Below are 252,989 nucleotides of genomic sequence, written 5' to 3' on the forward strand. Positions count from 1 at the left end.
GGAGAGCAGAGCTTTGCTCAATGCCTTCTGTGCTTGCTTTGACCACCAGAACAGGGAGGAAGCATTGCACACCCCCATGTCTCCCGATGATCCTTTGTCTCAGTATCTGAAGATGGTGTGCGGGCTGCCTTCGAGAGAGTGAATCCAAGGAATGCAGTCTGGCCGAATATTGCAGTCCTGTGCCATCCATCTGGCTGGTGGGTTCACGGATATCTTCAATCTCTAACTCTGGCAGTGTGTGCTACCCCGCACCTGCTTCAAGCAGGCTTCGAATGTACCGGTGCCCAGGAAGAGTGTGGTAACCTGTCTCAATGACTATCATCCAGCGCCACTTCCATCCACAGTGATGAAGTGTTTTGAGAGGCTGGTGTTGAAGCATATCAGCTCCTGTCTGAGCAGCGACTTGGATCTGCTCCAATTTGCCTACCAAAGCAACAGGTTTACAGCAGATGCTATCTTGTTGTCTCTTCACACAACCCTGGAACATCTGGACAACAAAGATGCATACATCAGGATTCTTTTTATCAATTACAGTCGGCATTTAACACCATCATCCCCTCAGGAGTAATCAGTAAACTCCAAGACCTGGGCCTCAATTCCCCCTTGTGCAATTGGATCCTGGATTTCCTGACTTGTAGACGCCTGTCAGTTCAGATTGGCAAAAGCATCTCCTCCACAATCTCCATCAGTACAGGAGCACTGCAGGGGTGTGTACTTAGCCTCCTGCTCTACTCACTTTACACCTATGACTGTGTGGCTAAGTACAGCTCCAACACCATATACAAGTTGGCTAACGACACCGTGTTGTGGGCTGTATCAAAGGGGGTGAGGAATCAGCACACAGGAGGGAGACTGAAAACTTGGCTGAGTGGTGGAATAACAACAATCTCTCACTTAATGTCAATAAGACCAATAATCTGATTGTAGACTTCAGGAGAGGGAAACCAGAGGCCCATGAGCCAGTAATCATCAGATGTTCAGACATGGAGAGGGTCAGTAACTTTAAATTCCTGGGTGTCTCTACCTCAGAGGACCTGTCCTGGACCCGTCATATAAATATCATTGCAAAGAAAGCACAACAACGCCTCTACTTCCTCAGGGGTCTCCGGAGGTTTGGCATGTCATCGAAAACCTTGGCAAACTTCTATAGATATGTGGTGGAAAGTGTGCTGACTGGCTACATCACAGCCTGGTATGGGAACACCAATGCCTCTGAGCAGAAAATCCTACAAAAAGTAGTGGATTCAGGTGGGGGGGGGGGGGGAACAATACCAGAAGTTCTAGAAATCGATGTTCATGCCATCAGGTTGGAGGCCACCCAGACGTAAACATTGATTTCTTGAACTTCTGGTAATGCCCTCTTCACCTTTCCCCATCCCCTTTTCCCTCTGTCACCTTATCTCCTTGCCCACTCATCACCTCCCTCTCTCTCCCCCCACCTTTAAAATCTACTCTTCAGCTTTTTCTCCCCAGTCCTGCTGAAGGGTCTTGGCCCAAAATGTTGACTGTACATTTTTCCAAAGATGCGCACTCATGACATTTCCATGAGCACATCTGCCCCATTCGATGTTCCACCTCACATTCTGTCATTGGAATGTTTGATGTCCAACTATTTGACACATCAAAGACGGATTGCTGATTGAGAATTTTTTTGGAGTTTGTCAGCTTGTAAAATTAGTTGATAAATGTTTCCACTAGTAATCGCATCGGCAAAATCTGCAAGGACAGCCTTAGCTACATTGCAATCATCCTGTCATTTCTGCAGTTACTTGTTACGTTTTCATGTTATAAACATCCTGGTGAACGTGAGTCCTTTCAGTGAACAATTTCTTACCCAGATTCCAGTCTGTTTCGAAGGTTCATCTTTAACACCAGGCCCCAGTGATAGGATTTTCAAAGTTCAAAGTTCAGAATAAATTTATTATCAAAGTAGGTATACGTCACCACATATAGGCATCCGTTAGTCTCGTGAGACTATGGATTTGCGCCTTGGAAGGTTGTATGGAAGACCGGCAGTTGCCCATGCTGCAAGTCTCTCCTCTCCATGCCGCCAATGTTGTCCAAGGGAAGGGCATTAGGAACCATGCAGCTTGGCACTGGTGTCGTCGCAGAGCACTGTGTGGTTAAGTGCCTTGCTCAAGGACACAACACGCTGCCTCAGCCAAGGCTCGAACTAGCGACCTTCAGATCACTAGACGAACACCTTAACCACTTGGCCACGCACCAACACAAGGTCACCACATACAGCCCTGAGAATCATTTTCTTGCAGGCATTCACAGTAAGTACAAAGAAGCACAATAGAATCAGTGAAAAACCGCACACAACAATACGGACAAGCAACCAATATGCAAAAAGACAACAAACTCTGCAATATCAAAAAGGAAACAAAAAAAACCAAATTCTGCTAACTACATAAGCAATAGGGTCAGCAACTTTAAACTCCTCAGTGTAATCGTCTCAGAGGATGTGTCCACGGTGACGTAGGTGCCATTATAAAGAAAGCCCGGCAGCCCCTCGACTTGGTATGCCATCTAAAACTCTGACAAACTTCCATAGGTGTGTAGTGGAGGGTATACTGACTGGTTTCATCACGGCCTGGTATGGACACACCAATGCCCTCGTAAAACATAGAAAACATAGAAAATAGGTGCAGGAGTAGGCCATTCAGCCCTTCGAGCCTGCACCGCCATTTATTATGATCATGGCTGATCATCCAACTCAGAACCCTGCACCAGCCTTCTCTCCATACCCTCTGATCCCCCTAGCCACAAGGGCCATATCTAACTCCCTCTTAAATATAGCCAATGAACTGGCCTCAACTGTTTCCTGTGGCAGAGAATTCCACAGATTCACCACTCTCTGTGTGAAGAAGTTTTTCCTAATCTCAGTCCTAAAAGGCTTCCACTTTATCCTCAAACTGTGACCCCTCATTCTGGACTTCCCCAACATCGGGAACAATCTTCCTGTGTCTAGCCTGTTCCTAAACATGGTGGTGTGAGTCCTGAGGCTCCTGTGCAATGTTTTCATCAGTTTTCATTCACCACCAGTTATGTATTCTTGCCGCGGGCATTAACTGCGCTGGAGCATGTGGACTGAAATATAGCAAACTATTAAAATGATAAATGGTCATGAGGGCAAACTTGAGGCAGATCATGAGTTCACAAGAAAGAATCTTTTAAAACTTCTCTGTCCCCTTCCTTCCACCTTGTGCTGATCTTTGTAATTACTCAGCGTTCTCTCATGTGATGTTTTCGTATGTTAAGGGACTATTTAAAATTAGGCTGTTTTGTCAGAAATTGAGCAATGAGGCTCATCTTCTGAGAAAGGTGTGGAAAGCCCAGTATCATGACTAAGCAAACATTAAAATATTTGACGCTGAGGTTTTTTTTGCTCTCTGCCAGAAAAGAGGTGGATACAATCCAGTCAATCCACCTTTCCACCCTTGAGCACATTTACGTGGAACGCTGCTACAAGAAAGCAGCATCCATCATCAAGTTCCCCCTCCATCCAGACGGTGCTCTCTCCTCACTGTTGCCATCTGGAAAGAGGTACAGCTGTCTCAGGTGCTACACCACCAGGAGCTTTAGGTAACAGTTATTATCCTACAACCATCAGTCTTCTGAACCAGCGTGGATAACCTTACTCATCACAACTCTGAACTGACTCTACAACCCACGGACTCAGTTTCAGGGACTCTACAACTCAAGTTCTCAGTATTATTTATTTTTTTATTTGTACACTTTGCCTTCTTTTGCAGATTGGTCGTCAGTCTTTATTTATGAATAGTTTTTCATAAATTCTATTGTATTTCTTTATTTTCCTGTGAATGCCTGCAAGAAATTGAATCTCAGGGTAGTATATGATAACATATACATACTTTGATAATAAAGTTACTTTTTAAATTTGACTTTGAGGAGAAAGTATTGCCATCACCTTCAAGGCCAAGAGACATCTTGAAAAGGTCAGTGTGACAAGTCAGGGTCCTTAATGATGGATCCTTCCTTCCTGAGGCACCAGCTTTTGAAGATGTTCTCAGTGGTGCGAGGATCGTCCCTGCGATGGAACTGACTGAGCTGACAGCGTTGTGCAGCCTCCTGCGAGCCTCCACACCAAGTGGCGATTCAACTAGTCAGAGCGCTCTTCGCCGCCCATTTGTAGAAATTTGCTTTGAGTCTTTGGTGACATACTAGATCTCTTCAAACTCATAATGAAGCATAGTCACTGACCTGTCTTCTTTGTGATTGCATCAAAGAGTTCGACCTAGGCTAGATTCTCTGAGATGATGATGTCAAGGAACTTGAAGCTGTTCACGCTTTCCGCTGCTGGCCCTGCAATGAGGACTGGTTCGTTTTCTTCCCCTTCCCGAAGTCTACAATCAATCCTTTGGTTTGCTGGTGTTGAACACACAGTTATTGTTTTGATAACACTCAATCAGCTGGTCTATCTCACCCCTATATGTCTCCCCATTGCCATCTGAGATTTTACCAACAACAACGGTGTCATCGACAGACTTACAGATGATGTTTGTGCTGAGCCTGGCCACATTGTTATGCACGTGCAGAGACTAGAACAGGCGAAGCACTCATGCTTGAGGTGTCCCTGTGCTGATTGTCAGCAAGATGCTATGACAGATATATACTATCTTTGGTCTCGTGATGGAGAAGTCAAGGATCCAGATGTTCTGAGGTTCAACTTTAGAAGCTTGTTGATTAGTACATAGAAACTTTTGATCTTTTAATGCTAACAAAAAGCAAGAAATGGAGGAGGCTGGAATTCTTTCCTGAAGCGTCGTTTCTACTTTACCGTCGGGGTGATTTCCCAACTGAATCTCACGCCTCTGATCTCAGCCCTTTTCCTCATGGACAGAGCAAGCATAAGTGTTCGGATGGTCTTTACCCACAACCCCACCAGCAGGTCATCTTGGAAACTTCTGCCAGCTCCAAACAGATTCCACTAGCAAACACCCTCCTTTGCAATATTTCACAGGGAACACTCCTGTAGCATCTTCCTCGTCAGCTCCTCCGGCCCTGTCAACCTCCTGGCACTTCCCAAACAACTGTCCTCACCATGCACAAAAGTCCAGGGACTCAAACAGTTATTCCAAGTAAAGCAATGGTGTAGTGCATTTGCTGTTCATACTGTGACATCCTCTACTCTGGAGGGACCAAACACAGAATGGATGACCACTTCATAGAACATTGAAGCTAGTCAGTACAGCACAGAACAGACCCTTCAGTTCATGATGTTGTGTAAGACATTAGTGAGGCCTGATTTGGAGTATCGTGTGTAGTTTTGATCACCTATCTACAGGAAAGATGTAAATAAGATTGAAAGAGTACAGAGAAGATCTACAAGGACAGTACTGCCAAGAACAGTTCTAACCACATCACCAAGTTTGCTGACGTTGTAACAGTGTTGTCCACACCAGCAACAATGATGAAACAACAAATAGGGAGGAGATAGAGCAGCTTATGGACTGGTGTAAACACAATACCCGAGTCTCATCGTTGACAAGACTGAAGGGATGACTGTGGACTTCAGGAAGGTATAGGCTGACCATTCCCTGCTTCCTATCAATGGCTTCTTTGTGGAAAGAGCTAGGACATCAAGCTTGCTTGGCATGCACATTTTCGATGATCTCGCCTGGTCCCTTAACACCACAGCAGTGCCTCCACTTCCTGAGGAAACGGAAGTAAGAGAGGCTCCCCATTCCTCCCCCCCATCCCGTTCTCACCAGATCCCACAGGAGCACTATCGAGGGTCCTGCCCAGCTGCATCACCATCTGGTGTGCAAATTGCATCAGATTGTAAGGCATTGCAACAAATAGAGTGGACTGCTGAAAACATCATCGGAGCCTCTCTTCTAAACTCACTAATTACCACGGTTATATCGACTTGCCACTGTGCTTCCTGTAAAAATGCTATTCCCTTTTCTCGAACAAGAGAAAATCTGCAGATGCTGGAAATCCGAGCAACACATGCAAAGTGCTGGAGGAACTCAGCAGGCCAGGCAGCGTCCACGAAAAAAAGCACAGTCCAAGTTTTGGGCCGGAACTTTTCGGCAGGGCCCTTTGTCTCCACCGCATCTGTTCCCAGGAAGAGCCTTTCCTCAAAGAGTGGGATTTCCCTTTATCTACCATCGATGCTGCCCCACCTGCATCACTTCATTTCCCAGACATTCACACTCGTGACACCTTCCTGCCGACTTAACAGGGATAGAGCTCTTCTTGTCCTTACCCACCACCCCATCAACCTCCCCGTTCAACATATTATTCTCCGCAACTTCCACCATCTCCAATGGGATCTACCACATTTTACCTTCCTCCCCAGTCTCTGCTTTCTGCTGGGATTGCCCCCCACCGCCCCCCTGACTCCCTTGTCCATCCATCCCTCCCCACTAACCTCCCTCCTGGCACACATCCCTGCAAGCCACAGCAATGCTACTCCTGCCCATTCACCTCCTCTCTCGAGGCAACACTTCACCTGCAAACCTGTTGGGGTTGTCTGTGGTATCCATCGTTCCTGATGTGGCCTCTTCAGTATCGGTGAGACCTGACATAAACTGGGGGACCTGTTTGAGGAGCACCTCCACTGCATATGCTAGAAGTGGAATTTACAGGTGGCCATTCCTATCCCCTTTCCTGTTTTGATAAGTCAGCTAATGATCTCCTCTTGTGCCATGATGAGAGCATTCTGAGCGTGGAGGAGCAACACCTTATGTTTCATCTGGGTAGCCTCCAACCTGATAACATGAAGATCGATTTTTCCTTCCAGTAATTTTTTCTCTTACCCTTACTTCTTCTTCTGTTCCCCACTCAGGCCTCTCACCTGCCAATCACCTCCCTTATGCCCCTCCTTCTTCCCTTTCTCCCATGGTCCAGTCTCCTCTAATATCAGATTCCTTCTTCTCCAGTCCTTTACCTTTCCTACTCACCTGGCTTCACTTGTCTCCTTCCAGCTAGCCTCCTTTCCTCCCCCCACCTTTTTATTTTGGCATCTCTCCCCCTTCCTTTCCAGTTCTGATGAAGGGTCTTGGCCAGAAACAGCGGCTGTTTAGTCATTTCCATAGATGCTCCTGACCTGGTGAGCTTTTTTTGTGAGTGTTGCTCTGGATTTCCAGCATCTGCAGAATCTCCTGTGTTTATGATTAGTGTCTCCCCCCACCCCGGCCATTCAGAATCAAGTTTAATACAACTGGTGTATGTCAGGAAATATATTGTTTTGTAACAGCAGTACATTGAAATACATAATAAAAAAACTAGAAATTACAACAAGAAATTTATATAAAATATTAAATTAAATAAGTCATGCAAAAATACAGCAAAAAAAGAAAATAGTGGTAATGTACATGGGTTCATTGTCCATTCAGAAATCTAATGGTGGAGGGGAAGAAGATGTTCCTGAATTATTGAGTGTGTGTACCTCCTCCCTGATGGTAGCAATGAGAAAAGAGCATGTCCTGGGTGATGGGGGTCCTTAATGATGGCTGCCATCTTTTTGAGACACTCACAACATGTTGGAGGAACTCAGCAGGTCGGGCAGCATCCGTGGAAATGATCAGTCAATGTTTCGGGCCGGAACCCTTCGCCAGGACTGAAGAGGGAAGGGGCAGAGGCCGTATAAAGAAGGTTGGGGAGGGTGGGAAGGAGAAGGCTGGTAGGTTCTTTTTGAGACATTGTCTTTTGAAGGTGTCCTTGATGCTTGTAAGACTAGTGCTCATGATGGAACTGGCTGTGTGCAGCTTTGTGCAAGATCCAGGGCATGTTTCAGAAGGGCTACCTATGACGTGTCTCCAGCACGTCAAAGACTCCTCTCATCCTTCCCACGATCTCTCTGACTCTCCCCTGCTGTCAGGCAGAAGCTACTGCAACATTACAACCAGAAATGTCAGGCTGGGCAACTCCCCGCCCCTCCTACTCCCCAACTCATTCCGTACTGGTATCTTTTCATCTTCTGTTGCATATACAGTATTTATACTGGAACAATACAGCACAGGGACAGGCTATTCTGCCCATGATGAGGACTCCTGCCTGTTTTATCAGAATAGTGTTAGTAATATTATACAGTATTGTCTTACATAGACATGCACCTCGCACTTTATGTCAACCTGTCAATCTTCAGGCCCTGCCACCCAACGACATGACATCATCATCTTGATGTGCCACGTCATATGGCGACGTGGGTGATCATGGTCTCATGACCATGATTGTTCTTGGCAAATTTTTCTACAGAGGTGGTTTGCCATTGCTACCTTCTGGGCAGTGTCTTTACAAGACGGGTGACCCCAGCCATTATCAATACTCTTCAGAAATTGTCAGTGGTCGTGAAACCAGGACTTGTGATATGCACCAGCGGCTCATCTGACCATCCACCACCTGCCCCCATGGCTTCATGTGACCCTGGTCAAGGGGCTATGCAGTTTCAGGAGCTGTTATTACCCTTCAGCCATCAGGCTCTTGAACAGAGAGAATAACTTCACTCAACTTCACTCACCCTCCCCTCCACCCCACTGAGCTGCTCCCACAGCCTATGGACTCACTGTCAAGGACTCAATCACATATTCTCAATATTTATTGCTTATTTATTAATCATTGTTATTATTTTGTTTTTTTTTCTGTTGTTGCACACTTCGTTGTCTTTTGCACATTGGTCGTTCGTCCATCTTGCGTGTGGTTTTACATTGATTCCATGGTGTTTCTTTGTGTTTACCGTGAATGCCTGCAAGAAAGTAAATCTTGGGGTTGTATATGGTGACATAAATGTACTTTGTAATAAATTTACTTTGAACTTTGAACTTTTATTGATATTCAGGTTATGTGTTTCCACTTCAGTTTTCCTCATCCCCAATTTTTTGAATTTGTACAAAAATGTTCCCTGTTCTCCCAGGTCAAGGCTTCTGTGGCAAAAAGGGTGTAAGAAATACCTTCCATGTCTGAAATAGCTGAAAGTTATATGGCAAATTATTTTTGGCTGTGTAGATGAGATACCTTTTCTAAATGCTTAATTGAACCTTATGAATATCTATAGTATATGTCATTTTCTTGTTTAACAAGTCATGCAGGTCTTACTTGAGTGCAAACCCAAATGGAATGATAGATGTTCGGATCAAAGTGTGCTCATACCATTAATCACAACAGATTGCTGGAGGAACTCAGCAGGCCAGGCAGCATCTATGGAAAAAGAGTAAATAGTCGACGTTTTGAGCTGAAAACCTTCTCCAGTCCTGCCAAAGGGTCTCGGCCTGAAACGTCGACTGTGCTCTTTTCCATAGATGCTGCCTGGCCTGCTGAGTTCCTCCACCATTTTGTGTATATTGCTAGGATTTCCAGTCCGTGCAGATTTTCTCTTGTTTGTGATGCCATTCATCCATCCTTTTCATTCATGAAAACACCTAATCTTCCCACAGCCAGCTTTTATCCAATTTACTTTGATTTTTTTTTATGTATGTTATTTACTTTTTGCCCTCTCTATCCTGAAAAATAGAGCCTCTAACTTACTGGGAGAAGTTACTGTGGCTTTTGTTTTCCTGATCATTAAACAAGTTGCTTTTGCTAACTAAATTGACCCTTTTGTGAGGCATTCACCCGAATCATTGGTTTAACATAGTGACGCCAGTAAATACTCTGACTTTAAGCAAACGTAATAACTCTGGGTGTATTGGAATTCAATCGAAATTTACCATTCCCTCTCCAGAATTACACCTTTCTTTAAATCAAAATTAGAGGAGCTTCAACCATATTTACTGATCTTTGCCATGGCAGCCATAATTCCTAAAAGAATTTAATTTTCTTGGAAAGCAGCAAAGATGTTCTTTTTCCCCATCAGCACCGATAATTCAAGGATGAAATTTTGAGCTGTGTTTCCTATCTTCTTAAAGATCTCCATCATGAGTCAGAAATCGGTGATTGCAGATCTGGAGGATTTGGATCTAAAAATAGGAGTGGGAGTGGACAACTTCACCCATATTTCTTCTGCCCCATTGAGTGGTGTCTCCCCTCCTGCTGAATTCCTTCAGCACTTTGTGTTTATTGCTCTGGACTTTTTCATGCTTATGTTTTACTGCTCCTCTGCAAAGTCCCTTCAAGGGATGCGTGAAGAAGTTTAAGTCTTCTCTTCGCCAGGAGTTCAGTGACACCCTGTCTCACTGCTACCCCTCTGCGATCTCTGTGATCCTTAGACTCTTCGACCATGCGCTCACCCAGACCCACAGCTGTAGCCACGTATCCTTCCTGGGAACTCGTCTTCGCCGCCATCTTCTTCCTCTCCAGCCCTTGACTTTTCCACCCACCTAGCTTCACCTATCACCTACTAGCTATCCTCCTTCCCCTCCCACCTTTTATCCTGGCATCTTCCCCACTCTTTTACTGTGCTGAGGAAGGGTCTCGACCCAAAATGTCAACCTGTTTATTCATTTCCATAGATGCTGCCTGACCTGCTGAGTTCCTCCAGCATTTCGTGGCTGCTGCTTTGGATTTCCAGCATCTGCAGAATTTCTTGCGATCACAATCTAATTGGAACCTCTGCTACTCTCTCCTGCCTGCTCCCTAAAGACACTGATGACATTACAGAAAAAAAATCCCATAAACGTGAAATAATGCAAAGTACACCATTTACACCTGCAATGTAAAGCTCGCTTATACCAGCATCACATGCACATAGTATCAAATAGGTAGCATCTGCCTGCAGGTTGAGACAGTGGTAAGGAAGGTAGATGTTACCATTCATTTCGAAGAGGACTAGCATGTAAAAGCAAGGATGTAAAAGATGAGGCTTTATAAGGCATTGGTCAGACCACACTTGGACTTCAGTGAGTTAAATTCTGAGCTTATCTAAGAAAGGATGTTCTGGCATTGGAGAGGGTTCAGAGGAGGTTCACGAGATTGACCTGAGAATAAAAGGGTCAATGTATGAGGAGAGTTTGATGGTTTTGGGTGTGTTCTCCAAAAGACCATAAGAACTAGGCCTTTTGGACCATCGATTCTGCACCATTTCATCATGGCTAATCTAATTCCCTCTCTGGCCCAATCTCCCACCTTCTCCCTGTATCCCTTCCTGCCCTGACTAATCGAGAATCTATCACCCTTTGCCATAAATATACCCAATGACTTGGCCTCCACAGCTGCCTGTGGCAACAAATTCCACAGATTCACCACCCTCTGGCTAAAGAAATTCCTCCTCATCTCCATTATAAAGGACGTTCCTCTATCCTGCAGCTGTGTCCTCTGGTCTTAGACTCCCCCACCACAGGAAACATCCTCTCCAAATCTACTGTCAAGACCTTTCAACATTCCATAGATTTCAATGAGATCCCCCCTCATCCTTGAATTCCAGAAGGTCTAGGTCCAGAGCCATGAAATGCTCCTCATGGGATAAGTCTTTCTATCTCAGAATCATTTGAACCTTTGAACTCTCTCCAGTGTCAGCACATCTTTTCTTAGATAAGGGGCCCAAAACTGCTCACAATATTCCAAGTGAGACCTCACCAGTAAAAGCCTTAACTTTATATCCTTTCTGTTATATTCTAGTCCTCTGGAAATGAATGTGAACATTGCATTTGCCTTTCTCACCACCGACTCAATCTGCAAATTAACCTTGAGGGATTCCTGCTCCTCACTGGGGCTTAGATGAATAAAGGAGGTCCTCATGGAAACTTATCGAATATTGATACAGTGGAAGTGAAGAGGATGTTTCCTACAGTGGGTGCATCTAAGACCAGAGGGCACCACCTCAGTATAGAAGGACGTCCATAGTTTGTGTTCAGAGTCAGCTTAGATGAGGTGAGTTATAGTTAGTTGTAAAGTCAAAGCAATGCCTGAAAGACATATGAAGAAATAGGAAAATGATTCCTTACTGGATAACTGGCAGCAAGGACTGCAGAGACCGATTGCAGAAGTCGATGACTCTGAGAACAACTTGCTTTCTTGATCTCTGCCAGAGTCACTTCAGTGGGTAATGTCAAGATATAAATAGTTGGTTTGGAAATTGTGAAACCAACTAAAGAGTTTATGAATTTTTGAAGCTATGAGTGAATCCTTCAGCTAATTATGATTAATAAAGTGTAATTATCATGCAAATTCATGTAAAACCTTGGACTTTTGCACCATCTCTGCGTGCAGTTTTCCATTGATTCTTTCTATCTACTGTGAATGCCTGCAAGAAAATGGATCTCAGGGTGATACATGGTGGCATATACTGTACAGACTTTGACAATAAATTACTTTGACCTTTGAGATTCATTGTTTGGTGTGGTTTATCAGTTGTTTGACGTTAATTGGCACCACCATCGAAATGCAGTAATTCTCTCCATCATTGGTGCACGGAGGCTGCAGTGTAACAAACCAGACGATACACTGCACTTGTCCATCTTCCTCCGAGAGCAGCTGCCAAACCCTCGGAGTGCTGGAAGAACTCAACAGGTCATGCAGCACCAGTGTGTGGGGGTGGGGGGGGGGGTGGTTGGAATGGATAGGCAACATTTCGGGTCAACAACCTTCCTCTGCACTGAAGGACCGTGGACAATTTCACTTGAAGAGGTAGAGAGGAAGGGATGGAACAAGAGCTGGAGGTGATAGGCAGACGCGGTACGGGAGACTAGAAATAGTGATGGGGAGTGTGGGGTGATAGGTGCAGGCTGAAGATGACAGAATTCCTAAATGTGTGATGTATAACACCACGGTGGACAGCAAGTGGAAATATATGGTGATTAGGGAAAGTATGGGGAATGTCTGAGCTATATTTTTCACACAGAGTGGTGGGTGTATGGAACTTGTTGCTACGTGTGGTGGTAGAGGAAGATACTTTTGAGGCATTTAAGTAACTCTTAGATAGACATATGGATGATGGAAAATGGAGGGCTACAAAGGAGGGATGGGTTAGATTGGTCTTAGAGTGGTTTAAAAGGTCAACATCAGATTGTGGGCAGAATGGCCTGTACTCTGCCTGTAGTGTTCTGTGTTCTACATCACCCGATTTTCATCGGCCTAAGTTCTGGACTTCCCTCACAAACAGCACTGTGGCAACACTCTCGCCAAAAGGACCACAAAGCTAAAAAAAAAGTCTTACCGCCACCTCTCAGGGGCAATTACGATGGACAATAAATACTATCGAATCGGCAGAGGAGGCTCCAGACAGGTAGGGGTGAGCAGTTTAAAGAGTACCGCTCACGGGCTTTCGGCTTTTTCTGGTGGCTCAATCATATCGCGATTGGTCAACAAAGGCAAAATAAAAATAATGTAAGGACAAGCAAAGTGACGATTGTTGGAGTGGGGTGACTTTTGCTGAACAGGCCCGAGCGAGGTAGGTTTCTAGTAAGTTTCTTCTTCTTTCTTCCTCTGTTAGTGCATAGTCAGTGCAGTGAGCAAGGCTCCAGGGTCGTTTTCCTGTGTTTTTTTTGTGTGAGATGTGGGAATTCTGCGAGACCTCCATCCTCCCCGGTTACCACAGCTGCACCAGGTGCACCGAGCTGCAGCTCCTCGGAGAACAGTTTAAGGAACTGGAGCTGTAGCTCGATGACCTTCGGCTCATAGGGGAGACTGAGAGAGTTATGGATAGGAGCGACAGGGATGTAGCCAGCCTTGGGTTGCAGGAAGCAGGTAACTGGGTGACTGTCAGAAGGGGGAAAGGAAATATGCAGCCGGTGCCGAGTACCCATGTGGCCGCCCCCTCTATAATAAATATAAAGCCCAATTTGTACCTCTGCGTCAAATGTACGCCGTAGGGTGACGTGCACCTCCCCAAAAATGTAACTCATGTGTCGCGGCGGCGCAGACCGCACCAACTGTGATTGGTCTGTTTGGTAGCATCGCACTTCCTCATACGCATTTCCGGTTGCTTTTCTCCGCCATGACTGTACACTGACGCGAAATAAACGGTTGGATTCGATGAACCAGATCGTCGAATCTACCTGCCGACATCTGAAAGTATTTGAAATGCATTTCCTCGTCCACGTCTCTCACGAAGAAACTCAACACAGTGGCGTAGAAACCCCACCGCCAACTAGCGTTTTGGCGGCGAATTGCAGAGCGACGCAGACACAACTACGCATGCTCATTACGGCGTAGGGCTATGCAAAAGTGTAAATCAGGCCCACGGCGTAGCCTGTACGCACAGGTATAAATCAGCCTTAACACTTTGGATACTGCTGAGGGGGAAGGGAATGACTGACTGGGCCTCTGGCCCTGAGCCTGGCACTGTGGCTCAGAAGGGAAGCGGGGTAAAGAGGGCTGCCGTGTGGTAGGGGATTCCATAGTTAGAGGAATGGACAAGAGATTCTGTGGACGGCTGCCAGGGTCAGGGACATCTCGGATTGGGTCCATGGCATTCTAAAGGGGAAGGGGGAGCAGCCAGAAATCTTGGTACATAGTGGCAGCAACATCTAGGTAGGAAAACGAAGGAGGTCCTGAAGAGATCATTTAGGGAGTTGGGTAGAAAGCTGAAAAGCGGACCTCCAGGGTAGTAATCTCTGGATTGCTGCTTGTGCCACACACCAGTGAGAGAAGATGGGCTCAAAGGCCTAATTCTGTTCCTGTCTCTGATGGTGTTCTGATCTTCCCAGGCAGATGAATGCCTGTGTGAGGAACTGGTGCAGGGGGCAGGGCTTCAGATTTCTGGATCATTTAGACTCTTCTGGGGAAGGTGACAGGTTACACCTGAACCTAAGGGGGTTCAATATCCTTATGGGAAGGTTTTCCAGAGCTGTTTAAACCAATTTGGCAGGGGTATGGGAACCAGAGTGAAAGGGCTTTTGGTATACAGGCAGGTGCAGTGATAAAACTACAATCAGTGGGATGAGTTGCAGTGTAACATGGGGGCAAAATTGAAAAGGGTGATGAATGCAGGACTAAGGTGTTATATTTGAATGTGTGCAGTATGCAGAATAAGGCAGTTGATCTTGCAGTGCAGTTAGAGACCGATAGGCCTGACATTGTGGGTATCACTGAGCCATGACTGAAAGAAGATCATATTTGGAAGCGTAACGACCAAGGATACACATTGTATTGAAAGAAGAGGCAGACAGGCAGAGGGGGTGGTGTGGCTCTGATGGTAAAAAATGAAATCAAATCCTTAGAAAGATGTGACATGGGATGGGAAGATACAGAAGCCTTGTGGGTAGAGTTAAGAAACTGCAAAGGTAAAAAGACCCTGATGGGAGTTAAATGCAGGCCTCTGAACAGAAGCTAGGATATGGGCTACAAATTACAATGGGAGATAGAAAAGGCATGTCAAAAGGGCAATGTTGCAATAGTCATGGTGGATTTCAATATGCAGGGAGATTGGGAAAATCAGGTTGGTTCTGGATCCCAAGAGAGAGGATATGTCGAATGCCTACAAGGTGGCTTTTTAGAGCAGCTTGTGGTTGAGCCCACTAGGGAAAGGCAATTCTGGATTGGGTGTAGTGTAATGAACCAGATTTGGTTAGGGAGCTTAAGGTTAAGGAACATCTAGGAGTGAGTGACCATAATATGATAGACTTCACCCTGCAATTTGAGAGGGAGAAGCTAAAGTCAGATGTGTCAGTGTGTAGTAGGCAGCGTTGATCCCAGGGGATCGTGAGTTTGCGCCTCTGGTGGACTGTGTCCTCTCCAGGGCGCAAGCCTGGGCGGGAAGATTTGAAGAACCGACTGTTGCCCATGCAGTGGGTTCCCCCTCTCCATGTCACTGATGTAGTCCAAGGGAAGGGCAAGTGCCGACACAGCTTGGCACCAGTGTCGTCACAGAGGTTGCCAGAGTGAAGTTGTAAACAACATCAAGCTGCCTTAGGGACCCCGGCTCCGGATTTCTTCCTTGGGGTTTTACTCCCGAAGCCTTTCCCATGGGCGGGTATGGACGCAAGGCAGCGGAGGTTTAAAAATCAGAGTTTTCCTTCTCCCAAGTGGGCTGCCATCACATTTCATTCCAAGGCTGACGAGCCCCACCTGCCCGATAAGTAAAGGGCATTATAGAGGTATGGGAGAGGAGGTGGCCAAAGTTGATTGGAAGGGGACATTAGCAGGGATGATGGCAGAAAAACAATGGCCAGAGTCTCTGGGAGCATTTCGAAGGGTGCAGGGTAGATACATCCCAAAGAAAATGAGGTATTCTAAAGGCAGGATGACACAACCGTGGCTGACAAGGGAAGTCAAAGCCAACATAAAAGCAAAAGAGAGGGCATATAATAGAGCAAAAATTAGTGGGGTGTTAGAGGATTGGGAAGGTAACTAAAAAGCCTTAAGGAAGGAAAAAATGAAATGTGATGGCAAGCCAGTCAAAAAGGATGCCAAATGTTGTTCTCAGATGTACAAAGGGTGAGTAAAAGAGAGGTGAGAGTAGATATCAGACCACTGGCAAATGACATTGGAGAGGTAGTAACGGGGGCGAGGATACGGAGGACATACTGAGTAAGTACTTTGCATCAGTCTTCACTGTGGAAGACACTAGCAATATGCTGGAAGTTCAAGAGTGTCGGGGGGGGGGCAGAAATGAGTGTTACTGGGCGTTTGGGAAGCTGAAAGGTCTGAAGGTAGATAAATCACCTAGAGCAAGTGGTCTACGTTCCGGGGTACTCCCATCTCTGAAAGGGGTACCTGAAGAGATTGTGAGACATTAGCGAAGATCTTTCAAGAGTCACTAGATTCTAGCATGGTTCTGGAGGACTGGAAAATTGCAGTCAATTGTTAAAGATAGGTCTGAGGGTACTTGGAGGCAGATGATAAAATAGGCCAAATTCACAATGGTTTCTTTAGGGAAAATTTTGCCTGATGAATCTGTTGGAATTTTTTTTGAAGAAATAACAAACAGGATAGACAATGGATGTTGTGTACCAGATTTTCAGAAAGCCACAGATGAGGCTGCTTAACAAGATAAGAGCCCATGGTATTATAGGAAAGATACGAGCGTGGATAGAAGATTGGCTGATTGGCAGGAGGCGAAGTGTGGGAATAAAGGGAGCCCTTTCTGGCTAGTTGCTGGTGACTAGTGGTGTTCCACGGGGGTCTGTGCTGGCGCTGATTGTTTTTATGTGATATATCAATGATTTGGATGATGGAATTGATGGCTTTGTAGCCAAGTTTGCAGATGATATGAAATAGGTGGAGGGGCAGGTAGTTTTGAGGAAGTAGAGAGGTTACAGAAGGACTTAGACAGATTCAGAGAATGGGCAAGGAAGAAGCAGATGTAATACAATGTCAGGAAATGTATGGTCATGTACTTTGGTAGAAGAAATGAAAGAGTTGACTATTTTCTAAATATGGAGAAAATTTAAACTTCAAGATGAAACAGGACTTGGGTGTCCTAGTGCAGAATTCCTTGGTGGCGAGGAAGGCAAATGCAATGCTAACCTTTATTTCAAGAGGACTAGAATATAAAAGCAAAGATGTAATGCTAAGCCTTTAGAAAGCACTGGCGAGGCCTCACTTGGAGTACTACGAGCAGTTTTGTGATCCTGATCTAAGAAAGTATGTGTTGACATTGGAGAGGGTTCAGAGGAGATTCACTAAAATGATACCGGGAATGAAAGGGTTATTGTGTCAGGAGTGTTTAGGGGCTCTTTGAATTGAATTGACTTTATTACTTACATCCTTCATATGCATGAGGAGTAAAAATCTTCACGTTATGCCTCTGTCTAAATGTGCAATGTGCAATTTATGGTAATTTGTAATAAATAGTATGTACAACAGGACAGTTAATATAACATAGAAATACAATTGTATCAGCATGAATTAATCTGCCTGATAGCCTGTACTCGCTGGAACTTAGAAAATTGAGGAGGGAATCTCTTTGAAACCTACTGAGTGTTGATAGGTCTCAATAGAGTGGATGTGGAGAGGATGTTTCCTGTAGTGGAGGAGTCTCGGATCAGAAGGCACAGCCTCAGAATAGAGGGATGACCATTTAGAATGGAGGTGAGGAGGAATTTCTTTAGCTGGTTGAAGAGTGGTGAATTTGAGGAATTTGTTGCCACAGGCAACTGCTGACGCCTGATCATTGGGTTTATTTAAGTGGGAAGCTGATAGATTCTAAATTTGTTGGGGTTATGGGGAGAAGGCAGGAGAATGGGGTTGAGAGGGAAAATAGAGCAGCCATGATGAAATGGTGGAGCAGATTTGATGGGTTGAATGGCTAATTCTGCTTCTATGTCTTATGGTCTAACCTTGACTTTGAAGCCTAGCTCTTGTAGGTAACTAAAAAAACAGTTTATCAACATCTGTGGTATTGTTTGTAGTTGAAAGCCACTCCAAAAACTGGTCTCACTACAATAACCATACCCAACCATTATTGCAAACTTAAAAGAATGAACAGCCAAAATAGACACTACTAAGTGTAAAACTGGTCTCCTTTAGATAATCTGTATGGAAAATGTTATAAATGTTTTAAATGTCATTCTGTATAGCCAGCCTATCCACATTCCTCAGCTGTAGATTTTCCAGCCTTATACACTGGTCAAAAGCAGCCGAGCTGAGATACCACCCTAGGATATCACCTAACGCTGTCCAGAGTACAAAAATTATTCCACATTTTACCGAAGGTAAGGCTGAGATCTCCTTTCCTGCTGTTTGTACTTCAAAATAAATAACAAGTAGATACATTGGAACATTCGGGGAAGGTGTACTTGGTGACAACAGATTGGGTGGGTTACTTTACAAAGGGAATTTAAACAGCCTGGGCTTGTATCTGCTTTAGTTTAGAAGAGGAAGAGGGAATTTAAGATCCTGAAGGTTTTAACAGGATGAATGTGTGTTGCTTATTGCTTCCTACAAGATAATCTAGAAGTCACTGTTTAAACACTTGAATACAGCTGAAGGGAATTCTGTGAGTATTTGGAACTCTTTGCCTCAAAGTGTGTTGGAAGCAGAGCTTTCGAATAATTGTTAAGCTACAGGCAGGTTACTTCTTGATTAGCAAGGGGGTAAATACTCAAGGAAATGGGAACACAGAGCACCCCTCCATGGATGCTGCCTGACCTGCTGAGTTCCTCCAGCATTTTGTGTGTGTTCCTTTGGATTTCCAGCATCTGCAGAATCTCTTGTGTATACAGTTCTTTACTGATTTTTTTCTTTGCTTTAATCATCTTTTTAAATGGAGAGGCTATAACTGGGAGGATTGGACAATCGGTGTAAATAAAGGGCAGGTTGAGATATAGAAGATTCTGAACAGATCGTCAGAATCAGAATCAGGTTTGTTTTCACTGACGGATATCGCGAAACTTATTGTTTTGTGGCATGAGTACTGTCAAAAATTGTTGTACAATAAGAAGATATTTTAAAATAAATAAATAATGCAAGAACACAGCAAAATATTGAGCCAGTGTTCATGGGTTCGTGGTCCATTTAAAAGTCTGATGACAGAGGGGAGGAAACTGTTAATTAAACGTTGAATATGGATCTTCAGGCTCCTGTACCTCCTCCCTGATGGTAGTGATGAGAAGAGGGGTCTTCAGGTTCCTGTACCTCCTCCCTGATGGTAGTGATGAGAAGAGGGGTCTTGAGGCTGCTGTACCTCCTCCCTGACGGTAGTAATGAGAAGAGGGGTCTTGAGGCTCCTGTACCTCCTCCCTGATGGTAGTGATGAGAAGAGGGGTCTTGAGGCTCCTGTACCTCCTCCCTGACGGTAGTAATGAGAAGAGGGGTCTTCAGGATTTTGTACCTGCTTCCTGATTATAGTAATATGGAGAGAGCATTTTCCACATGGTGAGGGTCCTTAATAATGGGTAATTGTGAAGATGGGCGTTAAGTATGTAGTATAGATTCAAATAAGCAATTCAGGAGAGAACCCTTTAACACAGTTCATGCTTGAGATGGTACACGCATACTATTGTAATGATGAGGGAAGAAACAAGTGCCTTTGGGGTATAGCTAGTGAAAATAACCATTGTTTCTCAGCTGTTTGTTTCATATATTTGAGAAGTCTTTCCAAAGTAGACTTGGTAGTGTGGTAGTGTGGTAGTGTGGAGGAGCAGAGGGATCTGGGGGTGCATGTCCACAGATCCCTGAAAGTTGCCTCACAGGTAGATAGGGTGGTTAAGAAAGCTTACATAAGTCGAGGGATAGAGTTTAAGAGTCGTGAGGTAATGATGCAGCTCTATAAAACTCTGGTTAGGCCACACTTGGAGTACTGTGTCCAGTTCTGGTCGCCTCACTATAGGAAGGATGTGGAAGCATTGGAAAGGGTATAGAGGAGATTTACCAGGATGCTGCCTGATTTAGAGAGTATGGATTATGATCGGAGATTAAGGGAGCTAGGGCTTTACTCTCTGGAGAGAAGGAGGATGAGAGGAGACATGATAGAGGTATACAAGATAATAAGAGGAATTGATAGAGTGGATAGCCAGCGCCTCTTCCCCAGGGCACAACTGTTCAATACAAGAGGACATGGCTTTAAGTTAAGGGGTGGAAATTTCAAGGGGGATATTAGAGGAAGGTTTTTTACTCAGAGAGTGGTTGGTGTGTGGAATACACTGCCTGAGTCAGTGGTGGAGGCAGATACACTAGTGAAGTTTAAGAGACTGCTAGACAAGTATATGGAGGAATTTAAGGTGGGGGGTTATATGGGAGGCAGGGTTTAAGGGTCGGCACAACATTGTGGGCTGAAGGGCCTGTACTGTGCTGTACTATTCTATGTTCTACGTTCTAATGCGTTAATCCTTAGTAAGTATTTTGCATCAGTCTTCACAGTGGACAACACTAGCAGTATACCAGAAACTCGAGATTGTCAGGAGGCAGTAGTGAGTGTTGTTGCTCTTACTAAGGAGAAGGTGCTTGGGGAGCTGAAAGGTTTGAAAGTAAATAAATCACCTGGACCAGAGGAATGGAAAATTGCAAATGTCTCTCTACTCTTCAAGAAGAGAGGGAAGTAGAAGAAAGGAAATTATAGACCAGTTAGCCTGACGTCAGTGGATGAGAATATGTTGGAGTCCATTATTAAGGATGAGGTTTTGGGATACTTGGAGGTGCATGATAAAGCAGGCTAAACTCAGCATGGCTTCTTTAAGGGGACTTCTACCCGACAAATCTGTTGGAATTCTTCGAGGAAATAACAGGCAGGATAGACAAAGGTGAGTCATTGGATGTTGTTTACTTGGATTTTCAGAAGACCTTTGTCAAGGTGCTGTATACGAGGTTGCTTAACAAGATAAGAGCCCATGGTATTACAGGAAAAGAATACCAGCATCGATAGATGATTGGCTGATTGGCAGGAGGCGAAGAGTTGGAATAAAGGGGGCCTATTCTGGTTGGCTCCCAGTGACGATCGGCAGTGGTTGGTATTGGGACTACTTCTTTTCACTTTATATGTCAACAGTTTGGAAGGTTTTGTGGCTATCTTTGCAGATGATATAAAGGTTGGTAAAGGGGCAGGTGGTGTTGAGGAAGCATGGAGTTTGCAGAAGGACAGATTAGGAGAATGGCCACAGAAGTGGCAGATGGAATACATTGTCAGGAAGTGTATGGTCATGCGTTTTGATAGAAGGAAAAAGGCATAGACTGTTTTTTAAATAGGGAGAAAATACAAAAATCAGAGGTACAAAGGGACTTGGACGTCCTCATGCATTCCCTAAAAGTTATCTTGCAGATTGAGTCAGTGGTAAGGAAGGCAAATGCAATGTTAGCATTCATTTTGAGAGAACTAGATTAGAAGAAGAATGATGTGATGCTGAGGCTCTATAAGGCATTGGTCAGACCACAATTGGAGTATTGTCTGCAGTTTTGGGCCCCTTATCTAAGAAAGACATGTTAGCATCCAGAGGAGGGTCACAAGAATAATTCCGAGAATGAAGGTCATCTATCCATGCTGGTATTCTGGTATGAAGAGAACTTGATGAGTCCATCTGTTCCAAAATCTTCTGAGCACAAGCTCCAGGCCCTCAAAATATGCCCATTTAGGTTCAGTGCTGAAAGGGGTCTGCATGAATAATCAGAAGGTTAAGTGACAAAGCAGATTTGTCCTGAACTATGCCTTAAGTTACAAGGATACACCTTTAACAATGAGCTCATTGCAGGGGCAATTCATCTACTGTCTCCCACTATATAGTTTCAATGAGGCAGAATCAGAATGGTCCACATTGAGTGAGTGCTTTCATACGCTCCAAAGGATCAGTTGGAAGTTACACTGTGAGCAGGTTTTATCTCCCGAAAACTGGTTCTCATTTTAATTAATTCATAATTATGCTGTCTATATTGTCAGAACCCAGAATGATCCGTAACATTGATGATTTATCATCGCGAGGACATTCTTTGAAGTAGAATGCATTGAGCCTGAATGGTGTGAGGATGAAAATCTAAATCAAATCAAAACAAATCAAATTCAAGTTTAATTATCATTCAGCCGTACAGCCGAACACAACAGTATTCCTCTGGGGTGATGGTGCAAAGCATACACAGCATGTGAATCAAAATAGTGAGCAAAAAAAAACCATAGTCACACAAAAATAAAAAATGAAACGCATATGAGCAACATGTTCTGCAGATTGATGGTGCAGTTTTCGGCAGTGCGCAGCCACCACAATCTAGCCCGTCATTCCACCAATCGAACGCTGGAGGCCAGCCCCCCAACCAGGCACGGACGCAACGCTACTCTGCCTCCGGTGTCTCCTCTCTTGCACTGCAGGTGCAGGCAAGCCTGTGGCTTGAGGCCTAATCCTCGCTACAACCGAGGCAACGCAGCTTTCCCACCATCAGCCATGCCACCAAACAAGGGTAACAGGCCAGCGACCTCTTACATTATCATGTTCCGGTAGGATGGCGGCGGCTTCTTGAAGGCTAACCAAAGGTATTTTTTTCTTTGTAAAATGTCTTTTTAATGTTTGCAAGACAATACTGGACTCCAAGAATTTCGGGTACTGCAGGTCTACCCCATCAGTTGATTGGAGGAGCTGGACTGGGTTCAGAGAAGCTGGTCTAGGTGTCAGAGATGCTGGACTGGGTGCAGACTGTGTGGCTTAAGATAAAGTTAAATATTAGGCAACACACACAAAATGATGGAGGAACTCAGCAAGTCAGACACCATCTATGGAACTGAATAAACAATTGACATTTCGGGCTGAGACCCTTCTTCAAGAGAAATAAAGATTATTGCTTGATTTGTCACATGTGCATCCAAACATACAGTGAAAAGCATCATTTGCATCAACAACCAACGCGCTCGCTGAATGCCATGCTTCCGGTGCCAAAGTAGCATGCCCACAATTTACTAATCCATACATTTTTGGAATATGGGAGGAAACCAGAGCACAAGAGAGGAAACCCACGCAGTCACAGAGAGAATATTTAAACTCCTTATAGGCAGCAGCGGGAATTGAACCCTGATCTTGCCTCTTAAATTAGAAGTGAAGTTGGCAGCCTACTGAACTGTAGTTTTCTGACTGTACAAATCACTTGAGTAAACAGTGCACGTATGATGCAGGCTCACACAGGGAGATAATTCATTTCGCTAAGGATTTGGGATTTCCTGTAGACTTTTTCCAGCAAAATTCATCACTTTCAGGAACAAAGGACAACATATTTCGTATATAAAAACTAGAAAGAATCCTGAGAACAAGAGTTGTAAAGTCCTTGAAAATGAGTCCATGGGTTGTGGAATTGGTTCAGAGCAAGGAATGCATTAGTTTTGCTTGTAGTTCAACCAACACATTATTACGACATGTATATCATAGACAACGTTATCTTGTACTTTACACGAGCTACTTGATGCATACGCAATGTCTCACCAGGACAGTGAGACGTGGTTTGCTCACCGCGCTCCCTGTGTTGATACACTATATAAAGAGAGAGAGAGAGAATTTTCATTTCGTTATTTTAGAAAGCATGTTCACTTTACAGAATTTTATTACATGTGCCGAAGACTCTTGCCCAGTACTGTAAATGAGTAGTGCAAAAATAGTGAGCTAGTGTTCATGGCTTCATCAGAAGCAACATAACGATCTCCAGGGAATTCTAATTCATAGATGAGAGGTTTCATCATCATCATTATGTGTCATGTGGCCGATTATGGCCTTCCCTTGATCATTATTGTTCTTGCCAAGTTTTTCTACGGAAGTGGTTTGCCATTGCCTTCTTCTGGGCAGTGTCTTTACAGGACGGGTGACCCCAGCCATTATCAATACTCTTCAGAGATTGTCTGCCTGGTGTCAGTGGTCACATAACCAGGACTTGTGATGTGCACCAGCTGCTCGTACCACCATCCACCACCTGCTCCCATGGTTTCACATGGGGGGGATTGGGCTAAGTTAGTGCTACCCATTGTCCAAGGTTGACCTGCAGACAACAGAAAGAAGGAGCTCCTTTGATGGGAGATGTATCTTCACCTCACCACCCAAAATTTATAACATTGAAAATTTTGGCCATCAGCTAACTGCATGCACGTCATAAGTAATACATACAGCACTTACTTACTGCCCGTTACGCCACTGGTGTTTAGGGCAACAGTGAACGTCTGCCATCTCTGGCGGTGCTCAGGGCTTCCTTCATCGTGTCAGTCGCTTCCTCTCGGTCTTCTCTACTGCAAGTCCCAGGTGGAGACTCAGGAATACCGTCGCTCTCAGATGTAGAAGGATTCTTCATTGCTGTTTCCATAACAATTTTTTTTTTTGACTAATCTGAGTTGTTAGCTCTGAGCTGAACCCCCGAACCTGGAGGACCGGTGGACCACTCTTAGTCTGACCTCTACCCTTTGACCTGTTTGGCATGGGTGACCCTACCAAGAGCCAAAGCATAAAGCCCTGACTCCAGCCAACGTAGCTCTCCAGGTCATTGAGGCACACAAGCCTCCAAACCCTACGACAAGGTTATGGTCCTCTTGGAGGATGAGTAATACGTGATTCAACAAAACAGTTTGGAGTGTTTTGGAACCATTAAAAACTGTTCCTTTGTCCCAGCTGTTGTGCAGCAGTATTGTTACAAAAGTTTTGTTCAGAAAGAATTTTTAAATGTTTGATATGTTGGGTTAATGGATAAAAGCAATCTCAGGATGGTGAATGAGAGAAACATGCCTCTTCAAGAATTGATCATTTGTTTTATTGCTTTATGATTGTTATATGCAGTGAGGTACGGTGAAAACCTTGGCCTGCGTACCATTCATTCAGATCAGTTCATTAAACGGTGCTGTGAGGTCAGACTGAGGTAAAGCAATACAAGAGTGCAGAATAACGTGTATCATTTACAGAGAAGGTGCAGCACAGGTCAACATAAAGTGCAAGGCCATAATGAGGCAGATCGTGAGGTCAAGAGTCCATTTTATTGTACAAGAGTCTGATAACAGTGGGGTAGACCCTACCCTTAAGCCTGTAGGTACTTGCTTCCTGGCTTGTGTGTCTTCTACCCAACGGGAGAGGGGAGACGAGAGAATGTCATGGGTAGATGGGGTCGTTGATCTGCTTTACCAAGGCAGTGAGGAGTGTAGACAGAGACATTTCTGGATTTTGCTGTGATGAAGTAACTGATGCTCTTTAATCCTAGAGTGGTCCACAATGGGATGGTATTTCCTCCATTCTCTGCTAAATGGGGTCAACAAGTATTCCACGTCGCTGGGGAAGGTGTGGCTCTCGGTCATTTTCATCTTCCGTCTGCTGGTGCTGGTGGTGGCGGCCGAGACCGTCTGGGGAGATGAGCAGAGTGGCTTTGTCTGCAACACCCAGCAGCCCGGTTGCAAGAACGTCTGCTACGACCGCTTCTTCCCCATCTCCCACATCCGGCTGTGGGTTTTCCAGCTCCTGGCTGTGACTGTCCCCTCATGTCTCATCGGGATGCATGTTTCCCAACGGAGGAAAAACAAGAAGAACATCAAAATCTTTAATCAGAATGCTGATCGGCGAAAAATAAAGATCGATACCTCTCTCCTTCGGACATACCTGGTCAGCGTCGTGTTCAAGATGTTATTTGAAGGCAGCTTTATGTATTTATTCTACTGGATCTACGAAGGATACCAGATGGTTCGACTAGTGAAGTGTAGTGAATATCCCTGCCCTAATACCGTTGACTGCTTCATTTCCAGACCAACTGAGAAAACCATTTTTACCGTGTTTATGCTGGTGACCTCAGCTCTGTGCATCTTGTTGAATGTGGCAGAACTCTTTTTTCTGATTGTTCGATATTGCTTCATGCAATGGAAGCAACAGAGGTTTTCCTCAGAAGAAAACAACGAAAAGGATAGAAGATTATCGGCCACCATTACTTCCGGTGATAACATCACTGTGAACTTGGATATTGATCGGGAGAACATCTAGGAACAGGCCTCTAGAAAAACGCTTGATTAATGAATTAAGATCTTGTACCACACACATTGTTCACAAGATGTTATTATGAGAGGAGGGGAGTGTGAAATACAAAGGTTAACCTCTATCTTTCACACATTCTATTTATTTTTGCATTGTATTCCACCCATAACTAATGTAATTTGCTTGTTGTATATCAGAATCTGATTCTGTCTTTTGTTAACCTTCTACATGTCTGCAGAAATGTCACCAGCTATGAAATATATTTAGAAACAGTGATATATAAAAAAATATTCATACTGTACATATATTATGGGATATATAATATATGACCCACCAGCCTCTGCACCCAGCACATAATTTTCCTTAATGTCCGTCATCTCCAACGGGATTCCACTACCAAGCAAAACTTACCCTCACCCCCACCCCCCACTTTCCGCTTTCTGCAGCCATTGCTCCCTACACGGCTCCCTTGTCCGGTCGTCCCTCCCCACTGATCTGGTACTTTTGGTGCTTATCCTTAAAAGCGGAACACGTGCCACACCTGCCCCTACACCTCCTCCCTCACTACCATTCAGGGCCCCAAACAGTGAGGCCACACTTCACCTGTGAGTCTGTTGGGGTCATCTACTGTATCCAGTGACCCGGTGTGGCCTTCTGTGAATCAGTGAGACCCAGCATAGACTGGAAGACCACTTCTCCGAGCACCTCTGCTCCGTTTGCCAGAAAAGATGGGATCGCCTGGTGGCCACTCATTTCAATTCTATTTCCCACTTCCATTCCGACTTGTCGGTCCATGGTCTCCTCTACTGTCCCATGAAGCCAGACAACATTTTTATATTCCGTCTGGGGAGCCTCAAACCTGATGGCATGTCTATTGCATCCATTATTCCCGATTTGGTCTCTGCATTGGTGAGGTATGAAGTAAAACGGGGAGCTGATTTGCCAAGCACCTCTGCTCCATCTGCTGCAAGATGAACTCCTAATGGCCAAACGTTTTAATTCCCATTCCCTTTCCAGTTGCATCATGTTGGTCCATGACTGCCTCTTGTGTCAAGAAGAGATCACCCTCACGGTGGAGGAGTAACACCTTATGTTCTGTCTAAATAGTCTTCAACCTGGTGACATGAATATCAATTTCTTCTTCTGATAATTAAAAAAAACCCTTTTCCCCTCCCTCCTCCTCTTTTTTCATTCGCCACTCTGGCCTCCTACTTAGATTATGAGGACACACAGTCCTCTTTTATTGTCATTTAGTAATGCGTGCATTAAGAAATGATACAATATTTCCTCCGGTGTGATGTCACAAAAACACAGGACAGACCAAGACTGAAAACAACTAACAAAACCACATAATTATAACATATAGTTACAACAGTGCAACAAAACTATAACTTGATGAAGTCCATGAGCACAGTAAAAGTTCAAAGTCTCTCAAATGTTCCACATCTCACGCAGACGGGAGAAGGAAGAAAAACTCTCCCTGCCATATCGACCACAACCCGACTCTGAGTCATCCGAAAACTTCGAGCTCTGATCAGTTCTCCGACACCAAGTACTGAGCGCCATCTCTATCCGAACGATTCGACCTCCTTCTCGGTCGCCAACAGCAGACAAAGCCGGGGATTTTGAGGCCTTCCCTCCGAGAGATTCCTGACCACGCAGTAATGACAGCAGCGAATGGGCGTTTCAGAAATTTCTCCAGATGTTCCTCTGTGCTTTCACGTCCATTCTCCATCAAATCAGAATTGTCCACGGCCCCTATTTTACTTCTTCGCACCTACCTATCAACACCACCCCCCCGTGCCCCCTCCTCCTTCCCTCTCTTTTATGGTCTACTCTCCTCTCCTATCAGATTCCTTTCTCTCCAGCCCTTGACCTTTCCCACCCACCTGGTTTCACCTTTCACCTTCCAGCTATCCCACCATTTTATTCTGGCATCCTTCCCCTTCCTTTCCAATCCTGAAAGGTCGACTGTTTGCTGTTCGCCGGAGATGCTGCCTGGCCCTCTGGGTTCCTCCAGCACTTTGTGTGTGTTGTTCTGGGTTTCCAGCGCCTGCAGAATCCCTCATGTCGCTAACTAAACGCCGGGTGAGGACAAGTGTAACTTATCCCACTGCATCCCTAGAGCATCCCTTTTGGCAAAAGAATAAATCAAGGAAGGTAGTTTTGGCAAAAGAATAAATCAAGGAAGGTAGTGCACCCGTGGCTGACAAGAGAAATTAGGGATAGTATCAATTCCAAAGAAGAAGCATACAAATTAGCCAGAGAAAGTGGCTCACCTGAGGACTGGGAGAAATTCAGAGTTCAGTAGAGGAGGACAAAGGGCTTAATTAGGAAGGGGAAAAAAGATCATGAGAGAAAACTGGCAGGAAACATAAAAACGAACTGTAAAAGCTTTTATAGATATGTGAAAAGGAAAAGACTGGTAAAGACAAATGTAGGTCCCCTACAGACAGAAACAGGTGAATTGATTATGGGGAGCAAGGACATGGCAGACCAATTGAATAATTACTTTGGTTCTGTCTTCACTAAGGAGGACATAAATAATCTTCCAGAAATAGTAGGGGACAGAGGGTCCAGTGAGATGGAGGAACTGAGCGAAATACATGTTAGTAGGGAAGTGGTGTTAGGTAAATTGAAGGGATTGAAGGCAGATAAATCCCCAGGGCCAGATGGTCTGCATTCCCAGGGTGCTTAAGGAAGTAGCCCAAGAAATAGTGGATGCATTAGTGATAATTTTTCAAAACTGGTTAGATTCTGGACTAGTTCCTGAGGATTGGAGGGTGGCTAATGTAACTGCACTTTTTAAAAAAGGAGGGAGAGAGAAACCAGGGAATTATAGACCGGTTAGCCTAACGTCGGTGGTGGGGAAACTGCTGGAGTCAGTTATCAAGGATGTGATAACAGCACATTTGGAAAGCGGTGAAATGATCGGACAAAGTCAGCATGGATTTGTGAAAGGAAAATCATGTCTGATGAATCTCATAGAATCTCATAGAATTTTTTGAGGATGTAACTAGTAGAGTGGATAGGGGAGAACCAGTGGATGTGGTATATTTGGATTTTCAGAAGGCTTTTGACAAGGTCCCACACAGGAGATTAGTGTGCAAACTTAAAGCACACGGTATTGCGGGTAAGGTATTGGTGTGGGTGGAGAGTTGGTTAGCAGACAGGAAGCAAAGAGTGGGAATAAACGGGACCTTTTCAGAATGGCAGGCGGTGACTAGTGGGGTTCCGCAAGGCTCAGTGCTGGGTCCTCAGTTGTTTACAATATATATTAATGACTTGGATGAGGGAATTAAATGCAGCATCTCCAAGTTTGCGGATGACACGAAGCTGGGTGGCAGTGTTAGCTGTGAGGAGGATGCTAAGAGGATGCAGGGTGACTTGGATAGGTTGGGTGAGTGGGCAAATTCATGGCAGATGCAATTTAATGTGGATAAATGTGAGGTTATCCACTTGGTGGCAAGAACAGCAAAACAGATTGTTATCTGAATGGTGGCCGATTAGGAAAAGGGGAGGTGCAACGAGACCTGGGTGTCATTATACACCAGTCATTGAAAGTGGGCATGCAGGTACAGCAGGCGGTGAAAAAGGCGAATGGTATGCTGGCACTTATAGCGAGTATATTCAAGTACAGGAGCAGGGAGGTACTACTGCAGTTCTACAAGGCCTTGGTGAGACCACACCTGGAGTATTGTGTGCAGTTTTGGTCCCCTAATCTGAGGAAAGACATCCTTGCCATAGAGGGAGTACAAAGAAGGTTCACCAGATTGATTCCTGGGATGGCAGGACTTTCATATGAAGAAAGACTGGATGAACTAGGCTTGTACTTGTTGGAATTTAGAAGATTGAGGGGGGATCTGATTGAAACGTATAAAATCCTAAAGGGATTGGACAGGCTAGATGCAGGAAGATTGTTCCCGATGTTGGGGAAGTCCAGAACGAGGGGTCACAGTTTGAGGATAAAGGGGAAGCCTTTTAGGACTGAGATTAGGAAAAACTTCTTCACACAGAGAGTGGTGAATCTGTGGAATTCTCTGCCAGAGGAAACAGTTGAGGCCGGTTCATTGGCTATATTTAAGAGGGAGTTAGATATGGCCCTTGTGGCTACGGGGGTCAGGGGTTATGGAGGGAAGGCTGGGGCGGGGTTCTGAGTTGGATGATCAGCCATGATCATAATAAATGGCAGTGCAGGCTCGAAGGGCCGAATGGCCTACTCCTGCACCTATTTTCTATGTATAATGAAGCAGCTTTTATACACTACAACCACTAGGTTATCACATCCCACAGAGATTAAAGTTCAAAGTAAATTTATTATCAAAGCACATCTCTGTCACCATATACAATTCTGATGCCTCCAACAAGGTTCATGGCAGTTTCCACAGCTGACAATGACACCAATGCCTGGAAATCTGGGTCTACATTGACATGCACCACCAGATCAGGTCTGTTGTCCACCAGCGAGTTTGGTGTACCCATCTACTGGAATGTGAAAAGCTTATTGCATGTGATGTGATTGTGCCAAATGGTTCCTGGGATTAAGATCATAAGAGCAAAAGTTTTAGCAGCATCAGCCCATCGGGTCTGCTCCGCCATTCCATCATGGCTGACTTATTATCCCTCTCAACCCCATTCTCCCTGTAACCTTTGAAGCCCGGACTAATCAAGAACCTATCAATCTCCGGCTAAAGCAATTCCCCTCAGCTCTGTTCTCAATGGACGTCCCACTGTCCTGAAGCTGTGTCCTCTGGTCTTAGACTTCCCCACTACAGGAAACATCCCCTCCACATGCACTCTATCCAGGCCTTTCCAAATATTTTATAGCTTTCAATGAGATCTTTCCTCGTTCTTCTAAACTCGTTGAGCCATCAAACACTATACACAGCAGCTGTGTTCTGTACACACCAGCTGTGTGGTGAAATAGCACAACAACGCCTCCTTCACCTCAGACAGTTGAGGAAGTTTGGTATGGGCCTGCAAATCCTAAGAACTTTCTACAGGAGCACAATTGAGAGCATCCTGACTGGCTGCATCACTGCCTGGTATGGGAACTGTACTTCCCTCAATCGCAGGTGTGTGCAGAGAGTGGTGCGGACAGCCCAGCGCATCTGTAGTTGTGAACTTCCCATGATTCAGAGGGTGATCACAAAGGCAAGGAAAGAGGACCGGGTCGAGACAACAGAGACTTATGGAGAAGAGGAGTTCAGTGGGTAATAAAATGGACGAGTTCACGGTGCTAGCCAGGCATCAGAGAACATTTCGGGAGGTCAGTGTTATGTGTTTCACTGGCACAGGGCTACACGAGGACATACCCGATCAAAACTTTTCCACGGACGGCTTCCAGACCGTTCGGGCTGACCGGAAGTGCACTGAGAGCGGTAAGCATAAAGGAGTTGGGGGCTTACTGTTCTGGTTAACAACGGATGGTGCAATCCGGGTCATATTACGATCGAGGAACGTGTTTGTAGACCGGATATTGAACTTTTTGCTGTTGGACTCTGGCCATACTCCACCAAGCTCCACCAAGATACAACACTGGGCGTCACGGGCGGCCGTTCCTGCCTGTGGCCATCGAACTTTGCAGCTCCTCCCATGGAGGGTCAGAAACCCTAAGCCAATAGACTGGTCCTGGACTTATTTTCCATCTGGCATAGTTTGCATTTTGTTGTTTGATTGTCTGTGGTTTTTGATTTGCTATATTTATGCTCTATTCTTGGTTGGTGCGGCTGTAACGAAACCCAATTTCCCTCTGGATCAATAAAGTATATCTATCTATCTATCTATCTATCTATTTACAAGGATAGGTGTGTAAAAGGGGCCCATAGGATCATTGGGGACCCTAATCATCACAACCACAATCTATTCCAGCTTCTACCATCCGGGAAGTGGTACCCCAGCATAAAAGCCAGGACCAGCAGGCTCCGGGACAGCTTCTTCCACCAGGCCATCAGACTGATTAACTCACGCTGATTTGAATGTATTTCTATGTTATACTGGTTGTTCTGTTTATTACAAATTATTATAAATTACCATGATTGCACATGGCACACTTAGATGGAGGCGTAACATAAAGATTTTTACTCCTCATGTATGTGAAGGATGTAAGAAATAAAGTCAATTCAATTCAATTCAATTCACTCCTCACTCATTAACCCTTTCATTCCCATGATCATCCTTGTGAAACTCCACTGGACCCTCGCCAATGCCAGCACACTCTTTCTTAGATAAGGGCCCAAAGTGCTCTCAATGCTCCAAGAAAGGTCTGACCAATGCCTGATAAGGCAGCGGCGATGAAGCGTGGATTTCGGGGATTGCTCAAGCTCTGTGTATGTTCAGAGATTAAAGAATGATCATGTTCATAAATTCATTTCCCATTGGTATTGCTACCATAAGACAATAAAACATAGGAACATAATTAGGCCACTCAGCCCATCGAGTCTGCTCCACCATTCCGTCATGGCTGACTTATTATCCTTCTCAACCTCATTCTCCCTGTAACCTTTTGACACCCTTACTAATCAAGAACTTACCAACCTCTGCTTTAAATACACGCAATGACACAGCTTCTACAGTCATCTGTGGCAATAAATTCCACTGACTCACCACCCTCTGGCTGAAGAAATTCCTCATTTCTATTCTAAAAAGATGTACTTCTATTCTGAGCTGTACCCTCTGGTCTAGATTCCTTCTCTATAACAAACATACTGGCTGTAAGATTGACTGATGAGCTACAAAATAGACAAGACCTTGGTGGGAAGACAAGGCTTTGTTGGGTAGACAGGACTAGTGGGCAGACAATGCTTTGGAGGGCAGAGAGAGGTTTGGTGAGCAGACAAGGCTTTAGTGAGCAAGCAGGGCTTTAGTGAGCAGAGAGAGCTTTGGTGAGCAGGCAAGGCTTTGTTGCTCAGACAGGACTGGTGAGTAGACAATGCTTTGGTGGACAGACAAGGCTTTGATGGGCAGGGAGAGCTTTAGTGGGCAGAGAGAGCTTTGGTGAGCAACAAGGCTTTGTTGGGCGGACAGGACTGGTGGGTAGACAATGCTTTGGTGGACAGTCAAGGCTGGTGGGAAGACGGGGCTTTGGTGAGCAACAAGGCTTTGTTGTACAGACAAGGTCATGGATTCACAACGTCCATGAGCAGTCAAGACTTCTGCACAAGTGTATGTGATCCATTTTCTTCAGCTCCTGAGGTGGTTCTAATTCCTGGATGTCGAATCTGGAAACTGGTTGTCTGGATGGTATGTTAGATGAACGTACAACCACTTTGTCATGCCGATTTGGGAGGTGGGAGTTTGGTGACTCATTCCACAGGATGTGATCATATCTCAGACTTCTGCCCATTAAAACAATTACAATATAACCTTGGATTACAATATTGTGCCCACTGTACTAAACCTGATTTTTCACTCTAATAAACTGACTTTACCTGAATTAAACTCCTGCTTATGATCTTGTCTGACTCTAGCAGTTGGAAGACTACAGGAAAGATTGAGAACGTGGTGAGCAAAATCTCCAGTGAAATAGCCTGAGAATGTTTTACTGTGTGGCAACATTTGGAACATTTTTCATGTCTCATGATAAAAACATAGGTCATTCTGGACTGAGATGAGGAGGAATAGTTTTATGCAGAGGGATGAGTTTGAGGCCTAGTGTTCGGGGTCCCATCATTGGTGAGTCTGGAGTCAAGACCTGGAGTTCAAAGTTTAAAGGAAATTTATTAACTGATTGAATTTTTTAATTTATCATCGAAGCAGATACCCCGAGTACAACTCTGAGATACATTTTCTTGCAAGCAGTCACAGTAAATACAAAAAACACAATAGAATCAATTCAAGACCACACCCAACAGGCTAATGTACAAAAGACAATGAACTGTGCAAATACAAAAAGAAAGAAAAAAAATGAAATAGTAGTAATAAATCAATGTGATAAATATCAGGAAGGTGAGATGAAGAGTCCATAGGTTGTGGGAACAGTTTAGTGTTGAGTGAAGTTATCCCCTCTGGTTCAGGAGCCTGACGGTTGAGAGGTAATAACTGAACCTGGTGCTGTGAGTCCTGTGGGTTCTGTCTCTCTTTCCCATTGGCAGCAGTGAGAATGGAGACTGTCCATGATAGAGTGGGTTCTCATTCATCGTTGTCAGCCAGCCTTGAGGTCAATGGATGGTAGTGGTATGGAAGGCTATGGTTTGGGTGCAGGTCGATGGGAGTAAGCAGTTTAAATGGTTTGGCATGGACTAGATGGGCCAAAGGGCCTGTCTCTGTGCTGTACTTTCCTATGACTCAATGACAGGCTGAAAGGTTCTTATGATAGGTTCCTGCTCCCACTGTATTCAACTCTTCTGATGAAAAGTCTTTGACAAGAAACGTTAACGCTTTTTCATTTCCCACAGTTGCTGCCTGACCTGCTAAGTATTTCCAGCCGTAACTGATTTTATTTTAGATTTCTAGCTTCTGCAGTTTTCTGATTTTCATTTCTATATTTTTAAAAGTTTAAAAAGCAGCTGGGGTGGCATGGCAGTGCAGTGGTTAGTGTAACACGGTTACAGTGCCAGCATCCCGGGTTCCATACCAACACCGTTGGTAAGGAGTTCGTACCCTCTCCCTGTGACCGCGTGGGCTTCCTCCCAGTGCTCTGGTTTCCTCCCACAATCCACAGACATAGCAGTTATGTGGTTGTTATTGGGCGACACAGGTTTATTGAACTGGGATAGCCTGTTAACATGCTGTATCTCTAAAAAAGTTTCTGAACATAATATTCAACAGAACAAGTGACTTTACGGAAGCATTTTATATGCTTCTACCTAAACCAATCAAACTATGTGAAAAAGCACATCTACATGAAATAATATTGTAGCAGAGCAGCATCCATCATCAGAGATCCCCACCAGTCCTGACAAAGGGTTCTGGCGCGAAACATTGACTGATGGTTTCCACGGATACTGCCCGACCTGCTGAGTTCCTCCAGCGTGTTGTGAGTGTTGATCAGAGATCCCCACCACCCAGGCCATGTTCTCTTCTCACTGCTGCCATCAGGTAGAAGGCACAAGATCCTCAGGGCTCGCACCACCAAGTTCAAGAACAGTTACCACCCCGCAACCATCAGGCTGCTGAATAAAAGGGGATAGCTACACTCATTTCCCCCATTATTAAAATGTTCCCACAGACAACGATCTCACTTTAAGGACTCTTTATCTCATGTTCTCATTATTTATTGATATTTGCATTTGCACAGTTTGTTGTCTTCCACACCCTGGTTGAACTTTCATTGATCCTGTGATAGTTACTAATCTATAGATTTATTGAGTATGCCCGCAGGAAAATGAAACTCAGGGTTCTATATGGTGACATATATGTAGGTTGATAATAAACTTTACGTTGAACTTTGAACTCTTAAATGTCTTCTGCAACTGGTAATTACTATGTTGGTACTAATTGTTATCTGTAATAAAGTGGCTGATGCTGTTTATTCCTAGGATAATCCAAAATGGATTGGGACACCCTTCAAAGTTTGCTGGATGAAATGAACAAGTATTCCACGTCGCTGGGGAAGGTGTGGCTCTCGGTCATTTTCGTCTTCCGTCTGCTGGTGCTGGTGGTGGCGGCCGAGACCGTCTGGGGAGATGAGCAGAGTGGCTTTGTCTGCAACACCCAGCAGCCCGGTTGCAGGAATGTCTGCTACGACCGCTTCTTCCCCATCTCCCACATCCGGCTGTGGGTTTTCCAGCTCCTGGCTGTGACTGTCCCCTCATGTCTCATCGGGATGCATGTTTCCCAACAGAGGGAAAACAAGAAGAACATCAAAATCTTTAATCAGAATGCTGATCGGCGAAAAATAAAGATCGATACCTCTCTCCTTCGGACATACCTGGTCTGCGTCGTGTTCAAGATGTTATTTGAAGACAGCTTTATGTATTTATTCTACTGGATCTACGAAGGATACCAGATGGTTCGACTAGTGAAGTGTAGCGAATATCCCTGCCCTAATACCGTTGACTGCTTCATTTCCAGACCAACCGAGAAAACCATTTTTACTGTGTTTATGCTGGTGACCTCAGCTCTGTGCATCGCACTGAATGTTCTAGAACTCTGCTACCTGATTGTAAAATATTGCTTTGTTCAGTTAAAAAGTGTTGTTTCTCCGCAGCAGAGGACTGTACAAAGGCCTAGAGGTTGAAGAACTACCTGAGGCAAAAGATGATGATGATCTGCTGAGATAGAACTACCATTTTCCCCACAACGTTTAGCATTTTCTTCAGTGAGATTGTTACATGAAACACGTTTCCCTTATGTTTTGATGAATTGAGATTAGATCCAAAATCTGAATTGCTGGTGCACATTTTGCAGCAGCGCGTACTCAGACTGTGATGGCCCTTGACCCAAGCAAAGCACGTCGCTGTATGTTTCGATGTAGGTACATGTGACAGATAAAGCTAATCTTTAAATCTTCATCTATTTACTGATGCAGACACTTTAATTCTAGGTTTATTTATTTTCTTGAACGTCCCCAGATGCCAGTGTGGGATTTGAACTCAAGCCCCTGGATTACTGATGTTGAACTTTGGATGCCAACTGTCCTTTGAAAACTTTGAGACGTTGTTGGCATTAACAATCAATACAACCTAAGGGTGAGCTGCGGGCAGCCTGCAAGTGTCACCACGTATTCCAGCGCCAACGTGGCACGTCCACAATGCTTGGCAGGAGAACACAGAAGACAACAAGCAACAAGCTATCTGCAGCAACACAAGCCCCGTTCCTCCCTCCTACGCACATGTTCTCCAGCTCCAGGACAGTCCTCCAGTCTCCAGGCTTCAGCCATCAGATTTTAAATATATTGCTTTCATGTAAACTTTAGAGTTTTATAAAACTTTGGTTAGGCCACACTTGGGGTTCCAGACACCCTTACAGGGACGATGTGGAGGCTTTGGAGAGGGTGCAGAAGAGGTTTATCAGGATGCTAACTAGATTGGACACGTGGCCAGGTGGTTAAGGCATTCAACTAGTGATCTGAAGGTCACGAATTCAAGCCCCAGCCGAGGCAGCGTGTTGTGTCCTTGAGCAAGGCACTTAACCACACATTGCTCTGCGACGACACTGGTGCCAAGCTGTATGGGTCCTAATACCCTTCCCTTGGACAACTTTGGTGTTGTGGAGAGGGGAGACTTGCAGCATGGGCAACTGCTGGTCTTCCATACAACCTTGCCCAGGCCTGCGCCCTGGAGAGTGAAGACTTTCCAGGCGCAGATCCATGGTCTCACAGACAAACGGATGCCTTTAAAATTTAAACCAGATTAGAGGGCATGAACTTTGAGGAGAGCTTGAACAATCTTAGGTTGTTTACTCTGGAATGTCGGAGGCTGAGGGGGTGACCTGATGGGGCCATAAGAGGCATGGATAAGGTAGAAAATCAGAAACTCTATCCCAGGGATCGCTATGTGTCATGTTGTATGATGTAGGCAGCATTGTCTTTCCATGACAATGACTGATCTTGGAAAATTTTTCTACAGAAGTGGTTTGCCATTGCCTTCTTCTGGGCAGTGTCTCTACAAGACGGGTGACCCCAGCCATTATCAATACTCTTCAGAGATTGTCTGTCTGGTGTCAGTGGTCACATAACCAGGGCTTGTGATGTGCACCAGCTGCTCGTACGACCGTCCACCACCTGCTCCCATGGCTTCACATGACCCTGATCGGGAAGGTGGGGGACTAAGCAGGTGCTATTCTTCGCCCAAGGGTGACCTGCAGGTTAGCAGAAGGAAGGAGCACTTTTAACCTCCTTTGGTAGAGACGTATCTCCACCGTACCATTCCAGGTTAGAAGTGTCAAAATTTAGAAAGATTAGCTTTACGGTGAGTGGGGGGAAAGTTGAAAGGGTATGTGTGGGGCAAGTTCTTTTTACTGATGAGTGATGATTGCTCAAACTCTCTTCAGGGTTAGTGGTAACAGTGTAAACAAATGCAGTACTGGTCTTTAGGAATCTTTTAGACAGGCACCCGATTATCCGGGGAATGGAGGAAAATGGGTTATGTGCAATCAACCGGGATTAGTTTTTTTGGGCATCATCCTCGACACAACATTGTGGGCCAGAGGGTCATTTCCTGTTCTAGACTGTGGTATGTTATATGTTACGAGTATCCGGCACCTTTCCTATTGTTCATGAGCCCAGTTATTGTCTAACTTTGTTTCCGGGATTGGTTACTTTATCCAGCCCACTACTGATGTTCTGGGAACTAAACTGTAAAGATATGCATCCCAAACTGCAGGATTAGTATTCCTTTTATTTCAGTACATCACAAGCGGCTGCTGCTGCTGTGCCTAAGTCCGGTGACTTTTCCTGATCATGGTGATTGTCCCCGCAGTAAGCTTCTGTAAGAGATGTAGGAGGTTAAATGAGTTGAAGTAATGACAACACATCATCAATCAACTAGAACAAGGCCAGCAGGTGACAACAGAAACTGGTTTGGACCACGATATCGATTTATGAAGTGATATGGTGTGGAAAATCCAGAATACAATGTAATCTCACCGTCACTGTCCTGAACAACAAAGGGCCACAGACCAAGTGACTGCATTGTCTCGAGTTCGTACTGCTGTTAAGCAGTGGGTCTGTTTAAAATTCCAACAGTTAGGGGGAAGTAGTTCAAAGTAAATTCATTATTAAAGTATATACATCTGTGGAATTCTCTGCCACAGGAAACAGTTGAGGCCAGTTCATTGGCTATATTTAAGAGGGAGTTAGATATGGCCCTCATGGCTAAAGGGATCAGTGGGTATGGAGAGAAGGCTGGTACAGGGTTCTGAGTTGGATGATCAGCCATGATCGTACTGAATGACGGTGCAGGCTCAAAGGGCCAAATGGCCTACTCCTGCACCTATTTTCTATGTTTCTATATTTCTATATCTGTCACCATGTACTACCTTGTGATTCATTTTCTCGTGGGCGTTTACAGGGAAAAAGAAAAAAAAACTCTTTATGAATAAATTATACATCAACAAGGACTGACAAACAACCAATATGCAGAAGAAGACAAACTATGCAAATAAAAATTATACTGATAGCTTGAGTCGTGGAGATTCTTTGAAAGAAAGTCCATCTGTTGTGGAATCCATTCAGAGCTGAGGCGAGTGAGGTTACCCATGCTGGTTCAGGAGCCTGCTGATTGTAGGGTAATAACTGTCCCCGAACCTGGTGGTGTGGGACTTAAAGCTCCTGTACTTCCTGCCCCATGGTAGTAGCAAGAAGAGAGCCTGGCCTGGATGGTGGGGATGGTGGGGTTGGTGGGGTTGGTGGGGATGGTGGGGATGGTGGGGTTGGTGGGGTTGGTGGGGATGGTGGGGTTGGTGGGGATGGTGGGGATGGTGGGGATGGTGGGGTTGGTGGGGATGGTGGGGATGGTGGGGATGATGGGGTTGGTGGGGATGGTGGGGATGGTGGGGATGGTGGGGTTGGTGGGGATGGTGGGGATGGTGGGGATGGTGGGGTTGGTGGGGATGGTGGGGATGGGGGGGTTGGTGGGGATGATGGGGTTGGTGGGGATGGTGGGGATGGTGGGGATGGTGGGGTTGGTGGGGATGGTGGGGATGGTGGGGTTGGTGGGGATGGTGGGGATGGTGGGGTTAGGTGGGGTTGGTGGGGATGGTGGGGTTGGTGGGGATGGTGGGGATGGTGGGGATGGTGGGGTTGGTGGGGATGGTGGGGATGGGGGGGTTGGTGGGGATGATGGGGTTGGTGGGGATGGTGGGGATGGTGGGGATGGTGGGGTTGGTGGGGATGGTGGGGATGGTGGGGTTGGTGGGGATGGTGGGGTTAGGTGGGGTTGGTGGGGATGGTGGGGTTGGTGGGGATGGTGGGGATGGGGGGGTTGGTGGGGATGATGGGGTTGGTGGGGATGGTGGGGATGGGGGGCTTTCTTGTGGCAGTGCTCCTTGTAGATGTGCTCAGTGGTGGGGAGGGGAGGGGTTTCTTGGTGATGGCCTGGGCTGTATCCATACACAGGGTGGTCGCTGCCTGGTCTATCATGTGAGCTGCTTCATCCTAGATGCTGCTGCGCTTCTTGAATTTTAGGAGGCCCTCGTTCAGGCGAGTGGAGGGCATCCTACGTGTAATGGAAATAAAGAGAGATGGTGGGATATCAGAGGAAGAGTTACTCACCACAGGGCAACCAGCCTTTGTCCAGTTGACCAAGTGCATTTTTATTTTTTATTATTTTCGAGATTCAGCACTGAACAGACCCTTCTGCGCCGTCCAGCAACCCAAGCCTAATCACTGGAAGCATACGGGGAGTCCAGGGTAGGGTAACACCTCTGGTGAAGGGGCAGCTCACTCTCCTTCAGTTCCCATGGACACCCGGCTCTCACCTGTGGCTCCAAGCAGCTGTTTTGCATGTGACAGCGGCCACACCCCGGTCCACCGGTTTGACAGGCAGGTTAAACCAGGTGAGGGTAGCCAGTTGCCTTATAACCTGGTGAGATGGTGGATGAGATCTACAGTGAGATCCAACGGCCAGGAAGGCGGTTCTGCAACGCTCCGTGGAGAGCGAAGGGCACGACAAGGCACAGAAGACGTCACGGTCATCCACTGCAACCAAGGAAGACCCCAATCTTCGTACCACTGGACCCAAGTGATTTGGGAATGTAGTGAATGGGATTATAATCAGATATAACTTGGAAATCCTCCAACTGGACCACAACCTTGTCATTCACTGCACCCCCCACCCCCCATCCCGATCAGGGTCACGTGAAACCATGAAAGCAAGTGTCGGATGGTCGTATGAGCAACTGGTGCATATCACAAGTCCTGGTTATGTGACCACTGATGCCAGGCGGACAATCTCTGAAGAGTATTGATGATGGCTGGGGTCACCCATCTTGTAAAGACACTGCTCAGAAGAAGACAATGACAAACCAGTTATGCAAAAAAGCTTTGCCAAGGACAATCATGATTATGGAAAGACCATGATTGCCCACGTCATACGACTATGACACAGCACAAAAAATGATGAAGTCATACGATACAGCAGATAATGATGATGATGACTGTCAGAGTAGTGTAGATGGGTGGCTGATAGTTGGCATGGATTTGCTGGGCAGACACTGTCAAACCCATGATCAGCGAGTCCTGCGGCAGAAATACCCAGGTGTCTGTGAAGTCCAAAGTTGGAAGCCTAATGACTGAATGCTAGAGAGTCTGGGAGCAAGGAATGGAGGCCCAGCAACAGCCTGTCCTGGGGTAGGAGGCCTGGCTGTGTGTGTGAGTGGGTGGAAAAGAGGCTTGTTTTGCTGTTGTTGTTGTTTTTGTTGGTTGTGTTGATCTGCTGAGCATTGTGGCCATGCTATGTTGGTGGCAGAATAAGTAGTGACAATTGCAGGCTCTCCTCAGCACATCAGATGCAGGAGCAGAATGAGGCCATTCGGCCCATCGTGTCTGCTCCTCCATTTCATCATGGCTGATCCATTTTCCCTCTCAGTCCCAATTTCCTGCCTTCTCTCCATATCCCTTCACACCCTGACTAATAAAGAATCTATCAACCTAAATACACCCAATAACTTGGCCTCCACAGCTACCCGTCACAACGAATTCCATAGATCCACCAGCCTCTGGCTAAAGAAATTCCTCCGCATCTCCGTTTGACATGGACGTCCCTCTATCCTGAGGCTGTGTCCTCTGTACTAGACTCCTCCACCCAGGGAAACATCCTCTCCACATCCAGTCTATCGAGGCTTTTCAACATTTGATGAGATTCCTCCCTCATTCTTCTGACTGTCCTTGGGTTGTGTTGGTTGTTAACACAAACAACACATTTCACCCTACATTTTGATGTGCATGTCATAAGTTAATAAATCTGAAGAAGTCACAGAGCCATAGAAAAGTACAGAGCAGAAACAGGCCCTTCAGCCTATCTAGTCTGTGCCAAACCATTTAAACTGCATATTCCCATCAAGGTGCACCTGGACCATAACCCTCCGTACCCCTCCCATTCATGTACCTATGCAAACTTCTCTTAAACATTAGAACTGAGCTCACATTGACCACTTGTGCGGGCAGCTCGTTCCACACTCTCTTCCGCACCCTCTGAATGAAGAAGTTTCCCCTCATGTTCTCCCTAAACTTTTCACCTTTTACCCATGACCCATGACCTCTAGTTGTGGTCCCACCCAATCTCAGTGGACAAAGCCTGCTTGCACTTACCCACATAATTCTGTGCACCTCTATCAAATCTGCTCTCAATCTTCTACATTTCAGGGAGTAAAGTTCTGTGTAATGCTATGACTGTATCTCACATATGAGGTCTATCTGTTGGTCTGCTTTTGTGAGAAGCTTCACAGTGATACTGAGCATAGTGTCAGGAGAAACCCTAGGCCCTACCGTGGAGGGGATGGACTCTACGATCTTTGGTGCCACAAACCTCTGCGGTTCTACAATCCCCTGGATTTTGAACTCACCTCAATCATTTCGGATCCCTGCACCTCCTGTGTGTGCAGAAACTTTGGCAGTTTGCACACTAGCTTCCCGTCTTCCATCAGAACCGTGCACTGTGCAAGAAAAATCATTGTAAGTGTGTGCAATGCATGCGGTAAGTCCCAACTTGCAGTCAGGAAAGAGCTGAGAGGTGAACGTGCTGAGACGTTTGCAGTGTAGCACAAGTCCATGTTCATTAACAACATGGAACATCGACAGACTCTCAGTTCTGACCCATTGTTGTTCAGTAATTCCCCATATGCTCTTCAGAGTCTGAACATCTACCGGTGCAGGCCTTGGAGATACCTAACAATAGAACATTCTGGCCGAGGGAATTTTGAATGTTCATAACCCCCTGAGCAAAGAAATTTGCCCTGGCTGCTTTAAGCAGCTCACTCCACATCCCGAACCTGTGACCCTTTGTCATGGTACTGGGAACCTTTATTCTGGTTGATCCAGAGTGGGGGAACTACCTGTCAGCATCAGATCCTCGCAGAATGCATTTCTACTTGAGGAGAGTGCAGAAGTCTGCCGTAGGTTACAGTGGGACATTGACAGGATGCGGAGCTGGGCTGAGAAATGACAGATAGAGTTCAACCCAGAAAAGGGTGAAATGATGCACTTTAAAAAGGTTGAATACCAGGTTAATGGCAAGATTCTTAGCAGTGTGGAGGGACAGAGAGATCTTAGGCTACACGTCCACAGATCCCTCAAAGTTGCCGCTCAAGTTGATAGGGTGGTTAAGAAGGTCTATGGTGTGCCGGCTTTCATTAGTTGAGGAACCGAGTTCAAGAGTTGTGAGGTAATGTTGCTTACACCACATTTGGAATATTGTAACACACAAAATTGCTGGAGGAACTCAGCACGCCAAGCAGCATCTATGGAAAAGAGAATTGTCGACATTTCAGGCCACATTAAGGTTAAGGTTTTGGCCCGAATCGTTGACAATACTCCTTCCCATAGATGCTGCCTGCCCTGCTGAGAAGGCGAATGCAATGTTGGCATTCATTTCCAGAGGTATAGAATATAAGAGCAGGGATGTGATGTCGAGGCTCAATAAGGCACTCGTGAGACCACATTTGGAGTATTGTGTGCAGTTTTGGGCTTCTTATTTTAGAAAGGATATACTGACATTGGAGAGGGTTCAGAGAAGATTCACGAGAACGATTCCAGGAATGAAAGGATTACCATATGAGGAATGTCTGGCAGCTCTTGGACTGTAATCCCTGGAGTTCAGGAGAATGAGGGGGCATCTCATAGAAACATTCTGAATGTTAAAAGGCCTGAACAGATTAGGTATGGCAACGTTATTTCCCATGGTAGGGGATTCTAGGACAAGAGGGCACGACTTCAGGATTGCAGGATAGAAAAGAGATGCGGAGAGTGGGTGGTAAATCTGTGGAATTTGTTGCCATGAGCGGCTGTGGAAGCCAAGTCATTGGGTGAATTTAAGGCAGAGATAGATAGGTTCTTGATTAGTCAGGGAATGGGGAGAAGGCAGGGGAGTGAGGATGACTGGAAGAATTGGATCAGCCCATGATTGAATGGTGGAGCAGACTCGATGGGCTGAATGGCCTACTTGTGCTCCTATATCTTATGGTCATATGGTCTAATTTTGTGTATGTTTTGGTTGGATTTCCAGCATCTGTAGATTTTCGCTTGTTTGTGTTTGAAAAATTGTGTTCAGCTCTGGTTGTTGCTTCGTAATGCAAAAGATGAGGAAACTTTAAAGAGGGTTTACAGAGGAGATTTACCAGGATGCTGCCTGGATTAGAGAGCATGTCTATGAGGATAGGTTGAATGAGCTAGGGCCTTTCTCTGTGGAATGAAGGAGGATGAGAGGGTGACTCGATAGAGGTCTATAAGATGATTAGAAGCATTGGTGGAATGAGCTACCATCACCTTTGTCCCAGGACAGAAATGGCTAATATTTGAAGACGTAGTTTTAAGGTAATTAGAGGGGATGTGAGAGGTAGTTTTTTTTCACAGAGTGGCGGGTGTATGGAATGCACTGCCATGGGAAATGTTAGAGGTAGAAACATTATAGAGTTTTACGAGACTCTTTAGATAGACGTGGATGAAAGAAAATGGAGAGCCATGTAGGAAGATCTTGGCGTAGGTTAAAAGGTCAGCACAACTTTGTGGGCCGAAGGGCCTGCGCGGGGCTGTGTTCTATCAGCTGTGCAGGGGTTCTCAAACTGGGGTCCACTGACTCCTCAGTTAATGATGAGGCTCCTCAGCATTAAAAAAAACTTTAGGAACCCTAGTGTTATAGTCATAGTGATAGTCATACTTTATTGATCCTGGGGGAAATTGGTTTTCGTTACAGTTGCACCATAAATAATAAATAGTAATAGAACCATAAATAGTTAAATAGTAATATGTAAATTTGCCAGTAAACTATGAAATAAGTCCAGGACCAGCCTATTGGCTCAGGGTGTCTGACCTTCCAAGGGAGGACTTGTAAAGTTTGATGGCCACAGGCAGGAATGACTTCCTATGACGCTCTGAGCTGCATCTCGGTGGAATGAGTCTCTGGCTGAATGTACTCCTGTGCCCAACCAGTACATTATGTAGTGGATGGGAGACATTCACCAAGATGGCATGCAACTTGGACAGCATCCTCTATTCAGACACCACCGTCAGAGAGTCCAGTTCCATCCCTACAACATCACTGGCCTTACTAATGAGTTTGTTGATTCTGTTGGTGTCTGCTACCCTAGACTGCTGCCCCAGCACACAACAGCAAACATGATAGCACTGGCCACCACAGACTCGTAGAACATCCTCAGCACCGTCCGGCAGATGTTAAAGGACCTCAGTCTCCTCAGGAAATAGAGACGGCTCTGACCCTTCTTGTAGACAGCCTCAGTGTTTTTAGACCAGTCCAGTTTATTGTCAATTCGTATCTCCAGGTATTTGTAATCCTCCACCATGTCCACACTGACCCCCTGGATGGAAACAGGGGTCACCGGTACCTTAGCTCTCCTCAGGTCTACCACCAGCTCCTTAGTCTTTTTCACATTAAGCTGCAGATAATTCTGCTCACACCATGTGACAAAGTTTCCTACCGTAGCTTAGAGGGATATGGGTCACGGACAGACAGAATTGATTTTGTTTTATTTGGCAAGATGTTTTAGCATAGACACTGAGGGCTGAGTGGCCTGTTCTTGTGCAGTATGGTTCTCCATCCTCTAAGCGAGGATGCAAAAAGTCCGAGGAAGCAGAGGTGAAACTACTGGTGCCCGGAAGCTGAGGGTTGGGCTTTCAGAGGCAAGGCGTGTTTCCGAAAGCAGTCACTCAACTTGCATTTAATAATGTTCTTGATGCACAGATACCCCACAGGTCCCTCAAAACTGCTCCACAAGTTGAGAACATGGTGTGTTGGCTTTCATTAGTCCGAGGATTGAGTTCAAGGGAAGAGAGATCTATAAAACCTTGATTAGACCACACTTGTGTTCAGGTCTGGTCACCTCATTATAGGAAGGGTGTGGAAGCTTTAAAGAGGATGGAGAGAAGATGCTGCCTGGATTAGAAAGCTTGTTCTATGAGGATTGGTTACCAATGATAGAACAACTAGGAAACAGATGAAAATACCTTTAACTTTGTGCCATCCATGCTGGTGATATCGGCCTCTTTGCCAATGGTAAACTCATTGGTGACCGACTGGCGGGGGGTTTTGGTTGTCACGACAAAGCTGTTCCCAGTTTGTTTAATTTCAATGACAGGTTTGATATCTTTTCCAATCTTAATTACGTCTTCTGGAATAGCTGCAAAAATGTACAAGTCAGACTGGAGTGAGATATCATCGTTACAATCGTAGGTAAAATGTTGATTACGGAATTGAGGGGATTGGTAGGATGGTGATGAGGGGAGGGACTTCAGACCATTCAACCATGAGATGTTGGAGGAGAAACACCTCATATTTCATCTGGGTAGCCTCCAGCATTGATGGCAGGAACATCACTCTCTCTAACTTTAAGTAATTTCTCTCCCCTTTTCTCTTTTTTCATTCTGCATTCTGGCTCCCCTCTCACCCATTTTCTTCACCAGCCCATCACCTCCTTCTTATGCCAATCTTCTCCTTTTTTTCCATGGTCCACTGTCTTCTTCTATTAGATTCCTTCTTCTTCAACCCTTTATCTTTTCTACCTCTCACCTCTGAGCTTCTCACTTAACCCCCACTAACCCACCTTCTCTCTCACCTGGTCTCACCTCTCACCTGCCAGCTTGTTCTTCCCCTTCCACCCCCACCAACTTATTCTGGCTTCTTCCCCTTTCCTTTCTAGTCCTGATGAAGAGTTGGCCCAAAATGTCGACTGTTTATTCCTCTCCATAAATGCTGCCCGACCTGCTGAGGTCCCCTCCAGGATTTTGCGTCCGTCGCTTGGATCAGGTAATACTCATTTGTCAAGTGACGCCCGAAGTTTACCTACCTTGTTACTTTCTGTTGGGCATCTGTGGAAGGAGCAGATGTGTGCGATAATTAAGAGTTAGGATCAGGCACAGGGCAGTGATAATGGTTCATCAGGGCCCCATCAGCACAGTAGCTGCCATGTACAAACTGCATTATAGCAGTCCACCATGTCTTCCCCATCAACTCTTCCACCAGGGACAAGGGCAGGACAGGCAGGTGGTGGGGAAACTGCTGGAGTCAGTTATCAAAGATGTGATAACAGCACATTTGGAAAGCGGTGAAATGATCGGACAAAGTCAGCATGGATTTGTGAAAGGAAAATCATGTCTGACGAATCTCATAGAATTTTTTGAGGATGTAACTAGTAGAGTGGATAGGGGAGAACCAGTGGATGTGGTATATTTGGATTTTCAAAAGGCTTTTGACAAGGTCCCACACAGGAGATTAGTGTGCAAACTTAAAGCACACGGTATTGGGGGTAAGGTATTGATGTGGATAGAGAATTGGTTGGCAGACAGGAAGCAAAGAGTGGGAATAAATGGGACCTTTTCAGAATGGCAGGCAGTGACTAGTGGGGTACCGCAAGGCTCAGTGCTGGGACCCTAGTTGTTTACAATATATATTAATGACTTGGATGAGGGAATTAAATGCAGCATCTCCAAGTTTGCGGATGACACGAAGCTGGGTGGCAGTGTTAGCTGTGAGGAGGATGCTAAGAGGATGCAGGGTGATTTGGATAGGTTGGGTGAGTGGGCAAATTCATGGCAGATGCAATTTAATGTGGATAAATGTGAAGTTATCCACTTTGGTGGCAAAAATAGGAAAACAGATTATTATCTGAATGGTGGCCGATTAGGAAAAGGGGAGATGCAACGAGACCTGGGTGTCATTATACACCAGTCATTGAAAGTGGGCATGCAGGTACAGCAGGCAGTGAAAAAGGCGAATGGTATGCTGGTATTTATAGCGAGTACAGCGAGTATATTCGAGTACAGGAGCAGGGAGGTACTACTGCAGTTGTACAAGGCCTTGGTGAGACCACACCTGGAGTATTGTGTGCAGTTTTGGTCCCCTAATCTGAGGAAAGACATCCTTGCCATAGAGGGAGTACAAAGAAGGTTCACCAGATTGATTCCTGGGATGGCAGGACTTTCATATGAAGAAAGACTGGATGAACTAGGCTTGTACTCGTTGGAATTTAGAAGATTGAGGGTGGATCTGATTGGAACGTATAAAATCCTAAAGGGATTGGACAGGCTAGATGCAGGAAGATTGTTCCCTATGTTGGGGAAGTCCAGAACGAGGGGTCACAGTTTGAGGATAAAGGGGAAGCCTTTTAGGACTGAGATTAGGAAAAACTTCTTCACACAGAGAGTGGTGAATCTGTGGAATTCTCTGCCACAGGAAACAGTTGAGGCCGGTTCATTGGCTATATTTAAGAGGGTGTTAGATATGGCCCTTGTGGCTACGGGGGTCAGGGGGTATGGAGGGAAGGCTGGGGCGGGGTTCTGAGTTGGATGATCAGCCATGATCATAATAAATGTCGGTGCAGGCTCGAAGGGCCGAATGGCCTACTCCTGCACCTATTTTCTATGTTTCTATAAGATCACCATTACCATGGACAAGAGGCACAGAAGCCTTGGGTGCCACACCACCAGCTTCAGGAACAGTTATTTCCTCCTGAACCAGCGTGGATAACATCACTCACTTCAACACTGAACTGATTCTATGGCCTACAAACTCACGTTCAAGGACTCTTTACAACTCATCTTCTCTGGACTTTTTTATTTGCGCAGTTTGTCTCCTTTGGCACACTGGTGCTGCTCAGTCTTATGTAAGGTTTTTTGTAAAATTCTACAGTATTTTGTTTTTCCTGTAAATGCCTACAAGAAATTGAATCTCAATGGTACTTTGATAGCAAATTTACTTTGAACTTTGAACCTACAGTCGGTTCCCCACTAAGAGTCACATTGTCCTGACTTAGAGGTTTATTACCAGTTCCAAATCCTGGGTTTGAACCTGGGAACTGTGTCCATAGCATGACTGTGGGAGCACCTTCACCAGAAGGACTCCAGTGGTTCACGGGGAGGCTCGACATCAGATATCAAGGGCAATAAATACTGGTCCTGCTATACGTTCAGACTGCGTATCCAATCTGTCGCTGGCTCACAAACTGTCTCAGTGAACATTTGATCAGTTCTGTCCGGAGTTTAAGATCATAAGATAACAGAGCAGAATTAGGCCATTTGCCCCATCGAGTCTGTTCCAGCATTTTATCATGGCTGATCTATTTTCCCTCTCAGCCCCAATCTCCTGCCTTCTAAACATATCCCTTCATGCCCTGACTAACCAAAAATCTGTCAACTGGACTTAAATATGCCCAAAGACTTGGCCTCCATGGCTGCCTGTGGCAAGGAATTCCACAGATTTACCACTCACTGGCTGAAGACCTTACTCCTGATCTCCATTCTAAATGGACGCCTCTCTATTCTGAGGCTGTGTCCTCTAGTCTTAGACTCCCTCACCAAAGGAAACATCCTCCCCACCTCCATTCTATCGAGGCCTTTCAACATTTGATAGGTATCAATGCGTCTCCCCTCATTCTTCTGAATTCTAGTGAGAAGAGGCCCAGAGCCGTCAAGCGTCCCTCATGAGACGAGCCGTTCAATCCCGGAATCATTTTTGTAAACTTCCTTTCAACCCTCCCCAATGTCAGCGCATTCTTTCTTAGATAAGGGGCCCAAAACTGCTCACAGTACTCCGTGAGGCCTCACTAGTGCTTTATAAAGCCTCAACATCACACCCTTGCTTTGTATTCTAGTCCTAGTATTCAGTTAGTGAACGGCTTGTGTGACATTATTACAGCACAAGCAACCCAGGTTCGATTTCTGCCACCGTCTGTAAAGGGTTTTTACGTTCTCTATCTGACGTGTGGGTTTCTTCTGGGCGTTTCAGTTCCCTCCCAAATTCCAAAGCTGTTATGTATTTAATATTTAAGTAATGGTTTGAATAAGTCCCTCCTACCTACACCATGTCCATATCCCTCCATCTTCCTCACATCCATGTGCCTATCCAATAGAGTATTTGCCTCTACCACCAGACCAGGCAGCACATTCCAGGTATCTACCACTCTCTGAGTAAAATACTTACCCCTCACATCCCCTTTGATCCCACCCCCTGTCACCTTCATTGCATGCCCTCTGGTATTAGATATCTCAACCCTGGGAACCAGTGTCTCTCTGCTCTATCTGTGCCTCTCATAACCTTGTAAACCTCTGTCAGATCTCCCCTCAGCCTCTGGAGCTCCAGAGAAAACAACCCAAGATTGTCCAGCCTCTCACGATAGCACATGCCCTCTAAACCAGGCAGCATCCTGGTGACCCTCTTCTGCACCCTCTCCGAAGCCTCAACGTCCCTCCTACAGTGGGGTGACCAGAACTGTACGCAGTATTCCAGATGTGGCCTCACCAGAATTCTGTGAAGTTGCAACATAACCTCCTGATGTTTGAAGTCAATGCCTGACTAATAAAATCAAGCTTTGCAGAAGCCTTCTTAACCACCATAAGGAGCTTACCAAGTGATAAGTGAGCCCCTCACTTAAAGTAAACTCAAAGTTAGACGAACATTTTGGACTCCGAATCATTATGCAGCCTCCTCTACATTTGCGAGACTTGTTGTAAAATGGGGGACTGATTTGTCGAGTGTCTCTGCACCATTCACCACAAGTGGGACTCCCCAAACATTTCATTCCCATTCTGGCGTGTCGGTCCGTGGCCTCCTCTTGTGCCGAGATGAGGCCATCCTCAGGGTGGAGGAGCAACACTTTACATTCTGTCTGGGTAGCCTCCAACCTGATGGCATGAACATCGATTTCTCCTTCCGGTAAAAAAAATACTCCCTCACCCCCACCCAACCTGGCTTCACCTGTCACCATCTAGCTATTCTTCTTCCCCTCCCTCCAACCTTTTTATTCTGGCACCATCCCCCTTCCTTCTCAGTCCTGAAGAAGGGTCTCTGCCCAAAATGTCAACTGTTTATTCATCTCCATAGATGCTGCCTGACCTGCTGATCTCCTCCAGCATTTTGTGTGTGCAACCTTGTGTCTCTGACTTTCTATCTGAGTGCGGTTCCAAAAGCTCAATACTATCTGACATGCCGTTTGCTGCTCTGTCCGCCCCCGGTGCCCCATTACAGTGCATACCATCTGAACTTGCTTACTCGCAGACTCCCACCCCAGATATTCCCTCTTCTGTCCCTCCCACTGGGCAGGAGATACAAAAATCTGAAAGCACGACCCACCAGCTTCTATCCCAGTGTTATCAGACAATTGAATGGTCCCCCAGTACGATAAACTAGACTCTCGACTTGACAATCCACCTTGTTATGGCCTTGCAACTAATAGTCTAGCTGCACTGCCCTTGCTCTGTAACTGTGACACTTGACTCTGCATTCTGCTTTTGCATTTCCTTGTACTGCCTCCAGGTACCGACGTGGTGAAATGATCGATGTGGCTGGCGGGCAAAACTAAGTTTTTCACTGTGCCTCAGTACGTATGACGATAATAACCCAATTTACCTGTGTGCTCTTCAGCCAACAGAACAGGATGCACCATCTATGTACTGTACTTGTATTCCGCATCGAGGGGTCAGCAGTGGGAAGGGTGAGCAGGTTCAAGTCCTGGCTGCCAACATCTGAGCCCAAAATATTGATGTAATTACAAAGGAGGCATGCCAGTGGCTATATTTCATTAGGATTTTGGGGAGATTTAATACATCCCCAAAGACTCTAGCATTATTTCTACAGGTGTGCCACCTAGAACATTCTGTGGAGGCACCCATGCACAGGATTGGGCAAAGCTGCAGAGGGTTACGAACTCAGCCAGATCCATCATGGGTATGACCGTCTGCACCATCGAGGACATCATCACAAGGCAGTGCCTCAGGAAGGTGGCATCATCATGAAGGACCCTCACCATCTGGGATGTACCCTCTTCTCATCACTACCATCAGGGAGGAGGGACAGGAGCCTGAAGACCCCTCTTCTCATCACTACCATCAGGGAGGAGGTACAGGAGCCTGAAGACCCCTCTTCTCATCACTACCATCAGGGAGGAGGTACAGGAGTCTGAAGACCCCTCTTCTCATCACTACCGTCAGGGAGGAGGTACAGGAGCCTGAAGACCCCTCTTCTCATCACTACCGTCAGGGAGGAGGTACAGGAGCCTGAAGACCCCTCTTCTCATCACTACCATCAGGGAGGAGGGACAGGAGCCTGAAGACCCCTCTTCTCATCACTACCATCAGGGAGGAGGGACAGGAGCCTGAAGACCCCTCTTCTCATCACTACCATCAGGGAGGAGGTACAGGAGTCTGAAGACCCCTCTTCTCATCACTACCATCAGGGAGGAGGTACAGGAGCCTGAAGACCCCTCTTCTCATCACTACCATCAGGGAGGAGGTACAGGAGCCAGAAGACACACACTCATGTTTTCAGAACAGCTTCTTCCCTTCTGCCATCATCAGATTTCTGGACAATGAACCATGAACATTCCTTCATTATTTTTGTTTTCTATTTTTTGAAAACTTTTTAATAAACTTTTAAATTTCTTATTGTAAATAACAGCATATTTTTATGTTTTGCAACGTACTGCTGCCACAAAGTCACACATTTCTCGACACTTGTCAGTGATAATAAACCCGATTCTGCTGAGACACTGTATAAATCTTGCTTAGCATCACTCTAGAAGTACCACAGGCTCAAGGCTCATTAGTGTCCACTAACAATGACCGTGACCATCCCACACACTGCGAGTTAACCATCAGAGAAATTGACCGAAAGATGCGTCCAAGTTGCTGACTGTACCCAGAATGGAAATCCTTGCTCTTCTCGGTGGTGACTGTCACTTACAGAGAGCTCGCATGAAGTCCTCGATGTTCTCCTGCGAGTAGACCTGCCACGTCCCAGAGAATGCCATTCTCCCTGCTCCAGCTCCCTTCGCTGCAGGTTAGTCAGGAAAGTGTTTCACAATGCAGGGACAGGAGGGTACTGACCAGAATTTATACCCGGCCGTGCACACGGTGCATTCACATTTATTAATAATTTGACCACAGAAATGGTTTGAAGGTTCATGACTAATGATTAACTGAAATGTAATCAAAGTCCATACTCTGAACAAACATGAGTAGTTCTGGATGTAATTAACCTAGTATCCAGTTGTGTTAATTTAGAGTTCTAAGCTGGCTTATCAGCATCAGAATCTGATATATTATCATTGGCGCACTTTGTGAAAGATGCTGCTTAGTGGCAGCAGTGCAGTGTGATATATAACATATCTACCACAAATTACAAGGAGAAATATATAAATAATTAATAAATAGTGCAAAGGATGTTGTGTTTATGCACTCAATTCAATTCAATTCAATTCAAGTTTAATTGTCATTCAGCCATACATGGATACCCACGTATACAGCCAAATGAAACAGTGTTACTCTGGGGTCAAGCTGCAAAACGCAGTACCAACAGTCACACGCAGCACAAAGCACGAGATCACAATCACAGAATAAAAGCAGCCCCCCCACCCCCCGCCCCTGGGCACCATGGCCTGATGCCCAGTCGTCACACATACAGGACCACAAACCCATATAGGGTATCAGTAAAATATAACGACGCTGATTAAGCATGTATATAGTCCGGACCTCCTAGCCCCCGAGATCATCTCTCAACCAGTCCCGACACCCATTAGGTGACACCGCGGCTCTGAGGCTCAGTCCACACATACACAAGCACAATGATGCACGGACCGTTCAGAAATCTGCTGGCAGAGGGGAAGGAGGAAGCTGTTCCTAAAACATTGCGTATGTGTCTTCAGGCTGCTGTACCTCCTGCAGGGTCTCAGTCTCTGAAGCTGACGTGCAGGATGCCCTCGGGAGGGTGACTCCTCGGAAAGCATCTGGACGGGGACGGGCACCTGGTCGCGTACTACTGAGGTAAGAGGTAATTCGCCTGGAGCCAGAGCCAAGTTTGCTGTCTGCTCCACTAGACGTGGCGCTGACCAGCCGACTGGTGTGTTCACAGGGATCTTTAACCCCTCACTATGGCAGTGTGTGGACCCGCCTGCTTCAAGCAGAGCTCCAAAGCCACATTCAAGCTTACTGGTGGCACCACTGTCCTGTCCTGGGCCAAATCAGAGGTGGAGATGGATCAGCATACAGCAGAGAGATTGAAAACCTGGCTGAGGTGTGTCATAACAACCACCTCGCAGTCAACGATAGCAAGACAAGGAACTGATTATAGACTTCAGGGGAGGCAAACCAGAGGTCCATGACCCAGTCTGCATCAGAGGACCAGAGTTGGAGAAATTAGAAACTTTAAATTCCTGGGTGTTACTATTTCAGAGGGTCTGTCCTAGACCCAGCACATACGAGCAATTGTGAAGAAAACACAACACTGTTTCTACTTCCTGAGGAGCCTGTAGAGATTCGGCATGACATCTAAAACTTTGACAAATTTCTATAGGTGTGTGCTGAAGAGAGTATTGACTGGCTGCTTCACAGGCTGGTATGGAAACACCAATGCCTTTGAATGGATAATCCCACAAAAAGTAGTGGATTCGACCCAGTACATCATGGAAAAAACCTCCCAATCAGTGAGCACATCTACAGGAAACACTGTTGTAGGAAAGCAGCATCCAGAGATCCCCACCAGCCAGGCCAGGCTCTCTCCTCATTGCCGCCATCGGGTAGAAGGTACGAGAGCCTCAGGACTCGCACCACCAGATTCAAGAACAGTTACTACCCCTCAACCATCAGGCTCCTGAGCAAAAGGGGATAATTATACTCAAGTTCACTTTACCCCATCATTGAACCATCCCAACGATCAATGATCTCACCTTAAGGACTCTTTATCTCATGATCCAATGTTCTCGTTATTTATTGCTATTTATTTATATTTGCATTTGCACAGTTTGTTGTCTTCTGCACTCTGGTTGATCTTTCATTGATCCTGTTGTAGTTATTATTCTATAGATTTGCTGAATAAGCCCACAGGAAAATGAATCTCAGGGTTGTATGTGGTGACATATATGTACTTTGATAATAAATTTACTTTGACTTCTCCTTGACGGCAGTAATGAGAAGAGGTGGTGAGAGTCCTTAATGATGGATGCCCTTTTGAGGTAGCGCCTTGTGAAGATGTCCCCGATGCTGGGGAGGCCAGTGCCCATGATGGAGCAGACTGAGTTTACAACTTTCTGCAGCTTTTTCTGACACGGTGCAGTGCCCCCATGCCAGACGGTGACACAATCAGTCAGAATGCTCTCCACCTAAACTGTTACTACTCCCGCAAGGTCAATGTCCCAATCCTAGTTATTGGAATTACTGGCCACTGCTGAAAGGATTTGTGGTTCACGGAAATACAAAATTCCCAACGTCCTTAACTTTTTTAATGGATAGGAGAGAAAGTGGGATTAAAGAATTAGGTGACAGTTTTGTGCTTCATTGTTGAAATTACAGGCTGAGGTAAGAGGTAATTCGCCTGGAGCCAGAGCCAAGTTTGCTGTCTGCTCCGCTATCTCTGCTTGTTTAATCCTATCTGCACTATCGGTGAATAACTTTAGGAGTCAAATTCCTGCTGGTCGGTCACAAAACATTGAAAGGGAAGGGGTCACTTTCAGCATAGTGAAAGAGTGAACCAGATAGTGGAATGTTGTTCTTACTAACATAGAAACTAAAGGAAAATTTTTGCCTTCATATTTAATGTTTCCCTTCAGTTTTACCAACTCTTTAATGACTCAGACTTCCATTAGCTGTGAACCAGGAACAAAATAGACAGAAGCTCCAATCAATGGCTCTTCACATCTCTCCATCGGCTCCTGATATTGTGGGAAACTCTCAAAGTGCCAGATAGACCGTGCAGTAGGAAAGAGAAGCAGATTGCTTGTCTCAGCACTCTAAAAGTTTATGCTAACCTCGATGTGACGACATTTCAAAACAGCTCAGTAATAAATGTGGCAGATCATAAATTTCCATTTTGAAACTGACAGATTTATTTGGTAAAAGTTACTGATTGTAAAAGCAACCCCTAGAGCAGTTGGTGCGGGTCCAGGGAGTGAAGCTTGATGAGTTTTCAAGTCCCAGCAGAGTTATTTTGTACACCTACACACGTCTCTTCCAAACACAGCAGAACCTGTCTCCCATCCTTCCTCAGGGCTGTCCATCCCTTTCTCGATTGCAACCTCCTTCTTCCAGCGTCACTTCACTTGCCCGACGTTTCAAGGAAGAGAGGTGGGGCAGCTGAACAGGTGGTGGACACAGGAGCGCCCGAGGAGGTGGATATTCCAACCTCCATTTCCAGGAAGAGCTGACTGGTGGTAACCAGGGGAAGGCCGGTCGTTCCACCTGAACACTTCACAGGAATTTGCCAATAGAACTTCCGTTAGGTGCACTCCCGCTGATTCTTAAGATCATAAGATATAGGAGCAGAATTAGGCCATTTGTCCCATCGAGTCTGATCTGCCATTTCATCATGGCTGATCCAGTTCCCTCTCAGCCCCAATCTCCTGCTTTTTCCCCTGTAATCAGGAACCTATGAACCTTTGTAATTTGTAGGCCACATCCTTACTTCTGTTTAGGGGTCTGTATATAACTCCCATCAGGGTCTTTTTACCCTTGCAGTTCCTTGGCTCTACCCACAACGATTCAACACCTTCTGATCCTACGTCACCTCTTCCTGATGATTTTATTTCATTTTTTACCAACAGAGCCACGCCACCCCCTCTGCCTACCTGCCTGTCCTTTCGATACAATGTGTATCCGTGGATGTTAAACTCCCAGCTATAATCTTCTTTCAGCCATGATTCAGTGATACCAACGACATTACATACGCCAATCTCTAACTATGCTACAAGATCATCTACTTCATTCCGTATACTGCGCTTTCAGACCTGTGCTCCCCCCTTTTCGATTTTCTCCGCCTTTTCCATTGCAGCTCATCCTGCAGACTGCAATTTTACCCTTTCGTCAGCCTCTCCTTGCCAGCAGTCTCACTAACATAGCCTGGGTTTGTAAACCGGCTACCCCATCCTCAGCACAATCACTCCATTTCGTATCCCTTCCCTCCCCCGCCAAATTAGTTTAAACCCTTCCAAACAGCACTAACATCATCCCACTTCAGAAAGGTATGTAATTAAAGCCAAATCCTTCAATTACTTTCACTGGGAGCAAGTTCCAGATGTTTAGTGTGTGCAAAACTCCCTTTCACTCACTACTAATTCTGAAAGCTGACTTCTGTCATCGTAACGCATTCTAAGATTTCTTCAAATTAGTTCCTATTCCACTCAAAGCGCTAAACTATAATTTCTACATTGACTCTATAGTTAAAACATCAACAGCACTACAAACTAAAATATCATCTCCCGGAATTCAAGGCATTTCACAAAACTGGGTCTGAGCTAGAGATTTCTTGCAGGTTCAATGTACCGCCGTTGCTAATCCTGAAAGTCTGACCTATTTTTATAACAAGCGGCGGCTGTTATTCCTGCTCAGCCTCGCCGCCACATTTGTACACTCCGACAGTGACGGCCGCTGTCTCCGAGCCATGTTTGTTCCTCACTAACAGGCTGTATCTCCCGGAGTCCTGAGAGGTGACCTGCTGGATACTGAAGGTGACGGTGGTCTTCTGGATGGAGATCTGACAGTGTTCGCCAGCCACCACCTCTTTGTCGTTTTTCAGCCAGACCACCTCGGGGAGAGGATCTCCAGAGATGCTACAGGACAAGTACAGGGTCTGTAGAACACAACAAAATATTAATATTACTTTAGGGTAGTATCGAGCACAATGAGACTATAAACAATCCAAGTAGCTGCACTCTATTGTGTCAATGCAAAAGACTATTACTATTACCCAGTAGCCACTTCATTCTGCACTTCACTGCAGAAGGACCTCTTTGCTCCTATACTCAATTCCCCTTGTTATGAAGGCCAGCATGCCATTAGCTTTCTTCACTGCCTGCTGTACCTGCATGTTTACTTTCAGTGACTGATGAACAAGGACACCTAGATCTCGCTGTACTTCCCCTTTTCCTAACTTGACTCCATTCAGATAGTAATCTGCCTTCCTGTTCTTGCCACCAAAGTGGATAACCTCACATTTATCTACATTAAACTGCATCTGCCATGCATCTGCCCACTCACCCAACCTGTCCAAGTCACCCTGCATTCTCATAACATCCTCCTCACATTTCACACTGCCACCCAGCTTTGTGTCATCTGCAAATTTGCTAATGTTACTTTTAATCCCTTCATCTAAATCATTAATGTATATTGTAAATAGCTGCGGTCCCAGCACCGAGCCTTGCCGTACCCCACTAGTCACTAGTCTGCCAACCAATTTTCTATCCATGTCAGTACCCTACCCCCAATACCATTTGCTCTAATTTTGCACACTAACCTCCTGTGTGGGACCTTATCAAAGGCTTTCTGAAAGTCCAGGTACACTTGTACCTGGTAAAGTGGCCACTGAGTTCATGGCCTTCTGCTTCTCCAGCCTATCCACTTCAAGGTTCGCCATGATGTGCATTCGGAGAAGCTCTGCTGCACACCATTGTTGTAAGGTGGCGTTACTTATATTACTGTCATCTTCTAGTCTGGCCATTCTCCTCTGAACTCTCTCATTAACAAGGTGTTTTCACCCACAGAACTGCCTCTCACTGGATGTTTTATTTTGTTTTTCACACCATTCTCTGTAAACTCTAGAGACGGTTGTGCATGAAAATCCCAGAAGATGAACAGTTTCTGAAATACTCAAACCAGCCCATCTGGCACCAACAAACATTTCACAGTGAAAGTCACTTAGGTCACATTTCTTCCCCATTCTGATGTTTGGTCTGAACAACAGCTGAACCCCTTGACCATGTCTGCATGCTTTTATGCATTGAGTTGCTGCCACATGATTGGCTGATGAGATATTTGCATTAACTAGTCGGTGTACAGGTGTACCTAATAAAGTGGCTACTGAGTCTAGGGAGTGCTGCCATTAATAACTGTGCTATTGTATTGCAGGGTGACAGTGTGGAGCTATGTCTCTACCGAGGGAGGTGTAAGGTGCTCCTTCCCTCCACTAGCCTGCAGGTCATCCTTGGACAAGGTGTAGCACAAGTTTAGCCACCCAATCAGGTCACGTGAAGCCATGTAGCAGGTGGTGGATGGTTGTACGAGCAGCCGGTGCACATCACAAGTCCTGGTTATGTGACCACTGACTCCAGGCAGACAGTCTTTGAAGAGTATTGATAATGGCTGGGGTCACCCGTCTTGTAAAGACACTGCCCAGAAGAAGGCAATGGCAAACCACTTCTGTGGGAAAATTTGCCAAGAACAGCCATGATCACCCACACCATGCAACATGGCACATAATGATGATGATGTCTGAGTATAAGTCTCTTTACCTTTGGTAGGATCCCCACTATTGTAAAATTTTTATTATTTTAGTCAGGTTATTTCAGCTAACAGACTTGAGAAGAATTCAGCTGCCAAATGCTAAAAATACGATTAAAATCGAACAAACACAAAATCAAACACTAAAAGAATGCTCTTCAGTTTCCCTTGTAATTTGGATCGATTCAGATCTCTGAGAGTTCCTACACTACAGCCAATCAAGCTGGGGGTAGGGCGGGGTGGGGGGGGGGACAAATAAATTAGAACAAGAATTAAATTGATTTGCAATTTAATTTGTATTCAAGCGATTCCTTTTCAAGGTGGCCGGGGTCCTGTCAGGGTCTCTGATCTAATAGCTAGGAGGGCCATTTTGTTGAAGTGGAAGGATACAACGGCTCCCACTTTGTCACAATGATTCTCTCAAGTGATGCTATGTCTTAGTTCGGGGAAAATTAGAAGTTGAACCTTTGAACCTATGTTTGATTTTGAGAAAAGGTGGGGTTCATTTGCTTGTTATTATCATTTGAGCTAATTGATCTAATTGTAAATTTTTGGTACTTTTTTTTGCTGGCAGTTTGATGTTCATCTTGAGAAGCTTTATGTATTACTCATGGCTCTGGGTTTGAACACTTAATGAGGTTTTCTCTTTTTTCCCCACTTTTCTTGCTTAGTAGGGGTTTTTTTTCATCACAAAATTTTTTCAATCCTTATATAATGTTTTTTTTTCTTGAGACATTGTAAGTGTTGTTTACTTCGATGTACTCGTGTTTATTTTGGATAAAAATAATAAAAGGATTTGAAAAGAATCTCTGATCTACAGCTCTACTCAAACTGTGGTTCTTCATGGCAATGAGTTCCTATTCTTGGAGCTTGCCGAGCGGCTGCATTTTTGATATCTCCAGTAGCGGCCCCGATTTCTCGCCAGTGTTGTGAATCGAAGTGCTGCGGGGAGCTGGATCGTTGAGACAGCGAGAGAAGCTGTCAGAGGCCTCTGCACTTGAGTGATCATTCTCTCAATGGCGAGTGAGAGTTTGCTGCTGATTCTCGAGTCAGGGAACTCGAAATAAACACGGCACTACAGACTGTAACATTGAAACAGTGATTGTTTGTCTCCCGTCTCACTGTGGAAGGAGTGATATCTCTCTCTCCCTTGTTAATGAGAGAGCTCCTGAGGGATGTCGAACTGTTGGAATGAACAGTAGTTTCTGTTGGATTGTAGGCCACGGTCTCTCTTTGGGGCGTTGCTGTTGCTGGCATGGTGGGTGGTGAAAGTGCTAGAACGTCGGGGGAGGGGGATGGTTGACGATACTTGTGCGTGGGAGGCGGAGAGCTCTGGGGTTCTTCAGTCATTTTTCCTGTCATTCTCTCTTTGGGGGTTTTCTTCTGTTTCGTGGATGTCTCTGAAGAGTAAGAATTTCGGGTTGTATACTGTATACATTCTCTGACATTCAATGGACCCGCTGAACCATTATTACAGAATAATGAAGCATCGAAGTTATATTTTAGTTTATAATTGACAGATTAGTATTCACAGTCACAAAACAGGTTTCTTACAGAAAATTAAATCAGTAATGTAACAGGCAGCGGAAAGATAAAGAACAAGAGTGCAATGTATTTCATGTAAGATTAGCTTTAGCTGTGATAATGTTGATGTTGTCATGCTGATATTTTTTTCATTTTTTACCTTGCTCTCCATGACGTTAACAACATCAGGAAGACCGTGTGATACTTTCGCTCTGTCTGAAGGAAGAAGAATGACACTGTATTTGGGAAGTCCAATAGAGTTGCTGAAACAACAAGTTCCAACCTACTCAAAGCCAGAATGATATACTAGGCAGATTGAGAACTTGCAATGCACACAAAATGCGGGGGGAACTCAGAAGGTCAGGCAGTGACTATGCAAATGTGTAGATAGTCGACCCTTTGGGGTGAGGCCCTTTTTCAGGAAAGGGAGGGGAAGAGACTGGAATAAAAAGGTGCGGGGAGGGGAAGGAGAATAGGTGAAGCCAGGTGGGTGGGAAAAGGAAAGGGAAGATTTATGTGCTGTACTGTATGTACTTGTTAACGTGGAGCGGACAACGAGTTAGTAAATCTGGTGGGAGCAAAGAATGTTGTGAATGGCGAGGGTGGAGTGCCGTGGCAGAGGTGTGAGAGAGGTGGCAGAGAGAGTGCCAGGGGCATGGGGTGGCATGGGTACAGACACACCCAGCCCTGAGACACCAGGCAAGGTCATTTGATTCCAAACACTCGGGTTATTGATCATTACAGAATGTCTGTCTGCTGCTTCCCACTCCCTCGCCTCTCCCTTCTCCTTTTCCCAACCATGATTCCCCTCTCCGTTATATATATATATACCTCAGACGTTTGCACAGAACCGTGTGCTCCTCCCTCCATTGTCCAGACCTAGAGTATGTGTGTCTGGTCAAGGTGATTTATTACTATTGAGGCACAGCATGTATCAGGCCCTTCTGTCCCTTCGAGCCATGCTACCCAGCAACCCACCAACTTAACTCCAGCCTAATCATGGGGCAATTTACAATGACCAATTAACCTACCTGCCTGAGTCAGTGGTGGAGGCAGATACACTCGTGAAGTTTAAGAGACTGCTAGACAGGTATATGGAGGAATTTAAGGTGGGGGGGTATATGGGAGGTAGGCTTTAAGGGTCAGTACAACATTGTGGGCCAAAGGGCCTGTACTGAGCTGTACTATTCTATGTTCTATGTTCTACCAACTAGTAAGTCTTTGGACTGTGGGGGGAAACCAGAGCACCTGGAGGAAACCCACACGCCCACGGGAAAGACTGTACAAACCTGCTTACAGAGGACACCAAACTCTAATGTCCCGAGCTGTAATCGTGTCATGCGAACAGCTTTGCTACTGTGGCACCCTATTGTGCTGATGTTTTCTCAGCATCTTAACCCAAAAGTCCCAAAAGCAGCAAATTCATAGACCAGTACAGCACAGGAACTGGCCATTTGGCCCACAGTGTTGTGCTGACCCAACTAAGAAGGAAATCAAAGACACCCAAGCACTAATCCCTCCAGCCTAAACCATGTCCATATCCCTCCATCTTCCTCACATCCATGTGTCTATCGTCTCTTAAAAGCCTCTAATGTATTTGCCTCTACCACCACACCAGGCATCCACCACTCTCTGAGTAGAAAAATTACCCCCTCACATCCCCCTTGAACCTACCCCCTCTCACCTTCAATGCATGCCCTCTGGTATTAGACATTGCAATCCTGGGAAAAAGATACTCCCTGCCCACTCTATCTGTGCCTCTCATAACCTTATAAACCTCTATCAGATCTCCCCTCAGCCTCCAGCACGCCAGAGAAAACAACCCAAGTTTATCTACCCTCTCGTGATAGCACATGCCCTCTAAACCAGCAGCATCCTGGTAAACCTCTTCTGCACCATCTCCAAAGCCTCAACGTCTTTACCATAGTGGGAAAACCAGAACTATAAGCAATAGTACAGGTATGGCCTAACCAGAGTTTTATAAAGTTGCAAGATTCGTCTTTTGAACTCAAAGCCTTGACTAATAAAATTAAGCATTCCACAAGCCTTCTTAACCACCTTAATCGACCTGTGTAGCCACTTTCAAGGAGCTAAGAACTTGGATCTCAAGATCTCTCTGCTCAGCAACACTGTTAAGCACCTCGCCCTGTACCGTCTCCCTGCACTTGCCCTACCAAGATGCAACACCTCACATTTATCTCGGTTAAACTGCATCTGCCATTTCTCTGCCCATATCAGCAACTGATCTATATCGCGCAGTATTCTTTGCCTGTCTTTGACACTACCTGCATGGAAGAATGGTCACCTCACTACAGGAAGGATGTGGAAACCATAGAAAGGTTGCAGAGGAGATTTACAAGGACATTGCCTGGATTAGCGAGCGTGCCTTATGAGAATAGATCGAGCGAACTAGGCCTTTTCTCCTTGGAGCGACAGAGGATGAGAGGTGACCTAATAGAGGTGTATAAGATGATGACAGGCATTGATCATGTGGATAGCCAGAGGCTTTTTCCCAGGACTGATATGGCTAGTATGAGAGGGCACAGTTTTAAGGTGCTTGGAAATAGGTACAGAGGAGATATCAGAGGTAAGTTTTTTACTCAGAGAATGGTGAAGTGCATGGAATGGGCTGCCGGCGACGGTGGTGGAGGCGGATACAATAGGGTCTTTTAAGAGACTCCAGGATAGGTACATGGAGCTTAGAAAAATAGAGTGCTATGGGTAACCCGAGGTAATTTCTAAAGTGTTCATGTTCGGCACAGCATTGTGGGCTGAAGGGCCTGTATTGTGCTGTAGGTTTTCTGTTTTTCTGAGAACAAGTTGTGAATGCAGAGGAAAAGATTACAAACTAACACACCCAGCCCTTTACAATTTACAATTGATTAACTTACTTTTCTCTGCAAATGCTGCTTGTCTGAAAGGCAAATAGAACAACATGAGGACATTCACAGTCACTCTACATTTTAAACCTTCATGTGATTAGCTTTTTTCAGAAGAATGTATCAGTAACATGAGACCACACACATGTTACATTAACCATGGTTCAGTATCTGATATTCCTTCCTTTGGACAACACACAAACAGCTCTGGAGGAACTCAGCAGGTCAGGCAGCTTCTGTGGAGGAGACATTCTGGGCTGAGACCTTTCTGATGTGAACTCAGGTCCTACTCCTGATACTCTTAGAGTTATAGAGTTACAGCAGCGAGAAAGGCCATTTGGCCCATCTAATCCATGTTGAACTATTATTCTGCATAGAGCCATCGACCTGCACCTGAGCTATAGCTCTTCACACTATTTTCTAAATGGAGAGAAAATTCAAAAATTCAAGGTGCGAAGTGACTTGGAAGTCCTCGTGCAGGATTCCCCATGGTTAATTTGCAGGTTGAGTCAGTGGTGAGGAAGGGAAATCCCATGTTCGGATTCATTGCCAGAGAACTAGATTATAAAAGCAAGGATGTAATGTGGAGGCTTTATAAAGCATTAGTAAGGCTTTACTTGGAGTATCGTGAGCCCCTTATGCAGACGAAGCTCACGAGAATGATTCTGGGAATGAAAGGGTTACTATATGAGGACCGATGGATGGCTCTGGGCCTGTACTCAGTAGGATTCAGAAGAATGAGGGGAGATCTCACTGAAACCCGTCGAACGTTGAAAGGGTTTGATAGAGTGGATGCAGGTCAGTTGTCTTCCATAGTGGGAGAGTCTAGGACCAGAGGGCACAGACTCAGAATAGAGGGACAGGCATTTAGAATAGAGATCAGGAGGAATTTCTTTAGCCAGGGGATGGTGAATCTATGGAATTCATTGGCTATGTTACAGGCAGAGGTTAATAGGTTCTTGGTTAGTCAGGGCACGAAGGCATTCAGGGAGAAGGCAGGAGATTGGGGCTGAGAGGGAAATGGATCAGACATGATGAAATGGTGGAGCAGACTCGATGGGCCAAATGGCCCAATTCTGCTCCTATATTTTATCGTCTTATAGTCCTCCCATCAGTTAGACATCACAGCCGGCATGGGCAAAGTCAGCTGATAAAATGGGTTTCTTTCCATTTACTTATTGAGTTACAGTGTGGAATAGACCTTCTGTCCTTTCAAGCCACACCACCCCGCAACCCCTGACTTCATCCTAACATAACCACAGGACAATTTACAATGACCAATTAACCCACCGACTGATACATGATAACCGATGACGCATTGATCGTGTGGATAGTCAGAGGCTTTTTCCCGGGGCTGAAATGGCTAACACGAGAGGGCACAGTTTTAAGGTGCTTGGAAGTAGGTACAGAGGAGATGTCAGGGGTAAGTTTTTTTTACGGAGAGAGTGGTGAGTGTCTGGAATGGGCTGCCGGCGATGGTGGTGGAGGCGGATACGATAGGATCTTTTAAGAGACTCCTGGATAGGTACATGGAGCTTGGAAATATAGAGGGCTATGGGTAACCTTAAGGTAATTTCTAAAGTAAGTACATGTTCAGCACAGCATTGTGGGCTGAAGGGCCTGTATTGTGCTGTAGGTTTTCTATGTTTCTATATCTTTGGACTGTGGAAGAAACTGGAGCACCTGCAGGAAACCTGTGTAGTTACAGGGAGAACGTACAAACCCTTTACAGACTGCGGTGGGAATTGAACCCTTGTCGCTGGTACTGTAAAGCATCGTGCTAACTGTACTGCCCTGACTTTGAAGTATGAGTCCATGATTCTAGGACTTTTCCAACAAGCTATATTCTATCAAATCTCCTTTGTACTTTTATTGCCAAATGGAACACATTAGCAGTGCACTAGGTCTATATTGGCTGAGATCTGATTTCCCTCGGGTTGGAAGCCTCTGCACTGTTAAGGGGTGTTGGAGACAGTCAACTCGGTTACTCTCAGGTCAATAGCCTTGTAGTTCAAATGCATCACGTAAACTAGTGAACAGAAACTTACTTCAGTGTTTGGTATTCTGAGATAGCTTCATTTAAAACTGAAAAGAGAAAGAACAAAGGGAATGAGAAGACTTGTATTGAACAATAATGAGGCATCAGAACAGGAAGATGACATTCGGCTCCTAAAAGTAGTTCTGGCATTGATCACATCAGATTGAGATTCTTTTATTTATCACTTGTACATCGAAACATTCAGTGAAATGTATCGTTAGTGTTAAGAACCAACACAACCAAAGGGTGCGCTGGGGGCAGCCTGCAAGAGTCAGCACACATCCCAGAATCAGTTTAATATCACCAGCGTATGTCATGAAATTTGTTGCCTTTGTGGCAGCAGTACATTGCAATACATAATAGTAGGAACAAAAACAAGAATTACAGGAAAAATATATATATATATAAAATGGTGAAATTAAATAAGTAGTGCAACAACAGAAATGAACAAATAGTGAGGTAGTATTCATGGGTTCAGTGTCCATTCAGAAATCAGATGGCAGAGGGGAAGAAGCTGTCCTGAATTACTGACTGAGTGCCTTCAGGCTCCTGTACTTCCTTCCTGATGCTAGCAATGAGAAGAGGGCACATCCTGGGTGATGGAGTCCTTAATGATGACGCCACCTTTTTGAGGCGTCACTCCTTGCAGGTGCCCATGATGGACCTGACTGAGTTCACAATGTTCTGCAGCTTCTTTTGATGCTGTGCAGTGCCCCCCGCGCCTCCCGCCCCCCATACCAGACAGGTCGAATGCTCTCCATGGTACATCTGTAGAAATTCATGAGTGTTTTAGGTCACATACCAAATCTTCTCAAACCCCTAATGAAATACAGCCACTGTTGTGCCTTCTTTGTAGCTGCATTGATATGTTGGGCCCAGGATAAATCCTCAAAGATATTGTCACACAGGAACTTGAAATTGCTCACTCTCTCCACTTCTGATCTCTCTATGAGGACTGGTGTGTGTTCTCTCATCTTACCCTTTCTGAAGTCCACAATCAGCTCTTTGGTCTTACTTTCTGGTGCCAACATAGCGTACCCACAATGCTCAGCAGACAACACAGAAGATAATGGACCCATTCAAACCGGGCGCTTTTGTGCGCCACTGAGAGGAATCCCCACCCCCCACCACTTTTTACTTTTTCATTGTTGGGTTGATTTATCACACTGCGGAGTTTCGTCTTTCATCCTGGGGTGCAACCCTGACGGAATATAGGGTGTTGCTCCATCACCCTGAGGGTGGCCTGATCGTGGCACAAGAGGAGGCCTTGGACCGACATATTGGAATGGGAATGGGATTCGGAATTTAAATACTTGGCCACCTGGGAACCAGATTCAGATTAATTTATTTATCAGATGTACATCGAAGCACACAGTGTAATGCATCATCAGTGCCAACAACCAACACAACCTAGAGATGTGCTGGGCACAGCCCACAAGAGCCGTCACACTTTTGGATCTGTCGTCTGGCACCATCAGCTGCTTCCTGCTCATGTCCCTCAACATGTCCAATAAGTCAGTCCTCACTGGCGGATCAGAGGTGGAGCGGGTCAGAAACTTTAAATTCCCTGGTGTTATTTCGGAGGACCTGGCCTCAGCCTAGCACTCAAGTACAATTACGAAGAAAGCATAGCAGTGTCTCTACTTCGCTGGGAATTTGGCAGAGATTTGGCATTACATCTGAAACCTTAACAAACTTCTATAAATGTGTAGTGGAGAGTATATTGACTGGCTGCATCACAGCCTGGTATGGAAACACCAAAGCCCTTGAACGGGCAATCCTATGGTCCAGTCCATCACTGGTAGGGCCCTCCCCCCTCCCCATCAACATGAAACGTTGTCACAGGAAAGCAGCATTATTCATCAGGGACCCCCACCACCCAGGACATGCTCTCTTCTCACTGCTGCAATCAGGAAGGCGGTAAGGAACCTTCAAGACTCACACCATCCGGTACAGGAAAAGTTATTACCCCTCAACCAGCAGGTTCTTGAGCCAAAGGGGATAACTTCACCCAACTTCACTTGTCGCATCATTGAAATGTTCCCACAACCAATGGACTCACTTTCAAGGACTCTTCATCTCATGTTCTCAATATTTATTGTTTATCTATTTATTTATTATGATTCCTTTCTTTCTGTTTTGAACATTTGTAGAATGTCCGTATATTGGAGGTGTGACAAGAATACACATAGATTAAGATGTAGCTGGCCTGGGCTGGCACCAGTGGAATCAGCAGTTGGTCTGCCACCTGTCTTCAGGAGAGAGAGAGAGAGAGATAAGGAAAACAATGGGGCAGCATTTGGAGATGTTAATGAAGGAAGGAGAGCTGTCAGGATCGGCTCTCCCTTTGAACCCTGAACTGTTTGAAGTGATGGACAGGCGATACCCCAGCAGGGGGATAAAAAGGGACAGGTTCGCTAAGGCAGGAGACACACGACACCTGATGTAACAAGGCCCTGGAAGCGGTGCGTCTCTCACAAGTCGGTGGGAAGTACCGGGCCATAGACGCACAGGGTGGAAAGGCACGATCGGCGGGAACCTGGTGTGTGTCCACCCTTGCCTGGGTGCCAGGTTCACCGCAGGGAAACGATCGTATCTGGAAACGGAGGGGTCACGGTCAGTGACCTCAGATGACATCACAAAGGACTCACCCGAAAGCTGACTGCAAAGGTCTGTGTGGAAGCCTTGAATATTCATTCGTTTTTGCTCTCTCTCTCCTATCCCCCACTGTCCATTGCCACGGCAGCGATTACTGCGAACTGAACTGAACTAAATTGAACTGAACTTTGCGTCACTTTGAAACTGGTCATTTACCCCTAGACAACGATAGAGCTTGATTGATCCTGTTATCTTAATTCTGTGTACATGTGTGTTTATCATTGCTGAACTGTTGCATTTATTATCCTTTTGATTAGAGTACTGTGTTGCTTGTTTCTTTAATAAAACTGTCTTAGTTCTAGTAATCCAGACTCCAACTGAGTGATCCATTTCTGCTGGTTTGGCAACCCAGTTACGGGGTACATAACAGAGGATACTTGGAAGCACATTTACCTTTCTGTGATAAGTTCAGTTCTCGGACGTGTTTCTGTTTTCCGTCAAATAACTCCAGGGTGTATTGACCCTTATCTGCCTCATTTGGGTTGTAGATCTGTAACCAGACCTGGTGATTATCAGATCCAATCCTCCTTCGGTCTTGAGACTCCAGGCTTTTGTTGCTAAAGAAATGACAGCACCTGAGTCATTTCAGCAGAATATTACTGTCATTGAAATGAAATGTTATGGGAAATGGACAGAGCGGTCAGCCAGCACCTTTCCCCGGAGTGGGTGGGTGGGGGAGTGGGACATGATGTGAGAGGCTGGGAGGGGATAGCTGGAAGGGTTAAAGGGTCAGAGAAGAGATCTGAGAGGAGAGGACAGTGGACCATGGAAGAGCGGGAAGGAAAGGGAGATGATGGGAAGGTCATGAGGGCAGTAGAGGAGAGAAGTCATGAGAGGGCCAAAAAGATTTATGGGGGGCGGGTGGTGAAAGCTGAGGGGAGAGGTTACCAGAAGTTAGAGAAATTGATGCTCACACCATGGGGTTTGAGACTACCCAAACAGAGGTGTTGCTCCTCCAACCGTAGTTTGGCCTCATCGTGATGTGAGAGGAAGCTATTGACCAACATGTTGGAATGAGAATGGGAAGTCAAATTGAAATGGATGGCCATCAGAAGATTTGGCCTTTTGCAGCAGATGAACTGAAGGTGCTTGATGAAGTGGTTCTCCCAAACTATGCTGGGTCTCACCAATGTAGGGGAGACTGCACTGGAAACACCATATGTAATAGACGACCCCAACAGACCCGCAGGTGAAAAGTCACCTCACCTGGAAGGACTGTTGAGGGCCCCGGATGCTGGTGAGGGAAGAGGCGTAGGGGCAGGTGTAGTTCATGTGCCGATGGTTGGGATAAGTGACAGGAGGGATATCTGTGGGGAGGGACTAGTGGACAAGGGAGACATGGGGAGTGGTGGGAGGGAAAACGTGCCTGGTGGTGGGATCCCACTGGAGACGGTGGGGGCTGGAGGGAATGATGTGCTGGACGGGAGGCCCATGCAGTGGTAGGTCAGGATAAGGGAACCCTATCCCTGTCACAATGTGGGAGAATGGTGTGAGGGCAGATGTGCAAGAAATGGAGTGGTGTGGGTGAGAGCAGCACCGATGGTGGTGGAAGAGATTAAACCGTTTTCTGAAAAATATACGGCACCTCAGATGTCCTGGAATGGGAAGCCTCATCCTGAGAACCGGTGGGGTGGGGGCAAAGGAAATGAGAGAAGGGAATGGCAGTTTTCCGAGTGATAGGTCAGGAACAGGTATAGTTAGGACAACTGTGGAAGTGAGTGGGTTTGCAAAAGTTATCAGTAGACAGACTGCCTCTGGAGATGGAGACAGAAGGATCAAGAATGGGGAGAGAGGTGTCAGAAATAGACCACGTAAAGTTGGGGATCTGCAGAATTGTTTGTGTATCTGTGGAGGGATATGGACAGTGGAATTGGATGAAGTTCACAGAATGTTTTTACTTACTTTAAGTACCAGCTTTTCTTCAGGCAGTCCACATTCCACTTCAGTAAGGAATAAATCTTTATTCCCTCAGCTGTTGGTTGTATTTTCAATTCTGAAGCTGAATTACCTGTGGGAGAGAGCAGTGATGATAGAAAGTGCTTCTGTCTAAAATCATTCAAACTCCTTCTCAAAGTGATGCATTGTGAGGGAATGCCAGCCGCTCAACTGCATTAAAGTCCTAACAGGGACCTCACCGGCAATTATCTAAAGGTGCACCTTGTTCAGCTGGTGGAGGTGCTGCCTCACAACTCCAGCGACCCTGGTTCAATTCCGACCTCCAGCACTCTCGGTGTGGAGTTTGCACGTTCCCTGTTCTCCCCGTCACTGCACGGGAATTCCACCTGAATGCGCCGGATCTCCTCCTCATCCCAAAGCCATGAGGGTTGGTAGGTTAATCAGCTGCTGTAGATTACCGGTGCAATCTGGGGGGCGGGGGGAGAACAGATGAAATCTGATCAAGTTTAATATCACCGGCGTATGTCGTCAAATTTGTTGTCTTTGCCGAGCAGTACATTGCATTACATAAACATTGTGAGAAAAAACTGTGAATTACTTGGGTGATGGGGGTCGTTAACGATGGACACTACTGTTTTGAGGCAGCCCTCCTTGAAGCCGTCCTGGATGCTGGGGAGACTGGTGCCCATGAAGGAACTGACTACGTTTACAGTGTTCAACCCGGTTCCCCTCCCCCCACCGCCATACCAGACTCTGATGCAGCCACATAATGTAAATGGGTGATTGATGGTTAGCATGGAATGAATGGGCCGATGGGCCTCTTTTTGTGCCATATGACTCTCTCTATAAAGAAAACCAAACCCATTCTCTATGGTCTGGGGTAATAATTGAGCAGAGGTACCAAGCAGCACTAAGCTGATGGCTCTCCAACGTCCTTGAAACATATTTGCATTTAATTGTGGGATCTATTGCATATTGATCTATTGGATATCGATCTATTGCATTTTGATCTATTGGATATTGATCTACTGGCATGTCACCAAAGACTTACAGGTTTCTGCAAATGTATCATAGAGAGGATTCTGACTGGTTGCACCACTACCAGGTATACGATCTGAAAAAGTTGCAGAGCATTGTAAACTCAGCCAGCTGTACCATGGGCACTAGTCTCCTCACCACTGAGGACATTTCAAAAGGCAATGCCTCAAAAAGGTGGCATCCATCATGCAAAACGGTCATCATCCAGGACATGCCCTCTTCTCCTTACTACTGTTGGGGAGGAGGTACCTGAGCCCGAAGACACGCAGTCAACCTTTTAGGAACTGTTTCTTCCCCTCCACCACCAGATCTCTGAGCAGTCCAGGAACTGGATCCTGAATAATCGTCACTTGCAGACCCCAGTCAGTTCGGACTGGCAACAACATCTCCACGCAGTCTCCACCAGCACAGGGGCACCGCACGGCAGCATGAACATCTAGTCGAGAGGCACCACAACAACCACCTCTCACTCAATGTCAGCAAGACCAAGGAGCTTCAGAACTCCACCGTCTGCTTTCAGTAATCCAAAGGGAAGCCCAGGGGAGACCTCCAGGCCCCGGACCTGCTGGGAGATGTCAATCACTGCCACCGGGAGTGGTTAAGGCGAACATTGCAAAACATGAAGACGAAGACCATGTTCTTCATTAATTGTAAACATCACAATATGATAAAAGGCGGTACTAAAATGCAAGTTTATTTTTTGTTTCAAATTACTCACTGCTGATTCTGCAGACTTCCCGAAGAACGTTGTCAAACACTGAAATAAATCATTGGCAGAGTTAAAGCAATGATGTTGTCAGCATACCACATCAGAAATCAGAAAACTAATCTTATTTGTTTGTTTATTTAGAGATACAGTACAGTAACAGGCCATTCTGGCCCAACAAGTCTGTGCTGTCTAACTACACCCATGTGACCTATTAGCCTCATACATCAAAGTTGCTGGTGAACGCAGCAGGCCAGGCAGCATCTCTAGGAAGAGGTGCAGTCAACGTTTCAGGCCGAGACCCTTCGTCAGGACTAACTGAAGGAAGAGCGAGTAAGGGATTTGAAAGTTGGAGGGGGAGGGGGAGATCCAAAATGATAGGAGAAGACAGGAGGGGGAGGGATGGAGCCAAGAGCTGGACAGGTGATTGGCAAAAGGGGATACGAGAGGATCATGGGACAGGAGGTCCGGGAAAAAAGACAAGGGGGGGGGACCAAGAGGATGGGCAAGAGGTATATTCAGAGGGACAGAGGGAGAAAAAGGAGAGTGAGAGAAAGAATGTGTGCATAAAAATAAGTAACAGATGGGGTACGAGGGGGAGGTGGGGCCTAGCGGAAGTTAGAGAAGTCGATGTTCATGCCATCAGGTTGGAGGCTACCCAGACGGAATATAAGGAATATAAGGAATGACCTATTAGCCTACTAACCCGAATGTCTTTGGAATGTGGGAGGAAACTGGAGCTCCTGGAGAAATCCCACTCTGTCACACGGAGAACGTACACATTTAGTTTGCTAGACACAGTGGCCACTTTATTAAGAACCTCCTGTAGCTAATAAAGTGACCACTGAGTGTATGCTTTTGGTCTTCTGCTGTTCTTGCCCATCCACATAAAGGTTTGCCATGTTGTGTATTCAGAGATGTTCTTCTGCACACCACTGTTGTAATGGTTATTTGAGTTACTGTTGCCTTCCTGTCAGCTTGAACCAGTCTGGCCATTCTCCACTGACCTCTCTCATTAACAAGGCATTTACGTCCACAGAACTGGATGTTTTTTGTCTTTCGCACCGATCTCCATAAACACCAGGTAGTCTGACCTCAGTGGTTGGGAAGATGTTGGATATTGATTACTAAGTACAAGCTCTCAGGGTACTTGAAGCCACATAATAAAATAAGCCGTAATCAGCATGTTTTCCTCTAGGGAAAATTTTCCCTGACAAATCTGGTGGAATTCTTCGAAGTAACAAGCAGGAAAGACAAAGACGAATCGCTTGATATTGTGCACTTGAATTTTCAGAAGGCCTTTGACAGGGAACCTCACATGAGGCTGCTTAACAAGCTACGAGCCCATGGTATTACAAGAGATTCTAGCATGGATAAAGCAGTGGCTGATTGGCAGCAGGCAAAGAGTGAGAATAAAGGGAGCCTTTTCTAGTTGACTGCCAGTGACTAGTGGTGTTCCACAGGGTTCTGTATTGGGACTGATTCTTTTTATGTTATATGTCTGTAACTGGGTCTGAGGTGTCTAAAATGGCTTCTTTGTATGTTATATAAAATGGCTTTTCTGTAATAATAACTGTGATGTAAGGAGTTCTCTCTCTCCCCTGCTTGTTTGGGTTATATTATTGATAAGGGGGCGAACGAACCAATGAGTGTCCATGTTATTCTTTTTGTGGGTGATATTCTGTCTCATATGGCTGGGAACGTGTGGTTTGGGGGGCTTTTTCGGGAGGAGAACCGAAGAGGAAGGACGTGCTGGACGCGCTCTGGTCGACCACTGTGGTTGGTCCCAGGCCACGGGTCGTGGGGGTCAGAGGAGATCGCATGGTGGAAGGAAGACCCTGTTCATTGAGCTCCAACGGTTGTGCACGAAGTGGTTGAACTCTGATAAGTTTGGCGCCTTTTACTTTCATTTTATATTGTATCTCTATTATTAATATTATTACATAGAAATGAATTGGATGATGGAATTAATGACTTTGTTGCAAAATTTGCAGACAATATGGACATAGATTGCGGGGCAGGTAGTTTTGAGGAAGCAGAGAGGCTACAGAAAGAGTTAGATGGATTAGGAGAACGGGCAAAGAAATGGCAGGTGGAATACAGTGAAGGGAAGTGTATGGTCATGCACTTTGGTAGAATAAATGAAAGTGTTGACTATTTTCTAAATGGAGAAAAAATACAAAAAACTGAGGCACAAAGGGACCTGGCAGTCCTTGTGCAGGATTCCCTGAATATTAATTTGCAGGTTGAGTCTATGGTGAGGAAGGCAAATGCAATGCGAGCATTCATTTCAGGAGGACTAGCATATAAAAGCAAGGATGTAATTTTGGGACTTTATAAAGCACTGGTGAAGCTTCACTTGGAGAATTGTGAGCAGCTTTGTGCTGCTTTATCATAGAATGGATGTGCTGAAATTGGAGAGGATTCAAAGGAGGTTCATGAAAATGATTCCAGGATTGAATGGCTTGTCATATGAAGAGTGTTTGATGGCTCTAGACCTGTATTCACTAGAATTCAGAGGAATGAGAGGTGACCTAATTGAAACCTATTGAATGGTGAAAGGCCTTGACAGACTGGATGTGGAGAGGATGTTTCCTGTGGTGGGAGAATCTAAGACCAGAGGACACAGCCTCAGAATAGAGGAGTGTCCTCTTAGTACAGAGATGAGGAGGAATTTCTTTAGCCAGAGAGTGGTGAATCTGTGGAATTCATTGCCACAGGCAGCTGTGGTGGCCAAATCTTCATGTATATTTAAGGCAGAGGTTGATGGACTCTTGATTAGTCAGGGCATGAAGGGATATATGGAGAAGGCAGGAGATTGGGGCTGAGAGGAAAATTGGATCAACCATGATAAAATGGCGGAGCAGACTCGATGAGCCAAATGGCCGAATTCTGCTCCTGTATCTTATAGTCTTAACAGTCCCAATTAAGTGACATAGTGACTCAAACAGACAAAGGGAATCCTAACTATTTTCTCAGTTAGTTTTTGTTCCTGAAGAGATGCCCCAAATCAAAGTGCCTGGCCTGATTAACCATTGGCCCAATTAACTGGAATCCACTGTACATAAAAGCTGCTCCTCCTCAGCTTTAAAAGAATCACAACCTCGGTCTTTACTACCCTCCCTGCAATGAGATATACGTCTCCAAACACATCAGGGCTTTAATTAGAAACGTACCTTGATTGCGCATCTCCAAAACACTTGAATCTTCTCCCCTGTCATCGGCTACGGTCACTTTGTAAACTCCTTGGGTATTTTGCGTGATCTAGAAAAGAAAGAGCTTTATAAACTGAAAAGGGAAATGCAATGTGGACATCGGAGGGGATTTTCCTCCTCGTGCTCTCTTTATCTGAGGGAGGCTGTACCTCTAATCGGGGGTGTCCGGCCGTGGCGTGGGTGGCACTTTAGTGTAATGGTTGGTGCGTGGGCTTACAGCACCAACAATCACGGTTCAATTCCTGCCACTGTCTTTATATCGTTTGTACGTCCTCCCCGTGAGTCCGCCTGTTTCCTCCAGCTTTCAGTGGCTGGTAATGGATTGTATAGCATCCCACCTTCCAGCTACATTGGACCCTTTCCAGGTCACACACTGCTCAAACCGATCCACTGATGATGCCATAGATTCGGTCCTCCGCTCAGTCCTGTCCCACCTGGAAAATGATGCGTCATATGCCAGGATGGTCTTCATCGATTTCAGCTGGGTGTTAAACATGATTAGTCCTCAGAGGCTGGCTGGTGAACTGTCCTCCCTGGGACTCAACACCCCTCTCTATACCTGAATCTTGGACTTCCTGATGGAACGATGCTGGTCAGTCTGAGTTGAGCAACATCTCAAGCTCCATCACGCTGAGCACTGGTGCCCCCCAGGGATGCATGCTCGGCCCACTGCTGTTCATGCTGCTGACCCATGACTGCACTGGCAGATCCAGCTGAAACCACATCATCAAGCTCACTGATGATACAACAGTGGTTGGCCTCATCGGCAACATGGAGAGGAGGTGAAGAGGCTTGTCAAATGGTGCAAGAGCAATGGGTGGACAAGACTAAAGGGATGATTGTGGACTTCAGGAAGGCACAGACTGGCCACTCTCCATTGCACATCAATTGCTCTGCTGTGGAGAGAGTGAAGAGTAAAAATTCTTTGGTATGGACATAATGGATGATCTAACCTGGACCCATAACCCTTGACTCTTCTTGACCCTGGTCAAGAAGGTACGGCAGCATCTACACGTCCTGAGGAGACTGCATCATGCAAGGCTCCCCACCTCCATTTTAACAACTTTCTGCTGGAGCACCGTCCAGAATGTCCTTTCTGGCTGCCTCATTGTGTGGAACAGAAGCTGCAAGGTATCGGACCACAAGACCCTATAGAGGGCAGTAAAATCATTGAGGAGGTCCTCGGGGTCTCCCTCCCCACTTTTTCTGACATTTACTGGAAATGTTGCAGAAAAAAGGCCCCAAAGCTTTGTTGAGGTTCCCTGCCACCCATCCCGCAATCTCGTTGACCCACTACCATCAGGAAGGGGGTACAGCAGCATCAGGACTCAGACTGTCAGTCTGGGTACAGTTTCTTCCCTCAGGCCCTGTCACCTCTGAGATCTTGTCACTAGGACAGCAAGCTGTTTACAGTTGACTCCTGCTGCACCCTACGTATATTTTGAATTATATTTTATTAACTTCTTCTTTGATTTACGTGCAGTGTGTGATATATGTTTTGTGGGTGTATCGTGGTCCTGAGGCACATGGTTTCATTTGTTTCTATTCAGTACTGTGCAAAAGTCTTCTGCACATAAATATAGCTAGGCTGTCTAAGACTTTTGCTCAGTACTGTAGTAATTTTATGTATTGTACTGTTCTGCTGCCACATAAAAAAAACAAGTTTGATGACGTATGTGAGTGATGATAAACCTGATTCTGATCTGGGTCTCTATTGTGGACTGAGAGTGGGAAGGGGACAGGGAGAGGGGAATCATGGTTGGGAAAAGGGGAAGGGAGAGGGGAGGGAGTGGGAAGCACCAGAGCGACATTCTGTAATGATCAATAAACCAACTGTTTGGAATCAAATGACCTTGCCTGGTGTCTGAGGGCTGGGTGTGTCTGCACCTGCATCATCCACCCTCCCCTGGCACTCCCTCTCTGCCACCCGTCCCACACTCCACCCTCGCCATTCCCAACATCCTTTGCTCCCGCCAGATTTACAAACTCTCTTTCTGCTCCACGTTGACAAGTACCGTACCGCGCAAAAGTCTTTGGCTTTAAACATGTCTCGAAAGTTTTTGCTCAGTTCTGTGTACCGTCAGATGAGGCTAAACTTGAACTTGAAGTCAGAGAAATCGATGCTCCTGCTGTCAGTATGTATACTGTAAACTGAGTAAATTGAACCAAGTCTAGACGCTTCAGGGCAGCAGGTACGGTATAAATTGTTGTAGTGTGTAGACCAAAGCAGAACCAAGGACTAGAACGCAAGGTTATCTTTCCATTACCTGTGAGATCGAGAGGGAGCTGATGCCTGTCTTGGGATCGTAAGTGGAACCCGTGAGTGGCTTCCCGTCTTTACTCCATTGAATGCCGGTCTGGGTCTTTGTGTTCATCACCTGTTTAATGTCCAAATCAAACAGAAATTTTGTCTGAACATCACACCACTGTTTGATTGTGGTATTTAACCTTCAAGCAATTATCTTTTGGAAAACTGATTAATACCTTGCAGGTGAAGAGGATGTTGCAGTCTTCTGTCACCTTCCATTCCAAGAATTTTTCAAAGTAAGGCCCTGGAATTTTGGACGAATACTTTTTAAAATTTAAAAGCAATGAAAACAGAACGATGAGACAATTGAAATATTGACGATTTTCTGCAGCTGGAGAAAGGGGTAATGGCAAGAGGCAGGGGAATGGGAGTGGTGTTGAGAGGCAGGGATTCGGCAAGGGGTGGGAGCTGGGGTGGTGTGAGAGGTGGGGATATGGTCGATGGGACTAAGTTGATCATGGAAGACTACATCACAGAAGCAGACCTTTCTGCCCATCTAGTCTATGCTGAACTGTTATTCTGCCTGGTCTCATCAGCCCACACCTGGACCATAGCCCTCCGTAACCCTCCCATCCACCTACTTAATCAAACTTGTGTTACGTGTTGAAATGAAACCCACATCCACCATTTGTGCTGGCAGCTGGTCCCACACTCTCACCTCCCTCTGAGAGAAGAAGTTCCCCCTCAGGCACCAGCAAGTACAGTTCAATAGCCCTACCTCACTGGCGGAAGCACGTTTTGGGATATTTCAGGATATGTTTGTGTAGATATCAGGGACAAAGTGCTTGCACACCCATTTACAGTATGTTCTGTTTGGACAAGCATCTCTGAAGGTCAGGATTGAAGTCCTGAGTTCTAGGGGAAGGTTGAATAGTTTATGACTCTATTCCCTGCAGTGTAGGAGAATGAGAGGAGATTTGATAGAGATATACAAAATTATGAGGGTTATAGATAGGGTAAATGCAAGCAGGCCTTTTTTCCACTGAGGTTGGAAGCTACCAAAACTATAGAGGTCATAGGTTAAGGGTGAAAGGTGAAACATGTATGGGAATCCTGACAAGGGTCTTCTTCACTCAGAGGGTGATGAGTGTGTGGAATGAGCTGCCAGTGTAAGTGGGGGGGAAAGAGGGTTTGATTTCAACATTTAAGAGAAGTTTGGACAAGTACATGGATGGGAGGGGTACAGAGGGCGATGGTCCCGATGTGGGTTGATGGGAGTAGGTAGAATAATAGTTTAGCACAGACTAGATGGGCTGAAGGGACTGTTTCTGTGCTGTACTGTTCCATGACTCTATAAAGGTCTGTCAAACTCTACCATGACCACAAGGGAAAGTAAAACTTCACCAATTAAACTAATCCAGGATTTTAAAACTATTGGTAATGAAGGCCATGAAGCTGTCAAATGATCATCAAACAAACTGCAAGCGCAAGACAACTAAACATACTCTCCCCCCACTCTCTGCAGGATGGGGATAGGCTTGTCTCGGACAGTTTTCCTAAATCTCTCTCCACTCTCTGCAGGATGGGGATAGGCTTGTCTCGGACAGTTTTCCTAAATCTCTCTCCACTCTCTGCAGGATGGGGATATGCTTGTCTCTGACGGTTTTCCTGACTCCCTCCCCACTCTCTGCAGGGTGGGGATAGGCTTGTCTCGGACAGTTTTCCTGATTCTCTCTCCACTCTCTGCAGGATGGGGATAGGCTTGTCTCGGACAGTTTTCCTAAATCTCTCTCCACTCTGCAGATTTTTGAGCTTCTTTCCGAGCTCTGACTTGAAACATTACCCGTGTTCCTCTTCCTACAGACGCTGTGCTGACCTACTGGTTTCCTACATTATAAATCCCATTGGGTCCAATCCTGTCTGTAGGAAGGGAACCAGTTGATGTTTCTTCATGTGACCCCAGACCCAGAATGAGTGTTGGAAGCTCAAGCGGCTTTTGACTGGTATAAAGTGGTGACTGCGTGGAACACCCTGCCAGGGTTGGTGGCAGAGGCTGATCCATTTGGGGTATTTAAGAGAACTCTTAGATAGGCACGCACAGTACTGTGCAACAGGCTGAGGGACGTGTATATAGCTAGGGTGCCGGAGACCAGCGCCCAGTACTGTAGTAATTTTATGTGTTGCTCTGTATTGCAGTCACAAAAAAAACAACAAATTTCATGACGTATGTGAGTGATGATAAACCAGATTCTGATATGGGTCTCTACTGTGGATTGAGAGTGGGAAGGGGGCAGGGAGAGGGGAATCATGACTGGGAGAAGGGGAAGGGAGAGGGGAGGAAGCAGGAAGCACCAGAGAGACATTCTGTAATGATCAATAAACCAATTGTTTGGAATCAATTAACCTTGACTGGTGTCTCAGGGCTGGGTGTGTCTGTACCCACTCTACCCCAACCCCACCCCTGGCACTCCTTCTCTGCCGCCTATCCCACACCCTTCCCATGGCACTCCATCCTCACAATTCCCAACATCCGGCTCCCACCAGATTTACCAACTCGCTCCCCACTCCCCATTGACAAATACAGTACTGTGCACATGTCTTAAGTGCCCTAGCTCTATACATGTGCCTAAGACTTTTGCACAGCACTATAGATGAAGGACAAATGGAGGGCTGTGTGGGAGGGAAGGGTTAAATTGATCTTGGGGTAGGTTAAGAGGTCAGCACAACATCGTGGGCCGAAGGGCCTGTACTGTGCTGGACTGTTCTTTGCTCTATATTTTAAAAAGACTCCCCTTGCCTCCACCCACTGCCCCAAACAACTCACTGTCCAAGTCACCCACAAACAAACTCCCTGGGGTCTAAGGGAGGGACAATAAATTCTGACGATACCAACAGTGCTTCCCAATGCCACTTTCCAGACCCGTTGCTGATGTTGGCAGAGAAAAGCCAGATGGAATTTATTGCCATTTCTCCGATCTCCTTGGTGGGAGACCTGAGAGAAGTTAATGTGAAAGGTCTTGTTTCCTAACGTAAATATCTAGAGTTTGTAACGAATTAGGTTCTGAGGCCAAAGAGTTATTTTGTACGTCTCTGTTAGTTATTTCTTCTGCTTCATTGCCAAGCTAAGCTCGGACTAGAAATATTTAATGAGCAATATCCTTCCTTCGGGCACCTGTCTTGGTTAAGGTAGATACAAAATTCTGTTTCGGCACCTCCCACTGCTGTGAGCTGTAGCACACTGCTGCAGATCAGTGACCACACGTCCGCTGACCTTGCCTAGGTTCTTCACCCTCAATGTAACCACACGCAGATAAAATCGGTGGCCTCTTTGGACCTCGTTACCTTGTTTTCTCTTCCACTCGTTTCTTTGGAAATCACAATGAGATAGGATCTGTCGGAACTCTGAAAGGAAATGGAACAAGACATCCTGATGAATTTTTAAAAAGATGAAATCATGGTATCTGGCTGTTTCAGTAGCTGTTAACATGGCACTATTCTACACCGGAGCTTGAAGTTCAATTCTCGTGTCCTCTGTGAGAACTCTCGTACGCGCCTTCCCACTTGTGTATGGGCTTCCTCCGAGTGCCTGGGTTCCTCCCCATGGTCCAAAGATGTACCGGTTAGTAGGTTAATGGGTCATTGTAAATTGTCCTGTGGTTATGCGAGGGTTAAATAGGGGGATTGCTGGGTGGCGTGGCTCAACGGGGCAATAGGGCCTGCTCCCTGCTGTAACACCGTAAATAAAAATAAAAATCTTGCTTGGATTCAATTGGTTGAGAAGCCGATAAAACTCCCCAACACCGGGACCTGAGGATCTGATATATAGGGAAAAATTGACTAGATTAGGATTTGATTCCCTGGAGTTTGGAGAATGAGGGGATGGAGGGATACAAAATTTTGAGGGGATAGTAGAGTAAATGCAATAATGTTGGGTTCGAACTGGAGGTCATGGGCTAAGGTTTTAAGGTGAGATGTTTAAGAGGATGGTGAGAGTGTGGAACGAGTTGCAAGCAGAATTGATGGATGTGGGTTTGATTACAACATTTAGGAGAAGTTTAGATAGGTACATAGATGGGAGGGGTATGGAGGGATATGGTCCAGGTGAAGGTCAATGGGACCAGGCAAAATGATACTTCAGCATGGACTAGATGGGCTGAAGGGCCTGTTTCTATGCTATGGTGTTCTGTGACTCTATGACGTTTACCTGTGCATAACATGTACAAGAATGAGGCAGAATTATTTGCCTGTTGAGCAGCAGAAAATGAGGTCTGGAAGTTTGTGACCAGTGGTGTTCTGCAGGAACTGGTGGTGAGAGCAGATATAAATGACCTGGATGAAAATGTGGATGGGCTGGTTAGTAAGTCTGCAGGCGACACAAAAATTGGTGCTGCTGTGGACAGTTAAGAAGGTTGTCCATTGATACTACGACATCATTAGACATTGGAGCAGATTGAGGCCACTCTGCCCATCGTGTCTGCTCCTCCATTCTATCATGGCGGCTTTATAGTGTGGGATACAGATCTGTTGTAGATAATCTGGATGACGAAATTTGGATAAGTACATGGATTGGAGGCTGTTATATTTGGTGTCTTCAAAACTAGTTCAAAGGAAAACAAGAGAGTTGGGAGATAAGTTGTGTACTTCGTTTTCCTCATTACCAACGTTATGTTTTCTAACTTCCAAACATTGAACTAATTCAGTGGAAGACACAGGAGTCTGGGAATGCAGGTCACACACACACACACACACACAAGATTACTCAAATGCTACTGTGATATTAAATGCCCAGCAGAGGGATTCAGAGGGAAATGGTTCAACCACAGGAAATGAGACCAGCTTAGTGCGTGCTTTGGCTGGCATGGGCAGGCAGGCTGAATGGCCTGTTTCCATGCTATCACACTATATGGACAGAGAAATGGCAGATGGAGATTCATCTGGGCAGTGTGAGGAGCAGCATTTTGGGAGGTCAAATATAAGAGGTGTCAGGGTGGAGATACGTCCCTACCAAAGGAGGTGTAAGGAGCTCCTTCCCTCCGCCAGCCTGCAGGTCCCTCATGGTGTGGCACCCGCTCAGCCCCCTCCCTTCAATCAGGGTCACGTGAAGCCATGGGAGCAGGTAGCGGATGGTCGTACGAGCAGCTGGTGCACATCACAAGTCCTGGTTATGTGACTACTGATTCCAGGCAGACAATCTCTGAAGAGTATTGATAATGGCTAGAGTCACCTGTCTTGTAAAGTCACTGCCCAGAAGAAGGCAATGGCAAACCACTTCAGTAGAAAAATTTGCCAAGAACAGTCATGGTCATGGACCGTGATCACCCACATAATTGACATGGCATATAACAAATGAATGAATGTACCAGAACAGAAGATATAGGAGCTGAATTAGGCCGTTCAGCCTATTGTATCTGCTCAGCCATTCCATCATGGCTGATTTATTATCCCTCTCAACCCCATTCTCCTGCCTTCTCCCCGTAACTCATAAGCAGGTATCATGGCTGGAAGGACCCGTTCCTGTGCTAGTCTGTTTTATGTTCTTTAAGCCCAGCATGAAGGGGTGGGGAATGGGGTTGACAATGAAATGAGCATATGGGACCCAAGGGAAGGTGAGATTATTCCTCTGAGCTAGGGTCACAGCACCGAGTTTTGGTGAATGTGAAGGGACCGTACAGGTGACTGGATGCATGCAATACGCGAGTGTTAAAACTTACTGTCTTCGATCAGCACCAAGGTGAACTGGCCTGTGGCTTTCCCATCCCGGAGCTGGGCTGTATAAGAGCCTTGGTCTTGTTCAGTGAAGTTCTGAATGATCATTTCTATGAGGCCGCTGGCTTTATCGAAATTGATTTTGTGAGTCTGTGTGGAAAAGAACAAATTTTACAGGGTGGTATTTTAGCACAGTTGTTAGCGTAACACCATTATGGGGCTGGTGATCAAGGTTTAATTCCCGCCGCCCTCTGTAAGGAGTTTGCATGTTCTCTCTGTACGACCACGTGGGTTTCCTCCGGGTGTTCCGGTTTCTTCCCACATTCCAAAAGACATCTGGGTTAGCATCAGTGAGTTGTGGGCATGCTACTTTGGTGCCAGAAGCATAGCAACACTTTTCGGAATTCAGAATTCAGAATCATGTTAATATCATTGGCATATCTTGTGAAGTTTGTTGTCTTTGCGGCAGCAGTACATTGCAATACACAATAACAGAGAAAAGCATGAATTACAATAAGTATTGAATACCTAAATAAGCAGTGCAAAAATAGAAATAAAAAAGTGGTGAGCTAGTTCAAGTTCAAGTTTAATTGTCATTCAACCGTACAATTAAAGACAGCCAAATGAAATGACACTCTTCCAAAGCCAAGGTACAAAATATAGTGCCAACAGCCCACAGCACACGGCACACAGCCCAGATAGCATATATAGTTACAACAGCAGAAACAAATACCGTCACAAAATGACATAGCTTTGGCCCATGACTTGCCTAGCCTGTAGATTGATGGTGCAGGGATATTTCTGTTTATTTATTTATTGAGATGCAGTACGGAGGAGGCCTCTCTGGCCCTTCACACCACACTACCCAGTAAACCCCCCCGTTTTAACTCTAGCCTGCTCACAGGCCAACTTACACTGACCAATTAACCCACTAATCTGTACGTCTTTAGACTGTGGGAGGAAACCGGAGAATGACTAATAAAGCCAATCTTTAATTTCAGTCCTGACGAAGGGTCTCAGCCTGAAACATCGACTGTACCTCTTCCTAGAGATGCTGCCTGGCCTGCTGCGTTCACCAGCAACTTTGATGTGTGTTGCTTGAATTTCCAGCATCTGCAGAATTCCTGTTGTTTGTTTAATTTGAATTAGTTTTATTTAGCAAAAGAGCGCAGAGTTGGCTTTTTTGGTCCTTCGAACCAAGCCGCACAGCAACTCCTGACAAACCTGATTAACCCTAACCTAGTCCCAGGACAATTGACACTGACCAGTTAACCTACCTGGTGCATCTTTGGCCTGTGGGAGGAAACTGGAGCAGCCGTAATGGTAAAAGCCCTCATGTCCCCTGCGGAGGACGTACAGACTCCTTACAGATTATACGCTGAACTTGAACGACAAGCTGTATGCCCGTAATGGTAAAAGCCCCCGTGTCCCCTGCGGAGGACGTACAGACTCCTTACAGATTGTACGCTGAACTCCCGACGCCCCAAGCTGTATGCCCGTAATTTGCTGTCAGGGAAGTGGTAGAAGACGAGAGGAACATTTAACAAGCATTTAGACAAACCCATGTTCAGTCAGGGAATGGAGTGATTTGGACCATGTGCAGGTTGATTGTGGTAGTTAGATTGGACAAATCTAATCTCCTTCGTCAGGACATCCCGGTGAAGGGTCTCAGCCCGAAACATTGACTGTTCATTCATTTCCACAGATGCTACCTGACCTGCTGAGTTCCTCCAGCATTTTGTTTGTGTTACTTACATTTACTGCGTTGTGAACCTTGGTCCGGAGGAATATTGTTTCATTTAGTGGTGTACGTGTGCACGGCTGAATGACTATAAACTGAACTTTTGACTTGAACTCTTGTAACTGTTGAAAAGTTTTGAACATTTCATCCTCTCTTTCTTTCCTTCCACCTTTTATTTCTCTGGTTGTGCTCAAATTCACCTGGTCAAGTTTAATAAGCTTGCCTGTCTGGGCGTAGTTACTTTCACAACCCATCCAAGTGATTGCTGAAGGGAGAACCTCTCCGTTTGCCTGCTCCATTCAGGCTGTCTCCTTCCCTGAACCACCTCCACCTCTTACTGTCTACCGAAGTATTTAAAACCTTCAATGGGCAGAAAGATTGCCTGACGGAGGGCATCGTTCTCCCCAGAACTGTTGATCTGACAGTGATGGGAGCAGTAGTTCTCAGAATTCATTGTAGATGAACAAGATGTATGAAGGCTTATTCAGCTAGATAGCTAGATGCCTGGCTCAGTGTTTCAGTGTTTATTTTAAAATAATAGTTAATGTGCCCGTTCATAATCTGCACCTGATCCTTGAATCTGGCACTACATTAAAGCCCACCATAGGAAACATCCTCTCGACATCCACTCTATTAAGGCTTATGATCTACCATGTTTTCATCTTTCAATACATTTCTGCATGAATGAACACATTTGTGTCTCACACCAACCTCTTGATTAAAGGCTTGTAGTCTGTCCTATTCACTGCTTCCCCTCAAACTCTCCGGCCAGTTCTGTTTGCAATCAGTACAATTTTATTTTTCTGTACTGATCTCCTCCCCATCGCTCCTGTAGCCGCCAGCACACGTGTTAAACACATCACCACCCACTGTGGTACCTGGAGAGTCCTTGTATACCACAATCTGATGACTGAGAGTTGGGTACCTTCCCCACCCGCAGCTGAGGACAGTCCCTTACTCACTATCTGCACTGAACCATACTAGCTAGTAATTTCATTCATTCATTCATGGCTTGGCATCACGAACAAAGGAACGGGGCTGCCCACGTTTGCTACAGGCTCGCTGGTGGCTGACGAGGCCAATACAGGACAGGTAGGCCTGGCCACAGCAGTTGCAAGGGAAATTCTGTTCTGGGTCTGGTGCTGGTGTGTCAGGGTTCTTCCTCCTTCTCCTTTTGTCCTCAATGCCAGCTCTGCGTGCGTTCTCGAAGGAGGAGACAGACTGGTGAATGGTGTGTCGCCAGGCCTCGCGATCGGAGGCTAGATTAGACCACTGGCGATGGTCAATGTGACAGGCACCAAGGGATTTCTTCAGAGCCCTTGTACCTCTTCTTCGGTGTCCCTCTGTCACGGTGGCCAGTGGCGAGTTCGCCATACCAGGCAGGCGATGATCCTCCATCCTGGAGACGTGCCCTGCCCAGCGCAGCTGCGTCTTCAACAGCATGGCCTCGATGCTGGTGACCTCTGCCTATTGGAGGACTTCGATGTTGGTGACGAAGTCACTCCAGTGGATGTTGAGGATGGTGCTGAGGCAGCGCGGGTGGAAACGCTCAAGGAGTCGTACGTGGTGACAATAGGTGACCCATGACTCGGAGCCGTACAGGAGGGTGGTCAGTGCAACGGCTCTGTACACGCTGATCTTTGTGCTTTTCTTCAAATGCTTGTTGTTCCAGACTCTTTTGTACAGCCTGCCGAATACGCTGTTTGTCTTTGCCAATCTGTTGTCAATCTCTTTGTCGATCTTGGCATCTGACGAGATGGTGCACCCCAGGTAGCTGAACTGGTGGACTGTCTTCAGCTCTGCCTCACCAATGGTGATGCGGGGAGGGTGGTAATCTTCCTGAGGTGCGGACTGATAGAGAACTTCAGTCTTCTTCAAGCTGACTTCCAGTCCGAAGAGCGCGGCAGCCTCTGAGAAGCAGGATGTTATACGCTGCAGGGCTGTCTCTGTGTGGACAACAAGGGCAGCATCGTCAACGAAGAGAAGCTCTTGGATGAGTTGCTCCAATGTCTTGGTGTAGGACTGTAGTGGCCTCAGGTTGAACAGGCCGTCATCGGTGCGGTCTTGGATGTAGACACCGTCCTTGTCATCAAGGTCTTCTGTGGCCCTTTCGAGCATGATGCTGAAGAAGATGGTGAAGAGAGTTGGCGCGAGGACGCAGCCTTGCTTTACTCTGTTGCCTATTGAGAAGGGTTCTGAGAGGTCGTTGTGTCTGATTTGGCCACTCTGATCTTCATGTAGCTGAATGACCATGCTGAGGAACTTTGGGGGGCATCCCAGTCATTCCATGATTTGCCACAGACCTTCCCTGCTCACGGTGTCGAACGCTTTGGTAAGGTCAACAAACGTCATGTACAATCCCTTGTTCTGTTCCCTACATGTCTCTTAGAGCTGCCTGAGAACAAATACCATGTCGGTGGTGCTCCTGTTGGCTCTGAAGCCACACTGGCTCTCTGGGAGGTGTTCTTCTGCAATGATGGGCACCAATCTGTTCAGGAGTACTCTTGCGAGGATTTTTCCTGCGATGGAGAGCAGAGTTATCCCCGGTAGTTGGAGCAGTCGGACTTTTCCCCCTTGTTCTTATACAGGGCGATGATGACTGCATCACGGAGGCCTGTGGTAGTTTACCGTGTTCCCAGCAGCAGACAAAGAACTCGTGGAGTTTGGTGTGTAACACTGGGCCCCCATGCTTCCAAATCTCAGGTGGGATTCCATCAACTCTTGCTGCCTTGCCACTTTTCAGCTGCTCCATGGTCTTGACTGTCCCTTCTAGGGTTGGAATCTTGGCCAGTTCTGTTTTCTCTGGCTGATGTGGGATGCGATGAATTGTTGAGCCTTGGACCATGCGGTTGACGCCGAAGAGAGTCTGGAAATGTTCCGACCACCGGTTCAGGTCGGACGCCTTGTCTGTAAAGAGTGCCTGACCGTCTGCACTGCGCAAGGGCCTCTGGTCCTGCTGCGAAGGGCCATACACCGCTCTCAGGGCTTCATAAATCCCTCTGTAGTTACTGATGTCTACGCAAAACTGAGTTCTCTTTGCGAGGTTGGTCCACCACACGTTCTGAATCTCTCGAAACTTGCGCTGGAGGTTGCTGCATACAAGGCGGGAGGCTGCTTTCTTATCAGGACAAGACGGCTGAGCAAGGTGCGCCTGGTGGGCGGATCTCTTCTTCGCCAGCAATTCTTGGATCTCCTGGTTGTTTACATCGAACCAGTCCTTGTTCTTCTTTGTGGAAAGCCCTAGGACTTCTTCAGAGGTTTGCAGGATGGTGGTTTTTAGGTGTTCCCAAGGCACTTCTGGAGGGGAGTGAGAAACAACCCTGGTTAATTTTCCCCTTGCCACCCTAGAATATTGTCCCATCGGTAGGTTGTCCTGCCACCTGTTCAATGTTTAAGGTTTATCAAAGTACCTATACGATATACAACCCTGAGATTCGTCTCCTTACAGGCAGCCACAAAGCAGAGAAACAATAGAATCCATTAAGACATAAGAAGACCCTCAGCAGCCGACGTGCAGAGACAGACACAAATTGTGTCAACAATAAAAGTAAGCAAACAGCAAAGTTCGCAGGAGTGATTGCACAGAAGCCCATCGGGTGCAGGCCACGGCCTCCGTCGGGTGCAGCGACGAGGGAGCCTCACGGAGCGGCGAGCTGAAGTTCAGTGCAGAGACGATACACGTGTTTGGTTATACCACCCCCTCCCCCCATCCCCAAGCTGGACTGGAGGGATTAGTTACTTGCAGAAACTGTCTCGTGGTGTGAGAGTAACCCATCGGTGGTCTCGAGATCACTTCCCTGCGAGGAGCATAGAGACTAAAATTCTCACTGCTCTTAAAGGGATCTGGGACGAACAGTCACCTACAGGTTCCAGACTAAGTGGAGGGACAAGACCGATAACTTCATATCAGCCATCAATGGACCAATCACTTTATTCTATATCATAAATTTCTAAATAGAAAGCTCTATGATGCTAATTCAGTGAAATTAAATATGATATGTCATCAAAGACTCCTGCGCATTCCTACAGATGTACTGTGGAAGCATTCTAAGTGGCTGCATCACCATCTGTTATGGAGGGGCCACTGCACAAGATTGGGAAAAGAGGGGTGCAAAGGGTTTGCAAGCTCAACCAGTTCCACCATGGGGACTAACCTCCGAATCACCAAGGACATCTTCAAAAGGCAATGCCCCCAAAAGGCGGTGTCCATTATGAAGAACCCCCATCATCCAGGACGTGCCTTCTTCTCATCACTACCATCAGGGAGGAGGTACAGGAGCCTGAAGACCCCTCTTCTCATTACTACCATCAGGGAGGAGGTACAGGAGCCTGAAGACCCCTCTTCTCATCACTACCATCAGGGAGGAGGTACAGGAGCCTGGAGACACACACTCAAAACATTTTAGGAACAGCTTCTTTCTCTCTGCCATCAGATTTCTGAATGGACAATGAACCCATGAACACTACCTCACTAATTTTGCTCTTTGGTTTGCAGTATATATTTTATTATATAGGGTTATATTGACAGCAGCCACACCCCGATACACTGCTTTGACAGGCAGGCTATACCAACTGAGGGGAGCCAACAGTCTCATACCCCAGTGAGTTAGGGACATGCCTGTCCTAGCATATGAAGTCAGTTCCGGCGGACCGGGTGAATGGGATCTACAGTGAGATCCAACAGCCAGGAAGGCAGGTCTGCAACGCTCCGTGGAGAGCAAAGGGCACGACAAGGCACAGAAGACGTTATGGCCATCCACAGCAACCAAGGAAGACCCCAGTTTGTGACGCTTGCTCGTATCACTGGACCTGGACTCCCGAGGTCAAGAGAGTGGAACTGCCCCAGGACAACAGCTTTTCCACTTTAAAAACTCTCCCGCACAGATCTCCTGTCAACGTCGGACACGATGGGCAACCACCATACAGTTACGTAATATAGACCACACACAGAGAAATGCACGCGCGCACGCACGCACACACACACACACACACACACGCACACACACACACACGCACACAGTGTATATTTGTATTGTAAATCGTCATCTATTTTATATATTGCTCTGTACTGCTGTCACAAAACAACAAACTTCACGACATGTGTCAGTGATAATTGAGGAGGCACGGTAGCATAGTGGTTAGCACAACTCTTTACAGTACAGGCAACCCAGGTTCAATTCCCGTCACTGGCTGTAAGGAACTTGTACGTTCTCCCCTGACCGTGTCCGATTCCTCCGGGTGCTCTGGTTTCCGCCCACAGTCTAAAGACATACCTGTAAATAGGTTAATTGGTTTCACTGTAAATTGTCCCATGATTAGGCTCGGGTTAAACAGCTGGCTTAATGGGCGGTGCTGCTTGAAAGGCCTATTCCGCGCTGTATCTCAATAAATAAGCTAAACAATGTGAGTAAATAAGTAAATAGACAGACCGATACACAGGTAGACAGACAGACAGATAGATAGACAGGTAGACAGACTGACAGATAGATAGACAGGTAGACAGACAGATAGACAGACAGACAGATAAATAGACAGGTAGACAGACAGATAGATAGATAGATAGACAGGTAGACAGACAGGTAGATAGACAGTTATACAGACAGACAGACAGATAGATAGATAGATTGGCAAGCCTCATTCTGATTTAGGCTCCAAAATACTCTGAATGAATTAGTTGAAAGATTTCTGAACAGTAAAGGGTTACCGGTGTACTTGAAACTTCCTTCTCGTTGAAGATGAATCGTAACTGTGCGGCAGGAGTTAAACTCTCCACCTGCAGCCAAAGTCGAACAGCTCCCTTCTCAAGTGGTTCGACGACCCAGTCAGTCTTCACATTAATTACTGAAAATAACACAGCATGTTATGTCAATAATACTCTGTGTGTAATCGAGCAAATAACTATTTTAGTTGGCGAGAAGCCTCCAGAGGCTCTAATTCCATTACATTACCATTATTTCCATGAGTGTATTTACAGTGTGTGGGCTACCTGTAATTAGTATTCAGCTGGTTGTCAGGATATGGCAGGTGGAATTTCTGGGACATGTACTGAGGAAAGGGAAGCTTGAAAGTCTTGCAGTGACAGGAAAAATTGATGGAAGAAAAAGTCACGGCCGGCAGCACAAGGGATGGACAGGCAAGTTTTGAAGAGCTTATAGAACTTCTCAGATTAAAGACAAGATCGCCCACATCATACAACACGGCACATGATGGTTGCCTGTAATGTAACTCACAATGTAGGTTTGCAAGTGTGTTGGATTTGTGTTCAGCACTGAGTCACGAGGAATAATTTCTACAGGTGGATGGCACTTGAGGAAATGCGAACATTGTTTGCTATTTATGACAGTTTACAGATGTAAATTCAAAGTTTAATTTCAAAGTTCAAAGTGCATTTATTATCTAAAGTATGTATAAATTATACAATCTTGAGATTTGTCTCCCTACAGGCAGTCACAAACAAGAAACCCAAAAGAACCCTTTAAAAAAAGACTGACAAACACCCAATGTGCAGAGAGAGAGAAAAAACAAATCATGCAAACAATAAAAGTAAGCAAGTAGCATTTAGAACAAAAGTGAGTCCTCAGACACAAAGCCAGGAGCAGCTGGGGGATGGCCACGGCTTCAGATCAAAGAAAAAGCATCAGGTCTGAATATTGTTCCCCTATCCTGTGACATTTGAAAGGAGAAAATCTAATAATAAATATCTCTTTCAAGTGAATGATAAAAGGAGGACAAAAATATCTTGTCTACCCACATTATTTATGGAGAATTGCAAAGACGCACTGGGGTACTCTGCTAATGTTCCGTATAGGAAGCAGCAAAACTCAGAAGGTGTATTTTAGTTTGTAGGAACATCACACAAATGGTAGACAAAGGGGTATATGGGGTGTCCAGGTGAGGGTAGCTGGTGAGCTTCATACCCCAGTGAGACAAGGACATGCCTTTCCTAGCGTGTGAAGTCAGCTCTGGAGGAATGGACAGATGAGATCAACAGTGAGATCCAATGGCCAGGAAGGTGGTTCTGTAACACTCCATGGAGAACGAAGGGCATGACAAGGCACAGAAGACATCATGGGCATCCATTGCAACCGAGGAAGAGCCCAGTTTGTGACACTTGTTCGTACCAATGGATCCAGACTTCCGAGGTAGGTCAAGAGAGTGGAACTGCCCCAGTGCAATGGTTTTTCCAACCTAAAACTCTCCTACACAGGTTTCCTGTCATCGTCGGACATGATGGACAAACACCATAAAGTCACAGAACACTACAACACTGAAACAGGCCCTTCAGCCCATCTAATCCAAGCAATCAATCTACCTATATCTCAATGTGACAATTTACTATTCACACCCTCTAAGGTTAAAACTTTGCAATAGACAAAAGTGACCTATTAAATGCATTTTAACAGCTTCTATGAAAACTACCAGGTTAGGAATTAAGCTATCTAGACTGCTAGTAGAGAACACTGCCTAATCTTGTATTATGCTCTGTTGCATAACGATGTTAATTATTTAAACACGGACAGTTTTAGAAGGGAAGTGAGATGGTTAGGGTGCTGTTGTGGTATAACCGTCATAGACCATGAATGAGGGCTACACCTGGGTCTGTGGTGCTTTAAATATGCACAGATCTCAATAGTAAAGATCAAGGAAATGGTGGTTTATTTACATAGACTGGGCGTGGTAGCATAACAGCTGGTGTAATGCTCTACAGTGGCAGTGATCATCGTCAGGGTTCAAGCCCTGCCAGTGTACGTTCTCCTGCGTGGGTCTCCCCCAGGTGCTCTGATTTCCTCCTGTTGTAACATGATCAAGGTCACCAGAGAGACCCTGAAGCTAGAGGGTGTACAAGAGATTTATTCGACAAAGTGAGACATTCTCAGAGGACAAGGCTTGCTTGACTCAATATTGCATGACATTTTATATGCTGAAGATCAATGGGCAATTCCTTAGTTACAATGTAGCTACAATGCTTCCTTTGAATTAAATATAATTTCTCACCTCCTTCAGACACCCAAAATGACTATTTATCAGCTTTGTCTGGTTTTCAATTAACTGATGTCCACAGCTCTAGGAAAACTATTGCCCAGAACTGCATTTTAAATTTAATCTACAATCCACATTCAGGTCTAAAGGTTGGTCGCTGAAATTAATATTTTGCTCTACACCCTAACTCCAGAATACTTCATAACATTTGCCACATTCCAAAGAGGAACAGGCTAAGGTTGTCAGGCTGTGGGTGTTATGTTGGCGCTGGAAGCATGGTGACACTTGCGGGCTGCCCCCAGCGCATTTTAATGCTGTGTTGGTCATTGATGCAAACAATATATTTCATTGTAGGCTTTACTGGTTTGATGTTCATGTGAAAACTAAAGCTAATATTTAATCACTATTCTGCATACATATGGAAATCTACAAGTCTGGGGGTGGGGGGGGGATTACACAGGAAGTTCACACTCTCTACAGAATTCTGAATATACATTACACAGCCGTCATCCAATTGAATACTGCTTGCCCATGTTTGAAAACACTCCAACTTTCTGTTACTGACATCCATCGGGTTAGAGTATGTTCCCACTATGGAAATGCAGTCCAGAGTCTTAGTATGGCTTGTTGCCTGGTAGACACGGACTTCAGAGACCAGAGTGTGAGGGGCACTTTTCATCATTGTCTCAAGAGAACCAGTCTTGTATCGGAACGCCCACAATGGACCTCTGTCCTTCATTTGCAAATGCAAGTGGGTTGGCACCTGTTTCAGGGGCTGGCTCTACAGGTCACAGTTTCCATAAGACCAATAGATATAGGAGCAGAATTGGGCCATTTGGCCCATCGAGTCTGCTCTGCCATTTCATCATGGCTGATTCATTTTCCCTCTCAGCCCCAATCTCCTGCCTTCTCCTGTATCCCTTCATGACCTAACTAATCAAGAATCTATCAACCTCCGCCTTAAATATACCCAATGACTTGACCTCCACGGTCACCTGTGGCAACGAATTCCACAGATTCATCACTCTCTGGCTTAAAGAAATTCCTCCTCATCTCCATTCTAAATGGATGCCCTTCAATGAGATCCCACCTCATTCTTCTGAATTTCTGAGAGTAGAGGCCCAGAGCCATCAAACACTCTTCATGTGACAAGCCTTTCATTGCCGGAGTCACTTTCGTGAACCTCCTTTGAACCTCCTCCAACATCAGCACATCCTTTCTTAGACAAGGAGTCTGAAACTGCTCACAATACTCAGAGTGCTTTATAAAGCTTTAACATTACATTCTTGGTTTTATATACAATTTCAGTAAGCCAGTAACAAAATTCCCGGCAAATAATAACAACTTGCAAACTTGATGGGAGAAACACCATCGCTTCCTGGCTGAAGTTCTAGGCTGTGAGGGTTAGTAATGTTGCTAACCATTTCCAAATCTTCAGCAACATTAGTTGCTAAAGGACAAAATACAGTAAAGAGAATGAACTGGGGTGTCTGCACATGGAGGCTAGTCTGTTTGTGAAACACCCACAAAGATGACTCGTGACCAGTTCTGGTAATGTTATACTCTGGGAGGTAAAACTCAACTGGCCGACCAGCTATCAGGATCGCTGGGATTTAGCATTCCAATTGGCCTAATGGTGTATTTTAGATCAACACACACAAAATGCTGGAGGAACTCAGCATGCCAGGCAGCATCTATAGAAAAGATTAAAGTCGACATTTTGTGCAAAGACACTTCTTCAGGACCCAGTCATGATGAAGGGTCTTGCCCCAAAATGTCGACAGTTTACTCTTCTCCATAGATGCTGAAATGCTGCCTGGCACGCTGAATCCCTCCAGTATTTTGCATGTGTTGCTCGGATTTCCAGCGTCTACAGATTTTCTTGTGTTTGTGTTGGCTGACTGGTTGTAGGATAACCTAGTACAGAGACACCAATACCCAACAGAAAGGTTTACAGAAAGTGCTGGATACATCCCAGTCTATCAGAAGCAAGGTCCTCACCACCACTGAGCATATCTACAAGGAGCGCTGCCATAAGAAAGCAGCATCCATCATCAAGGACCCCCACCATCCAGGCCATGCTGTCTTCTCGCTGCTGCCAACGGGAAGGAGGTACAGGAGCCTTAGGCCCCACACCACCGTGTTCCGAACAGTTATTACGCCACAACCATCAGACTCCTGAACCAGTGTGGATAATGTCACTCACCACAATGAGCCTTAGGTCCCACACCACCATGTTCCGAACAGTAATTACGACACAACCATCAGGCTCCTGAACCAGTGTGGATAAAGTCACTCATCTCAATGCTGAACTGACTCCACAATCTATCATCTCACATTCCCCAAGGACACTGCAACCCATGTTCTCAGTATTATTTATTTGTTTATTTGCACAATTTATCTTCTTTTGCCCATTGGTTGTTTTCAATCTCTATCTGTGGTTTTTCATAAATCCACTGTATTTCTTTATTTTCCTGTAAATGTCTGCAAGAAAATAAATCTCGAGGATCAATATGGTGACATACAGTATATGTACTTTGATAATAAAGCTACTTTGAAATTTGGCATTCCTTATCAACACTTCAGAGACACCCAGTAAGTTCTAAGTGGTGCCAATAGGTCAACAATTCTGTACTTGAGCTTCATGCCTGCAGGTACCTAACACCCTCAGTATCCCTCCTCTGCTCCCGGGGCCTTGTTCTGTTTCAGGATGAGATCTTTTTGACACCTTGTCAGTCAGGCTGGACTGGAAAGGCAACTCTGCAAACATTAGCTAGAATGGCTTTGGGCTTCTGACGTTTCTGCGGTTGGCTCAAGGGTGCACATATCAACACACCCGCTGAAATTTGCCAATTCCTATTCTGAACATTAGCTAGAATGGCTTTGGGCTTCTGACGTTTCTGGCAAAATTCAAAGGTCAAAGCAAATTTTATCATCAAAGTACATCTATGTCACCACATACAACCCTGAATTTCATTTTCCTGTGGGCATACTCTGCAAAGATATAGGATAGTAACTATAACACGGTCAGTAAAAGACCAACCAGAGTGCAGAAGACAACAAACTGTGCAAATGCAAATATAAATAAATAGCAATAAGTAACGAGAACATGAGATACCAAGATAAATAGTCTTTAAAGTGAGATTGTTGATTGTAGAAACATCTCAGTGGATGGGCAAGTGAATGTAGTTAACCCATTTTGTTCAGAAGCCTGATGGTTGAGGGGTAGTAATTGCTCCTGTACCTGGTGGTGTGAGTCCTGAGGCTCCTGTACCTTCTACCTGATGGCAGCAGCGAGAAGAGAGCATGTCTGGGTGGTGGGGATCTCTGATGATGAATGTTGCTTCCCTGTGACCATGTTTCATGCGTTTTTTCTGTCATTCATTGTTTGGGTTTTTTTTTGGTTTCGTTGATGTCTGTGAAGAATAAGAATTTCAGACTGTGTACATTCTCCTTTAATAAATTCAACCATTGCATCACTGAGTGCCATTGTGTAACATGAATACTATGGATCAGTAACTTGAGACATACTTGAAGAGGTATTAATTACGTACGATAGGCAACACTTGTGGGCATGTTATGTTGGTTTCAGAATGTGTGGCAACACTTGTACTTGCTCTTAGCACACATTTCACTGTGATGGTTGTCAGCACAAATGACACATTTCACTGTATTTTTTGATGTACATGTTACAAATATACTTGAACCTTGGGCTGCGCCCAACACAACCCTCAGACTGTGTTGGTCGTTGACACAAATGATTCATTTCTTGTACACTCAAGGGTATCTTTTTCATTATTTCATTATTTCATTAGTTGGGTCTTTATTCTTTGGAACGTAGAAGGTTGAGGGGGGACTTGACAGAGGTATTTAAAATTATGAGGGGGATAGATGGAGTTGACGTGGATAGGTTTTTTCCATTGAGAGTGGGGGAGATTCAAACAAGAGGACATGAGTTGAGAGTTAAAGGGCAAAAGTTTAGGGGTAACATGAGGGGGAACTTCTTTACTCAGAGAGTGGTGGCTGTGTGGAATGAGTTTCCAGCAGAAGTGGTTGAGGCAGGTTCGATGTTGTCGTTTAAAGTTAAATTGGATAGATATATGGACAGGAGAGGAATGGAGGGTTATGGACCGAGTGCAGGTCGGTGGGACTAGGTGAGAGTAAGAGTTCGGCACGGACTAGAAGGGCCGAGATGGCCTGTTTCTGTGCTGTAATTGTTATATGGTTATAAGATATCCCCGGTACCTAATAAAATGGCCATGAAGTGGCTATTGATGGTCTTCTGCTGCTGTGGCCCTCCACTTCAAAGTCTGACAAGTTGTGCATTCAGAGATGCTCTTCTGCACACCAACACCATAAGATACAGGAACAGAATTAGGCCATTTGTCCCATCGAGTCTGCTCCAACATTTCATCATGGCTGATCCATTTTCCCTTTCAGCCCCAATCTCCTGCCTTCTGCCTGTATCCCTTCATGCCTTGATTAAACAAGAACCTAGCAACTTCTGCCACAGATATACCCAATGACTCAGCCTCCACAGCTGCCTGTGGCAATGATTTCCACAGATTCACCACTCCCTGGCCAAAGAAATTCCTCCTCATCTCAGTTCTAAAAGGATGCCCCTCTAATCTGAGGCTGTATCCTCTGGTCTTAGACTCCCCCACCACAGGACACGTCCTCTCCATAGCCACTCTAAGTAACACAAGGTATTTTGAGTTACAGTTGCCTTCCTTTCAAGCTTGAAACAACCTGGCCATTTGCCTCTGAGCTCTCTCATTAACAAGGTGATTTCACCCACAGAACTGCTGCTCACTAGATCTTTTTTTTGTTTTTCGCATCATTTTCTGGTAAACGCTGGGGACTGTTGTGCATGAAAGTCCCAGGAAATCAGTAGTTTATGAGATACTCAAATCACCCCATCTGGCACCAACAATCATTCCATGGTCAAAGTCACTTATGTCACAATTGTTTATTTATTGAGATTCTAGCCCTTCGAGCCGTGCTGCCCAGCAACCCCAAAATTTAACCATAGCCTAATCACAAGACAATTTAAAATGACTAATTAACCTACCAACTGTTGTGGTTTTGGACTCTGGTAGGAAACCGGGGTACCTAAAGGAAACACACATAGTTGCAGGAAGAACATACAAACAGCTTACAGGCAGTGGTGGAATTGAATCTGCGTCTCTGGTACTGTAAAGCATTGTGCTAACCATTACTCCACCATGCCGTCCCATTCTGATGTTTGATCTGAACAGCAACTGAACCTCTTGACCATTCATGCTTTTATACATTGAGTGGATGCCATATGATTGCCTAATTGCCTCCAGGCAGTGGAGGTCAAACCTCTGGATTCTTTCAAGAAAGAGTTAGATAGAGCTCTTAAAGATAGCGGACTCAAGGGATATGGGGAGAAGGCAGGAACGGGGTACTGATTGTGGATGATCAGCCATGATCACACTGAATGGCGGTGCTGGCACGAAGGGCTGAATAGCCTACTCCTGCACCTATTGCCTATTAGGTGTTTGCATGAATGAGCAGGTGGACAGATATACCTAATATAGTGGCTACTGAGTGTATGTTTCAATGTTTTGATGTACATGTGACAAATAAATCTAATCTTCACCTTTCAAATGTCACTCTGCAAAAACTCAGATGTGTTTTACTGGGAGAAGTAATCTCAGACCTGATACTTTCTCTCTGAACTGGAACTGAAGATTAACAAGTAATTTCACACCTGCAAACTGTTATAAATAGCAAATGATGTGATGGCATTGGGTTTGCTGACTGTAAAAAAAGATTTAAGCCCTACCAGATATAAATAGCCACGAGTATTCTCACTGAAGGGTGATAATACTGTAACTACCCAATCTTCAAAGTCTCTCACTTCCTTGTTTATTCTCAAGGCGAGTTTAGCTGTCAATACCCACTCTTCGAGACATGGGACCCTTCTCCCTACCAAGGAGAAGATACTTCCAGCTAACAAAGTAGATTAAGACACAATTCATTTATTTTCAGTGATACATGTTTAAATCCAGACAACATTCTTAAAGCACATTTAGAACATACAACATAGAACAGTACAGCACAGTACAGGCCCCTCGGCCCACAATGTTGTGTCGACCCTTAAACCCTACCTCCCATATAACCCCCCCCCCCATCTTAAATTCCTCCATATACCTGTCTAGTAGTCTCTTAAATTTCACTAGTGTATCTGCCTCCACCACTGACTCAGGCAGTGCATTCCATGCACCAACCACTCTGAGTAAAAAAACCTTCCTCTAATATCCCCCTTGAACTTCCCACCCCTTACCTTAAAGCCATGTCCTGTTGTACTGAGCAGTGGTGCCCTGGGGAAGAGGCACTGGCTATCCACTCTATCTATTCCTCTTAATATCTTGTACACCTCTATCATGTCTCGTCTCATCCTCCTTCTCTCCAGAGAATAAAGCCCTAGCTCCCTTAATCTCTGATCATAATGCATACTCTCTAAACCAGGCAGCATCCTGGTAAATCTCCTCTGTACCCTTTCCAATGCTTCTACATCCTTCCTATAGTGAGGTGACCAGAACTGGACACAATACTCCAAGTGTGGCCTAACCAGAGTTTTATAGAGCTGCATCATTACATCGCGACTCTTAAACTCTATCCCTCGACTTATGAAAGATAACACCCCATAAACTTTCTTAACTACCCTATCTACCTGTGAGGCAACTTTCAGGGATCTGTGGATAGGCACCCCCAGATCCCTCTGCTCCTCCACAATACCAAGTATCCTGCCATTTACTTTGTACTCTGCCTTGGAGTTTGTCCTTCCAAAGTGTACCACCTCACACTTCCCTGGGTTGAACTCCATCTGCCACTTCTCAGCCCACTTCTGCATCCTATCAATGTCTGTCTGCAATCTTCGACAATCCTCTATGCTATCTACAACACCACCAACCTTTGTGTCATCTGCAAACTTGCCAACCCACCTTTCTACTCCCAAATCCAGGTCGTTAATAAAAATCATGAAAAGTAGAGGTCCCAGAACCGATCCTTGTGGGACACCACTAGTCACAACCTCCAATCCTAATGTACTCCCTCCACCACGACCCTCTGCTTTCTGCAGGCAAGCCAATTCTGAATCCACCTGGCTAAACTTCCCTGGATCCCATGCCTTCTGAATAAGCCTACTGTGTGGAACCTTGTAAAATGCCTTACTAAAATCCATGTAGATCACATCCACTGCACTACCCTCATCTATATGCCTGGACACCTCCTCAAAGAACTCTATCAGGCTTGTTAGACATGATCTGCCCTTCATAAAGTCATGCTGACTGTCCCTGATCAGACCATGATTCTCTAAGTGCCCATAGATCCTATCTCCAAGAATCTTTTCCAACAGCTTTCCCACCATAGACATAAGGCTCACTGGTCTATAATTACCCCGACTATCCCTACTACCTTTTTTTGGACAAGGGGACAACATTCGCCTCCCTCCAATCCTCCGGTACCATTCCTGTGGACAACGAGGACATAAAGATCCTAGCCAGAGGCTCAGCAATCTCTTCTCTCGCCTCGTGGAGCAGCCTGGGGAATATTCCATCAGGCCCCGGGGACTTATCTGTCCTAATGTATTTTAACAACTCCAAAACCATCTCTCCCTTAATATCAACAGGCTCCAGAACCTCACTCATATTGTCCTCACCAACATCAAGTTCCCTCTCATTGGTGAATACCGAAGAGAAGTATTCATTGAGAACCTCGCTCACTTCCACAGCCTCCAGGCACATCTTCCCACCTTTTACTCACAATGGATTTCTAATTTAAACACTTCCCAATTACAAATACAAAGGATTTCCAAAACACAGGTACAATTCCTCTAAACTAACAAGCCCTGCTAACAATCATTCATTGCAGAAATCAAAACCAGAGGAATGGATTCACAAACACCAGAAAATCTGCAGGTGCTGGAAATCCAAAGTAACACACAGAAAATGCTGGAGGAACTCAGCAGGTCAGAATGGATTCTAGCTCACCCTGTGTCTCTTCCATGTTGCTTGATATTTCTTGCCTCTAATACGCTTGAACTGCTCTCTATATTTAAACAGTTTATCTGCCACTTGGGTGACCTCACACACGTATGATATTTCTCAGATACCTATTTACACAAACAATCTAAAAGCTTCTTGCAGACACAGTTCCCAGCTACCCACAATTAATGCTGTGAAGCTAACTTCCTTGAGTACAAAACCCTTCCAGCATTAATTGATTAGTTATTAATATGCTAATTGTTTATTTCCATCTTGTCTGCAAGCTTCCTTAAACTAAGCCAGCTTGTCTGTTTTGAAACAAGCCAAATTAAACAACTGCTGTCTTATACTTCACCTGTTTGAGTGGTAAGACAGGATGCTATGAGCCAGCAAATCTAAGCTGTATTTAGAGCTTGTTTGCAAAGATGGTCTATAGATAGTGCTTGTTTTAACTTTAAGCTGGTTACTGTTTCCACTTACATTGTGAGAACTGAAGACTGGCTCCCGTTTATAACCCAAAGCTAAACAAAGAAAATAATTGGAAGTTTACTTACTTCTGTTTGATCTTACAAGTGGCAACTGATGTGTATAGAAATTGAACTCGGAAAAGCAAGAGGCCCATTGGCCCAGGAAGCAATTTTCCATCACAGTGCCTGCTTGTCCTCAAGTTCTGTCCATATATAAAAACTATTCTTTGCGATCTCGAAGAGACAAAGTGCTGAATCCAAATCCAATGTACTTACAAACATGATCTTCCTCCCACTGAGTCATGGTTGAGAAAGTCTTTGAAGTGTTCCTCCCATTCACCGTTGTCTGTCTTCCTCAGTTCTGGGCTTGCGCTGGGCTGGGATCATGGATAATCTTGACAACATGGAGGAGCATGACAGACAGCTGAACACTGAGCTTCCTGTGCTTTTCCTGTGCACCCTCTGTCCTTTCAGTCATAGGCTTTTCTGCAGAACTAACAGAGCTGCTCCTTCTCACTTAAAGTCATCGAGCGCTAAAGCACAGAAGCAGGTTCTTTGGCCCATCTAGTCCATGTTAAACTGTTATTCTGCCTTGTCCCATCTGGGCCACAGCCCTCCATATCCCTCCCATCCATATACCTATCCAAAGTTATCTTAAATGTTGAAATCAAACTCACATCCATCACTTCTGCTGGTAGCTTGTTCCACATGCTCACCATCCTCTGAGTGAAGAAATTCCCCCTCATATTCCCTTTAAACTTTTCACCTTTCACCCTTAACCCATGACCTCTAGTTTTCACCTCACCCAACCTCAAAGGAAAATTCTGCTTGCATTTACCCCATCTATAGCCCTCATAATTTTGTATACCTCTATAAAATCTCCTTTTAATCTTCCAAGGAATAAAGTCGTAATCTATTCAAACTTTCCCTATAACTCAGCTCCTCAAGTCCTGGCAATATCCTTGTAAATTTTCTCTGTACTCTTTCAATTTAGTTTGCATCTTTCCTGTAGGAAGGTGACAAGAACTACACACAATACTCCAAATTAGGCCTCATCAACATCTTATACAACTTCAACATAACATTCCAACTCCTGTATGCACTACTTCGATTTCTGAAGGCCAATGTGTCAAAAGCTTTCTTTATGACTCTATCTACCCGTGACTCCACTTTCTATGAATTATGGACCTGCATTCCCAGATCCCTTTGTTCTATCACACTCCTCAGTGTCCTACCATTCACTGTGTAAGACCTGCCCTGGTTGGTCCTACTAAAATGCAATGCCTCACACTTGTCTGCATTAAATTCCAATTGCTGTTTTTCAGTCCATTTTTCCAGCTGTATCAGTTCGTGCTGGACAGTTTGATAGCCTTCCTCCCTGTTCAGGACACCCCCAATCTTAGTGTCATTGGAACATTTACTGATCCAGGTCACTGCATTTCCAGGCATGGGATAATTCCAGGCAACAGGTCCCCAGCGGGGACAATGTTGATGAAGACTTTTGTTAAACCTGGTTTGCCAATGCACAGAGGCTTCTACAGCCTTTGGCAGCATGGGACATTTCATGCCCAGCATGTTGTCTGTGGGAACACAGTTAATGGCGAGCAGTTCCTATGGAGACTGCACCCAGAACCACCAACCCCTCCCTCCCACCCCCTCTCTCTCCCCAACCTTTCCTCCTTCCCCCCCTCCTCCTCTCCCTCCCGTCTCTGTGGGAACATCTGGGACAGTAGTAGAAACTTTAACGCCGTGCATTGGGTGGACACACAGGTCTGGAGTAGGTGGTCAGGGAAAACGCACTGGTCGCCCACTGCCTGGTTAACCTGCCCTGGCTGCGGGAGAGCCTCTGGTTCCCACACTGGACACATCTGCCTCTGCAAACCTACAGAAATAGAATGGGAGTTGGACTTCCTCGAGCTGAGGGTGAAAGGAGCACTATTTTCCATTTCAGACCAGGTCGGATTGGAAACATTTCAATAATGAAGACTCACGTGGGTGTTTTTTTCGGTGGCTCAGTTCCTTCAGCTTTTGCAGCTCTGAAAGATAATGGTTAGAACTTAAATTCCAATCGGAAACGTTCAGTTTTGTATTTGACAGGGTTGGAGTTAGATTTACCTTCATCGGTTAACTTATGACTGGAGGAGGCCCCATCCGTACCGGTTACCACCACAGAGTACATTCCCAGGTCCTGAGCAGACGGGTCAAGTAGGATGAGTTTAGACCTGGAGTGGGGAGAGAGATGGGGAGGGGAGAGGGAGGGAGGAAGGGGGGGTGCGAGAGGGAGGGAGAGTATGGGAGAGAGAGGGAGGGGGAAGAGAGGGGAGAAAGGGGAGAGAGAGGAGGAGAAAGACAGAAAGAGACAAAGAAAGATAGAGAGAAAAAGTAGAGACAAATGGAGAGAGAGAGAGAGAGGAGAGAGGTAGAGAGAGAGGGAAAAGGACAGAGAGAAAGAAAGAGGGAGAGAGAGATGAGAGAGACAAGATAGATGAGAGAGGGAGAGATGAGAGAGAGGCAGTCTGACCTGCCGAATTTAATCATGATGGTGTTTATCTTGTTCCAGATATAAGATTCATTTATTCATCACATGTATATCAAAACATACAGTGAAACGAGTCATTTGCATTAACAGCTATCACAATCTGAAGCTGTGCTGGGGGCAGCCCACAAGTGTAGCCACACATTCCAACACAGCATGCCCATGGGTTTCATCACAACAACAGCAAAACAAGCTCCATTCACCACCCCCACCCATCACTCAAATACACAGACAGGCCTCCGGTCCAGGACAGGCCGCCTCCGGGCCTCTGGGTCTCCAGGCTCACAAACGTCAGGCCTACAACTTTGAGACACGCCGCCCAGGGACTTCAGCTGCTAGAACTGCTGACTATGGTCTTTGATCTTCCATCTTATTACTTACTGCCGACAGTTGTAGAATTTGCCCAGACGCTTACCTGTCCTCCGAAGTCTCAATCTGCACTCTGTCAGGAGTTTCGATTTCCTGGTCATCTTTGGACCAAAGAAACTTTGATGCATCGTCAATCTCTGGGCTCTGGAAAACCAGGAAGATATTCCCATCATCATCCACGCCCGTCTCTATCTCTGTGGTACCTGTGGAAAACAACAGATGTGCCTCAGGCCGTGTCCCTTGTCCCGGTGAGAGCAGGGACATCGGGAAATCAGAGGGGATGTTGCAGATCATGAGAGAAATCACCAAACCTGGTCTGGTTTCTGCACAGACAGGATCCGAAGGCATTGACGGGACCCCGGCTCCCGTAGAGTTCAGTGCTGACACACGGAAAACGTAAGTTTTGCCTTCTACCAGCTGAGAAATCTTAATGAGATTAAAGAAACACAATTAATTTAAACCTCAGAAACTTTTCTTTCTTTTCCTGCCTCATCATCTGTTAACTATTTGTCAGTCACCTGGTAACAGGTTGTACAAGGTAACAGATGGCACAGGTTCAAGGTTGAAAGTTCAAAGTTCATTTATTATCGAAGTAAGTATCCACCACATGGCCAAGTGGTTAAGGTGTTGGACTATTTCGAGCCTTGGCCGAAGCAACGTGTTGTGTCCTTGAGCAAGGCACTTAATCACACATTGCTCTGCGATGACACCGGTGCCAAGCTGTATGGGTCCTAATGCCCTTCCCTTGGACAACATTGGTGTCGTGGAGAGGGGAGACTTGCAGCATGGGCAACTGCCAGTCTTCCATACAACCTTGCCCAGGCCTGCACCCTGGAGAGTGAAGACTTTCCAGGCGCAGATCCATGGTCTCGCAAGACTAACGGATGCCTTTATTTTAAGTATGCACCATGGAATACCTGTGGTATTTATTTGTTTATCGAGATACCATGTGGAATAGGCCCTTCCGGCCCTTCGAGCTGAATCACCCAGCAACCCCGACTTAGCCAACCTAATCACAGAACAATTTACAATCATCATCTAACCTACCAACCAGTACGTCTTTGAACTGTGGGAGGAGACCGGAGCACCCAACAGAAACCCATGTGGTCACGGGAAGAACGTGCAAACTCCTTACAGAGAGCGTCGGGAAGGCGGGCACCACGGTAGTGTAGTGGTTAGTCTGGGATGTTCTGGAGCTGGAAGTCCAATTCCGACGCTGTTCTGTAAGGAGTCTCTCCCCATGGAGTGCGCGGATTTCCTCCGGTTCCTCCAATTTCCTCGCACAGACATACTGGGTAGGCTTATTGGTCATTGTAAATTGTCCCATGACTCGGTTAGGGTCCGTTGTGGGGTCCCTGGGGCGCTGTGGCTTGAAGGGCCAGAAAGGCCTGCTCCACGCTGTATTGCTAAATGTATAAAATACAACCTTGAGATTCATCTTCTTGCAGGCAGCCACAAAACAAGGAAACACAATCGAGTCTCTTTAGTCAGAGGGTAGTGGATCCGTGGAATTCATTGCCACAGGCAGCTATGGAGGCCAAGTCATATTTAAAGCAGAGGTTGATAGGTTCTTGTTTAGTTGGGACATGAAGGGATAAGGGAGAGGCAGGAGATTGGAGCTGAGATGAATCAGCCAAGATGAAAAGTCGGAGAAGACTCGATGGGCCAAATGGCCTGATTCTGTTCCTGTATTTTATGGTTTTAACACTTGTGTACTGGGACTGACATTAAACAATCTGGAATCTAGACCCCCTCTGTTTTTTCTATCCCTGCTACCTCTGTGCACGTACACAGAGTAATGGAGGGAGACTTTGGAATATTATTGTGAAACAGGGTTTTCAGAGAACAGCTCTTCTGAAAGTGAGGTGTGGTTATCACCAAAGGGATCGGAAAGTATAATCAAAAGCCAGAAACGGCTGAGAGCCACAGGGGGAAGTTACTGTTTAACTGCCAGTGCAGTGTAGAGTTTCAGAATCTGGCTGAGGGAGGGGACTGGCTTTCTCAGATGCCAAAGACATCTCACGGGGGTGCTGTGGTACCTGAGTTACTCTCCTCACCCATGAGAAACTGCCTGGCCTCAGTCTCCTCTCTCTCCATCAAATTTGTTTTTTATGCCAGTCTTAATAAATTCCACTGTATTTCTTTAATTTCCTGTAAATCCCTGTGAAAAACATAATCTCAAAGTAGAATATGGGAACATATACAGACTTTGATGATAAATTTACTTTGAGTTTGAATTCCATCTGTACTGGGGTCTGGAGCAGCCACAGAGCCATAGAAAAGTACAGTGCAGAAACAGGCCCTTCAGCCCATCTAATCTATGCTGAAAATTTAAACTGCTTGCTCCCATTGACCTGCACTGGGACCATAGCCCTCCATACCCCTACCATCCATGTACCTAACCAAACTTCTCTTAAATGTTGAAATTGAGTTCACATGCACCAGCTGTGCTGGCAGCTCATTCCACACTCTCACTACCCACTGAGTGAAGAAGATTCCCCTCATGTTCCCTTGAAACATTTCACCTTTCACCCAAAATCCACGACCTCTGGTTGCAGTGTCACCCAACCTCAGTGGAAAAGACCTGCTTGCATTTACCCTATCTATTTTCCTCATAAGTTTGTGTACCTCTATCAAATCTCCCCTCGGTCTTCTATGTTCCAAGGAATAAAGTTGGACGTGAACTCACATCCCAACGATGTAGGGAAGCCTACAGAGTGACTGTAATTCATACTTTTCTCCGACTGAAAATCCATTGCCTGTCATTTTTGTCAGAACTTGCAGAACATTTACAAACCCTCATGTGCGTGTCAGGTGTTGGCTTTTTATTTAGGAGTGTCCACTCTCCTCCATCTGTCTCACACATCTCAATGAGATAGCCCGTTACACGGTCCTTCCCCGTGTAGAGCGGAGGCTGCCACTTTAGTAACAGAGAGTTGCTGCGAACCTCGAAGAACATCACGTCAAACGGTGGCCCTGCCAGAGGTAACGGAAGACGCACTGTAAACCTTTGGAGCAACAGATCAGCAGAGCAGAAACAGACAAGTTATGAGGCATGCCATCGTTACCAACATCGCATGGCTGAAATTACTTCACAAGAGTAGTAGGAGAGTCTAGGGCCAGAGTGTACACTCTCAGAACACAAGAGTATGCCAGCAGAGAAGGTCCAGAGGATGTTTACTAGAATGATCCCAGGAATGAAAGGGTTAACATGTGAGGAACGTTTGATAGCCTGGGCCTGTAGGCACTCGAGTTTAGAAGACTAAGGTGGGGGGGGGGAGGGGGAACTCATTGAAACCTACCGAATATTGAAAGGCTTCAATGGTGCGGATGTGGAGAGAACGGTTCCTGTAGTGGGGCAGTCTAGGACAAGAAGGCAGTGTCAGAAAACAAGGATGTCCCTTTAGAATAGAGATAAGGAGGAATTTCTTGTCCGGAGGGTGATGAACCTGTGGAATTCATTGCTACGGATGGCTGCTGAGGCCAAGTCTTTGGGTATGTTTAAAATGGAGGTTGATAGGTTCTTGATTAGTAGCGGTGTCAAAGATCACAGGAGGAAGGTGGGAGAATGGTGTTGAGAGGGTTAATAAATCAGCCATGATTGAATGGTGGAGCAGACTGGAAAATGGCCTAATTCTGCTCCGAAGTCTCATGGTCTCATTTTCTAAAAATGCAAATAAAAATAAATTATGATCAAGCTGCATAATGAGATTTAGGACTGATGGCAAAGGGCTAGCTTCGGGGTAGATGTTAAGTAACAAAGGGAAAGAGAGGGTTAGAGAGGGAGTTCCTGCATTTAGAGCTTTTTGGTATCCAGGACCAAGGCCAACAGCAGCAGAGTGATTATATTTGTTGATTTGCGAGAGTCCAGAATTAGCACAGATATTTGTTACATCCCGAGCACGACACCTCAGCTCAGATAATCCTTCAGACCAGAGACGAGTGAGTGTCATAGTCAGCAGAGTTTGAAACAGATCAGAGTGTCAAAGTGAAATCTGAGCACAAGCTTCATCATGTTGGCCAAAAAGAGCCAAAAAAACTGTGAACAGGAATGGAGACGGCCATTTTGTGAGACTGCCCTTGCAGACTCCATTTTGTGAACTGTTTGATGAACTGATTCTTGCTCTGGGATAACTTCATCAGAGCAATTGGATCTGGACATGATGAGTTTCAGCTAATGACTGCCTAGAACTGAGACCATTCTCAGATGAGCAGCTATTTATTATGTAAAGTGTCAGGCTTGCCAGAGAGGGAATCTGTAATCTCATTAGACCCATTGTCTGGGTCACCTGGTTTAACTGGCTTGAAACAGTCAGAATTGAAAAGAACAGAAGGCACGAGACTGAGGTCAAAGGCCTAGAACAACGCTGATTGTAGCTCTGGACCAGAGACAACAAGAGGGTAACCTAGGTGGGTCAGGAAACCTTGAGCCAAAGGGATGGAAATGCATCATTTGAACTGATGAGAAACACTATCAGACCTAAGAGGTTCAAATGCAAAGGAGAGGCAACTCTCTGGAGACCAACCATCGTGGACGTGGGGGACCTCATGGACACATGGTGATTCAAAGATTCAGAACATATTTATCTTCAAAGAGTGTATAAACTATACACCTTGAAATTTGTCTGCTTAGAGGCAGCCACAAAGCAAGAAACTCGAACAACCCAATTAAATAAGGGACCAAAAAAACCACTGCTTAGAGAACGAGACAGTAAAAAACACACATTGTGCGAACAATAGAATCAAGCCAACAGCATCGTGAACCAGTCTGTGTCCCAGATCCACTCCCGGAGCAGCTAGACTGGGTCCAGGCTAAGCCTTGGCCCCCAGTTTTCACAGCAGTGGGACAGAAACCCACAGCAGTCCGATCAGTTCCATTCGTGGGAGTGGGAGTGAAATTATCTTGATCCTCGCCTCCGTACCCGACACTTGGACTTTCAATCTAGCTGGGCTGACATTTAAGTTGTCCAAGCTCCGGATCGTGTCACGTACTAGGGTTGGACCCAGGCACCCCCCAATACGGCTGGGTTGCCCCACTCAAAGCCGGTCTTGATCTCGCCAAATCGGCTCGGCGCTGGAGTAATCCAACCTCACAACCGGGTTAGGTGGACTCTTCTGTATCGGCTCCTCCAAATTTCTCACTCCATCTCCTGCAGCAATACAAACTGTGAATCTGTCAGCAAACCCGGCGGTTTGAACACATTGCGCCTCACAAGGCCCCAGCACGGCTCATCCACCGAACCAGCCTCTCTTCCGCTTGCCCTTTTACTGTCTGCGGCGAGAGGTCACCACGATTTTCTTCACGGAAGATGCTACGAGTAATGATGTTAGTCAATTCTCTTGCCGTATGATTTGCCAGTAAGCTGTCACACGTATTTGGTAGCACCATCGGAAATCGGAGTGGGACTGCGAGCGGGAACACAGGGCTGGCATAGATTTCTTTCCCGGGTATTAAATTTCTATTCTTCGACTATTCATGGAAGGTCAGGAAAACGTAGCAGGTGTGCACACAGGTATTCAGCTGCGTAAATTCACATGTTCTTCCATGGAGACAAAAAGATACTTGTTGGTAATTACAGATTCTCCCTGTGCCTCCCTGATCATTATTAGTACCAGGTAGATCCTTCCAACAAATGGAACAAGTTTGTTCTCCCTTTTGTATCTGCCCACATTTTATCAAGAGGATCAAGTACTGAGAGGTGATGAATTTAGTTAAGAAAAGCGAAAGTATGTAAAGCTTAGGAAGCTTGAATCAAACAGAGTAGTTGAGAATTATAAAGAAGGGGAAAGCCAGGAGGGGCCATGAAAAGTCCTTGGCAAGTAGGGTTAAAGAGACTCCCAAGGAATTCTACACATACGTCATTGGTGAATCAGAAACGCAATCAAGTAGCTAATATTGTTCCATTATTCAAGAAGGGAACCAGAGATAAGCCTGGAAACGATAGGGAAGCTACTGGAGAGAATACTTAGGGATAGGATTTATGGGCATTTGGAAAACCATGGCCAAATTAGGGCGAGCATTGCACAGGACAAGTCATGTCTTTCTAACGATAGGTATTTTGATGAGGTTATGAGGGTGATTGCTGGATAGATGTTGTCTACCTGGATTTTAGTAAGGAATTTGACGAGGTCCCTTATGGGAGGCTCAAAATTAAGATGCATGGGATCTTTGGTGAATTGGCTGTTTGGATTCAGAACTGGCTTGCCTATAGAAGACAGAGGGTAGAGGTCAAAGGGGCGTCTTTTAGCTGGAGCTCTGTGGTTAGTGGTGTTCTGTAGGGATCTCTGCTGTTTGTGATGTATATAAAAGACCTGGATGAAAATGTAGATGGGTGGGTTAGTAAGTTTGCAGATGACAAGTTTGCAAGATTGGTGGAATTGTGGATAGTGTAGAAGACTGGCAAAGAATAAGCATGATATTGACCAGTTGCAGATCTGGGCAGAGAAATAGCAAATGAATTTTAACCAAGCAAAATGTGAGGTGTTGCACCAAAGTACCCTTGGTAAGGAGAAAGTACCCTCTTAAGGGCAAGGCCCTTAATAGTGTTGCTGAGCAGAAAGATCTTGGGGTCCAAGTTTACAGATCCTTGAAAGTGGCTATGCAGGTTAATAGGGTGTTTAAGAAGGCTTATGGAATCCTTACATTTATTAGTCAAAGCATTGAGTTTGAAAGTCAGTAAGCTATATTGCAGCTGTATAAAACTAGTTAGGCTACATCTGAAGTATTGCGTACATTTCTGGTTGCCCACTACAGGTAGGATATTGAGGCTTTGGAGAGGGTGCAGAAGAGGCTTACCGGGATGCTGACCAGATTAGTGGACATGTGCTATAATGAGAGGTTTGGATAAATTTGGGATGTTTTCTCTGGAGCACTGGAGACTGAGGGGAGATCTGATCGAGGTTTATAAGATTATGAGAGGCATAGATAGGTTAGACAGAGAGTATGTTTCAAATGTCTACTACCAGAGGGCATGCATTTAAGGTGAGAGGGAGTAACTTCAAAGGGGATTTGAGGGGAAAGTTTTTTTTACAGAAAGAGTGGTGGGTGCCTGGAATGTGCTGCCTGGGTGGAGGTAGAGGCAAATACATTAGAGACGTTTAGATAGGCACATGAATGTGAGGGCACTGTGTGGGCAGAGAGATTACTTTAGGTCGCCATTTGATTACTACTTTAATTGGTGCAGCACAATATTGTGGGTCGAAGGGCCTGTTCCTGTGCTGTACTGTTCTACATTCTGTGTTCTATGACTTGGCAATTAGAAACATGAGTCCCAGAAAAGTACAGCACAGAAACAGGCCCTTCAGCCCGTCTAGTCCATGCTGAACCACTTAAACTGCCTACTCCCATTGACTTGTACCGGAACATTCCTTCCAAGGGCAGTTGAAAGGCGGCGAATGTTAGCCAAAGAGAGGCAGTAACTGAGACTGCTAAAGAGGGGTGGAAGACTCACCGGGCTGTGGCATCGTCCACTGCTCACACTTAAACTGGTCACTGACTGCCGACGGTGGTCCCACACCCGCCCAGTTCATGGCGAAGGCACGGAACTCGTAGAAACAGCCCTCTCTTAGGTTCTTCACCTACAAAAGCAATGAAACACCAAATATGAGTTCTGCCTCCATTCAGGTGGGGGTATCGTGGTGGTGGGAACTACGGCCCACGGTGCTCTGGACTGATCACAGAAAGTAACACAAAGATGGAATTGGTGTTGGTTTGTTATTGTTACATGCACCGAGCTACAGTGAGAAACCTGTCTTACATGCTGCTCATGAGGACTAGGAGCAGGAATCGGCCATTCGGCCCCTCGAGCCTGATCCACCATTCGGCCCATCGAGCCTGCTCCACCATTCAATAAGATTATGATTGATCTGGAATTGACTCATCTCCTGTCTGTTCCCCAGAACGATTAATTACCCTGCCATTCAAAAATCTACCTATCTGTCTATCTACCTACATATCTATCTATCTACCTACATATTATATGGTTATATGGTTAACTGTTTCTTCATCGTCATCATTATGTGTTGTGTTTTTTTGACATGAATGATCACAGTCTTGACCACGATTGTTCTTGCCAAATTTTTCTACAGAATTGGTTTGCCATTGCCTTCTTCTGGGCAGTGTCTTTACAGGACGGGTGACCCCAGCCATTGTCAATACTCTTCAGAGACTGTCTGCCTGGAGTCAGTGGTCACATAACCAGGACTTGTGATGTGCACCAGCTGCTCGTACGACCATCCACCACCTGCTCCCATGACTTCACGTGACCCTGATCCGGGGGTGGGGGTGGGGGATGCTAAGCAGGTGCTACACCTTGCCCACGGCTGACCTGCAGGCTAGCGGAGGGAAGGAGCACCTTACACCTCCTGTACTAAAAACGTATCTCCACACCCCACCCCTCACCCATATTAGGGACTTTTAAGAGACTCTTAGATAGGCACGTAGATTATAGGAAAATGATAGAGGGTTCTATTGGAGGGTAAAATTGGTCATTTTCCATGTTTTATGCTCTATGAAGGAGTAAAAGGGCAGCTGACTGTGGTTGGATGCAGGATACGATTGCAAGCAGGTAAGCATTTAGAGTTCAAAGGTCAAAGTAAATTTAAGTAAAGTACATATACGTCACCATACACAACCCTGGGATTCATTCTCCTGTGGGCATTCACAGTAAATCAGTAATAGAACTATAACAGAATCAACAAAAAAACCCACCAACGTGGATGTTCAACCAGTCTGCAAAACTGTGCCAGTATAAAAAGGAAATAATAATAATATATAAACAAGCAACAAAAGTTGAAAACATGAGATGAAGAGTCCTTGAAATTGAGTCCATATATTGTGAGAACCTTTCAATGCTGAGGTCAGTGAAGTTGAGTGAAGTTATCCTCTTTGGTTCAACAGACTGATGGCTGAGGGCTGATAATTGTTCCTGAACCTTGTGGCATGTCTCGAGGCTCCTGTACCTTCTTCCTGATGGCAGCTTTGAGAAGATAGCATTACCAGGGTAGGGGTGGGGCAGGTCCCTGATGTTGGATGCTGCTTTCCTGCGACAGCACTCCATGTAGATGTGTTCGGCGATGGGGAGGACATCACCTGTGAAGAACTGGGCTGTATCCACTACCTTTTGGAGGATTTTCCATTCAAGGGCATTGGACTTTATTCCTTGGAATATAGAAGATTGAGAGGAGATTTAATACAGAATTATGAGGGGTACAGACAGGGTAAATGCAAACAGGCTTCTTCTACTGAGGTTGGGTGGGACTACAACCAGAGGCCATGGGTTAAGGGTGAAAGGTGAAAAATTTAAGGGGAACATGAGGGGAAACTTCTTCAGTCAGAGGGTCATGGAACGAGCTGCCAGTGCAAGTAGTGCATGTGAGCTTGATTTCAACATTTAAGAGAAGTTTGGATAGGTACATGGATGGTAGGGATGTGGAGGGCGATGGTCCCAGTGCAGGTCGATGGGACTAGGCATTTTAAATGCTTTGGCATGGACTAGATGGGCCGAAGGGCCTGTTTCTATGATTACGTCTCTATGGTGTTTCCATACCAGGCTGTGATGCAACCAGTCAGTATACTCTCCACCACACATCTATAGAAGTTTGTCCTTGATGATGGATGCTGCTTTCTTACGACAGTGCTTCAACAAATAATAAGCAAAATACAAAAAAAAATCCTTTATGGTCAAAACCCAACAAGTAAAGATATTTCTCTGTGGCTGACAGACCAAATTAAACAGTAGCACATTGAAGGAAGAGGCATATAACTCTGACAGAAAGGACCCAATCTGGGGTTTGGGAGCAATTGAGACATCAGCAAAGGAAGATCAATTAAAAAGCGGGAAGATGGACGGCAAGAAAAAGAAACAGGCAAGGAATATCAAATATTTATAGGTGTAACAATTTTTATAGATGTAACAACAGTAAGGAGCAGAGAGGGCATCTGTGTTCTTTTACAGCTGAGTAAGGGATTTGTAATGAGCAAAAAGGAAACATATTTAGTGTCGTCCTCATGGAAAAAGAAACATAAAAACTACCCCAAATCGTAGATAATGAAGAACTGGAGGGATGTAGCAATTATACAAAAAAAGCTACTAATATAGATGACGAAACTAGAAGCCCTAGGTGCTGATGCGCTAATAACTTTACCATAAAGAAATTAGACCATAACACCATAAGATATAGGAGCACAACTAGGCCAGTTGGCCCATCGAGTCTGCTCCACCATTCAATCATGGCTGCTCCATTTCCCTCTCAACCCCATTCTCCTGCCTTCTCCCTATAACCTTTGATGCTTTGACTAATTGAGAATCTATCAACCTCTGCCTTAAATACACCCAATGACTTGGCCTTCACAACTGCCTGTGGCAATGAATTCCAGATTCACCACCCTCTGGCTAAAGACATTCCTCCTCATCACCATTCTAAATGGACGTCCCTCTATTCTGAGGCTGATTGAGAAATTAGTCCAAGAAAACTGGAAAATAAGTGTAAACACGTAGTCTTGCCTTGTAGAATCTGGTCTTTATGGGTTTAATGTTAACTTCATGCCACTCAGCCAGTGCTGCGTTACAGCAGTCCAAGAAATATCCTAAAATCTCAGGTCCAATCGGGAATTTGGGCTCCTTCCAGGCAATAATCATTTCAGTCCTTCCAGAGCTCAGCTGCGTCAGGTCATAAGGAGCAGATGGAAGAACTGGGAAGAAAAGTTCATCAGGTTAAAATATTAAAAATCCAAAATGCATCCAGACGGTTTCCCTCACACGTATAACAGGTTACTGTTTCACCTTGGACTTTTGTAAAATTTGACCTTGTGGTGACCCTGTCCCTACAACCTCCATGGGCAGACAAAATTTTACATTCTGATTACATTTTACATTCTTAGGACACAGAACATAGGACAACCCCTCAGCTGGTACTCCTTTTCTAAACTGCTATCTTGTGTGAGTTTGATGGGACTACTGGCTCTGCAGCCTGCAGTCAATGAACGACACAGTGCTAAACTGAACTGAACTGAACTGAACTGTTTCAATGACTTTGTGGTTTGATGTTATATATTCTGTGCATTACTTGCTTGCTTTTTTGCCATTTGCATGATTTGTTCTTTTTTTGTGCATCGGGTGTTTGATGTTTTTCTTTGAATGGGTTCCATAATGTTTCTTTGTTTCGTGATTGTCTGTGGGAAGGTGAATGCCAAAGAGTGGCTTGGCCATACGAGCTAACAGTAGTTACTAAATGCATCTGATGCAGACTAAACCGGTCTGATGTTGGCCCTTCTCAGTCTTAACCATTCCATCCCAGAAACATGACCAGGAGAGAATTTCCTGCTCCATTCCCCAAGGGGAAGGCTAAAAGAGAGAAACATTTCCCCATTTTTCATAGCTCCATTCACTCCCTGCCTGTGATAGGTAATGGAATCGAGAAGCCGAGCTTTAAGTCGCAACTTTTAAAACCTGTAGGTGGCGATGTTCCTTACAGTTTTAGACCTGATTCTCTCCAAGATTTATCTTCATGCTCTCATCCGTACTGTGTCAAACTGTTCGTGTTTGCTGTTAAACAGGTGATATTTTGTAAGGTGATTGGAGGAAGGTATAGAAAGATGTCAGAGTGGTGGGGGTGTGGAATGCACTGCCAGAGGTGGTGGTAGAGCCAGGTACATTAGGGGCATTTAAGAGACTCTTAGACCAGGCACATGGACGTAAGCAAAATGTTCCATGTTCTACATTGTAGAATAGAAGTCCAAAGTTCTGAAACCACAGATGGCTGAAAACAACATTCCCCAGTGGATGAAATTCCACAGCGGGACACTCAAAGAATCTTTGTTCTTCTGTCTGTGAGCATTGTACAGAAACAGGGTTTATTGCCACTGACGTACATTGTGACAATTGCTGTTTTGGAGCAGTGGTACAGTGCAGGTGTAAAAAATTACTGTAAATTACAATTTTAAAAATTGTCTAAAAGGAACTGGCGACCTGGAAGAGGACCATCTCATCTGCACAGCACCATCGTCAAATGCTTTTCAGGGCAGCAACGGAGGTCCTCCATCTCTGTTTGTCCTCAGCCATCTTCTCTACCATGCCCCAGGTGTGGCTCACAATGGGTTAATCACGAAGCAAGTGCTGCTGCCTCTGCCTGTACCCGTCACTGCTGTCTGGCCCATGTGGTGGAAGGTAGAGCCTTTGAGCTGGAGTGTCGTGTCTGTTGAGCCTTGTTTTGTTGTTCTGGTGAGCATTGTGGGTAAACTATGTTGGCGCTAGAATGTGTGGCGACATTTGTGGGCTGCCCCCAGCATATCCTCGGGTGTGTTGGTTGTTAACACAAACGGCACATTTCACTGTGTGTTTCAATGTACACCTGATAAATAAATGACTCTGAATCTGGGTCTGTGAGCAGAATACATGGCAATTCCTGATGTCTCTCTGGCACTGTGATATTGCTCTGAGGTCTTCAATGTCATGTTATTTTCCAGAGATTGTATATGAATCAGGAGGATAGTAGGCAGTGGGGGCCTCAGGGCCCCGTGTTTCAGTTTTACCTGCTGCCCAGCCTGATGGCCATTACAGGTGAACTCAAACCTAAGGCAATAATCACCATTGCTGGCAGAAAGGTTTTGTTGAATACTCACAGATGGAATTGTTGACAATGATTGGTGTTGATTCAACGGAGTAGTCACTAAGTCCAGCTTTGCCGATGGATTTCACACGGAATACATATTCCTTCCCTGGTATGAGACCATGCACTTTGAAACTGCCGAAAGGAAACGGACACCTTTGGAGTGATTCTTTCCAGTTTCATGTGGTCATCATCATCATCACCATCATCATTATTATCATCATCATCATTGTCATCATCATCATTATTATCATCATCAACACCATCACCACCAATATCATCATCGTCATCATGTGCCTTGTCGTATGATGTAGATGATGATGCTCCTTCCATGGCCATGTCTGTTCTTTGCAAATTTCTCTACAGAACTGCTTTCAATGGTTCAATTTAATACCAGAGAATGTATACAGAACATAACCTGAAATTCTTACTCTTCACAGACATCCACAAAACAGAAGGAAAACGCCAAGAATGAATGACAGAAAATGTTAGAACTCCAAGCCGCTCCCCCACCTGTTCCAGTCCCATGCACAAGCAGGAGCAAAAGCATCAACCCCCACCACCCACCATGCCAGCAATAGCAAAGCCCCCAAAGACCATGATTTAGAGTCCATCAAGAACTACAGTCCATTCCCATACTTCAATATCTCAGACAGCCTCTCTCTCACTGGTGAAGGAGAGAGAATATTGCTCCTCATTTGCCATTGCCTTCTTCTGGGCAGTGTCTTTACAAGACGGGTGACCCCAGCCATTATCAATACTCTTCAGAGACTGTCTGCCTGATGTCAGTGGTCACATAACCAGGACTTGTGATGTGCACCAGCTGCTCGTACGACCAACCACCACCTGCTCCCATGACTTCACGTGATCCTGATCCGGGGGTGGGGAGGAGGGGGCTGGTGCTAAGCAAGTGCTACCCCTTGTCCAAGGGTGACCTGTAGGCTAGAATGCCTTACACCTCCTTTAGTAGAGACATATCTCCACCCCGTCACCCATGGGTTCATGTGGTATTAGATGGACACAAATAGATCCTGCATTGATCAATGGTTATGTTCGGGTGTATGGGTATTTAGGGAGGAGTAGCAACACCGGTGAAGGGGCTTGTGTCCACTCCAGGGCAGCTCACTCACCTGTGGTCCCCACCGGACACTCAGCTCTCACCTGTGGCTCCAAGTAGCTGTTTGGATATGGCAGCGGCCACATCCCGATACACCGCTTCGACAGGTGGGCTAAACCAGGCGAGGGTAGTCAGTGGGTGTCATGGCCTGGTGAGATAGGGTCATGTCTGTCCTAGCATGCCAAGTCAATTCCCATGGGCAGGGCGGATGGGATCAACTGTGAGATCCAATGGTGAAGATGGCGAATCTGCAACGCTCCGTGGAGAGCGAAGGGCACGACAAGGCACAGGAGAAGTTGTAGTCATCCACTGCATCCAAGGAAGTCCCCAGCTTGTGACAACTACTTGTCCCACTGGACCTGGACTTGCGAGGTTGCGAGAGTGGAACTGTCCCAGTGCAATGAATTTTCCACAACAAAAACTCCCCTGCACAAGTCTCCTGTCCTTGTTGGATTAACAGAGAGCCATCACCACACATTCCTTCCCAGGGATGAGACCATGCACTATGAAACTGGTAGAGGGAGACAGACACATTTGTTATGATTCTTTCTAAGAATCAGATGGATAAGAAAAGGTCCCATGTTAAACAGAAGTTTTATTTTACAGCACATCTGTACAAAGTTTCACCTCTACTTATAATCGCCCCCGTTCCTCTGGGTGTAAAGCCCACTAAGTGGACAGAGGGGACCTTCAGCCAACTCATTAGAGACCCTTCCAGTCATGGAAATGCTGGCACCCTTATCAATGTGTAGTCATGGAGTGGCAGAGACATACTTTATCATATGAAAACAGGCCTTTCAGCCCATCTGGTCCATGCTGACCGAGAATCTTGTCTTTTCTGCATTGGGCCACATCCCTCTAAATCTTTCCTTTCCATGTACCTGTCCAAATATCTTTTAAATGTTGTTAACGTACCTGCCCTTGGGTGCCAGGCTGGAGATAGGTCTCCAACCAAGGAGGTGTAAGGCACTACCTACCCTCCGTTAACCTACCGGTCACCCTTGGGCAAGGTGTAGCACCTACTTAGCCCCTCCAATCATGGTTACGTGAAGCCATGGGAGCAGGTAGTGGACGGTCGTATGAGCAGCTGGTGCACATCACAAGTCCTGGTTATGTGACCACTGACACCAGGCAGACAATCTCTGAAGAGTATTGACAATGGCTGGGGTCACCCACCTTGTAAAGACACTGCCCAGAAGAAGGCAATGGCAAACCACTTCTGTAGAAAAATTTGCCAAGAACAATCGTAGTCAAAGACCATGTTCGCCCACGTCATACGACACGGCAGATAACGATGATGATGAATGTACCTGTCTCAACCATTCCCTCTGGTAGCTCATTCCACACACGCACCACCTTCAGGGTGAAAACTTTGCTCCTCAGGTTTCTATTAAATCTCTCCCCTCTCAGTTTAAACTGTGGTCTTCAGTTCTTGAGTCTCGGACCTGGGAAATAGACCGAGTGCATTCACCCTCTCTGTGCTCCTCATGATTTTATACACCTCTTTTACATCAACTCTCACCTTTTTATGCTCAAGAGAATAAAGGCTTAGCCTCCTCTATCTCAGCCCCTCAAGTCATAGGAATATCCTTGTAAAGTGATGTGTGTTTCAAAGTTAAAGTCAAGTTTATGATCATATGCACAGGTACATGTATGCATAGGGCAATGAAAAACTTACACAGAGTCATAGAAAAGTACAGCTCAAAAATATGCCTTTCAGCCCATCTAATCTGTGACAAGCCATTCAAACTGTCTACTCCCATCGACCTGCACCAGGACCATAGCCCTCCACACCCCTACCATCCATGTACCTATCCAAACTTCTCTTAAACATTGAAATCGAGCTCACATGCACCACTTGCGCTGGCAGCTCGTCCCACACTCTCACAACTATCTGAGTGACGTCTCCCTTCAGGCTCCCCTCAAACTTTTCACCTTTCACCCTCGTGGGATAGAATTTAAGAGCCGAGAGGTAATGTTGCAGCTATATAGGACCCTGGTCAGACCCCACTTGGAGTACTATGCTCAGTTCTGGTCACCTCAGTACAGGAAGGATGTGGAAACTATAGAAAGGGTGCAGAGGAGATTTACAAGGATTTGCCTGGATTGGGGAGCATGCCTTATGAGAATAGGTTGAGTGAACTTGGCCTTTTCTCCTTGGAACAACAGAGGATGAGAGGTGACCTGATAGAGGTGTATAAGATGATGAGAGGCATTGACTGTCTGGATAGTCAGAGGCTTTTTCCCAGGGCTGAAATGGCCAACATGAGAGGGCACAGTTTTAAGGTGCTTGGAAGTAGGTATGGAGGAGATGTCAGGGTAAGTTTTTTACGCAGAGAGTGGTGAGTGCGTGGAATGGGCTGCCGACAACGGTGGTGGAGGCCGATATGATAGGATCTTTTAAGAGACTGCTAGACAGGTACATGGAGCTTAGAAAAATAGAGGGCTATGGGTAACCCTAGGTAATTTCTAAAGTAAATACATGTTCGGCACAGCATTGTGGGCTGAAGGGCCTGTATTGTGCTGTAGGTTTTCTATGTTTCTAACCCATGACCCTAGTTGTAGTCCCACCGAAACTAAGTGGGAAAAGCCTGCTTGCATTTATCCTGTCTATACCCCTCATAATTTTGTATCCCTCCATCAAATCTCCCCTCAATGTTCTGTGTTACAAGGAATACAGCCCTAACCTATTCAATCTTTGCTTATAACTCAAGTCCTCCAGACCCGGCAACATCCCTGTAAATTTTCTCTGTACTCTTTCAACCTTATTTACATCTTTCCTGTAGGTAGGTGACCAAAGCTGCACACAATACTCCAAATTAGGCCTCACCAATGTTTTATACAACTTCAACAGAACATCCCAGCTCCTGTTCTCAATACTTTGACTTATGAAGGCCAAAGTGCCAAAAGCTTTCATTACGATCCTACCTACCGGTGACAGCACTTTCAATCAATTGTGGACCTGTACCTGCAGCAAGATCACAGGAACATACCATCACGTACAAGCAGCATTCACAAAAAAGTGAAACAATACAGATGAGGTTCACCTTCAATTCTTCCAAACTCCGAAGAATACAGATCCAATGTTTTATCCATACATTGGAGAGGGTCCAGAGGAGTTCACGAGAGTGACCTCAGGAATGAAAGGTTTAACGTATGAGGAGCATTTGATGGCTCTGGGCCTGTGCCATCTGTAGTTTAGAAGAGCAAGAGGGGATCTCACTGAAACCAGATAGAGTGGATGGGGAGAGGATGTTTTCTTATAGTGGGTGAGCCTTGGACCAGAGAGCATAGCTCAGACCAGAAGGATGCCCATTTAAAACAGAGATGAGGAGGAATTTCTTTAGCCAGAAAGTGAATTCATTGACACAGGCAGCTGTGGAGGCCAAGTTATTGGGTATATTTAAAGCAGAGGTTGATAGGTTCTTGATTAGTCAGGGCATCAAAGATTATGGAGAGAAGGCAGGAGACTGGGGCTGAGAGGGATAATAAATCAGCCATGGTGAAATGGTGGAGCAGACTTGATGGGCCGAATGGCCTAATTCTGCTGCTGAGTCTTATGGAGAGACAACGCTTTCGTCCCATTTACTGTGAGACTTTCACAGATTACACTGACCTGGTTTGATTAGACTGAAATAAGTTTCTCCTGACCTGTTTGATTTCACAGGCTTGCTATTACAGATTTCCCAGTTGTTGGTCCCAACTTGACAAGCATAAACATAGAAACCCATCAGTTCACTTTCATCTTCGGGGCCTTTCCAGAGAACGTCCACCGACGTCTTTGTGTCTCGGACAGGAACGACGCTGTGTGGTGGGGATGGAGGAGCTGGACAGCAGAAGAAAGACAGAGTTAGTGGTTGTCCAAAGTAGAGCTCCCAGTGGTGACCTGCTGGATCTGGGAGAGACCTTGTTCTACCTCAATGCACTGGGTAATTTATTTATTTCGGGATACACCATGGAACAGGCCCCTCCGGCCTAGCAACACACCTATTTAACCCTAGCCTAATCACAGGACAATTAACCTACTAACCGCTACATCTTTGGACTGTGGGAGGAAACCGGAGCACGCGGAGGAAACCCACAACCACACGGGAAGGAACACACCAACTTGCTTAGAGACGGCTCTGGAATTGAACCCCAGACTCTGACGCCCCAAGCCATAGTTGGATGAGAAGCTCGCAGGAGTACACGACTTCGAGCTGGAAGTGTTTGGAGATTGCATGATTAAAAGCAGAAGCACAGGACGTAGCCGCTGGGTGGAGAAGATCCAAGGACAAAGTCAAATGGGCTCATGCAAGACAAATGTGAGATAAAGCAGGAATGCAGTTAAGGGATGGAATAACCTCATGGACATGAAGCTGATGACTACTAGAATCTGTAAATGTATAAAAATGATCTGTTTTGAGCTGTTAGATTGAAGCTATGTACCAATGACTTGGACGATGGAGGAAGTCTACTCTTGCAAGTAATAAATGTGCTGAAAGTTCGATCCACTCTGTGTTTGTTGTCGTCTGTTACTGCCTATTTAGAAAAGCTGGCTGAATGGTACAGACAACTAACACAATGAACTGTGTAGTGACTTGATTTACACGAACAGTATGTAAGACAAGTTTTGTTTTACACTGTGTCTCAGTACATACTGGAACAATCATAACCCAGTTTATTGATTTACGTTTGTACTTTGGCTTCACCCTCTAACAACAACGGACTGAACAAGTTCAAGATTATCATCATCTGCCTGTACATATATACAACCAAATGAAACAACGTTCCTCAGGACCACGGAGCACCCACACGATATATATCACAACCAGCACTTAAACCAAAATATTACCATCAATAAGTTAATAAAATATAACTCAAAATGCATATAGTGCATAGCACAGGTAAACAGTCCTAGTGATGAGACCTGGCAAGTGATAGTCTTTATGCCTGTGAGACATTACCTGGTGTTTGTCCAAACTGAATGACCTCAGAAGGTTGGGATGGCTCACTGATGCCATACTTATTGACGGCACGCACCCTGAAGCAGTACGATGTCGTCTCGTCCAAGCCAGTGACTGCAAATCTCGGGCAGCTCACTGTAATGTCCATGCTTGCTCGTTGCCAACTGTTGCTTCCAGCCACAGACTAAACGGGAAGAAAACAGAAAGACTGAGCATGAATTGTAATCAGTTACTCACGTACAAAACCATTGTTACAGACCAACTACTTTAATGGTTTTCTGACATGGACCGACTTGGTTCCAGTTGGCAGAGGTTACCATCCAGTTATGGTCACAGGTTCCTCACCCTTCCCAACATCAGATCAAAATATTTCCCTCCCTCTTCTCTCTTTTTCCATTCTGGCTCCCCTCTAAATCCTTCTCTTCTCCTCACCTGCCCATCACTTCACTCTGGTCCCTCTCCTTCCCTCTCTCCCATGGTTTCCCTCCTCTTCCCTTTCTTCCATGGCCCACTCTCCTTTCCTAACAGATTCCTTCTTCTTCAGCCCTTTACTTCTTCCACTATCGCCTCCCAGATTCTTACTTCATTCCTCCTCCTCCACCGCTACCCACCTTCCCACTCACCTGCTCTCACCTATCACCTGCCATCTCGTGCTCCTTCCCCTCCTACTCCCCACCTTCTTATTCTGGCTGTATCCCCCTTCCTTTCCAGTCCTGACAAAGGGCCTTGGCCTGAAATGTTGACTGTTTATTCTCCTCCATAGATGCTGCCTGACCTGCTGAGTTCCTCCAGCATTTTGTGTGTGTATATCAAAGTAATAAATACAGGAAGCACTCTGCAGGTTGGATGGATGGCCTGGCATTGGGATGGGGAGAAAGCCAAGGGTTTTCAGCAAGAGTGGCATCAGGTGGAAGAGGGTGTGGGCTGAAAGGCAAGTGGGTGGAAAGGGGGGGGGGTGATATACTCAGAACGCGTCAGTACAACGCAAAGGTCAGTGCCGAACGCAGAGGAGATGTGATTGGCCAAAATTGTCTGGTGAATTATGTTCATGGGGGCTTGCTGTGCGTAACCTGCCTGCCCCATTTGCTTAATGGCTATATTCAGATTTATTTATCACATGTACATCGACATTTACATGAAACACTGTCGTAGGAAATCAGCATCTATCACCAGAGATCCCCAGCACCCAGGCCGTGCTCTCTCCCCGGTGCTGCCGTCAGGTGAAAGGTACAGGAGCCTCTAGAATCACACCACCAGGTTCAAGAACAGTTACTCTCCCTCAACCATCAGACTCTGGAACAAAAGAGGATAACTACACTTGTCCACGATGATCTCACCTTAAGGACTCTTTATCTTGTTATTTCATTTTCTCGTTATTTATTGCTATTTATTTATATTTGCATTTACAGAGTTTGTTGTCTTCTGCACTCTGGTTGATCTTTCATTGATCCTGTTATAGTTACTATTCTATAGATTTGCTGAGTATGCCCGCAGGAAAATGAATCTCAGGGTTGTATATGGTGACATATATGTACTCTGATAATAAAATTTACTTTGAACTTTGAAACATACAGTGAAATACATCATTTGCGTTAACGACCAACACACCCGAGGATGTGCTGGGGGCAGCCCGCAAGAGTCGCCACACATTCCAGCGCCAACATAGATTACCCACAATGCTCGGCAGAACAGGACAGGACACAACAAGCAACTAAAGAACACAACAAAACAAGCCCCTTTCCGCCCTCATGTCCTCCCATCCACCCCGCACATAGTCTTCTAACCCCAGCGCTGTCTTCCGGTAGACTAGCAGATTCGCAGACGCCAGGCCTTTGATTTTCCCAGCAATCTTACAGAGGTGAACAGACTTGGGTCTCCGGCCATTTATAAGGTTATTTGGGGAACTTGTAGCTATGAAACCCAAGCACTCGACATTCCCGCCCTGAGTGTCTGAGGGAAAGGGAGATAAGCTTGCATTTCTCTCAACACCTTTCAGAGAATTAAATCATCCCGGAGCAACGTGGTCAGTGAAGAGGTTTATGAGATGCGGCCTAGATTGAAGCCCTTCGTTGGTCAGGGTCGATCATGGATATTGTGTCTGAGCTGTCTCTGTGATATGCAGGCCGGTATGCGAGCCAGGGCAATAGGATAGAGAGAGCAAGCTGTGCCCATACAGCAGACCCCCTCCCCCAACAGGCAGCTGATAAATCCAAAGGTACAGCAGAGACCAATACAGTTTGGCACTGGTCACGTCACAGGAGTCCCAGTGAGCATTGAACTCATTGTAGGACTGCCTTAGGGACTCCAGCTCCGGATTTTTCCATGGAGTTTACTCCCGAAGCCTTCCCCATGAGAAAGGATAGCCGCAAGACAGCGGAGGTTTCAGATCAGAGTTTTCCTTCTCCTAGATGGGCTGCCAAACATGGCTGACAAGCCCCACCTGCCCGAAGTGACTGGCCTTAAGGTGTCAGTAACCCGCCTTTTCTCCTTCTCGCGTCAGTAGAAATGTTTCAGCCGGGCTGAGTAGCCAAGCCCCATGTGAAGACTAGGATCTGGACTTGGTTGTCAGAGGCTATTTGGGATGAATGCCATTGGGAGCATAGAAACATTAAAAAAACACAATACAGGCCCTTTGGCCCACAAAGCTGTGCTGAACATGTAGTTACTTTAGAAATTACCTAGGGTTACCCAAAGCACTCTATTTTTCCAAGCTCCATGGACCTATCCAGGAGTCTCTTAAAAAACCCCATCATATCCACCTCCACCACCGTCACCAGCAGCCCATTCCACGCACTCACCACTCACTGCATAAAAAACTTACCCCGACATCTCTTCTGTACCTCCTTCCAAGCACCTTAAAACTGTTCCCTCTCATGTTAGCCCTGGGAAAAAGCCTCTGACTGTCCACACGATCAATCATGGTAAATCAGGAACTGTCTTCTGGTGATGCTGGCTGAGGGATTAGTAACTACTTCTCCAGCTTCACGGTGGTGCTGTTCCATCTTTGGAACAGCAGAGGAGGTCGGAGAGACTAATGTGCTCGGTACTGGAGACCACATTTGAGGAACGTGGGAACCAAGTGAGCCTCACAGCCTGTGGGAGAAGAAAGACCGACATGGACTGAAGACACACTAGGGGTCCCAGTTGCTGGAATGTGGAGCACCAACAACCAGTCTGCTGGTCGAGCAGTATCTGTGGAAGGGAAAGGAACTGGTCGATGTTTTAGGTCAAACTCCACAACCGGTCCTGAAGCAGGGTCTGACCGAAATGTCGACAATTCCTTACCTTCACACTGATGCTGCTCGCCCTACTCAGTTCCCACAGAAGATTGTTTGTTGCACCAACATAGGCTGCTTGGGTGAGTGGAACGTTTCATTTTTTAAAACTTAAGTGGAGCTTATTGCAAATTTGAGTTAATCAGATCTGGGTCTCACCCTCAACAATTTCTCTTTCGGCTCCTCCGACTTTCTCCAAACAAAAGATGGGCCCTGGGCCCCAGCCATGCCTGCTCTCATCTATAGGGTGCAGTCCATGTTCCAAACCCTCACCGGTAACGCTCCTCAACTCTTTCTACGCTGCTTTGACAACTGCAGCATGGAAAGAGTTGCCTCCATCTTTCACACTGCTTTCAAGTGTATTTGATCCTCTCCCCTTTCTCAGTCTGTCTCCATCTCTAGTGATAGGCTATCCAGTGACATTTTTTACAAACCCACTAACTCTCACAGCTATCATGACTGCAGCCATGTGTAAGAATGTTATTCCCTTCTCTCCATCTCTGTCCCATCTGTTCTCCAGATGTGGCTTTCTATTCTAGGACATCTGAGATATCCTCTTTTCTCAAAGAACATGCTTTCCCTTTCACACCATCGATGCTGGCCTCACCTGCATCTCCACCGTTTTCCAGACATCCACACTCCCCCCAAACTCTCATCACATAACAAGGACACGGTTCCCCATACCCTAACCCCAGAAGCCTTCACACCCAACACATCATTCTCTATAGCTTCCACCACTCCAATGGATCCTTCCACTAGGCACATCTTTCCCTCTCCCCCACCCTCCGCTTTCTGCAGGGGTCCCTCTCTATCTGACTCCCTTGTCCACTCGTTCCTCCCCACTGATCTCCCTCTTGGCAATTATCTCTGCAAGCAGGACAAGTTCTACACCTGCCCCTTCACCTCCTCCCTCACCGATATTCAGGGCCCCAATGAGTCCTTGCAGGTGAGGTGAATCTGTTTTGGGTCATCTACTGATTCAATGCTTCCAGTGCAGCCTCCTCCGCATCAGTGAGACCTGATCCAGATTGGGGGGATTGATTTGTCAAGGACCAACACTCAATCTGCTGAAAAAGGCATGATCTCCTGGTGGAGACCATTTCAATTTGACTTCCCGTTCCAACATGTCAGCCCCATGCCTTCCTCTACTGCCACGACGAGGCCAAACTCAGGTTGTAGGGGCAACACCCTAAACATATTCTGTCTGGAGTGGAGTGATTTCTCCAATATCCAGTAATTACTCCCCACTTCCTTTTCTATCTTTTACTATTCATCATTCTGGCTGCCCTCTCAGCCCTTCTCTACTCCTCACTTGCCCTTCATCTCTCTCTGGTTGCCCTCCTCTTCCCTTTCTTCCATGGTCCACTGTCCTCTCCAATCAGATTCCTTCTTCTTTAGCCCTTTACCTCTTCAACCAATCACCTCCCAGGTTCTTATTCACCCCACCTCCACCACAACTTCTCTTCCCCCTCACCTGATCTTGCCTATCACCTGCCAGCTTGTGATCCATACCTCCCCACAGCTTCTCATTCTGGCTTCTAACCCCTTCCTTTCCGTTCCTGATGAAGGGTCTCAGCCCGAGATGTCAGCAGTTTATTCCCCTCCACAGATCCTGCTTGACCTGCTGAGTTCCTCTTGCATTTTGTGTGCATTGTTCATCATATTCAGATGGGACTTTGGATCAGCATCCTCCTGAAAGCGTATCTCTGATCTGTTTTAAGCTCGGCAGATGTGGCCCATTTTAAGTTGTGCAGGAGGTCAGTAACTAATTTTTGGGTCAGATCGGAATTCCCTTCCCACTTCCTGGACAATAAAGTACGTAATGATGACCGCTTTACGCTTGCTGAAATAAGGTTGCCACTAGTCAGGTCAAAACCTTTGAATGATACATGGACAGGCGTCCAACCTGGCTGCTGGACCACGAGGTTTTGCCTTCACCTTTTCCACGCAGTAGGTCAGGGGCTCTCTCCCTCGAGGGCTCGGCTCGTTCCAGCAAAGGGCTGCGTACGTTTGTCCAACTTCGGAAACCCGGAGGTTGGTGGGAGGCAGCGGGATGAGGACATCTCCTGGAGAAAATAAAGGTTCAGTTCTCAGCATTTAATTGATCCCCCTGGGGCTTGACAGAGAACATGCGGGATAGCATTTCCTGTGGAGTGTGGAGCCAGTGGTCACAACCTCAAAATAAGTGGTCAGCCATTCGGGTCAGAGGTGAGAGGTGATGTCATCACACAGGAAGTGATGAGTCATAGGGTCATAGAGCACAAAAAAGGCCCCTCGGCCCATCTGGTCCCTGCCAACTAAGAGTGCCATCTAAGGTAGTCCCATTTGCCACGTTGGGCCCATTTCATTCTAAACCAGGGGTTTCCAAACTTTACTTGTGCCATGGAGCCTCACCATTAACCGAGGAGTTCGTGGACACCAGGTTGGGAACCTTTCCCATTATTGTCCCTGTCTATGGAATCTCATCCTAGAAGGTGTGTGGAGTCTTAGTCCCTGAGGACGTCAAGGCCAAGATGGAGACATTTAAAGATATTACAATGATTAATATTGGCTAATGGGTGGTGGGGTGGAGAGATATGTATGTACCAAAGGTGGTGTAAGGCGCCTCTTCTATCCGCTAGCCTGCAGGTCACCTTGGACAAGGTGTAGCACCTGCTTAGCCGCCCCCCCACCCACCCCTCGATCAGGGACACGTGAAGCCATGGGAGCAGGTGGTGGATGGTCGTATGAGCAGCTGGTGCACATCACAAGTCCTGGCTATGTGACCACTGACGCCAGGCAGACAGTCTCTGAAGAGTATTGATAATGGCTGGAGTCACCCGTCTTGTAAAGACACTGCTCAGAAGAAGGCAATGGCAAACCACTTCTGTAGAAACATTTGCTGAGAACAGTCATGGTCACGGAAAGACGCGATCGCCTACGTCAGAAGACGTAATGATGATGATGATGGATATATCCCCAGGGCCACATGAGATCTCTCCCAGAATGCTGAGAAGAAAGAGATCAAATAGTAAGTCTGGTTGGACTGCACTTGGAATATTGTGTTCAGCTTTGGTTACCTCATTATAGGAAGCAGGTGGAAGCTTTAGAGAGGGTGCAGAGGAGATTTACCAGGGTGATGCTTGGATTAGAAAGCTTGTCTTATGAGGAAAGGATGAGCAAGTTAAGGCTTCTCTCTTTGGAGTGAAGGAGGATGAAATGTGACTTGATAGAGGTTTACAAGATGGAAAGAGGCACAGATCGGGTGGACAGCCGGAGATATTGTCCCCAGGCGGAAGTGCTAACATGAGGTGGCATAATTTTAAGGTGATTAGAAGAAAGTACAGGGGGCTTGTCAGATAAAAGGTATTTTACACAGGGAGTGGTGGGTACCTGGAATGCACTGTACCTGCCAGGGGTGGTGGAAGAGGCAGGTACAGTACATTTTGGACATTTAAGATGCTCCTAGATAGGCAGACGGATGATCGAAACATGGAGGGCTATGCAGGAGGAAAAGGTCAGATTGATCTTAGCGTAGGTTAAAATGTTAGCATAACATTGTGGGCCGAAGGGCCTGAATGGTGCTATGTGCGAAATAAAATTAATAATGGAATGTAATTCTATCAAAACACACAAGATTCTGAAGATGCTGGGTGTTAAGGTGTATTCTGGATGTAGGGTAAATAGTAAATATTAAGTTCAACAAGAGCCAATCTTCAGATTTGAATGTGGATGGCAGATTGAATTTGAAACACAGCTCTAAACCACGGGCTTCCTGGAGCTGCAGGTTGGGGTCAATTCCAAACAAAGACACACTCCCCTTGGACCTTGGATACTCGCATATACATGAACGTGGCCCAGAGGCAGTGGGGATTAAGTTTGATATTGGGTGTCTGGAGTGAGGGTGCAAACAAGGGGTGTTTGAAAATTACATGTAATTCAAAGGAAGCATTGTAGATACATTGTAACTAAAGAATGATCCTGCGTTTACCTTTGATCTTTTGCATGTAAAAATATCATGTACTATTGGGTCGGGAGGCCTCTTCTTTCAAGAGTGACTCAATGTGATGCCTGTTGCTCACGTTTGCTGAATAAAACACTTCTATGTGCATTGGCTTCAGTGTCTCTCCGTTGATTTTGTTCACAGTTACAACTGAGGGAATCCAGAGTAACACGTACTAAATGCTAGTGGAACTCAGCAGGTCAGGTAGCATCTACGTAGAGGAATGAAGAGTCATCTTTCCAGTCCCGATGAATGGTGTCAGCCTGAAGCATTGACTATTTAATTCCTGTCCATTGATGCTGCCTGGCCTGCTGAGCTCCTCCAGCATTTTGTGTGTGTAACTCTGTCGAAGGAGTCACAAGCAGACAGGGCTGCTCACTGCTGTGAGAAGAGCGACACAACCCACCCCCCCCCATAGCTCCACTGATCGAAGCCTACCTTCAAGTTCATCTTTGGTGATCACGATCTCACCTCTGTCGGTCTGGATGTCTGTGGGTGTGAAACGAGAGAATCTTTAATCAGTGGATACTGGTAAGAAATCACCATTGCGAGGGCAGGATGACAATCAGTTAGCAGAATGTCAGCCTCCTCCACCAGATAATTCATGCATGTTCCAGGACCTGGATCGAACTTACGGTCCACCCCCAACCCTTCTCCAGAGCTGCATGCCAGTCCGTCCCTTGTCAAGTCTTCTTCTGCGGTACCTGCTGCACCCATGACCACCCTCCACTGAATGGACAAGTGCAGCAGCTTCTGACTGAACGGACAAGGGCGGCAGCTTCTCTGCTGAACGGACAAGGGCGGCAGCTTCTCTGCTGAACGGACAAGGGCGGCAGCTTCTGACTGACACCATCCTGACTTTGAGATCTCTTGTCATCAAGTCTAAACCTTGTAACAGCTGCCAGGAGCACAATGGGCCAAGGCCACATCACAGGGACGACAGCAGCTCTAGGAGTGACCATAAGGATGGGCAATTAGCCCAGCAACACCCACATAGAGTCTCTAGAGCACTACAGCTCAGAAACAGACCCTTCGGCCCATCTAGACTGTGCCATACTGTTATTCTGCCTGGTCCCATCGACCTACACCTCGACCATAACCCTCCATACCCCTCCCATCCAAGAGTCATAGAGCAGTACAACACTGAACTAGGTTATTTGGCCCATCTATTCCATGCTGAACCATTTAAACTACCTACTCCCATCGACCTGCAGCCAGACCATACCCCTCCCATCCATGTACCTATTCAAATTTCTCTTCAATGTTGAAATTGAACTTGCATCCATCACTTGCCCTGGCAGCTCGTTCCAGACTCACCACCCTCTGAGTGAAGAAGTTTCCCCTCATGTTCCCCTTCAACTTTACACAATTTTCACCCTTAACCCATGACCTCTAGTTGCAGTCTCCCCCAACCTCAGTGGAAAAAGCCTGCTTGCATTTTGTAAACATCCCCTAGATAAAGGAAGTAATCGATGGTACAGAGATATCCATGTAAAATCGCCCCATTCACAAAGATGTCAATAAGATTGAACAAGTACAGGGAAAATTTATAAGGACGTGACGTTGCTGGGACTGGACGGCCTGAGTTATAGGGAAAGGTTGAATAAGCTAGGACTGTATTTCCTGGAGCTCAGGAGAATGAGGGGAGATTTGATAGAGGTATACAACATAGTAAGGGGTATAGACAGGGTAAATGCAAGCAGGCTTTCTCCACTGAGGTTGGGTGGGACTACAACTAGAGGTCATGGGTTAAGGGTGAAAGGTGAAAAGTTTAAGTGGAACATGAGGGGGAAACTTCTTCACTTCAAGGTTGGTGAGAGTGTGGAACGAGCTGTCAGCGCCAGTGGTGGATGTGGTTTGATTTTAACATTTAAGAGAAGTTTGGATAGGTTCATGGATGGTAGGGGTATGGAGGTCTCCGGTCCAGTTGCTGGTTGGTGGGTCTAGGCAGGATAATAGTTTGTCACGGAGCAAACAGGCTGAAGAGCCTGTTTCTGAACTCTGGTATTCTATGTCTGACAAAACAAGGTTGCTTCTGTCGAAGATACGTACGCATTATCCTGGTTGCAGCCAAAGTGTCGACCGTGGTCACTGGCTCAGACACACGTGACGGTCTGCTGATCCCTGCGCTGTTGACAGCCCGGACACGGAACTGATATGTTCGGTTTTCCAAGAGACCCAGGACGGGAAACTTGCATAATTTCTCGGGGGTTTCATTGCACGTCAACCACTCGTCACTCCCCACCTCCTTCCTAGAATTATAGATCAAAATAGACCAGTCTCCATGGCCGAAAGATTCATTGACATGACTCCAACAGATATAGAGTGACAGAGGCAACAATCTCACTGACATGGCATTGATGAATTGTTGCCTACCATTGGCGACCTCGCGGTTGTATTGATTTTATTTTATATAGAGATTCAGCACAGTGACAGACCCTTCTGTCCCAATGAGCCCACACTGCCCAATTACACACGTGTGACCAATCATCCTACTAACCTGTATGTGTTTGCCACAGGCCGCTGTGGAGGCCAAGGCATTGGGTGTACTTAAGGCAGAGGTCAATAGACTCTTGATTGGTCAGGGCATGAAGAGAAGGCGGCAGGAGATTGGGGCTGAGGGGGAAAATGGATCAGCCTTGATGAAATGGCAGAGCAGCCTCGATGGGCCAAATGGCCTAATTCTGCTCCTATGTCTTCAGGTCTTTGGAATGTGGGAGGAAATCGGAGCACCCAGAGGAAATTCACACGGTTACATGGAGAACATATGAATTTGTTACAGACATCGGTGGAATTGAGCCTGGGTTACCAACAAATGTTATATTAACCACTACACTACCGTGCCATTGCACACAGACTCCAGACACACCGGTTGCTGGAGTCTCAACGTGACTTCCTTGTCCACTCATCCCTCCCCACTGATTTCCCTTCAGGCACTTAACCCTGCCAGCGGGACATAGTTCCCTGTGACTCTGAGTTCTACACTTGCCCTCTACCCCAACTCACTCCCTCACTACTATTCAGAGCCCCAACAGTCCTTCCAAGTGAGGTAACACTTCGCCCTCGACTCTGTTGGGTTGTCTATGGTATCTGGTGCTCCTGGTCCTCCTCTCATTTGGGAGACTCAGTGTCGATTTGGGGACTGTTTTCACTCCGTTCGCCACAAAAGGCGGGTTTTCCCAGTGGCCACTCATTTAATTCAACTTCCTGTTCCCATTCCGACTTGTCAGTCCATGGACTCCTCTGCTGTCCCGATGAGGCCACGCTCAGGTTGGAGGAGCCCAATTTCAATGTTTAAGAGAAGTTTGGATAGGTACATGGATGGTAGGGGTATGGAAGGCTATAGTCCCAGTGGAGGTCGATGGGAGTAGGCAGTTTAAGTAGTTCGGCACAGACTAGATGGGCTGAAGGGCCTGTTTCTGTGCTGTATTTTTCTATGACTATGCTGAAGGAGATCAGTGGATCAAGTAGGACTGTGGAGGGAAATGGGCAGTTGATGTTGTGGGTGGAGACCCTCCATCTGGACTGAAAGCTAAAGGGAAGATAAGCAGTTTAGAAAGCCAGCTCATGCTCCAACCCTTTCCCTCATCTATATTCATGTTAGCTTTCCTCTGTCTTCCAGTCCTGATGAAGAGTTTCATCCCAAAACCTCACCTGTCCTTTTCCCTTGGTAGATGCTGCCTGGCTCATTCCTTCAACATCTGGAGCAACACACACAAAATGCAGGAGGAACTCAGCAGGTCAGGCAGAATCTGTAGAGGCCAAGGAATCTCAGAGGGTCAGGTCAAATTGACTTAGCCCAGAGGTTTGACTATTTCTTTCTCCTGCATAGATGCTGCTTGACCTGCTAAGTTCCTCCAGCAGACTCTCTGTTGCATTAGCCATTTCAATGGCGGTGTCGAACATGTGGCCATTACAACATAATGCCTTTCAGGCTACAGTCAGAGATGTGTTTCTTTATCAAGACACACAAAATGCTGGAGGAACTCAGCAGGTCTGGCAGTGTCTATGGAAATGAACAAGCCGTCAACACCTTGGGCCGAGGCCCTTCATCAGGAGTGGTAAGGGAGGGAGCAGAAGGCAGAATAAGAAGTTTGGGGGAGTGAGCGGAGTTCAAGCTGGCAGATGACAGGTGAGATTGATTGATTGCTTGATTTATTTGTGATTTATTTATTGGTGAACCTATTTATTTACTGAGAGATACAGCGTGGAACCGGCTCCTGTGGCCCATCAAGCCTCGCTGCCCAGCAACCCACCGATTTAACCCCAACCTAATCACAGGACACTTTACACTTTAACCTGCTAAGCTGTCCGTCTTTGGACTGTGGGAGGAACTGCAGCACCCGGAGGAAACACACACGCACACACGGGAAGGGATGTACAGATCTGCCTACAGAGGACGCTGGAAATGAACTCTGCACTCCGACGCCCCGAGCTGTAACAACGTTGCGCTAACCACTACACTCCTTGGAACTGCAAATAAATCATTACCTTGTCTGAGAAATTTTATATGTGAAAATTTGTTTCTCTGTGATCGGCATGGATATGTTCCTGACTGTAACTCCACCCCAGCACTACGGTGCTCCACCAAATGCCAGCCCCCAGCGTGGGAGTGCCCCTCGCACAACTGGCCTTGGTCACGTCAATGGCGACTAACCGCAGAGGACTTGAATTCACTGTTTGTCACTTAGCTTCCTCACACACCTTCCTCCTGCCAGATCTTCATCAGTTCTGCCAAAGAAGTAGGTCCTCTGGTACCTGGTATCCTCTGGTATGGTGGCACAGTGGTATAGAGGCAAGTGTAATCCTTTACAGAGGCAGTGATCGGGACTCTGTAAGAAGTTTGTACGTTCACCCTGTGGGTTTTCTCCAGGGGTTCCCCTTTCCTCCGGGGGTTCCCGTTTCCTCCAGGGGGTTCCCGTTTCCTCCAACATTCCAGAGACGTTGGAAACACCAATGTCCTTGAATGGAAAATCCTACAAAAAGTGATGGATACGGCCCAGTCCCTCACGGATAACGCCCTCCCCAGCACTGAGCACATCGACATGAAATGTTGTCACAGGAGGGGAGCAGCCATCATCAGGAATCTCACCACTAGGTTCTCGCTGCTGCCAACAGGTAGAAGGTTCAGGAGCCTCAGGACCCACAGCACCAGGTTCAGAAACAGTTACTATCCCTCAACCATCAGGCTCTTGAACCACAAGGAATAACTTCACTCACCCCATCATTGAAACGTTTCCACAACCTATGGACTCACTATCAAGGACTTTTCATCTCATGTTCTCGATACTTATTGCTCATATATTTGTGATTATTATGTCTTTCTTTATGTATTTGCACAGTTTATTCTCTTCTGCACACTGGGTGAATGCCCAAGTTGGTGCAGTCTTTCATTGATTCTGTTATGGTTATTATTCTATTACAGATTTATTGAGTATGCCCACAAGAAAATGAATCTCAGCTTGTATCTGATGACATACATGTACTTGGATAATAAATTTACTTGGAACTTTGAAATATCCGGAAGCGTGGAGACACTTGTGGGCTATTCCCAGCAAATCTTTGGACTGTGTTGGTCATTGTCGCAAACGATCCTTGTGTGTTGCGATGTATATGCGACATAAAACACAGAACATAGAACAGCGCAGTATAGAGCCTTCAGCCTACCATGATGTGCCAACCTTTTAACCTACTCCGACAGCAATCTAACCCTTCCCTCCTACATAGCCCTCCATTTGAATTTCATCCATGTGATCATCTACAACAGAGATTCCCAACCTGAGGTCCATGGACTCCTTGCTTAACGGTATTGGTCCATGGCATAGAAAAGGTTGGGAACCCCTGATCTAAGATTTCCTTAAATGCTAATCCTTTTCCTTATAGACAGGTCCGCCCAGAAAAAGCAGATTTTCCAGGAATAAATGGGGCCATTCACTGCCGCTGGTGGCAACTGGACAGAGAGAACTTCCCGTTACTGACCTGTCGATGAAGTAGCCGATCACTGGACTCCTTCCCTCTGCACTAGGTGGGTTCCACGTAACAAGCACGTAATCCTTGTTCACGTCCTGACACTCCACGTCCAGAGGAGACCCGGCTGCTCCAGGTACTGCCGCCGAGGCATCTGTGTGAGCAAGATAGTGCCACTGATTGTGAATTAGTCACACTGTTTATTATCAAAGTGCCTGTAGGGAACAATATACTACCCTGAGATTCATTTTCTTGCAGGAAAATAAAGGAATAAAATAGAATTTATGAAAAATTATACATAAATAAAGACTGACAAGCAAGGAATGTGCAAATGTAAACACACTCAAAATGCTGGAGCAACTCAGCAGGTCAGGCATCATCTACAGAAGGGAATGAACAGTTGATGTTTTGGTCCGAGACCCTTCATCAGGACTGGAAATGAAGGGGGAAGACGCCAGAATAAAAAGATGGGGTGGAGGAGAGGACCCAGGAGGAGGTGATAGACAGGTGAGATGAAGTAAAAGGTCAGAGTGGGGATAGAAAAAGAGGGGAGGGGGAGGGAATTTCTTTTACTGGATGGAGAAATTGATATACAAGCCATCAGATTGGAGGCCACCCAGACTGAATATAAGGTAAATGTGAGGAAATCTGCAGATGCTGGAAATTCAAGCAACACATATAAAAATTGCTGGTGAACGCAGCAGGCCAGGCAGCATCTATAGGAAGAGGTACAGTCGCCGTTTCGGGCCGAGACCCTTCGTCAGGTGAGGGTGGCCTCATCATAGCAGTACAGGAGGCTCTAGACCGACATGTTGGAATGGGAATTAAAATATTTGGTCACCGGGAAGTTCCACTTTCGGCAGATGGAACACAGGTGCTCGAAGAAGTGGTCTCCCAATTTATGATAGGTCTCATAGTGTAGAGGAGGCCACGTCAGGAGTTCCGGACACAATGTGCAAAAGAAGATAAAGTGTGCAAATTAATAAAAAATAAGTAAATCAATAATATTGAGAACTGAAGTAGTAGAGTGCTTCAAAGTGAGTCTGAACATCATGGAGTCAGTTCAGAGTTGAGGTGAGTGAAGTTATCTCTTCTGGTTCAGGAACCTGTTGGTTGTAAGGTAATAGCTCTTCCTAAAACTGGTGGTGTGGGACCCAAGGCTCCTGAGATATTTACGGACATTATCCTCGTCCCTCTCATCGTGGTCCACCTCAGAAAAGCTGGAGGCTTTATTTTCATTAGCAGGAAGAACATCCTCTGGTGACAATCAATCTGATACCATCAGAATAACATAGAGCAGAACAGAACTGCACAAGCCATTCATCTCACCATGTTGTGCCAATCTTGATGCTAACATACTAAATGTGCTCTGCCTGTGTACCATCCATATCTCCCCTTAATTAGGATTCAATATAAATGTCTCTCAAACTCCCCCAAATTGCAATGGTACAGCACAGAACAGGCCATTCGGCCCACAATGTTGTGCTGAACAAGCTGAAAAGCAAATCAAAAACACCCAAACACTAAACTCTCCTACCAACATGATGTCCATATCTCTCCATCTTCCTTTATCCATGTTCCCTCCATTTTCCTTGCATCCATAAAATTGTGGCTCCCATGATTTTAAAAAGCTCAGACAATACAACTTTGTCCAACCTTTCTTTAATAGCTCATGCTCTCTAATCCAAGTAGCGTCCTGGTAAACCCTCTCCAGCACCTCTCCACATCCTTCCCTTGATCGGGTGAGCAGAACTGTACACAATTCTCCATATACGGTCAGACTAAACTTTTATACAGCTGTAGTGTGGCTTGGAATTTTGATCTGTAATAAAAGGTCATTGTGTAGAAACACGCATTCTGTTACAAGAAACAACCCACCTGAGGAAGTCATTGGATCAAACAGCATTTGCATGGGGAACGAAATGATCAGAATCCAGACTTGACCAAATCGACAACCATTTGTCTGCCTCCACAGATGTTGCCCAATTTGTTGAGTTCCTTCAGCAGTTAACTTCTTGCTCCATATTCCAGCATCTGCAGTGTCTTTTGTCTCCATCTGAGTTTTGTTTCTCATTCCACAGATCTCCCCTCTCACCCCTTCTCTTCTTCTCATTTGCCCATCACCTCCCTCTGGTTCACCGTCTCCTTCCCTTTCTCCCATGATCCAGTCTCCTCTCCAATCTGATTCTTCAGCCCTTTACCTTTTCTGTCTATCACCTCCCAACTTCTTACTTCATCCCCTCTGCCTCACCCACCTTCCCCTTCACCTGATCTCACCTATCTCTTGCCATCTTGTTATCTTTATCCTCCACTCTACCCCAGCTTCTTATTCTGGATTCTGCCTCCTTCCTTTCCAGGCCTGATGAAGGGCCTCAGCCTGTAGTGTTAACTCTTTATTCCCTGACCTCGATGCTGCCTGGCCTGCTGAGTCCCTGCAGCATTTTGTGTCTGTTCCACAGATACTGCCTGATGCTTTGAAGATTAGTTCAGATTTTCGTCATCTTTAGTGTTTTTCCTTCTCCCTGGATATATATTTCCCTTCTAGGGCATGTTCAAACATTGACACCCATCTTGATAACTTGGGCTGGAAGGAAGAAGAAACCACATCTTTGTTATATTCACCCTCCAGTATTTGATTCCATAAGGGTATAAGACTATAAAAGGTAGAATCAGAAATATGGCCATTTGGCCCATCGAGTCTGCTCTGCCATTTCATCATGACGGATCCATTTTCCCTCTCAACCCCATTCTCCTGCCTTCTCCATGTAACCATTCATGCCCTGACTAATCAAGAACCTATCAACCTCCACCTTAAATACATCCAATGACATGGCCTCCACAGCCGACTGTGGCAATGAATTCCACAGAATCACCATCCTCTGGCTAAAGAAATTCCTCCTCATCTCTGTTCTAAATGGATGTTCCTCTATACTGAGGCTGTGCCTCTGGTCCTAGACACCCCCACCATCAGAAACATCCTCTTCACATCCACTTGTTTATGCCTTTTAATATTTAATAGGTTTCAATGAGATCCCCCTTCCTTCTTCTAAACTCCAGCAAGTAGAGGCCCAGAACCATCAATTTCATCATTGACATACAAAGTAAAAAGAAGCAGTCCCAACACAGACCCCTGTGGAACATCACTCGTCACCAGCAGCCAATCCAAAAATGATCCCTTTATTCTCACCCTTTGGCTCCTGCCAATCAGTCAATGCTCCATCCAGGCTAGTATCTCTCCTGTAATACCATTGGCCCTTAATTTGTTAAGCAGCCTCACCTGTGGCACCTTGTCAAAGGCCTTCTGAAAATCCATATAAACAACATCCAATGATTCTTCTCTGTCTATCCTGCTTGTAATTTCCTCCAACAGATTTTTCAGGCAAGATCTTCCCTTAAGGAAACCATGTTGACTTGGGCCTATTTTATCATGTGCCCCCAAGTATCCTGAGACCTCATCCTTAACAATCCACACCAAACATCTTCCCAGGCACCTTTTCACTAGCAACAGCAACTGCACTCACTTCTGCCCCCTGACACACTTGCAGTTCCAGCATACTGCTAGCGTTTTCCACAGTGAAGACAGATGCATAATACTTATTTGGTTCGTCTGCTATTTCCTTGTCCCCCATTACTACTTCCCCAACATCATTTTCCCGTGGTCCAAAATCTACTCTTGCCTCTCTTTTACTCTTCAATGTCTGAAAATCCTTTTAGATTAGGTTGGACTAGATTAGATTCAACTTTATTGACATTGTGCCGAGTACAGATACAAAGTCAATGAAATACAGTTAGCATCTAACCAGAAATCCTCTTCGATATTATTGGCTAGCTTATCTTCATATTTCATCTTTTCCCTCCTTATGGTTTTTCTTAATTGCCTTCTGTTGGTTTTTAAAAGCTTCACAATCCTCTAATTCCCACTGGTTTCTTCTCTACTTTCTTTTGCTTTTATGTTGTTTTGACTTCCTTTGTCAGCCCCAGTTGCTTCATCTTGCCTTTAGAATACTATTACTTCTTCCTTGGGATGGATCTGATGTATCTATTCTGCATCTTCTGAATTGTTCCCAGAAACTCCAACCATTGCTGTTCTGCCATCATCCGTTCTAGTGTTCCCTCCAATCAATTTTGGCCAGCCCCTCTCTCATGCCTCTGTAATTCCCTTTAGTACTGATATATCTGACTTTAACTTCTCCCTCTCAAATTGCATGGTGAATTTATCATATTATGATCACTGCCTCCAAGGGTTCCTTCACCTTAAGCTCCATAATCAAATCTGGTTCATTACACAACAACCAATCCAGAATAACCTTTTTCCTAATGGACCCAACCACAAGCTGCTCTAAAAATCCATATCATGGGTATTCTGCATATTCTCTCTCTTGGGATCCAGCACCAACCTGATTTTCCCAATCTCTTCACATATTGAAATATCCCATGACTATGGTAACGTTACCCTTTTGACATGCTTTTTCTCTTTCTCATTGTAACTTGTAGTCCTGGCTACTGTTCAGAGAACTGTAGGTAACTCCCATCAGGGTCTTTTTAACCCTGCAGTTTCTAAACCCTGCCTACAAGGATTCTACATCTTCCAATCCCAAGACCCCTCTTTCTAAACACCTGATTTAATTTTTTACCATTAGAGCTGCCCCACCCCCTCTGCCCACCTGCCTGTCCTGTCATTACAATGTGTGGCCTTGGATTTTAAGCTCCCAACTAAAACCTTCTTTCAGCCATGATTCAGTGAAGCCCGCGAAGTCGTACCTACCAATCTCTAACTGTGCTACAAGATCATCTACCTTATTCCATGTATTGCGTACATTCAAATATAGCACCTTCAGAACTGTATTCATCACCCTTTTGATCTTTCCCTATATTACACTGCAACTCATCCCACTGACTGCAATTTTGCCCCATCCTTCCTGACAGTCTCACTACACTCTGCATCCACTTGTATGCCAACTGCCCCATCCTCTGCCCTATCACTCTGGTTCCCTACCCCCTGCTAATTTAGTTTAAATCCCCCCCAACAGTTCTAGCAAATCTGCCAGCAAGGATATTGGTCCCCCTCAGATTCAGGGGTAACTCATCCCTTTTATACAGGTCACACCTCCCCCCCAGAAGAGATCCCAATAACTTCCATTGACTTCATCAGATCAGGGCTGTTTTACCACGGCACCCATTACTAATCTCTCTTCAACACATTCCATTGGCATCCAAGGTCCTCGCCTTCACCCTAACTGCACTGTATCCTGCTGATGAACTATTTGACCCTCTCCCATCAGGGAGCAGTCTATGCAGCATCCAGACTCAATAACAGTTACTTTCCTCAAACAATAAGGCTGATTAACACCTCCACCCCGAACTCACCCCTCCACACCCACACCCACAACCACTACTTTATCATTTCCTCTGAGTCACCTTTATCCAGATACTCCTGTACGTAAAGTAACTTTATGGACAATTAATCAATCTATGTATCTAAGTTTTTATGTATTTATATTTATTGTGTTTATATTATTATTGTGCTATGAGTGTTGAGGCATAATTGTAAATGCACAGCTTCGGTGGACAGGGCGTGTTATGCATGAAGGGTTCCTGAACCCCCAATCAGCTATGATATGGTGAGCTTCACTGGGCAAGAGGAATGGAGGCAGGCCCATAACAGGTTGAAAGACTGAGTGAAATCTAACAGTGCACTTGCTGGACTTGTACCAAAACGGCTGGAACAGAGGACACAAGACCAGAGTGGCTGGCCTGCCTTGGTTAGGACCGCTCACAACAACCTGGAGTACGGGCGCCAAGCGGTACGAATTGCTGCCCCACAGAGAAGGAAACCAATAACAGCGGCTCCTCTTCCAGATCCAGCACAGTACTCATGTCCTTATTGAGGACATCTAGGTCGCTCACAACTTGGACCCAGCACCCACCTACAATCACACAACAGAACTGTACAAATGTAACTGTGGTGGATGTATGGAATACTCTGCCCCAGAAGGCTGTGGAGGCCAAGTCTCTGGATGCTTTCAAGAAAGAGATGGATAGAGCTCTTAAAGATAGCGGAATCAAAGGTTATGTGGATAAGGCAGGAACTGGATACTGATTGTGGATGATCAGCCATGATCACAGTGAAAGGTGGTGCTGGCTCGAAGGGCCAAATGGCCTACTCCTGCACCTATTGTTTATTGTCTATTGTCATCGTCAGATACAATGGACAACCAATAATCTCATTCTTTACCTTACTGTGTTTTTTTTGTGCTGCATCATAGAGTCACAGAAACAGGCCCTTCAACCCATCTAGTGTTTGCCAACCATTTAATCTGCCTACTCCCATCAACCTGCACTGGGACCATAGCCCTCCATACCCCTCCCTTCCACGTACCTATCCAAACTTCACTTAAAGGCTGAAATCAAGCTTGCATGCACCACTTGTGATGGCAGCTCATTCCACACTCTCACCACCCTCTGAGTGAAGAAGTTTCCCCGTAAACTTTTCATCTTTCAACCTTAACCCATACCTCTGGTTGTAGTCCCACCCAACCTCAGTGGAAAAAGTCTGCTTGCATTTATCCTGTCTATACCCCTCATAATCAAATCTCCTCTCAATCTTCTACGTTCAAAGAAATCAGATCCGGAGTAACAATTATTTTGTTCTCCTTCACACTTGTGACCTGGAAGTGACATTAAGCAATCTTGACTTGACTGCCTTGCACATTCAGGTGTTGCTTTCTTCTACGGTGAATGATAAATGCAGCTTTTGAAGAATATCCTGAAGGGGGAGCTCAATACAAGAGCACTGGCAGACCCCATTTGCTTTGTTACATGCCGACTTCTAATGATTCATTGTGCTCACTGCTGCATCGAACTCATCCCCAAGCACAATCATCGAGGACCCCCACCATCCAAGGCCATGCTCTCTTCTTGCTACTACCATCAGGCAGGAGGTACAGGAGCCTCAGGCCCCACACCACCAGGTTCAGGGACAGTTATTACCCTACTACCATCAGGCAGGAGGTACAGGAGCCTCAGGCCCCACACCACCAGGTTCAGGGACAGTTATTACCCTACTACCATCAGGCTCCTGAACCAGCATGGATGACTTCACTCACCTCAACTCTGAACTGAATCCACAACCTATAGACTCACTTTAAAGGACTCTGAAACACATGTTCTCAATACTAGAAAGAACTGATTAGGAAGGCTGGCTCTGTTATGGGAGTCAAACTGGACACACTGGGGCTGTGGTAGAACAAAAGACTGTACAGAAAATCCTGCCAATTCTCACCCTCTTCATGTCACCTTGGCTGAACAGAGGAGCACTTTTAGTAATAGACTAAGACAACTGCACTGCTCCATTCTTACCCTCAGGCATTAGGCTTTATAATGAGTCAACTTATAGTCAGGGAAGTGATGGCCCCCTCCTGTCAGAATGTTTGTGGTAACTTATCTTTTTATTCTTTCTACTTCTCTTCTAATATTTGTATATCTATGCGCTTGTAATGCTACTGTGACACTGTAAGTTCCTCTGGGATCAATAAAGTATTTATCTATCTCTCTATTATTTATTTAATTATGTATTTATTTATAATTTGCATAATGCTTTTGTTATGGAAGCACGTATACTAGCTACAGCCTTGAGATTCATCTTCTTACAGGCAGCCACAAAACAAAGAAGCACAATAGAGTCCATTAAAAAAAAAGATCGTCAAACACCCAATATGCAGAACAGAAATCAAACCGTGCCAACAACAGGTATGCCAATAGCATTTGGAACTGAAGTTCAGGAAAGAGAGTCCACAGCCATGAAGCCAGTCATAACTGATGCAGGAGCCTGGTAGTTGCAGGCCACAGCCTCAGTTCAGCGCAGAGACGGGTAAACCTCACAAGCAGGGAGCGGCACACCAGCCTCTCCCTCTCCTCCGGCCCCGACACTCTGACCTTTGCAATCTGGTCCCGTGCTTAAATTGGCCAAACCTTGGGTCATTCCTCACTCTCGAACCCAGTCCCTGGCACTACAGTATGCTCTCGGGCATTTAGGAGTTTATCAACATTTTATCAAAAGTCCAATGACACTCAAACCTGAAGACGAAGTGTTCTCTATTTGTGTCAATTTTGATATAACTTCAGTAAATTTAAATAAGAAGATGGTATAGCAACCAAAAAAAAACTGATCAGTAAATCATCAGAACAACTGAGTGATCACAGGTCATAGGAGTACAATTAGACCATCTGGCCCATTGAAACTGCTCGGTAATTCGACCATGGCTGATACCTGCATTGGCAGTCCCCCTCTTTCCTCCTGTAACCCTTAAACCCCTTTACCAGCCAAGAACCCATCAATCTCATCCTTAAATATATCCAATCACTTGTCCTCCACAGCCACCTGTGCCAATAAATTCCACAGATTCACCACTCCCTGAAAGAAGAAATTTCCTCTTCATCTCTGTTTTAAAAGGATGTCCCTTTATTCTGAAGCCATAACCTCAGATCCTAGACTCTCCTACTAATGGGAACATCCTCTGTACGTTGTCTCTATCCAGGCTTTTCGGTGTCCAGTAGGTTTCAATGAGATGCCCTGTCTCATCCTTCTGAAATCCAACGATTACAGGTTGAGGTAGGGCAAATCTACCTGAGGAATAGGCAGCCAACATTGATTGACTGTGCAACTGACCTACACAGTCAAGGAGCCCAGAATAAACTCCACAATGTGAACCCACAAAGAACAGAGCACAGACTGGAAATACAGACCATAATACCATAAGGCATAGCAACAGAATTAGGCCATTCGGCCCATTGAGTCTGCTCCACCATTTCATCATGGCTGATCTATTTTCCCTCTCAGCTCCGATCTCTTGCCTCCTTCCCGTATCCCTTCATGCCCTGACTAATCAACAATCTATCAACCTCTGCTTTAAATATACCAAATGACTTGGCCTCCACAGCAGTCCGTGGCAACAAATTCCACAGATTCACCACCCTCTGGCTAAAGAAATTCCTCCTCATCTCCATTCCAAATGGACATTCCTCTATTTCCATGGCTGTGCCCTCTGGTCCTAGATTCCGCCACCATATAACGGCGTAACAGTGGACAGATTAACCAGGTCAGTGTCCCATCGAAGTCTGATAAAGTAGACACATTCTGTGTTTAAAACAGGACATGTTCTTTATTCTCAGAGCAGGAGCATCTTCTTACCTCTCACAAAGACATATCCACTATGTTCTTTGTAATCTGCCCCTGTCAGGAGGCACATACTATAGAGACCCTCATCCTCCTTATAGATGTGAGTGAGGGTCAGTGTGGTGGAATATTCCGAGGTCTTAATCTTCACCAAATTAGACTCCTTCACTGGAATTCCTGCAGGTACAATAACGATTAGCATCAGCATTTGCCACGTTGTCTAGCCCACATATTTGCTTCCATTTCAAATGTTATTGCATTTCTGTTGACAGGTCACATCCCATAACAATTGGCACAGGGCTCTTGCTGCAGAAGACAACTCAGCATATGTTATGGATTTCCTTGGCAGCAAGCTAGAATATAAAAGCAGGGACATACTAGAGAGGCTTTATAAAGCACTGGCGATGCCTCACTTGGTGAATTGTGTGCAGTTTTGGCTCCCTTATCTGAGAAAGGAGGTTCACAAAAACGATTCTGGGATCGAAAGAGGTATTTAAAATTATGAGGGGGACAGATAGAGTTGATGTGGATAGGCTTTTTCCATTGAGAGTGGGGGAGATTCAAACAAGAGGACATGAGTTGAGAGTTAAAGGGCAAAAGTTTAGGGGTAACATGAGGGGGAACTTCTTTACTCAGAGAGTGGTGGCTGTGTGGAACGAGCTTCCAGCAGAAGTGGTTGAGGCAGGTTCGATGCTGTCATTTAAAGTTAAATTGGATAGATATATGGACAGGAAAGGAATGGCGGGTTATGGGCTGAGTGCAGGTCAATGGGACTAGGTGAGAGTAAGAGTTCAGCATGGACTAGAAGGGCCGAGATGGCCTGTTTCCGTGCTGTAATTGTTATATGTTATATGAAAGGCTTGTCGTATGAGGAGTGTTTGATGGCTCTGTGCCTCTACTCACTGGAATCTGAAGGATGAGAGGTGACTTCACTGGAACCTAGCAAATGTTGAAAGGCCTTGATAGAGTAGAAGTGGAAAGGATGTTTCCTGTGGTGGGGGAGCCTAAGACAGAAGGACACAGCGTCAGACTAGAGAGACATCTGTTTAGACAGGAAATGAGTAAGCTATTACTGTATTGTGCAATCTGTTACTTTAATTTCTGGGCAACAATATTCACATTAAGTTATCTGACTTCTAACTGTTTGCTCCAGACTATCAGTCCTATCACAGAGCCAGAAGTGGTCACACACTCATTGAACCCTTGTTAACTCAACATGTGAATGCTGATAAGACAAAATAAACAGAAGATAATCTTACAACGTTCCAAGGTCATTCACTGGTTTAAGCAATTCACACTTTACACTGCGATTATAAACTTAATTTACTCTGCTGGCATTGGAGAGGGTGCAGAAGAGTTTCAGGAAAATAATTCTGGGAATGAAAGAGTTAACATATGAGGAGCATTTGAAGGCCCTAGGTCTGTACTTGCTGGAATTTAGAAGGATGTTGGGGAGGTGCAGAATCTCATTGAAACCTATTAAATATTAGTGGATGTAGAGAGGATGTTTCCTATAGTGGGTGAGTCTAGGACCAGAGGGCGCTCGAGTCATGTCCACTTAGACAAGAGATGAGTTGGAACTTGAAGGTAGTGGATCTGTGGAATTCACTGCCACAGACGGCTGTGGAGGCCAAGTCATTGGGTATAATTGAAGCAGAGGTTGATAGGTTGATTGGGTCTTGATTAGTCAGGGTGTCAAAGGTTATGGAGAGAAGGCAGGAGAATGGGGTTAGGAGGGATAATTGGTCAGCCATGATGGAATGGCAGAGTAGCCATGATGGCCTAATTCTGCTCCCATGTCTCATGGTCTGAATTAAGGCAGTCGGCATGACTCAATCTCAGGGAGCAGCAGTGAGAAGAAATGTCATATAGAAAGTGAAAAGCTATTAACACCCACCGTCATGAAGCCAGCAGATCTCTCCCAGGTGTCCTGTCAAGGCCGATGAGAAGGTGCAGCTTAGGGTTAGAGATCCACCCTCCTTCCCGAATGAAGCTCCAAACCCATCAATGATGTCAATGGCTGGCACTATTGGACTGGCTGGAGGAAAGAGTAAGAGGGAGTGATGTTGCTTTCAATTGGTACACAAAACCGTAGCTGCAAAACCAAACAGGACAGTACAGAACCACAAGATGACACAACACAGAGGAGGTTTAACCTCCTCCACATGGATGAGACACCATGCAGAATGGGAAACCATTTTGTCAAAACCTTTCGCTCTGTCCACCACAAAAGGCAGAAATGGCCACCCCATTCCCACTCCCATTCTGACGTGTCGGTCCACGTCCTCCTTCACTATTCCAATGAGGCCACACTCAGATTGGAGGAGTAATGCCTCTTATTCTCTGTCTGGGTAGCCTCCAACCTGATGGCATGAACATCAATCTCTCCAACGTCTGGTAATCTCTCCACCATCCACCTTCCTTCTCCTTCCATTCCCTATTCATGATCCGTCTCACCCCATCTCCTCACCTGCCCATCACCTTACTCTGGCCGCACATTTGACACTGCCATTGAAATGGTTAATACAACGGACAACCTGCTAGAGGCATTCAGAGGGTCAAGCAACACCTGTGGGGGTGGGGGGGGGAGAGGAATTGTCAAACATTTAGAATAGAGGGATGTCAGAGGTAGTTTTTCACTCAGAGAGTGGCAGATGCCTGGAATGTACTGCTTGGTATGGTGATAGAGCCAAATACATCAGAGACTTTTAAGAGACATTTAGATAGGCACATGGATGTGAGGAGGATGGAGGGATATGGACGTTGTGTAGGTAGGAAGGATTAGTTTTTGTGTTTTTTTTAGTTTTTTAGCTGGCTCAGCATGACATTGTGGGTCAAAGGGCCGGTTCCTGTACTGTACTCTTCACTGTTCTATGTTCTTTTACCTACAGTGTCGTGAGACAGTGGAATGAACTGCCAGCACAAGAGGTGCATACCAGCTCAATTTCAATGTTTAAGAGTAGCATGGATGGTAGAGGTATGGAGACCTATGGTCCCAGGAAAGGTTGACGGGAGCAGGCAGTTTAAATGGTTTCAGCATGGACTATTTGGGCAGAAGGGCCTGTTTCTCTGCTGTACTTTCTATGACTCTCTGACTCTACTGACCAGGGTGAATTAGACAGCCAATCCAATTCACCAAGAGCATTAAAATGATAGAATCATGGCATCACCACCGCACAGAAATGTATTCTTTTGACCCAAGGTGTAAATGCCAGTTTTTGTGGACATGTTACTCCTGCTCACCACGTTCTTTTGCTCTGCTCTTTTGCTCATCGTACTGATAATTGGTTTCACTCATGTTCCCAGTGAAAATCCCAGTGGACCACGAATCCTCCAGTGGTACTGGCAATGCATTTCAGCTTGTAAGGTTTTGCGATTTATTCATCTCTTGGATCTTGATTTTACACTCACCCATAACTGCGCTTGAGATGGAGATTCAGAATCAGATTTATTTATCACATGCACGGCAAAACATTTGGTGTGGTAGGGTGGAGATATGTCTCTACCAAAGGAGGAGGAATAAGACGCTCCTTCACTCCGCTAGCCTGCAGGTCACCCTTGGGCAAAGTGTAGCACCTGCTTAGCCCTCGATCAGGGTCACGTGATGCCATGGGATCAGGTGGTGGATGGTGGTACGAGCAGCTGGTGCACATCACAAGTCCTGGTTATGTGACCACTGACGCCAGGCAGACAATCTCTGAGGAGTATTGATAATGGCTGGGGTCTCCCATCTTGTAAAGACACTGCCCAGAAGAAGGCAATGACAAACCACTTCTGTAGAAAAGTTTGCCAAGAACAATCATGATCATGGAAAGACCACGACTGCCCATGTCATACGACATGGCACATAATGATGATGTCATACGACATGGCACATAATGATGATGTCATACAACACAGCACATAATGATGATGATGATGACATTGTGGTATTTATTGTCCATTCCTAATTGTCCTTGACCTGACTGGATTGCTTGGAGATTTCACAGGGCAAAGGGCAACATGGTAGCCTAGCGTTTAATGTAACAATAGACATTAGGTGCAGAAGTAGGCCATTCAGCCCTTCGAGCCAGCACCACCATTCACTGTGATCTTGGCTGATCATCCACAATCAGTATCCTTTTCCTGCCTTCTCCCCATATCCCTTCACTCCGCTATCTTTTAAAGCTCTATCTAACTCTTTCTTGAAAGAATCCAGAGAATTGGCTTCCACTGCCTTCTGATGCAGAGCATTCCACAGAACCACAACTCTCTGTGTGAAAAAGTTTTTCCTCAACTCCGTTCTAAATTGTCTACCCCTTATTCTTAAACTGTGGCCTCTGGTTCTTGACTCCCCCAACATCGGGAACATGCTTTCTGCCTCTAGCGTGTCCAATCCCTTAATAATCTTATATGTTTCAATCAGATCCCCTCTCATCCTTCTAACTTCCAGTGTATACAACCCCAGTCGCTCAAATCTTTCAACATATGCAAGTCCCGCCATCCCGGGAATTAACCTCGTGAACCTACGCTGCACTCCCTCAATAGCTAGAGTGCCCTGAAAGGAGAATATAGGGAGCTAGGAAGGGAGTTGAGAAAAAGGACCGCAAAGGTAGTAATCTCGGGATTACTGCCTGTGCCGCGCGACAGTGAGAGTAGGAAGGCGATGAGGTGGAGGATAAATGCGTGGCTGAGGGATTGGAGCAGGGGGCAGGGATTCAAGTTTTTGGATCATTGGGACCTCTTTTGGCGCAGGCGTGACCTGTACAAAAAGGACGGGTTACACTTGAATCCTAGGGGGACCAATATCCTGGCAGGGAGATTAACAAGGGCTACTGAGGTGACTTTAAACTAGAATGGTTGGGGGGTGGGAATCAAATTAAAGAGGCTAGGCGAGAGGAGGTTAGTTCACAACAGGGGATGGGAACCAGTGCAGAGAGACAGAGGGGTGTAAAGTGAGGGTAGAAGCAAAAAGTACTAAGGAGGAAAGTAAAAGTGGCAGGCCGACAAATCCAGGGCAAGCATTAAAAAGGGCCACTTTTCAACATAATTGTATAAGGGCTAAGAGAGTTGTAAAAGAGCGCCTGAAGGCTTTGTGTGTCAATGCAAGGAGCATTCGTAATAAGGTGGATGAATTGAAAGTGCAGATTGTTATTAATGATTATGATATAGTTGGGATCACAGAGACATGGCTCCAGGGTGACCAAGGATGGGAGCTCAACATTCAGGGATATTCAATATTCAGGAGGGTTAGACATGAAAGAAAAGGAGGTGGGGTGGCGTTGCTGGTTAAAGAGGAGATTAACGCAATAGAAAGGAAGGACATAAGCCGGGAAGATGTGGAATCGATATGGGTAGAGCTGCGTAACACTAAGGGGCAGAAAACGCGGTGGGAGTTGTGTACAGACCACCTAACAGTAGTAGTGAGGTTGGGGATGGCATTAAACAGGAAATTAGAAATGTGTGCAATAAAGGAACAGCAGTTATAATGGGTGACTTCAATCTACATGTAGACTGGGTGAACCAAATTGGTAAAGGCGCTGAGGAAGAGGATTTCTTGGAATGTATGCGGGATGGTTTTTTGAACCAACATGTCGAGGAACCAACTAGAGAGCAGGCTATTCTGGACTGGGTTTTGAACAATGAGGAAGGGTTAATTAGCAATCTTGTCGTGAGAGGCCCCTTGGGTAAGAGTGACCATAATATGGTGGAATTCTTCATTAAGATGGAGAGTGCCATAGTTAATTCAGAAACAAACTTCTGAACTTAAAGAGGGGTAACTTTGAAGGTATGAGACGTGAATTAGCTAAGATAGACTGGCAAATGACACTTAAAGGGTTGACGGTGGATATGCAATGGCAAGCATTTAAAGGTTGCATGGATGAACTACAACAATTGTTCATCCCAGTTTGGCAAAAGAATAAATCAAGGAAGGTAGTGCACCCGTGGCTGACAAGAGAAATTAGGGATAGTATCAATTCCAAAGAAGAAGCATACAAATTAGCCAGAGAAAGTGGCTCACCTGAGGACTGGGAGAAATTCGGAGTTCAGCAGAGGAGGACAAAGGGCTTAATTAGGAAGGGGAAAAAAGATTATGAGAGAAAACTGGCAGGGAACATAAAACTGACTGTAAAAGCTTTTATAGATATGTAAAAAGGAAAAGACTGGTAAAGACAAATGTAGGTCCCCTGCAGACAGAAACAGGTGAATTGATTATGGGGAGCAAGGACATGGCAGACCAATTGAATAATTACTTTGGTTCTGTCTTCACTAAGGAGGACATAAATAATCTTCCAGAAATAGTAGGGGACAGAGGGTCCAGTGAGATGGAGGAACTGAGCGAAATACATGTTAGTAGGGAAGTGGTGTTAGGTAAATTGAAGGGATTGAAGGCAGATAAATCCCCAGGGCCAGATGGTCTGTATCCCAGAGTGCTTAAGGAAGTAACCCAAGAAATAGTGGATGCATTAGTGATAATTTTTCAAAACTCATTAGATTCTGGACTAGTTCCTGAGGATTGGAGGGTGGCTAATGTAATCCCACTTTTTAAAAAAGGAGGGAGAGAGAAACCAGGGAATTATAGACCGGTTAGCCTAACGTCAGTGGTGGGGAAACTGCTGGAGTCAGTTATCAAAGGTGTGATAACAGCACATTTGGAAAGTGATGAAATCATTGGACAAAATCAGCATGGATTTATGAAAGGAAAATCATGTCTGACAAATCTCATAGAATTTTTTGAGGATGTAACTAGTAGAGTGGATAGGGGAGAACCAGTGGATGTGGTATATTTGGATTTTCAGAAGGCTTTTGACAAGATCCCACACAGGAGATTAGTGTGCAAACTTAAAGCACACGGTATTGGGGGTAAGGTATTGATGTGGATAGAGAATTGGTTAGCAGACAGGAAGCAAAGAGTGGGAATAAACGGGACCTTTTCAGAATGGCAGGTGGTGACTAGTGGGGTACCGCAAGGCTCAGTGCTGGGACCCCAGTTGTTTACAATATATATTAATGACTTGGATGAGGGAATTAAATGCAGCATCTCCAAGTTTGCGGATGACACGAAGCTGGGTGGCAGTGTTAGCTGTGAGGAGGATGCTAAGAGGATGCAGAGTGACTTGGATAGGTTGGGTGAGTGGGCAAATTCATGGCAGATGCAATTTAATGTGGATAAATGTGAAGTTATCCACTTTGGTGGCAAAAATAGGAAAACAGATTATTATCTGAATGGTGGCCCACTAGGAAAAGGGGAGGTGCAACGAGACCTGGGTGTCATTATACACCAGTCATTGAAAGTGGGCATGCAGGTACAGCAGGCGGTGAAAAAGGCGAATGGTATGCTGGCATTTATAGCGAGTACAGCGAGTATATTCGAGTACAGGAGCAGGGAGGTACTACTGCAGTTGTACAAGGCCTTGGTGAGACCACACCTGGAGTATTGTGTGCAGTTTTGGTCCCCTAATCTGAGGAAAGACATCCTTGCCATAGAAGGAGTACAAAGAAGGTTCACCAGATTGACTCCTGGGATGGCAGGACTTTCATATGAAGAAAGACTGGATGAACTGGGCTTGTACTCGTTGGAATTTAGAAGATTGAGGGGGATCTGATTGAAACGTATAAAATCCTAAAGGGATTGGACAGGCTAGATGCAGGAAGATTGTTCCCGATGTTGGGGAAGTCCAGAACGAGGGGTCACAGTTTGAGGATAAAGGGGAAGCCTTTTAGGACCGAGATTAGGAAAAACTTCTTCACACCGAGAGTGGTGAATCTGTGGAATTCTCTGCCACAGGAAACAGTTGAGGCCAGTTCATTGGCTATATTTAAGAGGGAGTTAGATATGGCCCTTGTGGCTACGGGGATCAGGGGGTATGGAGGGAAGGCTGGGGCGGGGTTCTGAGTTGGATGATCAGCCATGATCATAATAAATGGCGGTGCAGGCTCGAAGGGCCGAATGGCCTACTCCTGCACCTATTTTCTATGTTTCTATATTTCTATGTTGTGCATTTTTCCCCCGTGACTGTGTGTGTTTCCTCCGGGTGCTCTGCTGTCCTCCCACATTCCCAACTCGTATGGGTTACAGTTAGTAAGTTGTAAGCGTGTTATGTTGGCACCACTAGCACAGAGACACGTGCAGACTGCCCCCAGCACATCCTCGGACTGTGTTGGCCATTGACACACTCGACACATTTCACTGTATGTTTCAATGTTCGTGCAGCAAATAAAGCTAATCTCTAAATCTACAGGTTTGTATTGCTGGTGTCGTTCAACTTTTGCCTCTCAAAGTCGAACCCTAAGTCTCCGGCGTGAGAGGTGGAAACGGGTAAGGCTGGCCAACAGGGATCTGGTGAGGCCGTACAAACCAATCCCCTGTACAGGGGATACAATGGATTGCAGAAACAGTGATGACCCCAACCAGACCATCGACTTCAGGCGACGATGGAGACGGGACGTCACCGATGACTTGTGCTCCACTGGGAGCTGAGGGCCCGAGTAAGTCAGTTAGTAAGTTGTTCACTTTTAGATTATTTTAAATAACATTCCGATTTGTATTTCACACTTACATTATTACGTTAGCTGACATAAAACTGTGAGAGTCACAAAGGCAAAATTAAAACCATTTCTGGCTAAATCATTATACTCCTATCCTGCAGCTCCACTGGTGAAAGGATTAACAACTCTTGGGTGGGGTGGGGGCCTGGCCTAGTAGCATGACAGTTAGCATATCGCTACTGTGCTACTCCGAGCAGACTGAATGGGCCGAATGGGGTATGTCTTATTATAGCACCAGTGACATGGGTTCTATTCCCACCACTGTTAGTAAGTAGTTTGTCCTCCACAGGACCGCGGGGGTTTCCTCTGAATACTCGGGATTCCTCCTATGCTTCAAAGATGGACGAGTTAGTTGGTTAGTTGGTTAGATGAGTGTAATTGGGCCATTGAGCCAGAAGGGTCTGTCACTGTACTGTATCTCCGAATTATAAATAAATTGTTGCTTGCCTGGAGGCACACGTCACTTACCTTTCAGCCCAACAGAGTCACTGCCTGCGTCCGAGCCTTCATATTCTGTAAAAGATCACAAATTAAAGTGTCGAAGGAAATTTGGTGAACATGGAGACCCAGCTCAGAACTTCAAAGTAATTTTTTTAAATCAAAGTACGTATATATCACCCTATACAACCGTGACATCCATTTTCTTGCAGACATTCACAGAAGATCAAAGAAATACATTGGATTCTGGTTAGATGAGACACATTGAGGCCAGTAGTTTTTGGCCCAATTAAGTGGTTGTCCCAATTAGCCAAAGTTTTATGGAAAGAGTTAAAAGGTATAAAAGAGACAAACTACCATTTAACTGACTAACAATGTATGTATTTAAATGAAATACAGCACAAGCTAGAACACTACCAATGCCTCCACAGTACTGTAAAACTGTGTATGTTCCCAATAGTTATTGATGGAGAAATTAATGTAGTGTACCCTGCCATGTTCTTTTGATTGACTGCATATAAACAAAATCAACATAGACACTTAGTGCAGATAATGGACTGCCTTCATACAATGCTTTCGACGATTGCATCCTACAAATCTTCACTTTCATTGTAACATTCAAGATGATTGTCACTACCTTCAAATTCCTCATAGTTCCTAACTTGTTGAGGTAGTGAACTTGTTTCATTTTTAATCCCAGCTGTTCCTGACATCTCTAAGACTGAATGCTTAAAAATGCAGTGAGGCTTAACAGTTCTGAATTGTCTTACTGCTTATTTCTCAGTAACTATCAGTGACAAAAATTGCTGCGTTTTGAACACAAAACACTCAATTGAAGCAATTTAAAAACTGTTTGTTTGAAGCACAATGTAGTTGTCTATTGGACACACAAGTGCATGAGACTGACGCAAGTTAGAAACTGCTCAGCAACAGCCTTCTGTCCCAACTAAGTGGTACAGTGTCCTAAATAAAGGAATCCCATCAATTTTGTCAATTTGTTTTTATTCTTTAACAGTGCCCCACCTAAGAATCTACCCTGATTAACTGGTGGCCCAATTATCTGGAATCCACTGTACAATAGATTCAATGAAAAAAGGCACACAAACAACCAGTGTGCAAAAGAAGACATAGAGTGCAAATACAAAAATAATAATAATAATAATTAAATAGATAGATATTACTGAGAACATGAGTTGTAGAGTCCTTGAAAGTGAGTCCAGATGTTGTGAAATCAATTCAGTTTTGAAGTGAGTGAATAAATGGCTTTGTTGCCAAGTTTTCAAGTGATATGAAGATTAATGGAGGGGCAGGTAGTTCTCAGGAAACAGGTCGGCTGCAGAAGGACTTGGACAGATTAAGAGAATGGGCAAGAAAGTGGTGAATGAAATACAATGTTGGTAGTAGAAATAAATGTGCAGACTATTTTCTAAACAGGGAGAAAATCCAAAAATCTGAGATGCAAAGGACTTAGAGCCCTTGTGAAGAACACTCTAAAGGTTAACTTGCAGGTTGAGTCGGTGGTGGGGAAGGCAGGTAGGATGTTGGCATTCATTTCAGGAGGTCTAGAACACAAGGACAGGGGCGTGATACTGAGGTTTCATTCTTGAAAAACTCACACTTCCCTCTCTTTGCGCGTGGACGTACACATTCAGCCAGGGAAGCCCTTTACCAAGGATCTGGAGATGCTCTTCATAATTTTTGCCAGTCTCAATGATGTCATCACAATAACATTGTGTTCCTGAGATATCTTGGAACACTTGGGCCAAACTGCTGGAGCTGATGTGACGCCAAAGACAAAATGATTGCACTGGAACAGTCCCTACGGAGTGTTGATTGTGAGGAACTTCCTGCTTGACTCCTCAATCTCCATTTGCAGATCGGCTTGAGACAAGTCAAATCTTTGAAAACCTCTCCCCACCTGCCAAAGATGCAAAAATGTCTTCCATCCACCATAGGGGATACTCCACAGTACGTAGCACTGGGTTGATGCTCACTTTGAAATCTCCACATATGTGAACAGCTCTGCCCTTCCCTTTCTTGATCACTGGGACAATGCGTGTGGCCCAGTTGCTCCACTCAACCTTGGAGAGAATTCCAGACACCTCTAAGTTCTGAAGGCCAGCATCCACTTTAGGATGCAATACACAAGGCACTGGACACGCTTTGAGGAATCTTGGTGTTGCTGTTTCATCCAGTTCAATTCTGGCCTTCATGCCTCTGAGTTTATTAATCCCCTTCTCAAAACACTTTTCATTAGCATTAAGTAGCCGTGCCAGTCTCTCGTTAGTGCCACTATTTGGACTGCTGTTGCCTGTGGATGTCGCACTGAGAGCTTTGATTGAGTGCCAGTCTAGTTGGATTTTTCTCAACCATTCCCATCTGAAAAGTGCTGGCCCTCTGCCTTCCAATACATAAAGCTCTAACTGTTGTGTTTGGCCTCCATTCATCACACTTACTTTCAGTTTGCCTTTGGGAGACACTTTTTCTCCTGTGTAGGTCTTTAGCATCACTAACGGTATCTTAGAAAACAGTCTGTCGTGGTCAGCCTCTGAAATTATAGACAAAGCTGAACCTATATCCAGATTCATTTTCCATTTTACACCAGACACATTTATTGTGATTCATATTATATTGCAATCTGCTTCAGTTCTAGGCATGGCTGTTCACTTTTGTCAGACTCTATATTGTCTGATTCTGCTTTACATTCGCTTTTATGCATTTGCTTATTTTTGTGTTTGAGACCTTTCGCTTGGTTGTGCTTTCTGTCTGTCCTGCACACTCTCTCTATGTCTGTGACATTTCCTGCAGACTTTTTCTTTGAACCAACAGCCATTGCATCATGGGAAGATTTGCCACATCAAGAACATCTTTGGCTTTTTGCACCATTCGGGGACATTTTGTGCATTTCACATTCTAACCTCCCTTTCTGTCGTTCTGCTGTAGTCTCTAACGATATTGCAATGGTCAATGCCCGTTCTGAGGTTAGTAGTTTGTGTCTCTGCAGAATCTTGTGTCTCCAGTTGGTTGGGATGTGCTGGTAGTTTTCCAGCCATGAGCACCAGCAGACCGGAATATTATGCAGTTTATACACAGCTGTTGGCCATCGGCATAATTGGATGAGGTCAAGATTCAAGATCGTTTATTGTCATTCATCATTACATGAGTGTAAGGAGAAGGAAGTGACTGTTACTCTGGATCTGACGCAGCATAAAAACCACAACAAGCCCAACAAACACAATAAAATGTACAACAAATAAAAAATACATAAGGTTAGTTTACGTACATAAACTGGTTATAAGGTTGGTTTACGTATATAGACTGGTTATAAGACCAGAACACATGGGAGCAGAATTAGGCCATTCGGCCCAATGAGTCTGCTCCGCCATTCCATCATGGCTGACTTATCCTTCTCAACCCCATTCTCCTGCCTTCCCCCCCGTGACATTTGATGGCCTGACTAATCAAGAACCTATCAACCTATCAATGTTCTCAATGATTGGGGCTCCACAGCCGTCTATGACAAAGAATTTGACAGATTTACCACCCTCTGGGTAAAGAAATTCCTCGCCATCTCTCTTCTAACAGGATGTCCATCTCTTCTGAGGCTGTGTTCTCTGGTCCTAGACTCCCCCACTATTGGAAACGTCTTCTCCACATCCACTCAAAGATCAAAAAGTTCAAAGTAAATTTATTATCAAAGTACCTATGGGTCCCATGTCTAATGGTCTCATTATACTTAAGGTGGAAGTTGATCGTTTCCTGTTCGGTCAGGGCATCAAAGGATATGGCAAGGATTCAGATGTACAGGGTTGAGTGGGATTCGGGATCTGTCATGATGGAATGGCGAAGCAGATTCGATGGGCTGAATATCCTAATTCTACTATGTCTTATGGTCTTATCGCCTTATTAAGGTCACCATATACAGCCCTGAGGTTCATTTTCTTGTAGGCATACTCAATAAATCTAATAACCGTAACAATGAAAGATTGCACCAATAGGGCAGACATGCAGTGTGCCAGGTCCATCAATATTCAATAGGTTTCAATGAGGTTCTCTCTCATTTTTCTAAACTCCAGCGAGTACAGGCCCAGAGCTGTTAAACACTCCTCACATGTTAACCCTTTCATTCTCTGAATAATTCCTGCGAACCACCTCTGAACTCTATTCAAAGCCAGCGCATCTATTCCTAGATAAGGGGCCTGTAACTTCTCACAATACTCCAAGTGCGGTCTGACCAATGCCTTATAAAGCCATAAAATTATCGACATAAAAAAGTGCAAGAAGAGAACAAGATAGTGAGGTCGTGTCCATGGACTGTTCAGAAACCTGTTACAGAAGGGAAGAAGCTGCTCCTAAAATGTTTGTCCAAATCAGAATCATGTTCGTTATCGCTGACCTACCAGTTGTGAAATGTGTTGCTCTGCAAAAGTGGGACAGTGCAAAGACATAATATTACTATAAATCATGACAAATTAGCAGGAATAGAAATGTTGTGTTCTGCACAGCACATCAAACTTCTTTGATATGTTGATCACTCGAAGTTGCCACACAGTTTAGAGACAAGAGGGAGACTTACTGTTCACAAGGACTGTAGCATAGGACGATGCCTCCCCATGGGGATTTGTGGCTATTGCAGAATACTCGCCAGAATCCTTTGGGCTGCATCTAGTAATCAGAGAGAGGCCGAGTTATTTCGACATCACAGCTAGTGTGTAGGAAGAGAAGTAGAGAAGACAGGTACTTGACAACGGAGGTGGCCAATACCTAGGCAGCAAGCACTATTATCGTACAGTTATTATCAAAGCATCTATACCTTCTTCAACCTTGAGATTTGTCTCATTACAGGCAGCCACAGGACACATAAATCTCAAAAGAATCCATTAAAGCAAAAGACCATCACACACAGAGAGAAAAAAAGTGGAGCAAACTATCACAGAAATTTTCCCACAACTAGTGGGACTCTTTCAAGAACTCTTCATCTCATGTTCTCGATATTTATTGTTTATTTGTTTATCATAACTATTTCCCTCTTTTGTTTTGTATTTGCAGTCTTTTACACACAGAATGTTCACTCTATTGGGTGCAGACTTTCATTGATTTACTGAGTATGCCCACAAGAAAATGAATCTCAGGGTTATATTGTGACACTTATGTATTCTGATAGTAAGTTTACTTTGAACTTTGAAGTTTAGTGTTCAATAGATTAGACGACGATTACCAGCGCTGCAGTGCAGTGGTCAGTGTAATGCTATTAAAGCTCTGGTGACCCAGGTTCAATTCCTGCTGCTGACTGTACGTTCTGCCCATGACCTCGTGGGTTTCCTCCACGTACCCCTGTTTCCTTCCGCATTCCAAAGACATATGGGTTAGTAGGTTAATTGGTCACATGGGTGTAATTGGGTGGGGCAGGCTCGTTGATTGGTCACATGGGTGCAATTGGGTGGGGCAGACTTGTTGATTGGTCACATGGGTGTAATTGGGTGGGGCAGACTCATTGATTGGTCACATGGGTGTAATTGAGTGGGGCAGACTCATTGATTGGTCACATGGGTGTAATTGGACAGGGCAGGCTCGTTGATTGGTCACATGGGTGCAATTGGGTGGGGCAGACTCGTTGATTGGTCACATGGGTGCAACTGGGCGGGGCAGGCTCATTGATTGGTCACATGGGTGCAATTGGGCGGGGCATACTTGTTGATTGGTCACATGGGTGTAATTGGGCAGAGTAGGCTCGTTGATTGGTCACATGGGTGCAATTGGGCGGGGCAGACTTGTTGATTGGTCACATGGGTGTAATTGGGCGGGGCAGGCTCATTGGGCCGGAAGGGCCCGTTACTGTGCTGTATCGTTAAATAAATAAAATTTTTAAAACAGTAGACTGTTTGATACTTGGCCTTAGCAACTGGTTAAACAAAAAAATTATTTTATCAGGAGCACTGCATACCCAGTGTCATTAGAATTACCAAGGATTCCACCCACCCATCCAGTATCCTCTTTGACTTTCTACTATCAGGCAGAGATTCCGATGCATAAAAACAAGAACAGTCAGGATGGGACCATTTTACCATGGGCCGTTAGTCTTCTGAATCCCTGCCACATCACATGCAGGAAGCGTCACCGGATGATTTGTACTGTACCCTACAATATTTAATTTATGCACTTTACTTTGATTATCTATGCATAATTCATTTGTAGATTTAATTCTTACTTTCCAAAGTTATTGCGTGTTACGCGTACTACTGCGCTTTACACCCTGGTCCAGAAAAATGTCGTCTCGTTTGACGGTATACATGTATATAGTTAAGTGACAACAAATGTGACTTGCAACACACACAAAATGCTGGGGGAGCTCAGCAGGCCAGGAAGCATCTAGGGAAAAGAGTACAGTCGATGTTTCAGGTGGAGACCCTTCATCAGGACCAAAATATTGATTGTATCCTTTTCTATAGATGCTGCCTGGCCTGCAGAGTTCCTCCAGCATTTTCTGAGTGTTGCTTGGAGTTCCAGTATTTGCAGATTTTTTCTTGTTTATAAATGTGACTTGATTTGATTTGATTTGATTTGATATTATTGTAATCTAGCAGACTGGATCATCATCAGTCCTGATGAAGGGTCTCGGCTTGAAACGTCGACTGTTTATTCCTCTCCACAGATGCTGCCTGCCCTGCTGAGTTCCTCCAGCATTTTGTGTGTGTTGCCTCCAAACTATGGTCTTATCAGGATTCATTCTGCATGTAATGACAAATCCATTTTGGCAATGGTTGAGGAGTACAAACAAAGTGCTGAAGGCACTCAGCAGGTCGGTCAGCATCCATGGAGGAGAATAAACGACCACTAGTTTGGGTGAGAGCTGATGAAAGGTCAAAGAACCAAAGAAACTTTTACCACCTTTTGGTGATTGTAAGGGAACTTCTAAGAGATAAGACATAATCGCTCTGAAGGAATCTACACTTTAGTAGGTACACCTGCTCGTTCATGCAAATATATAATCAGCCAATCATCTGGCAGCAACTCAATGCATCAAAGCATGCAGACATGGTCAAGAGGTTCAGTTGCTGTTCAGACCAAGCATCGGAATGGGGAAGAAATGTGATCTAAGTGACTTTGACTACGAAATGATTGTTGATGTCAGATGGGGTGGTTTGAGGGTCTAAGAAACAGCTGATTTCCTGGGATCTTCATGCATATCAGTGTCTAAAGGTCACAGAAAATGGTGCGAGAAAGAAATAAACATCTAGTGAGCGGCAGTTCTGTGGGTGAAAACGCCTTGTTAATGAGAGAGGTCAGAGGATGGCCAGACTGGTTCAAGCTGACAGTAACTCAAATAACCACACGTTACAACAGTGGTGTGCAGAAGAGCATCTCTGAACGCACTGCATTTTAAACCTTGAAGTGGATGGGCTACAGCAGCAGAAGATCATGAACATAGACTCAGTGACCATTACTCAGTACAGGAGGTATCCATTGAGTGTTTTATTCCAACATTCTGTTAAAGGAATCAAGACATAAATCAGGTTTCACTTGTGAAGGATGGACATCATGTTTTCTCCATTCTGTCCCATATTTTTGTTTCAGTTACTGTATGTATGTACATGACTCTCAGAAAACTTACCTACTAATCTCAAGTATCTGTAAGCCAACTTTGTTCTCAATTGTGTACTTTCCTGGAACATCTTCTGGTTTAATCAGAATTCCATCCTTGTACCTGACGGAAACAATGTTAGATTGAGTTCTCACTGGGAGCCCTGTCCTGCTCAGAGTATCAAACAACACAGTGTTGAGATTACACTGTCTGCTAAAGTAATTCAGTCCCTGAGTCGAGGGGTTGTCTATTTGTGGAGTCTTCAGGTGGCCGTAGAAACCAATCCAGATACACCTACTCATTCCCTTAATGGAGAATGCCTATGCGTGATTTTGTTTAACGCGGGGAGGCTGATGCACGGGCAGCCTCCACGTGGTCTTTGTCAGACCGGGGTCAGGGTCGAGTGGCATGGGGTGCAAGGTGACTGGGGGTTCTTCACTGCTGCAGTCTTCCTCCGTCGTCACCGCTATTGTGATGCGTCATCTTCTTCCACCAGCTCCGCAGATAAGACCATAAGACCATAAGATATGGGAGCAGAATTAGGCCATTCAGCCCATCAATTCTGCTCCAACATTTCATCATGGCCAATCCATTTCCCTCTCAGCCCCAAACTTCTGCCTTCTCTCCGTATCCCTTCATGCTCTGACCCATCAAGAATCTATCAACCTCTGCCTTACATATACCCAATGACTTGTTCTCCACAGCCGCATGAGGCAACAAATTCCTCAGATTCACCACCCTCTGGCTAAGTAAATTCCTCCCCATCTCAGTTCTAAAAGGACACCCCTCTATTCTGATGCTGTGTCCCCTGGTCCTAGACTCCCCCACCATGGGAAACATCCACTCTGTCAAGGTCTTTCACCATTTGAAAGGTTGCAGTGACATTGTCTGACCTGCTGAGTATTTACACATTCCAGGGATTCACTTTATACTTTGTGTTTAGTAGATTAAGGGGATGTGTAACCGTATCAGATTAAATTTCACTTGTTCTTACCATTTCACCTGAGGGGTTGGAGCTCCCTGGATGATACAGGAAAGTGTGACATTCATCTTCTCCCACACCGTGTGTGCTCTCAGTCCAACCACAATCTCGGGTTGGTGAATGGAAAGCTGTTCGGAATATTTCCTCTCCTCTGCCGTTCTTTTCTCGACCTACAACAACATGTCTACAGGCCTCAGGTGTATTCGTGCCAGACACACACGAGACGGCAGATACCGGAATCTGGAGATCATGCAATCAGTTGTGGGGACTCAGTGGGTCACGCAGTCACGCAGGGGGGAAGTGGACGGATGATATTTCGTGATTTGACACCCTTTCATATCTTGATGCAGGGTTATGGCCCGAGATCTCCTCGGGTCTTCAGGGGCAGGGGCCCAATCAATACAATGTGTTGGTCAGACCGTGCTCAGGGTGTGCAGGTCTGGACAACCACACTACAGCAGAGATGCAGCGGCAACAGAAGAGATACAGATATCAATAAGATTGAAAGAATACAGAGAAAATTTACAAGGATGGTGCTGGGATTGCAGGACCTGAGGGAGAAGGGAAGATTGAATAGGCTAGGACTTTATTCCTTGGAACGTAGAGGATTGAGAGGAGATTTGATAAAGAGAGTGGTGGGTGCGTGGCATGCACTGCAGGCGATGGTGCAGGGTCTTTTAAGAGCCTCTTAGATAGGTACATGGAGCTTAGAAAAGCAGAGGGCTATGCGGTAGGAAAACTGTAGGCAGTTTCTAGAGTGGGTTGCACGGTCGGCACAACATTGTGGGCTGAAGGGCCTGTAACGTGCTGTCGATTTCTATGTTCTATGTTCTACACAAAATTCTGAGGGGCATAGATAGGGTAAATGCAAGCAGGCTTTATCTATAAGGGTTCGGTGGGACTACAACTAGAGGTCATGGGTTAAGGGTGAAAGGTGAGAGTTTAAGGGGAACATAGGGGAAACTTCTTCACTCAGAGGGTGGTGAGAATGTGGAACGAGCTGCAAGGAGTGGATGCGAGCTCGCTTTCAACATTTAAGGGAGGTTTGGATAGGTACATGGATGGGAGGTGTACGGAGGGTTATGGTCCTGGTGCAGGTCGATGAGAGTAAGTAGTCTAAATGTTTGGCATGGACTAGATGGGCTGAAGGGCCTATTGCTGTGCTACGCCTTTCTATGACTCCATGACTCTAGAAGAGTTTCACCAGGGTGTTATCTGATGTTCCTGATCCAACCATGGTGTGGAGAGCTCTCCAATACTCCCAGTTCCTTGGAAAGCCAAAGAAATTTGGCATGTTCCGAAAGAGCTTTATCAATTTCGATTGCTGCACCATAAAAAACATCCAATCTGATTGTTGTGCACTGTTCAGCGAGGTCTTGTAATACACAGTAACAAACTACAACTAATTCAGAGAGGGTCAAATTATAATTACATTTATTACTTGCAAGGGGAGGTCTAACTCTGTGTGTTAAGTCATTGGAAGCTAGCTACAACCTTGCAGCTCAAAACAAACTTTTTTATACATTTGCAAAGTCCAGTAATTCATCAACTTCATATCTTTGAGGTCGTTCCATCCCGGAATGGCATTTCTTCCTTCCTTATCTGCATTTGTCTTTAATCAGTCCATTTAAGACTTCTTTCCCCCAATGACAGCAGTCTCCTATTTTTCTCTGTTGTAAAAACATTCCCTGCTACAACTTCACCCCCTGCGATAAAACACACACACACTTCTTGTGAGCCTCCACCCAAACCAGCAAAGCACTCTGGGATCACGCAGGTTCCATTTTGACACATTACATGTTACAAAAGTTATGAATTCATCAAGAATTCGGGGTTACAGATATATTTCCGCAGGATGCATAAAGACTTGGTATGGTGACTGCCCTGCCCGTGACCACAAGAAACTGCAGAGAGTCTTGGACACACCTCAGCACGTCACAAAAACTAGCTTCCTCTTCATGGTCTACACTCTCACCGTCTCAGTAAAGCAGCCAACATAATCAAAGACCATAGGCATTGTTCTTTTCTCCTCTTCCATCGGGCAGAAGATACCAAAGCCTGAATGCACAGCCCATCAGGCTCAAGGGCTGGTTCTACCCCACTGTTACAAGGATATTGAAAGGTTCCCTTGTACGATAAGATGGACTCTTGCCCTCACAGTCTACCTCGTTATGATCTTGCACCTTATTGTTTTCCTGCACTCCTCTTTCTCTGTAACTGTTACACTTCATTCTGCATTGTTATTGTTTTACCTTGTTCTACCTCAAGGTACTGTGTAATGATTTGATTTCTATGAACAATATGTAAGACAAGTTTTATTTGAAAGCTTGTCTTGCATACTGGAAGGTACAGGAGCTCCCAGGACCCACACCAGCAGGTTCAGGATCAGTTATTACCCCTCAGCCATCAGGCTCCTGAACCAGAGGGGATAACTTCACTCACCTTATCACAGAACTGTTCCCACAACCAATGGACTCAAATTGAAGGATCCCCACACCTCAAGTTCTCGATAGTCATTGCGTATTTATTTATTTATTGTTATTATTGCTATTTCTTTTGTTTCTTTCTTTTTATATCTTCACAGTTTGCTGCCTTTTTCACACTGGCTGTCCACTATGGTCTTTCATTGATTTTATTACGGTTATTGGATTTATTATTTATGCCTGCAGGAAAATTAATCTCAGGGTAGTATATGGTGACATATATGTACTTTGGTAATCAAATCATAGGCACACATATGTAGCAGGGTGCCTAAGACTTTTGCTCAGTACTGTAGTAATTTTATGTATTGTACTGTTCTGCTGCCACAAAAAAAAACAAGTTTCATGATGCATGTGAGTGATGATAAACCTGATTCTGATCTGGGTCTCTATTATGGACTGAGAGTGGCAAGGGGGCAGGGAGAGGGGAATCATGGTTGGGAAAAGGGGAAGGGACAGGGGAGGGAGCAGGAAGCACCAGAGAGACATTCTGTAATGATCAATAAACCAATTGTTTGGAATCAAATGCCCTTGCCTGGTGTCTCAGGGCTGGGTGTGTCTACACTCACGCCTGGCACTCGATCTCTACTACTTGCCCCACACCCCTCCCGTAGCACTCCTCCATCAGCAGCCACGTTACTTGTTACAGGAGGTTCCGAATAAAGTGGTCCCTGAGAGTTGTCAGCGATAGTAAACCTGTTTCTGATTGTGATTCCCTCAAAGAGCCAAATAATCTCCTTCTGCGCCATAACACCTCTCTGATGCCTTGACAGTAGTGTGAGGAAATACCAAGAAAAAATCCCTCCCGGTAAAAAATATTTTCCCTCCCCCGTCCCCTCCCCCGTCCCCTCCCCCTCCCCTTCTATTCCCCACTCTGACCTTTTACTTCTTCTCACCCGCCTATCATCTTCCCCAGGATGCCCTCCTCCTACCCTCTCTCCCATGGTCCACTCTTGTCCCATCAGATTCTGCCCCCTCCAGCCCTTGACCTTTCCCACCCACCTGGCTTCATCTATCACCTTTGAGCTATCCTCCTTCCCTCATCCCTGTCCTCCCCCCGCCTTTTATTCTGGTGTCTTCCCCTTCCTTCCCAGTCCTGATGAAGGGTCTCGGCCTGAAACGTCGACTGGCTGCCTGGGCCTGCTGAGTTCCTCCAGAATGTTGTGTGTGTTGCTCTGGATTTCCAGCATCTGCAGAATATCTCATGTTTATGGTTCTTGGGACGGTTTACGTTACCTGATCATATATCGCTTTGTGATCAGCCTTGGTTAGCAGAAGTTTCTGAGCCTTATAGTAGCTTTTATCCACCTTCTTCATGTCATCTCCAAATAACACCTGCTTTCCTGGCTCCCTCTCCCCTCTTCTCCCACGCCTGTGTGGTCCAGGTCTGCATGAAGAGAATGCTTGAATTAAGTTTTGCCTCGAAAAGCTATACACAAAAGTCATAACACTTAAATTCTAGCATTGTCAGAATCTTTCAGCACAACTGGAATTAAGCTGTCTTTACGAAGATGAAGTACAAGAAGTTTTATTTACGGTGGAGTTTAAGGAACCTGTGCATTCTCCCCATGACTGGGTGCATTACCGTCTGGTGTGGGGGCACCGCAGTACAGGGTCGGACAAAGCTGCAGCGGGTTGTAAACTCTGCCAGCTCCACGGTGGGCACCACCCTCTCCACCATCCAGGGCACAATCAAAAGGCGGTGCCTCAAAGAGCTGGCATCTATCAGAATGTCACCCTGGAGCTTCCTGCTCTCTCCCCTCTCCCTTCCCCTTTTCCCAACCATGATTCCCCTCTCCCTGTCCCCTTCCCACTCTCAGACCACAACAGAAACCCAGATCAGAATCAGGTTTATCATCACTCACACATGTCGTGAAATTTGTTTTTTTTTTCAGAAGCAGCACAGTGCAATATATAAAATCACTACAGTAAATTATTATATCTGTACTACAGTTACTGTGCAAAAATCTTAGTTACCCGAGCTACATATATGTGCCTAAGACTTTTGCACAGTATTCTAACTTATAGCATATTTTATGTATTGCCCTTCACAAAGACCACAACCTTGTTGTGGTTTGGAGGCTTGTGTGCCTCAATGACCCCGAGAGCTATGCTGGCTGGAATCAGGGCTTTATGCTTTGGCTCTTGGTAGGGCTACTCATACCAAACAGGTCAAAGGGTGGAGGCCAGACTAAGAGTGGTCCACATGTTCTCCAGGTTCTGGGGTTTAGCTCAGGACTAACAACCCTGACTGGTAAAACAACATTGTTATGGAAACAGCAATGAAGAATCCTTCTACATCTGAGTGCGATGGTATTCCTGAGTCTCCACCCGGGACTTGCATGACAGACAGTAGTGAAAACTGAGGGGAAGCTACTGACACGATGAAGGAAACCCTGAACACCATCAGAGATGGAGGACTTCCATTGTTGCCCTGAACACCAGTGCCGTAACAGGCCGTAAGTAAGTAATTGTGTTTTACACTGTACTGCTTTTACAAAAACAACAAATCTCACAACATGTGTCAGTGATAATGAGCCTGATTCTGATAACTTTGAATTATCCTGGATTGATGGTGAGAGAAGCTGAACTTTACCGGGAGTGAGCGGGAGGTGCCCTGTCACTGTAGGAGCATTGAAGCGTCCAACCAGGACACATGCTGTATCTCTCCTGGAATGAGCAATGGGATGGTGATCAGGTCACTGTGAATGCATTGAAAGCTTGGCCTTTGTCCTTGCAGTTGGTCTGAACACTCATGGCTGGCTATATTTACCTCCCACCCCTGACAAGAGCTGAAATGCGGGATGGCATTTGCCAAGCCCAAGTGTCCATTTCCTTTGTCTGATTCTGTCATCTCCCGTTCCCTGTCTGCTCACAGGTGCCCCGTCAGTGCCTCTACTCTTCTCCAGCACAAACACAAGAGATTCTGCGGATGCTGGAAAACTAGAGGAGCACACAGTAAATTCTGGAAGAACTCAGCAGGTCAGGCAACATCCATGGATGGGTACAAACAGTTGATGTTTTGGGCCGAGACTCTTCATCAGGAGTGGGAAGAAAGGGAGCCAAAGGAGGAATTAAAAGGTGGGAGGAGGGTAAGGAGCACAAGCTGGCAGGTGATAGGTGAGACCAGGTAAGTAGGTGGGGACAGGTGATGTAGCAAGAAGCTGGAGGTGATTGGTGGAAGAGGGAACAGGGAGAAGAAGAAGGAATCTGATAGGAGAGAATAGTAGACCATGGTACAAAGGGAAGGAGGAGTGGTACTAGACTGGGTTGAAGGGCAGGTGAGGAGGAAAGAAGGGGTGGGAGGAGAGCCAGAATGGGGAATAGAAAGAGAAGGAAGGGGGAGGGGTGTGAAATTACTGGGCATTAGAGAAATCGATGTTCAAGCCATCAGGATGGAAGCTACCCAGACGGAATTTGAGGTGTTGCTCGTCGAGCATGAGGCCATTCGGCCCATCCAGTCTGCTCTGGCATTCCATCATGGCTGATTTATTTTCCCTCTCAATCCCATTCTGCTGCCTTCTCACCATAACCTTTGACACCCTGAATAATCAAGAATCTTTCAACCTCTACTTTAAATATACCCAATGACTTGGTTCCCACAGCCACCTGTGCCAATGATTTCCACAGATTTACCACCCTCTGGCTAAAGAAATTATTGCTCATCTCCACTCTAAATGGACACCCCTCTATTCTGAGGCTGTGTCTTCTGGTCCCAGACTCCCCAACTATTGGAAGCATTCTCTCCACATCCGCTCTATCTAGAAAAGCTTTACGCTGTATCTCAATACACATCAGAATCAGAATCCAGAATCAAGTTCAATGTCACTGCCATCTGTTGTGAAATCTGTTGTCTTTGTGGCAGCAGGTCAATGCAATACATAATAATAGAGAGAAAAGAATTACAGTATGTATATATTGAATAGATAAATTAAATTAGTGTAAACATCGAAATAAAAAAGTAGGAGGTGGCGTTCATGGGTTCAATGTCCATTCAAAAATCAGATGGCAGAGGAGAAGAAGCTGTTCCTGAATCACTGAGTGAGTGTCTTCAGGCTCCTGTACCTCCTCCCTGATTATAACAATGAGAAGAGGGCACGTCCTGGGTGATGGGGTCTTTAATGATGGATGTCAATTTTTTGAGGCGTCACTCCCTGAAGATGTCCTGGATACTACGGAGGCTGGTGCCCATGATGGAGCTGACTAAGTTTACAACTCTCTGCAGCTTACTTCAATCCTGTACAGTGACCCCAGCCTCCCCACCCCCAACCATACCAGACGGAGATACAGCCAGTTAGAATGCTCGCTACAAACTTCTGTAAAAAATTGCAAGTGTCTTTGGTGACATAGCAAACCTCCTCAAACCTCCAATGAAATATAACTGCTGTTGTACAGAATATAGAAGATATTTATTCATTATGCTAATATTTTACAGCATTTAACAGATGAGAACTAAATCTCCCATTCTGGACCCACCTTAGTACGACAGGCCTTGACTCTGCTGGTCTTGCCTTTATGTCTGAACTTGGCCCTCGAGGTGAACGTTCAAAGTGCTCTGGTCTGCTCTGGTGAAGCATCAGGATCCTGGTAGACATGACTCAACACAGTGACTCGCGTCTGATATTTCCTGGAACAGAGAGGGCACCGTGTTTCACGTTCAAGCCTATTGTCACCTAACTGTACATATATACGACCAAATGAAGCTACGTTCCTCAGGACTGCAATGTTCCTACGAAACATATATCGCACGCCACACATAAACCGAAATATCACCATGAATACATTAATAAAATATAATTCAAAATACATTTAGTGTCCAGCAGGGGTAAACAAGCTCACTCTCCTGGTGATGAGACCTCAGTGGTGGCAGTGTTTCATCAGTCTCACATCCTGATGGTAAAAGCTGTTATCCAGTCCATCAGTCCTAGTCCTGATGTTCCTTCCTGACGGTAGTGGGACAGAGAGATTGTGGGGTGGGTGGTTGGGATCCTCAACAATACTTCAATAGACAATAGGTGTCGGCGTAAGCCATTCGGCCCTTCGAGCCAGCACCACCATTCACTGTGGTCATGGCTGATCATCCACAATCAGTATCCAGTTCCTGCCTTATCCCCATAACCTTTGATTCCGCTATCTTTAAGAGCTCTATCCATCTCTTTTTTGAAGCATCCAAAGACTTGGCCTCCACTGCCTTCTGGGCATAGCATTCCATACATCCACCACTCTCTGGGTGAAAGAGTTTTTCCTCAACTCCGTTCTAAATGGCCTATCCCTTATTCTTAAACTGTGGCCTCCGGTTCTGGACTCACCCATCAGCGGGAACATGCTTCCTGCCTCCAGCGTGTCCAAACCCTTAATAATCTTACATGTTTCAATCAGATCCCCTCTCATCCTTCTAACTTCCAGTGTATACAAGCCCAGTCGCTCCAATCTTTCAACATATGCAAGTCCCACCATCCCGGGAATTAACCTTATGAACCTACGCTGCACTCCCTCATTAGCAAATTTGGAGACCAAAACTGCACACAGTACTCCAGGTGTGGTCTCACCAGGACCCTGTACAGCTGCAACAAGTCACAAATGGGGGGAGGGAGACCCCAGTGGTCCTCTCGGAAATTTTTACTGTCCTCTGTACGTTCTCGCTGTCGGATACCCGGTCAGTTTGCTGTGTAATTTGGGAGCAGGGCATTTCCAAGTAGTTGCTGCTCTTGTCTTCCAACTTGATGAAGTTCGTGGAACTGTGAAGCGCAGTGTGGAATGGTAGAGCTGTTGTCAAAGTGTTGGAGGGCAGCTGAGGGCGACACACAGAGATTCCAGAACAGGTGAGGGGAGCAGGTTTACTCCCTGAGAGGACACACTGCTGAAGCAGACTGGTTTTCACAGCAGAGCATTGAGAACAGGAGCTGGGATGTGATATTGAAGTTGTATAAGACATTGGTGAGGCCTAATTGTGAGCATTGTGCTCAGCTCCAGTCACCTACCTACAGGAAAATAGCAATAAAATTTATGAAGCTCTTTCTGGAACTTGAGGACCTGATTTATAGGGAAAGGTTGAATAAGTTAGGATTTTTTCCTTGGAATGTAGAAGATTGAGAGGAGATTTGTCTGAGGTGTGCAAAATCATGAGGGGTGTAGATAGGGTAAATGCAAGTAGGCCTTTTCCACTGAGTTTGAGTGAGATAAGGACTAGAGGTCATGGGTTAAGGGTGAAAGATGGGTTAAGAGGAAACTGAGGGGACCTTCTTCACTCAGAGAGTGGCGAGAGTGCGGAATGAACTGCCAGTAGAAGTGATGGATGCAGGTTTGATTCCAATATTTAAGAGAAGTTTGGATAAGTACATGGAAGGAAGGGGTATGGAGGGATATGGTCCAGGTGCTGGTCAATGGGACTAGGCAGAATAACAGTTCATCATGGACTAGATGGGCTGAAGGGCCTGTTTCTGTGCTATAGTTCTCTATAACGATGGTTCTACGCCAGTAGTTTGAGGCTCACTACTGATGCTGGTCTTTAGAAAGATAGATATGATGGATAGAACAGTGCAGGAACAAGCCTTCCTCCCCACAATGTTGTGCCAAGCTCATTACATTAGTCATCAGATGGTCAACTCCACTAATCCTTTCTGCCCACACTCTCACAACCACGGGCTCTGCAATGGGGCACCCCCCCACCACCCCGAGCGAGCTGCGTGTCAGTTTCGGCAATCACGCTGGGGAGTACGCACGTTCCTGCTAATTATTCTCTCATTATGATGGTATCTAACTCCCTTCTTTTCATTGCAGACTTGTCGAGATTTGACCAAAGGCACAGCAACATTTATGCTCTCTGCATACCCAGGAAAGAGGACGACCGTTTCGACTGACACTGGAAAGGGGCAATATTCAGTTCATATTTAGTTATTGTTTCCAGCTGCAGTGTTGGTGTTTAACTTTCACTCTGAGAGTTTTAGTTAACGGCCCTATCAGCCCAGCATTTATTGTTTTTCTTCTCCTTTAAATTCTGCAACAGTTCCGATTCAGTGAACTGTTGACCCGATTCAGTCTCTCTCTCTCTGCTCCTGGGCCATATCCAACGTTCTGACGTACACACACCCATATCCTTCCATTCCCTGCATATTTGAGTTCCCTTTCTATTTAGTCAACGGTCTGAATTTATTGATCCCAGCTGCCAAGGAGGAATTCGGAAAACTCCGATCCTGGTGCCTCTGGTCCTAGCTTAGTAACAAAACCGTTCCAGTTGTTTGTGACAGACAGGAGCAGAGAAATGCTTTGTCTCAAGCTCGAATATTACCCCGCCCTTGTGCTGACGATCGGAACAGCATCAGGGTCATTGTCGCTCACCATTATTCATCAAATGTTCTGCTTTGTGTCGCAGTACAATGCAGGTATAACAAATAGCTATAAGTCACAAAAATAAAGGAATGAACAAATAAATTACTTACTTATTGAGATACAGCCCTTCAAGTCACGCTGCCCAGCAATCCCCCAATTTAAGCCCAGCCTAATCAAGGGACAATTTACAATGACCAATTAACCTACCAACCGGTACGTCTTTGGACTGTGGGAGGCAACCAGAGCACCCGGAGGAAACCCACGTGGTCAAGGGGAGAACATACAAACTCCTTACAGGCAGCGACGGGAATTGAACCCAGGTCACTGGTACTGTGAAGAGTTGGACTGACCACTACATTACTGTACCACAGCTGGGAAGATAGAAGAACCAACGTCAGCGTGTTAAATGAAGCAAAAACAACAAGCATTGAAGCCTATGTCATCAAGAACCAACTAAGATGGAGAGGTCATGTTGTTCGGATGAAAGACGAATGTCTGCCAAAACAAATCTTCTACCCCCGGTTTAAAGAAGGCAAACGTAAAAGAGGCGGACAACAGAAGAGATTCAAAGATGTCTTAAAAGCCAACATGAAGAAATGTAACATCGACAACAACAATTGGGAAACCAATGCCAAGGACAGGAAACTCTGGCAAGCCATCATGCGAGAAGGGACAGCAACTTTCCAAGCCAACAGATGTGCAGAATTAGAAGAAAATGGAAAGAGAGGCAGCAACAACCAAAGCCCGATCTGCCATCTGGAACGACCTGTCCTGAATGTGGAAGCACTTTCAAAGCCAAGATTGGACACAGAAGTCACTTGAGAGCCCAAAAATAGATCATTGGAACCAAGACCATCATCCTCGACCTCAAGGGATAGCCACAATGACCCCAAATAAGTAAACAGGTAAAGTCAAAACATTGAAAATCCTGTGCTAATTCAATTACCCCAAATTGAATTGACATGATAAATACAAGGAGAGTCTAACAATCCCCATGATCCTTGAGAAACAAAGTGAAAACCAAGAGCTGGAGCAAAGACAGACAATTAGACGTGAAAGGCAAACAATCCAAAGACTACCCATACCAAGGCGGTGACACTGAGAAAATACAGTCTACATACTAAATGACAATAAAACCTCGCTTTTTTTAAAAAACTACCCCTGGTTTTGACACCATGTTTCCCTACGCCTTTCCTATCCAATACCTGTCCAAGGGCCTTCAATTATTGTATTCCATGGCTCTGTAGTTAGCGCCTGTAACCCAGGGTCAATTCTGTCTCTGTAAGGTGTTTGTACGCTCTCCCTGTGACCGTGTGGGTTTCCTCTGGGTGTTCCGGTTTCCTCCCACATTCCAAAGACATACGAGTTAGGGTTAGTAAGTTGTGGGTGTTAGAAGATTGGGGGGGGGGAGACTTGATAGAGGTGTTTAAAATTATGTGGGGGACAGATAGAGTTGACGTGGATAGGCTTTTTCCATTGAGAGTGGGGAAGATTCAAACAAGAGGACATGAGTTGAGAGTTAAAGGACTAAAGTTTAGGAGTAACATGAGGGGGAACTTCTTTACTCAGAGAGTGGTAGCTGTGTGGGACGAGCTTCCAGCAGAAGTGGTTGAGGCAGGTTCGATGTTGTTGTTTAAAGTTAAATTGGATAGATATATGGACAGGAAAGGAATGGAGGGTTATGGGCTGAGTGCAGGTCGGTGGGACTAGGTGAGAGTAAGAGTTCGACACGGACTAGAAGGGCCGAGATGGCCTGTTTCCGTGCTGTAATTATAAGAATGGACTGCCCTCAGCATATCTTTGGGTTGTGTTGGTCATTAGCACAAACAAAACATTTCAGAGAGTGAAATGAAAAGAGAAGGTCAGTGGCTCGGATTGGCTGTTTGTTGAGCCTGAGGACCAATAGTGTACTGGTGGTGTCACCTTGCCTGGTGACGAAATGCATGTGTCCCGAACTCCAGGCTGGGCGAACAGCCCTACCAACAAACATCTCCCAGCATGCTTCGACGTACCCACTGAGGTTAGGTGGGTCGACAACTGGAGGTCATGGGTTAAGGGTGAAAGGTGAAAAGTCTAAGAGGAACATGAGGGGAAACTTCTTCACTCAGAGGCTGGTGAGAGTGTGGAACGAGCTGCCAGCACAAGTGATGGGTACGATTTTGATTCCAGTGTTTAAGAGAAGTTTGGATTGGTTCATGGATCAGAGGTGTAAGAAGGGGATGTCTCCAATGTTCCAGGGAATAAAGGCCTAATCATAGAGCCATACAGCAGGCCCTTTGGCCCATCATTCCCTTGCTGAACCATTTAAACAGCCTTGTCCCATCCCTAGTCTCTAGTCCTAATTTCCGATGTTCCAGTGCAGGTTGATGGGAGTAGGCAGTTTAAATGATTCAGCATGGACTAGATGGGCCAAGAGGCTGTTTCTGTGCTGTTCTTTTCTATAACTCTCCCCATGACAAATAAAATTTAGTCTTTTCTCTTTATCTTTAGTTTAAATCGTGAGAGAATAGACAGCATTCAATATCTTGTCAAACGTATGTTCAGGGGCACAGAGACTGGAGCAGATTTGAGGGCCAGCCCGTAAGCTGTCTACGCCACATCCTGTTGTGACCCACAGCAGCTGAAATCCCAGCCACTGAACGTGGACGTGGGTGGCGAAATGCCACGAGGTGAACCCTCACCAGTGCCAGAAGTATCTGCAGAACTTTGCTCGAGACCGTAATCTCTGCTCATGATCTCAATTCAGATGCATTCCTGGGCTGAATGGCCTAACTCAGCCCTGAAACCCAGTGGCCACTTTATTAGATCCACCTGTGCTCCTGCTCATTAATCCAAATATCTAATCAGCCAGTCATGTGGCAGCAACTCATAAAAGCACGCAGACATGGTCAACAGGTTGGGTTGTTGTTCAGACCAGACACCAGAATGGGGACGTTAAGTGATCTAAGTGACTGATTGTGGAATGATGTGGTGGTTTGAGTATTTCAAAAACTGCTCATCTCCTGGGACTTTCACACACAACTGTCTCTAGGATTTAAAAAAATTCAGAGAGCGGCAGTTCTGTGGGTGAAAATGCTTTGTTAATGAGAGAGGTCAGGGGAGAATGGCCAGACTGGTTCAAGCCGACAGGAAGGCGACAGTAACTAATAATCATAGGTTACAACAGTGGTGTGCAGATGAACACGCAACATACCGGACATTGAAGTGGATGGGCCACAGCAGCAGAAGACCACGCTGGGGTTCCAGCCCTGTACCTAACAAAGTGGCCACTGAGTGTACGTCAAATGTCAGCTCTGATTAAACGACACAGAGCTGAGCTTTGCAGTGCAGAATTCTGCTGACACTTACTGCCTTTGGGGATGCCATCTCAAAGTAAATTTATTATCAAAGAACATAAAGAGATTCATTTTCTTGCAAGCTTTCACAGTAAGTACAAGAAACGCATAAAAACAGTGAAACTATTGACATAGAAGAGGGTTCAAAGGAGGTTCACGAAAATTATTCTGTGATTGAAAGGCTTGTCATATGAAGAGTATCTGATGGCTCTGCGCCTCTACTCACTGGAATTTAGAAGAATGAAGGATGTGGGGGATGGAATCTCATTAAAACCCATCAAATGTTGAAAAGCTTCGACAGAGTGGGTGTGGAGAGGATGTTTCCTACGGTGGGGGAGTCTAAGACTAGAGGGCACAGCCTCAGAATAGAGGGACGTCCTTTTAGAACGGAGATGAGGCCAGATTTCTTTAGCCAGAGAGAGGTGAATCTGTGGAATTCGATGCCATGGGCAGCTATGGAGGCCAAATCGTTGGATATATTAATGGCAGAGGTTGATAGATTCTTGATTGGTCGGAGAATGAAGGGATACGGGGAGAAGGCAGGAGATTGGGGCTGAGAGGGAGATGGATCAGCCATGATGAAATGGTAGAGCAGACTCGATGGGCCAAATGGCCAAATTCTGCTCCTATATCGTATGGTCGTATGGTCTAAGAATACACACAACAAACACGGACAAACACCCAATCAGCAAAAGACAACAAATTGTACAAGAATAAAATGAAAACAAAGTAATAATATCAGATAAATAACACTGAGAACATGGGTTGTAAAGTCCTTGGAAGTGAGTCCATGGGTTGTGGAATCGGTTCAGAGTTGGAGTGAGTGAAGTAATCCACACTGGTTCAGGATCCTGATTACAACATCTAATCCTGAAGGCATTCTCCACTTCAAACCGAACCATTCAGGTTTCAGTCTTAATGAGGAGGCAATCTCTTTATCAGCGTTCCATCTCGAAAAGCAAGGTACTCACCAGTAGCTGGTTAAATTCAGTCGTCAGGAGTCGGAAGGCGGAGGTTATGACGAGAGTGTTCAGTCTGAACGAGAGCTGAAGGACAAATGCGAGCAGCCGCTTCTCAGCTGCTGACAAAAGGAATGACCCACAGTGAAAGGAAATGTTGCTGCCGTTCATTGTGACCTTTCCAGTCCGTTATATTTAGAAACTTAATTAATCACCTCAATAAATATAGAGAATAAGACCTTTGTTCTCTTTTCTTGGACTTTAACTAACACGGACAATTATATCAAAACCACTCAGCTATGGCTCTGAGTGTTCAGAATCAGAATCAGGTTAATTATCACTGACATAGAGAACGTAGAACATGGAACAGTACAGGCCCTTCAGCCCACGATGTTCTGCCAAGCTTTTAACCTACTGGGTGACACAATGCTTTACAGCTCCAGTGAGATGGGCTCAATTCCCGCCACTGCCTGTAAGGAATCGACTGTTTTAATTTGATGTTTTGAAGTTACGAAACATAACAGATACAGGTCGACCTTCAGTAATCCGACTACCTGTAATCCGGTTCCTTCGATGATCCGGCACTGATTATGCTTAATGTGATCCTTCTGTAATTTGGCATTTTCACTAATCCGGCACTGCTCAGGTCCCAGTGGTGCCGGATTAGTGAAGGTTGACCTGTTTTACATTTGGAAGTATCCAGATAGATAGGCTGGTTAGGAGGGCTGACAGAATGCTTGTTTTTATTAGCTGAGGCATTGAGCTCAAAAGTCAAGAGGTTATGTTGCAACTTTATAGAACTCTGGTTAGGCCACACCTGGCCACCGCTCTATAAGAAGGATGTTGAGGCTTTGGAGAGGGTGCAGAAGAGGTTTACCAGGATGCTGCCTGGGTTAAAGGGCAGGTGCTATCATGAGAGGCTGGATTGTCTTCTTCGACTGGACTTTGGGTTGTCTTCTTTGGAACAGCGGTGGCTGAGGGGAGACCTGTTAGAGATTTATAAGATTATAAGAGGTAGAGAGTAGACAGGGAGTATCTTTTTTCCCAGGGTTGAAATGTCTAATACCAGCAGGCAAGCATTTAAGGTGAGAGGGGTAATTTCAAAGGGGATGTGAGGGGTAAGTGTTTTACTCAGAGAGTGGTGAATGCCTGAAATGTGCTAGCTGGTATTTTGTTTTATTAAATGCAATCGTGAACAATAGCCAGATCAGAAATGCTGATCAAGTCAACTAGTTCCCAAAGAGAAATCTGATAGGCCAGTCAGATGGTTCACTGCGGCTCAGCGATAGAACACAAAAAATCATATGCACAATTACGAAACATTAAAAAATAGTAGAAATACTGGAGTCATGATGATCATGATGAAGTCTGCTGGAGAGAGACATTTATACACATGCTGTCCTCCATAATTCAAAGAGATTGAAGGATAAGGTTGCAGGGTGACAAAACGTGGCAGGAGCACTTGAAACTAAAAACTAATCCCTACCCTGAGAACACCGCACCTGTTCTTTCCACACTGTTCTCCAGCAGTTTAAGGACGAAGTCCAGCCGGAACATAACTCACAAGTGCTCTTGAAAGTTGGGTATTAACCCTACCTACCAACAACCAAGCATTGCCATCCTGGTCCCCTTCATGATAACCATATAACCATATAACAATTACAGCACAGAAACAGGCCATCTCCGCCCTTCTAGTCCATGCTGAACTCTTAGCCTATAGCTTATGAAGAAGCACGTGACTTCCCTCCCAGAGATGATAGGTGTTTGTGCACTCGACTCTTGAAGGCTTGGACCCCATCGTCGCAGATGTTTCCAACCACAGCATCTGGAAGGCTGTTCCAAATTCTGACAGCACAGTGAAGGAAGCTTCTACCCAGTGTGTACGTTCTCGCATCAGGCATAGAAACAGCATGAGCAGGCATAGATAAACTTGATCGTGTGGTGCGACAAATAAATTAGAAGCTCTTAAGAGACATTTGGATAGGCACAAGAATTTTAGAAAGATGGAGGGATATGGACATTGTGTAGGTAGGAGGGATTAGTGTTTGAGTACTTCTTGATTTACCTTTTAGCTGGTTCAGCACAACATTGAGGGCCGAATGGCCTGTTCCTGTGCTGTACTGGTCTAAGTTCTGTGACAATTACAACTTAAATGTAAACTAGAGAAGACCCAACTATAACACATCAAAAAAACCTGAAGGGCAACAATACAAATAATTATAATTAATCAAATGCAGGGAATACAAAAAAAATAGCAAAACACTCAGAATACTCTACCAATGACCTGAGGTTGTGACAATCATACTCCAAGGTCATTTTATTCCATAGCACTCCCCAGGCCACAACTATTCACTATACAAGTGTTAACCTGGTCTGTTCTCGCAAAATGCAATACCTCATACTTATTGGGATTGAAAGACTTTTGCCAATCCTCAGAACCAGTTTTAATATCACTGGCATATGTCATGAAATTTGTTAACTTTTTGGCAACAGCACAATGCAAGACCTAATAGTATAGAAAAAACTGTGAATTACAGTAAGAATATATATATATAATAGTTAAATTCTTCTTATTATTGATATATTATTTAGCTTTGTTAGTCAGTTATTTGATAATTTAATTCTCATTGTACATATTGACATGTTGACTTGATTACTTTAATGAATTTTTTCTGTTGATCTTCAATAATAATTAATAAAAAAGATTTTAAAATGAAAATAAAAAATAATTAAATAAGTAGTGCGAAAACTGAAATAAAAAAGTAGTGAGGTAGTGTTCATGGGTTCAATGTCCATTCAGCAATCGGAAGTCAGAGGGGAAGAAGCTGTTCCTGAATCACCGAATGCGCACCCTTAAGCTTCCATACCTCCTCCCTGATGGTAACATTGAGTAGAGGACTTGTCCTGGCTGGTTGGGGGTCTTTAACGATGGACGCCACCTTTCTGAGTCACTGCTCCTTGAAGGTGTCCTGGATACCACAGAGGCCAGTGGCCATGAGAGCTGACCACGTTTACAACTCTCTGCAGCTATGATCCTGTGCACTAGCAGACCCGCCCCCGCCCCCCAACCAGACAGTGATGCAACCAGTCAGAATGACCTTCACAGTACATCTGCAGTAGTTTTTGAGTATTTTAGGTGACAAACCAAATCTCCTCAAACTCCTAATGAAATACAGCCACTGTCGTGCCTTCTTTGTAGCTGCATCGATACGTTGGGTCTAAATGAGATCCTCAAAGGTCTTGACATCCGGGAACTTGAAACTGCTCACTCTCTCCACTTCTGATCCCTCTACGAGGACTGGCATGTGCTCCCTCGACTTACCCTTTCTGAAGTCCACAGTCAGCTCTTTGGTGATGCTCATGTTGAGTGCCAAGTTGTTGCTTTGACACCACTCAACTAGCTGGTCAGTCCCCATACCTAACTGATCAAGGTCCCTCTGTAGTTTTTCATAATGTTCCACACTTTCTACACCAACTATTAAAGTACTGTCCACAAGCTTACTAACATGCCCCATGCGTTCTTTGGTGATCTCTGTTACAAACAGTAACAGTTCCAGCACCAGCCCCCTGTGGTACACCGGTGGACACAGGCCTCCAGTCTGAGAAACAACCCTGGATCATCACCCTACTACTGAGTCAGTCTGCTGTCTCCCTCTGAATCCCACGCGATTGAACCATGAGGTTAACCCTGAATAGTCTGCCATGAGGGTACTTGTCAAAGACCTTGCTAAAATCCAGGTGGACTATATCTAGTAACACACATCAAAGTTGCTGGTGAACGCAGCAGGCCAGGCAGCATCTATAGGAAGAGTTACAGTCGATGTTTTGGGCCGAGACCCTTCGTCAGGACTACATCTAGTGCCGTTTCCTCATCTACCCTCTTGGTTACCTCCTAAAAGAGATCTATCAAACATGACTTCCCACAAACAAAGCTGTGCTGTCCCCGATCAGGCCCCGTCTCCCCAAATGCTGGTAGATCCTGTCTCTCAGAAATCCCTTCAGCAATTTACCCACCCACCTTTGTGAGCTTCCTTGCTTGTTTTTGCTACCTTTTATAAACAATGGTATCACATTAACCACTCTCTAGTTCTCCGGACCGCGTTAGTGGCCAGATCTGATGCAAATGTCTCTGCAGTTTCTTCACCTGCTTCCCACAAGTTCTGAGAATTCATCAGGTCAGGTCCTGGGGTTTCTCCTCCTTTATACACTTCAAGGCCTCCGATACTTTCTCTCTTCTAATTCGTATGTGTTCCCATCCATGAACAAGCCCTCTCGTGTTCCGGGGAGAGAGTACAACACCTTCTGAAGTTCAACATCTTGCTGGGAGTTCAAAACGAAGTCTCAGCCTCTGAATTGTCACGCCACCTTTGGTCCATCCCCTGCAAAAGCCAGGACCTCCCAGTGGCCACCTACTTCAGTTTGACTTCCCATTCCCATTTTGCTATGTCCGCCCATGGCCTCCTCTACCACCACAATGGGGCCACAATCTGATTGGAGGAGCAACACCTCATTTTCCATCTGGATGGCACATTGGTCTGCCTTGGGTCAATGTGGGATGGTTCAGAAAGAATCTGCAGAATCCCTCTTCTACTTCACCTTCAACTCTCCCTCATCCCTCCTCTCTCCCCTCCTCCCCTGCCCATTCTCCTCCTCACTTTCCTCCCGTTAACCCTCCCTCCCCTCCTCTTCTCCCCTTCTACTCCTCACCTTCCTCCCCTTCCCTCCTCCTCCCCTCCTTTTTCATCCCTCTCCCTCATTCCTCCACTCTCCCCTCCTCCTCCTCCCTCCTTCTTCTCCTCACCCTCCTCCCTGCACTTCCCCACCCCTCCTCCACTCCTCCTCCCCTCCCTTTTCAATTGTGCCTCCACTCAGCGTGGGAACCGGAGAAGATGAACTGATACAAAACTCTGAAGAATGTCGGCCAAAGGAATCCAAAGGCAAGTGAATAAAATGTGTTTGGGCTTGTCACCACTGGAAAGGTGACATGATATCTAAGGTAAACAACAGGAATACAGCTTTTGCAATCAGGTACAAGATAATTTGGCCAACTCCGCCCTTTTTGGCGAATGTTCGAATCACAATGGATGTGAACAGAGCCGTGTCGGACAGGCAGACTCGGTGGTTTGCCACAGGCAGGTAAGTAGATGCAGAGGTTCTGTCAGTTAAATAACACACACAAAATACTGGAAGAACCTGTCTTTAAGGATTAGCTTTGTTTGTCGTCACAACATCGAAACATACGGTGAAATGTGGCTTTTACGTCAATGACCAACACAGTCTGAGGATGTGCTACCGCAAGTGTCACCGTGCTTTTGGCACCACCATAGCACGCCCACAAGTTACTAATTCCAACCCGTACGTCGGTGGAATGTGGGAGGAAACCGGAGCATCCGGAGGAAACCTGGAGGGGAAATGTACAGTACAAGCTCTTCACACACAGCACGGGAATCAGATTGGCTAGGCCCATTTTCTCTGCCTGTTCCTGCCCCACGGCAACTTGTGTCCACAAACCTCGACTCCATTCTATCCCCGTGGTTCAGTCCAGTCCCACCTCCACTTCTTATGCTCCCAATCTCCTCAACCGACTTCCAGTTCCCTGGGCCTGACCGCCTCCTGATGTGGCCTCCTCTGCGTTGGGGAGACCCGTTGTAAACTTGGGGACTGCTTCATCGAGCACCTCTGCTCCATCTGCCAAAAGAGGAGCTTCCCGAAGATTTAAATTCCGACTACCATTCCCATTCCAGCGTGTCGGTCCATGGCCATTTTTGCCACGATGAGGCCACCCTCGGGGTGGAAGAGCAACGTTTTCCATCTGGGTAGCCTCTAATCTGATGGCATGAATACTGATTTCTTCTTCCAGTTTTTTTTTCCTTCCCTTCTCCCCTGCCCACTCTGGGCTTTGACCTTTGATAGGGTCACCCATGCCAAACAGGTCAAAGCATAGAGTGCTTCACTGGTTCTCCAGGCTAACGACCCTGATTGGTCAAAATATAATTGTCATGGAAACAGCAATGAAGAATCCTTCTACATCTGAGTGTGACGGTATTCCTGAGTCTCCACCTGGGACTTGCGTGACTGACAGTAGTGAAAACTGAGAGGAAGCTACTGACACGATGAAGGAAGCCCTGAACACCGCCAGAGATGGAGGACCTTCATTGCTGCCCTAAGATGCCAGTGGCATAATGGGCAATTGACCACGGCAATTAAAACTGAGTAATAAATTAAGTTACCAGCCATGAATGCACACATATATCATTTCATACAGTATGTATGCACACACAACCTCTCCAAGTCCAATCCTATGTTCCCATCGTGAGAGGTGGAAACAGTAAAGGCTGGCCAACAGGGCTCTGGTGAGGCCGTACAGGCCAATTCCCTGTACAGGGGATACAATGGATTGCAGAAACAGTGATGAACTCCAACCAGACCATCGACTTTGTGAGAAGAGGCTCATTTTCGAGTGAGCAGATGAGAGAGTGCAGGGTAAGTCATCAAGATCCTGTGCGGCCGACGAGTCTTTTGTCACTAAAGTCACTATCTACCTTGGGTACCTGAACGTGAGAACCATGCACCAGGCAGCAAAGTCCACCATCAGAGAGATATTGTTGAAAGGAGGAGGATGCCAAAGCCAGGATCAACAAGGCCAAAGTTGTTTTCAACATCTTGAAGAAAGTGTGGACAACCAGAGTCATATTAAGCAAAACCAACATCAGAATCTTCATCTCAAATGTTAACACAGTGTTCCTAAATGGCCCTGAGACCTGGAGAACAACAAAGAAGACATTACAAAAGCCGCAGGCTTTCATCAACCTGTGCCTGTGAAGAATCCTAATCATCAGATGGACTGACAAAGTAACTGACCAGACACTGTGGGAAAACACCAACCAGGAGTCCACAGAGATACAAATACACAATCGGAAATGGAGGTGGGTTGGCCACACCTCGAGAAATCCAATCAACAACATCACTGGGCAAGGAAAGAGGGAAAAGGGACGTCCAAAGAACACATGGAGGAGAGACGTCGATACTGACATTAGACGATGGGGACACTCCTGGCCCACCCTCGAGAAACTGGCTCAGAACAGAGGACGATGGAGATGGAAGGTCACCGATGGCCTGTGCTCCACTGGGAGCTGAGGGCCCAGGAAGAGGAAGTATGCACACACACGTCTATGTGTGAACACTCACACACGCATGTACACACTCACACGTGTGTACACACACGCAGATACTTGAACATACATAACACATAAGTACACGCACAAACACACACACATGCACACTCAAGCATGTGCGCTCACTCGTGCACACACACACACACTTGTGAACACACTGCTCTCTCTGGACTGTCACCGTCTGATTGCATTTTCTTTGTCGAGGACAGAACTTCAGAGCAAACAATAATTATCTTCCCAACGCCTTCTAGCTCAAGGGGCTGGATCTGGGAGATGTTTCCTCCTCTTCTGTTGGACAGATAATTATCCCAACTTGCCTCTGTAGTTCACTCATCACTTAATTTGCCCTGCATGCTAAATTGTTATGAACTTCTTGTTGTGATGTACTTTTTTATACAGAGAGTGGTGGGTGTGTGGATCGCCTTGCCATGGGTGCTGGTAGAGTCAGATATACTTTGCTGCTGGTAGAGTCAGATATATATGATTATGAAGACACGTAGTCCTCTTTTATTGTCATTTAGTAATGCATGCATTAAGAAATGATACATTATTTCCTCCGGTGTGATATCACAAAACACAGGACAAACCAAGATTGAAAAAACTGACAAAACCACATAATTATAACATATAGTTACAAAAGTGCAACAATACCATAACTTATTGAAGAAGTCCATGAGCACAGTAAAGTTCAAAGTTTCTCAAATGTCCCATTTCTCAAATCTCACGCAGACGGGAGAAGGAAGAAAAACTCTCCCTGCGACCACAATCCGACTCTGAGTGCTGCTGGTAGAGTCAGATATATTAGGGCTGCTGGTAGGGTCAGATATATCAGGGGTGCTGGTAGAGTCAGATGTCTTCGAGACATTAAAGAGCCTCTTAGATCAGCACCTGGATGATAGAAAAATGGACGGCTGTGCAGGAAAGAATGGATAAATTGATCTTGGAGTAGATTAAAAGTGGGCTGTACTGGTGGTAATCTTACCCATTTCACAGTTTGTAATGTGCTGATAAACTATGTTTGATTTTAAAGTCCAATATTCGATGATCCTTTATGATTTAGAATCAAATGATATACAATGGTTTTTATTTAAATTTCTTGTTATGTACAACCAGGAAAAGTGGTTTGAGGAAAGGAAATATTACTGGAGAGTCATTATATAGATTGCTTTAGCATCTCAGTTAACATGAGTGACATCCACTCTCCTCAACTATCAGATTCCTTCTTCTCCAGCCCTTTACCTTTCCCACCCACCTGGCTTCCTTCATTGATAACAGACCATAGAATGCATTGGAACCAGGCTACAGATCATAATAGTTCAGCTTCAACATCAGAATGAAAATTCTCCATACACCAAGTATCTTTAGAAGTTGCCTTCCTCCTGTTCCAATATATTCCAATCACACAGACCAGGGATGGAGAATACTTCTAGGACAGGGGTTCCCAACCTGGCTTCCATGGACCCCTCAGTTAATGGTAGGGGTGCATGAAATAAAAAAAGAGTTGGGAACCCTTGATCTAGGAGAAGAAGTACTTCTTCAGGGATCTATTCGTCCAAGTGAACGCGGACTTCCCAATTTGCAAGAAGGTCGCTTGGTTGAACTACAGTTTCTGTCTGTAAACTCAGTTGCTGCCCTTCCCTCCTGGATGAATTTGAAGTGAGCAGCTGATTTTTGTAGTCACCTTCCCAGGGAGGCTTTACCGGGACCAGGGCAGTGAAGTTGTCCAACAGCGAGGGCCCAGGAAAATATTGATCAGTTTGTAAAACATCGGTTAAGGATAATTTCTTTGATGGGAATCCATCCATTCCTTCACATTGAATTACATCCTTGTCCTCCAACTGTGACAGAAATATTTGTCTCTTCACTTGTGGCCTGTATTGACACAACGATGGGTTGAGTTGGATTTCTTCCTTTAGTGAAGACAATATTTCCATGGGCTGCTTCTCCTGCCAGTTGGCCTGGTACACGCGCTGCTTGTCATCATGGAGTGATGGATATGGTACTGGTTGTCCATCCAGGAGATCCAATATCTGCATCTCCATTCCAGGACCAATGTGCAATATTTTGCCTTCTTTATTGTAAAAAGGTTCTTCTCCCAGTATTTCCAATGCATTTAATGGTTTATCTTGTGTGGTGGATACATTTTCTCCATTTGCATCAGTTTTTGGAGATATCACTGGAAGAACTGCCCCATAATTTTCAGCCAGTGGCTGTAGAAATTTTTGGCTTGATGCGTCAGTACCTGACGGACCCTCACTGCTTTGGGGACGATATAGCGAAGAGCATCCATTAGCCACTGGTCCGGATGAGAGACCACTTTGAACTTCACAATCACTAGAACTCGGAGCATTTGTCTGTGTTTTCCTGGAGTGATTTTGGGGTGCATAGGTGCCCCTCGGCATGCCCAAGCCAAGTTCTATCGGTTTCAATATCTCTTCTCTGTCACAGGAATGGCACATTAAGAGACCCACATCCTCCATATGGACAACGTGTTCAAACTGGAAAATATCCTTATGGCTGGAGATCAGATGGAGGGTTGGTGTCGAATGTAGTGGAGGCTGCTTCTTCGAAAGGATTTGCTCCAGATCCTGAAATTAACACAGACAATTAAACTATCATTAGTATTAAGAACACTATTTACTATTGAGACTTTTGAGTTCAGAAGTCAAGAGGTTATGTTGCAACTTTATAAAACTCTGGTTAGGCCACATCTGGAGTATTGCGCACATTTCTGGTCACCCCACTATAGGAAGGATGTCGAGACTTTGGAGATGGTGCAGAAGAGGTTTACCAGGATGCTGTCTGGTTTAGAGAGCATGTGCTATCACGGGAGGCTGGATAAACTTGGGTTGTTTTCTCTGGAGTGCCAGAGCCTGAGGGGAGATCTGATGGAGGTTTACAAGATTATAAGAGGCACAGATGGAGTAGACAGAGAGTATCTGTTTCCCAGGGTTGAAATGTCTAATACCAGAGGGCATGCATTGAAGGTGAGAGGGGATAGGTTCAAAGGGGAATGTGAGGGGTAAGTTTTTTACTCAGAGAGTGGTGGATGTCTGGAATGTGCTGCCTGGTCTGGTGGTAGAGACAAATACATTAGAGGCTTTTAAGAGATGTTTGGATTGGCACAGGGATGTGAGGAAGATGAGGGATGTGGACATTATGTAGGTAGGAGGGATTAGTGTTTGGGTGTTTTTGATTTGCTTTTTAGCTGGGTCAGCAAAACATTGTGGATTGAATGTGCCATACTGTTCTATGTTCTATGTATCAGTTCAGAAACTCTACATTCCATATTGGAACATAGAACGGTACATCACAATACAGGCCTGCAACGTTCTGCCAAACATTTAATCTATTCCAAAATGAATCTAACCCTTCCCTCCCACATAGCTGTCTATTTTTGTTTCATCCATGCACCCATCTTAAGCATCCCTAATATGTCTGCCTCTACCACCACCCTGGCAGAGCGTTTCATGCAAACCTACCTCCGACATCCCTCCCCCATTCCCCGTACGTTCCTCCAATCACCATAAAATGATGTCCCCTCGTTTTAGCCAAATCCGCCCTGGATAAAGTCCCTGGCTGTTTGTGCCTCTTATCATTTTATACACTCCTATCAAGTCACCTCTCATCCTCCTTCACTTCTAAGAGAAAAGCCCTAGCTCACTCAACCCTTCCTCATAGACACTCTCTCCAATCCAGGCAGCATCCTGGTAAATCAGCTCTGCATCCTCTCTAAAAGCTTCCACATCCTCTCTGTAATGAGGCGACCAAACTGAAACAAAACTGGACACAATATTGCAAGTGAGGTCTAACCAGGATTTTACAGAGCTGCAACCATTATCTCACGGCTCTTGGCCTCAATCCCCCAACTAATGAAGGCCAACACACCATATGCCTTCTTAACCACATCAACCATCACGGCAGCTTTGAGTGATCTATGGATGTGGAAACTCAGAGTCCCCCTGCTCCTCCACACTGCCATTAATTCTGAACTCTGCCTTCAAGATCGACCTTCCACGTCACATACTTCTCCTGGTTGAACTCCTCTGCCCCTTGTCAGCCCAACTCTGCTCCCCACCGATGTCCCGCTTCAACCTTCTACAGTATCCACACCATCAACCCTCATGCTGAGGCATTGGTAACAGCAATCTTTATGTGGTAACCATGAACTCTGCTCCTCCCAAGTTCATTTCTGCGGGCAGTACTGTTTCCCCTCTGGTGCCAATCCACGGAAGCCGGGAGAGGTAGGACGGGTAGAAGGTGCAGGAGGAGCAGGTGAGACAGCAGGAGCAGGTGGGTCAGGAAGGGCAGGAGGGGCAGGAGGGGCAGGTGGGGAGGTAGGCTGGAGGGACAGGAGGGGCAAGAGGTGGAAGCCTGGCAGCTGAGCTGCTTTCATTACAGAGGGTTGATGCTGCTCACCAATCTACAACCGATCTTACAATAACTCCAACTAATTCTGAGAAAGTAATTCTACCGAATACCTTAATGATGAGAAGATAATATCTTAAATTTTAATGATTTAGACTGGCGATTCCTGCTAAATGAGCCCCTTTAACAGCTAGCTGTTCAGATAGACAACAGCTGCAGCTATGGTTAAGCTGGGCTGTAAAAATAACCGCGTGTGAGTGTTGGGCACAGCTGCCGGAATGCAAGCAGATATTATTTGTGGTACAGTCAGTGGGATTTCCAACTTCCCCCCATTCTGTATAAAGACAATGACTGACCCCCATCCCAAGAAGCTGAGCATTAGTGAACTCCTGGACGAGGCTTCATTCAAGGTTGATAAACAGATCACTCTCTTAAAATAGTAAGCCGAGCCAACGGCTCTCTCTGGAATAGCAGTTATACAGAGTTATCCCATGTTTGAGCTGACCTGTAATTGCATGAATTACAAAGAAAATCTACTCTTATTGATGATGAGTCGAAATGTGGGGTGGAACCAGAGCGTAGCGGTTAACATAACACCAGGTCAGCGCCAGTGGTCCGCGTCAATTCCCCACGCTGTCTGCAAGGAATATGTACGTTCTCCCTCTGAGTGTAGGTTTCCTCTGGGTACTCTGGTTTCCTTCCATATTCCAAAGATATATTGTTATGTTTTGTAACTTCAAAACACAGCCCAAAGAGGTTCCGGTTGGTAGGATAATTGGTCATTGTAAATTGCCCCGTGATTAGGCTCGGGTTAAATCAAGGGTTGCTGGGCGGCTCGGCTTGAAGGACCAGGAAGGGCTACTCTGCACTGTATCTCAATGAAATAAAATAATTCAAGTGAAGACACAGGAGTCCGAAATATGAGTTTTCTTCAAGCGAGGCGTGCACGTATCACGTGGTAGTGTGGTGACGTACGCAATAAACAGATTTTTACATATAACACACAATGAATTATTAAAACGAACAAGAATACTTAATCAAACAATCTATATACAAGAATATTCAAATGTTATTGAAATATTAAATACACAACACGTATGGTTAGGATTAGAACTAGGAAGTTATGGGTTAGCTACGTTGGCACCAGAATGAGTGTTGACACTTGCATATTTGGACTGTGTTGGTCGTTCACACAAATGACACATGTCACTGCTTGTTTCAATGTTTTGGTGTATATTTGACCAATAACGCTAATCTTTAATCCAGATTTCATTTGACCTGTAGTTGCATTAATTACAAAAATACTGCTCTTATTGGTGACAATTAACACAAATCTTCAATGATTACAGACAGGAGAAAATCTGTAGATGCTAGACATCCAGAGCAACACACACAAAATGCTGGAGGAACTCAGCAGGTCAGGCAGTACCTATGGAAAGGAATAAACAGTGGACGTTTCAGGCTAAGACACTTCATCAGGACTGGAGAGAAAAAGATGAGGAGTCAGACTAAGAAGGTGTGGGGCTTCTGGTAATTTCTTCCCCCCCCCATCTCTTTTTCCATTCCCCATTCTGGATCCTCCTTAATCCTTCACCTGCCTATCACCTCTCCCTTTTTCCCCTCCTCCTTGCCTTTCTCCTATTGGAAAAACTCATCACTTATCATATTCCTTCTTCTTCAGCTCTTTACTGATCTGCCTATCAGCTTCCATCTTTTCCCTTCATCCCCCTTCCTCCCACCTCAGTTCACCTGGAATTAAAATGTGTGGCCACTGGGAGATCCTGCTTTCTCTAGTGGACAGAGCGTTCAGCAATTCCACGTCCCATTCCCATTCCGACATGTCCATCCACGGCCTCCTCTACTGTAAAGATGAAGCCACACTCAGGTTGGAGGAACAACACCTTATATTCCGTCTGGGTAGCCTCCAACCTGATGGCATGAACATCGACTTCTCTAACTTCCGCTAAGGCCCCACCTCCCCCTCGTACCCCATCTGTTATTTATTTATATACGCACATTCTTTCTCTCTCTCTCCTTTTTCTCCCTCTGTCCCTCTCACTATACCCCTTGCCCATCCTCTGGGTTCCCCCCCCCCCTTTTCCTTCTCCCTGGGCCTCCTGTCCCATGATCCTCTCATATCCCTTTTGCCTATCACCTGTCCAGCTCTTGGCTCCATCCCTCCCCCTCCCGTCTTCTCCCATCATTTTGGATCTCCCCCTCCCCCTCCCACTTTCAAATCTCTTACTAACTCTTCCTTCAGTTAGTCCTGACAAAGGGTCTTGGCCCGAAACGTCGACTGTACCTCTTCCTAGAGATGCTGCCTGGACTGCTGCGTTCTACCAGCAACTTTGATGTGTGTTGCTTGATTCCAGCATCTGCAGAATTCCTCGTGTTGTTTTCTGGTGGGTGGTGGGGTGGAGATATGATTCTACCAAAGGAGGTGTAAGGCGCTCTTTCCTTCCACTCGCCTGCAAGTTGCCCTTGTGCAGGGTGTAGCACCTGCTTAGCCCATACCACCCCCCCCCCGATCGGGGTATGTCCTGAAGCCATGGGAGCAGGTGGTGGACGGTCGTACGAGCAGCTGGTGCACATCACAAGTCCTGGTTATGCGACCACTGATGCCAGGCAGACAATCTCTGAAGAGTATTGATAATGGCTGGGGTCGCCCGTCTTGTAAATACACTGACCAGAAGAAGGCATCCTTCACTAAGGAGGCATCCATCATTAAGGACCCCCATCACCCAGGAGATGCCCTCTTCTCATTACTACCATCAGGGAGGAGGTACAGGAGCCTGAAGACAGATACTCAGTGATGCAGGAACAGCTTCTTCCCCTCTGCCATCAGATTTCTGAATTAACCCATGTACACTATCTCACTACTTTTTTAATCTCTGTTTTTACACTACTAATTTAACTACTTAATATATATACTTACTGTAATTCAGTTTTTTATTGTTATGTATTGCATTGTACTGCTGCAACAAAGACAACAAATTTCACAACAGATGCTGGTGATATTAAACCTGATTCTGATTCTGACTCTGATTGTGATTCTGAAGTTGAACTTGAACTTATTACTGAATATACAGACGCCGAACATACCAAGGCTCGGGGCAAAGATCGGTGGTGTCTTGTGTAACTGTACGCCATCCAGATAAATATTCCAGTGATGAGTACTACAAACAAAATAAACGCAGCAGCTGGCAGAATAGCCACCAGTGTCCATTCTGTGAAAAACAAAAGCAGATTAATTACTCTAAATGGCTTAAAAGACTTCATAAAAAGATTAACTTTACTTGTCACATGTATATCGAAACATAGGGTGAAAGGTGTTGTGTGCATCAAATCAAATCAGTGAGGACTGTGCTGGGCAGCCTGCAAATGTCACCACACCTCCAGAGCCAACATACCAACGGCCCGTTACACCACTGTGAAGGTCCTCCATCTCTGCCTGTCCTTGTTCACTCAGATGTAGAAGGAGTCTTCGCGACGTTTCTGTAACAATTTTGTTTTACCAGTCGGGGTTGTTAGCCCTGAGCTGAACCCCCAAACCTGGAGGACTGGTGGGCCACTGTTAATCTGACCTCTACCCTTTGACCTGTTTGGCATGGGTGACCCTACCAAGAGCCAAAGCATGAATCCCTGACTCCAGAAAGCATAGACGAGGTTGTGACCCTCATGGTAGAGAGCCAGCATAGCTTGCCCACAGACCCAAAACTCACTAACCCCAACCCACAAGTCTTTGGAATGTGGGAGGAAACCAGAGCACCCAGAGGAAACCCATGAAGTCACAGGAGAAGTGTACACATTCCTTACAGGCTGTGGCAGGAGTTGAACCCTGATCTTACATCTAGCATTGTAAAGCGTTGTGCCAACCACTACACTACCATTTTGTGCTACATTCATACACTCTTTCCTAGAGTACCTGGGACCAGAGGGCACAGCCTCGGAATAGAGGGACGTCCCTTTAGAACAGAGAAGAGGAGGAATTTATTTGGACAGAAGGTGGTGAACCTGTGGAATTCATTGCCACAGATCGAATCATTGGGTATATTTAAAGTGAAGGTTGATGGGTTCTTGGTTAGTCAGGGCATCAATGGGTCCAGGGATAATGGGGTTGAGAGGGATAATAAATCAGTCATGATGGAATAGTGGAGCACTCGATGGGCTGAGTGGCCTTATTCTGTTCCTATGTCTTATGATCTCATGGTTACCAGGTCATTGAGGTCTGAGACAGATATGTAAATGCACCCAGATTTCTCAATAGTCATCATCGTTACTAACACCAGACAACTCATTCCCCTCTTGCACCTTATCACATTGCTTAATTTTTGCGACCTTTTTACTCCACCCCCCCCCCCGCCCAAGCTGAGTGAAGTCCTTGTAGAAATTACGCGCTGACTTCATTCCCTCTCCTTTGATCCAGCAGCCAGGAAGATCAGAAAGTCATAGTGATGTACAGCACAGAAACATGCCCTTCAGCCCATCTTATCCATGTTGCCCAAGATGCCCATCATTTACCCATGTTTGGCCCATATCCTTCTAAACCATGGGTTCCCAACCCTTTTTCATGCTACAGATCTCTACCATTAACTAAGGGGTCCGTAGATCCCAGGTTGAGAAGCGCTGGTCGAAACCTTTCTCATCAATGTACTTGCCCAAATATTGTTTTAATATTGTTATTCTCTGTGTCTCAATTACTTTCTCTGGCAGCTTATTCCATGTACGCTCCACCCTCTCACCTTCAACCTTTGAACTCTAGTTTTTGGCTCCTTTTCCCTGGCAAAAGATGGCATGCATTCATCATATCAATACCCTTTGCACTTCAACTAAAGTCACCTCTCAGTGTCCGACATTCCAAGAAATAAAGTCCTAGCCTGCACAACGTCTCCCTCTAACTCAGGCTCCTGTGACAAGGCAATGTTCATGTTGTTGGCCAGAAAGAACTACAGTCTACAAATCAGTGAATTCAAATGAAACAAGGACGGTGGAAGTAGACAATTGTTGTTCCAATTGCCTTTGTTCTTGTCATTTGCTTGAAGGAGATGGAAGATGCCACTTTGTGAAGCTGCTCTGTAATCTCCATCTTGTGAACTGTTTGATGAGCTGATTCTTGCTCTGGGATAATCTAATCAGAGTAATTGAATGTGGACACAAGGAGTTTCAGCTGATGACCTGCTGAACCTGACACCATTCTCTGGCAACTAGTTATTTATTATGTAAAGTGGCAGGCTTGCCAGAGAAGCAATCTGTAATCAGTGTTTGGATCACCTGCTTCGAGCCAGTCAGAGTTGAAAAGAACAAAGGCACGAGGCCGAGGGCAGAGACCATAGAACAATGCCGGTTATAGCCCTGGACTAAAGTCAATAAGGAGGTGGCCCAGGTAGATCAGGTGATTTTGAGCCAACAGGACAGAGATGCATCATTTGAACTGATGAGGAACACTATAAGAGTCATTAGCTTCAAATATGAGAGAACGATAACTCTCCAGAGATGGACCACTGTGGATGTGGAGGACTCCACGGACACGGAGACATTGGAGTGGGAATGCCTGGCCAGCACAGACTCCTTTGCTGGGTAATACCTTTTCTCTTCATTTCCTGTTCATGGAGGGTCAGGGCATCCTAGTGGGTGTGCACACAAGTAGTTTGCTTGTGGACCTATGTGCTTTTTTAGTTGAGACAATGAAGGTATTTGTCAGTAATTACAGATTCCCTCTGAGCCTCTCTGATCATTATCACTAAGGGGTAGATTTTCATAACACTGTAAAACTCTGTGCCCTTTCCAGTTTAATGGCAAAAATGCAGAACAAACGTAGATACAGCCCCACTTACACTGAACTATACTGTGGTGACAGGACGTCTTTACAACGGATAGTCAAAACTGCCCAACACAACACTGACACCAGCCTACCCACCATCAAGGACATAGATACAGAAACGTGCCAGGAAAGGGCCAGTGACATTATGAAGGATCCCACCCATCCTGCTCATGGACTGTTCGTCCCAATTCTACCAGGGAAGAGGCTACGTAGCCGATCCACCAGACTCAAAAACAGTTCCTTTCCCCAAAGCAGTAAGGCTGATCAACACCTCCACCCACTAACCCAGCCCTCCACACCCCCAACCACCACTACTTTAATCATTTCCTGTCAGAGTCACCTTATGTACAGACACTTCTGTGCCTAGCATCACTTTATGGATGTACAATCAATCTGTGAATATAAACTATCTTACGTATTTACAAATGTTTGTATATTTATTCTTTTTTATTAATATTGTGTTCTTTATCTAATTGTGTTTTTTTTGTGTTGCATTGGTTCCGGAGTAACAATTATTTTGTTCTCCTTTACACTTGTGCACAGGAAATTACATCTTGAATTTTGAATCTTGAATATTTAACTCTCCAAGAGGCATTGCAGACTGAAGAGTCACCGGGGAGATTGGAGGTATGGAATAGCACAGCACTTTGCTGGTCATCAGTAACTTTCTCATGGTGAGGCAGGAGATGCTGACGATTAGTGACATATTTGACAGCTGCCCTCTCAGAACCAACCCTTCACTGATAATTCCAATTTTAATCATGGATTTGAAAATCCAAAAATTGGAGATATTGGAATTCTGAAACAAAAGCAGAAAATGCTGAAAATACTCAGTAGGTCAGGCAGTATCTGTGAAGAGGGAACCAGAGGTAACATTTCAGGTCTGGACCCTTCAGGTGCTCTGATGAAAGATCCCAGACCTGAAACATTGACTGTTTCACTTTCAACTGTGCTGCCAACCCATTGTATCCAGCAGTCTCTCTACAGCCATAAGATATAAGAGCAGAATTAGGCCATTTGGCCCATCGAGTCTGCTCTGCCATTTCATCATGGCTGATCCATTTCCTTCTCAGCCCCAATCTCCTGCCTTCTCCCCATATCCCTTCATGCCCTGACCAATCAGGAATCTATCAACCTCTGCCTTAGATATACCCAGTGACTTGCCCTCCACAGCCACCTGCGGCAACAAATTTCACAGATTCACCACCTTCTGCTTAAAGAACATAGAACATAGACTATAAAACAATACAGCACAGTACAGGCCCTTCGGCCCACAATGTTGTGCCGACCCTTAAACCCTGCCTCCCATATAACCCCCCACCTTAAATTCCTCCATATACCTGTCTAGTAGTCTCTTAAACTTCACTAGTGTATCTGCCTCCACCACTGACTCAGGCAGTGTATTCCACGCACCAACCACTCTGAGTAAAAAAACCTTCCTCTAATATCCCCCTTGAACTTCCCACCCCTTACCTTAAAGCCATGTCCTCTTGTATTGAGCAGTGGTGCCCTGGGGAAGAGGCGCTGGCTGTCCACTCTCTATTCCTCTTAATATCTTGTACACCTCTATCATGTCTCCTCTCATTCTCCTTCTCTCCAAAGAGTAAAGCCCTAGCTCCCTTAATCTCTGATCATAATGCATACTCTCTAAACCAGGCAGCATCCTGGTAAATCTCCTCTGTACCCTTTCCAATGCTTCCACATCCTTCTTATAGTGAGGCGACCAGAACTGGACACAGTACTCCAAGTGTGGCCTAACCAGAGTTTTCTAGAGCTGCATCATTACCCCGCAACTCTTAAACCCTATCCCTCGACTTATGAAAGCTAACACCCCATAAGCTTTCTTAACTACCCTGTCCACCTGTGAGGCAACTTTCAGGGATCTGTGGACATGTACCCCCAGATCCCTCTGCTCCTCCGCACTACCAAGTATCCTGCCATTTACTTTGTACTCTGCCTTGGAGTTTGTCCTTCCAAAGTGTACCACCTCATACTTCTTTGCGTTGAACTCCATCTGCCACTTCTCAGCCCACTTCTGCATCCTATCAATGTCTCTCTGCAATCTTTGACAATCCTCTACACTATCCACAACACCATCAACCTTTGTGTCATCTGCAAACTTGCCAACCCACGCTTCTTCCCCCACATCCAGGTCGTTAATAAAATCACGAAAAGTAGAGGTCCCAGAACTGATCCTTGTGGGACACCACTAGTCACAACCCTCCAATCTGAATGTACTCCCTCCACCACCACCCTCTGCCTTCTGCAGGCAAGCCAATTCTGAATCCACCTGGCCAAACTTCCCTGGATCCCATGCCTTCTGACTTTCTGAATAAACCTACCATGTGGAACCTTGTCAAATGCCTTACTAAAATCCATGTAGATCACATCCACTGCACTACCCGCATCTATATGCCCGGTCACCTCCTCAAAGAACTCTATCAGGCTTGTTAGACACGGTCTGCCCTTCACAAAGCCATGCTGACTGTCCCTGATCACACCATGATTCTCTAAACGCCCAGAGATCCTATCTCTAAGAATCTTTTCCAACAGCTTTCCCACCTCATCTCTATTTATTCTCATCTCTGTTCTAAATGGGTGTCCCTGAATTCTGAGGGTGTGCCCTCTGGTCCCAGACTTCCCTATGTCACGTTGAGGGTCGAATTATTTGCTGGTCGAAAGCTGCTTCCGCCATGTCGGTCACTGATGGCTGGTTTAAAGGACGTTCCTTCCTCACTACAGAGCAAGGTCAAAGCTTCCACCTGAAGGGCCAGAAGGAGTCCACATCCCGCAACCATACCAACCTTGTTCAGTCTTGATGAAGAAGTGTGCAGTCTGGCTCTCTTTGGAAAAAATTCCTCTCTTCAGGAGAAGCTTCACGGTCCCATGGTATTCGGTACTGGGCTCCAAGGGCTTAACTGTGAAATTTCCACTCTTGCTGATGTCAGAAAATACCTGAAAACAAAATATGATCTGTAATCTCTCAACTAAAATAAACCAAACAGAATCAGATCTATTATCACTACCGTGTGTCATGGAATTTGACAGTTAATGGCCACTGTACAGTGCAAGATATGAAAAATTATTACAAGTTACCATACAAATAATAAATAGTATAATGTGTAATCCTTCAATATTATGCATTTAATTAAAAATATGTATTATAAAAATATCATGGAAATATAACATAAACACAAGAGATTCTGCCAATGCTGGACACTCAGAGCAACACCCACAAAGTGCTGGGAGCTCAGCAGGTCTGGCAGCGTCTTGGAGAGGAATAAAGAGTTGACAATTCAGACTGGCACCCTTCATCAGGACAGGAAAGGAAAAGGGAGGAAGCCAGACCATAAGATATCGGAGCAGAATTAGGCCATTCAGCCCATCGAGTCCGCTCCACCATTTCATCATGTCTGATCCATTTCCCTCTCAGTCCCAATCTCTTGCCTTCTCCCTGTATCCCTTCACGCCCTGACTAATCAAGATTCTACCAACCTCGGCCTTAAATATACCCAGTGACTTGGCCTCCACAGCTACCTGCAGCAACAAATTCCACAGATTCACCACTCTCTGCGTAAAGGAATTCCTCCTCATCTCTGTCCCAGAGACTTGCAGGCAGGATGCAAGAAGCAACCTTTCCCCAGCAGGACAACAACTCATCCCGTTTGTTAAAGCTGGCAAGAGTGCTGAATGCATTCACCCAAGATCTCCTTCAGGAGTCCTGTCCACAGGCAAGGAGTGGAACACGAGGGCAGACCTCGACAGGCAGCCGCAGTCCCCCAGAGAAATCACCACCACATCTCTCCACCCAGACATTGTACTGTGGTCCACAGCCACCAAGACCGTCCTCCTCGTTGAGTTAACCATCCCGTGGGAGGAAAGAACGGAGGCTGCCCACGAGTGGAAGAGGCTGAAGTACTCAGACCTGGCAGCTGAGTGTAGGGAACATGGCTGGACGACCAGCGTCGAGCCTGTGGAGGTCGGATGCCGGGCTTCGTCAGCCCATCGATGAAGGTTTCTTTGTGATATGGCAGAGACTGGAACAAGGCTCAGGACGGCCACCAGAGAATTGGCTGAAGAGGCAGAAAAGGGCAGCTTTTTGCTGTGGCTGAGGAGGAAGGACAGAAATCGGGGGACTGACTAACCCTACTGGAAGCTGCAGGGGTGGCGGGGAGACGTCCCTGTCACTGCTCCGCCACCAGGAGACGTACCAGGGTTAAGGAATTGAGACATCCCTGACTGATGACCCTGTAGCTGACCTCAGGCAATGCTGGAGGTGTGGCAGGCAGCAATACTAATCAGGAAACAACAACTTCCTGTAAATCTCACTCTAAAAGAATGCCCTTCTATTCTAAGGCTGTGTCCTCTGGCCTTAGACTCCCCCAGCATCGGAAACATCCCCTCCACATCCACTCTGTCAAGACCTTTCAACTTTCGATAGGTTTCAATGAGATCTCCCCTCATTCTTCTAAATTCCAATGAGTGCAGACAGGGAGCCATCAAATGCTTCTCATATGAAAAGTCTTTCAATCTTTTCATGAACCTCCTTTGGACCCTCTCCAACGTCAGCACATCCGTTCTTGGATAAGGAGCCAAAACTGCTCACAATACTCCAAGTGAGGTCTCACTAGTGCTTTATAAAGTCTCAACTTGTATAATATAAGCATCCGTTAGCCTTGTGAGACCATGGATTTGCACCTTGGAAGGTTTCCAGGGCGCAGGCCTGGGCAAGGTTGTATGGAAGACCAGCAGTTGCCCATGCTGCAAGTCTCCCCTCTCCACGCCACCGATGTTGTCCAAGGGAAGGGCACTAGGGCCAGTATAGCTTGGCACCGGTGTCGTCGCAGAGCAATGTGTGGTTAAGTGCCTTGCTCAAGGGCACAACACGCTGCTTCAGCCAAGGCTCGAACTAGCGACCTTCAGATCACTAGACGAATGCCTTAACCACTTGGCCACGCACCAAGTAATAATAAATACAATCAAAATAAAATTATAATGCATAATTTCTGAATATAAAAATGCAACACAGAATATGAAAATACAAGATGTAAAATGAGAATATAGCACACACAATATATCAATGCACTGAGTACAAGATGTTATGTTGAAGTTGTATAAGACATTGCTGAGGCCTAATTTGGAGTATTGAATGCAGTTTTGGTCACCTACCTACAGGAAGGATGTAAACAAGATTGAAAAAGTACAGAGAATATTCACAAGGATGTTGCTGGGTCTGGAGGACCTGAGTTATAAGCAAAGATTGAATAGGTTAGAATTTTATTCCTTGGAACGTAGAAGATTGAAAAGAGATTTGATAGAGGGATACACAATTATGAGGGGTATAGATCCACTGAGTTTGGCTGGGACTACAACTCGAGGTCATGGGTTAAGGGTGAAAGGTGAGAAGTTTAAGGGGAACATGAAGGGAAACTTCTTCACTGGGAGGGTGGTGGGAGTGTGGAACGAGCTGCCGGCACAAGTGGTGGGTATGAGCTTAATTTCAACGTTTAAGAGAAGTTTGGACAGGCACGTGCATGATAAGGGTATGGATGGCTGTGGCCCCGGTGCAGACAGATTAAAAGGTTTTGGTATAGACTAAGGGCCTTTTTCTGTGTTGTTCTCTTCTATGACTCTGTATAATGAAACTAAAATCAGAATGTATAATCTTCCAACCATTTCATTTTACCGAAAGCCATGTTTAAAATTAACGGAAGTGACGTAATTGCTTACCACTTGATTTGTTGCTGGATGGCTAACCTGCAAGTCGTATATAATCTCGGGGAAGATGTTTTGAATCGAGCGCCGAATTCCCCCAACAGGTGGGAGGCTCGGTGGTTCTGCCCAGACATTGAAGGATCGCGTGCTGACGGTGTTCTTCACGGCTGGGGCTCCGATTACAGCTGGAAGAGACACAGATGTGGAGAATGTTTAAAACTAGCTGCAGTAATCGAAAGACCCAAGGCACAGTGATTTCGCTGGGGCCGTACATTCAAACTTCTTTAACAAGGCTCCGGTTTCTTCCCACGTTCCTAAGACTAACAGGTGAGGCTGAGTAAGTTGTGAGCATCGTACACGACAGTCAGACGCACAGCGACACTTGCAGGCTGCCCTCAGCGCACCATTGAACTGTGTTGGTCAAAGTTCAAAGTTCACAGTACATTTATTGTCCAAGTATGTAAACTATATACAACCTTGAGATTTGTCTCCTTACAGACAGCCGCAAAACAAGGAAACCCAACAGAACCCATAAAAAAAAGACCATGAAACACCCAATGTGCAGGGGAAAAAAAACAATTTGTGCAAACAACAAAAGGAAACAAACAATTGAAGTTTACGAAAGTGAGTCCACAGCTGTGAAGCCGGTCATCAGCACAGCTGATCCAGGAGCCTGTTAGTTGTAGGCCGCAGCCTCAGTTCAGCGCAGAGACGAGTAGACCTCACAGAACAGTGAGCTGAACCGCCCCGTCCCTCCCTTCTAGCCCCAAAGCCATGATCTGGCCTGGCACCTAAATCGTCCCAACCTTGGATCGTTCCTCATTCTCGAACCCAGGCCTTGGCACTTCGTTACACTCTCGGGCCTGAGGGCAGAGGTCACGGACAGAAACAACACATTTCATGGCATGCTTCGACGTTTCAATGTACATGTGACAAATACAGTGTATCTTTATCTTTAACGTTTAATCTTACTCACTACCTCTGTTAGTCACTGACAACTACCACATAACCAGTTTTGGTTAACCAAAGAAGTTTCAGGGTGGATAAAAATGACCAAGATCTGCCTGACATCAGTGCAGGAATGTCACTCTCAAGAAGTCACGCTGCTCTAGCATTCCACGGGACTTCTCTGAGCTCCATTCAATCCCTCGCAACATTGTTGTAAGATGTCACATGTACATCGCATTTGTGTCAATGACCAACACAGTGCTGGGGGCAGCCCACAAGTGTCACCACGCTTCTGGCGCCAACATAGCCTGCCCGCAACTCACCAACCTGTATCAACACACACACACAATGCTGGAGCAACTCAGCAGGTCAGGCGGCGTCTATGGAAATGAACAAACAGTCGATGTTTCGGTCCAAGACCCTTCCTCAGGGCTGGAAAGGAAGGGGGAAGATGACAGCAGAAGAAGGTGGGGGGAGGGGAGAAGGGGAGGGAGGCTAACTGGAGATGATAGGTGAAACCAAGTAGGTGGGAAAGGTCAAGGGCTAGAGAGGAAGGTATCTGATAGGAGAGGAGAGTGGACCAAAGGTCAGAGTGGAAAATTAGATTATGAGAACACTCAGTCCTCTTTTATTGTCATTTAGAAATGCATACATGCATTAAGAAATGATACAATGTTTCTCTGGAGTGATATCACAGAAAACAGGACAAACCAAAGACTAACACTGACAGAACCACATAATTAAAACATATAGTTACAGCAGTGCAAAACAATACCATAATTTGATGAAGAACAAACCATGGGCACCGTAAATAAATTCTCAAAAGTCCCCGAGTCGATCGACTCCGTCCCCGATAGCAGGCGGCAAAAGGGAGAAACTCCCTGCCATAAACCTCCAGGCACCGTCAACTTGCCGATGCCTTGGAAGCAGCCGACCACAGCTGACACTGAGCCCATCCGCCGGAAAACTCCGAGCTTCCGACCAGTCTCCCGAGCGCCATCCTCTGCCAAGCGCCTTCGACCTCACCCTGGCCGCTGAAACACATAAAGCCGAGGATTTCAGGGCCTTCTGCTCTGGAGATTCCGGTTACCACACAGTAACAGTGGGCATTTCAGAAGTTTCCAGATGTTCCTCTGTACTCTCATGTCTGTCTCCATCAAATCAGAATTGTGCACGGTCCCCTACTTGACAGATAACAGACATCACCACCGAAGTGGCCGCGCGCGCTGCCGTCGTGCCGCCATCTTCTCCTCCCCCCCTTCTCCAGAAGAGAAAGAAGGGAGTGTGGAGAGGGATTTTTTTTTATAACAGAAGGAGAAATCAATATTGGGGGCTACCCAGGTGGAATGTAAGGTGTTGCTCCTCCACCCTGAGGGTGGCCTCATCCTGGCACAAGAGGAGGCCACGGACCGACACGTTGGAATGGGAACTGGAATCAGAATTAAAATGTTTGGCCACCGGGGAGTTCCGCTCGTGGCGGATGGGACAGAGGTGCTCAACGAAGCTGTCTGACTCATATGTCTTTGGAAAGTGGGAGGAAACTGGGGCACCCGGAGGAAAATCACGTGGTCACGGGGAGAGCGTACAAACTCCTTCTAGACAATGGGGGGACCCAACCCATGATCGCTGGCACTGTGAAGTGTTACACTAACCATTATGCCACTGTGCCTCCATAAAACACACTGGGGCTCTCTGAGGGTCAGGGTCAACCATGGATGTTGTGTCCTAGCTGTCTAGATATGCAATCCAGGGCAGTACGATATGAAGAGAAAACTGCTGCCCATGTACCGAGCTCCCCCTCCCCATGCACCTGATGAACCCAAAGGAACGGCAGAGACTGATACTGTTTTGTACCAGTGGCGTCTCAGGACTTGCCCATCAGCGTTGAACCCGATGTAGGACTGCCTTAGGGTCTCCAGTGTCAGATTTTTTCTCGGGGTTTACTCCCAAAGCCTTCCCCAATAGAGGGTATGGCCAGAAGGCAGCAGAGATTTGAGATCAGAGTTTTCCTTCTGCTAGCTGAGCTGCCAACCACGGCTGGTGAGCCGCATCTGCCTGGCATAGCACAGACCAGAGGCATTCAGGTCTGGAGATGAAGAGGTGAAGAGGTGCAGGTATGATCTCCGGAAAGCCACCTCTCTGACAAAGTGGAGACCCCAGGCTAGACTGGAATCAACGAAGGATGCTCGACAACTGTGGCAGGGTTTGAATGCCATACCTCCTACAAAGCTAAAAATTGTGACATAGGGGACAGCAGGGCTTCATTTCCAGATGAGCTCAACGCCTTCTGTACTCATTTTGACCACCAGAACAGGGAGGAACCATCGCACACCGCCATGTCTCCCTGATGATTCTTTGGTCTCAGTATCTGAGGGTGACATGTGGACTGACTTCAAGAGAGTAAATCCAGGGAAAGCATCCGGTCGAGACAGAGAACCTGGCTGAGTACTGAAGACCTGTGCTGACCAACTGGCTGGCATATTCATGGATATCTTTAACCTCTCACTTCAGTTATATGTGGCACCCACCTGCTTCAAGCAGGCTTCAGTCGTACCAGTGCCCAAGAAGAGTGTGGTAACTTGCCTCAATGACTATCGCTCAGTGGCCCTTCCATCCACAGTGATGAAGTGTTTTGTGAGGCTAGTGTTGAAGCATATCAGCTCCTGTCTAAATGGTGACTTGGATCTGCTCCAATTTGCCTACAGTAGATGCCATCTCATTGGCTCTTTACACAACCTGGAACATCTGGACAGCAAAGGTGCATACATCAGGATGCTCCCTTTTGATTACAGCTCAGCATTTAGTACCAACATCCCCTCAAAACTAATCAGTAAACTCCAAGACCTGGGACTCAATACCCCCTTGTGCAATTGGATCCTGGATTTCCTCACTTGTAGACTTCAGTCAGTTCAGATTTGCAAAAACATCTCCTCCACAGCACAGGGGCACCACAGGGATGTGTGTTTAGCCCTCTGCTCTGCTCGCTTTACACCTATGACCGTGTGGCTAAGTTTGTCTCCAACACCCTATACGAGTTGGCTGATGACACTGTTGTTGTGGGCCGTATCAAAGGTGGTGATGAATCAGCACACAGGAGGGAGACTGAAAACTTGGCTGAGTGGTGGAATAACAACAGCCTCTCACTTAATGTCAATAAGACCAATAAACTGATTGTAGGCTTCAGGAGAGGGAAACCAGAGGTCCATGAGCCAGTAATCATCAGATGTTCAGACGTGGAGAGGGTCAGTAACTTTAAATTCCTGGGTGTCTCTATTTCAAAGGACCTGACCTGGACCCGTCATATAAATATAATGGCAAAGAAAGCACAACAACGCCTCTACTTCCTCAGGAGTCTGCGGAGATTTGGCATGTCATCAAGAATCTTGGGAAACTTCTATAGACGTGTGGTGGAAAGTGTGCTGACTGGTTGCATCACGGGAACACCAATGTGTTTGAGTGGAAAATCCTAGAAAAGCTAGGAATTGGGCCCAGTCCATCACTGGTAAAACCCTGCCAACCATTGAGCAGACCTACATGAAATGCAGTCACAGGAAAACAGCATCCAACATCAGAGATCCCCACCACCCAGGCCAGGCTCACTTCTCGCTGCTGCCATCAGGTAGAAGGTACAGGAGCCTCAGGACTCGCACCACCAGGCTCAAGAACAGTTACTACCCCTCAACCGTCACACCCTTGAACAAAAAGGGAATAGCTACACTCACTTAAGCACTCTGTTATATTGTTATTTCTTGCTTGTTATTTATTGCTATTTATTTACATCTGCATTTGCTCAGTTCGTTTACAGTTTACAGTTACCGTCCTATAGATTTGCTGAGTATGCCGGCAGGAAATGAGTCACAGGGTTGTACATGGTGACATGCTTGTACCCTGGCAATAAATTTATTTTGAATTTTGAACTTTGAAACACACACCTGCTCATTGTCCCAGTACTGTCTGTGTGGCTTTTCTGAAGAGAAATGGGCCACCACAGTTCCAGTGTTACATTAGTCTCTGCATTTTAAACAGCTTCTCTGACCGTACAGTGTTTTGAAATTATCGGATGTGAAAGGAGCTGGGTGAATGCAAATTGCTTGGTTTCTAATAAAGGTACTTGTGGAGGTGGAATGATAAATACCCCAACTCCAGAATGCCTCCTTGTGCTGGCTTCCAGAGGAGAGCAGGGAACAGAAACAACACAGCCAGTTTTATACTTTGGGAGGAGTCGTGCAGATCTAACACGACAGCACAGAAAGTCAGCTGGTAAATCACTGAGCAACACACAAGCTGTTGGAGGAACTCAGCAGATCGGGCAACACCTGCAGAGGGAAATGGACAGTTGATGATTTGAGTTGAGAACCTTCATCAGGGCTGAAAGATTGAGGAGGGGTAGAAGTGGAGGGAAGGGGTCAATCTGGGTAAGGGGAGGGGGCAGGTGGAGGAAGGGAGAGTGAGAATAGTGTCAGAACCTGAGAGGTGACACACATTAAAGTTGCTGGTGAACGCAGCAGGCCGGCAGCATCTCTAGGAAGAGGTACAGTCGACATTTCAGGCCAAGACCCTTCCTCAGGTGCTAGGCAGGAGAGGCATTGGACCGTAGATGACGTAGAAGAGGAAATTTCAAAGTAAAAAGTAAATTTATTTTCAAAGTACATGTATGTCACCATATACTACCCCGAGATTCATTTTTCTTGGGGGAATACTTGATAAATCCAATAACAATAACAGAATCAATAAAAGACCACACCCGACAGAGCAGAGAACTGGTGTGCAAATACAAAAAGAAAATTACCTCAAGGTCACTAGTTTGAGCCTCAGCTGTGGCAGCGTGTTTGTGCCCTTGAGCAAGGCACTTAACCACACATTGCTCTAGTCTGTGCGAGGCGTGGCGCCCCACACAGACTTCCAATCTGCGCCTTGTAAGGCATGAAAATGCCCGACACAGGCCTCTCATGGTCTGAGTCGACGTTCCCTCCCTCCCCTTCAATGATGGGGCAAGTTTTAACCCTTTGGTTGAAGAGTCTGATGTTTGGACAGCATCTATGGAAAATAAAATAAACAGTCACATTTTGGGCCGAGACCCTTCTTCAGAATCCTCTTTCTCGGCCCGAAACATCAGATGTTTATTCCTCTCCATAGATGGTGATCTGCTCAGTTTCTCCAGCATTTTGTGTGTTTTGCTCTGGATTTCCAGCATCTGCAGAATCTCTTCTGCTTACGATTTTCATGTGTCAGTGTGCAAATGAAACTATCCTTTTAAAATCTAATCTATAATGCTAGGAAAGGATACTCACTCTTGTCCAAAGGGCAGAATCGATCGGACATGGACCAGGATGAGTTGGTGTCTGTCCCCACTGCCATCACCCTGGCATAGTACCAGTTATCCTCCTGCGCAATCTCAGCGGTTAAGTCGCAGGAGTGAGCGGAGGTGTGGGAACACTCACGTTTAATCTTCCAAGCATCTCCATAACTGAAAAAGGAATCAGTCGTATATTTTACTATTCAGCAATACACCACGATAACAGGGCATTCTGGAACAACAAGACCGCACATCCAACTCCACCCATGAGAACAGTTAACACTTCAAGTTCCTGGGTGTCAATATCTCTGAGGATCTAACCTGGACCCAACATATCAATACAGCTACAAAGAAGGCAAGACAGCAGCTGGATTCCGTTAGGAATTTGAGGAGACTTGGTAGGTCACCACAGACACCTGCAATTCTCTACAGATGTACCATGCGGAGCATTCTAACTGGCTGCATCTGGTATTGGGGGGGTGGGGGAGGCCACCACACAGGATCGAAATAAGCTGCAGAGAGTTGTAAACTCAGTCAGCTCCATCACGGGCACCAGCCTTCCCAGCACCCAGGACAACCTCAAGGAGCGATGCCTCAAAAAAGTGGCGTCCATCATTAAGGACCCCCACCACCCAGGACATGCCCTCTTCTCAGTGCTGCCAAGAAGGAGGTACAGGAGCCTGAAAGCACACCCTCAACAATTCACCAGTTCAGGAACAGATTCTTCTCCTCTGTCATCTGATTACATTGAACCCACGAACACTACCTCTATTTTTTTAAATCTCTTTTTGAACTAATTATTCAATCAAGTCAAGTCAAGTCAAGTTTATTGTCATTTTGACCATAAGCTGCTGGTACGGTACACAGTAAAAACGAAATAACGTTCCTCCAGGACCATGATGCTACCTGAAACAACACAAAACTACACGAGACTAAGTGAGACAACACAAAGCTACACTAGACTACGTAAATCAACACAAAAACTGCACTAGACTACAGACCTGCACAGGACTACATAAAGTGCACAAAACAGTGCAAGGCAGTACAATAATTAATAAACAAGATAATAGGTGCAGTAGAGGACAAATTACAATATAATAATAAATGGTGTAGATGTCAGTCTAGACTCTGGGTATTGAGGAGTCTGATGGCTTGGGGGAAGAAACTGTTGCACAGTCTGGTTTTGGGAGCCCGAATGCTTTGGTGCCTTTTGCCAGATGGCAGGAGGGAGAAGTGTTTGTATGAGGGGTGCGTGGGGTCCTTCACAATACTGTTAGCTTTGCGGGTGCAGCGTGTGGTGTAAATGTCTGTAATAGCGGGAAGAGAGACCCCAATGATTTCAGCTGACCTCACTATCCGCTGCAGTGTCTTGTGATCCGAGACGGTGCAATTCCCGAACCAGGCAATGATGCAGCTGCTCAGGATGCTCTCAATACATCCTCTGTAGAATGTGGTGAGGATGGGGGGTGGGAAGTGGACTTTTCTCATCCTTCGCAGGAAGTAGAGACACTGCTGGGCTTTCTTGGCTATGGAGCTGGTGTTGAGGGACGGGGTGAGATTCTCCGCCAGGTGAACACCAAGGAATTTGGTGCTCTTAACGGTCTCAACGGAGGAGTCGTCAATGTTCAGCGGAGAGTGGTTGCTCCATGCTCTCCTGATGTCAACAACCACCTCTTCTGTTTTGTTCACACTCAGAGACAGGTTGTTGGCTCTGCACCAGTCCGTTAGCCGCTGCGCCTCCTCTCTGCATGCTGACTCGTCATTCTTGCTGATGAGACCCACCACGGTTGTGTCATCGGTGAACTTGATGATGTGATTGGAGTGATTGAATTTTTAAAAATATATATACATTTAATGTAATTAACATTTTTATTATTGTCCATTGCCAGGTACTGGTGCCACATAACAACATATTTCAGTTCATTGGTGATATTAAGCCTGATTCTGATCCTCACTCTGAACTTACTAACCGGTACGTCTTTGGACTGTGGGAGGAAACCAGAGCACCCAGAGGAAACCCACGTGATGATAGGGAGAATACACAAACTCCTTGCAGACACTGATAGAATTGCATGGGGGTCACTGGTGCTTTAATAGGGTCATGCTAACCACTACTTTTCCGCCCCACACAGTGTAACAAAAACGCAGCATCCAACTCTTGCAGTTTGGGAGCTGAGAGGTAATGTTGCAGCTATATAGGACCCTGGTCAGACCCCACTTGGAGTACTGTGCTCAATTCTGGTCGCCTCACTGCAGGAAGGATGTGGAAACCATAGAAAGGGTGCAGAGGAGGTTTACAAGGATGTTGCCTGGATTGGGGAGCATGCCTTATGAGAACAGGTTGAGTGAACTCGGTCTTTTCTCCTTGAAGCGACGGAGGATGAGAGGTGACCTGATAGAGGTGTTTAAGATGATGAGAGGCATTAATCGTGTGGATAGTCAGAGGCTTTTTCCCAGGGCTGAAATGGTTGCCACAAGAGGATACAAGTTTAAGGTGCTTGGAAGTATGTACAGAGGAGATGTCAGGAGTAAGTTTTTTACTCAGAGAGTGGTGAGTGTGTGGAATGGGCTGCCGACAACGGTGGTGGAGGTGGATACGATAGGGTCTTTTAAGAGACTCCTGGATAGGTACATGGAGCTTAGAAAAATAGAGGACTATGGGTAACTCTAGGTAATTTCTAAAGTAAGGACATGTTTGGCACAGCTTTGTGGGCCGAAGGGCCTGTATTGTGCTGTAGGTTTTCTATGTTTCTAAGTTGCTGAAATATCATTGTGTTTGGCATCTGGGACAGACAGAGGTGATGCTTACATAGAACAAGTGTGAAATGCCAGTATTAAAGTTATAGAACACTACATCTGGGCCATCTAGACCATGCCAAACAGTCAACCAGCACCTGGACAATTGAGCAATTATTGCCAAATTCCCTGTCACATTAACACCACGTCACCTGTCCTATTTTACACCAGTTATTCAGTGGCAACTTGTACAGGTTGACTATCCCTTATCTGAGATCTTGGGGCCAGAAGTGTTTCGGATTTCGGACCTTTTCAGATTCTGGATTATATGATGAGATAGTTTGGGATGGCCGTCATTGGTGAGGCCTAATTTGGAGTATTGTGTGCAATTTTGGTCACCCAGCTACAGGAAAGATGTACAGAGAATAGTTTGAAAGAGTACAGAGAAAATTTACAAGGATGTTGCCAGGTCTGGAGGACTTGAGTTAGAAGGAAAGATTGAATAGGATAGGACTTTATTTCTTGGAACGTAGATATTGAGAGGAGGTTTGATGGAGGCGTACAAAATTATGACGGTATAGATAGGGTAAATGCAAGCAGGCTTTTCCCACTGAGTTTGGGTGGGACTATAACCAGAGGTCAAAAATTAAGGGTGGAAGGTGAAAAGTTTAACCAGAACCTGAGGGGAAACTTCTTCACTCAGATGGTTGTGAGAGTGTGGAATGAGCTGCCAGCACAAGTGTGCATGTGAGCTCGATTTCAATGTTTAAGAGAAGTTTGGATAGGTCGAGGTATGGAGAGCTATGGTCCCAGTGCAGGTCGGTGGGAGGAGGCAGTTCAGCACAGACTAGATGGGCCGAAGGGCCAGTTTTGTGCTGTACTTTTCTATGATGCTAATTCCCAGTTTGAACTGATCGAATTGGTTTCGGGAGGAGAGGATGGTGGCACGCCTGCGCGTGCGCAGCCCTCCGGTGAAAAATGATATCGTATATGTTAAGTAGGGGCTGTGGACAATTCTGATTTGATGGAGAATGGACGTGAAAGCACAGAGGAACATCTGGAGAAATTTCTGAAATGCTCGTTTCATTACTGTCGTTACTGCGTGGTCGGGAATCTTTTGGAGGGTAGGCCTCAAAATCCCCGGCCTTGCCTGCTTTTGGTGACCGAGAAGGAGGTCAAATCGTTTGGACAGAGATGGCGCTCAGTACTCGGTGTCAGAGAGCTGATCAGAGCTCGAAGTTTTCGGATGACTCAGAGTCGGATTGTGGTTGGCATGGCAGGGAGAGTTTTTCTTCCTCCTCCCGTCTGCACGAGATGTGGGACATTTGAGAGACTTTGAGCTTTACTGTGCTCATGGGTTTCTTCATCAAGTTATGGTATTATTGCACTGTTGTAACTATATGTTATAATTGTGTGGTTTTGTCAGATTTTTCCAGTCTTGGTCTGTCCTGTGTTTTGTGATATCACACCGGAGGAAATATTGTATCATTTCTTAATGCATGCATTACTAAATGACAATAAAAGAGGACTGCGTGTCCTCATAATCTAAAACAAAATGCTGCTGGTAAGCAGTGTTTGTCTTACACTTGTCCGTCACACATATGTACTTAACAGTAAAATTTATCACAATACCACTAATATAATGAACATATGAAGTTTGCAGGGTAACTGAAACGACACAGCAGCTTTGAGAGAACACCTGAACCCCAACAAACAACGGCAGGCTTTCAGTCTCCACCCATGATGCCATGTTTTGATTAGGAGGTTACAGTTCACTGTATTCGTATTTTACCTATTTTAGGTGTTTTGTAAATCAGCATTGTAGACTTGTTCTAGTGGTAGGTTTTCATTAGCAATGATCTTTAAAAAGCAAGGGTGTAATGTTGAGGCTTTATAAGGCAGTGGCAAAGCCTCACCTGGAGCATTGTGAGCAGTTTTGGGCCCTTTATCTAAGAAAGGATGTGCTGACATTGGAGAGGGTTCAAAGGAGGTTCATGAAAATGATTCCAGGATTGAAAGACTTATATGAGGCGCGTTTGGTGGTCCTGGGCCTGTACTCACTGGAATTCAGAAGAGTGAGGGGTGACCTCATTGAAGCCTATCGAACGTTGAAAGGCCTCAATAGGGTGGACGTGCAGAGGATGTTTCCTTTGGTGGGAGAGTCTAGGACCAGGCGTTAGAGTCTCAGAATAGAGGGACATCCATTTAGAACAGAGATGAAGAGGAATTTCTTTAGCCAGTGAGTGGTGAATCTGAAATTCATTGCCGCAGGAGGCTGTGGCAGTCAAATCAGTAGGTATATTTAAAGCAAAGGTTGATAGATTCTTGATTAGTCAGGGTATGAAGGGATACAGGGAGAAGGCGAGAAACTGGGACTGAGAGGGAAATTGATCAGCCACGATGAAATGGCGAAGCAGCCTCAATGGGCCAAATGGCCTAATTCTGCTCCTATGTCTTATGATCTTATAGTTATATGTGTCTATCTAGACAAACATATCAATGACTAGGCTAGTTCAGAGTTGGCCATTAAAAAGGCTAAGATATCTACTGGCAACGATCCAGTTTCGAGTGATGAACAAATCACTTATTCAGCGCTTTGAACTGAATACAATAAAAACTGTTTGGACTATGAGGAAAGGTCAACACAAAGTCATCAGTCAATTTGCAAGTGAAACTGAATGCTGGTATTTTGCAGGCTCTATGGGACATCTTGCTCACCATTAAGAAAAAAATATATACGCCTTTTGCAGGGAAATTATTGAATAATTCCATTGAAAAGTAAACAATCAGCAGCTGGATTTGGATTGACTTAATGAGACGACAACTTTACGAAACATAGGACAAAGAGATATACTTCCTTTTAGGATAATGGCTTTGGGTTACTTCTGGGTATGGATATGTGAACAGAAAGCGCTGGAGAGCTGCCAATCGAGCAACTGAAGCTGTTTCACTGCTTAAAACAGATCTAAACAAAACTCCGAAGCTGAAAGTTTAGAGGAATTGAACTTAAAGCGATCATTATCAGTGGCAAACATTAGTGGGTGTGTATGTACGTGCACAATACCATCAACTGCCAGCAGCGCCAGCTGGCATGAGCAGCCTGTTTTGAGCAGCAATGTCAGGCTCTTTTACTCAACTTCACTTCTGCCATCATTGAACTGTTCCCACAAACTATGAACCCTCTTTTGAGGACTCTTCATCTCACGTTCTCAATATTTATTGCTTATTTATTTATTGTTATTATTTCTTTCTTGTTGTAATTACACAGTTTGTTGTCTTTTGCACACTGGTTGAGTGCCCAAGTTAGTGCGGTCTATCATTGGTGAACACGGCAGGCCAGGCAGCATCTCTAGGAAGAGGTACAGTCGATGTTTCGGGCCGAGACCCTTTGTCAGGACTAACTGAAGGAAGAGCTAGTAAGAGATTTGAAAGTGGGAGTAGGAGGGGGAGATCTGAAATGATAGGAGGGGAGGGGTGGATCTAAGAGCTGGAAAGATGATTGGCAAAAGGGATACCAGGCTGGAGAAGGGAGAGGATCATGGGACAGGAAGCCTGGGGAGAGAGAGAAGGGGGGAGGGCAGCCCGGAGGGTGGAGAGCAGGCAAGGAGTTATAGTGAGAGGGACAGAGGGGGAGAAAAGAGAGAGGGGGAAAAAGGGGAGAATAAAAAATATATATATATATTGAAAATATATTAAATAAATATATATATTTTTTCTCCTTTTTCTCTCTCTCTTTTTTCTCCCTCTGTCCCTCTCACTATAACTCCTTGCCCATCCTCTGGGCTTCCCCCCCTTCCCCTTTCTTTCTCCCTAGGCCTCCCATCCCATGTTCCTCTCCCTTCTCCAGCCTTGTATCCCTTTTGTCAATCATCTTTCCAGCTCTTGGCTCCATCCCTCTGTCTTCCTCTCCTGTCTTCTTCTATCATTTTGGATCTCCCCCCCCCCCACTTTCAAATCTCTTACTAGCTCTTCTTTCAGTTAGTCCTGACGAAGGGTCTCGGCCCGAAACATCGACTGTACCTCTTCCTAGAGATGCTGCCTGACCTGCTGTGTTCACCAGCATTTTGTGTGTGTTGCTTGAAATTCCAGCATCTGCAGATTTCCTCGTGTCTGCAGCCTTTCATTGATTCAGTTACAGTTATCACTCTATTACAGATTTATTCAGTATGCTCACTAGAAAATGAATCTCAGGGTTGTATATCCTTATTTATCTATTATTATTATTATTATTATCATTATTTCTTTTTTTCTCTTGTATTTGCACAGTTTTCTGTCTTCTGCATACTGGGTTGAACGTCCAAGTTGGTGGGATTTTCATTAATTCTGTTATGGTTATTATTCTACTTTGGATTTATCAAGTACGCCTGCAAGAAAATGAATCCTAGCATTATGCTCTGATAATAAATTTACTTTGAACTTTGTATAGTTGACTAATGTGAAGGACTCAATTCCTGCTGAAAGATACCTGACTTGGAACTAAGCACTGCTGACACAAGAGATTCCTCAGATGCTGGAAATCTTGAGCAACACACACAAAATACCGGAGGAACTCAACAGGTTGGGCAACATTTACTGAGGGAAAGGAACAGTCGATGTTTTGAGTTGAAACCCTTCATCAGGACTGGATACTTGAAGAGGAAGTTATTTACCAAAGGATAGTGAATCTGTGAAATTAATTGTCACAGACAGCTGTGGAAGCCAAGTCATTGGGTATATTTAAAGCGGAGGATGATAGGTTCTTGATTAGTAAGGGCGTCAAAGGTTCCGGGGAGAAGACAGGAGAATGGGATTGAGAGGGATAATAAATCAGCCGTGATGGAATGGCAGAGCAGACTTGATGGGCCAAATGGCCTAATTCTGCTCCTATGTTTAATGGTTGTATGGGACAGTTTGTCCCCCTCCATAGATGCTGCATGACCTTCAAGCTTCAAAGTACATTCATTATCAAAGTGTAGCGTTTCCCTGTAATGTTAACCGCGAAGGCTAAAGTTATGGCTTCTCTGTAATGTTAACCGCTGATGTAGTGGTTTCTCTGTAGCTGCGATGTTTGGGTTATGACTACAGATAACGGGTAACTAACCAATGGGAGACATGTTTTTTTTTCTTGTATGTCTGGGAGCCGGGGCTTTTTGCGGGGTTTTTCGGTCGAGGGGAGTGAAGAGGAAGGACGAGTGCGGAGAGCGCTTGATGATCACCAGACGGCGTATACGGGAATTCGAGGGTCCGGAGGTCGGCGACGTTTTGGCGGAGGTCGTTTATGGAGGAACACCTGAGGCGTGAGCTCCAACGATCTTTGTGCACGAACTATTTAATAAAAGTGGTGCCTTTTTCTTTTATATTTTGTTTCTCTACTAAACACATAGCAAAGTAAGAGATATAAAGTGTAATCATTTAATCACATATTGTGTACTGTCTGATGTTTGTGTTGTGGGTTTGTACTGGAGTACGTTACACAGCATCCACCCAAACTTGAATACCCTGTTTGGCAGGGCTGAAAGCTGATTCCTCTACACGAACGTGTGGGCAAGCCTAGTGGGCTACAAAAGTATGCAAGCAGTATACAACTCTGAGATTCATCTTCTCCAGATAGCCATGGAACAAAGAAGACCATCAAAAAAAACCATCAACACCCACACCCCACCACCATGGGGAATAACAACAAATTGTGCTGATGGCAAGATCCCCCAGCATTTTATGTGTGTTGCTTGAGATTTCCAGCAAGTGCAGAATCTCTCATGTTCACATTCTGTGGTGAATTTGATCATCTTATTTAACAATGGCCACCGCCGACTGGTGGCATAGTGGCATCAGCGCTGGACTTCAGGGCAAGAGATCCCGAGTTCGAATCCGACCGGCTCCCTTGCACGCTCTCCATCCGACACTCAGCCCTTGGGTTGAGTATTGAGCTAACAACTTGACCTCGTAAAAAAAAACCTGGAGAGGGATGGGCTCTGCCAGGTTTCAGATGCCCAAGACACGCCGTACGATGAGCATACCAAAAAACAGATCGATTCAAAAAGCCTGTCATGACGGCACCCCGACGACTCCACCAGGAGTTAAGGGCGCATGCGCGCACGCGCGCGCGCACACACACACACACACACACACACACACACACACACACACACACACACACACACACACACACACACCATCGTCTATCTACTTTCAGTCTTTATGCTACAGGATCTCAGTGTCTGGTAGAAGATGCACAGAAACTTCTTTATTTAAATATTTAAAGATTTAAATAAATTCAAATAAGAACTGGGAAAATCAAAGCCATTTTCCTTAGCCCCAAACTCCATGCCCCAGTTACCAGCTCCGTCGCCAGCCACTGTCAGAGCCCGAACCCCACTCTCAGCAACAAACATCCTGCTGGAGGAGCTCGGCACGATAAGCAGTGTCTTTGGGGGGAAAGGAATTGTCGACATTTTCGGTGGAAACCCTGCCTTGACAATTCTTTTCTCTCCTCAAATGCTGCTTGGCCCATTGAGTTCCTCCTTTCAATTGTGTGTTGCTCCAGATTCCAGCCCTTGTAGTCTCTTGTGTCTCCAGGCTATCTGAATAGTACACCACAGCTCAGGAACAGGCCTTTTGGCCCATCAAGCCAATGCTGATCCATTTAAACTGCCTACTCCCGTCAACCTGTACTGGGACCATAGCCCTCCATACCCCTACCTATCCAATCTTCTCTTAAACTTTGAATTACTCGTTCCACACTCTCAAGACCCTCTGAGTGAAGTAGTTTCCCTTCATGTCCGCCATAAACTTTTCATCTTTCACCCTTACCCCATGACCTCTAGTTGTAGTCTCACCCAACCTCGGTGGAAAAATCCTGCTTGCATTTACACTATCTATACCCCTCATAATTTTGTATACCTCTATCAAATCTCTTCTCAATCATCTATACATTGCAAGGACCAAAGTCCTAACCTATTCAATCTTTCCTTATAACTCAGGTCCTCCAGACCTGGCAACATCCCTGTAAATTTTCTCTGTACTCTTTCAACCTAATTACATCTTCCCTGTAGATAGGTAACCGAAACTGCATGCAATACTCCAAATTAGGTCTCACTAATGTCTTATACAACTTATGCAAATACAACTTCTAATCTACTCCAAGATCAATCTAACTCTTCCCTCCCACACAGCTCTCCATTTTACCATGTACCTATCTAAGAATCACTTAAATGTCCCTAATACGTATATCTACCCCCCCCCCACCACCCCTGGCAATATGTTCCACCATCCCACCACTCTCTGTGTGAAAAAACCACCTCTGACATCCTGCCTTAGTTTCCCCCAATCACCTTAAAATTATGCCCCCTGTATTATCTATTTCCACCCTGGGAAAAAGTCTCTGGTTGTCCACTCTATCCATGCCTCTTACCATCTTATCAAGTCTCCTTGCATCCTTCTTTCTTTTAAAAGCGAAAAGTCCTAGCTGACCTTTCCTCATAAGACACGCTCTCTAATCCAGGCAGCATCCTGGTAAATCTCCTCTGCACCCTCTCTGAAGCTTTCACATCCTCCTTATAATGAGGCGACCAGAGCTGAGCACAATACTCCAAGGGTGGTCTGACCAGAGCTCTATGCAACATAACCTTGTCTATCTTGAACTCATTCCCATGACTAATGAAGGCCAACACATGATAGGCCTTCTTAACCAGCCTATCCACTTGTGCAGCAACTTTGAGGGATCTATGGATGTGGACCCCAAGTTCCTCCATGCTGCTAAGAATTCTGCAATTAAGCATGTACTCTGACTTCAAGTTCGACCTTCCAAAGTGAATCACTTTTCCAGATTGAACTGCATCCTCCACTTCTCAGCCGAGCTCTGCATTGTATCTATTCATAACCTATGACAACTCTCCACACTGCATCATCATCAGCGACCACTCGTAGTTGAGTATGATTCTCCTCCTGGTGGCTGATCTGGTCACTTGTGGCTCTTGAGATGACTGAAGAGGCCGATCCGTGATCCACAAGTCCTAATGCAGTGTTGGCAAAGACATTGAAGTGGTGGTGGACGTATCTGGTTGGGCCTTTCCCAGTCTCTCCTTACGTTGAAGCAGCTTAGTGTCAGTGGCACAGTGGAGGTATTCTTCGAGCTATGCGGTCCCCTCATAGAAAGTCCTTCTCCAGCTTTTCCTATCCGGTGCTAATTTCTCCCATCCATTCAGGTTGATGTGGCACTTCCTCAGGTAGGACTTGATATTGTCTTCAAATCGCTTTTTCTGCCCTCCTGGAGTGCGCTTTCCATCGTTGAGTTGGCCGAACAGGAATTGTTTAACGAGGTGGGAGTCAGGCATATGGATGTTGAATCACAAATGTGGCTATGGAGTTAATGTTAGTTTCCTCCAGGATGCTGGAGTTACTGCACCTGTTCTTCCAGCTAACTCTCAGAATCTTTCAGAGGCATCCTTGATGGTAAGTTTCTATGTATTTTATGTGCCTGCTGTATGTTGTCCATGACTCTGCTCCATGTAGCAAGGAGGGGACGACTTTACCTTTATAGACCAGAAGCTCAGTGTTGGTCTTGCTATCCTGATCTTTCTCAGCCTGGCAAAAGCTCCACTTGCACAGCCTATTCTGTGGTTTATTTTAAGGTCAGTGTTGGCTCTTGAAGAAAGAAGGCTGCCAGGATATGAGAACTGATCAGCTTTCTCAGGAGGGATGTGGTTAACTTGGATGGTTGGAGGTTTAGGAACTTGATCTGGAGTGGCTTTGTGCAGAACTTGGGTTTTCTTGTTTAGATCAAGTCCCAGGAGCTTGTACGCTCTGCCCAAAGCATCCATGATGCACTGCAGATCCTCCTCAGAGTGAGCTACCATGGCATTGCCGTCTGCATATTGGAGCTCTGTGATGGAAGTAGTTGGCACCTTGCTCTTTGCCTTGAATCTGTTAAGGTTAAAGACCCCCCATCTGTCCTATGGAGAATCTGGCTTCATTTGTAGGAGGTCTTTCTGCAGGGACCCGATTTTGGACAGTACCTGCCAAAGGTCAAATGCTTTTGTAAGGTCTATGAAGGCCATATAAAGTGGGAGATTTTGTTCCCAGGCTTTCTTCTGCAATTGGTGCACTGTAAAAATCATGCCAGATGTTCTCCTGGCTGGACAGAAGCCACACGGAGGTGAAAGCTGGTCACATGAAATTGGGGTGAGTACCTTTCCTGTTGTAGACAGGGGGGCAGATGCCTCTATAATTTCCGCACTCAGCTTTGTCACCCTTTTTGAAGAGTATGACAACCAGGGTGTCTCTGAGTCAGCAGGAATCTTCTCCTGGTCCCAGATTTTGTCAAGCAGATGATGAATATGATTTAAAAGTTCTGTGCTACCTTCCTTGAGGGTTTCTGCTGGAATTCCATCAGGCCAGTGCCCTTGGTGTTCCTCAGTTTCTTGCCAATTGCCCTCACCTCTTTGATAGTAGAGGCTCATTCATGTCCTCCTTCATAGATCATTATAGGAGTGGGTCGATGACTTCAATGTCAATGGTGGTGTTACAATTCAGTAGCTACTGAAAGTGTTCCTTCCATCAAGAATTGACGGCATCATTGTCCTTTAGCCGCCGTTGTCCATCTTTGGAGCGAAGAGAGTTTAGACCACAGTCATTTGGGCCGTACACTGCCTTAGTGACAATAAAGGAACACCTGATATCACCAGAGTCAGCAGGCTACTGTATTTCTGGGGCCCTTTCAGTCCACCAGTGATTCTTTATTTCCATTACTCTATTCCAGAACTTGGCCTTAGCTTCGGAGTGGGCTTCTCTTTTTGCCTTGCGGTTGATGTCCTTTTGCCAGGTACAGAAAGCTTCCCTTTTGTTGTCGATTAGATCTTCCATTTCATTGTCATTTTCATCAAACCAATCTTTGTTTTTCCTGGTTTTGTGTCCAATGATGTTTTTACGTATCACGGATGGTGGTCTTCAGAGAGGCCCAGTGTGCTTCAATGTCCTCGAGGTTCTGCTTTGAGGGTCCTTCAGAAAGGGCAGCCTGGGGTTTTTCAGGAAGGGCAAGCCTCCACACTGTGCACAAAACCACCACCCTTTGTGGCAGCTGAAAACTTACCAATCCACCCTCCCACTTCCTCATCCAAATCATTTATAAAAGGGCCTTGATTTTAAAAATAAAGTCGTTCATACCCATCATTGACAGATATTTAACCTCCTCCAACACAACTATCTCTAAGGTTTACGCTCCAATTCTGATTTCCTGACCATTACTGCCCCTTGCAAGATCTTTAACCTCCTCCAAAACAATCATCCTCTGAGGTCTACATACCAGTTCCGGTCTCCTGACCATCATTAACTCTTGCCAGATCTTTCTTCTCCAAAACAGCCAATCCTTGTGGTCTGCACACCAATTCTGATCTGCTGACTAACTCCAAAGTTTGCCCCTCCATTAGCAGTCTTCCCTTCAGCAGCCAAGGCTCCATGCTGAGGAATGTCCTCCCTAGCCCTCCCTATCTCACTCTCCTTTCAGGCACTTGTTTTTTTCAATACAGGCCCTTCTGATTCAAGGGCCCAATTACACCCCTGTGACCAATTAACTTATTAACCCACACATGGTTAGTTTGGAATGTGGGAGCAAAACGGAGCACCCACAGGAAACCCACACAGTCACACAGAGAGAACATATAAACTCTTTACAGACGGCGGCAGGAACCGAACCAGGGACGGTTGTGCTGTAGTAGCTTTGATCAAGTGTTGGTTCAGCTGGCTCTACAGCTCCCTATCAGCAACATTCGCTGAGGCATTTTAGGATGCTCCCATTATTAAAAGTAGATTTATGAAAAGGACATACATCTGGTACTCAACAATGTACGTGGAATCTTCAGGTCCTCCAGGTATCCAGTGGAGCACGTACTTGAAGTTACTGGAGTTAAACTGCACTTGAATTGGTCTGGGCAACTCCATCAGAGCAAAGGAACCTAAAAATGGAAAATAGTTTAAATGACATACAATTCTGCAGATTTTGATTATGGAACACTGAAGGGTTTCAGATTTATTCTCCCTTGAGCTCAGTGGTGAATTCTGAGCAGAAGGCACATTTCAAGGTTGCAAAGATCTCAGTTATCAGCTTAGTCCCACACCATACCACAACCTCATCACTTACAACCCACTCCCCACGCTCCCACCACCAATTTCCAATTGATCCCTGTGCAAGTTGAAATCCAGGCAGGATAGGAAAGGAAGATCACAAACACGAGGAAGTGTGCAGATGGTGGAAATCCAGAGCAACACACGCAAAATGCTGGAGGAACTCGGCAGGTCAGGCAGCATCCATGGAAATAAGTAAGCAGTTGACATTTCGGTCCGAAACCCTTCACCAGGACCGGAAGGAAGGGGAGAAGGTGGGGGGGGGGGAAGAGGAGGAAGAAGTACAAGATGATAGAGGACAGGTGAAACCGGAAGAGGGGGAGGGGTGAAGTGAAGAGCTGGGAGGTCGATTGGTGAAAGAGATAAAGGGCTGGAGAAGGGAGAAGCTGACAGGAGAAGGTAGAAAACCATGGAAGGAAGGGAAGGGGGAGGAGCACTGGAGGGAGGTGATGGACAGGTAAGATGAGGTGAGAGAGGAAAACAGGAATAAGGAATGGTGAAGGAATGGGGATGGGGCAATTACTGGAAGTACGAGAAATCGACGTTCATGCCATCAGATTGGAGGCGACCCAGATGGAATATAAGGGTTGCCCCAACCTGAGTGTGGCCTCATCATGGCAGTAGAGGAGGCCTCGGACTGACATTCAGGAGAATTTGTATGTGAAACATGAGGTGCTTTGGTCTCTGTATCCAAGGGGGTTCAAATCCAAGCTTTTAGACTGTGGAGGTGAGTTCCAAAGAACAACCATTCCAAGATTGACTCTTGTTGTAATTAATAATATTGAAGATTTAGGAGATAAGGCAGATCAAGGACCTCACTGAAAACTAAATTTAGATCAAGACTTCGACTGATGGCAGCAGCAACAAAGATTTGCATATTCTTCAACACAAGAGATTCTTTAGATGCTGGAAATTTTGAGTAACACACACAAAGTGCTGGAGGAACTCAAAGGTCAGGCAGTATCTATGGAGGAGAATGAACAGTCAACATTTTGGCCTGAAATCCTTCACAGAATTGTTACACTTCAACAGCAATTTAATAAATTGATTCCATATCAATATCATTATCATATCATTCCATATCAATATCATTCCATATCATTCTGTAGAGGAACGATAAGCAGATGCCACATATGTTAGAAACATAGAAAGCCTAAAGCACAATACAGGCCCTTCGGCCCACAAAGCTGTGCCGAACGTATCCTCGCTATAGGAGTTACCTCGGGATACCCATAGCCCTCAATATATTCTTTCATGGAAAGACTGCTCCCTCGTGTTGATCTGCCCTTGAACTAATAGTTGGCAGAAACTTTGTAAACCTTGGCTTTTAAATTGATATTTTTCAGTTGTATCTTTTCACATTGTCGATTTATCAAAAGATTAATAAGACGTGGAAAAAATACACAAGTTAAAGTAAAAAAAAGATCTAAAACTAAGTAAGAAAGTTAAAACTCGTCTGTTCTGAAGTACTCACCAACAGGAGCCGCGATTAGAACCAGGACCCAGCTGAGCCACATTCTGCAGCTTCGTTCACTCACGCTATCAGACAAGAATTCCCTTTAAAACTGCAAGTTGGAGGTCGTGTCTGGGTGTCAGGCAGCCCCTGGCTTTCGTAGCCAGAGAAAGGAACAAGTCTTCAGCATTAGTAAAGATATTCCCATTTATATCGAGCCACATACGGTTTATCTGTGACAGAAAATGCTCCTCTGAAGGATACGCACGTACTGATCAGCCAGATTTCCTGGTTAAGGGACAGGAGGTTTGTTTGCAGGATCCTACATTCCTTTGCCTGATTTAATTACCGGTCCAATTACATTCATGAAGTTATCTGGACAAAGATCACTTGGCAATGGCAAACGTGATTCAGAAAGGTGGGGACAGAGGTATAATTAAAGCAAATACTTCCTTCTACAAGAACTCGCCTTTTGCTGAGGAGGTGCATCCGTTTCTAGGCAACACCTTTATTAGTCGAGGCACTGAGTTCAAAAACCAGGAAGTTATGTTGGAGATTCAGAAGACTCCAGTTAGGCTATATCTGGAGTATTGCATACAGTTCTGGTCACCCTATTACAGGAAGGATGTTGAGGCATTGGAGAGGGCACAGAAGAGGTTTACGAGGATAGTGCCTTGATTAGAGGGAAAGTACTTGAATGAGAGATTGGATAGACTTGAGGGGAGATCTGCTAAAAGTTTATAAGACTATGAGAGACATAGTTAGAGTTGACAGACGATATCTTTTTCCCAGGGTTGAATACCAGAGGGCATGCATTTAAGGTGAGAGGGGGTAATTTCAAAGGAGATATGAGGGGCAAGTTTTCCACGCAGAGAGTGCTGGATGCCTGCAGTGCACAGGGCCGTAATGAAGGTCCTCCATCTCTGGTGGTGTTCAGGGCTTCCTTCATCACGCCAGTAGCTTCCTCTCGGTTTTCACTACGTCAGTTATACAAGTCCCGGGTGGAGACTCAGGAATACCGTCACACTTAGATGTAGAAGAATTCTTCATTGCTGTTTCCGTAACAGTTTTGTCCTACCAGTCAGGGTTGTTAGACAAGAGCTGAACCACCAAACCTGGAGGATCGGTGGACCACTCTTAGTCTGACCTCTACCCTTTGACCTGTTTGGCATGGGTGACCCTACCAAGAGCCAAAGGATAAAGCCCTGACTCCAGCCAACATAACTCTTTGGGTCATTGAAGTAGGCAAGCCTCCAAACCCTGGCAAGGATGTGGTCCTCTTGGAGGACACACAAGGGCAGGACAATATGGAGAGCAAGCTGTTGCCCATGTAGCAAGCTCCCTCTCTCCACACATCTGGAACAGCAGAGACTGATAAAATTTGACACCAGCAGTATCACAGGAGTTGCCAGTCAGCGTTGAACTCAATGTAGGACAGCCTTAGGGACTCCTGTTCCGGATTTTTCCCTCTGGGTTTATTTCTGAAGCCTTCCCCGTGCCGCAAGTCAGCAGAGGTTTGAAATCAGAGTTTTCCTTCTCCTAGATGAGTTGCCAGCCATGGTTGATGAGCCCCATCCACCCAAAGCAACTGGTTTTAAGGTGCCGGCAACCTGCCTTTCACCTTTCTCCTGAAATAAGGCATATTTTCACTGGGCTTAGTAGCTAAGCTGCTCGTGAAGGTCAGGAGCTGGACTGGGTTGTCAGAGGCTATTTGAGATGCATGCCATAGAGCATTAAGTAGGTAGTGGAAGCTTTTCCCCACCACTGGCCACAGTTAGAACAATCTTTAGGACTGTATTTGTATATATCCTGGCTAGTCCCTCGAGGTCAAGGATGACTTGTTTCCATGGTAACCTGTGGATCCTCAGACGGTTTGTGAAGCTGGTGTGGAACCCATGGTCTCTAATGTTGGTGGGGAAGGAGGTGCTTGAGGGATAGGTGGTGTCCCTGCTAGTCTTCTGTGTATCCCTGATGAAATGACACATGCCCTCTTGTATCATCCCTGATGTAATGTTCACTTTCAATTTTTTTTATTGATTTAAAAGAATAAGGGTAAATACAAACCAGAGGAGAGGTTATCTCAAATACATAATTCAATAATAATACAAACAGAGAAAGGAGTATACACTGTCAAAATCATGTATAGTTGTCATGGTCCGGTCCGTGAAATCCGCATTCCAGTTCACGGTCCGGTCCATGTTTCTTATTCCAGGTTTTCCAGTTTCCCCCAGTTTCTGTTGAGGCAGCTGATTCTGGTTTGGGCTGGCTTCATAAATAGCTTCAGGATTCAGCCTCCAGCTGCTGGATCATTCCTGTCCTTACCCCCTGTCTGAATCACTTCCCCTTCCTTCTGTTGCCTTGTCTGAAGCCTTGCCTGCTCTGCTTTCAAGTTCCATCACTGGAGCAAGATAAGGAACTGTCTGTTGTTGTTTTGAACTGTCTCTGTGTCCATGCCTTCATTAGGTAGGTCTGGCTGTTTGCCGCTACCTAGTGGGCCTTATGTCCTGTTTCCAAGGAGGGGTCCCAGCTCTGTGTTCCATGTTCCTGTCTCTCCCTTGACCAAGGCTCTGTGTTCCTGTCTCTCCCTCAAACTTTACAACTAAAGCACAGTAAAACTATTGAAAATATTTTCTTTGTACTTTTGTCAGTTAAATAAAGGTTCACATTGATTAACATATCACAGATTTTTGTTTTTATTGCATTTTGGAAAATATCCCAACTTTTCTGGAAATGGGGTTTGTAGATATAACACCATAATGGATCTTTCCAGCCCAATGAGCCCAGACTGCCCAATTACACCGAACTCCCATTGAAGAGAAGATTTAATCTCCTTCACGGTAGGCATCCCTCGAAGAGTACTTTCCTTTATCTTTAAACTTTATGTCTTTGAGCACAGTTTCAATCATCTTGTTTTTTTGAAATACTTTGGTCTTTTAAGAGACTCTTAGGTAGGTACACGGAGCTTAGAAAAATCGAGGGTTGTGCGGTAGGGAAATTCTCGGCAGTCTCTAGAGTAGGTTACATGGTCGGCACAACATTGTGGGCTGAAGGGCCTGTAATGTGCTGTAGGTTTCTGTTTCTATAAGGAAGTGAATAAATAAATAAATATGAATCTAAATCTGAATAATCTTGTGGAAGAGATGCTGTATATATTGCTTTCCAGGTACACTCGGCAAACTACTTTGTCCTTCAGACTGAAAACTATCCAGAGCAACAAAGCACAGATTTTGAGACAACCAGCTCTTCATTTAAGTTTCTGCAGAGTAAGTTTAAAATTCAAAATAGATTTATTATTAAAGGATGTATAGATTATACAGCTTTATGATTCGTGTGCTTACAGGGCTGCCACAAAAGAAGAAACCCAAAAGAACCCAATGAGAAAAAAGACCAATGCCCAATGTGCAGAGACAGTAAAAACACAAATTGTTTGTATATGTAATTATAGATAAAGCAGAAATGTGAATGGCTTAAAGTACTGAAATATTTGGCAAGTCATGCCCTGATTCTTGATACAAGAGAAAGAGTTATGGAGCACTACAGCACAGAAACAGGCCCTTCGGTCCATCTAGTCCATGCTGAACTATTAATCTGCCTAGTCCTATTGACCTGCACCTGGACCATAGCTCTCTGTACCCCTCCCAGCCATGTATCTGTCGAAGTTTCTCTTAAATGTTGATATTGAACACACATCCACCACCCCTGCTGGCAGCTCGTTCCGCACTCTCAAAGTTTAAAGTTAATTTATTATCAGAGTACATATATGTCACCGCATACAACCCTGAGATTCATTTTCTTGTGGGCATACTCAACAAATCTATAGAATAATAACCATAACAGCATCAATGAAAGGCACCCCAACTAGGGCATCCGGTCAGAGTGTGGAAGATAGCAAACTGTGCAACTACAAAAAGAAGATGTAGTAATAAGAATAAGAATAAGAAATAAGAAATAAATATCGGGAACATGAGATGAAGAGTCGTTGAAAGTGAGTCCATAGGTTGCGGGAACATTTCAGTGATAGGGCACATGAAGTTGAGAGAAGTTATCCTCTTTGGTTCAGGAGTCTGTTGGTTCAACACCTTCTGAGTGAAGAAATTTGCTCTCAGATTTCCCTTAAACATTTCACCTTTCACCCTTAGCCCATGACTTCTAGTCTCACCCAACCTCAGTGGAAAAAGCATTGCATTTACCCTGTCTACAGTATATCCTTCATAATTTTGTATATCTCTATCAATAATCTCCCCTCACTCTCCTACACTTCAGGGAATGAAGTCTGAACCAATTCAACCTTTCCCTATAAATCAAGTCCTGGCAACAGCCTTGTAAGTTTTCTCTGCACTCTCTCAATCTATGCTCCAGGGCAGGGTTCCCAACTTTTTTATGCCATGGACCCCCACCATTAACCGAGGGGTCTCTGGGCCCCAGGTTGGGAACCCCTTCTCCAGGGAAATGCTCAAGAGAAGATCAAGACAAGAATTTCATTTGGTTTAGATTTCATTTTTAAAGTCTTTTTATTGATATATGATCTTCTATAGCTTTAAAATGGTACAAGATTTCAGCAAATTGATATATATATACAGTTAATAAAGCTGATGAAAAAACTTATCAAAAAAGTATTATATATGATAATGAAAAAAAATATTTTTATAAAGAAAAGAAGGGAAAAGAGAACCCCTACTACTAAAAGAAAAAAAAACAGTAACTACAAGAGAAAGAAAAAGAAAAAAGAGAGAGAAAAAAACCTATTAGTAACCAACCTCCAGAGCAATACATCTTACAATCATCTATCTATATATATAAAAAAGAAAAATCAACTGCCAGTATGGTTTAGATTTAATTGTGAAATACTCCTTCGGCTATCGGCCACAACACACATCATGGTGCGAATCCTTCAGGTTCATGAACCAACGGTTAATATAAGGATCCGTGGCAGAAAAAAAAGGTTGGGAACCCCTGTGAAGGACTATGACAAGAACAGAGCGCGACTGGATGTTATGAGATGCAACGGGACTTGGGAGTCCTCGTACAGGATACCCTTAAGGTTAACCTCCAGGTTGAGTCGGTGGTGAAGAAGGCGAATGCAATGTTGGCATTCATTTCTAGAGGAATAGAGTATAGGAGCAGGGATGTGATGTTGAGGCTCTATAAGGCGCTGGTGAGACCTCACTTGGAGTACTGTGGGCAGTTTTGGTCTCCTTATTTAAGAAAGGATGTGCTGACGTTGGAGAGGGTACAGAGAAGATTCACTAGAATGATTCCGGGAATGAAAGGGTTAACATATGAGGAACGTTTGTCCGCTCTTGGACTGTATTCCTTGGAGTTTAGAAGAATGAGGGGAGACCTCATAGAAACATTTCGAATGTTGAAAGGCATGGACAGAGTGGATGTGGCAAAGTTGTTTCCCATGATGGGGGAGTCTAGTACGAGAGGGCATGACTTAAGGGTTGAATGGTGCCCATTCAGAACAGAAATGCGAAAAAATTTTTTTAGCCAGAGGGTGGTGAATCTATGGAATTTGTTGCCACGGGCAGCAGTGGAGGCCAAGTCATTGGGTGTATTTAAGGCAGAGATTGATAGGTATCTGAGTAGCCAGGGCATCAAAGGTTATGGTGAGAAGGCGGGGGAGTGGGACTAAATGGGAGAATGGATCAGCTCATGATAAAATGGCGGAGCAGACTCGATGGGCTGAATGGCTGACTTCTGCTCCTTTGTCTTATGGTCTAAATGCACAGTAACAATATAAATCTGTATAAATGACCAAATGTATTGCAGCATGTGCAAGCAACCCTCCTCCTTCACCCTGTGACCTTCACTTCCGTCAACACTCCCGTCTTGTAAGTTGACAGATATTTAGATTGGCAAACCACACTTACAGAAAATACAATTTTCTTTATATAGAATGCTTCAGTTAGGAAAGGGAGACTTCATGAAATCACAGAGATATACTTGGCTTCTTTCAAATCATACTTCTGTCTTGCATGGAGTCTTGTCCTGGTACAGAAAGCATTGTCTCTAGATGTGCTTCTGAAGGTGGTTGCTTTAAGGAGTCAGTTGTGTTGTGTACTGTGCTCACTTTGAATGCGTAATAAAGGATGCGGCTAAAATAGCTATATCCGGTTTCACAAAAAGTTATGCCACAGCCACATCCTCTGAGATTGAATCTCATGGGCTGATATCTTCTCCAGTTGGTTACTGAAGCTTCAGGTAGATCATGCTAGGACATTATTAGAGCCAATCCTGTATTTCAGAATTAGGTTTAATATCACTGACATATATTGTGAAATTTGTTAATTCTGAAAAGGCGGTAAAATGCAATACATAATAATATAGAAAAAACTGTGAATTCCGGTAAGTATATATATTTAATAGTTAAATTAAATAAAGAGTGCAAAAACAGAAATAAAAAAGTGGTGAGGTAGTGTTCATGGGTTCAATGTCCATTCAGAAATCAGATGGCAGAGCGGAAGAAGCTGTTCCTGAATTGCTGAGTGTGTGTCTTCAGGCTCCTGTACCTCCTCCCTGATGGTAACAATGAGAAGGGGGCAGGTCCTGGGTGATGGGGGTCTTTAATGATGGACGCTGCCTTTTTGAGACAATGCTTCTTGAAGATGTCTTGGCTAGTACAGATGATAGAGATAATGTTCTGATTCTGTGCAGCTTGCTTCAACCCTGTGCAGAAACTCCACCCTGCAAACCCCCACCCCTCACCTATACCAGATGGTGATGTAGCCCGTCAGAATACTCTCCACAGTAAATCTCCAGAAATTTGGAGTGCTTTAGGTGATACACCCAATCTCTTTTAACTCCTAATGACATATAGCCACTGTGTTGCCACCTTTATAGAGCATTGATATGTTGGGACCAGGCTAGGTCCTCAGAGATTTAAAGTCAAGTCAAATTTATTTATATAGCACATTTAAAAACAACCCACGTTGACCAGAGTGCTGTACAGATCAGAGCAGAATAGCTAAAATCACAAATACGAGAAATGCAGACATAACCACAAGGCAAACAGCTTGTAGGCACAAAAGAAATAACACAAGGGCCTAGGCACAAGCCAAAAATCAGCTGCATCAGGAGGAATCAAACATTAGTGAATAAAAGTAAGTTTTGAGCCTGGATTTAAAAGAGTCGATGGAGGAGGCAGGTCTGATAGGGAGGGGAATGCTGTTCCACAGTGTAGGGGCTACAGCAGCAAAGACGCAGTCACCCCTGAGCTTAAGTTTAGATCGCGGGACAGCCAGGAGCCCCAAGTCAGCCGACCTGAGGGAACTGAAAGTAGAATAAGAGGTTAGAAGGTCTGTGATATAAGGAGGAAACAGCCCATTTAGGGCTTTATAAACAAACAGGAGAACCTTAAAATCAATTCTGAACTGTACTGGCAGCCAGTGGAAAGAGGCCAGGACAGGAGTAATATGGTCCCTCTTCCGGGCACCTGTCAGGAGCCTGGCTGCAGCGTTCTGGACCAGTTGCAGATGGGACAGGGACGACTGACTAATCCCAGTATACAGGGAGTTGGAGTAGTCCAAACGGGAGGATGTAACGGTGTGGATGACTTTCTTGATCTTTGAAAGAGAGAAACTGCTTGATTTTGGCAATAGTACGAAGCTGGATAAAACTGGCTTTTCCTACTACATTAACTTGCTTGTCAAACTTAAAGGTGGAATCAAATATCACACCAAGGGATTTAACATGGGGTTTGACAAGGGTGGACAGGTTACCAAGACAGTTGGCAATCACTTTGATGGAGTTGGGGGGGTACAAATAGGACAACTTCAGACTTGCCTTCATTCAGCTGTAGGAAGCTTTGTGCCATCCAACACTTTATGTCCTCAATGCAGTTCATGAGGCTGACTAGATTTGACTGATCGTTTGGTTTTAAGGGGAGATAAAGCAGTGTGTCATCAGTATAACAGTGGAAAGAAATGTCATATTTTTGAATGATTTGGCCGAGGGGAAGCATATATATACAGAAAAGAATAGGACCTAGGATGGACCATGTGGAACCCCACAGGAGAGACCAGCTGGGGGAGAGGAAAATTTGCCTATGTTGTTGGAGAAGCTTCTATTTTTGAGGTAGGATATAAACCAATTCAAGGCACTGCCATCAACACCAACTCCGTACTGGAGACGGTCTATTAAAATGGCGTGATCCACTTATCAAACGCTGCGCTGAGGTCAAGAAGAATTAGAATGACAGAGTCACCTGAGTCGGTAGAGAGGAGGAGAGCATTGTACACTTTCAGCAGGGCAGACTCTGTGCTATGATAAGCCTTAAAACCTGACTGAGATCTTTCTGAGATGTTGTTTTGGTGTAGGTAGGGCAGCAATTGACTGAGGATAACCTTTTCGAGAACCTTTGTCAGGAATGGAGGTTTAGAAATAGGTCTGTAGTTATTAGGTAAGGTAGGGTCTAAGTTGTTTTTTTTCAGGAGGGGCTGGACCAAGGCACGCTTGAAGCAGGTTGGAACGGTACCAGTGGCCAGGGAGTCGTTGATAATAGAGAGATGCTGGGACCGGCTATGTCAAAGACATCCTTCAGGAGGGCAGTGGGGACAATATCAAGGGGGCAGGTTGCAGGTTTCATGGTGGACACAATCTTTGTAAGGAAGGGAAGTGTGGTGGGTTGGAAGCAGTCCAGTTTAGATGAACAAACCAGTGAGACAGTTAGGTCACGGGCTGGTGGGGAGGGGTTGGAAATGTTCATTCTAATGTCCTCAACTTTGCCAATGAAGAATTTTAAAAAATCTTCGCACTTAGCAGGGGACACATCTAAGCTGATACTAAGGGTGGGACGAATGACAGAACTTATGGTACTGAATAAAACCTTGAGATTATGAGAGTTGTTAGAAATTAGGTCAGAAAAGTATTTTGCTCTCACAGCTTTAACTGCTTCCTGATATTTGTGAAGATTGTTTCTCAAAACTTCAAAAGAAATTAGAAGCTTATCACACTTCCACTTTCGTTTGGATATCCTGCACTCCCTCCTCAGGGCTCTGGTGGTGTCATTAAGCCAAGGCAAACCTTTAGGCTTAGGCTTTTTCAACTTAAGGGGAGCAACAGTATTCAGAATAGAAGAGCAGGTGGTATTAAATAAGGAAGAAAGTTCCTCAGTGTTGAGATGGGGAGTGTTGGGAGCAGCTATGAGAGCCTCAAAGAACCTACTGGCAGTCGAAGAGTTAATATAGCAAGAATAACGTACAGGAAGACGAGATTTAATAGAGGAAAAAAGTAGAGATACCTCAAACATAACAGCGCTATGATCTGACAGACAAGCATCAATTATTACTGCACTGCAGATTGGAAAACCAGATGTTAAGACTAGATCAAGTGTATGGCCTAGCTTGTGAGTGGGTCTGGTAATAGGCAGAGCAAGATTAAAAGATTCAACCAGATGCATAAAATTACTTACAAGAGGCTTAGCGGGACAGCAAACATGTATATTAAAATCACCAAGAATCAGAACTCGATCAAAGTTGGGCATTGTGTTTGAGAGGAAGTTCGAAAAATGAGTAATAAAATCTTTATGTATTAACAACAGGAACTTGAAATTGTTCACTCTCTCCACTTCTGATCCCTCTATGATGATTGGTGTGTGTTCCCTCATCCTACCCTTTCTGAGGTCCACAATTAGCTCTTTGGTCTTACTGAGATCTTGTGCAAGGTTGTTGCTACAACACCACTCAACTAGCTGGTATATCTCGCTCCTGTATGCCCTCTTGTCACCATCTGAGATTCTGTCAATGGTTGTGTCATCAGCAAATTTATAGATGGCCTTTGAGCTGTGCCCAGCCATGGGTGGAGCAGTGGGCTAGGCACACATCCCCGTAGAGAGCCAGGGTTGATTGTCAGTGCGGTGGAGATGTTATTCTGGTTAGGAAGTCAAGAATCCGGTTCCAGAGGGAGGTACAGAGGCCCAGGTTCTGTAACCTAATTGATCAGGACTGTGAGAATGATGGCATTAAGCAGTGAGCTATAGTAAATAGACAGCGTCCTGACGTAGGGATTTGTATTGTCCAGGTGACCGAAGGCCAATGGGATCACATCTGCTGTAGACCTAATGTGGCTCCTTATTGAGACAGGAGTTGATTCTAACCAATGACAAATCTCAAAGATTTAAAGACTTCTTTGGGATACAGTATGTCAATTTTATCACCTTCATGGGACTAGAGTGACTTTCCCTGTAAATTGCTCCCATGCTTCTAAATATTTTTGATACAGTGCCGAATACCCATCATAATGTCAAATCTGGGATAAATGAAGCAAGTTGGCATTCCTAGAGATTGTTGTGTAATGCTGAACATGGTACTTGTGCATTAATGAGCAATTAAATAAACTAGTGAGCAACATCACTATTTTACTAAAGGGCATTGCTATAAGAGGCAAATCATGGGCTAACATAGGGCTCCATTGGTCAGGGTCAACCGTGGATGCTCTGTCCTAGCTGTCTTGATATGCAAGCCAGGGCAGTACGATATGGAGAGCAAGCCTTTGCTCGTGTATCATGCTCCCCCTCTCCACGCATCAGATGAATCCAAAGGAACGGCAGAGACCGATACATTTTGGCAGCAGCGGCTTCGCAGGAGCTGCCAGTCAGCATCGAACTCAATGTAGGACTGCCTTCGGGACACCTGCTCCAGATTTCTCCCTCCAGGTTTACTCCCAAAGCCTTCCCCATTAGCAGGTAGAGCCGCAAGACAGCCAGGATTTGAGATCAGAGCTTTCCTTCCAGATGAGCTCCCAACTATGGCTTACGAGCCTCCCTTCCCGACGTGACTGGATTAAAGGTGCTAGTAACCCACCTTTGCCCTTTCTCCTGTCAATAGAAATGGTTCCACCGGGCTTAGTCACTAAGCTACATGTGAAACCCAGGAGCTGGACTTGCTTGTCGGAGAATATTTGAGTCACAAGCCATTTGGAGCACTTAATATATAGTAGGGTTTTATCCCCATTCCCCCCCCCCCAGCAACCTTAAGGAACCAAATAAACATACACACAGTGTATATATAAAACTTAAGGAACCATATGCTTATGAGTAGAGAGATTAAATCCTATTTATACAGGGTTTAGGGCAGAAAATACAGAAGTCTGAAACAATGTACCACCAAGTTCAAGGACAGCTTCTATCCAAAAGACCATAAGACAAAGAAGCAGAATTCGGCCGTTCAGCCCATTGAGGCTACTGTGCCATTCTGTCATGGCTGATCCCAGATCCCACTCAGCCTCATAAACCTGTCTTCTCACCATATCCCTTGATGCCCTGACCAATCAGGAAACTATCAATATTCGCTTTAAATATATCCACAAACTTGGCCTCCACCACATTCACTACTCTCTGACTAAAAATAAATTCCTCCTTACCTCCGTTCTAAGAGGTCACTCCTCAATTTTGAGGCTGTGCCCTCTAGTTCTGGATACCCCCACCATAGGAAACATCCTCTCCACATTCAACATTCAGTAGGTTTCAATGGGATTCCCTGCATTCTTCTAAATTCTAGTGAGTACAGGCCCAAAGCTGCCAAACACTTCTCGTATGTTAACCCTTTCATTCCTGGAATCATCCTCAAAAAACTCCTCTGGACTCTTTCCAATGACGACACATCATTTCTGAAATACGGGGCCCCAAACTGTTGACAATACTCCAAGTGTGGCCTGACTAGTGTCTTATAAGGCCTCAATATTATCTCCTTGCTTTTATGTTCTATTCCCTTTGAAATAAATGACAACATTGCATTTGCCTTCTTTACCACAGACTCAAACTTTTAAATAATTCTTCTGGGAGTCTTGCACAAGGACTCCCAAGTCCCTTTGCACCCACTATTGTAAGAAACTTGAACAGTCCCCCTAGTACAAAGTACAGATGTACTGTGGAGAACATTTATTTTTTTCTTTATTATCATGCATTGCGTTGTACTGCTGCCACAACGTTAACAAATTTCTCGCGATGTACCGGTGATATTAAACCTGACTCTGATTCTGACTTTTGACCTTAGAATCTACCTTGCACTTTATTGTCTGCCTGCATTGCACTTTCTCTAAAACTGTTACACTTTATTCCTTGGAACGTAGAAGACTGAGGGGAGATTTCACAGAGGTTTACAAAATTAAGAGGGGCATAGATAGGGGTAATGCAAGCAGGCTTTCCCCTCGAAGGTTGGGGTGGGACTACAACCTGAGGTCAGGGGTTAAGGGTGAAGGTGAACAGTTTAAGGTGAACATGAGGGGAAACTTCTTCACTCTGAGGGTTGTGAGTTGCCAGCGTGAGCGGTGCATGCGGGCTCGATTTCAGCGTTTAAGAGAAGTTTGAATAGGGACATGGATGGGAGAGGTATGGAGGGCAGTGCAGGTCGATGGGAGTAGGCAGTTTAAATGGTTCAGCATGGACTAGGTGGGCTGAGGGGCCTGTTTCCGTGCTGTACTTTTCTACGACTCTATTCTGTAACCTTTTACACAAAATACCCTGCAGATGCTGGGGTCAAAGCAACACTCACAACATGCTGGAGGAACTCAGCAGGTCAGGCAGCATCCATGGAAAAGATCGGTCAATGTTTCGGGCCGGAACCCTTCGTCAGGACTGAAGAGGGAGGGGGCAGAGGCCCTATAAAGAAGATGGGGGAGGGTGGGAAGGAGAAGGCTGGTAGGTTCCAGGTGAAAAACCAGTAAGGGGAAAGATAAAGGGGTGGGGGAGGGGAAGCAGGGAGGGGATAGGCAGAAAAGGTGAAGGAGGAATAGGGGAAAACACAATGGGTAGTAGAAGGAGGCGGAACCATGAGGGAGGTGATAGGAAGCTGGGAGAGGGGGCAGAGTGAAACTGGGATAGGGGAAGGGAGGGGGAGGGAATTACTGGAAGTTTACAGACAGGATCTCCCAGTAGCCACCCACTTCAACTCTGCTTCCCATTCCCATTCAAATATGTCCATACATAGCCTCCTCTACTGCCACGATGAGGCTAAACTCAGGTTGGAGGAGCAGCACCTCATATACAGTCTAGGTAGTCTCCAGCCCCTTGGTATGAACATAGAATTCTCCAACTTCCAGTAATTCCCTCCCCCTCCCTTCCTCTATCCCTATGTCACTGTGCCCCTTCCCCCAGCTGCCTATCACCTCCCTCATGGTTCCACCTCCTTCTACTACTCATTGTGTTTTCCCCTATTCCCTCTTCACCTTTCCTGTCTATCACCTCCCTGCTTCCCCTGCCCCACCCCTTTATCTTTCCCCTTACTGGTTTTTCACCTGGAACCTACCAGCCTTCTCCTTCCCTCCCTCCCCCCACCTTCTTTATATGGCCTCTGCCCCCTCCCTCTTCAGTCCTGATGAAAGGTTCCGGCCCGAAACATTAACTGATCATTTCCACGGATGCTGCCCGACCTGCTGATTTCCTCCAGCGAGTTATGAGTGTTTCTGTAAACTTTTATTGCTTTACAACCTCAATAACTGATGCGATGAAATTATCTGTGCGGACAGCATGCAAGGCAAAGCTTTATCTTCGTACATTTGACAATAATAAAGCAGACAATCTGTCACGTCCAAGTAAGGTAAATATCTGACCACGAGTTACTTTTATGACCCGCCACTCTCTCAGAGCACTCAACCATCCAAAAGATTCAGAAGGATATGGCTATTATGAAAAAAAAACAAACCTCATCAGTAATTTAAGCACAATGGCATAATTATTGTTGGAATGAGTATTGACGTTGTCGGAAAGGACAGCATTTTCCTTACATTCATGTGCCCAAAGGTTAATTTGGAGGTTGAGTTGATGAGGAAGGCAAATGCAATGTTATCATTCATTTTGAGAGTAGAATATAAAAGCAAGGATGTAATGTTGAGGCTTTGTGAAGCACTAGTGAGGCCTCACTTGGAGCAGTTTTGGGACCTTATCTAAGAAAGGATGTGCTGAAATTGGAGGGTTCAAAGGAGATTCACGGAAGTGATTCTGGGATTGAATGGTTTGTCATATGAAGAGCGTTTGATGATTCTGGGCCTGTACTGACTGGAATTTATAAGAATGAGGGGGGAATCTCATTGAAACTAATCCAATGTTGAGAGGCCTTGGATAGAGTGGATGTGAAGAGGATGGTTCCTATGGTGGTGGGGGGAGTCTAGGACCGGAAGACACAGCCTCAAAATATAGGGGCTCTATTTAGAACAGAGATGAGGAGAACTTTCTTTAGCCAGAGGGTGATGAATTTTAGATTAGATTAGATTAGATTCAACTTTATTGTCATTGTGCTGAGTACAGATACAAAGCCAATGAAATGCATTTAGCATCCGACCAGAAATGCAAAGAATAGTGTTATTTACAAAGTAACTGCGAATAAAAAGTAAGTGCTACAGCACACAAATATAAAAGTACTGAGACAGTACAATACGGATGCAATACTGCTTAGTGCTGTGATGTGAGGTTCAGCAGGGTCACAGCCTCAGGGAAGAAGCTCTTCCTGTGCCGCTGGTGCGGGAGCGGAGGCTCCTGTAGCACCTACCGGATGTGAGGAGAGTAAAAAGTCCATGGTTAGGGTGAGATGCATCCCTGATAATGCTTTTCGCCCTGCCCAGGCAGCGTTTATGGTAGATGTTCTCAATGGTGGGCAATTGGGTGTTGATAATCCACTGGGATTCTGGAATTCATTGCCACAGCTGGCTGTGGAGGCCATGTGCCTGGGTGCATTTAAGACAGAGTTGATAGGTTCTTGATTGGTCAGCCAGGAAGTGATATGGGGAGAAGGTAGGAGTTTGGGGCTGAGAGAGAAAATGGATCAGCCTTAATAAAATGGCAGAGCAGACTTGATGGGTGAGATGGCCTAATTCTGCTCCTAGGTCTTGAGTTCTCATATAATGAGCGTGTCAAATCCAACCAAAAGCAGAGGAAGAAAATGCTCAGAACATAAGATAGTGCAGTTGCTGGAATCTGGAGAATTTGCTGGAGGCAAACCCCTCAATAAGAATAGACATGAAGGTGATAAATGGTGTACAAGATGATGAGAGGCATAGATCAAGTGGGCAGCCAGAGACTTTTCTCCTAGGGCAAAAATGGCTAATGGAAAAGGGCATAATTTTAAGGTGATTGGAAGAAAGCATAAGAGGGGGTGTCAGAGGTAGTTCTTGTTTTGACAAGGAGTGTTACGGTTATGTGGAAATCACTGCCATGGGTGGTGGTAGAGTCAGATACATTAGGGGCATTTGAGAAACACTTTGACACACCCATGGGTGTGAGGAAAATGGAACGATATGCACATTGCGTATTCATAAGATATTAGTCAGCCATTTGATTACTAATTTAATTAGTTTGGCACAACTAATTTAATTAGTTTGGCGCAACATTGTCCCCACAACCAATGGACTCACTTTCAAGGACTCTTCACCTCATGTTCTTGGTATTCATTGCTTATTTACTTATTATCATTGTTCCTTCTTTTTGTCTTTGCGCAGCTCGTTGTCTTTGGCATTCTGGTTGATCATCCAAGTTGGGCAGTCTTTCACTGATTCTGTAGATTTGCTGAGTATGCCCACAGGAAAATGAACATCAGGGTTGTATATGGTGACATATATGTACACTGATAATAAAGTTACTTTGAACTTTGAAGGAGCTGTTCCTCTGCTGTATTATTCTATGTTATATGTTCTTGTAAGGCAAGTTTTTGGATTTTACAGAAATGTAGAATTATTGTCATACTATTTAAGGTCTTACCGTCAGGCCAGATTTGTGGAGAGCCATAAATAGTCACCTGCTGCCCATGATGCTGGAGATTAGGGCAGCAATGAAGCTCCTACTGGCAGTCATGCGGAGACTCAGGAATATCATCACGTACAGGTGTAGAAGGATTTTTCATTGCTGTTTCCATAACAGTTTTGTTTTACCAGTCGGGGTTATTAATTCTGAGCTGAACCCCCGAACCACTCTTTGTCTGGCCTCTACTCTTTGACCTGTCCGACATGGGTGGCCCTACTAGGAGCCAAAGCATAACACCCTGCCTCCAGCCAACGTAGCTGAGTCATTGAGGCACGCAAGCCTCCAGACCCTATGACAAAGTTGTGGTCCTCTTGGAGGGAAGAATAGTCAGAGTTCTGATTATTCCAACCTAGAAGTGACCGTAGATGCCTGTGCAAAACCAGAGAGTTACACCCCCATCGGTAGACTGTAACTGGATTCATGCCTGAACGTGGAGCTGAATCAGGGGGTGGAAACTGGACCATTGCCACCTGTTTAAGTACCAGATTGCCAGAGGGGAGACGCATAAAGGAGTTCAGAATCAGTCCGGTTTATTATCACTTTCATACCGTACTGTGCAAAAGTCTCAGGCACATATATATAGCTAGGTTGCCTAAGACTTTTGCACAATACTGTAGTAATTTTATGTATTACGCAGTACTGCTGCTACCAAAAAAAAAGCACATTTAATGACATATGTGAGTGATGATAAACCTGATTCTGCTATGGGTCTCTATTGTGGACTGAGAGTGGGAAGGAGGCAGGGAGAGGGGAATCATGGTTGGGAAAAGGGGAAGGGAGAGGGGAGGGAGTGGGAAGCACCAGAGAGACATTCTGTACTGATCAATAAACCAATTGTTTGGAATTTCAAGCAACAAACATAAAAATTGCTGGTGAACGCAGCAGGCCAGGCAGCATCTCTAGGAGGAGGTACAGTCGACATTTCAGGCCGAGACCCTTCATCAGGACTAACTGAAGGAAGAGCTAGTAAGAGATTTGAAAGTGGGAGGGGGAGGGGGAGATCCAAAATGATAGGAGGAGACAGGAGGAGGAGGGATGGAGCCAAGAGCTGGACGGGTGATTGGCAAAAGGGATATGAGAGGATCATGGGACAGGAGGCCCAGGGAGAAAGAAAAGACCATAAGACAAAGGAGCAGAAGTAGGCCATTCGGCCCATCGAGTCTGCTCTGCCATTTTATCATGAGCTGATCCATTTTATCCTATTTAGTCCCACTGCCCCGCCTTCTCACCATAACCTTTGATGCCCTGGTGACTCAGATACCTATCAATCTCTGCCTTAAAGACACCCAATGACTTGGCCTCCACTGCTGCCCGTGGCAACAAATTCCATAGATTCACCACCCTCTGGCTAAAAAAATTTTTTCGCATTTCTGTTCTGAAAGGGCGCCCTTCAATCCTGAAGTCATGCCCTCTCATACTAGACTCCCCCATCATGGGAAACAACTTTGCCACATCCACTCTGTCCATGCCTTTTAACATTCGAAATGTTTCTATGACGTCTCCCCTCATTCTTCTGAACTCCAAGGAATACAGTCCAAGAGCGGACAAACGTTCCTCATATGTTAACCCTCTCATTCCCGGAATCATTCTAGTGAATCTTCTCTGTACCCTCTCCAATGTCAGCACATCTTTTCTTAAATAAGGAGACCAAAACTGCCCACAGTACTCCAAGTGAGGTCTCACCAGCGCCTTATAGAGACTCAACATCACATCCCTGCTCCTATACTCTATTCCTCTAGAAATGAATGCCAACATTGCATTCGCCTTCTTCACTACCGACTCAACCTGGAGGTTAACTTTAAGGGAATCCTGTACGAGGACTCCCAAGTCCCGTTGCATCTCAGAACTTTGAATTCTTTCCCCATTTAAATAATAGTCTGCCCGTTTATTTTTTCTGCCAAAGTGCATAACCATACACTTTCCAACATTGTACTTCATTTGCCACTTCTCTGCCCATTCTTCCAATCTATCCAAGTCTCTCTGCAGACTCTCCATTTCCTCAGCACTACCGGCCCCTCCACCTATCTTCGTATCGTCAGCAAACTTAGCCACAAAGCCATCTATTCCATAATCCAAATCGTTGATGTACGATGTAAAAAGAAGCGGCCCCAACACTGATCCCTGTGGAACACCACTGGTAACCGGCAGCCAACCAGAATAGGATCCCTTTATTCCCACTCTCTGTTTCCTGCCAATCAGCCAACGCTCTATCCACGTATGTAACTTTCCTGTAATTCCATGGGCTCTTATCTTGTTAAGCAGCCTCATGTGTGGCACCTTGTCAAAGGCCTTCTGAAAATCCAAATATACAACATCCACTGCGTCTCCCTTGTCTAGCCTACTGGTAATTTCCTCAAAAAATTGTAACAGGTTTGTCAGGCAGGATTTTCCTTTAAGGAATCCATGCTGAGTTCTGCCTATCTTGTCATATGCCTCCAGGTACTCTGTAACCTCTTCCTTGACAATCGACTCCAACAACTTCCCAACCACCGACGTCAAGCTAACAGGGCTATAATTTCCTTTTTGCTTCCTTGCCCCCTTCTTAAATAGCGGAGTGACATTTGCAATATTCCAGTCCTCCGGAACCATGCCAGAATCTATCGACTTTTGAAAGATGATCGCTAATGCCTCCGCAATCTCCACAGCTACTTCCTTCAGAACACGAGGGTGCATTCCATCTGGTCCAGGAGATTTATCGACCTTTAGCCTATTCAGCTTCCTGAGTACTTTCTCTGTCGTAATTGTGACTGCGCACACTTCTCTTCCCTGCCACCCTTGAGTGTCCGGTATACTGCTGTCTTCCTCAGTAAAGACTGATGCAAAATACTCGTTCAGTTCCTCTGCCATCTCCTCATCTCCCATTACAATTTCTCCAGTATCATTTTCTATCGGTCCTATATCTACTCTCACCTGTCTTTTACCCTTTATATACTTGAAAAAGCTTTTAGTATCCTCTTTGATATTATTTGTTAGTTTCCTTTCATAGTTAATCTTTTCTCTCTTAATGACCTTCTTGGTTTCCTTTTGTAAGGTTTTAAAGACTTCCCAATCCTCTGTCTTCCCACTAATTTTTGCTTCCTTGTATGCCCTCTCCTTAGCTTTAACTTTGGCTTTGACTTCTCTTGTCAACCACGGTTGCATCCTTTTTCCACTCGAAAATTTCTTCTTTTTTGGAATATACCTGTCTTGCACATTCCTCATTTCTCGCATAAACTCCAGCCACTGCTGCTCTGCTGTCTTTCCCGCCAGTGTCTCTTTCCAGTCAACTTTGGCCAGTTCCTCTCTCATGCCACTGTAGTTTCCTTTACTCCACTGAAACACCGACACATCAGATTTCGGCTTCTCTTTTTCTAATTTCACAGTGAACTCAATCATGTTATGATCACTGCCTCATCACTGTTCCTTCACCTCAATCTCTCCAATCACCTCCGGTTCATTACACAATACCCAATCCAGTACAGCCGATCCCCTAGTGGGCTCAACAACAAGCTGTTCTAAAAAGCCATCTCGCAGACATTCTACAAATTCTCTCTCGAGATCCAGTGCCGACCTGATTTTTCCAATCTACTCGCATGTTAAAATCCCCCACAATTATCATAACACTGCCCTTCTGACAAGCTTTTTCTATTTCCAGTTGTAATTTGTAGTCCACATCACTGCAGCTGTTTGGAGGCCTGTAAATAACTGCCATCAGGGTCCTTTTACCCCTGCTATTTCTTAGCTCAACCCATAAAGATTCTGCACCTTCCGATCCTATATCACCTCTTTCTAATGATTTAATATCATTTCTTACCAATAAAGCCACGCCTCCCCCTCTGCCTACCTTCCTATCCTTCCGATACACCGTGTATCCTTGGACGTTCAGCTCCCAGAGACATGAATCCTTTAGCCAGGTCTCAGTGATGGCCACAATATCATACCTGCCAGGGGGAGGGGGGGGGGAACCCAGAGGATGGGCAAGGGGTATAGTGAGAGGGACAGAGGGATAAAAAGGAGAGAGAAAAAATATGTAATAAATAAAAAAATAACAGATGGGGTACGAAGGGGAAGTGGGACATTAATGGAAGTTAGAGAAGTCAATGTTCACATTTACAAGGATAGGTGCCAGGAGGGAGATCGGTGGGAAGGGATGGGCGGTCGAATGGACAAGGGAGTCGCTTGTAAGCGGAACAAGTGCTACACATGCCCTTACACTTCCTCCCTCACCACCACTCAGGGCCCCAGACAGTCCTTCCAGGTGAGGCGACACTTCACCTGTGAGTCGGCTGGGGTGATATACTGCGTCCGGTGTTCCCAATGTGGCCTTCTATGTATTGGCGAGACCCAACGCAGGCTGGAAGACCGTTTCGCTGAACACCTACGCTCTGTCTGCCAGAGAAAGCAGGATCTCCCAGTGGCCACACATTTTAATTCCACATCCCATTCTCATTCTGACATGTATATCCACGGCCTCCTCTACTGTAAAGATGAAGCTACACTCAGGTTGGAGGAACAACACCTTATATTCCGTCTGGGTAGCCTCCAACCTGATGGCATGAACATTGACTTCTCTAACTTCCGTTAATGCCCCATCTCCCCTTCGTACCCCATCTGTTATTTATTTATTTATTACATATTTTCTGTCTCTCATTTTTCTCCCTCTGTCCCTCTCACTACACCCCTTGCCCATCATCTGAGTTTCCCCCCCGCCCTTTTCTTTCTCCCTGGGCCTCCTGTCCCATGACCCTCTCATATCCCTTTTGCCAATCACCTGTCCAGCTCTTGGCTCCATCCCTCCCCCTCCTGTCTTCTCCTATGATTTCGGATCTCCCCCTCCCCCTCCCACTTTCAAATCTCTTACTAGCTCTACCTTCAGTTAGTCCTGACGAAGGGTCTCGGCCCAAAACGTCGACTGTACCTCTTCCTAGAGATGCTGCCTGGCCTCTGCGTTCACCAGCAACTTTTATGTGTTGCTTGAAAATCCAGCATCTGCAGATTTCCTCATGTTTGGAATCAAATTACTTTGCCTGGTGCGTCAGGGCTGGGTGTGTCTGCACCCGCACCCCCCCCCCTTGCCTCAGCACTTATTCTCTGCCCCCTGTCCCACACCCCTCCCCACGGAGCTCCACCCTCGCCATTCCCAACATCCTTTGCTCCCGCCAAATTTACAAGCTCGCTCTCCACGCCACGTTGACAAATACGGTACTGTATGTCATGAAATATGTTGTTTTGTGGCTGCAGTACAGGGCAATGCATAAAAATGACTAAGTTACAATAAGGAATATTTGAAAAATCAATTAGCACAGAAGGAGAGCAAGAAGTGAGGTAGTGCTCGTTCAGAAATCTGATGGCAGAGGGGAAGAAGTTGCTTCTAAAATGTTGAGTGGGTAACTTCAGGCTCCTGTGCCTCCTCCTCAATGGGGAAGAAGGTATGTTCCAGGTGGTGAGGGTCTTTAATGATGGCCGCCTTCTCGAGGCACTGTCACTTGAAGAGGTCTTTGACGGCAGGGAGTATTGTGACCATGGTGGAACAACAATCCTCTGCAGCCTCTTTCAATCGGGCTCATTGGAACCTTCATACCATTTGAGATGCAACCAGTCAGAATGCTCTCCACCATCCATCTTTGGTGACATACCATATTTTGTCAAACTCCTTGTTTGAAGAGCTGCTGATGTGGCTTCTTTGTGAATGTGTTGAAGTGCTGGGCTCAGGACAGGTCCTCGGAGATGTTGACAGCCAGGAAATTAAAGTTGCTCATTCTTTCCACCAATGACACTTCAATGAGGTCCTTTGCATGTTCCTTTTCCTGAGGTTCACAATCAACCCTTGGTCTGACTGGTGAGTGCAAGACTCTTGCCGTGATACCAGTCAACCAACGGATCTGATGTGAGGGCTTTGTAGGGTGCGGAAGTGGTTTACCAGGATGCCACCTGGATAAGGGGGCATACGCTAGAACATTAGAGAGGTCAGACAACTCCGGTTGTTTTCTCTGGAGGCGAGGCTGAGGGAAGATCTGATAGAAGGTTATACGATTATGAGCTGGAGTCAGTGTTCCCCCACCCCACCCCCATGTTCACTCGGCAGAAGACAAGCCATATTGCGCCTGAATACAGATTTCTGCAACATTCAAGGACTCCGGATCTTGGACTATATATTTTTTATGTGACTGGATTTTACTGATATCTTCTAAGTGCTTGCTGTCTTACATAGGCTGTGTGTGCTTTGTGCTGTGTGTGACTGTCAGTACTGTGTTTTGTACTTGGTCCCGGAGTAATGCCGTTTTGTTTGACTCTATTCATGTACGGTTGAATGACAAATGAACTTCAGCTTGAAAGGCATAAATAGGGTAGACAGACATCTTTTTCCCCATGGTTGAAATGTCTAATACCAAAGGGCATGCATTCCTGGCCCTAGGGGCTAATTTCAAAAGAGACGCGAGGGCCAAGATTTTTTATACACAGAGTGGTGTGTGCCTGAAATGCACCGTCTGAGGTGGTGGTAGAAGCAGATATATCAGGGATTGCAGAGCATCTCTTAGGCACAGGAATGTGAGGAAAATGGAACGATATGGGCATTGTGTAGGCAGAGGAGATTAGTTCATTTGGCCATGTGATTACTAATTTAATTGGTGCAGCACAACATTGTGGGCTGAAGGGCCTGTTCCTGTGATGAACTACCTCACTCTTCTACACTTGGACAATTCAGCATTTTCAACAGTGTCAGATAGACAAGCCTTTCTGCATCTACGAGAAAAGACCAGTTCTGAAGTTCATTTGGGGCATGAGTTCATTTCTTCCCTTCACCAATGGGGCGCAGCTTCATTTCTTCACTAATGTGGCACAACTTCATTCTTCCCTTCACCAATGGGGCATGAGTTCATTTCTCTCCTTCACCAATGGGGCAAGACTTAATTTCTTTCCTTCACCAATGGAGCATGGCCTACTACATTTTTCTAGCATTTACATATCTTGAAACTGTTGCTTTATTTCTCTCACTTTGTGTTATTTTTATGCCCTCATTCATATTCGAATTAACTAATTGAGTTTTGAAGTTGGGAGTTCATGGCGCAGTTGTACAGGATGCTGGAGAGGCTGCACTTGCTGTATTTTGTACAATTTTGTCGCCCTGCTATAGGAAAGGTGCTATTAAACTGGGATGAGTGCAGGGAAGATTTGCAAGGATGGTGACAAGACTAGAGGAACTGAGTTATAGGGAGAAACTGGACATGAAGGAAACAGAGATGACAAACAGAGAAGGAAACAGGGCACACCAGTCTTCATAGAGGGATCAGAAGTGGAAAGAATGAGCAATTTCCAGTTCCTGGGTGTCAATATCACCGAGGATCTAACCTGGGCATCGATACTGCTACAAAGAAGGCACCCTGCAAACTTATCCTTCAATCTCTTTGAATTATGGAGGACAGCATGTGTATAAATGTCTCTCTCCAGCAGATTTCATCATGATTATCATGACTCCAGTATTTCTACTATTTTTTAATGTTTCTTAATTGTACGTATGATTTTTTTTTGTTTCTATCGCCGAGCAGCAGTGAACCATCTGACTGGCCTATCAGAGTTCTCTTTGGGAACTAGTTGACTTGATCAGCATTTCTGATCTGGCTATTGTTCACGATTGCATTTAATAAAAAAAAAATCACCCAGGACATGCCCTCTTCTCATTGCTACCATCAGGAAGGAGGTACAGAAGCCTGAAGACACACACTCAGTGATTCAGGAACAGCTTCTTCCTCTCTGCCATCCAATTTCTGAAAGGACATTGAACCCATGAATACTACCTCCTACTTTTTTCAATTTTTATTTTTGCACTGATTTAACTATTTAATATATATATATGCCTAGTGTAATTCACCATTTTTTTCCTTTCTTTTCATAGGAATTTGAGGGGAAACTTATTTCTAAGCACTTGGTGTGTCACCTTCCATACCCTGCAATTCAAGCGCTTGTCAGATAATTGAATGTTGTGTACCTGTCTCCACCTTTAATTCAGGCAGGGTGATCCATTTTCCAATCAGATCCTGGGTGAAAATTCATTCCTTAGATCCCCATTAAATCTCATTCCCCTACCCCTTCCCTTTAACCTCAAACTGATTTTTATGTGATTCTTTGTAGTTGTTTTGTTTTTTTTGGTTGCATGTCCTGCCAAAACACCACAGCAAATCCCTATTACACATAAGTGTGCATGGCAAATCCACATTTATCCAGGAGGAGAAAGCACCAGCAAACAACATTACCAAAGGCGACATCTTCAAGATGTTTCACAAAGCAACTCCTGTCATTTCTTTTACGTCTTCATCTTATTTCTGATGTGGTTCTGCTGCCAATGGACATTCTGGCGGTATGTTTTCAGGCCAGACAATCTGGCGCTTTGCTGTCTCCGAAAGTGTTCCACGAGGCTGCGAGCAAAGTGGGCGACGTGGAGGACAGGAAGCCTGGAGAAGGGGCGTGGGCCCGTGATTGACTCCATCTCTCACCGATTAAAGTGCCAAGGAAGACTGAAATCATCGAGGCGGCTGCACTACCACCTACCAGCCTCTCGCTCGCTGCTGTCGGAGGAGGGTATCTGCATGAGGCAGCCTCCCTCTTGCTCTCTAGGAAAAGTCCTTGCATTTGAGCGATCTCTCTCTCTCTCCCCCTTGATGCTGTTGGAGAATGGTGCCAGAGCAAGGTTTAATCGCCACAGTTTGTAGATTTAAGACTCTAAATCAGGTTTATGATGTGTTCTAGCCCTGGTCGCTCCCTTTTTTTGTTGCTACTTTTGCACGATTTTTAAACCAGAGCGGCCTGCAGATAATGAACACTGAGCTGAACTGCACTGAAATATGCCATTTGGTTTTGTGTTTTTTATTCCGTGTTTTGTTGTGGGTTGGGAGGTATTTTTTGTATGTGTGGGGAGGGGGTGGTTGATGTTTTTCTTTTGACGGGCTGGTTCCATGGTTCTTTGTTTCATGGTTGTCTGTGGAGACGACAAATTTCAAGGTTGTTTGCAGCATGCATGCTTTGATAATAAATGTACTTTGAGTCTTTGGATGATCCTTGATCCTATAGGTTTTCCCCTCATGCTTAGGCTCTTTCTTACTATCTATGCTCCTCATAACTTTGTTTATCCATGTCCGTCCCTCAAGGAAAACAAAAACAGCCTATACAACCTCTCTTTATAATGGAAGTGTTTCACCCTGGTTATCTCCTCTGCACCCTCTCCAGTGCAATCACCTCTTTCATACAGAGTGGCAACCGGAACTTAAACAATAATCCTCCACTGGACAAAGCAAAATTTCAAATATTGTGCTGTAACTTCCTTGTTCTCATATTCTATGCCTCAACCAAAGGAGGTAAATATTCTGTATGCCTCCTTCTCCACCTTTCCCGGCGATTCCTGGACTTGAACACAAAGGCCTTTCTGTTTGTCAGGACTCCCTAGGACTCCACCTTTCACAGAGTACGTCCTAACCAAACAGCAGAAAGTCTACAGATGCTGGAATCCAGAGCAACGCACAAAATGCTGGAGGAACTCAGCAGGTCCGGTAGCATCTATGGAAAAGTATAAACAGTTGATGTTTCGAGCCAAGCCAAGACCCTCCTTCAGAACTGGAAAGGAAGGGGAACGATGCCAGAATAAAAAGGTGGGGAGAGAGGAAGTGGGATAACTAGAATGTGATAGGTGAAGCCAGGTGGGTGGGAAAGGTAAAGGGCTGGAGAAGGAATCTGACAGGACAGGAGAGTGGACCACAAGAGAAAGGGAAGGATGGGACACAGGGGGAGGTGATAGGCAGGCGAGGAGAAGAAGTAAGAGGTCTGAGTAGGGAATAGAAGAGGGGAGGGGGAGGAAAACTTTTTTTTACCAGAAGGATAAATCGACAGTCATGCCTATAAATATCTGACCTCCCAAAGCACGTCATCTCACACGGATTAAATTGCAACACAGTAGTGTAACAGTTAGTGTTACACCATAGCAGCGCCAGTGACCCAGGTTCAATTCCCGCCTGTCTGTAAGGAGTTTGTACCTTCTCCCATTGATCGTGTGGGTGCTCTAGTTTCCTCCCACATTTTTGTTGGGCCACAAGGTGCTGAATCTCTAAATAAAATAATATCTATCTGCCACTTCCTTGTCCATTTTAACAGCTGAAAAATATCATTCTTGCTGCAAATACCTATTTTCTGCAGATGTTTCTCCAGAGCAACACACACAAAATGTTGCAGGAACTCAGCGGTTCAGGCAACATCTATGGAGAGGAATAAACAGACAATGTTTCGGGCTGAGACCCTACTTCAGGACTCATTTATACCTACACTCATACCTATTTTCATGTCATCTGCAAACAGCTATCATTCATATCCAAACCAGTTATATAGAAAGTGCAAAATTTCAAAAGTTAAAGGCATCTATTACTGTGTTTAAAAATAACTCTGACATTTTGCAGACTTTCCCCCTCAGGCTGAGTGAGACTGGAGCTACAGGTCATAGGTTTAGGGTGAAAGAGGAAATGTTTCACCTGAGTGCTGGGAGTGTGCAATGAGCTGCCAGCAGAAAAGGTAAACACAAGTTTAATTCTAAGATTTAGGCAAGGTTTGTAAAGGTATAAATGGGAGCGGTTTGGAGGGATATGGTCCAGGTTGCAAGTAGATAGGACTAGGTGGAGCACTGGGTCAGCATGGGCTAGATGGGCTAAAGGCCTGTTACTATGTTGTAGTGTTCTCAGACCCATCTCCCCTACACCTTTCTGCACACATCTTAACTGTATGTCCTCTGGTATCAACCATTGACACCCTGGGAAAATGGTGCTGGCTGTCCACTCTGAGGCTTCCATCGCTGACGGTCAACCATGGATGTGGCATCCTATCTGTCTGGATACACAAGCCAGGGGAGTACAATAGGGACAGCAAACTGTTGCCCATGTAGAAAGCTCCCCCTCTCCACGCATCTGATAAACCCAAAGGAATGGCAGAGACCAATTCAGTTTGGATCCAGAGATGTCACAGTCGGCGTTGAACTCAATGTAGGGACCTCAGCTCTGTAATTTTCCCTCAGGGTTTACTTCAAAGCAGCCAAGCACAACTGATAGGCCCCAACTGCCTGAAGCAACTGGTTTTAAGGTGCCTGTAACCCACCTTTGCCCTTTCACTCCTATACATATATATCAAATTACCCCTTATTCGCCTTTGCTCTAAAAGTTCTAGGTCACTCAACCTTCCCTCATAAACCAGACAGAAATCTGGTAAATTACCTCTAACCTCTCTAAAGCTTCCACAGTGAAGTGGGACTGGGAGGAGCTAAAGACGACACCAACGGTTTCTGCAGACCTGGATGACTTCTTCCAGCTCATAGGGTAAAGGAAAACCCCAAGGCATTCTTCAATTATGTGAAGAACGAAAGGATGACAGGAGTGAAGGTGGGACCGATTAGAGATAAAGGTGGGAAGATGTGCCTGGAGGCTGTGGAAGTGAGCGAGGTCCTCAATGAATACTTCACTTTGGTATTCACTAATGAGAGGGAACTTGATGATGGTGAGGACAATATGAGTGAGGTTGATGTTCTGGAGCATGTTGATATTAAGGGAGAGGAGGTGTTGGAGTTGTTAAAATACATTAGGGCGGGTAAGTCCCCGGGGCCCGACGGAATATTCTCCAGGCTGCTTCACGAGGCAAGGGAAGAGATTCCTGAGCCTCTGGCTAGGATCTTTATGTCCTCATTGTCCACAGGAATGGTACCAGAGGGTTGGAGGGAGGCGAATGTTGTCCCCTTGTTCAAAAAAGGTAGTAGGGATAGTCTGGGTAATTATAGACCAGTGAGCCTTACATCTGTGGTGGGAAAGCTGTTGGAAAAGATTCTTAGAGATAGGATCTCTCGGCATTTAGAGAATCATGGTCTGATCAGGGACAGTCAGCATGGCTTTGTGAAGGGCAGATCGTGTCTAACAAGCCTGATAGAGTTCTTTGAGGAGGAGACCGGGCATATAGATGAGGGTAGTGCAGTGGATGTGATCTATATGGATTTTAGTAAGGCATTTGACAAGGTTCCACATGGTAGACTTATTCAGAAAGTCAGAAGGCATGGGATCCAGGGAAGTTTGGCCAGGTGGATTCAGAATTGGCTTGCCTGCAGAAGACAGAGGGTGGTGGTGGAGGGAGTACATTCAGATTGGAGGATTGTGACTAGTGGTGTCCCACAAGAATCTGTTCTGGGACCTCTACTTTTTGTGATTTTTATTAACGACCTGGATGTGGGAGTAGAAGGGTGGGTTGGCAAGTTTGCAGACAACACAAAGGTTGGTGGTGTTGTAGATAGTGTAGAAGATTGTCAAAGATTGCAGAGAGACATTGATAGGATGCAGAAGTGGGCTGAGAAGTGGCAGATGGAGTTCAACCCGGAGAAGTGTGAGGTTTGAGTTTGGAAGAACAAACTCCAAGGCAGAGTACAAAGTAAATGGCAGGATACTTGGTAGTGTGGAGGAGCAGAGGGATCTGGGGGTACACGTCCACAGATCCCTGAAAGTTGCCTCACAGGTGGATAGGGTAGTTAAGAAAGCTTATGGGGTGTTAGCTTTCATAAGTCGAGGGATAGGGTTTAAGAGTCGCGGGGTAATGATGCAGCTCTAGAAAACTCTGGTTAGGCCACACTTGGAGTACTGTGTCCAGTTCTGGTCACCTCACTATAGGAAGGATGTGGAAGCATTGGAAAGGGTACAGAGGAGATTTACCAGGATGTTGCCTGATTTAGAGAGTGTGCATTATGATCAGAGATTAAGGGAGCTAGGGCTTTACTCTTTGGAGAGGAGGAGGATGAGAGGAGACATGATAGAGGTATACAAGATATTAAGAGGAATAGATGAGAGTGGATAGCCAGCACCTCTTCCTCAGGGCACCACTGCTCAATACAAGAGGACATGGCTTTAAGGTAAGGGGTGGGAAGTTCAAGGGGGATATTAGAGGAAGGTTTTTTACTCAGAGAGTGGTTGGTGCGTGGAATGCACTGCCTGAGTCAGTGGTGGAGGCAGATACACTCGTGAAGTTTAAAAGACTACTAGACAGGTATATGAAGGAATTTAAGGTGGGGGTTTATATGGGAGGCAGGGTTTGAGAGTCGGCACAACATTGTGGGCCGAAAGGCCTGTACTGTGCAGTACTATTCTATAACAACAGGAATTCTGCAGATGCTGGAAATTCAAGCAACACACGTCAAAGTTGCTGGTGAACGCAGCAGGCCAGGCAGCATCTGTAGGAAGAGGTGCAGTCGACGTTTCAGGCCGAGACCCTTCGTCAGGACTAGCTGAAGGAAGAGTGAGTAAGGGATTTGAAAGTTGGAGGGGGAGGGGCAGATCCAAAATGATAGGAGAAGACAGGAGGGGGAGGGATAGAGCCAAGAGCTGGACAGGTGATAGGCAAAAGGGGATACGAGAGGATCATGGGACAGGAGGTCCGGGAAGAAAGACAACGGGGAGGGGGACCCAGAGGATGGGCAAGAGGTATATTCAGAGGGACAGAGGGAGAAAAAGGAGAGTGAGAGAAAGAATGTGTGCATAAAAATGAGTAACAGATGGGGTACGAGGGGGAGGTGGGGCCTTAGCGGAAGTTAGAGAAGTCGATGTTCATGCCATCAGGTTGGAGGCTACCCAGACGGAATATAAGGTGTTGTTCCTCCAACCTGAGTGTGGCTTCATCTTTACAGTAGAGGAGGCCGTGGATGGACATGTCAGAATGGGAATGGGATGTGGAATTAAGATGTGTGGCCACTGGGAGATCCTGCTTTCTCTGGCGGACAGAGCATAGATGTTCAGCAAAGCGGTCTCCCAGTTTGCGTCGGGTCTCGCCAATATATAAAAGGCCACATCGGGAGCACCGGACGCAGTATATCACCCCAGTCGACTCACAGGTGAAGTGTTGCCTCACCTGGAAGGACTATTTGGGGCCCTGAATGGTGGTAAGGGAGGAAGTGTAAGGGCATGTGTAGCACTTGTTCCGCTTACACGGATAAGTGCCAGGAGGGAGATCAGTGGGGAGGGATGGGGGGGACGAATGGACAAGGAAGTTGTGTAGGGAGCGATCCCTGCGGAATGCAGAGAGGGAGGGGAGGGAAAGATGTGCTTAGTGGTGGGATCCCGTTGGAGGTGGCGGAAGTTACGGAGAATAATATGTTGGACCCGGAGGCTGGTGGGGTGGTAGGTGAGGACCAGGGGAATCCTATTCCTAGTGGGGTGGCGAGAGGATGGAGTGAGAGCAGATGTACGTGAAATGGGGGAGATGCGTTTAAGAGCAGAGTTGATAGTGGAGGAAGGGAAGCCCCTTTCTTTAAAAAAGGAAGACATCTCCCTCGTCCTAGAATGAAAAGCCTCATCCTGAGAGCAGATGCGGCGGAGACGGAGGAATTGCGAGAAGGGGATGGCGTTTTTGCAAGAGACAGGGTGAGAAGAGGAATGGTTCAGATAGCTGTGAGAGTCAGTAGGCTTATAGTAGACATCAGTGGATAAGCTGTCTCCAGAGACAGAGACAGAAAGATCTAGAAAGGGGAGGGAGGTGTCGGAAATGGACCAGGTAAACTTGAGGGCAGGGTGAAAGTTGGAGGCAAAGTTAATAAAGTCAACGCGTTCTGCATGCGTGCAGGAAGCAGCGCCAATGCAGTCATCGATGTAGCGAAGGAAAAGTGGGGGACAGATACCAGAATAGGCACGGAACATAGATTGTTCCACAATTCTATATTCTATGTACTATTCTATGTTCTATCTGTGAAACAGGTTATATCTCCTGGTCTCGTGTCTCTTTTTTCCCTTTGCAAGGTGGCTGGGGTGCTGTCAGAATCCATGATCTACAGCTGTGCTCGAACTATGTTCTTCACGAGTGGTGGGTCCTCACTCTTCCGAACTCATTCAGGATCTCCAGGAGCGGTTTGGAGGATATGCGCCTTCAGGGTACGACCCTATGGATGACCCGGTTCCTCGCTGATGTCGCTGGCTGAAGCATCACGGGAGATCGAAACATCAAGACAGTGGGCGCAGATGCTGGAGGTCTCTGCACTCGAGTGATCTCTCTCTCTCTCTCTCGATGGTGAGAGAGAGTCCGCTGCTTCTTGAGTTGGGAGAACTCGAATAAGTAATGCTGCAGAAACAGTGAGCTGCTGGCTTCCCCTATCACTGTGGCAGGAACGATATCTACCTCTCCATCATAAGGGAGAGAGAGAGAGAGAGAGCGAGAGGGAGACTGTCTGAAATGTCAACGTGTTGGGATGGACAGTAATTTTTGATGGACTCTAGATCATGGTCCCTGGGGGCTTGATATTGCATGCGTAGTGGCTGATGGGGAGGGGGCTGATGCTTTTGCTGCTGTTTATACATGGGGGGAGGGTGGGCTTTAGGATTCTAACTTTTTTTGTTGTTCATTGGGTTTTTTTTTAGTTTTGTGGATGTCTGTGAAGAGTAAGAATTTCAGGTTGTATACCGTCTACATTCTC

General features: G+C 45.5%; 5 protein-coding genes and 1 long non-coding RNA gene across 11 annotated transcripts; 3 read left to right on the forward strand and 3 right to left on the reverse strand.

Annotated features, from left to right (window-relative positions):
• The first annotated feature begins 25,436 nt into the window (after positions 1-25,436).
• LOC140189889 (gap junction beta-2 protein-like) lies at positions 25,437-26,192 on the forward strand. Its single transcript, XM_072246228.1, has one exon. It carries the CDS (start codon positions 25,437-25,439, stop codon positions 26,190-26,192), a length of 756 nt encoding a protein of 251 aa, XP_072102329.1.
• A 9,481-nt stretch (positions 26,193-35,673) lies between these two features.
• Positions 35,674-36,363, forward strand: LOC140189891 (gap junction beta-2 protein-like). The gene has a single exon (XM_072246229.1). It carries the CDS (start codon positions 35,674-35,676, stop codon positions 36,361-36,363), a length of 690 nt encoding a protein of 229 aa, XP_072102330.1.
• Positions 36,364-38,444: 2,081 nt separating this feature from the next.
• fabp10a (fatty acid binding protein 10a, liver basic) lies at positions 38,445-53,103 on the reverse strand. Its single transcript, XM_072246910.1, has 4 exons — positions 52,970-53,103; positions 46,243-46,415; positions 42,630-42,719; positions 38,445-38,552 (listed from the first exon to the last, which is right to left on the reverse strand). The coding sequence occupies exons 1-4, from the start codon at positions 53,034-53,036 to the stop codon at positions 38,502-38,504; spliced, it is 381 nt and encodes a 126-aa protein (XP_072103011.1). The 5' UTR covers positions 53,037-53,103; the 3' UTR covers positions 38,445-38,501.
• Positions 53,104-56,089: 2,986 nt separating this feature from the next.
• On the reverse strand, positions 56,090-177,326 carry myom3 (myomesin 3). Of its 5 annotated transcripts, none has more exons than XM_072246907.1 (36): positions 177,224-177,326; positions 170,065-170,215; positions 166,825-166,975; positions 163,121-163,278; positions 162,157-162,249; positions 159,121-159,209; positions 154,575-154,619; positions 147,475-147,615; positions 145,593-145,754; positions 136,415-136,556; positions 132,488-132,687; positions 130,874-130,924; positions 128,392-128,519; positions 123,179-123,362; positions 121,884-122,058; positions 117,129-117,250; positions 115,012-115,199; positions 111,958-112,084; positions 107,304-107,482; positions 104,818-104,932; positions 104,553-104,709; positions 103,717-103,823; positions 103,593-103,637; positions 90,844-90,980; positions 83,404-83,548; positions 81,035-81,094; positions 77,929-77,996; positions 77,712-77,822; positions 75,406-75,493; positions 72,242-72,280; positions 70,492-70,597; positions 68,983-69,146; positions 65,942-65,978; positions 63,906-63,928; positions 61,175-61,230; positions 56,090-57,844 (listed from the first exon to the last, which is right to left on the reverse strand). In XM_072246907.1, exons 2-36 carry the CDS (start codon positions 170,181-170,183, stop codon positions 57,590-57,592), a joined length of 4,167 nt encoding a protein of 1,388 aa, XP_072103008.1. In that variant the 5' UTR covers positions 170,184-170,215; positions 177,224-177,326; the 3' UTR covers positions 56,090-57,589. The 5 variants fall into 5 exon arrangements, with proteins under 5 accessions (XP_072103008.1, XP_072103006.1, XP_072103009.1 ...); XM_072246905.1 differs by having other exon boundaries at positions 103,717-104,117; XM_072246906.1 differs by lacking the exon at positions 61,175-61,230 and having other exon boundaries at positions 57,731-57,844; positions 103,717-104,117.
• A 7,566-nt stretch (positions 177,327-184,892) lies between these two features.
• LOC140189967 (uncharacterized) lies at positions 184,893-241,435 on the reverse strand. 2 transcript variants are annotated; one of them, XM_072246348.1, is made up of 7 exons: positions 241,374-241,435; positions 220,072-220,198; positions 206,530-206,705; positions 200,306-200,475; positions 197,380-197,530; positions 191,857-191,981; positions 184,893-186,974 (listed from the first exon to the last, which is right to left on the reverse strand). In XM_072246348.1, the coding sequence occupies exons 2-7, from the start codon at positions 220,182-220,184 to the stop codon at positions 185,931-185,933; spliced, it is 1,779 nt and encodes a 592-aa protein (XP_072102449.1). In that variant the 5' UTR covers positions 220,185-220,198; positions 241,374-241,435; the 3' UTR covers positions 184,893-185,930. The 2 variants fall into 2 exon arrangements, with proteins under 2 accessions (XP_072102449.1, XP_072102448.1); XM_072246347.1 differs by lacking the exon at positions 241,374-241,435 and adding an exon at positions 221,842-222,200.
• On the forward strand, positions 194,917-197,554 carry LOC140189968 (uncharacterized). The gene is made up of 3 exons (XR_011883520.1): positions 194,917-195,002; positions 195,119-195,202; positions 197,318-197,554. It is a non-coding gene; the product is annotated as an uncharacterized lncRNA (long non-coding RNA).
• Positions 241,436-252,989: the final 11,554 nt, after the last annotated feature.

This window comes from Mobula birostris, chromosome 29 (genome assembly GCF_030028105.1).
Source record: "Mobula birostris isolate sMobBir1 chromosome 29, sMobBir1.hap1, whole genome shotgun sequence".
NCBI classification, from domain to species: domain Eukaryota; kingdom Metazoa; phylum Chordata; class Chondrichthyes; order Myliobatiformes; family Myliobatidae; genus Mobula; species Mobula birostris.

Bases quoted from the DNA above. Each gene is read 5' to 3' on its own strand.
- LOC140189889 (XM_072246228.1), top strand. From the start codon at position 25,437: ATGGGATGGTATTTCCTCCATTCTCTGCTAAATGGGGTCAACAAGTAT.
- LOC140189891 (XM_072246229.1), top strand. From the start codon at position 35,674: ATGGATTGGGACACCCTTCAAAGTTTGCTGGATGAAATGAACAAGTAT.
- fabp10a (XM_072246910.1), bottom strand. From the start codon at position 53,036: ATGGCATTCTCTGGGACGTGGCAGGTCTACTCGCAGGAGAACATCGAG. The intron at 46,416-52,969 runs GTAAGTGACAGT...ACATTTTTGCAG, and splicing joins GGACTTCATGCGAGCTCTCT to CTATTCCAGAAGACGTAATT. The intron at 42,720-46,242 runs GTATTTTCATCT...TTTCTTGCACAG, and splicing joins TGGATGGCACAAAGTTAAAG to TGCACGGTTCTGATGGAAGA.
- myom3 (XM_072246905.1), bottom strand. From the start codon at position 170,183: ATGTCTACCAGGATCCTGATGCTTCACCAGAGCAGACCAGAGCACTTT. The intron at 132,688-136,414 runs GTCAGTAACGGG...CTATAATTCTAG, and splicing joins ATCGGCTACTTCATCGACAG to GAAGGAGGTGGGGAGTGACG. The intron at 115,200-117,128 runs GTGAGTATTCAA...TTTTCTTCCCAG, and splicing joins CATTGTCAACAATTCCATCT to TTCTTCCATCTGCTCCTTAT.
- LOC140189967 (XM_072246347.1), bottom strand. From the start codon at position 221,884: ATGTGGCTCAGCTGGGTCCTGGTTCTAATCGCGGCTCCTGTTG. The intron at 206,706-220,071 runs GTATGTCCTTTT...TTCCTTTTTCAG, and splicing joins TACATTGTTGAGTACCAGAT to TTATGGAGATGCTTGGAAGA. The intron at 200,476-206,529 runs GTGAGTATCCTT...TGTCTCTTCCAG, and splicing joins ATTCTGCCCTTTGGACAAGA to CTGTAATCGGAGCCCCAGCC.